Genomic DNA, 288358 nt, shown 5'->3' on the forward strand with positions numbered 1-288358 from the left:
AAAAACAGCTTAGAAAAATGCAACGTCACTAGAAAATATTTCAAAAGTTGCCTATAAACTTTGCCAAAATATTTCAAACTACTTTTGTAATACAACGTTAGGTATTTTTAAACGTTAATAATCGATCAAATTGTAGACGGGGCAATCTGTATTCAATACATGAACGAAAAGAAAAATGCTCTGCTCTTCACGTCTTGTGCAACTCACAAATGTGTCCCCTGTTCCGAGTTGGCCTACTTCCTGTTAAGACAAAGAAATAACCTCAGCCATATTCCAAACACTGGAGACATTGTGTGGAAGCGGTAGAAACTGACAGTATGTTCCTATTAAATTTCCAATGGCAAAGACAATATAGGGAAGAGAGATGGGAAGAAAAACAATTCTGAACAGTTAGTCCTTGGGGTTTTGCCTGCTACATAAGTTATGTTATACACACAGACATGATTCAAACAGTTTTAGAAACTTCAGAGCGTTTTCTACCCAAATCTATGAATAATATGCATATCTTATATTCTTGGCATGAGTTGCAGGAAGTTGAAATTGGGCACGCTATTTATCCAAAAGTGAAAATTCTGCCCCCTAGCTTTAAGAGTTAACCATGCAGCCACTAGGTAATTACATGCAGAGGAGGCTGGTGGAAGGAGCTATAGCAGGATAGGCTCATTGAAATGTAATAAATATAACAGTATTTAACACATCAAACAGAGAAACCATGTTTGACTCTGTTCCATTATTCCATTCCTGCCATTACAATGAGCCCTTCCTCCTATAACTCATCCCACCAACCTCCTCTGATTACATGCACAGTTAGTCTGGCCTTAATTTTTACCATACTTGCTTTATTGTTCATTTGCACAGATTCTGTCACAGTGACCAACGTGACACCCTGGTTGGTCACTGTTCTAGCTCGTAAGCCTCTGCATGTCAGATCACTCCCTGCAGATTTCCCTACAGGCAGCTAGGGGTTTGAACTGATAACCCACCAGTTATCACCTTCCTTTCTAGCCTCGAAGCTACTGCCACCCCTATTCATTTAGCTCTTTCACCACTCCCTTGCCTTTGTTCAAACATTTGAACTGGCTTATCAACCCTTCCATCCTCACAGTATGTAATTGAGAAATGTAGGTATAACTATCCCTAAAATCTCCACCCTAGCAGTTAAGCCTAGCGGTTAACTGAAAGGTTGCTGGTTCAATTCCCCGAGCCAAGAAGGTGGAAAAAATATGCCGTTCTTCCCTTGAGTAAGGCAGTTAATCCCCAACAACAACTGCTCCACAGGTGCCGAATACGTAGATGTCGATTTAAGGCAGTCCCCTTGCGCCTCTTTGATTCAGAGGGGTTGGGTTAAATGCGGAAGACACATTTCGGTTGAATGCATTCAGTTGTGCAACTGACTCTTTCTCTTTCGCACTAGAAGAAATAGACCAGGAAACCCTCTTGCTTTTTGACAAATCAGCTATAGCCTGAAATTAAAGTAGAACATAAAATACTTACACGCAGGGAGTATTCTTTAAACGCCATCTATTTTTCTATACGGGGGGGGGTCCTTGGGACACACATGAATAAATAGGACTGTGAACACCCCAAGCGACACCAAACTTGAGCAGTAGCTGCGTCTTGCCAGGTACATGTTGGAAGATTTGTGTGTTTTGAAAAATACTTTGTGCTCACAAGACTCCCTTATTCCACATTTTGTTGTATTACAGCCTGAATTCAATTTCTATTTATCTCACCCATCTACACACAATACCCCATAATGACAAAGTGGCTAGACAGCCATTTTCAAGTCTTGCCATAGATTTTCAAGCCATTTTAAAGTCAATTGTAACCAGGCAACTCAAGAACATTCAATGTCCTGTTGGTAAGTAACTCTGTTCTGTGTTTTGCCTTGTGTTTTAGTTTATTGTCCTACTGAAAGGTGAATTTGTCTCTGTCTGTTGGAAAGCAGACGGAACCAGGTTTTTCTCTATGATTCTGCCTGTGCTTAGTTCTATTCCATTTCTTTTATCCTCAAAAACGACCTACTTCTTGCCAATGACAAGCATACTTATCACCGGAGGCTGCAGCTCATAATAATGGTCGGAATGGAGCAAATGGAATGGCATCAAATGCAAAGCGTTATGTTTGGGGCAAACACCACGTCACTGAGTACCACACTTCATATTTTCAAGCATGGTGGCAGCTACATCATGTTATGGGTAGCACAGGAGGTTCGTGGCACCTTAATTGGGGTGAACGGGCTTGTTCTAATGACTGGAGTGGAATCCGTAGAATGGGAACAAATACATCAAAGTTCATTTCTTTGCCATATGTTTTGAAGTTTTACTTTAGTGCCTTTATTGCAAACAGGATGCATGTTTTGTAATGTTTTTATTCTGTACAGGCTTCCTTTTCACTCTGTCATTTAGGTTAGTATTGTGGAGTAACTACAATGTTGTTGATCCATCCTCAGTTTTCTCATATCACAGCCATTAGACTGTGTAAACTGTTTTAAAGTCACCGTTGGCCTCATGGTGAATTCCCTGAGCGATTTTCTTTCCTCTCCGGCAACTGAGTTAGGAAGGACGCCTGTATCTTTGTAGTGATTGGGTGTATTGATACACTAAAGTGTTATAACTTCACCATGCTCAAAAGGATATTGAAGGTCTGCTTTTTCTTTACCCATCTACAAATACGTGGCCTTTGCGAGGCATTGGAAAACCTTGCTGGTCTTTGTAGTTGAATCTGTTTGAAATTCACTGCTCGACTGAGAGACCTAACAGCTAATTGTAGGTATGAGGTGGTCATTCAAAAATCTTGTTAAACACTAGCATTGCACACAATGGGAGTTCATGTAACTTATTGCTTACCACTGATTGTAGTTAGGCTTGCCATAACTAAGGGGTTGAAGATGTTTCAGTTTTACATTTTTTTAATTAATTTGTTTTTAAAAAATGTTGATATTATGGGGTATTGTGTGTAGGCCAGTGACACAATCTCAACTGAAGCAATTTTACATGTAGGTTGTACACAACAAAATGTGAAAAACGTTAAGGGGTGTGAATCATTTCTGGAGACACTAATATGTTGTACCTGTATTTGACAGTGTTTAGTTCTGAGGTAGCGCAGTAGTGTAGCCCGCTTTCGGAGTTTCAGGCCATGCTTACCTTGTTGCATTTATCACAAGCAGGTCATTCTCTAGCGTTTTGAACCATGTAGAAAATGTTAAATGCCTCTCCCGGGCAAGGTAAGTAAGCAGGTGGGAGAGGAGAAAGCCCAGCCATCTCGTCACCAGTTGTTGTGTAGTAGTAACTGAAGATTTTACTCAGTAACAGAGGTCCAAGCATAGAGGTACGTTTTAACGTGGCTTTCCGTATCCCTTGTTTCACATCTTTAGCCTTACAAGTATTTAACCTTGACCTTTCAAACAGTGACACCTTGTGGTGAACATGGTAAGTGACCACAACAGTCAAAATGGATATTCTTGCATATGTTGTCTTGACAGTGTTTGCAATATGTGTACCAAATTGTTCCAATACGAATATCTGTGAATGATTTATATGCATTTATGTGCCAGACCATGCCCACATGAATGTTTATTGGTCATTTTGTTTTAGGTACTAGTCTGGAAAATATTGCTTTGAGACCTTTGTCCATAGATGCCACACATCAAGTTTCATGCAGATCGGTCATGAGGTCGCAGAGGACTAGCGTTTTTCACAAAATTCTAAATGGCGGAAATTTCATCATGACAGACATGGTTCCATGAGGCAAATTAGTTACTTGTGAGGAGAGGGACCTAGGTATTGAATTTCATGACTTTAGGTCAGAGGGTGCGACCTTTGAAAGTTAGCATTTTTAATCACTTGTTATTGCGCCACCATCTGGCCAATCCAAAGTCCCCTTCCCGATTTCATTAAGCGGGACACAAAGCTTTCAGAGGTAACAGAAACAAAGCTGAAGCTAAGCAGGGTTGGTCCTGGTCAGTCCCTAGATGGGTGACCAGATGCTGCTGGAAGTGGTGTTGGAGGGCCAATAGGAGGCACTCTTTCCTCAGGTCTAAAAAAAATTATAATATCCCAATGCCCCAGGGCACTGCCCTGTGTAGGGTGCTGTCTTTTGGATGGGACGTTAAACGGGTGTCCTGACTCTCTGTGGTTACTAACGCTCCCATGGCACTTATCGTAAGAGTAGGGGTGTTAACCCCGGTGGCCTTGACTAAATTGCCAAGCTGTCCATCACAGTCACCTAATCATCCCCAGCTTAAAAATGGCTCATTCATCCCTTTCCTCGCCCCTGTAACTATTCCCCAGGTCATTGCTGTAAATGAGAATGTGTTCTCAGTCAACTTACCAGGTAAAATAAAAAATAAAAAACGTTGGGAGGGATGCTACATTGGGAGGGATGCTACATTGGGAGGGATGCTACATTGGGAGGGATGCTACATTGGGAGGGATGCTACATTGGGAGGGATGCTACATTGGGAGGGATGCACCTTCAGGCCTCTAAATACCAACGACATACTCAAGCCTGGGCTTACGTGCTTCAAGGCTTCTTTACTTGGACCACAACACTGACGTCTTTCCCTTTTCCACTGTATCTTACTGCTCAACGATCTGATGAAGACATACACGATGGAACCATTGAAGTGTAAGACAAAACTCAAGGAGTAGTGGGATGTAAACATGAATTGAGCGGCAAAAAATAGACAGAGTGCAGGGTGTTGAAATAGATCAGCATGTGGATGCTAAAGTGGCCTGCTTGCTGCTCCCCACACACTGTCTGCATTAAGAGCAGATGGTAGGTGGTGAGATGCCGTTGACGTTTTTTAGTGGGTAGATTGTCTGTAGGTTTTTTTCAAGGAGATAAGAGCCTCTCCATTGACTGCCTTCATACTGCCAAAAGATGTGAACATCTGCTGTTAGATAGTGCCAAAATGGATTAAACTGATTTGTTTTCTCTCACTGATCTACACACATTACCCCATAATGACGAAGTGAAAACATGTTTTTTGAAAATTTTGCAAATGTATTGAACAGGGTTGCAAACCAGTCACCTTTTGGCGATCTTTGCAATTTGTAATCCAAAATAGGTGATTTACGTGATTTGTGTAGATCTGATGAGAGATTTTGGGGCGGGGGGGTGGGGCTTTGGATCACTACTGGCTTTAAGTGAACAAGTGATGTGCGTTTGGAGCAATGCTGGCTGTATCCAAGGCTCAGAAAATCATTCACATAACAGAATGCAGCACGTGACTGAGAGAGAAGAGACAACCAATTTGCTAGTTACAGCATCAGCGCGTGCTCTGGAAAGACCGAGGGGACGGGGGTAAGAAGGTGATGAAGCATACTTCATGAGCTGTAACCGGAAAACAACTGGCATTTGGAAAGTTTGAGGTGAGGGAAAAAGTGTAGTGGAACATCATTGGGAAATAAAAAAATAAAAAATATGGAACTACTCAGACTGCCTTGAGCTGGCCGGCCGATGAAACTGGGCAAAAAGGCCTTGGTCAGAGAGGTATCCAAGAACCCAATGACCAGACACAAATCAAATCAAATTGTATTAGTCACATGCGCCGAATACAACAGAATACCTTACAGTAAAATGCTTACTTACGAGCCCCTAACCAACAGAGCAGTTTCAGAAAATATTACTAAGAATAAGAGATAAAAGTAATAAGTAATTAAAGAGCAGCAGTAAAAAATAACAATAGATACAGGGGGGTGCCGGTACAGAGTCAATGTGCGGGGGCACCGGTTAGTTGAGGTAGTATGTATGTGCAGGTAGAGTTAAAGTGACTATGCATAGATGACAGCAGAGAGTGGCAGTGGTGTGGAGAGGGGAGGGGTGGGGCCAATGCAAATAGTCTGGGTAGCCATTTGACTAGATGTTCAGGAGTCTTATGGCTTGGGGCTAGAAGCTGTTTAGAAGCCTCTTGGACCTAGACTTGGCGCTCCGGTACCGCTAGCTGTGTGGTAGCAGAGAGAACAGTCTATGGCTAGGGTGGCTGGAGTCTTTGACCATTTTTAGAGCCTTCCTCTGGTATAGAGGTTCTGGATGGCAGGAAGCTTGGCCCTAGTGATGTACTGGGCCGTTCGCACTACCCTCTGTAGTGCCTTGCGGTCAGAGGCCGAGCAGTTGCCATACCAGGCAGTGATGCAACCAGTCAGAATGCTCTCGATGGTGCAACTGTAGAACGTTTTGAGGATCTGAGGACCCATGCCAAATCTTTTCAGGCTCCTGAGGGGAAATAGGTTTTTTCGTGCCAGCTTCACGACTGTCATGGTATGTTGGACCATGTTTGTTTGTTGGTGATGTGGACACACAGGAACGTGAAGCTCTCAACCTGCTACACTGTAGCCCTGTCGATGAGAATGGCAGCGTGTTCGGTCCTCTTTTTCCTGTAGTCCACAATCATCTCCTTTGTCTTGATCACGTTGAGGGATAGGTTGTTGTCCTTGCACCACATGGCCTGGTCTCTGACCTCCTCCCTAAAGACTGTCTCGTCGTTGTCGGTGATCAGGCCTACCACTGTTGTGTCATCGGCAAATTGAATGATGGTGTTGGAGTCATGCCTGGCCATGCAGTCATGAGTGAACAGGGAGTACAGGAAGGGGCTAAGCACGCACTCCTGAGGGGCCACTGTGTTGAGGATCAGCCTGGCGGATGTGTTGTTACCTACCCTTACCACCTGGGGGTGGCCCATCAGGAAGTCCAGGATCCAGTTGCAGAGGGAGGTGTTTAGTCCCAGGGTCCTCAGCTTAGTGATGAGCTTTGAAGGCACTATGGTGTAGAACGCTGAGCTGTAGTCATTGAATAGCATTCTCACATAGGTGGTCCTTTTGTCCAGGTGAGGAAGGGCAGTGTGGAGTGCAATAGAGACTGCATCATCTGTGGATCTGTTGGGGTGGTATGCAAATTGGAGTGTGTCTAGGGGTTCTGGTATAATGGTGTTGATGTGATCCATGACCAGCATTTCAAAGCACTTCATTGCTACAGACATGAGTAAGGTAGTCATTTAGGCAGGTTACCTCAGTGTTTTTGGGCACAGGCACTATGGTGGTCTGCTTAAAACATGTTGGTTTTACAGACTCAGACAGGGAGAGGTTGAAAATGTCTGTGAAGGCACTTGCTAGTTGGTCAGCACATGCACGGAGTACACGTCCTGGTAATCGTCTGGCCCTGCGGCCTTGTGAATGTTGACCTGTCTAAAGGTCTTACATCGGCTGCGGAGAGGGTGTTCACACAGTCCTCCGGTACAGCTGGTGCTCTCATGCGTGTTTCTGTTATTTGCCTCGAAGCGAGCATAGAAGTTATTTAGCTCGTCCGGTAGGCTTGTGTCACTGGGCAGCTCTCTGCTGTGCTTCCCTTTTGTAGTCTGTAATGGTTTTCAGTCCCTGCCACATCCGACGAGTGTCAGAGCCGGTGTAGTACGACTCGGTCTTAGTCCTGTATTGACACTTTGCCTGTTTGATGGTTCGTTGGAGGGCATAGCAGGATTTCTTATAAGCTTCCGGGAGTCCCGCTCCTTGAAAGAGGCAGCTCTTGGCTTCTGGTTGGTGTATGTACGTATGGTCACTGTGGGGACGATGTCATCGGTGCACTCATTGATGAAGCTAATGACAGATGTGGTGTACTCCTCAATACCATTGGAGGAATCCGGAACATATTCTAGTCTGTGCTAGCAAAACAGTCCTGTAGCTTAGCATCTGCTTCATCTGACCACTTTTTTTATTGATCTAGTCACTGGTGCTTACTACTTTAATTTTTGCTTGTAATCAGGAGGATCGAATTATGTTCAGATTTGCCAAATGGAGGGCACAGGAGAGTTTTGTATGCATCTTTGTGTATGGAGTTATTTTACCTCTAGTTGCTGATAGAAATTTGGTAAAAATGATTTTAAGTTACCCTGCATTCAATGCTATCTTAGTGCCAGCCTATGACTGTGGTGGTATGTAAACGGCTACAAAGAATATAGATGAAAACACTCTCGGTAGGTAATGTGGTCTGCAGCTTATCATGAGAAACTCTACCTCAGGTGAGCAATAGCTCGAGACTTCCTTAGATATCGTGCACCAGCTGTTGTTTACAAAAAATATATAGACCGCCGCCCCTTACCAGACGCCGCTGTTCTATCCTGACGGTACATCGTATAACCAACCAGCTATATGTTTATATTGTCTTCGTTCAGCCACGACTCAGTGAAGCATAAGATGTTAGTTTTTGTCCCATTGTTAGTTTAATCTTCCCAATAACTTGTCCATTTTATTGTCCAAAGATTGCATGTTTGTTAGTTGAATTGAGGGAAGTGGGGGTTTATTTTGACAGAACTACAGAGCACAGAGTTTGTTGGTTGAGATGGGGGAACCTGCAAGAAGGACAAGTCTCTACAGCGCTTTACCAATCTGGGATTTATGGGAGAGTGACCAGACGGAAGCCACTACAGAGAAAAAGGCACATGGCTGCACACCTGGAGGTTGCAAAAAGGCATGTGAAAGACTGAGATCATAAGGCAAACTATTATGTGGTCTGATGAGACAACACTTTGACTTGGATGCAAAATGCTATATCTGGAGAAAACCAGGCACAGCTAATCACCCTTCTAACACCATCCCTACCGTGAAGCGTGGTGATGGTAACATCATGCTATGTGGATGCTTTTCATCGGCAGGGGCTGGGAGACTGATAAGGAGAGAGGGAACAATGAATGTAGCCAAATGCAGACAAATCCTCGATGAGAACCTGCTTCAGAGTGGAAATTAACTTAGATGTTCCAACAGGACAATGACCCCAAGTATACAGCCACAATAATGCTGGAATGGCTTCGGATCAAGAATGTGAAAGGCCTTGAGTGGCCCAGCCAGTGACCAGAATTAAATCCCAATGAAAATCTGTGGAAAGACCTAAAGATTGGTGTTCCTCATCGACCCTTAACAGAGCTTGAGAATGGGGGAAAAATCCTCAAATCCAGATGAGGAAAACTGATAGACATTCCCAAGATGACTCAAAGCTGTAATCACCGCAAAATATGCTTCTAAAAAGTATTGACTCGGGGATGTGAGAACTTAGTGCATTCGGAAAGTTTTCAAACCCCTTGACTTTTTAGTTTGTTACATTAGTCTTATTCTAAAAAGTATTCATGTTTTTTCTTCTCATCAATCTACACACAGAACCCCATACTGACAATGCAAAAACAGGTAATATTTTTTGCAAATATAATAAAAATAAAATGGAAATATTACATTTACATAAGTAATTACAGCCTTTAGTCTTCTTAGCTATGACACTATAAGCTTGGCACAGCTGTATTTGGGGAGATTCTCCCATTCTTCTCTGCAGATCCTCTCAAGCTCTGTCAGGTTGGATGGTGAGCATCGCTGCACAGCAATTTTCAGGTCTCTCCAGAAATGTTCGATTGGGTTCAAGTCTGAGCTCTGGCTGGTCCACTCAAGGACATTCAGAGACTCCTGTGTTGTCTTGGCTGTGTGCTTAGGGTCGTTGTCCTGTTGGAAGGTCAACCTTCAACCCAGTCTGAGGTTCTGAGCACTCTGGAGAAGGTTTTCATCAAGGATCTCTCTGTACTTTGCTCTGTTCATCTTTCCCTTGATCCTGACTACTCTCCCAGTCCCTGCCGCTGAAAAACATTACCACAGCATGATGCTGCCAACACCATGCTTTCACCATGGGAATGGTACCAGATTTCCTCCAGACTTGACACTTGGCATTCAGGCCAAAGAGTTTCATCAGACCAGAGAATCTTGTTTCTCATAGTCTGAGAGTCCTTTAGGTGTCTTTTTGGCAAACTCCAAGCAGGCTGTCGTGCTTTTTACTGAGGAGTGGCTTACGTCTGGCCGCTCTACCATAAAGGCCAGATTGGTGGAGTGCTGGAGAAATGGTTGTCCTTCTGGAAGGTTCTTCATCTCCGCAGAGGAATGGAGCTCTGTCAGAGTGACCTGTGGTACCTTATATAGACAGACGTATGCCTTTCCATATACATTTAATTTATCACAGGTGGACTCCAATGACGTTGTAGAAACAGCTCAAGGATGATCAATGGAAACAGGATGCACCTGAGCTCAATTTTGAGCTTCGCAGCAATGGGTCTGAATATTTATGTTTAAGTTATTTCATTTTTCTTTATATATATATATATATATATATATATACATACATTTGCAAAAATGTATAGCCTGTTTTCACTTTGTAATTATCGGGTATTGTGTATAGATTGATGAAGAAACCGTTTTTAATACATTTTGGAATAAGGCTGTAACATAACAAATGTGGAAAAAGTCAAGGGGTATGAACACTTTCTGAAGGCACTGTATATCTGTTGATGTATATTTTTTAATCTCACAATAGACCCAGACTCTGCAAGACTGCACTGGTTGCCATAGTTATGGGATGGCAGTGGAAAAAACACAGCTGAATGAAGAAATGATTCATAAATGAATAAGACAATGCTTCTGCACAGAGCGATTCCATGCACATGTTCTGCAGAGTATGCTAATAACATCCCTGCCTGTGTAAAGACAATAGACAATGGCTTCACAATTGCACAGCTAAATTTAATACAACAGTTGATTTGTTGTTCTGGATGCAGTCCATTTTATGCTTAATTGAATATTTGCTGGAAAGGGAAGAACTCAAATGACCTCTTTTCTTCACTGAAACATTTTGACCATCGCATGACTACCCAACCAGTGTCAAACGCCTCTTTTATTCCAGGTGTTTGTTAAAAACCGATAACCATGCTGCATGAAAGAAAAGCACATTGTTTCCTGTGGAATCTGACAGAGAATTCAGCAACCCACTCCAAAATATATGAACCGCTGATCCTCTGGTTGACAGATGTAACACTGCCATTAAAAGGGAGAGGCAGCCATACAGAACAAACGGACATAGCATGAATGTAGAAAGGCCTAAGCCTTTGTTTATGACGTTTGTGTGGGTGTATGTGTGAATGTACAGATCTCTGTTACCATGTGTGAGAATGCAGGTTAATAAATTAGCAGTAGTTTTTGACATGTTGGTTCACACTCCACAGTAAACAACCCAGATGAGGTGATTTTATTGTTTTACACTGTTCCATTGTGATTCATGAAGCCTGTTTATCGACACGTCTCCATAGTCAATCTGTACCCACAGACACCTAAGGCACTAATGCTCAATGGCCTCCGTATAGTCAATTTGACTGCTGTCTCAGTGTTTCTAATCAAGTGTTTGCAGCTGCCATAGAGCTCCCCAAAGTATCCATATTCTATGATGACATCCTCAGTTCATGAGTGCCCTTATGTCAATCCAAATAATGAAGTGGCCACTAAAACAAGACCATAGATTAGGTCCTCATGAGGCCTGCAGAGATGATGGTGAGGATGATGATGATTGGGGAGGGAACTTGACTACTGCCCTCCTGATCCCACTCCCCTTTATGTACACCACACAATCAGGAAATTCATCAACACTGCCCTGGCAACGGCTGACGTGTGTAAGGTCAGTAGTGCACAGTGGCGTGGGTCGGGAAATGCCGTGGTATGCTAGGTGGAGGGGATGATGATTATAATGGTCAGGTGGGGGTAGGGTGTGTAAAGGCTCTTCAGAGTGATTACTCAGTTTAGACCACACTATTACATAAACCAGCTCTCAGGTCCTAAAGCAGCCAGCCCTAGTCTTCAGTTCCAAATCAACATACCTGGGTAGAGGTAGAGTAGGACTACATTCTTGTGGATAATCGTGTTTTTTGGGGGGGCCAAGGGCATAATTGTAGGTTGCGGCTAAAGCTTGTCTGTTGCACAAATACATATTTGCTCTTTACATAACTAATGTCAGCAAATAAGTTAGAGTAAATTGTTGTAAAAAAAATGTTTTTTCATTATGAGCAAACTGGGATAATTGCTTTTTAATTGCAACCATTAATACTCCCAATGCCAATCTGTAGTGATTGATGATTGAGGATGACACTGGACACTGATTTAATATACAAGTATTTGCACCTTTCTAATTTTCTCAACTTTTGCATATGTTTGATATTGAAAATTAGTAATTGCCATTTACACTCAATAACTGGTTGTGCCGCCTTTACCTGCATTGACTCAAACCCAGCGCTGCTTGTACAGTGTTTGGTTTTCGACAGGCATAAGCATAATGGGACCCATGTCGTCCAAAAAGTTATACTTTCGACTTATCAGTCCATCGAACATTCTTCCAAGAGTCTTGATGATCATCCAGGTGCTTCCAGGTGCTTTTTGGCAAACTTAAATCAACTTTTTGGATGAGATGATTTATGCTCTGTATCAGAGAATTCTACAGGAGAATGTCAGGTCATCCATCTGTGAGCTGAAGCGCTGCTGGGTCATGCAGCAAGACAATAATCCAAACCACACAATCAGATCTACATGAAAATGGTTAAAAAGCTACAAATTTGAAGTTTTGGAATGGCCTAGTCAAAGTGCAGACCTAATCCCAATTGATATGTTGTGGCAGGACTTGAAACGAGCATTTCACGTTTGAAAACCCACAAATGTCACTGAGTTAAAGTTCTGCATGCAAGACTTTTCCCACACAGTTGGGTGTTGCATAACTTGGTTAATTAAATAAATCAAATAAGAATACATTTTGTTTTGTTAGTTGTAAACTCAGGTTCCCTTTATCAAATATTAAGTTTTGGTTGAATATCTAACATTCTGTATCAAAAATATGCAAAAATAGAGTATCAGAAAGGGGGCAAATATTTTTACAAATCACTATACCTCCTACTGTATGTCAAGGTCCTATGATTAGGCAGGGAGTTGTGTATTCCTGTATTTATTTATTATTTGTGACCAACTTTTATTTAGTTGTCTTTTTTTTCAGAGGGGGGGTTACAGGCACAAAAACAATCAAAGAAATGCATAAAAAGATCACCCCAACCAATTCCCCCCTCAGTCCCCATCCACTCTCCAGCATCGTCCCTCCCCACCCGGAAACCATGTTTCCCACCCGTCTAGTAGTAACTGTATCCACTGGTTAAAATGGGAGCGAGTGAGATGGTTGCCATCTTAGAGCCAACATTTTTGCCTGCCATCAGTAATCTTCTGATTATTGATTTAGAGATTCAAGGAGCTATAATCGTTAAGTAGCATAGTAGATGTAGTCCCGTATTTCTTCAAGGAAAACATGTCCTACTTAGGTGCTCCTCTCATTTCAATATTTATTTGGGACTCCCCTACATCAATTGTGCAACGTTGTTTCGGATACGGCAGTCCTGTTTTCTTATCCTCATCCAAAATCAAATCAAATTTATTGGTCACATACACATGTTTAGCAGATGTTAATTCAAGTGTAGAGAAATGCTTGTGCCTGAAATGTAAGGGGTGCGTACTGGCGGCAGAGAAGTCAGATGCAGGAGGGCAAAAACTGTGTTTCCAAACGGCGCTGTTTAATAACAAAAAAGATCACAGGGAAACAGAACAATCAAATAATGTGTACATAACCCGACGCACACCAGAACAGACGTGCACAAGTACTTACAACAAACAATCACCAACAAGGACATGAGGGGGAACAGAGGGTTAAATACACAACATGTAATGGATGGGATAGGAACCAGGTGTGATGGAAGACAAGACAAAACCAAAGGAAAATGAAAAGAAGATCAGTGTGTCAGGTTCTGACCTTAGTTCTTTTATTTAGGTCTTTGTTTTAGTATGGTCAGGGCGTGAGTTGGGTGGGTTGTCTGTGTTCGTTTTTCTATGTTGGTTTTTGAGTTTGGCCTGGTATGGTTCTCAATCAGAGGCAGGTGTCGTTAGTTGTCTCTGATTGAGAATCATACTTTTCCACCTGTGTTTCATGGGTGTTTATTTTCTGTTCTGTGTTTTGTTGCACCGTTCAGGACTGTTTGTTTGTCGTGTTTTGTTTTTGTTTCAGTATTCATTCTTTATTAAATTACAATGAATACTTACCACGCTGCACCTTGGTCCTCTCTTTCTCCCGACGACAACCGTTACACAATGATGGCTAGAAGGTCGGTGACTTCGACCGCCAAACGCCGCCCAAACAAGGAGAGGGACCAACTTCGGCGGAAGTCGTGAGATCTAGTTCTGACCATGCAGTAATATCTAACAAGTAATCAAATAATTTCACAACAACAAAGGAATGAATAAGAATATGTACATATAAATATATGGATGAGCGATGGCCAAACGGCATAGGCAAGATGCAGTAGATGGTATAGAGTACAGTGTATATACATATGAGATGAGTAATGTAGGGTATGTAAACATTATATAAAAGTGGCATTGTTAAGTGACTAGTGATACATTTATTACATCCAACTTTTAATTATTAAAGCGGCTAGAGATTTGAGTCAGTGTGTTGGCAGCAGCCACTCAATGTTAGTGATGGCTGTTTAACAGTCTGATTGAAGCTGTTTTTCAGTCTCTCGGTCCCAGCTTTGATGCACCTGTACTGACCTCGCCTTCTGGATGAGCGGCAGTGGCTCGGGTGGTTGTACTTGATGATCTTTTTGGCCTTCCTGTGACATCGGGTGGTGTAGGTGTTCTGGAGGGCAGGTAGTTTGCCCCCGGTGATGCGTTGTACAGACCTCACTACCCTCTGGAGAGCCTTGCGGTTGTGGGCGGAGAAGTTGCCGTACCAGGCGGTGATACAGCCCGACAGGATGCTCTCGATTGTGCGTCTGTAAAAGTTTGAGAGTTCTTGGTGACAAGCCAAATTTCTTCAGCCTCCTGAAGTTGAAGAGGTGCTGTTGCACCTTCTTCACCACGCTGTCTGTGTGGGTGGACCATTTCAGTTTGTCCGTGATGTGTACACCGAGGAACTTAAAACTTTCCACCTTCTCCACTACTGTCCCGTCGATGTGGATAGGGGGGTGCTCCTTCTGCTGTTTCCTGAAGTCCACGATCATCTCCTTTGTTTTGTTGACGTTGTTTGTGAGGTTATTTTCTTGACACCACACTCCGAGGGCCTTCACCTCCTCCCTGTAGGCCATCTCGTCGTTGTTGGTAATCAAGCCTACTACTAGTGTCGTCTGCAAACTTGATGATTGAGTTGGAAGCGTGCATGGCCAAGCGGGCATGGGTGAACAGGGAGTACAGGAGAGGGCTGAGAATGCTCCCTTGTGGGGCCCCAGTGTTGAGGATCAGCGGGGTGGAGATGTTTCCTACCCTACCCGTCAAAGTCCAGGACCCAGTTGCACAGGTCGGCGTCGAGTGCCTTTTAATCTGCATGTGTACTGTACTCAAGACTTCTCCCAATGGAACTCCTATACACATTTACACAAGATATTGATGGACCTAAAATATTGTTTGATGTTTTCAACTTAATTTCAATGACCTTCCATATCAAAATCAAACAATTTGATTAGCACATTCTGACATTCTGCATAAATGCAAACACATATTTATTTAAAATGCAGCTGGGAATTGTACCTTTGTGTTTCATATTTAGAGTTAGATCTAAAAATAGCCTTACAAATGTTCAGAGGACCAGTAATGTAGTCAGTTGCTTTCTGAACCTCAGCTTTCCTGCAGCAGGCCGTTCCAATGCCAGGTCAGGGTGGCTTGTCCAGTTAGAGTATCCCCTCAACCTTATTCCCGGGAGGTACTCCCACTTCCCCATTAACATTTAAACTGGCATGAATGATCCTCAGATCCTCCATAAATTCTACAGCTGCACCAATGAGAGCATCTTGACTGGTTGCATCACCGCTTGGTATGGCAGCTGCTCGGCATCCGACCGTAAGGCGCTACAGACAGTAGTGCATACGGCCCAGTACATCACTGGGGCCGAGCTCCCTGCTGTCCAGGACCTCTAGACCAGGTGGTGTCCGGGGAAGGCCCTAAAATAGTCAAAGACTCAAGTCATAGACTGTTCTCTCTGCTACCGCATGGCAAGTGGTACCGGAGCACCATGTCTGGAACCAAAAGGCTCCTTAACAGCTGCTACCCCCAAGCCATTAGACTGCTGAACAGTTAATCAAATGGCTACCTGGACTATTTGCATTGACTCCCTTGTTTTTGTGCACTGACTCTCTTGTACTGGCTCTATGCACACTCACTGGACTCTACTCACACATATTATTACACTGACACTCCAACACACACACACTACATAGACTCACCCACTTACACACACACATGCATATTGATGCCACACACAGACACACTTTACATACGCTGCTGCTACTCTGTTTATTATTTATCCTGATTGCCTAGTGACTTTTACCCCTAACTACATATTACCTTAACTACCTTGTACCCCTGCACATTGGCTCGGTACCGGTATACCTTGTATATAGCCTCATTATTGTTATTTTATAGTGTTGTTATTTCCTTTTTTTAATTGAGCAAAATTGGTCTTACTTTTTAGATCTGCATTGTTGGAAAGGGCTCGTTAGTAAGCATTTCCCTGTAAAGTCTACACCTGTTTTATTCGGCGCATGCGACAAATTAAATTTGATTTGAATGAGCTGAATAATTCATTTACGCAATTTTGCTCTGGGTAAGGAGCACTTTGGTGTTAGCTTCATCCTCAGGCCATACCCTATGACATTCCCATTCCCAGCTCTTAATGCTGATGAAAGGTGTTGCTGGGTGGGAATGATGGCTCCAACAGCGGAGGACCCAATGGTGACAGGGCATAGTACGTTACTGCACGAATAGGTTTGTGGAACTCACTTCCCATGCTCAAGACAACGGCGAAGCTATTAGAAAACATTGACTTGTCATGTGTGATTTGCTTTTAATTTACCAGGAGCAATCCAAGATGCATCTCATTCTTGTTGGTCTTTTAATTTGTTTGTCTCCTTGACATTCAATTATTACTTTTCATGTACAATTTTCTGATATAACAGTGTGATAAGTAGATGCAATATGCTAGATTTATCAATCTCATACACTATGTGTAATCTTCATAACACAGCTGCAAGTCCTACTAGCAGTTGTGTTTCAAACGTGAACCATGGGGAACATGCTATATCCTTGTAGTGCCTCCAACTATTTTGTTGTTTTTCAATTTGTTCTACTTGTGCAATATGCGCAAGTTGAACAAACATAACATAAGCCTACATAGCGTAAACATTTGAGAAAAAAGGTGTGATTTTGCCTGGAGTTGAGAATGTCCAAGCACACACAATATATCCCTTCATGCTGAACCAATCCATTATTCACAAAATGTATTCCTCACAGAAGCCAGAGCAGCAGCATTTTGATCTGGTTTTCGGGAGAAATTTCCTTCACACCAAGACAATCAAAATAGCTAGTGCTTCCTACAACTAGAAAACAAATACATATTTCCAAATGTAACTAAACTATGTTGCAATGTAGAAATAAAGACGTATATTGTATGTTGAACCAAATTCTTGCATCGCTTTTGGCAACCTACACATCCTCATTACAAAAACAGCAGTTACCTTGGCAACAAGCGCACCACAATAAGGGCATTTTGGGAGACAAACGGATCGTGCTGTGAGGTGGAGGCTGGATCCATGTAATAGATTTACGTAATCAAGGACATTTTACTGTACAGCTACTTATACTGAGATCTTGGGTGAAATCTCCACAGCAACACCCATGGAGACCATTCTGTCACATGGACACTGCAGTTCTTTTTTTCTCACACTTACTATCACTGAAGAGGAGGTGGGATTCTCACATGCAGCAGCCAAGTTGCTCAGTCCTGGTTTGAAACGGTGCCAGATGGCACTCTGGTACCTCACGAAGGAGGAAAACCTCAGTCCGTCTATACAGTATGTTTGGTGTATGCTTGGTGAATTGATGCCAAAATGGTTGGCAGGCGGTATCTCTCGACCCTATTGGATCTGAATTTCACCCAGCCACTGCTGCTGATAACATTTCACACACTTCAACTGCTTGGCCCATTTCAGTTAGGCACTGAACAAAGAATGATTCCTCTGGGGGAGGTTTTATATTGCTGCTGCTTGTAATGCTGAAGGCTCCAGAGGCATCTCATTATGTCACTTGACTGAATTATTGTTCGGAATAGCTTCTGTCTAGGTGTGACTTTTCCATGTGGGCCTTTTGCCAAGCAACACCAGGCAGCTCAGCTTCACACCTAGACTGCAGCTCATGGAATACCGGAGCATGGATGGCTTCATTAGGGCCCTGTCGCATGATGGGCCACCATGTGAGCTCATGCCCAAACACAGCCGCTAACAAGGAAGTCATGACAGTAGAATCGCACCAGAGCGACAGCCTTGGATAATTGTACTAAGACCTACATTCTGTTCGCCTGGAGGAACTGCACCCATCCAAAATTGAAATACCGCCTACCTTGCTATTCTGGCAAGGGAAATGTGGCAAACATGATTTGGTCTGCATACACAATCACTGATGAAGTTCATCTGGAGCTCGATAATCATGTCCCTGCCCTGAGCAGGAGCCAGGGTTTGTTTTTTTGGTTGTTTTTACAGAATTCATTTTGATGTTCAGTTATGAAATGCAGAATTGTTGGAAGACATACCCATGATATGTTTTCTCAGCCATGTATTCAAGATCAGAAAAGTCAAAGTTACAACATTAAAAGGCCACTTGTGGAATAAGTCATTTATGTGGGACATTGTGCAAGAGAAGTGGTGTATTTAAAGGAAAACAAGCAGGATTACACAGACAACATTGAATATATTGTAATACTGAATCAAATCAAATTTTATTTGTCACATGCGCTGAATATAACAGGTTTATACCTTACAGTGAAATGCTTATTTACAAGCCCTTAAACAACAATGCAGTTAAGAAAATAGCCCAAAAAAGTAAGAGATAAGAATACCAAATAATTAAAGAGCAGCAGTAAATAACAATAGTGGGGCTATATACAGGGGTACCGGTACAGAGTCAATGTGCGGGGGCACCGGTGTCGAGGTAATTGAGGTAATATGTACATGTAGGTAGAGTTATCAAAGTGACTATGCATTGATATTAAAAGAGTAGCAGCAGTGTAGAATAGGGAGAGGTGGGGGAATGCAAATAGTCTGGGTAGCCATTTGATTAGCTGTTCAGGAGTCTTATGGCTTGGGAGTAGAAGCTGTTTAGAAGACTCTTTTACCAAGATTGCACTCAGGTATCATTTGCCATGCGGTAGCAGAGAGAACAGTCTATGACTAGGGTGGAGTCTGACCATTTTTAGGGCCTTCCTCTGACACCGCCTCGTATAGAGGTCCTGGATGGCAGGAAGCTTGGCCCCGGTGATGTACTGGGCCGTATGCACTACCCTCTGTGCTCTATGCACTACCCTCTTGCGGTTGGAGGCCTAGCAGTTGCCATACCAGGCAGTGATGCAACCTGCCAAAGTGTTCTCGATGATGCAGCTGTTAAAACGTTTCTGAGGACCCATGCCAAATCTTTTCATTCTCCTGAGGGGAATAGGTTTTGTCGTGCCCTCTTCACAACTGTCATGGTGTGCTTGGACCATGTTAGTTTGTTGGTGATGTGGACACCAAGGAACTTGAAGCTCTCAACCTGCTCCACTACAGTACCATTGATGAGAATGGGGGCGTGCTCGGTCCTCCTTTTCCTGTAGTCCACAATCATCTTCTTTGTCTTGAACACGTTGAGGGAGAAGTTGTCCTTGCACCACACGGTCAGGTCTCTGATCTCCTCCCTAAAGGCTGTCTAATCGTTGTCGTGACACTGTTGTGTCATCAGCAAACTTAATGATGGTGTTGGAGCCGTGCCTGGTCGTGCAGTCATGAGTGAACAGAGAATACAGGAGGGGACTGAGCACCTCACCCCTGAGGGGCCCCCATGTTGAGGATCTGTGTTGTTACCTACCTTTATCACCTGGTGGCCCGTCAGGAAGTCCAGGATCCAGTTGCAGAGGGAGGTGTTAAGTCCCAGGGTCCTCAGCTTAGTTATGAGCTTTGAGGGCACTATGGTGTTGAATGCTGAGCTGTAGTCAATGATTAACGTTCTCACATAGGTGTTCCTTTTGCCCAGGTGTGAAAGGGCAGTGTGTAGTGCAATAGAGATTGCATCATCTGTGGATCTGTTGGTGTGGTATTAAAATGGGAGTGGGTCTAGGGTTTATGGGATAAGGGTGTTGATGTGAACCATGACCAGCCTTTCAAAGCATTTCATGGCTACAGACGTGACTGCTACGGGTCGGTAGCCATTTAGGCAGGTTACCTTAGTGTTCTTATGCACAGGGACTATGGTGGTCTGCTTGAAACATGTTGGTATTACAGAATCAGACAGGGAGAGGTTGAAAATGTTAGTGAGGATACTTGCCAGTTGGTCAGTGCATGCTCGGCGTACACATCCTGGTAATTCGTCTGGCCCTGCAGCCTCGAGAATGTTGACCTGTCTAAAGGTCTTACTTACATCGGCTGCGGAAAGCGTGATCACACTGTCATCTGAAACAGCTGATGCTCTCATGTATGTTTCAGTGTTACTTGCCTCAAAGCAAGCATAGAAGTTATTTTCCTTTTTGATACTGTCGCAAAGCTAACTAAAAAGCAGCATTCCCCAAGAGAGGATGGCTTTCACTTCAGCAGTAATAAATCCATGAACTTCTTTGAGGAAAATATCATGATTATTAGAAAGCAAATTATGGACTCCTCTTTAAATCTATGTATTCCTTCAAAGCTCAGTTGTCATGAGTCTGCACAACTCTGCCAGGACCTAGGATCAAGAGAGACACTCAAGTGTTTTAGTACTATATCTCTTGACACAATGATGAAAATAATCATGGCCTCTAAACCTTCAAGCTGCATACTGGAACCTATTCCAACTAAACTACTGAAAGAGCTGCTTCCTGTGTTTGGCCCTCCTATGTTGAACATAATAAACGTCTCTCTATCCACCGGATGTGTACCAAACTCACTAAAAGTGGCAGTAATAAAGCCTCTCTTGAAAAAGCCAAACCTTGACCCAGAAAATATAAAAAACTATGGGCCTATATCAAATCTTCCATTCCTCTCAAAAAAAATTGAAAAGGCTGTTGTGCAGAAACTCACTGCCTTCCTGAAGACAAACAATGTATACGAAATGCTTCAGTCTGGTTTTAGACCCCATCATAGCCCTGAGATTGCACTTGTGAAGGTGGTAAATTACCTTTTAATGGCATCAGACCGAGGCTCTGCATCTGTCCTCGTGCTCCTAGACCTTAGTGCTGCTTTTGATACCATCGATCACCACATTCTTTTGGAGAGATTGGAAACCCAAATTGGTCTACACGGACAAGTTCTGGCCTCGTATAGATCTTATCTGTCGGAAAGATATCAGTTTGTCTCTGTGAATGGTTTGTCCTCTGACAAATCAACTGTAAATTTTGGTGTTCCTCAAGGTTCCGTTCTAGGACCACTATTGTTTTCAGTATATATTTTACCTCTTGGGGATGTCATTCGAAAACATAATGTTAACTTTCCCTGCTATGCGGATGACACACAGCTGTACATTTCAATGAAACATGGTGAAGCCCCAAAATTGCCCTCGCTAGAAGCATGTGTTTCAGACATATGGAAGTGGATGGCTGCGAACTTTCTACTTTTAAACTCGGACAAAACAGAGATGCTTGTTCTAGGTCCCAAGAAACAAAGAGATCTTCTGTTGAATCTGACAATTAATCTTAATGGTTGTACAGTCATCTCAAATAAAACTGTGAAGGAGCTCGGCGTTACTCTGGACCCTGATCTCTCTTTTGAAGAACATATCAAGACTATTTCAAGGACAGCTTTTTTCCATCTAAGTAACATTGCAAACATTTTCTGTCCAAAAATGATGCAGAAACATTAATCCATGCTTTTGTCACTTCTAGGTTAGACTACTGCAATGCTCTACTTTCCGGCTACCCGGATAAAGCACTAAATAAACTTCAGTTAGTGCTAAATACGGCTGCTAGAATCCTGGCTAGAACCAAAAAGTTTGATCATATTTCTCCAGTGCTAGCCTCCCTACACTGGCTTCCTGTCAAGGCAAGGGCTGATTTCAAGGTTTTACTGCTAACCTACAAAGCATTACATGGACTTGCTCCGACCTATCTCTCTGATTTGGTCCTGCCGTACATACCTACACGTACGCTACGGTCACAAGCCGCAGGCATCCTAATTGTCCCTAGAATTTCTAAGCAAACAGCTGGAGGCAGGGCTTTCTCCTATAGAGCTCCATTTTTATGGAATGGTCTGCCTACTCATGTGAGAGACGCAAACTCGGTCTCAACCTTTAAGTCTTTACTGAAGACTCATCTCTTCAGTGGGTCATATGATTGAGTGTAGTCTGGTCCAGGAGTGTGAAGGTGAACAGAAAGGCTCTGGAGCAACGAACCGCCCTTGCTGTCTCTGCCTGGCTGGTTCCCCTCTTTCTACTGGGATTCTCTGCCTCTAACCCTATTACAGGGCCTGAGTCACTGGCTTACTAGGGCTCTTGCATACCGTCCCTAGGAGGGGTGCGTCACTTGAGTGGGTTGAGTCACTGATGTGATCTTCCTGTCTGGGTTGGCGTCCCCCCTTGGGTTGTGCCGTGGCGGAGATCTTTGTGGGCTATACTCGGCCTTGTCTCAGGATGGTAAGTTGGTGGTTGAAGATATCCCTCTAGTGGTGTGAGGGCTGTGCTTTGGCAAAGTGGGTGGGGTAATATCCTTCCTGTTTGGCCCTGTCCGGGGGTGTCATCGGATGGGGCCACAGTGTCTCCTGACCCCTCCTGTCTTAACCTCCAGTATTTATGCTGCAGTAGTTTGTGTCAGGGGGCTAGGTCAGTTTGTTATATCTGGAGTACTTCTCCTGTCCTATCAGGTGTCCTGTGTGAATTTAAGTTTGCTCTCTCTAATTCTCTCTTTCTCTCTTTCTTTCTCTCTCTCAGAGGACCTGAGCCCTAGGACAATGCCTCAGGACTACCTGACATGATGATTCCTTGCTGTCCCAAAGTCCTCCTGGCCATGGTGCTGCTCCAGTTTCAACTGTTCTGCCTGTGATTATTATTATTTGACCATGCTGGTCATTTATGAACATTTGAACATCTTGGCCATGTTATGTTATAATCTCCACCCGGCACAGCCAGAAGAGGACTGGCCACCCCACATAGCCTGGTTCCTCTCTAGGTTTCTTCCTAGGTTTTGGCCTTTCTAGGGAGTTTTTCCTAGCCACCGTGCTTCTACACCTGCATTGCTTGCTGTTTGGGGTTTTAGGCTGGGTTTCTGTACAGCACTTTGAGATATCATCTGATGTACGAAGGGCTATATAAATCAATTTGATTTGTTTTGATTTAGCTTGTCTGGTAGGCTTGTGTCACTGGGCAGCTCTTGTCTGTGCTTCCCTTTCTAGTCTGTAATAGTTTGCAAGTCCTGCCACATCCAACGAGCATCAAAGCCGGTGTAGTACGATTCGATCTTAGTCCTGTATTGATGCTTTGCCTGTTTGATGGTTCATCGGAGGGCATAGCAGGATTTCTTATAAGCTTCTGGGTAAGATTTCCGCTCCTTGAAAGTGGCAGTTCTGCCGTTTAGCTCAGTGCGAATATTGCCTGTAATCCATGGCTTCTGGTTGGGGTATGTACGTACAGTCACTGTGGGGACGACGCCCTCGATGCACTTATTGATAAAGCCAGTGACTGATGTGGTGTACTCCTCAATACCATAGGAAGAATCGCGGAACATATTCCAGTCTGTGCTAGCAATATAGTCCTATAGTTTAGCATTTGCTTCATCTGACCACTTCTTTATAGACTGAGTCACTGGTGCTTCCTGCTTTAATTTTAGCATGTAAGCAGGAATCAGGAGGATAGAATTATGGTCAGATTTGCCAAATGGAGGGCGAGGGAGAGCTTTGTAGGCATCTCTGTGTGTGGAGTAAAGGTGGTCTAGAATTTTTTTTCACTGTGTTTGCACATTTAACATGCTGATAGAAATTAGGTAAAACTGATTTAAGTTTCCCTGCATTAAAGTCCCTCTGGATGAGCGTTTTCCTGTTTGCTTATGGCGGTATACAGCTCACTGATTGCGGATTTAGTGTCAGCATCGGTCTGTTGTGGTATGTAGACAGCTACGAAATATACAGATGAAATCTCTCTAGGTAGATAGTGTGGTCTTCAGTTTGTCATGAGGTACTCTACCTCAGGTGAGCAAAACTTTGAGACTTCCTTAGATATCATGCACCAATGTCCTTTTCGTAGGATATACGTGCTTTCAGTTTGTCCCATTTATTTTCCAGCGATTGAACGTTAGCTAGCAGGATGGAAGGCAAAGGCAGATTAGCCACTCGTCGCCTGATCCTCACCATGCACCCTGATCTTTTCCCTCAAAATCTGTTTCCTTCTCCAGCGAATGACGGGGATCTGGGCCTGGTCAGCTGTCTGTGGGATATCCCTCCTATCCAACTCATTGAAGAAAAACTCTGTCTAATCTGAGGTGAGTAATCGCAGTTCTGATGTCCAGAAGCTCTTTTCGGTTATAAAAGACGGTAGCAGCAACATTATGTACAAAACAAGTTACGAACAATGCAAAAAAACAAGCAAAATAGCATGGTTGGTTAAGAGCCGATAATATAATGGTTGGTTAAGAGCTGTAAATCATAATATATGAGTAAAATATGATACCCACCAGACATATTCAGACACCGTAGCAGGTCAACAGAGTGGGTTGGTTTGAGTTAGTCCGCTCACAGACAGGCCTAAGACAATGACAATAAATACAATTATCCTGTCACGCCTCATCCATTCTAACCTATTATATCTACACTGTTTGCTCAAAGTGTAATTGGCTGTTGTGAGTGTGAGGAATTACTGAAATATAGAAAACAATTGGTTTAGACTTTCCTTCGATTTTAAGAGACGGTTCGATAGAATGCTACGTTGATTCATACCTCATTTTTGTTGTTTTGTCTTGATTATGGCAACATTTACATATTTGTTGCCTTGCCATGGTCTCAGAACAACAGTAGGCCTCCTATGTTATTCCACCCTGTCACTAATTATTCCTGCAAATGTATTGGCTCCAAGCGGAGAAGCGGTCTAAGGCACTGCATCTTAGTGCTAGAGACGTCACTACAGACCCTGCTGCGATCCCGGGCTGTATCACAACCGGCCGTGATGGGGAGTCCCATAGGGCGGCCACAATTGGCCCATGTCACACCCTGATCTGTTTCGCCTATCTTTGTGCTTGTCTCCACCCCCCTCCAGGTGTCGTCCATCTTCCCCATTTTCCCGGTGTATTTATACCTGTGTTCTCTGTTTGTCTATTGCCAGTTTGTTTTGTTCGTCAAGCCTACCAGCGTTTTCCCCTTGCTCCTGTCTTTTTCTAGTTTTCCTGGTTTTGACCATTCTGCCTGCCCTGACCCTGACTGCCGTACTGTACCTTGTCACACCACCCTGGATTATTGACCTCTGCCTGCCCCGATCTTGACTGCCTGCCGTTCTGTACCTTATGGACTCTGGACAACTGACCTTTGCCTGCCCTCGACCTGTCATTTTGCCTGCCCCCTGTTCTCGTAATAAACTTTTGTTACTTCAACACTGTCTGCATCTGGGTCTTAACCCAGTGTCGTTTGGGTTAGGAGGGTTTGGTCGGGGTAAGCCGTCATTGTAAAGTAAGAATTTGTTCTTGACTGACTTGCCTAGTTAAATAAAATATTGGAGTACCCTGATTAATGTGACTTATCTGGGTGACCCAGTTGGCCTGTTGCTTTTTATCAACTCATATTTAAAGTTGGAATAATTTCAATAACACCAAATGTCACAAGGACTACAACCCACAACAGGATATGTTCCATTTATTCACCCAGTCTTACTACACAGGAACCCACAGTCAGCCAGCTAGCTAATGAACCCGCAATGGCAAATTGTGGAATTGCAGGACATTACCTTTAAAACTGCAAAATGTCCTCTTATCCCCATGGCAAAATATGAAGAATGTCACGCCCTGACCTTAGAGAGCCATTTTATTTCTCTATTTGGTTAGGTCAGGGTGTGATGTGGGGTGGGCATTCTATGATTTGTTTTCTATGTTTTGGCCGGGTATGGATCTCAATCAGGGACAGCTGTCTATTGTTGTCTCTGATTGGGAATCATACTTAGGTAGCCCTTTTTCCCTCCTTTCAGTGTGGGTATTTGACTTTTGTTAGTGGTACTATAGCCCTGTAAGCTTCACGGTTGTTTCTTAGTTTGTTGTTTTATTGGCGACATTTTAAATAAAAGGAAAATGTACGCTCACCAAGCTGCACTTTGGTCCACTTCTTTCGATGGCCGTGACAAAGAATAGCATAAGATGAGGTATAAAACAGCACATTTTTCTTTCTCCCCCACGGCAAAGTGTGGAATTGCAGGAAATTAACTTTAAAACTGCAACATTTTCTCTCAGCCTCATGACAAAATGTGTAGAATAGCATTATATAACAGCAAATGGAGATATGTGGCCAGGGGCCCCAAATGCCTTAGTCCTACCCTGATGATATTATAGTTCCCTAGTCTGAGTTTAAAGTAAATAATTACAACATGTCTATGGGACAAATCATTCTACAGTATCTTGGCCTGAAACATTTGTATTGGGAAATTCCACGATAACGGGATTCTACAAACTGGCTAATTTAATGAGTTCCGTCACCAAACAAGACCAAATTTGGTTGGTCCGGATAGGACCAATTCTTAACGGATCATAGCCGTCTATGTTTCACAAGTTCAAAGTACAGTACAGTACATTTAGTCTACTCAACGCTAGTGTGCTCTACTGTGTACTGTACCAAATTTCAACAACTTTTCAACGTCCATGGACATCCGGTGTCAGTCAGTGCTCAATGGGTGAGGATGCTGGTTACAGTAAATGGAAAGATAGGGGGCTCATGGGTTGTTGTACCAAAGGTGCTCACCTTATTAGTGTCTTAGCTGCAACAGTGCGTGAGGACAAACAAACAAGCACTGGTGACAAAACATTTTAGAGTTTGCAGCACGCTGGTTTTCACAGCATTTCTGTGTTATTTCGATATGAGCTAAAGCTGCAGCAAGAGGGGAGAAATGGTCTACAATGCTGGTGATATCATTATTTTACATTTCTAAAGTGATATTTGGCTGTAAAAGCCAAATGAGGGACAAGAAGTAGTCACAATGAGGTTAGGTTTGAGAAAAGTCAGCTAACCTTGTCTAAGCTACCTAGGTTTAACTAGCTAGCTACTACGTAGTTCAAATTCTCTCACAATTTATAAAGCAAACAAAATTGTAATATTGACCTAAAAGGTTAGCTGTGTTAGCCCAGTCGCTAGCTTTTCTAGGGTCAGAGATAAATAGAGCAACCATGTACTGTCAATCTATGGGAACAACTTCAACCTATTTGCCAGAAACATTGCTTAAATGAAATGCATTTAACCTCATACCTGAAACGCTCATCTCCTGCAGCCTAATTGTCATCCCCTTGTAAATTACAAGGGTTGGATTTGCACTTAACAATTTTATGTCAGCACTTAAAAGGCATATACACAATCTGGTACATGGTTTGCCTCATTGTCTACTGGTATAATTTAAAATTAAGAACATATAGCTCAACATGTAAACAATGTGTGAGTTGATCTATTCTCTGCTTCAGATGACAGATGCCCATAAGGCCAGCAAAGTCATACTGTAGGCCTATGGCTGCATTGGCTATGCCAAATGGCGAACACTAGACAGTGGGTCCGGCGGTCCTCCCTCAGACATTTTAAAATGCATTTCCTGCAATTCTACACAGTTTGACATGACTTGAGGCGTATTTTGAGGGGTGTATGGAGTGGTCTTTTTTTACATTTAATTTAACATTTATTTAACTAGGCAAGTCAGTTAAGAACAAATTCTTATTTACAATAACGGCCTACCTCAGCCAAACCCTAGCCTGGACGACGTTGGGCCAATTTTGCGCCGCCCTTTGGGACTCCCAATCACAGCCGGTTGTGATACAGAAATAAGTATAAGTGAAAGACCCCCCAACCCCACCAGAAAAATTATTTTTTTAGGTATTTTTTTTAATTAGGGGGGGTAAACACCTAACTTCAATCATTTCAACACATTTTGTCACAAGTCTGGGAGAAAATTGTGCAGTTTTAAAGCAAATTTCCTTCCGTAGCTGGGATCTCACCTCGTTGTACGTACCCTCTGTTTCAGCAGCTTGGCACTCAGACCTTGGCAGATGCTGATCCTCTTCTCAGCATAGGTCAGAGCCCCCAATTCTGCTGTGACGTTTGAATTCAAAACTGTGGATTCGTACAATCATGCGCAATGTTTATCAGCAACAAGCGACACAGCTTCAGTTCAAAGAAAAGATTGCTCATGAAGGAAGTTGGATTGCCTTTTTCCACACCAGTTTCAAGTCCTGTGACACAAACATTGAATTTACAGGAATGATGAGGGATTCCGTTTTCTTATTTAGAAGACATTCTTGTTATTTCCTCATATTTGAAGATGATAAGCGGGCAATCAGCGGTCTACTTGCATGAATATTTGTAATGACCGGTATAAACCCACATCATTCTGTTGTTGGGGTACACCCACACCAATTCAACTGTAACGGTTTTCTAGGTGTGGTGAAGGTGAGTCGGACCAAAACGCAGCGTGTAGATTGCGATCCATGTTTTATCAAACAAACTTAACAAGAATCAATACACTACAAAAAAAAGAACGTAACGAAAACCGAAACAGCCTATACTTGTGTAAATAAATAAAGAAATAGGAACAACAACACTAAGGACAATCACCCACGACAAACTCAAAGAATATGGCTGCCTAAATATGGTTCCCAATCAGAGACAACGATAAGCACCTGCCTCTGATTGAGAACCACTCCAGACAGCCATAGACTTTGCTAGATAACCCCACTAGCTACAATCCCAAATACATACACACCAAAACCCCAAGACAAAAACACACCACAATACAAAAACTCCATGCCACACCCTGGCCTGACCCAATACATGAAGAAAAACACAAAATACTTAGACCAGGGCGTGACACCAACACAGAAAAACTGCTTTTTAACAGTATACTTAATAAAACATTTTGGGAAGGAAAAATATTTAATTTCGACTTTGGTCAAAATGTTTAAAATAATGGCTTTAAACTGTATAACTGATCGACGCACCATCATACCAGGTTATTTCATGCTTAAAAAATCATGGTGAATAACAATCTAACACAGGATGCAGTCGAAATAGCAATAGCCTTCAATTCCTACTTTATTGACTCTGTCAGGGTACTGACACAGAACCCCTCCACTGGTTTCTTGGGCTCAGTGCTAGTGAATGACACTCAACCTGTCTTCATCATAAGGGAGGTTTCTGAGTCAAAGGTGAACAAGGTGATTAGCTCACTAAAGAACTCTAAAGCCAAAGATGTGTTTGGGATGGACTCTACCTTTCTTAAAAACTACAAAGAGTCACTCATTGGCCCCATTACTAAGGTCACCAACACATCTATTGGTCTCGGTGTGTTTCCAAGGGTATGGAAGTCGGCCATAATAACGGCCATCTTTAAATCAGGCGACCCTGCTAACGTGAGTAACTACAGGCCCATTAGTATACTACCTGTGGTGTCAAAGGTTGTTGAAAAGTGTGTTGCAGAACAACTGATTGCCCACCTCAACAACAGCCCCTTCACATTACACTCCATGCAGTTTGGCTTCAGAGCGAAACACTCCACAGAAACGGCCAACTGCTTTCTTCTGGAAAATGTGAAGTCCAAGATGGACAAAGGGGGTGCTGTTGGGGCTGTGTTTCTGGACCTAAGGAAGGCTTTTGATACTGTTAACCATGAGATTCTCATCACAAAATTGTCCAAGTTCAATTTTTCCCCTGATGCCTTGAGATGGATGAAATCATACCTTGAAGGCAGAACTCAGTGTGTCAGAGTGAGCAATGAGCTGTCGCCCACTCGTAGCTATGATGTGGGCGTGCCCCAAGGGTCAATACTGGGGCCCCTCCTGTTCAGCCTGTACATTAATGATCTGCCTTCTGTCTGTACTGGGTCTGAAGTTCAAATGTATGCAGATGATACAGTGATATATGTGCATGCAAAGAGCAAACAACAAGCTGCACAAGAACTCACTACTGTAATGGTCCAGGTTAAAAAGTGGCTCAGTGACTCGTGTTTGCATCTCAATGTGAAAAAAATTGTTTGCATGTTCTTCACAAAGAGGGCAACAGATGCTACTGAGCCAGAAGTCTATGTGTCAGGGGAGAAGCTCCAGGTGGTATCCGATTTTAAGTACCTTGGCATCATACTTGATTCCAACCTCTCTTTTAAAAAGCATGTGAAAAAGGTAATTCAAATAACCAAATTCAACCTAGCTAATTTCCGATTTATACGAAATTGTTTGACTACAGAGGTAGCAAAACTGTACTTCAAATCTATGATACTCCCCCACTTAACATACTGCTTGACTAGTTGGGCCCAAGCTTGCTGTACAACATTAAAACCTATTCAGTCTGTCTACAAACAGGCTCTCAAAGTGCTTGATAGGAAGCCCAATAGCCATCATCATTGTCACATCCTTAGAAAGCATGAGCTCTTGAGTTGGGAAAATCTTGTGCAATACACCGACGCATGTCTTGTATTCAAGATCCTTAATGGCCTGGCTCCCCCTCCACTCAATATTTTTGTTAAACAGAAAACCCAGACATATGGCAGCAGATCCACAAGGTCTGCCATGAGAGGTGACTGTATAGTTCCCCTAAGGAAAAGCACCTTTAGTAAATCTGCATTCTCTGTGAGAGCTTCCCATGTCTGGAATACACTGCCATCAGACACACATAACTGCACCACATATCACACTTTCACAAAATGCTTGAAGACATGGCTAAAGGTCAATCAGATTTGTGAACATGGTCCCTAGCTGTGTGTTGCCGCTCTCCATGTTGTCTGTTGTCTGTAGCTTGTGAGGTGTGGAAACACTTTGTTGCTTTTATGAATTTTGACTTGCTGCTTTTTGTTCTATGCTGCTCTGTCTGTATGCTACGTCTTGCTTGTCCTATGTTGCTCTGTCTTGCTTGTTCTATGTTGCTATTGTCTATATTGTAATTGTTTTTAATAAACTGCCCAGGGACTGCGGTTGAAAATTAGCCGGCTGGCTAAAACCGGCACTTTTACTGAAACGTTGATTAATGTGCACTGTCCCTGTAAAAATAAACTAAACTAAACTAATAAAAAACAAAAACAAAATGGATGAATAAGATACTGTGTTTGGCTACAAAGGTGCCATTTTATTTACCAATCTCTACAACTTCTGTCCAAAGACAAATCCTGTGGAATGACATCAACGCATACTGAAGGAGTTACTGGCTAGCTACAAGTGGCTAGCTTAGCTAACAAACTAGCTACGTCGTGTCGTGCATGGTCAGAATGACACATTGATGAACCATCAAATGCACATCCCATTTCTGTTTGAAAATGTTGGAGTTTTACATGCCCAAAGTTGCCCATTTAAAGCAAATTTCCTACAATTCTACACATTTTGCTGTTGCTAATGACGTGCTATCCTCCCAAATATTCAACTTAAAAAATATATATTTTATTGTATTTGACTATTTCAAATATATACAGAAGCCACACCAGGCAACCAATACATGTACCAAAACTGACGAAGATTATACACACAAAAAGACAAAGACTTGTTTCCATTGTGGTCCTCTATTGGGTAGACAAATCGACTCCTGCTTGTTTTACGTTTGTACGCACAGGGTATGATGATGTCCACTCTTTAACAAAGTAAATGCACTATTTTGAGTTCATATGCATGACACATTGCAAAAATACAATGCATATTATGCATAAATCTGACTAAATGTAATCATCATGGGTATGGTGTATATGGGGTATTCCTTCAGTCTCCATGAAATGACCTCTTCCTATTTGGTCACATGATACATTTCTTTTGTATGGTTTCCTAGAAGCAAGGGATGGCCCAACTAACCTTTTGGCTCAACTTACCCCACTCTTCCCTACTGCTGGTGTGTGTGAAATGTGAAGGAATGACCAAGAGCCATACAGTATGTCACAGATCCAAGTAGGCAAGATGAGTTGCACTAGAAGAGACAGAGTACCTTGTGAGTGATGTCAGGCCCAAGATGCCTGAGGGACAGCCTGGGACCCACTGGTCTTTGTACAGAGACAAATCCTGGGATGGTTACTATAGCTCCATGTGCTCTGATATGATAGGCAAGTCTCACTGTCCAAAACAGCCTTCAACACAATACTGGCCAATGCTTTCCATCTGTTCATCTTGGATGGTTTTCAAAAGACCACATTGTCATCAGCATGCCCAAATGTCACTGTTTTGATTGAATTTCTTTAAATAACAACTTTGTGGTAAAACTCAACTGTGTTATATCTGAAACCAATTTATTGGAATAAGGTGCATTGGTCTGGAAATATCTGACATGAGAAACTGGTAGAGAATTATACATGATGTATGATTTCATTGCATTGTTCATGGTCTCTCTAGTCTATAAGTATAATAGGAAATGTTGAAATATCCAATTATACAACATTTAGCACCAGTTTGATGTTGTATAACACAATTCCTTATAATCTCCTTAACTCAAACATTTTCCTTCGCTAGTATCTTTTGTCACCCTTGAAATATATTGACACTTTATTTGCATTAATTAGTTAATCTGAGGAGAAAATAGTTCATTATTTTCAGGTGAACATTATATTGTATGGCGTTTATTCAGGTGGTATCATGGCAATGCTTTTTTGGTCAATAATGGCTCTCAAAAGCTCACAGATATCATAGAGAAAATATGACCAAACAATCTTTTTTGAGAATTATTTATCAATTCCATAACAGCTGCCTTTAGAAAGGCCTAATGACTGAGTCTCATTATACAGTATGTTCCATCCCAAATATTGCTTGCACTTAACCAAACAGAGGAAATGTATTATTTAAAATAATATAGTAAACAGGCCATGGGTTCTATGGCATTTAATGGGTCAGCATTATTAAGACAAAAACAAAACTGCAAGATGTTTAAAATGTCACTTCAGACTAGACTTTTACTTCCAGGAAGCATACTGTATTCTAGTACTATCTAACTCATGCCAAAAGCACACATATTTCCAGTGAACCAATATCTGTCAAAAATGTGTATAAGTCCCAGATATTCCCGTCACTTTGCTAATACAAAATTACTCCGCATTTCAAACCTTTAACGAGTGTGAGGACAAGCAGCACAAATGCTCAACAACTATCGACACAACTCCACTTTACTCAGATCTGGGGCAGTGAAGGAAAAAAACAAATCTCAAATCCAGGAAAAGAAAAAGGGAAAATCTGGGATAGCAATGAGTTGCTGACGGCATGCCTGAGCTCCAATCGCTCTCTCCTTTTCCTGTGTGTGATTAGCAGGAGTCTGAGATGAGGTGAGAACATTTGGAGAGAGGTGTCACTGGGTCCAGAAATAGGGTAGAGTAAGAGAGGCTCATTAGAACAACAATGTAGCAAGACACCACCCAAGGGACAGAGAACCACTGGCATGATGTATCTTTCTCCATCTCTCAGATGATACTGCCTGGTTTTAATTGGCAGTCACATATTGGCAGTCACATACTTCACCACGCCATTGTGGTAATATGGTATTGATTATAATTCACGAGGTGTTTTGAACCCAACGTCAACCTATTACATGTCGTATAAATGAATTCTCAATCAAATAACAATTAAGTTGTGTCAAGGCAAGAGGGTAATGTCAGGTTACAATATGTGTGGCTTGTCTGGAAGAAGCCCCATTATAATGTACAACTAACTGGAATGGCCAAACATGTCCTTATCGTGTACTCTCTTGCTGTATTTAACAAGCTGTATCTGTCAGTGGAATGTGACGTGTTCTCAGGACTGGGAGACAATATTTCAACAAGTTATTATTCATTATAACATGATAGATCTTTTCTGAGGGGTTCGAATATTTACTGTAACAAAAGGGCAAGCTCCTCAATGTGCATACCCTGAGTATACTACTGATGAAATCACTGTGACACAATGCCCTACTATAACCTCAACCCACTGTACTGGCATGGCCATAATTACAAAAAATCCAATCAAATATACTGTAACTGTAACCTTACAGCTTACTTACAGCACAAGCTCTTTCCCAATAATGCAGAGTTAAATAAGAAAATAAAAACACATGAGAAATAAACACACAAGAATGAATCTATATACAAGGAGTACCAATGCCATATCAATGTGCAGGGTTGTGAGGTAGTTGAGGTAGATATTTCATGTAGACAGGGGTAAAATGACTAGGCATCAAGATAGATAATGATAACAGTAAAAAAAAATTGCAGCAGCGTGTGTGTGTATGTAGGTGTGTGTCTGTGTGTGTGTGAGAGTGTCAGTGTAAGTGCGTGGATATAGACCTGTGAGTGTGCATAAAGTCAGTGCAGATTGTCCAGGCAGCCATTGACCAGCTATTTAACAGTCTTATTGCTCGCATACAGAAGCTGTCATAGAGCCTGTTGGTCCGAGATCTGATGCTCCGGTACGACTAGTACGATATCAGAAAGAACAGTCCATATCTTGGGCAATTTTATGGGCCTTCCTCTGACACCACCTGGTATAAAGGTCCTGGATGGCAGGGAGCTCAGCCTCTGTAATGTACTGGACCATACACAGTACCCTCTGAAGTTGTCATGCTATATTTGGCTTCTCTTATTGTTTCATTGACCACAGACAGCAATCAGAGAAAGGTCATAGCATGTTTTTTGTTCGTGGGAAATTCTACTTGAGAACAAGAACATGAGATCGGTTGTTATCAAGAGCTGTGTCTGTAGCGTACATATTGCAATGACCACCTTAGCTATTCCTATGTTATTGAATCATTGTGAATTCAGCTGGCAGGGGTGTGCTCTGCAGTCCTACCCCTGCTGTCATTTCAATGTTGTAATTAAGTATTATGTTAATTGCCATTGCTGGGGTTGTGGAGTTGCAGGTTTTCATTAGCTCCTGGGACAAGTACTTATTTCTTAAGGGGAGGAAGCCAAATCAAATCTAATCATTATTATGCGCTGAATACATGCGCTGAATACAACAGGTGTAGGTAGACCTTACAGTGAAACGCTTACTTACAAGCCCCTAACCAACAATGTAGTTAAAAAAAATATTAATAAGAATAAGAAATAAAATAAACAAGTAATTAAAGAGCAGCAGTAAAATAACAAAAGCAAGACTATATACAGGGGGTACCAATACAGAGTCAATGTGCAGGGCCACCGGTTAGTCGAGGTAATTGAGGTAATATGTATGTAACGGCAGATTTCCTCTTCGTCTGAAGAGGAGTAAGGGTCGGACCAAGATGCAGCGTGGTAAGTGTTCATGGCGATTTATTAAAAACGAACTGAACACTGAAATACATAACAATAAACGATGTGATGAAAACGAAAACCGAAACAGTACCGTGTGGCGACAAACACTCACATGAAAACAAACACCCACAAACCAACAGTGAAACCCAGGCTACCTAAGTATGATTCTCAATCGGAGACAACTAACGACACCTGCCTCTGATTGAGAACCATACTAGGCTGAACACAAAAATCAACATAGAAAAACCAACATAGACTGCCCACCCCAACTCACGCCCTGACCATACTAAATAAAGACAGAACAAGGGAAGTAAAGGTCAGAATGTGACAGTACCCCCCCCCCCCCCCCCCCAAGGTGCGGACTCCGGCCACAAGAACTGAACCTATAGGGGAGGGTGGGCGTCTGTCCGCGGTGGCGGCTCTGGCGCGGGACGTGGACTCCACTTCACCATAGTTTTAGTGCGCCTCTTAGCCCGCCTTCGTGGCCTCTTTAGAGCGGCATCCCTCGCCGCCGACCTTGGACTGGGGACCCACACCACGGGTCCCGAATGGACGGGAGACTCCGGCAGCGCCGGACAGGCGGGAGACTCCGGCAGCGCAGGACAGGCGGGAGTGAAGGGCGATTCCGGCATCGCCGACGTGACAGGCGGCTCTGGCAGCTCCTGGCTGGCTGACGGCTCTGGCAGCTCCTGGCTGGCTGACGGCTCTGGCAGCTCCTTGCTGACTGACGGCTCTGGCAGCTCCTGGCTGACTGACGGCTCTGGCAGCTCTTGGCTGACTGACGGCTCTGGCAGCTCCTGGCTGACTGACGGCTCAGGGCAGACTGGTGGCTCTAGCAGCTCAGGACAGACGGGAGACTCTAGCAGCTCAGGACAGACAGGAGACTCTAGCAGCTCAGGACAGACGGGAGACTCTAGCAGCTCAGGACAGACAGGAGACTCTAGCAGCTCAGGACAGACGGGAGACTCTAGCAGCTCAGGACAGACGGGAGACTCTAGCAGCTCAGGACAGACGGGAGACTCTAGCAGCTCAGGACAGGAGGAAGGCTCTGGCAGCGCTGGACAGGCGGGAGCACCTGTAGGCAGAAGATGGAGAGACAGCCTGGTGCAGGGGGCTGCCACCGGAGGGCTGGTGCGTGGAGGTGGCACTGGATAGACCGGACCGTGCAGGCGCACTGGAGCTCTTGAGCATCGAGCCTGCCCAACCTTACCTGGTTGAATGCTCCCGGTAGCCAGGCCAGTGCGGCGAGATGGAATAGCCCGCACTGGGCTGTGCTGGTGAACCGGGGACACCATGCGTAAGGCTGGTGCCATGTACGCCGTCCCGAGGAGACGCACTGGAGACCAGATGCGTAAAGCCGGCTTCATGGCACCTGGCTTGATGCCCACTCTAGCCCGGCCGATACGAGGAGCTGGAATGTACCGCACCGGGCTATGCACATGCACTGGGGAGACTGGGCGCTCCACCGCAAAACATGGTGCCTGCCCGGTCCCTCTCTCTCTCCGGTAAGCACGGGAAGTTAGCGCAGGTCTCTCACCTGGCTTCACCCCACTCCCCGTGTGCCACCCCCCCAAAGAAAATTTTGGGGCTGCTTCTCGGGCTTCCAGCCACCCTGCCGTGCTGCCTCCTCATACCAGCGCCTCTCTGCTTTCGCTGCCTCCAGCTCTGCCTTGGGACGGCGATATTCCCCTGGCTGTGCCCAGGGTCCTTTACCATCCATAATCTCCTCCCAAGTCCAGGAGTCTTGTATTCGCTGCTGCTGCTGCCCGTTACCACGCCGCTTGGTCCTTTTGTGGTGGATGTTTCTGTAACGGCAGATTTCCACTTCGTCTGAAGAGGAGTAAGGATCGGACCAAGATGCAGCGTGGTAAGTGTTCATGACGATTTATTAAAAACAAACTGAACACTGAAATACAAAATGGTGTAACTGAGTCAGGTATGTAGGCCTCCTTGCTCGGACACGCTTTTTCAGTTCTGCCCAAAAATGTTCTATAGGATTGAGGTCAGGGCTTTGTGATGGCCACTCCAATACCTTGACTTTGTTGTCCTTAGGCCATTTTGCCACAACTTTGGAAGTATGCTTGGGGTCATTTGGAAGACCCATTTGTGACCAAGTTTTAACTTCCTGAATTGAGATGTCTTCAGATGTTGCTTCAATATATCCACATAATTTTCCTTTCATGATGCCTTCTATTTTGTATAGTGCACCAGTCCCTCCTGCACCAAAGCATCCCCACAATATGATGCTGCCACCCCATGCTTCACGGTTGGGATGGTGTTCTTCGGCTTGCAAGCCTCCCCCTTTTTCCTCCAAACATAACGATGGTCATTATGGCCAAACAGTTCTATATTTGTTTCATCAGACCAGAGGGCATTTCTCCAAAAGGTACGATCTTTGTCCCCATGTGTAGTTGCAAACTGTAGTCTGGCTTTTTTATGGCGGTTTTGTAGCAGTGGCTTCTTCCTTGCTGAGTGGCCTTTCAGGTTATGTCGAGATAGGACTCGTTTTACTGTGGATATAGATACTTTTGTACCTGTTTCCTCCAGCATCTTCACAAGGTCCTTTGCTGTTCTTCTGGGATTGATTTGCAATTTTCGCACTGAAGTACGTTCATCTCTAGGAGACTGAACGCGTCTCCTTCCTGAGCGGTATGACGGCTGCGTGGTCCCATGGTATTTATACTTGCATACTATTGTTTGTACAGATGACCGTGGTACCTTCAGGTGTTGGGAAATTGCTCGCAAGGATGAACCAGATTTGTGGAGGTCTACTATTTGTTTCTGAGGTCTTGGCTGATTTCTTTTGATTTTCCCATGATGTCAAGCAAAGAGGCACTGAGTTTGAAGATAGGCCTTGAAATACATCCACAGGTACACCTCCAATTGACTCAAATGGTGTCAATTAGCCTATCAGAAGCTTCTAAAGCCATGACATCATTTTCTGGAATTTTCTAAGCTGTTTAAAGACACAGTCAACTTAGTGTATGTAAACTTCTGACCCACTGGATTTGTGATTATAAATGAAATTATAAGTGAAATAATCTGTGAATTATAAATGCAATAATCTGTCTGTTAACAATTGTTGGAAAAATTACTTGTGACATGCACAAAGTAGATGTCCTAACCAACTTGCCAAAACTATTTTTTGTTAACACGAAGTTTGTGGAGTGATTGAAAAATTAGTTTTAATGACTCCAACCTAAGTGTATGTAAACTTTCGACAACTGTAATAACAGAGAGTAGCAGCGGCGTTAAATATGCGTGGGGGGGGGGGGGCAATGCAAATAGTCTGGGTAGCCATTTGTTTAGATGTTCAGGAGTCTTATGGCTTGGTGGTAGAAGCTGTTTAGAAGCCTCTTGGACCTAGACTTGGCGCTCCGGTACCGCTTGCCTTGCGGTAGCAGAGAGAACGGTCTATGACTAGGGTGGCTGGAGTCTTTGACAATTGTTAGGGCCTTCCTCTGACACCACCTGGTATAGAGGTCCTGGATGGCAGGAAGCTTGGCCCCAGTGATGTACTGGGCCGTACTCACTACCCTCTCTAGTGGCTTGCGGTCGGAGGCCTAGCAGTTTCCGTACCAGGCAGTGATGCAACTAGTCATGATGCTCTCGATTCTCGATAGTGTAGCTGTAGAACCTTTTGCGGACCAATGCCAAATCTTTTCAGTCTCCTGAGGGGGAATAGGTTTTGTCGTGCCCTCGTCACGGGAGGACCATCTCTGTGTAACACTGGATCATAATTATACTCTGTTTTTTACAGGGAAGTGGGAGGGCCATGGTTGTGCCAGAAGTCAGATGAGACAGATTGGAGGTTTACATGTGCATACTATAATATGTGATCCAGATTCTTGTAACTATGCCCCCAACTGTGGTTTCCATTGTCAATAGGAAATCATATACAGTATATCACATATACAGTATATCATAAAGTACACCCCTCACATTTTTGTAAATATGAGTATATCTTTTCATGTGACAACACTGAAGAAATGACACATTGCTACAATGTAAAGTAGTGAGTGTACAGCTTTTATAACAGTGTAAATTTGCTGTCCCCTCAAAATAACTCAACACACAGCCATTAATGTCTAAACCGCTGGCAACAAAAGTGAGTACACCCCTAAGTGAAAATGTCCAAATTGGGCCCAATTAGCCATTTTCCCTGCCCGGTGTCATGTGACTCGTTAGTGTTACAAGGTCTCAGGTGTGAATGGGGAGCAGGTGTATTAAATATACATAAATGTGAGGGGTGTACTCACTTTTGTGATATACTGTATATATATAATGTTTTGGCAGCTCAACAGCAAGATACAATCCCATTTTTGAATAAGAAAACCGACATTTCTACAAATGTTTCCGTTTGACTGGCCTGGCCCTGGTGAGAGCTATTAACCAGAGGTAACAACACACAGGGGCTTGCCTGCTTGTGTTCACTGGAGTCAGTGTGGCAGAGGGAGAATGGTAATTTGCCAGGTGTTGCTCCGGGACAGTTCGTAACCTCTGGGTGTGACTGTAGCATGCCCAGTGAACTTAGCATGGCATCGTACAGTACAGCAGGACTTCTGGAGCCAATGGCAACACAAGAACCACCAGAATATCTGACATGTTGTTGTCTAATTCTACCTCTGTCATTCTATCATCTTTCAACCATCATTTGTCATCAGTGTCTTGCTATATCATTCTCTTTTTGTTTCTTCTCTTTCAAAGATAGAATCATAGGCTGGCAAACATAATTGAGGAACAGCATTTTTTGTGAGGTTTTGTGTTTTGTGACTATTTAAGATCCCTGAGTATAAGTCAGCTTTAGGATAAAACATTTATTGAAGGCATATTTAGCCATTTATTTTTGTTTATGAAGTTGTTGATTTCTTAGATGCATATTTAATGGTTGTGAATATAAGTTATCGCAATAAAGGGCCATCCAAAGATTTGTATTCCCAGGTCAAATAGATTTACATAATATAATATGCAAATATACACACACGCAACTCTACTCAACTCTAACCCCAACACCAATCAAAACTTTAAAGCTATTACTGACACATCATCAAGATAACAACTGCAATTTAATAGGGAACACATCAAGAATGAACCTGGTTAACAATACTGTACACATTTTGAAGTAAACACACATCATTTTAAGGACTTGTAATAATAAAGTGAACGAAGAGGACTGTTTGAATGCCTTGTGTAACGGTCACCTAAATAGCTCTGACACTCCACAGATGTGTCAGGAGAGGTAGGCAGCCGTTTCAACACTATTTCAACATAACAGCGGTAAGAGCTCTTATCCCTCTCTGCAAGCCCACACTCGGACAGGGGCTGAGGCACTTGGCAAGCACGAGCAACAGCAAGACCAGATACCATAATTAAAAATGGATGTAATAGTTATAGTGTCCAGACATTTTTATTTTTTTTGCGATTTGACTTATTTTTGATAAACTTACCCCAGTGTTGATTTTCTCATCCTCGTTCTTCAGTATGGGGGCTAAAATAGAAAATACAAAACATACAAATAAGTAATTTTAGAAATGGACAGTATAGTGAACTAGGTCTTTGGATGTTGTACACATGAAATTATATTACAATTTCTTTCCTATACAGAGCTGTAAAAAATGTTTTTGTATATATATATACATGTAACTCCCAATGTTTATTGACTTAATTATTCCTGTCATTCTTAGTTTAGCTAAATGGTATAGTCGTTGTAGAGCTCAACACCTGTTAAATATCTCCGGTGTCAGTAAACGTCGGCAAAAAAAGCATAATTAAATTGTTGCCAGCAGCACAGTTAGTCACCAACGCTTTGGACAACATGAAAACTGTCTAACCAGCTCTGCTAGAATGAGTAAAGTGGTCAGAGTGGTCTCATTTGTGTCTGGAAGTAGCTGGCAAGCTAGCCAATGTTAGCGTTGGTGCTTGACTGCCGTTGTAAGGTCAGAAAGCTCAAATCAACCCTACTCCTCGGCCGAGTGTCCAGTGTGCACTCCGAGAGCGAAACGCTCTGAATTTACAAACGGACAATCTGACAACGCGCTGAATTTACGAGCACATTCTAGCACTCCAGATTGAAGTCGTATAATATCTAACTAGTAATTTATGCTAATTAGCTAGCAAGAGGTTGCATAGCAACAGCATCAACTTCTGGTAGACAGGCGAAGAGCTAGTACGCTCAACTGAAATTATAGCGTTTGTTTACAGTATACTAAATTTAGCTAATAGTATGTATTATAAATTGGGTGGTTTGAGCCCTGAATACTGATTGGCTGACAACTGAGGTATATCACGGGTATGACAAAACATTTATTTTTACTGCTGTAAATATATTGATAACCAGTTTATAATAGCAATAAAGCACCTCAGGAGTTTGTTATATATAGCCAATATACCAAGGGCTGTGTCCAGGCACTCCGAGTTAAGAAGAGAACAGCCCTTAGCTGTGATATATTGGCCATATACCACACATCCTCGGGCCTTATTGCTTAAGTATATACTCATTAAGTGTGTAGTAAACAGTATGTTAGTATGGGTATTTGAACACAGCTATGGTCTCTTTGTAGTTTCTTTTGAGTAAGGCAGCTCCAAAATGAAGGTGTTTTAGCCTAGCTCAGTGCTTTTTGTGGTCGTGGGGCAGACAGAGGAAAATACTGAGCGTAGGGTTTGGTAATGTTTTCTAATTGTGCCGTGATTGGCTCAGTGTTCTCACTCATGGGGACACTACGTCACCGCCAAATCTAAGTGTAGAGCTTGAAAATTCAAACACCTTGGATGCTGCCATGGAGTTACATTAGAAGTGACCATCCAAAAAGGCTCAAGGTCATTGGCCACAGATAAAATGACGTCAAATCATGCTATATCTACATTAGCTTTGATTGGACTGATCATGTCAACATCATACTTTCAACATCTTAACTAGCAGTCATCATCATGAATCAAGTCGACAATCTACTGCCAAATCCTTTTTAATCATTGTCATATGAAGAGAAATAATTAAGAGAATTGGACATAAACATTTCATAACAAGTTGGAAATCGTTAATTTAACAATGAGTGGTTTGGAAGGAATCAGTGGCTAACTGCAAGCATTGCAAAGCAATCACTAGCCCGCTATTCAATGGAGTGGCTGTGTGGTCCCAAGTCTGGGTTTAACCCTTGAGTAGTCTTAATATTCTGTAAAAAATGACCCGCCTTCACTAAACCCTTAAAATAAAGCAGCTTAATTGAATTTTAAACCCCAAATCTATTTTGCATGAAGAAACAACCTGTCATTCATCACAAACTTTGTGAATATCTTGGTTTTCCCTCTTCACAATGCAGAAAGACGGCATTTAATCAGTGGACACCATTAATTTTTATTACACACCTGTCATCATTTTTTTTTTTATAAAGTAGAGGTTTATTATTGTTTTTATTGCTAAAGGTACTACATAGGTGTAAACATACCTTTTTAGCAAGAGATAGTACTTGTATAGCCTACGAAAGTAGCAGAAATGTGCAAAGTAGTTTTGAATGCATTTTATTGAGGGGAAACAATAACAGTCTTGACATTTTTTGGCAACATAGTATTTGTTTTACAGTCCTTCTTTGGGGGGCAGAATTGGCATCGCCTCCTCTTGCCTGCCCCAGCTGCAACCAAAGGTGGATCAGGACAACATTCAGCCCCCTGGACAGCTTTCACAAGCGCTGCAGAGGCTGCTGTGTAGGGGTGGCACTCCCTTCATTGAATGTGTTTGGTTACAAGAGCCTTTCCCAGCTGCTCCAGGAACACCCACCTCTTGTTCCGCTTATCAGGCATCCAGGTAGGGTTGATCTTGTTCCATATCACAAAGGCTTCGTACGAGGACACATCAATGATGTTATGGAAGATGACCAGGGGCTAGCGGGCAGTCATCCTCCTGCAGCTGAAAGTTCCAATCACCTTTTCCAGGCCTCCTTTGTTGTGGTTGTAGTCCAGGATGATGGCTGTGTTCCTGTCCTCACGATCACTGATCGCAGCCATTTTGTGCAGTGTCCTCAGGAGGACCATTATTCTTGTTCCTCTTTGGGAGGTAAGAAACTAAAGTGGTGGTGAGGGTGAAGGCAAACTTTGATGAGAAGGCCTCTCTCCCCCTTGTTGTGAGGAGTGCAGTGGGAAGCTCAGGCTTGTTCTTTCTAACTGTGCGAACCATGGTGAACTTCCTCTTCCTGTGTGTGTGTGTCTTTGTGGTTTTTGTGGTGTGTAAATGATTTTATATCTGCCGTGTCAAAAAATGACCCTAAGACAATCTTTGTACCCTGGTGGTGTACAGCTTTCATTGAAATGTGAACAAAGGCGATGTTTCACTTGTTCTAAGGTTGGAGACACTCTAGGAAAAGTCATCAAATTTCAAGTTGAAAAAATATAATTTAGGGGGTTTTCTCTGCTGTTAAACACATTTGTTTTACCCTTAAGACAACACAAGGGTTAAGGGTCTCTATTCCAAGCTTAAAATTATAAACATTCAACATGGGCCATGCTGTCAATCCAGCATGACTTCTGCCGCGCTTTAAACAACTGTTAACTCGGAACTGGGAAATCTGGCATCAGTGAGTTCAAGGCAACTGGGATCTTGGGGAAAAACGAGCTCCGTCTGGGAAATACGTTTTGAACGGTCACCAAACTCAGAATTGTACATCGGGAACTCATGCCTCTTTCTAGATCTATAACCTGAAGATCACTGACGTCATCATGATTTGACCTTGTTTTTTCCCAGTTGTCTTGAAAGCACCATAAATCCAGAGAATTCCAGACTTTAATTACAAAGTTTGATGACAACATTTGCCCACAGAGGATCGCTTCCTGTTCAAGTGAGCACAGCACAACAAGGTGGATCCAAAAATGTCTTGTATGTGGCTGCATAAATGATGTAATATAACAGGTAGATATGTATACTGTAGCTAAGAAAGCAATACTAAGTGGATGTTGTGTAGTAAGCTGTTAGTAGCCCATGTGCCTCACCCTAATAATTTGGTCTATTTTCCACTCTTAATGTTGCCTACTGTTCTAACTTGGTGGTGCACATGTAGCCTATAACCTGTTTTAGAGAAATGTAATCATTGAATATTGTAAGAGCATTCATTGTCTGCTTATATTCCACCTTTATTTATCATACGGTTCTGATTTAGTGTACAGGGAGACCACTGTAAGAACAGCCCATGTTCTGAATTATGTCGCTGTACATTTCAAAAGTGCTGAACAAATAGTTATATTAACCACATCCGTCCTAGCTCGCTCATAAATGTCTGAATTGAAATTACGGATTGCCTCTTATGCGCTTTTCTTCCCCTTATGCCATAGTTTGTCTCAATTGTCAGTAGAAAAATTGGTTTAAGCAAGTCAGCCATATCAGCTATGTTTAAAAAAAAAAAAAAAGCAAGACAAGGCACTGCTGATAGCCAGGTGTAGCAGGGGTAGGGTGTTGGGACTGCTGTTGGGACACTGCTGTTGGGACAGCTTTATGTAGGCCCTAACATTTTGTAGGCACCGTTTGTCACCGTTATAGTGCAGTTACTGTATTGTTTAGTGTTGTGTAGTGGTTTTGCTGGCATGCATCCCCAAAATGTTTTTGTTTGACCCACCAAGATTTACATGCTAAAATCACCACTGTGTACAACATATAAAGACCTGCATCACTATACTGAGAGCATGTCCATTTCTAAAAGTAGTATTATTCATTTTTCATACTGCAGAATGAGGATAAGACATTTAATCGCTTGTTGCGATAAATTGCTCAAAAACAAGTGAAATCGCAAACACTTCTGTAGCATGCCATTTACATCCAAAATATAGATTTGGTTGTAAGAAAGTATACTTTCCTTTAAAGAGACAGTCCAGTCCCCTGGGAACATCCACACGATTGACGTTTTTTAAAATTCCATAATAAATGTCTCCGCTTGAAATTATACAGTACTTCCAAAATTAATCCAGTCTATATATGGTTATAATGTCTCTCCTGTATTTTATGGTGCAATGTACGCCATTATTTTGTATTTTACTAGGGATCCAAATTACCTAAGGCAGCAACTACTATTCCTGGGGTCCAAACACATTAAGGCACTTACATTACACATAAAACAAAATCTAAAACAGTACATCATATACAGTGGCTTGCGAAAGTATTCACCCACCTTGACGTTTTTCCTATTTTGTTGCCTTACAACCTGGAATTAAAATTGATTTGGGGGGGATTTTAATATTATTTGATTTACACAACATTCGTACCACTTTGAAAATGCAAAGTCTTTTTTACAAACAAGAAATAATACAAAAAGACTGAACTTGAGCGTGCATAACTATTCAACCCCCCCCACCACCACCTTTTCAGACACCTTTTGCAGCAATTACAGCTGCAAGTCTCTTGGAGTATGTCTCTATAAGCTCGGCACATCTAGCCGCTGAGATTTTTGCGCCCATTCTTCTCGGCAAAACTGCTCCAGCTCCTTCAAGTTGGTTGAGTTCCACGTGTGTACAGCAATCTTTGAGTCATACCACAGATTCTCAATTGGATTGAGGTCTGGGCTTTGACTAGGCCATTCCAAGACATTTAAATGTTTCCCCTTAAACCACTCAAGTGTTTCTTTATCAGTATGCTTAGGGTCAATGTCCTGCTCTCAAATCCTCCTCTCAAATCTCTGAAAGACTGGAACAGGTTTCCCTCAAGAATTTCCCTCTATTTAGCGCCATCCATCATTCCTTCAATTCTGACCAGTTTCCCAGTCCCTGCCGATGAAAAACATCCCCGCAGCCTGATGCTGCCACCACCATGCTTGACTGTGGGGATGATATTTTCGGGGTGAGGCGAGGTGTTGGGTTTGCGCCAGACATAGCATTTTCCTTGATGGCCAAAAAGGTACCAGAGTACCTTCTTCCATATGTTTGGGGAGTCTCCCACATGCCTTTTGGCGAACACCAAACATGTTCGCTTATTTTTTTCTGTCCACTCTTCCATAAAGTACAGCTCTGTGGAGTGTATGGCTTAAAGTGGTCCTATGGACAGATACTCCAATCTCTGCTGTGAGAGCTTTGCAGCTCCTTCACTGTTATTGGTCTCTTTGTTGCCTCTCTGATTAACACCCTCCTTGCCTGGTCCTTGAGTTTTGGTGGGCGGCCCTCTCTTGGCAGGTTTGTGGTGGTGCCATATTCTTTACATTTTTTATGGATTTAATGGTGCTCTCTGGGATGTTCAAAGTTTCTGATATTTTTTTACAACCCAACCCTGATCTGACCTTTTCCACAATTTTGTCCCTGACCTGTTTGGAGAGTTCCTTGGTCTTCATAGTGCCGCTTGCATGGTGGTGCCCCTTGCTTGACGGTGTTGCAGACTCTGGGGCCTTTCAGAACAGGTACTGAGATCATGTGACAGATCATGTGACACTTAGATTGCACACAGGTGGATTTGATTTAACTAATTATGTGACTTCTGTAGGTAATTGGTTGCACCAGATCTTATTTACGGGCTTCATAGCAAAGGGTACATATGCACGCACCACTTTTCCGTTTAGAATTTTCTTGAATTTTTGGAAAAAAGTTCTTTTTTTCATTTCACATCACCAATTTGGACTACTAAACGCTAAGAGGGATAATACTTTTGCAAGGCACTGTAACACTGTCACACCACCACATATCCAAAACACAAAATGTGTGATACCACCACACAACAATATTACAATGTGTGTAAAGTGCATGTGCTAGTAGTTTAAAAAATCTCGGTACATTCAGTTTGTCAACACTTCTTACAAAAACAAGTAGTGATGCAGTAAATCTCTCCTCCACTTTGAGCCATGAGAGATTGACATGCATCTCATTAATGTTAGCTCTCCATGGACATTTAAGGACCAGCTGTGCTACCCTGTTCTGAGCCAATTGTAATTTTCCTAAATCACTCTATGAATTTGAAGGGAAAGGAACGTTCTGGCCTCAGCTCGTCAAAGGGTGTACAGGAGAGAACAGTTTTTATTCAGCAGACTCTTTTGGTGTTTCTCTCTGTCTCTCTCTCTCTCTTAGTCTGAAATGCCGACACACAAGTTCTTTTGATTACAGAAAAACATCTGAAACCTTGAGCAGTGCTGACTGGCTTTACTTTTCCACAGATATTTCCACAGGCGCAGGCCTCTAAAGGATAAAAAACAAGCCAGTGCCTCAAACAAATATACTCATACGCCTCTGAAACAATCAAGTCTTACTGGCTGAATACATTTGAATTCCATTCTTGCATTTTTCCCTGAGGTCATTCTGATTCACTGTAATAAGATGGAGGTTCATGCTAAGGCTGACTGTCTACATGCAATTTCTGTAACAAACCCTGACCTCCAGTACAGCAGATGAGTATCTGCTACTCAACATAATCCATTAGCAAATACACTTGTTGGCACTGAGGTGATGTGAGGATAATGTGGATGTTGTTGCAAATCTGTTCGCCTACTGAAACCATTTCTTGTGAGATGGGGAGTGGTTGACTTATCACAGGAGAACCCTATCACATACAGTACCGTGATAAAGTCTAATTTTGCACAGGTATTTTCAAAAACTGGATTGTAATTATAGGGCTTGTTCAGTAGCTGGTTTCAGCTGCCATTTTATTAAACTCTAATCATCCCTTGTGTGCACAAGTTTGCATATAAGAGCTTAGAATCCCTATGTGTTAATTGTAGAACAAAATTATTGAAAGATAATCGGATGAACACAGGGACAACATTTTTGCACATGTTAGCTACATGTTTTCTGGCTCAGTTCGTGTGAAGCACAGGAGGTCTCACGGTGCTATTGTGAGATAATTTACTCTGGGGTGATTCAGTCCTGTTGTTGGACAAACAAACACCACCCTTTAGGTCACTGTGAAGCCAATGAGATGGTGAGTGACTAAGTGTTTGCCATTGTAAATTATTCTTCCAGTTCCCCAAACAGTTACATGCTGAGCTGCTCACTTGGGGGTTTATTGTACTTTAGCATGGACGGTAAGCAGTGTCAGTAATTATTAATAAAACAGGCTTTTCATGACATAAAGAGCTGCACGGCCATATCATAAACAAGATGCAGTGTACATCATCAAGAATGTATGGATTGGGACCAAGGGGCAGACTGAACAAGGTGGTCAGTTTGACCTGTCCTTGACTCCATTCGAACACATGTATAGCAAGGTTATCATAGCAAACTGAAAATGAAAACTAATCATGATAAAAAAAAATGTAGTAAACTGAAATAAAATAATTAACAAACCCGTTTGAAAAAGTAAAACTGCACTGAAACTATTATCTTTGAAAACTATTATCTCCAAAACAAACAAAAATATAATGAAAACAATCATGAATTATGTTCAGTTTTAGTTTTTGGCGGGCAAAATGTAATGGTGTTTTCAAGCTTTGAATCTGGCGGTGCACATTTACCTTTAAATGATCAAATAAATCTCGACTCAGCATGATGTTGCCACAAGCATCACCGCAGATATTGGGAGCATTTGAGTGGTAAGGCTAAAGCAACCGACTGTAGACAACAGTCGAGGAGTGAAGTCGGGGGAGGTGAATCAGCGACAGACGAAAGTCTGTTTTCTAACAGCAAGGCTCAGATCAACATGGCAGTGTTGCCATTGTTTATAAACATATTTTTTACCCAGAGTAGAAGGAAGTAGGGGTGCGGGTATGTGGCAGCAGGGGGTGCTGCCCCATAACCGCACCACTACTTCCTCCGCACACTCACTAGACTATATACAGTGGGGCAAAAAAGTATTTAGTCAGCCAACAATTGTGCAAGTTTTCCCACTTAAAAAGATGAGAGAGGCCTGTAATTTTCATCATAGGTACACTTCAACTATGACAGACAAAATGAGAAAAAAATCCAGAAAATCACATTGTAGGCTTTTTTATGAATTTATTTGCAAATTATGGTGGAAAATAAGTATTTTACAGCCTGAATTTAAAATGGATACAATTTAGATTTTTTTGTTACTGGCTGTCACGACTTCTGCCGAAGTCAGTCGACATCACCGACATTCTAGCCATCACCGATCCACTTTTCATTTTCCATTTGTTTTGTCTTTGTTTTACACACCTGGTTTCAATCCCCAAATTACTTGTTGATTATTTAACCCTCTGTCCCCCCATGGTTTTTGTGAGTGATTGTTTGTATACATACGGTCCGTTATTGTGGGCTAGTTTATTTTTTTGTATATATTTGTATTCTTGAGTAAAGTACGTTCATTACTCATATCTGCTGTCCTGCACCTGACTCCTCCACACCAGCTACACACAGGCCGATAACACTGGCCTACACACAATACCACATAATGTCAAAGTAGAATTATGTGTTTAGATTTAAAAAATAATAAGTTAAATAAAAATGAAAAGCTGAAATGTCTTGAGTCAATAACTAGTCAACCCATTTGTTATGGCAAGCCTAAATAAGTTCAGGAGAAATAAATGAGCTTAACAAGTCACATAATAAGTTGCATGGACTCACTCTATGTACAATAATAGTGTAGGCATGATTTTTGCATCCTGATTGCGACAATGCACTAAGGTAATACTGCAAAAAAAATGTGGCAATGCAATTAACTTCTTATCCTGAATACAAAGTGCTATGTAGGGCAAATCCAGTACAACACGTTACTGAGTGACACTCTCCATATTTTCAAGCATAGTGGAGGCTGCATCATGTTATGGGTATGCTTGTAGATTAAAAAACATGAGCTGGCGCACACCCAGACAAATTTGCTTGTGTGGAGGCGCTGACTAACGGTGAATAAACTATAAACTATCAAAATAAAGAAAGTTGCACACTCCATACCAGCAATTTAATGCGTATTTACCAACATCACTGTGCCTTCTTCAGGGTAATGTCATGAATACTTGAACCAGGTTATATAGACAAACAGTGCAATTAGTGCAACCAATGACAATGGTGAGGGGTGTGTCATAATGATTAAGTTAATTAAAATGAATTAGTGCAAATGTTAATTTAAAAAATGTTTATGGCATATTAAATGTATTACGCTATTATCATTTAGAAACAATTGAATATTGGAAATCATATTAGCATCAACAAACAGTATTGTTTAATGTACACCTGTTTGAGCTGCGGTGTTCAGCTATGCATTGTTTTAATTGTCTTTTAGTTTGTCCTACGTAGGCTTTTCCACGTGAACAGGTGATGAGATCGATTACTCCTTTGGTCTTGCATGAGATGGTACCCCTAACAGGGATCTTTCGACCTGTATGTGAGTGTCTGAAGAAATATGTTTTATAGTGCTATTGCACTGTGCGCATGACATAATTGTTTCGTATTTCATTTCATATTTGTTACATGTAATCTTTTGCTTTAACCTTAATATACAATGGGCATCATCAAGAGAGGGAACATATTAGATGTACGCTAATAAGCGTACAAGAATATATCAATTTCTAAGACTTGTTCATAAAATAAAGATTTGTTCATAAGAAGGGCTGAGATCAAAGTCAATATTTAGACCACTAGGGGTCAATGTTTTTAGATAGGATCTCCAGTAAGCCTCCCTTTGTAGTAGTAGGATCTCGATGCTACCTCCTCTCCTTGGTAGAGCAATATGCTCAATGCCTGTGTATTTGAGGGAGGAGATGGGATGGTTAGCATCAACAAAGTGAGCTGCTACTGAATAGTCAATGTTCTTACACCTGTTTGAGCTGCGGTGTTCAGCTATGCATTGTTTTAATTGTCTTTTAGTTTGTCCTACGTAGGCTTTTCCACGTGAACAGGTGATGAGATCGATTACTCCTTTGGTCTTGCATGAGATGGTACCCCTAACAGGGATCTTTCGACCTGTATGTGAGTGTCTGAAGAAATATGTTTTATAGTGCTATTGCACTGTGTGCATGAGACACATTTGTAGTTCCCATTTGGATTAGGTGTCAAGAGTGTCTGAGTGGGCTCAGGGGGCAGGTCAGAACTCACCAAGCTATCTCCAATATTGCGACCACGCTTATAGACTACCAGTGAGGGTTGCTTGAAGAGGTGCGCAAAATTATTAATTTTTTTGTCTGATTGCAGTATATGCCAGTGCTTTATCAGGATTGCTTTCATTTTCTCCGAACCCTTGGTGTACTTAGTGCAAAGGACGGTTGCGTTGTTTTTATTCTTTGGTTGAGTTTTTAGTAATTCCTCTCTTGGTTTTTGAGATATGTTCATCATTGCAGCATCAAGAGTTTTGTCCTTGTAGCCTCTCATTTTGAATGTATCTGTCATTTTTTTAAAGCATTGCTGGCAAAATCTGTCTGGTGGACACAGATTCGTTTAACCCTGCATAACTGGCTTTATGGTAGACCATTCTTGAGGGGAAGGGGATGCATACTATCCGCACATAGCAAGGTGTTGCGATCTTTGGGCTTTGTATATAAGACTGTGTGTAATGCATCATTCTCTTTAATTATCCATAAGTCCAGGTAGTTTTTTCTCTCATCAGTCTGCATGGTGAATTTCAGAGCTCTCGTTCAGTAGAGTTTGGAATTAATTTAGTTCCTGCTGACTCCCAGAGCACAAAGACATCTATGTATCTCTTCCATAGGAGTATTTTAGAAAGTAAGGGGTGTGTCTCTGTTTTATGAAGGAATGCTTCTTCAAATTGTCCCACATACAGGTTTGCATAGTTGGGGGGGAAAGGGGGAGCCCATGGCTACACCCCGAATCTGAAGGAAAAAGTCTGACTCAAAGACAAAAGTAGTTATTGGATAATACCAGTTCAGTCATTTGTACGATGCAATCATTGGATGGAGCAAAGGAAGAATCTCTCTGCTGAAGGAAGTGTTGCAGCACCTGCAAGCCTCCAGTGTGTGGGGTGTTAGTGTACAAGCTCTCCACATAAAAAGTGGCCAGCAGGGTATGCTTGTAATCATTAAGGATTGGAGAGATTTTTCACAATAAAAAATGAAAGGAATGGAGCTAAGCACAGGCGAAATCCTAGAGGAAAACCTGGTTGTGCTTTCCACCAGACACTGAGAAATTAATTCACCTTTCAGCAGGACAATAACCTAAAACACAAGCCCAAATCTACACTGGAGTTTCCTTCCAAGAGGACAGGGAATGTTCCTGAGTGGTCGAGTTAGTTTTGACATAAATCTGCTTGGTTGTACCGGAGCGGTACCGGAGCACCAAGTCTTCTATATATCGACATAACCTGAAAGGCCGCTCAGCAACGAAGAAGCCACAGCTCCAAAACCGCCAAAATAAATAATAATAAATAAATACTTATTTTCCACCATAATTTGCAAATAAATTCAGTAAAAATCCTACAATGTGATTTTCTGGATTTTGTTTTCTCATTTTGTCTGTCATAGTTGAAGTGTACCTATGATGAAAATTACAGGCCACTCTCATCTTTTTAAGTGGGAGAACTTGCACAATTGGTGTCTGACTAAATACTTTTTTGCCCCACTGTAGATCTGGTACTGGTACTCCCTGTATATAGCTCCCTTCTTGTGTATTCTATTTTATTCCTCTAGTGTTACTATTTTAAACTCTGCATCATTGGAAAAGGCTCCTAAGCAAGCATTTCATGGTAAAGTCTACACCAGTTGTATTCACCACATGTGACAAATAAGATTTGGTTTGGGATCATGACGCGCGCAGACAGCAGTGGACACATAAATCAATTCAGAATACAAGTGTGCCTAATGAAATTGCCGAATGTCATTACATTTTCAGTGCTCTAATATGAATGGCAGATGCACAGTGCACTGTTTTAGATGCTGGAATCAATATAAAGGTGATTGAACGTGTGCAGGTAGCCTACTTTTTGAAGTGATTTGTTTGACAATCAGATAAAAACATCATGCCTCGTTTTGTTCATGCCAAAAGTGAATAGATTTTTTTACAGTTAAATGACGTCTTTACTATTATGCACAATGGAGGTCCCGCACCCCCCTTTGAAAAAATCCTGTTCTAACCCCCATATCACATACTCACAAACTGAAAGCATACATTAATATTGTGTACACATTGTACAATCAATTAGTGAGAGAACCTCATATCACATTCATTAGTATATATAAACTGTACACAAATCACAGCAAATTGGTTCCTGTTTCAGTCATGTCTTTGGTCACGTTCACGTGAGTCAAACAAAAACACCCTAATGATTGGTTGGCAATAGAGCCTCCCACAATGCAGGTGATGGCAGCAGGATGAAGTTGGTGAAGAGCAACTGCAGAAACTTGCAGTCAAAACTTCATGAGCTTTGGTTGGATTTAAACCCTTCTCTTACAGTGAGTCAGACACAGCAGTGTTTTAAACACAAACCCATGTTCTTTCTTAAACACTACTACTTGAGGTGAGAATGAGCCTGAGGATTTACTGCTGTCCAGGGATAAAGTTTGCTAAAGACTGATGTCAGCAAGAAATCATTAGCCCTGCTCCTCCATCTTCGATTGGGACATACCATGAAGTCCCAGGCCAAGTCCATTTGAGGGTTGAAAAGAGGAGGAAAATGCTAGACTCTGACTAGTATTGTTGGAGGACAGATGGGTCAGAACCACTGAGAGACCTTCTGTTTAAGGAAAATATATGGTACTTCTTCAGAATGCATCAGACAAGTTGTATTACCATAAGCAATCATTTACTTGGGAGAGATGGCATTAATCATTGATTTGTCTGTGTCTGCTTTTAGGATTCCAATTTCCTAATCCACTAACTGTAATGAGCAGGATTACAGAGGTAATCAATTTGGAAAATGAAAACTACTTTCAAAATCTGAGACAAAATATATTTTGGAACTATGCAAACACTAAGCAAACAGCGTCTTTCCATTCACCAAAACCATACAGTTTATGGGTTTTTCACATGGAGTGCAGCATTTCAAAGAAAATATGTATATTCCTAAAGTTCTAGGTGCCAAACAATATTACTAACCGGATTCTTTACACTTAATTGTTTTTACATCTCTTCTCTCTCAATCCATGCAAAGTGTTTCCAAAGAAATGAACAATAAGATTTATTGAGCTCTTGCTGCAAATAATTCAGACATGTTGCTGTGAAATCAATAGCTTTTAACATCACCATATTTCAAACCCATCTTCCCGGACCCTGGACCAATATCGGCTTGTCAGAATGAATCTCCTCTCTGCTGTCAACACGGTCTGGAGAGAAAAGGTTAGATTTTTTTGCTCCACTTTCAAAAAATGTGTAAATTATTCATGGCTTGTATTAAAGATGCAGACTGGATCTCTCTGGGGAGTAAAGACTTCTTCCCGATGAAGAACTGACTTAGTCCTAACAGTGTGCATTCTTCTCATCTGCTCTGTTGAGCTCAAGCCCCAATCAGCAGAACTAGGCAGGCTCTGTCAGAGGCCTATACACTACTGATGGACGGCTGGATCAACACTGTCAGTCACTCACCATACCTCTTACATTACTGAATTATATTCTGACACATTGCTTTGTGCCGCAAGAAACTAACCTTGATTTACCAGGAACTGGCCAAACGCATTGATAATGTGGAATTATTGTTACGAAATCAGCTAGCCAGCCTTCTGAAATGTCTACTCTCGCTGTGTCTAGGGTTCTAGACATAACTAACCGGGGACAGGGTGTTGGATGCATGTGTCTAGCCAACAGCTTTACTCACCAGGGTCCAGGGACAGCTCTGTCCGGACTCCAACAGTCGGGAAACCCAAGCAGGTTATGTTCAGTTGGGTGACAATAAAACAATATTGGGCTCCTGAGTGGCGCTGCCGTCTAAGGCACTGCATCTCAGTACTAGAGGCGCCACCACAGACCCTGGTTCGATTCCAGGCTGTATCACAACCGGCCATGATTGAGAGACCCATAGGGTGGCTCCCACAATTAGCCCAGCATCGTCCGAGTTTTGTAATTGAGAATTTGTTCTTAACTGACTTGCCTGGTTAAATGAAGGTTAAATAAAAAAAATATTAAAAAATAAACAAAAAGATGGCATTCTGACACTGAAGATATAAACAAAGCCAACATCCAGATGCTACTCTTCAGCCTCACTGCTCTGCATTCACCTAACACTCCCAAATCACCCGCACGGTGCGTAATTATTCACTTATCACGGGTAGCTGCTGGCTGCTGACTCCTAGATGTGGGTTGTGGAAGGGTACCTTTTACCTCTGCACCTAAGCACTTACTTACCTCCATTCCTGACAGTGATTACACTGATTACACTAGCTTACGCTATAATCATACTGCAGTGCATGATACTATGTCTATAGTATTTGTTGAATCATTAAAGATATTGTACAACCTATAGTTTCAGATGAGAATGCACTTGAATTAATATGTATTGAATGTGTATTGCCTGTACATGGCGAGAAGAATCCCTCTATAATAAGAGACCCAACATTGAACCGACAGAGGTTCTTGGTCAGATAAAGATGAAAAGGAGAAGCATGCAGGTTGAGATGCATGCAGGCTCAGATTGTCGTGAAATAGACACATATTACTTATTTGTGACAGGCACAAGATTTTCTTCATAATGCATTCGTGCCCAGTGCACGATTTTCGTGTCCACCACACGATTTTCTTCACATTCCATTTTTTTGTAGCTCACACGTTAGCTAGGTGGCTAATGTTAGCTAGACCAGGGGGTTAAGGTTAGGGGTTAATGTTAGGGTAAGGGTTAGCTAACATGTAGTTGCAAAGTTGCTAAATAGCTAAAATCCTAAAGTTGCCGATCATGTGATTCAACGGTTGGATTACTACTGTAGATCTTAGCCTTTTACGCCCACCCATCCTCCCTGACCAACCTCCCTCCTATCATTTCTGTCTTAAGTAACCTACTTCTTTAACCCTTCTGTTGTGTTCGTTTCATGTTAATTAATTCTGTGTTCCCGGTCCAAAATTACTGCCGCATTATAGCTGATTATAAATCCATAATAATACATATATTATCACCTAATGTTGTGTTAGATCTTTTTATCAACTTAAGTTCTTGTGAACATTACACGTTTTGAACTTCTATTTGCTATTTATGGCCTGTAGGCCACATTGACCTGAGCTCATACAACTCATTTTTGAGTTAAAAAAAGCGTAATGTATGAATTATTTTGACTATCCATCGATAAAAGACAGTACTGTGCAGCTGTCTTCATCGACCTAGCCAAAGCTTTTGACTCTGCCAATCAACGTATTCTTATCGGCAGCCTCAATAGCCTTGGTTTCTCAATTGACTGCCTCGCCTGGTTCACCAACTACTTCGCAGACAGAGTTCAGTGTGTAAAATCGGAGGGCCTGTTGTCCGGACCTCTGGCAGTCTCTATGGGGGTACCACAGGGTTCAATTCTCGGGCCGACTCTTTTCTCTGTATATATCAACGATGTCGCTCTTGCTGCGTGATTCCCTGATCCACCTCTACGCAGACGACACCATTCTGTATACATCTGGCCCTTCTTTGGACACTGTGTTAACTAACCTCCAAACGAGCTTCAATGCCATACAACACTCCTTCTGTGGCCTCCAACTGCTCTTAAACGCTAGCAAAACCAAATGCATGCTTTTCAACCGTTCGCTGCCCGCACCCGCCCACCCGACTAGCATCACTACTCTGGACGGTTCTGACCAAGAATACGTGGACAACTACAAATTCCTAGGTGTCTGGCTAGACTGTAAACTCTCCTTCCAGACTCATATCAAACATCTCCAATCCAACATCAAATCTAGAATTGGCTTTCTATTTTGCAACAAAGCCTCCTTCACTCACGCCGCCAAACTTACCCTTGTAAAACTGACTATCCTACCGATCCTCGACTTCGGCGATGTCATCTACAAAATAGCTTCCAATACTCTACTCAGCAAATTGGATGCAGCCTATCACAGTGCCATCCGTTTTGTTACCAAAGCGCCTTATACCACCCACCACTGCGACCTGTATGCTCTAGTCGGCTGGCCATCGCTACATATTCATCGCCAGAACCACTGGCTCCAGGTCATCTATAAGTCTATGCTAGGTAAAGCTCCACCTTATCTCAGCTCACTGGTCACGATAACAACACCCACCCGTAGCACGTGCTCCGGCAGGTGTATCTCACTGGTCATCCACAAAGCCAGCACCTCCTTTGGCTGCCTTTCCTGACAGTTCTCTGCTGCCAGTGACTGGAACGAATTGCAAAAATCCCTGAAACTGGAGACTTACATTTCCCTCACTAACCTTAAACATCAGCTATCTGAGCAGCTAACCGATCGCTGCAGCTGTACATAGTCCATCTGTAAATAGTCCACCCAATCTACCTACCTCATCCCTATATTGTTTTTATTTATTTTTGCTGCCCTTTTGCACACCAGTATCACTACTTACACACCATCATCTGCTCATCATCATCTGCTCATCTTTCACTCCAGTGTTAATCGGCTAAATTGTCATTATTTGCTACTATGGCCTATTTATTGCCTTACCTATATATCATTGAAACAATGTTGCGATTGTTGGTAAGTGTGTGTGTGTGTATGTGTGTGTGTGTGTGTGCGTGCGTGCGTGTGTGTGTGCTCAAACAGACATGTATGTGGGGGTCTGGGAAAGGAAGTGTGTCCATCTGATGAATGGGCATGTGCCTGAATTCAATTGTATACATTAATTGTCGTCTCACCCATTAATTTCTAATGACCGGTAATTTTTGACCGGGAACACCACAGGTGTACAAAAGTTAAGAAAACACCCAAAATGTAATGAAAATCATAATCATGTATTTTGTGTGTTCAGATGCCCTGTGTGGACAAAGTCATGGAACCATATAACAATCAGATTAAATTAACAACATTTTTCAGAGTGAAAACTTGTAAATCGGTCCAATTCAACTGGATTGCAGCATGTTTAGTTTAGTTTATTAGGATCCACATTAGCTACTGCACATGCAGCAGCTACTCTTCCTTGGGTCCACATAAAATGTACAAATACATGACAAAGTACAGAACAGTTATAGGCAAGAACACCACAAGATATTACATTAAATTAAAAATTAACAATAGACAGTTATATAGTGTAAAGACACCAAGAGACATCCAAAATACTTGTTACACACTATTCATGTATACATATTAATGTTCTTACACAGTGCCTTCAGAAAGTATTCAGACTCCACTTTGTTACGTTACAGCCTTATTCTAAAATGTATTAAATTGTTTTTTTTCCCTCATCAATCTACACAATAAGCCATAATGACAAAGCAAACTTTTTTTTGTTGAAATTGTTGCTAGTTTATTAAAAATTTAAAAATTAAATATCACATTTACAAAAGTATTCAGACCCTTTACTCAGTACTTTGTTGAACGACCTTTGGCAGAGATTACAGCCTCGAGTCTCCTTGGGTATGACGCTACAAGCTTGACACACCTGTATTTGGAATAGTCTCCCAGTCACTGCCGCTTTGAAACATCCCCACAGATTGATGCCGTCACCACCATGCTGCACCGTAGGGATGAAGCATTCTGATGCTTGGCATTCTGGCCAAATAATTCAATCTTGGTTTCATCAGACCAGAGAACCATGGTCTGAGAGTCTTTAGGTGTCTTTTGGCAAACTCCAAGCGGGCTGTCATGTGCCTTTTACTGAGGATTGGCTTTCGTATGGCCACTACTAAGGCCTGATCGGTGGAGTGCTGCAAAGATGGTTGTCCTTCTGGAAGGTTCTCCCATCTCCACAGAGGAACTCTGGAGCTCTGTCAGAGTGACCATCGGGTTCTTGGTCACCTCCCTGACCAAGGCCCTTCTGCACCAATTTCTCAATTTGGCCAGCTGTCCAGGTCTAGGAAGGGTCTTGGTGGATCCAAACGTTTTCCATTTAAGAATGATTGAGGCCACTGTGTACATGCGGACCTTCAATGCGACAGAAACGTTTTGGTACCCTTCCCCAGATCTGTGCCTCAATACTACAGACAATTCCTTCAACCTCCTGGCTTGTTTCTTTTGTTGACATGCACTGTCAACTGTTGGACCTTATATAGACAGGTGTGTGCCTTTCCAAATCATGTCCAATCAATTGAATTTACCACAGGTGGACTCTAATGAAGTTGTAGAAACATCTTAAGGATGATCAATGGAAACAGGATGCACCTGTGCTCAATTTATTTCGAGTCTCATAGCAAAGGGTCTGAATAGCTATGTAATTAAGCTATTTCTGTCTTTTATTTGTAATACATTTGCAAACATTTCCAAAAACCTGTTTTCACATTGTCATTATGGGGTATTGTGTAGATTGCTGAGGAACAAAAACTATTTAATCAATTTTAGAATAAGGCTGTAACGTAACAAAATGTGGAAAAAGACAAGGGGTCTGAATACTTTCCAAATGCACTGTATACAGTACAGTTAAATTAGGTATTTAGAAAGAGGAGAGGCGCTGTGACACAAGATGATTTTATCTGTTTTTTAAAGCTAAACTTGCTTTTTTCCTGAGTAACCTCTGGTGGCATAACATTCGACGATGACATGGCGCTATAGATAACTGAGTGATGCATTAAATCTGTTTTTGGTTTGGGTACCATGAAGAAACCCATAGTGGCATGTCTGGTGGGGTATGTATGTCTGTTTGAAGTGTATGCAATTGGATTATACAAGTAGTTAGGCATTTTCAACACTCAAATGTTTCTTAACCTTTTACTGTAGTGGGCTAAATCAGGGTCACACAGAGTGATTTAACAAATCTACTTTGAAACAAAAGTATGCACCTCACACACATGGTAATGGGCTTAACAAAAAGAAGACACCTGTACTACGACAGAGTATTATTACACTTGATATACATCACAGAAGAAGAGAAATATAACAAAACCATTTGACATCAACACAATATTTTTTGGGGGGGGATAATCCGTATTAATTATGAAACTATGAAAAATATGAATAACATTCCACCCATGAGGCCATTGACTGCAGGAACAGGCTACAAAGACTATAAGATAAGTACATTTCTCCTCAACCATGAAAGACTATTATGCATGCTGTTGATGTTAGTTCTGTGTGTGCAGTTAAGGGCAAGGCGTGCTGTTTTGTTTTGAGCCAGCTGCAACTTTGCTAGGTCTTTCTTTGCAGCACCTGACCATATTACTGGACAGTAATTGAGATTGGACCAGATCAAAGCCTGAATCAAAGTTGATCTTTGTGTCAAAAACACAGAACGTCTTTTTCATAACAGACATACCTCTCCCCATCTTCACTACAACGTTGGCCATATGACTTGACCATGATAACTGACCATCCAATGTCACTCCTAGGATCCGATGTTCAATGGTTACACCCTTTACGCACAACTCAAGTTGAGGTTTAAGTCTAAGAGAATGCTTTGAATCAAATACAATGCTTTTGGTTTTAGATGTATTTAAGACCCATTTATTAATATTACCCATTCTGACGCTGACTGTAACTCTTTGCACGCACACAGGCAGGCAGGCAGTGCGGTGAGAGAAAGAGCAGGCTCTTCATCCCCTCCTTCTGTAAAACCCAGGGTTCTGCCCTCCCGGTACCCAGACACATTCTTTGACGATGTGCGTTTCTCTCAGAACGAATCAAAGTCTCCGCCATCTGGGAATTCACTTTTGTTCTTTGGTAGCTTGGAAATAAAGAAAAACTTTATGTTTATTTCCCTCTGGTTTTATTTGTCTTTTATTATTTTTGTGTGCAAGAAGCCGGATTATTGTGACTTCTTTTTCAACTTTGCTGCTATTTTCCATAGAAAGTCAGCTCGTCTTTGGATGAGTGTTTTATGGTTGTTCTTCCAATTTATTCATTACAAAAACAACTCATGAGCTACTGACCACTGTGTGCAGTCTTAAAGATAGATACATATGCAATTTGAGAGTAAAGAAAGGATGTTATGCATATGGAAAGTACACCAATACATGTTTTTCAATGAGATGTCTCCATTTTACTTTATGGTGTTCAGAAAATGTGATTTACATATTAAAGTGCTGTGTTTTCACCATAGTTCTCCAGTGTTCTAGTAAAACACTGGCCTCTAGTGGAAGTCTTGCTCAATGACAGTCCTGATGGACAACTCATGGGGGTTTGCCAGTGAGGGTTTACACAAGTCTCATTTGTATCTGTTATTGTAAGTGTACAGTAACAATGGATGAAGCCACCACATGGGAAGAAGCTCATGTTAAAAAATAAATACTACTTAAATGACAGATGAAGAATCTAGAATAAATATGTCAATTTATTACACTCTATCTAAAACACATTGTGCATGTGTAAAGGTGCAATTCAATTGTTACATTCCTGAAAAAAATGGGTATTACGCCACCTCCTGGTAGATTAGTGTGTTTACATTGTCTAATACAGTCAGTGATAAAGGCATGGGATTCTGGTTAATCCACAGTAGATTTATGGAGATTTTCTATGAGTGAGTTGAAAATTGAATGGTCCCGGGATAGAAATGTAATAAATTGACATTACATCATAAAATCCAGATTTTCCATCGTACATTAGCAATTTATGTTATTAGTAACTACTATTGTTGGCTTGGCATTAAATAAGCCACTCTATATTTGTTATTTGCGGAATCTCAGTTTTCCATGTGGGTTTTAAGCAAGCTAAAAATTCCCACTTTGACGTTTCAAACTATAATCAACAACCTTTAGTTAGACTTTGTGCATTGCAACTGCTTCCTATCGACACTAGGTAGTAAAAGATAATCAACAACCTTTAGTTAGACTTTGTGCATTGCAACTGCTTCCTATCGACACTAGGTAGTAAAAGATAATCAACAACCTTTAGTTAGACTTTTTGAGGTCCTTGTGCTCATAGCACCAAACCATACTACATGTACCTGTCCTGGTGTGACATCAGGACACTGAGCGTGTGTCTTCAGTGTCTGAGGAATCACACTCGTCTGCGGACTCAGTGAGGGCGGGATAGGGGCGTGGCTGGTCCAGGTTGACATAGGTGACCTTGAGGTTGATGTAGTGCTCCCCCTCCAGGCCAGACAGGATGGTCAGGACAGCAGACACCAGCGTGGCGAAGCTGGGCCTCACTTCTGGGTCTGGGTCCCAACACTGCAGCATGATGGCATACCTGGAGAGAGTTACATATAGCACTTAAATCAAATCAAATGTAGTGCCAAGCATTTTTGGATCTGTGTTGAAATGTAACTATACAACTGACATTAAATTGCTTGTTACTGGGTAAGTACTTAGTAAATACGTGTATATCCATTGCAACAACATTGTAATTACAGAGTTGGTTGTTAAAGATTGTTATATTGTAATTACAATTTAACTAAAAGGGATTAAACTAATGTTCTCCTGTCCCTTAATTTCTCCTAGTAATCTTATTGTCGGCAAAGGTTGTTTCATTCTAACTACATAGTAATTATAAAGGTTATACCCTACTGGGTTTCACTTTACATTGTAAGTTGTTAGCTCCTGGGTTGGTACATGAAAATTACAAGTATATCTTATGTAACTACATTGTTCTTACATTTCACTTTATTCAGTATACCCTTTGAGCCGGGTATGTATTGTAAGTAAATACATGTATTATTAATAAATACATTTATATTTAAATATGTACATGTATTGATCTACTGGGATTTTAAAAAGACAGACTAACTTTCTGTTTTGTCTGCTTGGACTCAAGAGGTAAATATGGTTGTGTTCATCTTTTTGCATGCAGTTTCTTTTGATTGATGTATTTGCAATTTTGACAGTATAATATATTTTTGACGGCCAAACCTGGGGCAATTGTGTGCCAGCCTATGGGACTCCCAATCACGGCCGGTTGTGATACAGCCTGGAATCGAACCAGGGTCTGTAGTGACGCTTCTAGCACTGAGATGTAGTGCCTTAGACCGCTGCGCCACTCGGGAGATCATCATGATTTAGTGACTGCAAAAAAAAAGTATTGATCTACTGGGATTTTAAAAAGAGAGACTAACTTTCTGTTTAGTCTGCTTGGACTCGAAATAAGTATGGTTAAGTTAATCTTTTTGTAGACAGTTTCTTTTGATTATACGAAAATCAACAACATTGTCTTGAGAAAAACTGTAATGTGGTGCTTTCTTATAGCAATAGGAGTATAATTCCTACAAAATGCTTAACTGAAATAAAATAGTATTGTACTAGCTATGTACTCATTGAAATTTACAGACATTTCCCGAAATGATTAAGCAAAAGCGATAGGGAGGTGATTTATGGCTTTTACATATTTGAGATATTGAGACCCATGTTTGTTCCCACATGGAAAAGTCAGCCATTATGTTGTGTTCTTCTTCTCTACAGTTTTTTTCTCAATCGTTAATCTGTCTTTCAACACTTCCTATTTATCACGGTGTGTGTTTGTGTGTGTGTGTTTGTGTGCACGTGCGCATGTGAGGATATCTTTGAAGTGAAGCATAGTGGTGATCATTAACTCTCAGACTAAATTGCTTAACCATATTCGGATATGACTGTGGTGGACATTTACGAGTTTAACACTGCAAGTTGACCTTTCCAACATCCTTTAATTACTGGCTAGACTTTCCTGTTCCTCTTTGTTGCAACTGAAGATGTGGGAAATTCATACTCCATAACTTTCTGATTTGTTTTAATCCTCTCTGTTACAGAATAACAATATTTACTATAGACATATTTATTTACTTTAAACAGGGCTTTTCTTCTTCTTTTGAGTTCTAATATGAGGAATAAAACATTTAAATACATTTAAAAGAAAATGAAATGTCACTAGACTATCATTACCACTACTTACAAAGGGTCAGGACAGAACTGTGGTTGGGGGAGTCTCCTGCCCTTCAGTAGGTAATGTGTGATGTCATAGGGGTCCACCTCTGGGTAGGGGCTTGCTCCTCTCGTTAACATCTCCCACATCAACACCCCAAAGGACCACTGCAGGGGGCGCATGATGAGAAACTTAGCTTGGTGAGAAAGGATTTGGGGGTAATATAAAGTTGCTCTTATTACTGTGTATGAACACTATAGCTATTCAAGTAACAACATAGTCCGTTCTAATTCCACAAATGCTGTCTAATTCTTATTGTTGTTATCAGAAAGTAATTCCTTCCCTTACTACGTCTGACTTGGTAGTGAATTTCAGTGTCTGGAGGCTCTCGATGGCCATCCACTTGACTGGTAACTTAGCCTTCCTGTGGTCCTGAATGCTGTAGTACTCCTTATCAAACACATCCCTGGCCATGCCGAAGTCTGCCACCTTCACGGTGTACGACTCATCCAGCCTGCACAGACAATAACAAGGGCAAACAGAAGGGCCCCAGATTGGTGATCTGTGAAAGCAAGCCTGCAACTATAGTACAGCAGCATTACTAAGTAAAATATCATCTGTTTGCTTATGTCAGGTCTAATGTATAGTTTAAACTGGCGACTAGCCCCAGTTACAGAGAACTGAACTGATTGCTTAACCCTGACTTACATGCAGTTGCGTGCTGCAAGGTCTCTGTGCACAAACTTCATATGTGCTAAGTACTCCATCCCCTTGGCAACCTGAAGCCCAAAGCCAATCAGGTCCTTCACTGTGGGGTTCTACAGGAAGAATCAATACCACACAAGAATAATGTCTGTCACATAAGCCTTGAGACACACTGTATCATTGAGGTGTTAAGGGAATCCCTTGTATGCTGATGAAAGTGAACCGGTGGTAGTTATTGTTTTGTCACTTCCTTACCCTTTTCTCACAGCGTATGAAGTGGCGGAGGTCCCCGTGTTTCATATAAGGTAGTACCACCAGGGGGAGCCCTTCCTGAGGCAACAGGATGCCCAGCAGAGAGAGAACGTTGGTGTGATGGAACCCCTTCATCAGGATGCCCTCCTTCAGAAACTGCTCTACCTCCTCTACATCTGTTATTCCTGATATGACACACACACATGCATGTACGTACGCAGGGCATACACACATATATTGACGTAAAAACTGCTTATGAACAGTCAACTTTTACAGATAAAGCTTAAAAACCCTAAACAAACCACATTTAACCGAGTTTGCATGTTCAATTATCCACACACACGAGCAGGGTTGTTCCATATTTACCCAGTTGGTCACATGTACAGGTGACTAATACTCAGTCCACCTGGTTCAGCTCTAGAACTTTGTGAAGGAGATACTCACTGTTCAATGACTTGACAGCACAATGGATTTCTCTGTTGTTGTGGTCTGTGAAGTAGCCATGATAAACTGTGCCAAAGTGACCTGAGGGAGATAAGAGAACATTATAATTGGAATGAGATGGGTTTAAGTCCCTATTATTTAAAATGGCCAATTTGATTTATATGGTATAATAACAGAGACTAAAAGGTATGGGAGTAGTAGCCTATGTGCATTTGATTGTTGTCTAAAAAACGCAATTAAAAAGCACTCTGTGTAGAGTGCTGTACACACTATAATGAGACTGACCCTTGCCAATGATCTGGCAATGCTGGACAATGAGCATGTCTGCTGGGATCAGCACATCCTTCACCTCTTCCAGGAGCTCTGGTCTGAAGCTGGAGATGGAGATCTTCTCAGGGGGTAGGAGGGGGGTGAGTGTGGGGTCCATTCTGCCTGCAGGGTAGGCCAGACTGGGGAACACCACTGGGCTTCCCAGAGCCGAACTTGGCCTCTGAGGCAGGACTACTAGAGTGGAAAAGGGCAAGGTCAGTAGAGTTCCTTCAGTATGTGTAGATAATGCACATACATCAGTATGTGTAGATAATGCACATACATCAGTATGTGTAGATAATGCACATACATCAGTATGTGTAGATAATGCACATACATCAGTATGTGTAGATAATGCACATACATCAGTATGTGTAGATAATGCACATACATCAGTATGTGTGGATAATGCACATACATTAGTATGTGTAGATAATGCACATACATCAGTATGTGTAGACCTCAACCACTGTTGTTGAAACCAAAGAATAGAAACTGATCGAGACACAATATATATTAGCCAATTAGAGTCTCACCTCTTCTGTAGTCAGCTACAGATGACAGTTCCAGACTACTGCTGTTGGAGCGGTTGTGGTTTTGGGCCAAACGGGTCTCCACCTGAGAGTCTGGAAATGTCACAAGAGTTTTCAATCGTAAACCACGGGAGAAGGAAAATGCATCAAAAGTCAGCAAGACAATGTTAGCTACCACTGTCACTGTGCATGGCTGTAGATGTCCTACGTTAAACCAGTTGCATAAGACATCCTCATTACCAGTCATGGGGTTGTGTAAGATGACCTGATCAAAGTCCAGACAGACAGGGAACCCCACCTTTCTTCTGCTTCCTCAGGTGCTTCATGACTACGAAGGCCAGCACAGCCCCCGCCACCAGGGCCCCCAGTATCCCCAATACGATGCCCACCATGTAGTGATTACTGACCAGGACCACAGCCCCAACGTTGTGAACCTGCCCATTGATGGAGATCTGGGGAAGGAGAGACAGTGGGTGGGTCTTGATTGATTGATTTTATTTCCTAGTTTAAAAAATACACATTCACACATAGATACAGACATATTTCTTTTGTCAGCATTTTACATTCTTTTTAAACTAAGTTATGGTCGGCATGGTCACACATTACTGCCAGAGACTGCTGTCTTGTTTTCCTGTAATTTCACCACACATGTAGGGAAAACAACCAAGTACAGACCAATAGTAGGATGTTTATTGTTAACATACTCTAATGTTGAATGCACAACATAGTGTCCAGTAACCAAACAAACCTTCACAGGCAGTCCTTCACTGATGGTTACGTTTCTGGGGATCCTGCAGGTGATTTCATTGTCCAGGACTTTCGCGTCACAATCCACTCCTCCCACTGTCATAGTGATTGTCATGCAGGAACTCACAAGGTTCAGTTTCTGGTGCTGTGATGGGGAAGAAAATGAGACTTCTGAGTTTTCCTTCTTGAAAATGTTTAAACAATACGTAAGCAATATAAAACTATATTCCTACTCCTTCTGACAGTAAGTAGCTGTCAAATAGACATTAATAAGGTGTGTTGTTATGGCACTGTTGCACTTACATGCAGTGACACTTCATCTTGTCCATGGTACAGCCTAAGTACATGGCCCTCAGTTTCAAAGGGTATGGGCTCGCCATAGGGGTGGTAGGAGAACTCTCCATTCCACAGTCCAACAGCTCCATCCATATCAAAGGAGAGCTCCCCTTCCTCTGTTTCTTCCCGGAGGAGAGCAGGAGTTATGCACTCCATCCGTGTAGGCAAAGACTTGCCTTTGCACACCTGGAGGAAATTATAAAAGAGTTGTATGCATCTGATTACATGAAGAAGAAAAAAGTTTTATCTCTATCATGTATACAGTATGTGGTTGTATAAAATGTTATTGGCCCGTACTCTGATGACAGGCTTCAGGTGGCCCTCGTTGGGCTTAAAGCGGATGATGGTCCTGTAAACAGAGTCCAAGTTCTTCCCTTCAATGATTATCTTTGACCCCCTGGAGTCGACAGAGAAAAACAATGGAGAGTGGAGCGAGTGACAATAACAGATTCTACAGAAACCCACCAGCAGGGCTTATATCTATCCACCTTTTATTTTGGTTGAGATGGTGACAGATTGTAAAGGCTTGGCCTACCTGTCGAAACTGCAGTCTGGGAGGACAGCTGTGACCTCTGGGTTTTCTTTGTAGTAGAAGACTTTGGTGGTGAGGACAGGGGACTTGTCTATGAACACAGTGAGGGGGACGTCCCTCACCTCCGCGATGGGCTGAGACAGACAGATGATGGAGGACATGTTCCCTCTGGGCGCTGTGACACTGGAGGCAGGTGAAGTAGGGAGGAAGTCCAGGGTTAGTATACTCCTACAGGTAGGACTTACTGTATGGTCACCTCACTCCACATGTGGCTTTATGTGTTTATCACCCCACAACATGAAAATGACTACTTAGAAGATATGTATATTTTGAAAAGAAATAAAAGGATACACCACACTGAGTTAGTCATCACAACTACTAGTTTTTCATTCACTCCCTGTAATTGAGCGGTACACAGTCAGATTGCGATCAGTTTGCGATTACTGTACACACACACATGCTGGGACAAGCATGGGGCACACAGGTAAATAGTCGATAGTAAATTATGTCATACAGGCAGGTATTTTAGAAGTACAGGTTAGAGGAAACAGGCTTTGGGTGAAAACATCACAGGAGAGTCATAATGTCATAACCAGTAACTGGATCGTTCCACGAAATGAGTGCCTTTGCATCCTTTGAAATTTTAATTTGACATTTTGCACCAAAATTTAAATTTAAATTAAAAGCCTGTTATATTCAACCAAGTGGCCTTTAACATAGACCACATGGAAAATTGAATAAATGTGTTTATTTTTAATAAAGACTTAATAACGGGCCAAAATCATAATTGTAAAGCCTTAGTTATTTTGTTTCTTTGACAAAGTCATTTCTGAAGATTATTATTTCTTTCATGTGATTAATGATTCATTTGATTAGGGATTCGTCCCATTTTTTAAGGTCAACCATGTTACGTGAATTGAACTCTCGTTTTAATATGGTTAAACAATTCCATTTAAATATTATTTTCAAAATAAACATTGAACATCTAATTGTCAAATCATAGTGTAAAAGCAGGTGAGCTGATCTGTCAATTTTCTGATGTTTTGTGATGGAAAACATAGTGGGCCAAGCATAACAAGTCAACCCTGTTACCCATAGTCATTTTGTTATTTAACCTCTTGAGATGGAAAAACATGTTTTTTATTCAGTTGAACATGCGCTTTATGACAATGTAAAACATTTTTGAAATCAACCGTTTTTTTTCACCAAGTTACACATCTCAAAATGCACCGAATTGGTGGAATGACCCTACTTCATCCACCTGGTGATTGGGCAGGGATCTCCATTCAGAGTGACCCTCCTGTTCTTCCCAGCGCCCAGGTGAGGCCCAGTCACAGTAATCAGAGTTCCCCCAACACGAGGCCCGTAGTTGGGCTGGATGTCTGTGATGTTGGGAATCTGCCAAAGGGAGCAAAATGTCACCAATTTAATCCTAAAGCCATTCATAAAGTACCCCTGAAAGAGTAATGGTGACTTTGTATGTACAACAGAGGATACTTCCAAACTCACTTTGATATTTACAGTATGTCTCTGTTACAAGCAATAATACATCTTTTATTAACAGAGACATAATCAAATGAGTCACCCAACTGAAACTAGGTAGTGCAACTAATTGTAGATTCAAATTACCACAAAGGTAAATCCTGGCATTTCTGATTTCCCGTCGATGGAGTAGCGGCCCTCCATCTTCTCCTCATGCACCTCCACAGTGATGTTAACTGATTTGGACAGCTCAATGGGCCCAGAGTGGATCTTACACACCAGGCTAAGGAGCGGCACAACAACAGTGTCAAAGTAACATAAAATGTCAAAAAGATTAAGCAGAAATCACCATGAGACATTTCAGTTGAATTAACATCTACAGTATGTTTCCTTAATGGCCCATACTAGTTGAGTAAAACCTACCTACTGTACATACAATAAACCTATATGTCAATATGACTAATATGATCCACTGTGCATCTCAAATCAAATCTTTCACATGCGCCGAACACAACAGGTGTAGACTTAACCGTGAAATGCTTACTTACAATCCCTTTCCCAACAATGCAGAGTTAAAAAGTAAGAAAAATGTGCACCAAATCAAAAGGAAATAGTAACACAATAAAATAACAGTAGCAAGACTATATACAAGGTGCACCGGTACTGAGTCAATGTGCAGGGGTACGAGGTAGTTGAGGTAATATGTACATGTAGGTAGGGGTAAAAGTCACTAGGCAATCTGGATAGATAATAAACAGAGTAGCAGCAGCGTATGTTAAGAGTGTGAAAGTGTGTCTATGTGTGAGTGTGTGTGTGGTGTCCATAAGCATGCGTGTGTGTGTGTGTGTGTGTGTGTGTGTGTGTGTGTGTGTGTGTGTGTGTGTGTGTGTGTGTGTGTGTGTGTGTGTGTGTGTGTGTGTGTGTGTGTGTGTGTGTGTGTGTGCGCATGCGTCCGTGCGTGTGTGTTGGCGTCTCAGTGTTGTATGTGTGAGTGTGTGGTTAGAGTCCGGGGAGTGTGCATACAGCCGGTGCAAGAGAGTTAGTGCAAATAAAAAGGTAGTCAATGCAAATAGTCCGGGTAGCCATTTGATTAACCATTCAGCAGTCTTGGCACTCTGGTACCACTTGCCGTTGAGTAGCAGAGGGAACAGTCTATGACTTGGGTTGCTGGAGTCTCTGACACCGCCTGGTATAGAGGTTGTGGATGGCAGGGAGCTTGGCCCCAGTGATGTACCGGGCCGTAAAAACTGCCTTTTGTAGCGCCTTATGGTCGGATGCCAAGCAGTTGCAATACCAAGCGGTGATGCAGCCAGTCAAGATGCTCTCAATGGTGCAGCTGTAGAAGTTTGAGAATCTGAGAGCCCATGCCAAATCTTTTCGGCCTCCTTAGGGGGGAAAAGCGTTGTCGTACCCTCTTCATGACTGTGTTGGTGTGTTTGGAACATGAGCGGTCCTTAGTGATGTGGACACCGAGGCTCTAAACCCGCTCTACTACAGCCCCATCTATGTGAATAGGGGCGTGCTCTGCCCTCCATTTCCTATAGTCTACAATCAGCTCGTTTGTCTTGCTGACGTTAAGGAAGAGGTTGTTGTCCTGCCACCACACTGCCAGGTTTCTGACCTCCTCCCTATAGGCTGTCTTATCATCGTCTGTGATCAGGCCTACCACCATCGTGTCATCTGCAAACTTAATGACAGTGTTGGAGATGTGTGCGGCCACGCAGTCGTGGGTGAACAGAGAGTATAGGAGGGGACTAAGCATGCACCCCTGAGGGGCCCCCGTGTTGAGGGTCAGCGTGGTGGATGTGTTGTTGCCGACCCTCTGTCATTGTGAGTAGTACTCACTGTGTGTTGTTGCTCTTCAGTGGCAGCACGGCGCAGGCTGTCTGTCCCAGTCTCACCAGGTGGGTTCTGGAGCTGATGGCAGGCCTCAGGGGAGACTGAAACTCCCAGCCACACAGAGTCAGCTCTGATTGACCATCAGGGGGAGCTGTCTTAGGGAAGAACTAGGCCAAACAGGAACAAACAGATTCAGCATATGAACTTTCAATCACAACCTATCATTATCACAACATACAAATACTATACAAAGTTATGGTCACGTTATGGTTATGCCCAGGTAATCTGTGACTATGGACAATCTCAAACATATCTTTATGATAACCATAAAGATATGTTTGGCATTTCTTTGAATTCAACAACACATTATTCCACATAGAACCTAGCCAGCAGTAAGATCCATTGTATGGTAGGGTAGCTAATTGCTCCGATCCAAACCTCCCTGCACAAAACAAACACATTCCTCTCCCCAGTTCTTCTCACCCCGGTAATACCAGGGGGGCAAGACTCGTTCCTCCAGTGGCCCCTGCACTCCTCCTCCCAGGAACACTCTCCAGAGCACCAGCCACAGACCATAAACTCAGGGGCTGTCAGGCACATGGCACAGGTCATGAAGTGCTGGCAGCCTGGCCCCCTCTGAGGCACCTGGATCACCTGCCAGCCAAAGAGAGCGATTTGATTAACTTTGATTCAATCAAAGAGTCACTTTGATTGCTGTTTTTGCTAACTGTAACTGATTTTGAACTGGCTTTTCCAAACCTTGTCTCCAACCACAAACAGTAGAGATTCTGACGAGTACACAGCAGCAATTGGGGAGACCCTCTGGTTCTCTACCAAGGTGTAATTGGCAAAGATAATAGGGCTTGATCTTCTCAAAACAAGCTGCCAAAAAGACAGAGCAGATCGTTAATAATCTATCGAAGAAGAGCAGAACTATAGTATGTTCACATTTTTCATTTAACTCATCTTGGATTAGATCATCTTGGATCAGGATCACACTCTGTTGTGAGCTGTCCCCCTCCATACCTGGAGGAGCCGTCCAGTGGAGGTGCCAATGTGTGCCACGGTCTTGTTCTCTATGGTGGTGACAAGCAGGGAGGTGAGCAGGATGTCATTCATCTGCCTGTTGAAGAGGTCCACTCTGTAATAGGGCTTAGACACCATGGTGGGGTGGTCCCCGCAGGTGGCGTTGTTCTCCATGCTCTGGTCACAGGGAGATGGGGCATAGTAAATAGGGAGATGTACGTTCTGAGTAGGGCCAGGAGTTTTTTCTGGTCACGAGCCTAGAGCGGGAAAATAATTGGGCCCTAGCTCCCAGAGTTTCTTCTGGTCAAGATTAATCAGAATAATTCTGGGCTGCAAGCCAAGGACTCATAGGGGCATGTGTTATTAAATCTACTTGTGCTATTCAAATAACATATTCAAAACTACTTACACAATACTTAGATCATACTTTTTCAGCTTTTGGTAATTTTGTGTTATCTTGATCCATGTACAATGTGTTCACATTTTGGGAAAAAAGAAATATTACAAAAGCTCTCTATCTACAACCTGTTAAAGTGCAATAGTAAATGTAGGGTATTATATCTGGTACTTGACATCAGGCCTTGAGGCACTAAAGCCTACTGCTGTTGTTTCGTGAACAGATGTTCTCGGAACAAGGAACTGGGTGAGCAGCTTACCTGATGCCAAGTGAAAAACGAAGAAAAGGTTTTAAAGCAAATTGCACCCTAGCTTGTGTAATGCTTTAGAAGGGAACACTTTGAGAACACACTGACCAATGAGTTCCTCCACAGTTCTGATAGTATTATATCAGCTATAGACTGTGCAACTTTATTGACTGGTTTTGCCCACCTTCCTCATGGGACCAGAAACTTTCCTGAATGAACCACAATGGCGTCTGACCTCAGATGCCAAAGACCCATGGTGATTCATAGCTCTCGCTACTATATTATATTTATCATACTGACTTGGTGCAAAGAAACTCCCATCTAAAGAGGTACAAATAACATGTTAAAAAAACATAATCAATTGTCTCAGATCTCAAGTTCCAACAGTCATTGTCATGAATATGCACAAAAACTAGAAGAACAAGGATATAACCAAGGAACAGTATGTGATTATTAGTTCAGGTTCAACAGAACTGTTGGTGCTATTTGGGAATCAGAATTTGTACTACTGATACAGATGCCAAAATGGAATATGCCTTATCAGTGTATTTTTATGACACTCTGTATGTATATGTTTTCTCCCACAATACTGTACTAGAAAAAGGTTGGCGAAGGAGGATTTGTTTCCATGGCTTCATAACATCTGAGCATGCTGGAGGTAGACAGTGTGGCAAAGACCAGACAACAATAAGCACTCAATGCCAGTACACATAAATAGGCTTCAAATTATATAATAATTATATAGACAATGACACTCATGGGAGGTGTAGTTGTTCTTGTGAGAAGCAGGGTTGTTGGTAGCAGCTGTGAGCTAATGTTGGAGAGGGAGGGACCCGGATTTCAGATTCCTGTAAATTCCAGCTGGCAGGCCACTCCTGTTCTGAATTGTGAAAACACAATGAAACAGCCAAGTACTGTGAAACTGCAGTTACGTTGGTCGTACTGGGTTACGGATGTAAAAATCCCTCAAAATCTGCTGTTGATTCAAATTAGCCCCCCTAAAGAATTTCAGAGCCAGAGATCTGTAGAGGTCGGGGAATATTTGGGGGGGTCAAATGTGATCTCAGAGTAGTAACACTCACTGGCACGTTTTCAGCTATTTGCTGAGTAAATAAAACATGTAAAAAGAACAGTCTAAAATGTAAATGGTCGTTATGGCAGACACGCAGTTCAATTTCACAGTATTAAAACATGTTCATTCCCAGATAAATGAGGCATACAATTCATTTGACTGACAATAAAAAATTGCCAAAGGCACCGTTCCATGAGAGATTTATTCAAAGACGCATATCCGGAAACAAGTTTAAAAGCTAACTAACTCCCAAATACGTTGGCCTCTGTCCAAAATCATGTTCTTTTTCAGCTATTTGTGTTGCTATTTGTGTTGGCTGTTTTCTTTTGTTGGCAAACTGTTGTGTCCTTTTTCCATTAAGCAGTTTTCCATCCCACAAAAAAAAGCTTCCAAACAAACGGATTGCTCTCTAGAGGAGTCAAGAGCCAGTGAATGCTATTGGTTGCTACAGGAATCATGTTACAACTGTGTCATGGCCTTGTCTATCCTGAACCTGATAAAAAGGATAACAGCCTAATTAGATTTCAAAGACACTGTTTGGCTTACTGTTAAATATACATGTAAACTGACAACTAAAGAATTTTGATTAAGCCTAAATCACAGTTTCCTTTTTATGGATATGTCATCTGGATCATGTGAGATATAGAGGATGTGTGCATAGTGGATCGACTACCCAAGGCAGAGAAGTAAAATAATTTGAACACACTATAAAGTCTCTGCTTTGGACTGGGCAATACAGAAACATTTTGTGGAGCAATTGCATTATGACGTCAATGGATTTCTCTGTGCCTAGATAGCTGTTTGCACATGAAAATAGAGATAAAGGATTTTTTGTTGTTGTGATTAGTGATTGCTGTCGGAATGAAAAATAACTCCTTCCTTTCAACCCTCCTCTGCTCCTGTGTAAACCAAATTTAGCAGGTTGAGACAAACCTATTGCGTGATTAAATACAGACCATTAAACTCTGACATGCCTGCTTTTGTTTAACATCCTTGTCATGTCCATGCACTTACTGTAAGAGAAAACATCACCCTTTACTTACCACCCACAAGAAATTCCATTGGCTCTTACTATACCTAGCCTACAGTGGCGGTCGGTGTCATTTAAGATGAGGGAGGACGATTATTTTTTGGGAGCATGGCCTTCTTTCTATTACAGCATACTGGATGACTGTCATTCAAACTCCATTCACCCAGTTCAATGTAACATTGATAAGTTTGGGCTACTATATGCTACTCAAGTATTGCCTATACCCATCATGAGATTGTGACAAATGAGCCTATGAATTAAAGTTTTCAGTGTAGGTGCACAGGTTGAGAGAAATTTGAGTAATCAAGGGGACAGACATTGACACATTCAATACTGCCTTGCACAATCCTGCCTGCATCTAGCTGATCTAGGATGTAATCATTAGTCCAACAGTTACAAACAAGAGTTTCTATTGGACAAATTCACGTATGTTTATCCCCGTTTCATTCTGTTTGCTTCCGTTTAAGAAACTTTTTTTCCAACAGAATTGGCAGAGTGAATACACCCCTGATCACACGCAAACACGGTTCACTTTCATAGCAGCCACAAACAAATAGCATGATTCCTTTTATCATTGGGATAATTCCTTCTCACATCTACACGCTCTCCTCCTCTCACCTATTCCCGTCGCTTGTGGACTTCAGTGCACAACACATCAGCTGTCTGTGACATGGCAAAAAAAACTTTCCAAGCCAAACCTTCATATAATAACCTCTAACCCCTACACACAGCCTACATCGTTGTCACCATATTAGCTAACATAGCTACTAGAACTAATGCGTTAGTAAAGCCGCTACAATCATACAGTACAGTGTACAGTTTGCAAGCAATTTAGCAGTTACAATACATCGGCGGGCCCCAGTGACAATACATTAAAGTTAAGCTTAACTTGACTTGGAAGAATTCCAGTGTTGGATAGCCATAGCCAGCTAGGTAGCATAGCATCCGTCTCTGTTTGAGCCAGGTGTTTGAGTAGGCTAAACAAGCTAGCTGCATTTGCTAGCTAAGAAAGTGAATATACAAAATACAGCTCTCTCTCTCTCTCTCTCTCTTGCTTCTCCTTAATTTTTGAAGAAATTAATTTGTTCAAAACTGTTCAACTATTGTCTTTCTCTCTCTTTGAGTCAACTGCTCACCACATGTTATGCACTGCAGTGCTAGCTGGCTGTAGCTTATGTTTTCTGTACTATATTAATTATCTAATCCTTTCATGGGTGGGCAAGAGCTCTGATAGGTTTGATGACGTCCTCCGGAAGTTGTTATCACTACTCTGTAAGTTTATGGAAGGGGGAGAGAACCACGAGTCTCCTAGGTTTTGTATTGAAGTCAGTGTACACAGAGGAGGATGGAAACTAGCTGTCCTCTGGCTACACCATGGTGCTACCCTACGGAGTGCTATTGAGGCTACTGTATACCATCATTGCAAAACAGTGTGTTTTAATCAATTATTTGGTGACATGAGTATATTTAGGATATCTAAAAAGGACATTTTTTTTTATGTTTCACTAGTTTAATTTTTATGAAATTCACTGAGGAGCCTGGTCCTCCCATTCCTCCTCTGAGCAGCCTCCACTGATACACAGGAATGAGAGTCATTGAAATAATCTGTTTTTCTGCTGAAAGAGTAGTACAGGATGTTCCATTACTCCTCTGGAGAGTCCACTTCTTCCTGGTTGGAAAATAGCTCACACTTTTGTACAGTTGTTTTTTTTATTTTATCACTGGATCACCCAGTCTCGCTGACTCCACAGACATCCAAGTCTCCATTTTACCAGTCCAGCCAGACATGTACGTAACGCATCTAGGCTCAGGGCCGGTCCGTCCTAGTCAAGACAAATAAATTGCAGCCCCTACTAGAATAGTCCCAGTAAGCTAAATGACGTTGAAAAGATATCTAAAATACATATTTTCCAGATATCAAAGTTTGGTTCACTTTAGGTTCTGAATGAATGTGAAAATATGTGTTTTCCAGACATTGAAATCAGGTTCATTTTCAGTTCAGAATGAAAGTTGAAAATATGTATTTTCCCTACATTGAAAATATGTATTTCCGGGCATTGAGATCAGATTCAATGAAAGTTGAAAATACCTATTTTCCCTACATTGAAAATATGTATTTTCCGGGCATTGAGATCAGATTCAATGACGTGGAAATCAAGGCCGGTCCGGACTGCACCAAAAAAGGACGTTCAAAAGTATTTTAGGAATGCCGATCTATGTGGTAAGCCTACCATATGTGACCGACCGTCTAGATTCGGTCTTATGTAGTGAACTTTTAAAGGGTGTTGACTGACTAAATAAAAGCAGGGCATCCTACTGGAGAATTTTAGAACTTGGACACTGTCTCATTGACCTAACGTTATATCCTAATTTGACTTTGATGCAGGTCATGTTGTTCTTCACATTACCTTCTATGGTAAACACACACTATATCAAATACAATCAATGTGTATTTGTCATATGCACAGGACACAGAAGGTGTAAACGGTACAGTGAAATGGTTAGTAGCATAGTGGAGTCTTTTGTTTAGACATGTAGCTAGTTTAACAATGAACCATAATCCCAACTCATAACATCACTACCCTGTATGAATCTATTGGTAGCTAAAGCTAACCAACTAGCTAGGTTCAATGTGAGCTAGCTAGCTAGCTAACATTAGGCTAGAACTAGAAATGCAAATGGCTCTGAGATACGAATCATATTAGTACACAGATCATACACGTAACATTAGCTAGCGAGCCAGCAAGCTAACGTTAACTAGCTAGCTAAAAGTACGCTTTAACTTGCAATGAAAACGACTTTCTGACTAAATTAGAAACATATAATATCTGATAATATAGCTTTTTTTTACCCGTATACATGGATGAACGCTTCTCCCTCTCTGTCATGGATGCTATGGTTGCCCTTAGTTTGAAGATGTCATCCGGAGACAAGTGTTTTATACAACAGCCTTCTTCTGTGTGTTCTCTTTTCGACTCCCTCAGCAAATTCATAGCGGCAGATATGAGACCCTTCTCTGTGGTAGAGAATGCGAGGTTCAGAAAAATGTTTAAAGTGGTCGAGCCGCACTTCACTACTCCTTCCCGTACACTAATACCTGCCTTACACAACAACAAAAAATATAACAACTTGAGAGCAAGTTGTCAGAAACGTGGTCTGTGGCTCTAACCACAGACAGTTGGACATCTAGAGCTACCTTCCTGTAATGGCTAATTTCATTACGGCAGAGTGGGAGATAAAAAGTCATATCCTTCAAACACGTCCCCTTAAGAGTAGTCACACCAGTGTAAACTTGGGGGAAGAGCTAAGGGAAGTAGTTGCAGTGTGGAAGTTGGAGATGGATAATGTAATGATTCCTGTGACCACTGATAACACTAGAAATATTGTAAATGCAGTTGCGCTACCTGGATTAGGGCCACAGATAGGATGCTTTACTCACGTTATTCATCTAGCATCTCAAAAAGCAATGTCAGTGAATCCAATCTCTCGCCTCTTAGCAAAGATCAGGAAGGTGGTATCCTTCTTTCATAAAACCACAACTGTTGCACATGTTTTCAAGACAAAACAGGAGATGCTGGAGCTGCCAAACCACAAACTAATCCAAGATGTCCCTACTATATGGAATTCAAGCCATGACATGTTTGAGAGATACCTTGAGCAGAAAGTTGCGGTGTATTCTACACTGACTGATCAAGCTGTGAGGAACAATGTCTGGCTCCATGTCATCTACAAGACCCTGCTAGGTAGAGTCCCCCCTTATCTCAGCTCGCTGGTCACCATAGCATCTCCCACCTGTAGCACACGCTCCAGCAGGTATATCTCTCTAGTCACCCCCAAAACCAATTCTTTCTTTGGCCGCCTCTCCTTCCAGTTCTCTGCTGCCAATGACTGGAACGAACTACAAAAATCTCTGAAACTGGAAACACTTATCTCCCTCACTAGCTTTAAGCACCAACTGTCAGAGCAGCTCACAGATTACTGCACCTGTACATAGCACACCTATAATTTAGCCCAAACAACTACCTCTTTCCTAACTGTATTTAATTTTTATTTATTTATTTATTTTGCTCCTTTGCACCCCATTATTTTTTTTATTTTTTTTCTACTTTGCACATTCTTCCATTGCAAAACTACCATTCCAGTATTTTACTTGCTATATTGTATTTACTTTGCCATCATGGCCTTTTTTGCCTTTACCTCCCTTCTCACCTCATTTGCTCACATTGTATATAGACTTGTTTATACTGCATTATTGACTGTATGTTTGTTTTTACTCCATGTGTAACTCTGTGTCGTTTTATCTGTCGAACTGCTTTGCTTTATCTTGGCCAGGTCGCAATTGTAAATGAGAACTTGTTCTCAACTTGCCTACCTGGTTAAATAAAGGTAAAATAAAAAAATAAAATAAATAAAATGTCAAAGATATTGTGACTTTGTCTGAAAATGACATAAGACTAGCAGAGGAAGTAATCAAAGTGTGCAAACCTCTCAAAACAGTGCATTCCATCAGTTTCCATGGTCCTGCCTATGAAAACAATGATCCTGAAATCAATGGTGGCATCTGATAAAGATGAACCCGTAGTAAGGGATGTCAAGACTGCTATCAGAGTTAACCTGGAGCCTAGTATGCTGACCCTGGTGTCCAAGACTTCTGACACAAGAGCACCGCTTTGGACCCCCGGTTCAAGTCCCTGCTGCACCTGGATGCTGCTGCTCGTCTGAGAGTCTACAATGAACTCACAGCAGAGATTGTGACCAATATACAACAGGTATTGTAATTATTTTGTTAATGTGACGTTTATTTGATTAATTAGTGATTTAACAATTCATTATAAAGCAATAATTGTAATTGTCATAACAGCGTCTGATATATATATTTCTAACAACAAATCATATTTTTTTAAAGCCACTTCAGAGATTTTTATCTAATTTAATTCTGCCAGGTCAAGCCACAGATACCACAGGAGCCAACCCCTCTCCAGAGATGACAGACGACAGGGGTTCTCCTCCAGAAAATAAGTCTGCCATGGCTGAGCGTTTTTGGGGAGTTGCTCACGACCCAGGAGCAGGGAACCAAGTCGAAGGTCAAGGTCGTAGAGGAGGAGGTGGCCTCATACAGGGAAGTGGACCTTATTCCTCTGGATGCTGATCCACTTACATGGTGGAAGACCAAAGAGTTAATATACCCTCATGTTACCATGTTAGCAAGGCGCTACCTGGCTGTGCCTGGGACCTCTGTCCCTAGCGAGAGGGTATTCTCCACAGCGGCTGCCATTGTCACAGTAAGCTGATCTGTGCTCACTACAGATAATGTGGATAGACTAATCTTCTGAAATAAAAACTAGAAAATCTGATTATTATTATTATTTATTTTTTCAAGTAACCAGTCTCAAGTGGTCCTATTTTGTTTAAAGCACTGCTATGTGACTTAATGTTGATATATGCTGCTGGACTAAACACTTGTTGAAGTTCTGTTTTAAATGACTATATTATTTCATGTTATAAGGCAGGCACTGCTGATTTTTGTTGTCCCTTTGTTTCCATATCCTCCTGAGAATTCAAGCTACCCATGTTTACTATTATAATAAATGGAAAATCTAAATACAAATTACATATTTCTCAGGCATTTATTTTGTCGATGTATTGAAACCGTACCGAACCGTGACACCACAGTACAGTATCGTACCGAACCATGAGTTTTGTGAATCGTTTCACCCCTATTAAGTAGCCAAACTAACTAACGTTTACTCAGGCTGTCACAAATATTACAGTGAAGTGAGGGAATAACTCTCATGCTATCTATGCATTGTGAAGACAACCTGAACAGACTGTATACGCATAATGTATATAACACAATTTACCAACACCTCTCTGGATCAACCTGTGTGAGTGAGTGTTGAGTTGGTGGGCTCACCTCATGAGGACAGCTCTCGCAGGCCTGGAAGTGGCAAAGTCCCCGGGACAGCTGCTCTGGGCCAGACTTACAGCAGTCATCCACCCCGTCATCGATTGCCTTGTTCACATTGTCCATTGGAAAGGCACAGAGGGCTGAGTCGTGCTCTGTGACCCTATTGTCATCTGTGACAGCGAACACTCCATACAGGATGTCATCCTCTTCCTCTGCTCCAAGTTCATCCGCCAGCTCACTGCCTGCCTTCCCAAAGTGGGCGGCCTGCACCATGTTGTACACCACATCCTTAAAGGCCTCACTCCCGCTTACCGTGTTCCTTCTCCTCCGTTTGGGTTCAAACCGGCACTCCAGAACCACCTCCCGGTACCTCCTCATCTCCCACTCATTCCTCGGCAGGCGGCCCAGCCGCGTCTGAAACGGGGAGAACTCTTGGTCAGGGCTCTCTCTCTGGACGGACAGGAAGTAGACAAACTCCTGGGTGAAGAAGCTGTAGACATACTCAATGTTGTAGGTCCTGCGCAGGCTAGGCAGAACGGTCAGTCCCCGCACGTCATTGTAAAAACCGTCTTCTGACGCCAATGGTCGGCGCACTGATATGGACTTCCTGTCATATCTCTGTGTCATGCTATCATTTACAGTGGAAGCCACAAAAAAGTATACAGTCTGTCCCTCCTCCACCATGGTGACTTTGGTGCCCAGCGGGCTGGCAAGGCAGTCGGGACAATAGGCAGCAGAGTTAGATTCTTTTCTGAATAAACATTTAGATGAATTCTTATTGGGTGGTTGTCCATCTGTCTTAAGTTGGTGGAAATGGCATACACCATATTGAGAACTCCCACAAGAGTATAAATACATAAAGAATGTATCCAACAATAATACCTCATTGTCAGTGTTCTCTAGGAAGTTGGGATCCTTGTCAACGTCACACAAATCACAAATCTTACACTCAGGGCCGCCCACTGGGCCTGTAGGAAGCTCCCACACCTTCTCCAAACTCATGTTCACAGCCTCGATCACATTCTGAGATGCCACATACACTTCCTGGTACATTGAGTTGGTCACTATGTTTTGGATGGGGCTCTTTGTTTGGAAGAAGGGCATGGTGTAGACCACAGAGAAGTTGACAGGGCTAGGGGTTGTGGAGGGGCAGGTGTCCAATGTGGAGGTCAAGACAGTCTGGAGCCAGACACATGTCAACCACTGTGTGGCCCAGTGGACCATCTCCACTCTCAGATGCAGAGAGAAGGGGAGACTGACGTCCTTGCGTTACCTCCAGGTCTGATTGTTGGACAATGTCATCCTTATTGAGACCAGCTGCAGATCTCTGAGGAAAATAAAACATTATAAATGATTAAAGTGGTCCTGACTGTCCACAAGATTGCAATCAATATGATTCCTAAGCTATAAACATAATGGGATTCTATCTAAAATAACGTAGAGTATAGTACTTTCTGGTCGAGACAAGTATGAGAGAGACAGTGATGAAGAAATGTGGTCATAAGGAAGCAATGTTAAAAGCTTCCTCTGTCTCATAGTAAACAATAGCCTAATAGGAAATGTTTAGATACCGGTAGCCAAAAAGAGCTGTGTTGGTATTACACAGTATGTGTCTGTGAAACCTCTTCCATCATGACATACAAAAGCCTTTTTTTAATTAACAATCTGAAGTATTTCAAAGTGCCTGAAAATGTTATGCTCTGTCCTTTGAGCTTGAAAATGCCTTGCTAAAGCACAACCTAATAACCTAATAACGTAAAAGCCCTTGTAGTGTCGAAGCATCTACCCCAAATTGTGCCATGTTCTCATACAAAGCAGGTAAAAGTCATTCAAACCCTCTGTCTTTCCAGTGCAATACAGATCAATAATCCAGACATCTTCTAATGCAAGAGAATAGCGATTTCCCTAGAAGCTTTAATTTCCCTAGAGGTCTTTACGTTCGAATGATGAATGGGTTAAACACATTCTAATTGCTAATCAATACTGAGCCATGACATGACATACATGTAGCTACTGCTGAAGTTGACCAGAGTACTTAATTTTCCCGGGTAGTTGACCAGAGCACTCCATGTCCCGGACATTGTGCATTTGCATTGAGCCACATCCCCTGGGTTGATGATTAACCGGACATATCACAGCCAGGTCACAGGTAGCACTCAGGAACCTGGGCCTCTCTACTTTGCATTCCTGTCACAACCACTACATGCCTTTCAGGGAAAAAGATGCACACGGACTGATGGCCATACAATACGTGACTCTTAAGTCCCACATGGAAAGCGGGAATTTCAACAACAGAAGCATTATAATGTGGCTATATAACAGTCTTCAAGACAGTCTACAAAGAAATACCTATTATAAAGTTATTAGCCTTTAGACTTGATGAAAAGTTGGAAATCTTAATTTATATAAATATATATATATATATATATATATATATATATATATATATATATATGCACAGTATATAAATAATTCATCAATAATTCATAGACTAGCATTGGCATACATGTTACATTTTAACACCTTCAACTTCATGTCAAACACACAGAGGTTTAGTGTTTAAAAGCAGCAGGGACATGGATGTAAGGACTGAGTGACTTTCTTCATGCTCATGGTTAATAAACCAAAGGTATGAAATTTAGTTTCCATTCGTTGCCATTTACAGGTAGGCATGCAACGCATTGCAATCTGGTCTTGGTCATTGAAAAGTCACAAATAGCATTATCTTCATTCAGGTGCTTTCTGCAAAGGTCATTTGAAGAGTAGAGCATTTCAATATGTATCAATGAATAGAGTGGAGTTCAGTAGTTCTGAGAAACCCATGATTTGTCTCTGCAGCTTGGTCTACTGTCTGAGCTTCTGAACATGTCCAATAGCGCTAATACATGTTTTAGCTATTCAAAACTACAGAGACGTGATTAATAGGTTTATAATTCCCACAGACACCCTGTTAAACATGCAATAACGCAATATGAGCTTATCTGGCTTGCAGGAAATGCCATGTGTATATCATATTGAAACAGTTATGATAAGGTACACAATTCCTCATAAATCCAGGTCGACACATACGGTCGTAATCAATACACTGATAATATATAATTTGGGGATTTCAGCAACTATCAATCAAATTCAAAGACTGACAAAAACAACAAACCGAATAAATGTTCTGTCATTCAAGTGGAGTAGATATAAACAAAATATAGAATACCATATAAACAGAAAGAATGGAGTTGACACGTTAGGAAATGTTTCAGATTATTAAATCAATCAGTGTTTACAATATACATTTTAATTCACTATAAAGTTGAATATATTCGATGATGTTGTCTAAAAATCACAATATAGATTTTTGGGTGAGAACCACAAAGAACGAATAAACTCAGAACTCTGCAAAATTATGTAACGCATGTTACTAAACCATAACTTTTCGCTACTTACCTGTTTGAGGTTATGCACGAACGTCACGAATCTCAGAGTTGTCCTCTTGACAGCAACTGACAATTCCTTGACCACGCGCGGACTTCGAAAAGTTTTCCCTTCACCAATATTTATTTTCATGGAGAATGTGCTGTATGCGTAGCCTACGCTATTTTTCAAACAATGAAAACAGTTTTTATTTCCAGGCGAAAGGTGAATCATAGACTGCAGTGCACCAGACGGTTTGCTGTACTCCTCAACTGAGCGCACGCATTCACCTCCTCTTCGCGCATAATACGGCGTGCCAACTTCCAAGTGCATAACATGACAGTGAAGTAGATAATGCAGCTTGCCACTTCACTTAAAACATTTATTTCCAATGTCATTATTCTAAAATAGTCATTGTCATTTTTGCCAGTTCCTGTTGGATATATTCGGACCTTTTGGTTGAACATAAATGGTTATAAGCCTACTGTACTTTGTCTCGGTCTTGTTCTTGGAATAATGAAAATCTTACAAAAAAAGAAACAAAATCTATACGATCTCTTTTTATTTTACATAATAGTTTGTTACACTCCAGATACAAACGAACAAGAATTTACAGACACACAAACAATGACTACATCTCATCTGGCCGGACACGCATGCTTACATGTGTTGGTGGTTGACATGGTGCCATCAAATCAAATCAAATCAAATTTATTTATATAGCCCTTCGTACATCAGCTGATATCTCAAAGTGCTGTACAGAAACCCAGCCTAAAACCCCAAACAGCAAGCAATGCAGGTGGAGAAGCACGGTGGCTAGGAAAAACTCCCTAGAAAGGCCAATACCTAGGAAGAAACCTAGAGAGGAACCAGGCTATGTGGGGTGGCCAGTCCTCTTCTGGCTGTGCCGGGTGGAGATTATAACAGAACATGGTCAAGATGTTCAATGTTCATAAATGACCAGCATGGTCGAATAATAATAAGGCAGAACAGTTGAAACTAGAGCAGCAGCACAGTCAGGTGGAAGTTGAAACTGGAGCAGCAGCATGGCCAGGTAGACTGGGGACAGCAAGGAGTCATCATGTCAGGTAGTCCTGGGGCATGGTCCTAGGGCTCAGGTCAGTTGAAACTGGAACAGCAGCATGGCCAGGTGGACTGGGGACAGCAAGGAGTCATCATGTCAGGTAGTCCTGGGGCATGGTCCTAGGGCTCAGGTCCTCCGAGAGAGAGAAAGAAAGAGAGAAGGAGAGAATTAGAGAACACACACTTAGATTCACACAGGACACCGAATAGGACAGGAGAAGTACTCCAGATATAACAAACTGACCCCAGCCCCCCGACACATAAACTACTGCAGCATAAATACTGGAGGCTGAGACAGGAGGGGTCAGGAGACACTGTGGCCCCATCCGAGGACACCCCCGGACAGGGCCAAACAGGAAGGATATAACCCCACCCACTTTGCCAAAGCACAGCCCCCACACCACTCCATGAGATCGCCTAGGGCTAGGCTGAGAGCTCTTGTAAAAAATAAAATTGTAAAACTTTCAAATCCATAATTTTTTCTTTGCTAAATCTCTTTTTTGGAGAATATTAAAACATACAATCTACATGCAGTGAAGACACTCAACATTTACATTACATTCAGTCATCTAACAGACTCCCATCCGGTGCGACCCACAGAAGCATCCAGGGTCAACGTCCTGTCCTGCTCAAGGGTACGTCGACAGATCTCCAACAAGATCAAAAACGAGGGCCGAACCAGCGACTTATCAGCCACAGGCCAAAGCTCCCAACCACCAGCCTATATGCATGTGTACAAGTGTACAAACACCTGCACAGCATCAGCCTCAGGCAAACAGGCATTAGATGTAACAACGTTACCATCAGTATCATTCAAACCTAGTTGTATTTGTTTTTATTTTGACTTTATGTTTTTGAGAAAAAAACATCTGTCTTGATATTATGGTGGTCTTCAATGTCAAAACTAAAAGACTTTCATTTTAAATCCATTTGTTTGCCCTGAATAGCCAGCTGTTGCTTTTTTGTTACACCTGCTGGTTGGAAGGTGGAGATGGCTGTGTCTGAGATGTTAGAGAGGCAGAGGGACTGTTCCTGACCACCGCTGATGTGTGGTTGAATTTCTGGTTCTTTACTGCAGCCGATAAATCACCCAGTTGGGTGCTACTGTTGGCAATGAAGGATCAGCTACCTAGGGAGGAGCGGTACTGAAGGAACTGGGAACGTTGGACAAAGCCATGGGCCCTGATGAAGAGCTCCTGGCTTATCTGACAGACTGACTTGCTCCATGGCTCTAATGTTGGCTTACCATCGATGCACCCTCTGCTCAAGCCATACTGACTTGTCCAAACTGCCTCAACTCCATTCGTTTTCTATGTTTAATTTGTTGTTCATTGAGGGATGATGTAGTTTGTTAACAAGAGGACCACAATGGAAATACGTTTCAACACTTTGTGTTATATTCAATGGTTTTTACATACATTGTATCCACGTGTGGTTGAAATGTGTCTTTATTTATTTTTCTAATAAATCATATATATACACATACATATATCCTATACACCCCCGTCACTAGTGCCTGCATTATTGTTTGCCACCTGGCCTTAAATTGTACCAATTACTTTTCCTTGGGCAGTCATGCTATTTCAATAATAAATCATTCGACTTCCAAGTTTTTTGTAAAAGTTTTTTCAAGATGTGTGATGAGAAGAAAATCATCCAGCCCATTGGTATCTCACTACACCCCCATATGCCATGTCTTGAAATATGCATTGTAATACCACAGACAGAAGGGGTAACCCAGACGGGTCACATGGCAATAAAGCTGAACCATCCGTTTAGAAAGTTTTCTCGTTATCCTGTGAGAGCTTTTGTTCCGAAGATACTACAGTGTTTTAGGTGCCATTTTTATGTTCATGTTGCAGCAGTGTGCAGGTGGGAGATTACTAGATGTGAGAAGTGTGCGGGAGGGCATGAGATTAAGGAACGTGTAGTATCGGTGGAGAAAGTTGTGTGTCTGTAAACTGTGGGGGTACCCATGGGGCTGGAGATCAGAGGTGTCCGGTGAGGGAAAGGCAGGTTGAGGTTGCCAGGGTTACAGTAGTACAGAAAGTGTCATATGCTGAAACAGTGAAGAGAGTGGTAGAGGAAGATGGGTACAGGGTAAGGGATCCTGAGAGGATTCCTGTGAGTAGTCAGAGACCAATAGAGAGGGATGGGAAGAATATGTGCTTCGGTCAGGTGGGTTTCTTAGCATTCATAGCTATGTTTGTCAACAGTACTGCTGAAATGGAACGTAGGGTCACAGAAAATAGAGGTTGTGGTGGCAGCTGCAGACAATTACTTGGGATTGCAAGGTTTTACTGCAGAAGATTTGTTGGGGGTGTTCAGTGGTAGTGTTCTGTCGTTGCAGAACATTGGCCTTGAATAGGATTAGATAGGGCTAAATAGTGGAATGGGGTCCAATCCCAAAGAAGAAGAACGTTTTTTTCTCACCATCAAATATGGTACTGAGAGGAAGTCCAGTCCCAGGTAATGGGAGAGGATGGATTTTTGTGAAACTGGGCCAACATTCTGCAAATCTTCTAATCAATGAAACATCTGATCTCAATAAATGTTTCCAAAACTAGAAACTGTTACAAACCCAGTGCACTAAGTTTTATAGACTTGACGCTTTGCCAAAGTAAAAAAAAAATACAAAAATAAAGTGTTGTTTAGAAGGAGTGCAAGGTTGAATTAAGTTTGTGCACATGCACACTTCACTGAGGAGGCACTCCCTAATGGAAATATGCAATTCATGCTACAACACGCCAATTGGATCTCAGAAGCTCGTGATTGGCTTTGCCCACCTCCTTGTTGTTCTGCTCACTATGCTTCTCCCACAGTAAATGACACAGGTGAACTGTCTTAGGTTAGCGATAAATATCTTTGGTTATACTTCTGACAGCCAACATCCTAGCTCCACCCACAACTTCCAGACTTTATAGCATTCCCAGAAAGCTTGGATTATTGAGTCATTATTGGTTTTACATTTAAGACATTACTACTAGTGTGCTGTAGAATTTGTGAATGTTGTCTCTTGTATAATACATTCTATACATTAGTTTATACTGGATAACATGTTCCAACTTTCCCTCCATCTTGTGCCAACATCAGTTCTTTTTAAGTCTCGGTTCTAATAGTTTATGTATTTGTTCTAAGATTTTGTCAGTTGGATATGCTCTCTGCAAGATTTTATATATCTTCCCTGTCATATGAACATCCTTTTCTGACTCAAATAAGATTTCAAAGACACTTTTGGCTTGCTGCTAAATATAAGGTGACAACAAAATAATTTTTTATGAATCCTAAATCATCCTTTTATGGATATGTAATCTGGATCATGTGAAATATAAAGAAGGTGTGCATATGGGATCAACTACCCCCAAGCAGATAAGAAAAATAACTTGAACACACAATAATGTCTCTGCTTTGGACTGGGCAATACATGTATCACCAGGCCAGAAAAATGTTGTGGAGCTTGCATTATGTGGTCAATGGATTTATCTGTGTCTAGATACCCGTTTGCACATGAAAACACAGTTAAAGGATATATTTAGTGATAAGTGATTATTGTATGTTGGAATCAAAATAAACCCTCCTCTGCTTCTGTGTTAACCAAATTGAGCAGGTTGAGACTAACCATTGCTTGATTAAATACAGACCCTTAAACTCTGACACCCTGGTTTTGTATGACATCCTTGTCATGTCCATACACTTACTGTAAGAGAAAACATAATCCTAGACTTACCACCACGAAATTCAATTGACTCTTAATATACCTAGCCTACTCCCTGAGTCAGCAAGAGAATGGATGACACCCAAAAACTGTACAATTGAATGCCTTTCATGCACTTGAGGAGTATGATGCCAATCTTGACCCATTTAATAGATCACACTCTACATCATGAAAAATACCATCTAAAAATCATATCACATATAGAATATACATTATCTTATACTGTATCTTCATATACACAGGAATGGGAATCATTAAAATAATCTGGATTCCTGCCAAGAGTAGTACACGAAGTTCCATTGCTCCTCTGGAGAGTCCCTCAAGGTTGCTCTGTTATCCAAAATACTTCAAATAAAAATATTGTGATATGTAACTTTTAAGTTGCATGTACAATATTTTAAACTATTGGTCAGTCCAAAACGCCTTTTTAATTCTGTCATGGAAATACATGTATTTCCTGTTACCAAGTAATTTACGGATTCTATGCCTTTAGTCTTCAATGTGGACCAATGTATTGGGGAATTCTGAAAAGCTATCCAAGGATTGCTCCAGAAAGGTTTTGTTTTTTAGGGTGTTATATTGGTTCTTGAGAATACGTTTAATTTTCTTCAATGTTGTTATATTGTTCTTAACTATTAAGTTGTTAATGTTCTTAGCTTTATCGTTTATCCACATAAAAAGATCCTGGGGATGAGCATGTGCATCTTCAATATGTACCCATTACTCCTCTTTAGTGCATTTAACTATATGTCGCAAGTAGAAGCCTTGGGTGGCATGTTGATACCATTCCAAGTCTGGAAGGTTACAACCACTATCAGACTTAAGAAGATGTAAAACTTTCCTTTTTATTAATAGAATTGTATTTGCCCATATGAAGTCTATATTGTCTCTTGTAAGTAGCCTATGTGGTTAAAGTGGCAACAGCAGATGAAACAATAAGTGTCCCCTGCCACTGCTTTGCTAAAAGGCTGAGAAGAGAAATGTAACCACTATCACATTTATAGACAGAGCTATGGATACAAGGACTGACTATCCATGATATCAACATTATACTTTTAACCATGTTTTGAAGTGATATAGTGTTTGTTTACATTTACTTTGTTTAGAAACATTGGAGTAAAACAAGCTTATAGTTTGTGTTCAGATTGAATACGACAGTTGAACTAAGCTCATGGTGCATTGATAAATTAAATCCTTTAAGAATCAATGGGTACATATCATTCATATTACAAGTCCAAAAATGGATGTAGCTACTGCAGATTGCTAGCCTGACAACTCACACTAAAATCTTCCGCTGCTCTGTCGTTCGCTACATACTTTAGTCTGAGACTGCCATCATTGAAGTTGTTTGTGGTGACGAAGGGCAAGAAGGGCATTGTACAAAACAAATTAATCAGCGATTGAATCGTCTCTAACCAATCAGAGTGTCAAAGCCAATGAAGAATTTTCAAACCAACACTTTTCCCACGTGTGTTCTGGCTTTGGCCCAACCCATCAGTTTCTGGACCAATCAGATGGCCCAGAACGTGTTCGCATTCAGTGAAGTGTTAGAGAGGTACTCAGATCCAGGCTCATTGCATAGAAGAAACTAACGTCTCTGGGCGTAGCCTAGCGTTTGGCCGGAGCAAGGAGTCTGAGTAGCCAGGCAAGCAGATTGGTTTTATTTAGTAACTATTTAAGCGGCAAAGGTCATATCTGATGCCAGTTGTCTTATGATAGACTACAGACCAAATCCTCACACTGTGTTCTATTCAGAGATTAACACTTGTCCAATGAACTTGTCCAAATGAAAACCTTTGCCTCTGTTTATTAAGTTGTACACACACACACACACACACACACACGGACACACACACACACACACACACACACACACACACACACACACACACACACACACACACACACACACACACACACACACACACACACACACACGGACAAGACAAAGCAATATAAATAATATACTCAACTAGAAAAAAAATACTAATAAAAAAATGTCTTTAAAGATACCATACTTTAGACAAGTTAAACACACCAGGCAGAAGGCTACAGAGGTTAAAGGGCAATCTATAGTACAGGGACAGAGCAAACACCTCACCATTGTTCCTGTAAACAGTCAAGGGATAAGGGTGGAGAAATGCAACCACTCCCAGACAGTCATGGCCACAGACCGACCATCCACTGGACCAAAAATAACGTTTTCAATGCTTTAAAATAAAAAATATAAAAAATAGAATGATTATTCATGTAGGCGTGAACAAAATGTAAAAATAACTGGGAAAAACAAGCTCACACTTCAGTCTCTGCCCGGTCAAGATGAACAAGGCATCCGCGGATCACAATCAACAAGCACATGAACCTTAATGCCCCCCCCCCCCCCCCAGCAAAAATACAGAGAGAAGCTCCTCCAACCCTCAAGTCACAGGGTGGTCAAATACAGACTTATTTTAGTTTTAATTGGAATGCCATCAGAGGATGGACTGTTTAAAGTAAGACCGGAATGGAGCCCAAGCCTCATTAAACAGTTTGGGGTTCCCACGTGAATTGAAATGTTTCTAGTTTCAGAGAGCACAACACATCTCTCACCCAATATTTATAAGATGGGGGAGCTGCCAACTTCCAGTTCTGTAGTATTAGCCGTCTAGCTAAAAGAGTTGTATAAGCAACAGTGTCCGACTGGATTCTTGATAGGGGGGTACCCATGGGCAGTACTCCAAAAAGGGCTGTAAGGGGAGACGGATCTATAACAGTGTCATATATATCAGAGAAACATTTAAATATTAATTCCCAGAAACCTGACAGTTTATGACAGCCCCAAAACATATGCAACAGTGTGGCTGGTTCCACTTTACATCTGACACAGGTAGGATCAAAATCAGAGAATATTCTTCCAAGTTTGGCCCCCGACCAGTGGATACGGTGAACCACCTTGAATTGAATGAGGCTGTGTCTAGTGCTAAAAGAGGACGAGTGCACCCTGTGCAGCACAGATTCCCAGGCGTCTTCCCCAAGTTCCTCCCCCAAATCCTTTTCCCATCGAGTCTTTAAAGGCACCAAAGAAGGGTTCTGTAAGTCATGAATGATTGCATATACATCTGAAATTGCGCCCCTAGGAAGCTTGTTCAACTCCAAGATGCTCTCTATAGCTGTATTCGCAGGCCTATTGGGAAATCCAGGTGTGTTAGCTCTGACAAAGTTTCTAGTCTGGAAATAGCGGAAAAAGTGGGATTGGGGGAGATTGAACTTTTCCTGCAGCTGAGAAAAAGAGGCAAATGTATCATCAAAGAATAATTGGGCTAGCGAGGAGAGGCCTAGTGCCTTTGCCTGCTTTTTAAAGCTACTTTTACTTTTAATTTGCTTGATCTCCAAGGGAAGGCTATTCCACAGACAAATACCTGTATGGAAAAAAATGCTCCTCGCAGTACTGTTTACTCTTGGGATTTTACAAGACATAACACTAGGGCTGGTATTGTGACTGTGTTGGTTATAGACCATATCAATGTGGTTTTTCATGTAACCTGGGGCACAATCATTTAAGATTTGTATTTTTTTATTTTTTTTATTTCACCTTTATTTAACCAAGTAGGCAAGTTGAGAACAAGTTCTCATTTACAATTGCGACCTGGCCAAGATAAAGCAAAGCAGTTCGACACAAACAACGACACAGTTACACATGGAGTAAAACAAACATACAGTCAATAATCCAGTATAAACAAGTCTATATACGATGTGAGCAAATGAGGTGAGATAAGGGAGGTAAAGGCAAAAAAAGGCCATGGTGGCAAAGTAAATACAAAATAGCAAGTAAAACACTGGAATGGTAGATTTGCAGTGGAAGAATGTGCAAAGTAGTAATAAAAATAATGGGGTGCAAAGGAGCAAAATAAATAAATTAAATACAGTAGGGAAAGAGGTAGTTGTTTGGGCTAAATTATAGGTGGGCTATGTACAGGTGCAGTAATCTTTGAGCTGCTCTGAGAGTTGGTGCTTAAAGCTAGTGAGGGAGATAAGTGTTTCCAATTTCAGAGATTTTTGTAGTTCGTTCCAGTCATTGGCAGCAGAGAACTGGAAGGAGAGGCGGCCAAAGAAATAATTGGTTTTGGGGGTGACTAGAGGGATATACCTGCTGGAGCGTGTGCTACAGGTGGGAGATGCTATGGTGACCAGCGAGCTGAGATTAGGGGGGACTTTACCTAGCAGGGTCTTGTAGATGACATGGAGCCAGTGGGTTTGGCGACGAGTATGAAGCGAGGGCCAGCCAACGAGAGCGTACAGGTTGCAATGGTGGGTAGCATATGGGGCTTTGGTGACAAAACAGATTGCACTGTGATAGACTGCATCCAATTTGTTGAGTAGGGTATTGGAGGCTATTTTGTAAATGACATCGCCGAAGTCGAGGATTGGTAGGATGGTCAGTTTTACAAGGGTATGTTTGGCAGCATGAGTGAAGGATGCTTTGTTGCGAAAAAGGAAGCCAATTCTAGATTTAACTTTGGATTGGAGATGTTTGATATGGGTCTGGAAGGAGAGTTTACAGTCTAACCAGACACCTAAGTATTTGTAGTTGTCCACGTATTCTAAGTCAGAGCTGTCCAGAGTAGTGATGTTGGACAGGCGGGCAGGTGCAGGTAGCGATCGGTTGAAGAGCATGCATTTAGTTTTACTTGTATTTAAGAGCATTTGGAGGCCACGGAAGGAGAGTTGTATGGCATTGAAGCTTGCCTGGAGGGTTGTTAACACAGTGTCCAAAGAAGGGCCAGAAGTATACAGAATGGTGTCGTCTGCGTAGAGGTGGATCAGAGACTCACCAGCAGCAAGGGCGACATCATTGATGTATACAGAGAAGAGAGTCGGTCCAAGAATTGAACCCTGTGGCACCCCCATAGAGACTGCCAGAGGTCCGGACTGCAGACCCTCCGATTTGACACACTGAACTCTATCAGAGAAGTAGTTGGTGAACCAGGCGAGGCAATCATTTGAGAGACAAAGGCTGGCGAGTCTGCCGGTGAGGATGTGGTGATTGACAGAGTTGAAAGCCTTGGCCAGATCAATGAATACGGCTGCACAATAATGTTTCTTATCGATGGCGGTTAAGATATCGTTTAGGACCTTGAGCGTGGCTGAGGTGCACCCATGACCAGCTCTGAAACCAGATTGCATAGCAGAGAAGGTATGGTGAGATTCGAAATGGTCGGTAATCTGTTTGTTGACTTGGCTTTCGAAGACCTTAGAAAGGCATGGTAGGATAGATATAGGTCTGTAGCAGTTTGGGTCAAGAGTGTCCCCCCCTTTGAAGAGGGGGATGACCGCAGCTGCTTTCCAATCTTTGGGAATCTCAGACGACACGAAAGAGAGGTTGAACAGGCTAGTAATAGGTGTGGCAACAATTTCGGCAGATAATTTTAGAAAGAAAGGGTCCAGATTGTTTAGCCCAGCTGATTTGTAGGGGTCCAGATTTTGCAGCTCTTTCAGAACATCAGCTGAACGGATTTGGGAGAAGGAGAAATGAGAAAGGCTTGGGCGAGTTGCTGTGTGGGGTGTAGTGCTGTTGACCGGGGTAGGAGTAGCCAGGTGGAAAGCATGGCCAGCCGTAGAAAAATGCTTATTGAAATTCTCAATTATGGTGGATTTATCAGTGGTGACAGTGTTTCCTATCTTCAGTGCAGTGTCAAGATGTCAAACATATGATTAAGTTTAAGTTGGTCCACTCTGGACTCCAAAGGCAACAAGTCCACCTCCCGGACCTCCTGCATCCCTATGTGGGTCCTAGGGGGGACATTCAGTATATACCTGATAACATTATTTAGCATGACCTGCATTCTCTCATTCAGCTTTAGCCCACTATACCACAAGATACTTTCCCAAGCAGATCAGCTTTGACAGTGAAATCCTTCATCAAAAACCCAAGCAACAAATAAAGACACAAATAATAATTTAAATAACTCATCTGAGCAACACAACTGTAATCATGGTAGACTTTTCCCTTTGGAGTATGCAGATAAACAAAAGAGTGGAATTAATAGAAGTACGTGTTTAAAGTAGGTGCATATACAGTACTGTAAGTAGAGTGCATGGGGCTAACTGCATTACAGTCAGAAAGTGAGATTAATCTTTCTTGGTTTCATCAATTAATGGGCTAACCAGTACGGACTCTTTTGACAATAGAAGGCAGGTTTCCATTGACCCACGTGTATTTGACAAAAGCAAGTCGCAAAAAACAACAACATTAGGACGTGTAATGGAAACGGCAACTATAAGAGAACTGTTCTAAACATCGTCATTTTTATCTGCTCAACGGGTGGATTCTTATTTTGTCTGGCTTTCTTAATTTTTCACGACTTCCGCTGAAGTTGGTGCCTCTCCTTGTTCGGGCGGCTTTCGGTGGTTGTCGTCACCGGCTTTCTAGCTGCCACCGATCCATGCTTCTTTTTCCATTTGTTATGTCTTGAGTGTACACACCTGATTCCCATTGTTATTATTATTTCCCTATTTAACCCTCTGGTTCCCATTATGTTTTGTGCGTGACTATTCCTGGTTTGTGTTAGTCATTTGTGTTTGTTATCACTGCGTGGGTTATGTTGGCTGATATATACTACTTTTTTAAAGTACGTTATTTTACTCAGTTCTGTGTCCTGCGCTTGACTCTGTCCTCACCTCTGCACAACAGACATAATTGCAACAAATGATGGAAACTAAATTATGATTGCTGAATAATTTTGAAGGTACCCGGGCACGTTGTGATCACGTAACTATAGCTAAAGCTCCACTCCACATTTAAATATAAATCCCTACTGCTTTTTCTCAACTATACACATTATGTTTCTTCCAGGACAAGGATTGTCCTGACTTTCAATAATGCCTGAATTGCTTCACCTTGTTTTTCTGGTTGGCTGGCTCACCTGGATAAAACGTTCACTATGCAATTATTTCAGATCTACAGGAGTGCACGTTTTACCATGGCACGGACCGTGGCGATACGTTGGCAGGGCACATTATAATTATTAACATATGGCAAATTAATGACAGGTCTATTACAGTTTCAAATAATCATCATCTTATAGCAATTGGGACACCCATCACAGATTTCGGCATTGTTATTAATAGAAATGTCTGCTGCATATCTCTCAATTCCCAATAAGTCAACCACCAATTAAAATCATGAAATTCTGTTTGATAAAACATAGGTTTACCCTCATTGTGATTACCCCCCCCCCCCCCCCCCCCCCCCGATGACCATAGACTGAAGAATCTGCAAAGAGCAAACAGACTGCATATGCACAAAAGTGATGCATGATGATTTGTTGGCATTACATCCATGACCTACAATAGTGTCCATCCGACTTCAAGGTCACGAGGCAGCAGGTTTAGAGGGCCAGGGTTTCTTAGTAATGTAGCTAGGTCAGCTGTGGGCTCAGTATGTCAGGGGACTGAGGACAAAGAGGCAGTCGTCCTCCCTCTTGATCCACTCCAGCAGCTTATTAACATCGGCCACGGCCTTGGTCCCCAGGGGACTGAAACAGCGGTAGAGCTCAATGCCACTTGTCACCTGAAGGAGAGGTAGGGTAATGGAAGAGGGTTTAGAGGAGAGATTAATCACCATGGTACTACAGATATCCCCTGAAGAGAGCCGCATGGACAAACATCTTCCTCCTACACTGCAAGACTGTGCATTTCAAGATCAGCTGCAATGGTATAAAACCAGTGTACTATGCTTACCCAGGCCAGCAGGTTCTCAGTCTCTCCACAGCGGTAGATGGAGCGCAGGGGGCGTGTCGGGTGGTGCAAGCGGCTTTGGAGGTACTGGTACAATCCCATCCGCCTCACCTGCTCCTCTACAGATTGGTATAGCAGGGGCAGCTCAGGCCTGATGGAAGACACAGAAACAGAATGGGGAAAAAAAGAGGTAAGACGGGTATCAAGGACTATAAACTGTATAAGCCGTGATGGTGTACACCAGTGGCTCCCAAACTGTGGTTCCCCAACCAGTGGCTTCCAAACTGTGGTTCCCCAAAAATGTATATTATTGTTTATTTTTTAAAGGAACTCAGTCTGGCTTTCAACTTACTCTTGAAAGTGCTTGCAATCAGAAAGGTTAAAGAATTCCTCCCGGTCGGCGGACACCAGGATGAGGCAAAGGTCAGAGGCCGGCTCCAGGTAAGAGATGTGGGTGTGGAAGAAGCCAGCAGTGCTGAACTTAGTGTGGCAGATGGGCGTCCAGCCTTCACCCTCGTGGAAAGAGGACGCCCACCAGGTTGAAGAGCAGGTGCAGGTCCATATGGTGCAGGTACTGGTCCTTCTTGCGTACCAGGGTGATCAGGCAGGCCCCAGGATGGAGAAGACCAGGTTCTTGGTCTTGGCAGCCTGGAGGAGACCAAGTCGCTGGTGGAGCTGGCAAGGGGGAGGCAAGTGACAGTGCTGACAAGCAGGCCCGGGTCACGGTCCAACAGACGCAGCAGGTTGTCCGTGAGATGCTCGAACCCTGTCAGTAGGCGGCCCAGGTCATAGTTCTGCTTGTGCTGGAAGATGTGGTTGAGCTGGGTGAGGTTGAGCAGGCTGACGATCTGGTAGTATATGTACTGCAGCTCACGCGTCAGCTCTCTATCTGACTGACAGGTCTGGGATACGCCCACCAGGACCAGAGGAGTTTTGCGAAGGAACACCACTTTGTAACCATCTTGAACAGAAGATTTGAATGAGAGGGCAATGACACATCTACAGTACAGTACAGTCAGATTGTTTTTTTTGCAATATGGCATATCTTACTGACTGAGATTTGAATGGCATATCTTACTGACTGAGATTTGAATGGCATATCTTACTGACTGATATTTGAATTGCATAGCCTACTTTATAGTTGTTCACTATGTTTCACTGAAAAAAACTATGACAAAGCTACTTTACCCTCTAACTCTAATTTTCCACTCCAAAGAGATACTCCCCAAATCTTCTACTCACCTGCGTGAATGGAGCAAATGATACTGTTGTCTGCCTTCACGACGAAGACCAGGCACCATCATGACCCCCATGGTGCTGGAGAGGGCCTCCTTTGTGCCGTAGCGTGAGTAGATGGGCTTGCCTGCCTCGCTCAGTACAAACATGTTTCCTGTGGCTACGACAGGCCTCACTGCACATATCCTCTTCCTTAATCCTGCTTTCTGGGCACACCTCCTCCTCTACCTCCACCTTATGCTGCTGCTCCTTCTGGGTCTCCTCCTCAGCGCCCAGAGACAGAGCCTCCTCCTTTACAAACGGTCTTGACTCCCAAAGCACAGAGTCTCTTTCAGTTTCGATCTCAGTAGTCACCTCACTGTCAGCAGTCAGGTCCTCAAAGGACTGTACATGAACAAACACTCTCCTGGCCAGCACCTGTGGAGATTAGATGTTTTTAATACAGTGAATCTTGACATAAACCCATTCTCGTAAAAAAAAAACGTGAACACAGGGGGAGCATATATGGCTTAACTGACAGCAAACCCTGGGTTAAATATTGATTGGTCTGTTATACTGTTGTGAAGGACAATTGTATGTCTGTGCTTTTCTAATAACCAATTTGACTGGGTTCATGCAAGTGACTGATTGATCGTGCCTGGGAGGAATCCTCACTATCAGTATCTGCAATTTGGCAGTACGCCCAGAACATTGTCTTGAGAACCAAAAGGGGTGTCTCAGTTTCAAGGTCTCAGCTTGGAGAGAAGAGGCCTCGTGAGATATTGGTTGGTTACATGCATGAACCAAACGTTAACGATGAATAAATTATGAATAATGAATAAGCTAAAATCATGCAAATATAACTTGTCTGTGTAAGAAGTATATACTGTGAGATAACTAATGGGACTTCCTCGGCAGAGCTCACTTCAGACCTGCACTTTATGCATCTAAGTTTGACTATGACCTCTCCAGCTTGCTGATTACTTTAGGTGTCCCTGGTGGTCATTTCCACGACACTGTACTATTACTTACAAATGTCAATTGATGAAATAGTGAAATCTACAGGGGAAAAAAGGAAATTAGTAAAAGTGTAATAAAGTAAAAGTGAATTCAGTTTATGGATCTTGTTGGAAGGACAGAGAACTGAGCTGTTTCAACTGTGCTTTGACTACGACACTGAAAACAGTCATTCCAGATAAAGATCATGAATGGTGTGTATTATGAATTAGTTTATTTTACCTTTATTTAGCCAGGTAAGCTAGTTGAGAACAAGTTCTCATTTACAACTGCGACCTGGCCAAGATAAAGCAAAGCAGTGCGACACAAACAACAACACAGAGTTACACATGGAATAAACAAGCGTACAGTTAAAAACACAATAGAAAAAAGAAAGTCTATATACAGTGTGTGCAAATGGCGTGAGGAGGTAAGGCAATAAATAGGCCATAGGAGTGAAGTAATTACAATTTAGCAGATTAATACTGGAGTGATAAATGAGCAGATGATGATGTGCAAGTAGAGATACTGGTTTGCAAAAGAGCAGAAAAGTAAATAAAAACAATATGGGGATGAGGTAGGTAGATTGGGTGGGCTATTTACAGATGGACTATGTACACCTGCAGCGATCGGTTAACTGCTCAGATAGCTGATGTTTAAAGTTAGTGAGGGAAATATAAAAGTCTCCAGCGATTTTTGCAATTTGTTCCAGTCACTGGCAGCAGAGAACTGGAAGGAAAGGTGGCCAAAGGAGGTGTTGGCTTTGGGGATGACCAGTGAGATATACCTGCTGGAGCACGTGCTACGGGTGGGTGTTGTTATTGTGACCAGTAAGCTGAGATAAGGCGGAGCTTTACCTAGCATAGACTTATAGATGACCTGGAGCCAGTGGGTCTGGCGACGAATATTTAGCGAGGGCGAGCCGACTAGAGCATACAAGTCGCAGCGGTGGGTGGTATAAGGGGCTTTGGTAACAAAACGGATGGCACTGTGATAGACTGCATCTAGTTTGCTGAGTAGAGTGTTGGAAGCTATTTTGTAGATGATAGCCTCCAGTATAACACCACTATGACGTGGGTGCCTAAGGGGAATGGGAAAAAGAGGGAGGCCATTGTATAGTCTCCAAGGTGGCATAGCAGTTCAGACGTCTTTTGTCCTCGTCTTGTCGTGTCCTGTATATATATATATTTACAACTTTTTCACATACATTTTATTTTTATTTTCCATCAACTCATCTTCAAAACACTCTCCTGCAACCCGCCTCACCAATGTATATTTATAAAAAAGTATTATTTACCTCAGATCTGTAATCCTCCAAGAAGCTAGCCAGAAACTCCAAGAAGCTAGCCTGAAACTAGCCAGAAGCTAATCCAGAAGCTAGTTCAGAAGCTAGTTAGCTCCTTTACTGGCAAATCGTTTTGTGGTCATCAGCTATCCTTTAGCTCGAAAATCTATCGCCAGTTCTGTACGGCGCAGCGCGGCTCGGAACGGAACATACCGGACCAATTTTTCTCTCCATGTCCCTGGACATTCATACCCGGATCTCACAGCTAGCTAGCTGCTATCCGTGTGACCATCGGAGCTAGCAAGCTCCGTCAATCACTCCTGAGTTCCATCAATCACACCTGGGCTGCAGTCACCTATCCGGACCCGTTTTACTGCCTTCGCGGAGCCCCACCGGGCCTTCACAACTGGACTGCCGACGTTATCTACCCGAAGGAGTTATTCGGCCGGCTCCTCCGTCGCGACGTTACCTGAACGCCCATCTGCGGCCTGCTAACCGTTAGCTGTCTTACCGGCTGCTATCTGAATAGACAATCGGACAATTTTTTTATTATTATTTTTTTTAAATTATTTTTAAAATTATTATTATTATATTTTCTTCTTGGGCCTCTATAACTATATCTATTGTTTTTATTTTTGTTGTTGTTGTGTGATTTGGATTAATCCCCTCTACCACACGGAACCCCACTAATCTACTGACGGAACGTAAGGGGTGGCTAACAGACCTCCATCCTATGCTAGCTTGCTACCGATGCCCTGGCTAGCTGTCTAAATCACCAACCAACCTCTCCACTCACCGGACCCTTTTGATCACTCGACTAAGCATGCCTATCCTTAATGTCAATATGTCTTGTCCATTTCTGTTCTGGTTAGTGTTTATTGGCTTATTTCACTGTAGAGCCTCTAGTCCTGCTCACTATACCTTATCCAACCTATTAGTTCCACCACCCACACATGCAATGACATCTCCTGGTTTCAACGATGTTTCTAGAGACAATATCTCTCTCTTCATCACTCAATACCTAGGTTTACCTCCACTGTATTCACATCCTGCCATACATTTGTCTGTACATTATACCTTGATGCTATTTTATCGCCCCCAGAAACCTCCTTTTACTCTATGTTCCAGACGTTCTAGACGACCAATTCTCATAGCTTTTAGCCGTACCCTTATTCTACTCCTCCTATGTTCCTCTGGCGATGTAGAGGTGAATCCAGGCCCTGCAGTGCCTAGCTCCACTCCTATTCCCCAGGCGCTCTCTTTTGACGACTTCTGTAACCGTAATAGCCTTGGTTTCATGCATGTTAACATTAGAAGCCTCCTCCCTAAGTTTGTTCTATTCACTGCTTTAGCACACTCTGCCAACCCGGATGTTCTAGCTGTGTCTGAATCCTGGCTTAGGAAGACCACCAAAAATTCTGAAGTTTTAATTCCAAACTACAACATTTTCAGACAAGATAGAACTGCCAAAGGGGGCGGTGTTGCAATCTACTGCAAAGATAGCCTGCAGAGTTCTGTCCTACTATCCAGGTCTGTACCCAAACAATTTGAACTTCTACTTTTAAAAATCCACCTCTCTAAAAACAAGTCTCTCACCGTTGCCGCCTGCTATAGACCACCCTCTGCCCCCAGCTGTGCTCTGGACACCATATGTGAACTGATTGCCCCCCATCTATCTTCAGAGTTCGTGCTGCTAGGCGACCTAAACTGGAACATGCTTAACACCCCAGCCATCCTACAATCTAAACTTGATGCCCTCAATCTCACACAAATAATCAATGAACCTACCAGGTACCTCCCCAAAACCTTAAACACGGGCACCCTCATAGATATCATCCTAACCAACTTCCCCTCTAAATACACCTCTGCTGTCTTCAACCAAGATCTCAGCGATCACTGCCTCATTGCCTGCATCCGTAATGGGTCAGCGGTCAAACGACCTCCACTCATCACTGTAAAACGCTCCCTGAAACACTTCTGCGAGCAGGCCTTTCTAATCGACCTGGCCGGGGTATCCTGGAAGGATATTGATCTCATCCCGTCAGTAGAGGATGCCTGGATATTTTTTAAAAATGCCTTCCTAACCATCTTAAATAAACATGCCCCATTCAAGAAATTTAGAACCAGGAACAGATATAGCCCTTGGTTCTCCCCAGACCTGACTGCCCTTAACCAACACAAAAACATCCTATGGCGTTCTGCATTAGCATCGAACAGCCCCCGTGATATGCAGCTGTTCAGGGAAGCTAGAAATCATTATACACAGGCAGTTAGAAAAGCCAAGGCTAGCTTTTTCAAGCAGAAATTTGCTTCCTGCAACACTAACTCAAAAAAGTTCTGGGACACTGTAAAGTCCATGGAGAATAAGAACACCTCCTCCCAGCTGCCCACTGCACTGAAGATAGGAAACACTGTCACCACTGATAAATCCACCATAATTGAGAATTTCAATAAGCATTTTTCTACGGCTGGCCATGCTTTCCACCTGGCTACTCCTACCCCGGACAACAGCACTGCACCCCCAACAGCAACTCGCCCAAGCCTTCCCCATTTCTCCTTCTCCCAAATCCATTCAGCTGATGTTCTGAAAGAGCTGCAAAATCTGGACCCCTACAAATCAGCCGGGCTAGACAATCTGGACCCTTTCTTTCTAAAATTATCTGCCGAAATTGTTGCCACCCCTATTACTAGCCTGTTCAACCTCTCTTTCGTGTCGTCTGAGATTCCCAAAGATTGGAAAGCAGCTGCGGTCATCCCCCTCTTCAAAGGGGGGGACACTCTTGACCCAAACTGCTACAGACCTATATCTATCCTACCGTGCCTTTCTAAGGTCTTCGAAAGCCAAGTCAACAAACAGATTACCGACCATTTCGAATCTCACCATACCTTCTCTGCTATGCAATCTGGTTTCAGAGCTGGTCATGGGTGCACCTCAGCCACGCTCAAGGTCCTAAACGATATCTTAACCGCCATCGATAAGAAACATTACTGTGCAGCCGTATTCATTGATCTGGCCAAGGCTTTCGACTCTGTCAATCACCATATCCTCATCGGCAGACTCGACAGCCTTGGTTTCTCAAATGATTGCCTCGCCTGGTTCACCAACTACTTCTCTGATAGAGTTCAGTGTGTCAAGTCGGAGGGTCTGCTGTCCGGACCTCTGGCAGTCTCTATGGGGGTGCCACAGGGTTCAATTCTTGGACCGACTCTCTTCTCTGTATACATCAATGAGGTCGCTCTTGCTGCTGGTGAGTCCCTGATCCACCTCTACGCAGACGACACCATTCTGTATACTTCCGGCCCTTCTTTGGACACTGTGTTAACAACCCTCCAGGCAAGCTTCAATGCCATACAACTCTCCTTCCGTGGCCTCCAATTGCTCTTAAATACAAGTAAAACTAAATGCATGCTCTTCAACCGATCGCTACCTGCACCTACCCGCCTGTCCAACATCACTACTCTGGACGGCTCTGACTTAGAATACGTGGACAACTACAAATACTTAGGTGTCTGGTTAGACTGTAAACTCTCCTTCCAGACCCATATCAAACATCTCCAATCCAAAGTTAAATCTAGAATTGGCTTCCTATTTCGCAACAAAGCATCCTTCACTCATGCTGCCAAACATACCCTTGTAAAACTGACCATCCTACCAATCCTCGACTTTGGCGATGTCATTTACAAAATAGCCTCCAATACCCTACTCAACAAATTGGATGCAGTCTATCACAGTGCAATCCGTTTTATCACCAAAGCCCCATATACTACCCACCATTGCGACCTGTACGCTCTCGTTGGCTGGCCCTCGCTTCATACTCGTCGCCAAACCCACTGGCTCCATGTCATCTACAAGACCCTGCTAGGTAAAGTCCCCCCTTATCTCAGCTCGCTGGTCACCATAGCATCTCCCACCTGTAGCACACGCTCCAGCAGGTATATCTCTCTAGTCACCCCCAAGACCAATTCTTTCTTTGGCCGCCTCTCCTTCCAGTTCTCTGCTGCCAATGACTGGAACGAACTACAAAAATCTCTGAAACTGGAAACACTTATCTCCCTCACTAGCTTTAAGCACCAACTGTCAGAGCAGCTCACAGATTACTGCACCTGTACATAGCCCACCTAAAATTTAGCCCAAACAACTACCTCTTTCCCAACTGTATTTAATTTTTATTTATTTATTTATTTTGCTCCTTTGCACCCCATTATTTTTTTATTTCTACTTTGCACATTCTTCCATTGCAAAACTACCATTCCAGTATTTTACTTGCTATATTGTATTTACTTTGCCATCATGGCCTTTTTTTGCCTTTACCTCCCTTCTCACCTCATTTGCTCACATTGTATATAGACTTGTTTATACTGCATTATTGACTGTATGTTTGTTTTTACTCCATGTGTAACTCTGTGTCGTTTTATCTGTCGAACTGCTTTGCTTTATCTTGGCCAGGTCGCAATTGTAAATGAGAACTTGTTCTCAACTTGCCTACCTGGTTAAATAAAGGTAAAATAAAAATAAATAAATAAAAAATTGAACGAGAGCAAGTCATATCCTATTAGGATATTGATCTAATCTAGATGACACTTGCATCTACCGTAAAAGAGTATTTTACCAGGTCAGATAATGATTTAAGTTCTCCCCTGGAAATATAAATTCAATGAACATTTTTATGTGTCGGGGGGCTAGGGTCAGTTTGTTATATCTGGAGTACTTCTCCTGTCCTATTCGGTGTCCTGTGTGAATCTAAGTGTGCGTTCTCTAATTCTCTCCTTCTCTCTTTCTTTCTCTCTCTCGGAGGACCTGAGCCCTAGGACCATGCCCCAGGACTACCTGACATGATGACTCCTTGCTGTTCCCAGTCCACCTGGCCATGCTGCTGCTCCAGTTTCAACTGTTCTGCCTTATTATTATTCGAACATGCTGGTCATTTATGAACATTTGAACATCTTGGCCATGTTCTGTTATAATCTCCACCCGGCACAGCCAGAAGAGGACTGGCCACACCACATATGCTCTCTCTAATTCTCTCTTTCTTTCTCTCTCTCGGAGGACCTGAGCCCTAGGACCATGCCCCAGGACTACCTGACATGATGACTCCTTGCTGTCCCCAGTCCATCTGACCGTGCTGCTGCTCCAGTTTCAACTGTTCTGCCTTATTATTATACGACCATGCTGGTCATTTATGCACATTTGAACATCTTGGCCATGTTCTGTTATAATCTCCACCCGGCACAGCCAGAAGAGGACTGGCCACCCCACATAGCCTGGTTCCTCTCTAGGTTTCTTCCTAGGTTTTGGCCTTTCTAGGGAGTTTTTCCTAGCCACCATGCTTCTACACCTGCATTGCTTGCTGTTTGGGGTTTTAGGCTGGGTTTCTGTACAGCACTTTGAGATATCAGCTGATGTACAAAGGGCTATATAAATACATTTGATTTGATTTGAATGAAAAGAAAGTTGAAACTCTCAGTCTAAAACAGAGCAAAACCTACCACTTATTTAAAATACCACTTATTCTAACTCCAGTAAAAAAAAAGTATGTGGATGAGAAAGGATACATGTGAGCCCTTGTACACGGACATTCCTACTCTCCCTTATCCAGCCAACACACACTGACGGTTTGTTCACATTTGATTTCAATCACTTTTTGACTGAACCCCTTATGACTTGAACGAAACTCTCCATATATATTTGCCCATGGTAAAAGTGGTCAGAAAGTAACTTTCTGGACCTGAATGCCAAAACATTAAGAAGATAGAAATGCTAGCCCATAAGTTAGCCCATTTTGCATACCCCACCCTCCCACCCTGTTTTTAATTTACATGCTCCCTCTCGGCCAAATTCTCAGAGATTATAACATTAACTTCCACTGCTACACTGACAATACCCAGGTTTACATCAACACCAAACCGGACACCATCTCTGCCTTAGCAAAACTTAGCAGCTACCTAGAGGACATCAGGGCATGGATGAAAGAGAACTTCCTCCAGTTGAACAGAAGCAAGACTGAAGCTATACTTATTGGGACACCCAAGCAGGTCACCAATGCTGGAAGCATCTGCCCTACAATCAACAGTCAGGCCATTCACCTGGAGTCAAGTTTGATCCTTCTCTGTTCTTTAAATGCCCACATAAAACAAATATGTAAAACATAATTTTTTCAAAACATTGCCTGGGTCATGCATCCCATCAGCCTCCCAGCCAGATGCAGAGAATCTCAACGACGCCTTCATTTTCTTTCGGATCGACTACGGAAATGCGCTGTTTGTGGGCCTCCCAGCCAAATCACTACAGAGGATCCAACTAATCCAGAACAGTGATGCCAGGGTCCTTACCTGGACCAAGAAGTCAGACCAAATCAACCCGATCCTGGGTCAACTCCACTGGCTACAGGTGTTAGCAATTGCTGTTATTCTTCAATAGCACAAGCCCCAAAACAAATCAGGGGGAGAAAAATAGGTTTACTTGAGAAGGACAAATCAAGATGTGATGCTGGGAGGTAGATGTTCAGTCTCCTCTGTCCTCAGCTTCTCCACTGAACAAAGGAACAGGATGCCATTTTTAACCCCTCACGGTAGCCTGGGATTAACCAATCTGAAGTCCTTGCAGTACGACTGGAACAATGTCCAAATAACAAGTATCCTGCTCCCGACTCAATGTACAGAACGTAGCACACGTAGCTCTGAGTTCAGAAGTGACATTCCACAGATTCTAAACAGCTGTTGAACTGAAACCCATCTCCTATTTACAATTCCCTATTGACCATTAGTACTCTAGATTTTAGTCCTCTCAAACTCTGCAATGTGTATTTATCTTCAAAATAATCTTATACCGGTCAACTACAGGATCAACTTCAAAATCCTCATGCTTGTATTTAAAGCCTTGAATGGATTGAGGCCAACCGAAATCAGCAACCTCATCATAATCAGCGAGCTACTTTGCACTCTCCGCTCCAGCCACTTCCTACTGCTTCAAGTCCCCAAACACGTCTCCGAACTATGAAGGTACGAGCCTTCTGCTCCCTTGCCCCTCGCCTATGGAATGCTCTCCCTGACCACTCTGAACTTTTAAAACAGGCCTTAAAACACATTTCTACTGACTGTCTTTTTCATGGATGTCTCCAGCTATCACTGCTACCTAGTCTCAATCTAAAATGTATTGAGCACCTAGCGCACTGTTGCTATTTTACCTGGCTTGATTCTAAATGTATGTTGTTTTTACCTCAGTAGAGCTTTGAGATAACACTGTTATGAAAAGGACCTTGCTGCAGCTGTACATAGTCCATCGGTAAATAGCCCACCCAATTTACCTACCTCATCCCCATACTGTTTTTATTTATTTACTTTTCTGCTCTTTTGCACACCAGTATCTCTACCTGCACATGACCATCTGATCATTTATCACTCCAGTGTTAATCTGCAAAATTGTAATTATTCGCCTACCTCCTCATGCCATTTGCACAATGTATATAGACTCTTTTTTTCTTTTTTTCTACTGTGTTATTGACTTGTTTATTGTTTACTCCATGTGTAACTCTGTGTTGTTGTCTGTTCACACTGCTATGCTTTATCTTGGCCAGGTCGCAGTTGCAAATGAGAACTTGTTCTCAACTAGCCTACCTAGTTAAATAAAGGTGAAATATATATATTTTTTTAAAAGTTAACTTCCTGTAATTATAGTGTTTCTTAATAGGGAGAATCCATATTTATGAACAGAACACAATTTTCGTAGGTTTTGTCAAACTAAATTATATTGAAAACGTGTTTTAATGACTAGATTACTAATCTACTCCCTTCCCTGAAAATCTCACCCCTAATAATGAATTGACAGGTCTGAAACCCTACGAACCCTGTGACTCAAACATTCCACCCTTTCCCTGAAAATCCCACCCATAGTGATTGATTGACAGGTCTAAAACCCTACCAACTCAGTGACTCTCACAAATATCCTGATCCTCCTCTGACAATCCCACCCACAGTGCTCGATTGACAGGCCAAACTGTTAAGAATGTGGCCAGAATAACAATGAGGAAATTACATTTTTAAAAATGGGAGGAATAATATTATAATACTTTAGAATGTTGCACTTGGTAGTTCAAGAAGAATCAAATGTTATTTGTCACATGTGCAGAATACAACAGGTGTAGAGCTTACAGTGAAATGCTTACTTACAAGCCCTTAACCCACAATGCTTTAAGAAGTTAAGAAAAAAAGTGTTAAATAAAAAATAGATATGTTTTTTTTTAAATTGGGGGGAAAAAATGAAAATAAAAGTAACAAATAATTAACAGAAGCAGTAAAACAACAATAGCAAGGCTATATACACGGGGTACAGGTACAGAGTCAATGTGTGGGGGCACCAGTTAGTCGAGGTAATATGTACATGTAGGCAGAGTGGTTAAAACTTCTTAAGGCTAGGGGGCACTATTTTCACATCCGGATGAAACGTGTGCCCAAAGTAAACTGCCTGCTACTCAGGCGCAGAAGCTAGGATATGCATATTATTGGGAGATTTGGATAGAAAACACTCTGAAGTTTCTAAAACTGTTTGAATGATGTCTGTGAGTATAACAGAACTTATTTGGCAGGCAAAACCCAGAGGACAAACCATCCAGGGAAAAGAAATTGGACGTCACACTCTTTTCAATGAACTTTCTATGGAGATCTAGATTTCTAAGGCACTTGCTTGCAGTTCCTATCGCTTCCACTGGATTTCAACAGTCTTTAGAAATTGGTTGATGTTTTTCCTTTGAGAAATGAAGAAGTAAGGCAGTTCAAAACAAGGGTCGAGTGAAGTGTACTGTTTGTTAGAGGCGTGTGACCTGAAAGCTCGCTCCACTTTGTTTTTATCCGCTATTGAACGCAGTTTATCCCGTCTTACATTTGATCAATTATTTACGTTAAATGAATGAATTATATGTTATTTCTGATTTTTGTGTTGTGCCTGGTGGGTTGAATTATGATTTTCATGTGCATGTTTGATGGGGTGCTGTCCCTAGATAATAGCGTGGTTTGCTTTCGCCGTAAAGCCTTTTTGAAATCTGACACTGTGGCTGGATTAACAAGACGTTCATCTTTAAACCGGTGTATAACACTTGTATGATTTATGAATTATTATGAGTATTTCTGTTTTTTTATTTGGCGAGCTGCTATTTCACTGGGTGTTGTCATATTTTGTTATTGTGCAGGCCTAATTTTATAAATAGAAACAAAGAACAGTACTGCATACATAATGTAATTGCGTTTTGATTTTAACAAAAAATATTCTACTGTTAGCCTCCCTTGAGAATCTTGCCTTTTTAAAATGAGAGAAAATATATGGGTTTTACATTTGAATATGTAGCCTGCAGTTACAGGACTAGGCTACTATCAATTATTTGTATTTTGTCATTTTCAACAACCACATTGAGTTTGTGACATACTGTATTTGATAATAAATCGTGAAGGAAAATAATCATTATGAAAAGTACGAGGAATAACGTGTATTAATTGACCGTTCTGTTTTCCCCCCAACATGTACTTTTTTGCCACTTTTGTTTGAAGCACTGTTACGGTCACCATGATTTTTTTTTTCAATTGTCTCAGTAGCATACATATTTGATGAAAAGAGGGTAGATATTGTTTATTATTTTCGATATTACTTACCAAGCCATGCATCGCTGTTTGTTTTAAAAACCTGTCTAGGACACAGGTTCCGCTAACGGAACTCCCCCCCAACATTCCGCTGAAAAGGCAGCGCTGGAAATTCAAAAATATTTTTTTGAAATATTTAACTTTTACACATTAACAAGTCCAATACAGCAAATGAAAGATAAACATCATGTTAATCTACCCATCGTGTCCGAAAACACAACATATATTTATGTTAGATCACCACCAAATCCAAAAAAACACACAGCCATTTTTCCCTGCCAAAGATAGTCACAAAAGCAGAATTAGAGATAAAATGAATCACTAACCTTTGATAATCCTCATCAGATGACACTCATATGACATCATGTTACACAATACAGTTATGTTTTGTTCGATAATAAGCATATTTATATCCACAAATCTCAGTTTACATTGGCGCTATGTTCAGAAATGCCTCCAAAATATCCGGAGTAATTACAGAGAGCCACGTCATATAACAGAAATACTCGTCATAAACTTTGACGAAATATACATGTTTTACATAGAATTAACGATACACTGGTTGTTAATGCAACCGCTGTGTCAGATTTTTTTTTAAGTTATGAAAAAACCATACCATGCAATAATCTGAGACGGCGCTCAGAAGTAAATATATTTTTCCGCCATGTTGGAGTCAACAGAAATACGGAATTACTTCATAAATATTCCCTTACCTTTGATGATCTTTCATCAGAATGCAGTGCAAGTAATCCTAGTTCCGCAATAAATCGTTGTTTTGTTCCATAATGTCCATTACTAGTGTCCAATTAGCTACTTTTGCTAGCACGATTAGTTCACATGTCCAAAAGCTGGCGCTGGTCCAGGTGAACTCGGACGAAAACTTCCAAAACTTATATTCCAGGTCGAATAAACTGGTCCAACTAAGTAGAGAATCAATCTTCAGGATGCTATTATCATATATATCCAATAACGTTCCAATCGGAGCATTCGTTTTTGTCTACAGAGTAATGGAACGCAAGGCGATATAATGACTACTGCACGTAACCAGGAACTGGCATTCTGCCAGACCAGTGACTCAAATAGCTGCCATCCGGTCCCACATCACACTAGAGGCTTCATTCCATGTTCTACTGACTGTTGACATCTAGTGGAAGGCGTAGGAAGTGCGAACAGATCCATATCTTATTTGGATGTGAATAGGCAATGAGTTGAAAATCAACCAGCCCCAGAATTTCCACTTCCTGTTTGGAAGTTTGCCTGCCCTATGAGTTCTGTTATACACACAGACATAGTTCAAACAGTTTTAGAAACTTCAGAGTGTTTTCTATCCAATAGTAATAATAATATGCATCTATTAGCATCTGGGACAGAGTAGGAGGCAGTTCACTATGGGCACGCAATTCATCCAAAGTGAAAATGCTGCCCCCTATCCCTAAAAGGTTTTAACGAGGTATAAATTACCCTGTGCTTTTTCATTTGACGCATTTGCGCGAATACACAGCTACAGGCAATTAGGAAATTATACAATGAATTAGCTCATGATGCACGCTGCTCAAATGATGAAACAACGAAACAAATGTAACAACAGCACAACAAAATAGATATAAAAAAAAACATTTTCTTTTGCAGGTGCGTTTTCATTGTATACACCAGCAGCGCGACCAGTGCTTTCTAATTGCACTGAACTAAAATAGTGGCGCGTGGGAGTGAAGCAAAACTTTCCAGTGGTCAAAACCATTCATCTTGAGGCGACGGGGTGCAAAATGCAATCTGTTAATTATCTATTTTAATACATACTATCTCAAAACATTACTCATAATAGAATATGACAAATGACCCAATGGATTATAATTTTCTGGTAAAAAATAATAATAAAAAGTGGGGTGCAAAAAACGTTTACTCACGCGACTATGGATGCAACAGTTCTTTCACTGCTGCTGTCTCTCTTGGGAAACCATGACACAGCGAGAGCCGTTACCGTAATCAATTGCGAATGTGGCTTGTCCAGTATTTATTCTAAACTATTTCCAATAAGGAAATATCCAATATTAAAATTATTATTCTAATTCCTGTTGTCATTGGAGGAAATTTTGCCTATGTTCAAGTGGCCATATATTTCAATTAGAGAACTATTAATTTTCATTGTTCAGGACAACCACTGGATTTTGTATCCGCGACAAGGGAGCTGTTCTGTAGTAACATGACATCTACAGTAGGTAGACTACAAGTGGACATTGTTTGCTGGAGCACAATGCCACCATTAGAGTTGCCTTGCCCACCTGGTTCTGTGCCCTCCACCAGGCCTGTGGTGGGGCTTTCAGTCCTGTCCTTGCAGAGACGGTCCATTGGTGCCATTCTGTTGGACCTCCCATGAAACACCCCTGTTGTGGACGTCTCCAGCCATCACTGCTACCTAAGTAACTAAGGGACAACCACCTGAAACACAAGATAGTAGATACCAAGTCTGTCAACATCACAGATGGGGTGAAGGTCAACATTTGCTTACAAAACAGTGAGTTTCCAGATGAGCAATAGTGTCGTTGTGCATCCTGCCTCAGTTTTGAGTATGATACACTGACAGTTTTTCTGTGTGACTATGTTGCTATCATGATAAAAAATAAAAGGGAAATATGACTGGTACAACACTCTTCAGTCAATGGCTATGGCTATGGTCATAGAGATGGAAAGAGGCCTCATCATTGTACCTGTGCCATTATGTGTATGTGACAGCATGAGCAATGCCATTGAGCCATTGACAATTCAAATATTTAATTCACATCTCCAAAAATGCAGTTGTACTGTAATTATGAAACGGTTACATTTTTTATTGAAATGCACTGCAGATATGAGTGAAATTGTGTAAAGTAACTCCATCACACTGTATAAAGCTATGATAAATGTTTTGATATTTTTACTGAAAACAAGACAAAAATACCAAGTAATTTTTTGCAGTGTGACTCCATTAAATGTGTGTGTGTGTGTGTGTGTGTGTGTGTGTGTGTGTGTGTGTGTGTGTGTGTGTGTGTGTGTGTGTGTGTGTGTGTGTGTGTGTGTGTGTGTGTGTGTGTGTGTGTGTGTGTGTGTAGATTAAACATGAACGGGCCAAAACGTACATGGCAGCAGGTCAAAATCAAATACAAGAACATTCTGCAGAATGGTATGGTCCCTGACTAATATTTAACAAAGCACAAGCATATATCACACATTGTCTGTACTGTTTTAGCAGTGAAAAAGAATACCCACAGACAAGGCACGGGTGGTGGGTCACCAAAGGCTGACCTTACCCCAGCAGAGGACATGGCCTTGGAGCTAAATAAAGGCAGGCCCGTCTTAGAGGGGATCCCTGGGGGGAAAGAGACGAGCATAGGTTCCTCCCAAGATGCCACCCGCTTCATTCAAGGTATGTCCTTCCATCTCTACATGGGATACAACCACATTCATATTGAATCAATTTGGACTGTCTGACTTTGGTTTACCTATTGCCTTGCAGTGTCTGGCAGCACTGTGTTCCTGTTAGAGCCACCAGCACAAGCACCAGACGATGCTGATCCAGTGAGTACTCCATCAAAGGCATACTGTAGGCCTGGCATGTCTTGTCTACTAGCTTCAATATGAATCCGATTAAATGTGATAGGGTGAAGGCCCCAGTGCAGCAGCAACCGCACATGATGGAGACGATGATGAGGAGGAGACCATCTCTCTGGATTCCAGAAGGCATGAGGTATCATGTTAAGACTGTGAAAGTACTATTTACTCTACAATGGTGAGGAGTCCTCATCAAAATCATAAAATCTAATTTCTTTTACAGGACCCAGATGCTATACAGTGGGAAAACCAGCCTGGCAACATAGTGCGTATTAATAAATGGACACCACATCCTGCCAAATTCCAGCTGCGCTAATTGTATTGTGTTCACAGAGCTCACAAGCTATCAGAAAGTTGTATGGCAACCACCTCCGGCGCCAAATAGAACTGGCAGACATAGACATTCAGTACAAGAAGAAAAAGATGGAAAATCTTGCACTGGAGTTCGAAATAAAAAAGAGGACAATTAGGAAACTGGACCTTGAAATAAAAAAAACTTGAGAGGGAGGTGAGATATGCCTTCAATGTACACTGTATGCTAACTGTAACACAAATGTATTAATCATTATTTTTCTTTCCTCCCCCAGCTCCAAGAAGATGACACAGCTCAAAATAAAAATTTGGTATATTCTCGTAAAGTCAAGTGAGCCATGACATATGAGCTCTTATTGTGAGCACACAGGACGGTGGCATCTTTCTAAGGTTTTTTTTATTTTCCCAGCAATCAGTACAACCAAGTCATCGTTATAAGGCATCGCCCTCTTTTGCCCACCCCCCCAGCACCAGGTGTGGCCACTAGCCTATATGAAGGCCCAAAATTGTGTGTTCCTTTCTGCTCTGACAATGGCATGCCCATTCGTGCGAGATGTGGTGGATGAAGAAGCACTTGTGCTGAGGAGAGCCTTCAGGCGAGAAAGGGTCTTCAGGGACCGGTTGGACCCACTGGCCTTCCCTGATGACCATCTATATGAAAGATACAGGTTTTCTGCAGATGGCATCAGGTATCTATGCAGACTACTGGGTCCCAGGATTAAGCACCGCACTGCACGGAGCCATGCACTGAGTGTGGAGCAAATGGTTTGTGTGGCCTTGCGCTTTTTTGCTAGTGGAGCCTTCCTGTACTCAGTGGGGGATGCAGAACAGCTGAACAAGGCCACAATTTGCCGCACAATAAGGAGTGTGTGTCTGGCTATCAAAGCATTAGCAGATGTCTTCATCTCCTTCCCTGGCCACAGAAGACTCTGTGACATCAAAGAGGAGTTCTATAGGATTGCAGGTAAGAGGATCTACAAATTACAGGACAACTGTTAACACATAGTAGGATACTCATTACTTTGTGTGACAGGTTTCCCCAATGTCATTGGTGCAGTGGACTGCACACACATGGATAAAAGCCCCCTCAGGTGCCCATGAGGCCGATTTTGTGAATAGGAAATCCTTTCACAGCATTAATGTTCAGGTGAACATAACTTTTTGATATTGTCCATTGACGAACACTCTGCATTGCCAGTGATGTGCATTGATTGGTGTAATATTCCTCATCTTATGATTTCAGATGGTCTGCAATGCTGACTGTGTGATCAGCAATGTTGTGGCAAAATGGCCTGGCTCAGTCCATGACTCCAGAATCTTTCGGGCCTCTGAAATCTATCAGTGCCTATCACAAGGTAAGCCACACAACCCCTATTTATAACCATCATGGCTGTGTCAAGAATATCACTGTGTTTATGAGGTAGTAATGATGAGATTTTGTGTTGACAGGTGAATTCTCTGGTGTGTTGCTGGGAGACAGGGGGTATGGCTGCCAGCCTTTTCTCCTGACACCTTTCACAGACCCCCAGGAAGCACAGCAGGCCTACAACCATGCCCATGCCAGGACCAGGGCCAGAGTTGAAATGACCTTTGGCCTCCTGAAGGCACGCTTTCACTGCCTTCACAAATTAAGGGTCAGCCCTGTTAGGGCATGTGATATTACTGTGGCTTGTGCTGTCCTCCACAATGTGGCCTGCCTGAGGAAGGAGAGGGCCCCCAGAGTGCCACCAGCCATGGACTGGGACAATCCGGCAATCTTCCCTGATGACGACAGTGGTCGGCTGCTGAGGGACCAATATGTGTTGAATTATTTTAGTTAGTATGTGTGCTTTCAATTTTGGTTAAATATGTCCTGCGGTGGCAGAGGAATTGGGGTTTTTTTGGGTTCGTTTTTTGACGAATTTGGCCTCTTATGATGTTTGTGCGGTATACTGTGTGTAATACAAGGCTGCAGGGAGGCTACTGCATCCATTCATTTGTCTGTTCAGTTGATGTGTATGGATTTGTCCTGCATTTATTTTAGTGTGCAGACATGCAGGGTGTGTTATATACAGACCTTTGAATGTGTATGTATCATTTTGTATAATATGCTTGGATTCTGTGCTTTCCATCTTGTAGAGTCACTGTGACTTCAGTTTCGAAAGGAGCTGATGGTTTACCTGCTTTGTTTTGTCCTTATTCAATAAAGGAACATAATGTTACACATTGTGTTTTTATATTCATATGGAATGTGTATTTGTTTATATGACAGAGTACTAGGGCCACACTGAAGAAAAAGGATAAAGTCATAAATTTATGAGGCTGGTTCTTTCTGCAGAAAAGCTACATATTGTTTTTACAGTTTTGATACTTATGACAATGTGATACTTAATATTCTGGCACATCAGCATGTCTTTGTTTATGAAACCATACTGAAGTACAATTTCACGAAATGCCCCACATCTGTCATTTTAACAACTGTCCTCCTTTAAAACAACTGGTTACAATATTATGACTTGTGTTTTTTTCCCCTCTGTGGCCCTAATATTCTATCATTTTATATATAGCCTTATAGTCTATGGGAAACTGTAAATTATCTAATGATAGCAACATCATCTAAAAATCATTTTTTATCCAAAATCATTGAAATTAATGATCACAAACGTTTAAATAATAACAGTGGGTCTAGTTATATGTGATAACAATGTATAGTGAGCAGTGAAATAACTATTGGTTTCCATTTGTGGTGACTGCTGACTGACATTAGGGATGAGATTAAATAGATCCTGGAATTTAGCCTGGTCTGGAGCAGGCTAGCTCCACAGAATAAATCTCCATGGTAATTTATACCATAACATATCCTCCTGCCCCCTATCCATCTTTAGTGCAACCGGATTACGGATCAATTGAGCCAGGATCACCAAGATATCCTGGCTTAATCCCTTATCCTAGTTTTGTGCAACAGGCCCCTGATCTGCTGAGACGGAAAACAGATAGAACAGTGACAGATATTTCACCAGATGTATAAATGTGAAGCATCCGATTGGCGTTTCCACTCACTACCAAATATGGTGATGAGAGGAAGCCCAGTTGCCGGCAGTGGGAAATGATGGAACTTTGGCCTTGCTACATTCTTCAAATGTTCTCATTGATGAAACATGTGATCTCAATACAGTTTTGTTTCCAAAATTCAAATCTGTTACGAGCAGGGTGGACCGTTTTGTCGACTTTACTCAGTCAAAGTTTCCAAAAAGTGCTAGTTTCCAATCTCGCTAGATCCTGCTTGGCTCTGCCCCTCTCCTTGCTTGTTCTGCCCACTATAACACATTTGTTCACATTGGAAACGACAGGCCGTGGTCTATCTTGAGTTAGTTATGAACATAATTTAGCTGCTAGATATGCAGCTAAATATAATAGTTGAGAAGCTGAAGAATCTTCCTGCGTGTAACGTTACACAAAATATTATTAAATCATAGCTAGCTCTAATTTCTTCGAGTCGAGTTAAAATGCATATTGAATGTTGTAACGTTAACCGTTGACTATCACTGTGTAAAATAATACCACTCGCTTGGGCTGGCTAGCACATCATTTTCTGACAGAGAAGGTACAGGGGTGCAATCATTAGTACACAGTTTCGTTTTGCAACAGAAACGAGTTTATTTTCGACAAATTCAGGTATCTCCCTCCCCGTTTCGTTCAGTTCAATAAACGTTTTGCAACAGAATCGGCGTAATGAATACGCCACCGATTCGTTCATATTTTCGGCGGGCTTAGCTCGCTATTTGTATTGCGGTTAACACTATTTCAAGGTTGAAAGAATGTCACGGTTTATCTCAGAGTAATCTCTTTTACGGCAGAACTCAGACTGAAAGAAAGCAGACAGGAAGATATCTGAACGTACCATTTAGATGATTACGTACACGCAAGGGGCGGGGACTTTTACGTTCGAACTGCGCCGCGCGAGTGTTGTGCGTGCTAGCTAGGCGTAAACAGGATTTCATAGTTATTCGAACTGCAATGAATAATATACGTATTAATGTAACACATACTCGATAGCTTTAAGGTAAATACGGGCGAATGTATGCAACACAGCCTGCTGTATCGTAGGTGACAATGAGGGTTAACAGCTATCTAGTTGGCTAACGCGAGCTAGCCGGCTAGCTAGGTCGCTAACTATTGGTTAGATAACTATTGGCAATAATAACAAAGCTAGCTAGCTAGCAACTTAGCTACCGGTAGCTGATATCAACATTAGAACCAGCAAACATAACTATGTTGAACACAAACATGATAACTTGCTTTTTTCTTGACAGGGTGGTCTTCAAAAATGCCTATTCGTGCCTACTGTACCATCTGTTCAGATTTCTTCGATCACTCCAGAGATGTGGCTGCCATCCACTGTGGGCACACCTTCCACTATGAATGGTGAGTTACCAATGACTGTCAGATTAATCAGTCTCTACATTAAGGAAATAGTTTGACTAGCCAGTACTTGTGGCCCTAGCCAAATTTAGTAGTCTAGCTATTGTTAAATGTCAGTTGTGTGTAACTTTTCACTCTTTCCTCTGATTACAGTCTTCTTCAGTGGTTTCAGACTGCCCCCAACAAGACATGTCCACAATGTAGAAAACAGGTAGGACTAACTTGCTATACTGCTGACCCCTTCTGAACACTGGTGTTTCATTCTGTACACGTTATATCAATCCCATTCATCTCAAAATAACCCTACAAATACTTTTTCTACATGTTTATCTTTGTCTGGACTCTCCCCTCAGGTTAGCACCAGACACATTATCAACAAGTTGTTCTTTGACATTGGTGGTGAAGGAGAGGGATCTTCTGCGGATCCAGAGTGTTTGCAGGTAGGCCTACACCAGGAGGACTAGCATCTTGACTCGCGTTGTGGCAACATTGAATAGAACATTGTCATGGCGTGTGAATTTGGGATATTATTGTATGATGTCGCTTATTCAGTGTTTCATTTTTTCTTCTGCAGAACGAGCTCGATAGAATGAAAGCTGTTTTAAGTACCAAAGGTAAGAGGCCAGTGAACACAACGGATGCTTGCTTTGATAGACCACGTGTCATTATGATGGTGTAACTGTTTTTGCCATTTGGACGGCTGAAACATTGACTATTTCTATCCTCAGAGAGAGACTGGAGGGACAGACTGAAGATGGTAGAGGGCTTGAAGGAGACTGTGGACAGGCAGAAGAAAGACCTGGACATTGTTAGGAAGGAGATTGGCGAGAAAGATATGCTCTGCTCAGTTCTCAGGGTAGGATGTTAAGTTGTCAAACATAAAGCCAAATGTATTTACATGCTCCTTTCTACCTGACATCTCTCTAACATTTTGAGGGTTTTGGAACTTTCAGAAACAGATGAAATACCTGGAGAACCAGCAGAGTGAGACTCAGGCTGCTAAGGAGGAGGCCCGACGACTCAGGACCAAAATGAAAACATATGAGAGGTAGCCCACAGACTCGCACAATAATAATTTTCTGACTTTTGTGCCAACCCAAACCATACTGTGCTGGCTTGTATATTTTATTTGTGTGTGTGTGTGTGTGTGTGTGTCCTTGTCCTTCCCAGTCTGGATGTGGTGTTACAGGGTCAGAGGGCTGAGGTGGAATCCATGATCAGTGACATGGGTGTTGGCCAGGCTGCCATGGAGGAGCTCTCCATCTACTGCATCTCTCTCAAGAAGTAAGGAATGTCAAACATTTACATTATACACGGAGTATAGCAAACATTGGGAACGCCTTCCTAATATCAAGTTGCATCCCTCCCTTGCCCTCAGAACAGCCTCAATTCATCAGGGAATGGACTCTACAAGGTGTCAAGTGTTCCACAGGGATGCTGGCCCATGTTGACTCCAATGCTTCCCATAGTTGTGTCAAGTTAGCTGGATGTCCTTTGGGGGTGGACCATTCTTCATACACACAGGAAACTGTTGAGCATGAAAAACACAGCAGCGTTGCAGTTCTTGCGGCTGGCACCTCCCACCATACCCCGTTCAAAGGCACTTAAATGTTTTGTCTTGCCCATTCACCCTCTGAATGGCACACATACACAATCCATGCCTTTAGTTGTCTCAAGGCTTAAAAACCCTTCTTTAACCTGGCTCCTCCCCTTCATCTACACTGATTTAAGTGATATCAATAAGGGATCATAGCTTTCACCTGGTCAGTCTGTCATGGAAAGAGCATGTGTTCTTAATGTTTTTCATTCTCAGTTTACATTGTCAGGGCAACAGTGTTTTGTAAGGATATTTATCAAGTAATTCCTATTATCCTTTGCAGAGAATATGAGAATCTAAAAGGGAGCCTCAGATATTCAAATGAAATGTCTGAAAAGCTCAAAAGGGAGGTGTTTGCTTCAAACAACAAGGTAATACATGTAAAGATATATATAGATTTTTTTAGAAACACATTCATTGAATTGTTCTGTGATGATGAGGGATGTCTCACCTACTTCCAATCTGAGACTGACACAGTTTCTCATATCTCTGTAGTTGCAGAAAGCCACAATGGAGATGAATAGGACCAATGATGACATGAAAGCTGTCCAAAATGACTTGACCAACGCAGACAAAGAGATCACTGTAAGGAGCCCTCAATTCTATAAATGATGAGCACTATACAATTTGCAAAGCTATGTTATATTTGGGTAATTAAAAATACTAATGTATTTGAAAATCTGAGTTTACTATTCCATTACTCTGTGTTTTTAACACTGTTAGAGTCTGAAGAAAAAAGTTGAGATTCTTCAAAAGACCCTGAGCACACCAACCCGCACTAACGAAGCCTTGAGCCGACTAGTCTTCGAGAGGTTTGTCACTTCACCAATCGATTTTCTACACAGCGCGTGCTACTTAGTATGTAGATACCTTCTTGGTAGATCTGGTGTTAGTCACTGATTGGGGTCTTTCCCCCTTGTCTTTCAGCCCTGCCCCAGTGGCGCTGCAACAGCCCCGTCTCCACCAGCCTGCCAACAGTGAGGACATTGACCTTAACATGACCTTTGACATCACCACACCTGATCTGGTGGGTAAGAGGGCGTCACAGGTCCCATCTAAAAAGATGCGTCTGGATCCAGCCACGTGAGTCTCCCTCTACAGTGTGTTATTGACGAGGGACACATGCTCCTGACACTTATTTGTTAAACGTTTCTGAAGTATTGATCATATTTATCTTATGTTCTTTCTTTCTCAGGTTGTCGTCCACGCCATCCAAACACCGTGACAGCGCCTCGTTTGGAAGCAAGGTATTTTACCACTTCCAAGGGTTCACTTAACACATGCACCACATGTACTGACTTTGTGATGACCACATTGCTTTGGATACATTTTAAAGCTAGACGTGTTGTACTTTAGTGTGCATGGCATGCCATAAGCGTCTGTGTTTATGAATTCTCCCAGGCCAGAGAGGAGGAGGTGCCAATGGGTACATTCTTCCGTAACTCCATTCTGTTCAGGAAGAAGACCTTTGGCAGCATGCTGGACCCCCAGAGGAGTAAACTGGGAGCTGTAAGTAACCTGACTCTATTCTCTTTCCCTCACAACACTACAGTTACTGTATGATTGTTCTGGTGTTTTTCTTACTATGAGCCTGTTCCACATTTTCACACCCTCAATTACAGTGAAGTACAGTGCATTCCACCTAATGACTTCCAAAACATGACCCACAATTGCCCTTGCTTTCCTGTTTTGTTCCTGTCAATGAAATAACAAAATGTATGACTATCTCATATTCCAGGTCAGAAGTGGTTATGATGGACTTGGAGGGAGAACCAAATTCTTCCAACCTGTATCCTTTTCTTAAACCGTACAATTCAGGTTTCCTGACTGGTATTTCTCATTGAAGCGGGTGTTGAAGTACATATTGTGACTGTATTATATCCTCTATGATGTCTATTGGTAAATGTCTGTTATACATTACTGTAACTAATCTCATAGGAAACGATCAGGGAGGAACAGGAAAATGCCATTTGTTATGGAATGCCATTTTCCTTAATTCGGCCACCCACACCAGTCTCCTTTGTCAGATATTCGCCCACTCATGATGAAGGCAAAGAGAAAAAAGGTTTCCCGACCAGCTCCTCCCAAGATCTCCACCTGTCTTACTCTGGACAGTTATCTGGAGTGACCTATGACCTGTCCATCCCTGACTAATACAGACGTGTCAGATGCACCTCTGACACTAGGGGCCAGCCGGTCTGGAACAATCGAGAGAGGAGCAACCTGAATAGGTCTACCGGTCCAGTAAAAGGACTATGGTCTACTTTGGTTTGCACTTCTTACTTGAGGGCTTGCTCCAGGCTTTGGGCATGAATGGGCACAGCAGATGGTTTGGTGTAGAATATTTGTTTTGGTGTATTGAGACTTCTTTTGTCTCAACATGAAATTGTGTAGTAATCTTGTTTTGAGGTGTTTCAGTTTCATCTAATTGTAATTAAGTGTGCGGTACAGAGTTATTCTAGGAACTTTCCTGTATTATGAGCATCTGTGAAATATCAGCCATTTGACTGTTGCACATTACAAAAAAAATCTCTTTCGCACTTGAACATTTATTGTTTTACTAACACTGTCTGAATATTATAATACAGCACTTGTATTGAATATTTGTTTCCCACTTCCCCAGACCATCATCCTCTTGTCTTTTAGTGCTATTTATTTTAGATACATACATACATACATACTTTTACTTGTGATTATTGTGTAAGATCTCTTATGCTTGTGAAATAATAAACTATAGTTTCCTTAACTTGAGTGGGGTATGTTAATGTATGTTTTCTTTTTTTCACACTATGCATCTCACTATGATACTGTAGCAGAGACGTCCTCTCCACCGCATGGTCCAGTAATGTGTCCCACAGTCCACTCTCCATGCTTCAGAATGGTTAATTAAGTTTCTTTGCCAGCACATTGCTGTTTTATTGTACATTTTTTATAAATCTCCAGCAGGGGGCAGTGTAAGGATGATGGCAGGCTACAGTTACAGAAGTGCAATAGTACGAAGGTGGAATTATTGGGTTTTATCTATATTTTCGTTTTCACAGTATTTTTAAGTTTAAATTATTTTTTTAATTAAAAACTTTGTTTCCTGAACTTGAGCATAATCCCAGCCAAGCCAAAAAAAGAATCTTACTGCAAATAACTTAATGGAAACTGTGCCGCTTCCACTGCATTGTGTTCTGACAAAATCAGAACGCAATACCGCTCGGCACAGAGTGAATGCTACAATCATGCGATGTAGGACTGCTTGGAGTGTGACCTGAACTGGGCTACCATCATTTTGTGTACCATTACAGTACCAAAGTATTCATTTTCAAATACGTTTACATAATTGAAATGATATAGTAATTTTATTTTAAGGGAAACACATGTAACATACATTTTGAGAACACAAAAGAGTGATTTAATGGCACAATATTGAAGAACACAAGTGATCATTGATGCTAAAACCAGTGATATTCTCAGTGAACTCAAGTGTTTACCATCAACTGTTCTCATAACCGCAACACCAGCAGCACTATAAAGAAATTAGGAACAATCTACGGAAATGCCATACGTTGCTGTCTAGTGTCTACCATGTGTTGTGATTCTAACAACAATTGTCTCAGAACACAATATCCTGTTCAGAACCACTGCTTCTCAATTTAGAAAGTAGCATCGTATAGAAGTTATTACTGCTAAAGCAATTAACAGCAAACTAAACCAAAGCATAACAGAAAATGTTATAATATTAAAATGGTACCTTACATGAGATCTGGCAGTATTGATGTCAGTAATCAGAATTCCCTACAGTTGTTTCTCTTTATCACTATGTCATTCAAGAACCCAACACTAGTTATTCCAGGATAAAGTGGTGCATAGAGAAGCTAGTTCCTTCCAGTGTAATCAGTCAAATATAACCACGCGTCAAAGTTGTGACACCCATACAAACAGTACTGTGGAAACATTCGTATAATGTACACACAAACTCACAACCCATGCAGTGCTGATAAATCACATAAACAACAAAGCTTGTTCTCAAAGGATCTTACTTTAGGTCCTCCAGTCAGGAAAAGGTTTAAAATTTTATTCACTATTGATCCAACTAATTGTCCTGAGAGAAATCAAAGAGAACTAATTCATTGCCATGGTCGCTTAGACATATCCTAATGTAAAAGGAGACTTTGTCCTGAAATCTAGCAAAGCTGTCCACAATGTTCATTGTGTTCTGTTCAGGATTCAGGATGATCCAGGATGATCCAATGCGTCGACTGTTCCATTTACAGTCAGGTCACAGCATCTGTGGCAAGTCAGTGAGTGTGTATTTTAAATTACAGAAAAGGTAGCATCTCCATTTTCCTTTATTTCCATTCCACCCATGAGACAATGTAGCCTTCACCACTGATCAAAAACGGGCTCCTTTTATTTATTTATTTGAATTTTACTTAACCTTTATTTAACTAGTCAGTTAAGAACAAATTCTTATTTACAATGACGGCCTACCCTGGCCAAACCCTAACCTGGACGATGCTAGGCCAATTGTGCGCCGCCCTATGGGACTCCCAATCACAGCCAGTTGTGATACAGCCTGGAATCGAACCAGGGTCTGTAGTGATGCCTTAGACCGCTGCGCCACTCGGGAGCCCCCTCTCTGCATGTGAGGGAGTGCTTTGCCAAGGGAGACCATTATAAGCTGTCGTCTGTTAGGTGCCAGGTGTCGTATTCATCTCTGGTTTCCTGCTGGATTATCTAAAGTGATTGAAGAGAGAGACAATTACCAATTGTTTTAGTGAAAAATGAACACTAATCTGTTTCTATATCATTGTGAATACATAAGGTAGCACAGGTGAGGGATCAGTGGATACCACCGCTGCTTTACTCACTGTGATCGGTCAGGCACTATGGCACTACTTTTGGACTCTCCGTTCTGCTTGTCATCTTTCTGGGAGAGTTGTGAGGTCACTGTGGAAGCCACAGCCTTGGAGCTGCGCTTGCGTTTCTGTACGTTCTGCTCCGGTTGGAAGATGATGACATAGACCTTAGGGACGTACAACATGCCCAGGGACACAGTGGCACTCAGGCTCATGGACACCGTCAGGGTGGTGGTCTGGATGAACATCTAGAGCAGAGGGAAAGCAGGATGAAGGTTAATAATAAATACCTGAGTATACAGCTAGACATTTTACAATAGGGTTTGGATTGCCTGGCTGAGTACTAAATGAATTGTTTGTGTTGCGTTCACAATTCAAAAGACACATTTTCCTCATTTTCCTTTCTATCCTATGCCTATCCTTCCATCTATTCCTCTGATAATACCCTGAGAATGAGAATATAGTATTCTGAAAATATTCTGAGAATACAGTAAAACTGTACATTCAATAAATATTAATAATAATGTATGGAGGTTGTCTTACATAATATTTTCCATGGCAATCCCCATGACATACCTTTATTATACCTAATTATTGTATGAAGAATTGATCGACAGCAGGTCAAATAGGAGGTACACAGTATACAGATGAAGAAACAACATCTGAATGCTCAAGGAGACAGTTGTGTTTTTAGCCTGGGATGAATGATTTATATCCCAGTATAAGCACTGAGGAGTGGTGCTCTATTTATGGGCCTTCAACATGTCTATTCACGTGTTGTTCCTCTGTTGTCAGGCTGGCAACAACAATACTGAGAACAGACTTGTGATCTGAGTCCGATGCACTGACAATTCAAACGCAGTACATGTCATGAATAAATGAATAAATACATGCCATAAAAAATCAATTAACAAAGACCTAAAGTGCATTTGGGAAGTATTCAGACCCCTTGACTTTTCCCCCATTTTGTTACGATACAGCCTTATTCTAAAATTGATTGAATTGTGTTTTTCCCCTCATCAGTCTACACACAATACCCTATAATGAAAAAGCAAAAATAGGCTTTTAGACATTTTTGCAAATCTATAAAAAATATCACACGTACATAAGTATATAAACCCTTTACTCAGTACTTTGTTTAAGCACCTTTAGAGACGATTACAGCCTCAAGTCTTCTTGGGTATGATGCTACAAGCTTGGCACACCTGTATTTGGGGAGTTTCTCCCGTTCTTCTCTGCAGATCCACTCAAGCTCTGCCAGGTTGGATGGGGAGCGTCGCTGCACAGGTTTTTTCAGGTCTCTCCAGAGATGTTCGATCGGGTTCAAGTCCGAGCTCTGGCTGGGCCACTCAAAGATATTCAAAGACTTGCCCTGAAGCCACTCTTGCGTCGTCTTGGCTGTGCGCTTAAGGCCGTTGTCCTATTGGAAGGTGAACCTTCACCCCAGTCTGAGGTCCTGAGAACTCTGGATAAGGTTTTCATCAAGGATCTCTCTGCATTTTGCTCCATTCATCTGTCCCTCAAACCTGACTAGTCTCCCAGTCCCTGCCGCTGAAAAAAATCCTCACAGCATGATGCTGCTACCATCATGCTACAATGTAAGGATGTTGCCAAGTTTCCTCCAGACTTGAGGCTTGGCATTCAGGACAAAGAGTTCAATCTTGGTTTCATCAGACCAGAGAATCTTGTTTCTCATGGTCTGAGAGTCTTTAGGTGCCTTTTGGCAAACTCCAAGTGGGCTGTCATGTGCCTTTTACTGAGGAGTGGCTTACATCTGGCCACTCTAACATAAAGGCCTGATTGGTGGAATGCTGCAGAGATGGTTGTCCTTCTGGAAGGTTCTCCCATCTCCACAGAGGAACTCTGTAGTTCTGTCAGAGTGACCATCGGGTTCTTGGTTACCTCCCTGACCAAGGCCCTCCTCCCCCGATTGCTCATTTAAGAATGATGGACGCCACTGTGTTTTTGGGGACCTTCAATCCTGCAGAAATGTTTTGGTACCCTTCCCCAGACACAATCCTGTCTAGGATTGGGACAAGACTGTAACTACCAATTGGATATCACGAAATCGGGGAGAAAAAGGGGGTAAAGTAAAAAAAAAATATATATATATATATATATATATATATATATATATATATATATAATAATAATAATAATTCACACATTAAGGGAAGTCAGTAGAAAAAATGTAAGAAAAATAGCCAACCCCCTAAGTTTGCCAACACCTTACATTCACACTTCCCTATTGATCAACTTGCAATTCTTTAAACTTTTCTGAGTACCTCTCAAAGTCTAATTCATCAATAACCTTGCATCCAATCTAAGAACACTCCTTCCCTGTTACTGTAATGTTGTAATACTGTCTGGTCAAAAATGTCAACTAATGCGATCTGAGAACTAAATGTTATTGATGCTATATTTAGATGTTCTAAGCTGTAAGTGTGTAATTGAATAGCATGTAGTGGATATTTATTTGTCTCTCAGAGACCCATTTTATCACTGAGCTTATCTGACCTCTTTTTTGACCTCTTTGATTCATTTCATTTCGATTTGCAGAGGTGAAAAGACTTTAAAGACTTCATTTAGGCTGACTGATTTAACAACATACTCTACTAAACTGAACATACACTACATTGCCAAAAGTAAGTGGACATATGCTCGTAGACTCTCTCATTCCAAAATCATGGACATTAATATGGAGTTGGTCCCCCCTTTGCTGCTTTAACAGCCTCCACTAATCTAGGAAGGCTTTCCACTAGATGTTGGAATATTGCTGCGGGGACTTGCTTCCATTCATCCACAAGAATATTAGTGAGGTCGGGCTCTAATGTTGGGAAATTAGGCCTGGTTTGCAGTTGGTGTTCCAATTCATCCCAAAGGTGTATGATGGGGTTGAGATCTGAGATCTCTGTGCAGGCCAGTCAAGTTCTGCCACATTGATCTCAACAAGCCACTTCTGTATGGACCTCGCTTTGTGCACGGGGGCATTGTCATGCTGAAACAGGGAAGAGCCTTCCCCAAACTGTTGGCACAATGTTGGAAGCACAGAATCATCTAGAATGTCATTGTATGCTGTAGTGTTGAGATTTCCCTTCACTGGAATTAAGGGACCTAGCCAGACCATGAAAAACAGCCCCAGACCATTATTCCCCCTCCACCGAACTTTACAGTGGGCACTATGCATTCGGGCAGGTAGCGTTCTCCTGGCATCCCGCCAAACCAAGATTCGTCCACCAAATGGTGAAGCATGATTCAACACTCCAGAGAAGGCATTTTCACTGCTCCAGAGACCAATGGTGGTGAGCTTTACACCACTCCAGGTGACGCTTGGCATTGCACATGGTGATCTTAGGCTTGTGTGTGGCTGCTCGGCCATGGAAACCCATTTCATGAAGCTCCCGACGAACAATTATTGTGCTGACTGTCACGCCCTGACCGTTTTATGTCTCTATTTTGGTTTGGTCAGGGTGTGATTTGGGTGGACAGTCTATGTTCTATGATTTTCTATTTCTATGTGTTTGGCCGGGTGTGGTTCTCAATCAGAGGCAGCTGTCTATCATTGTCTCTGATTGAGAACCATACTTAGGTACCCTTTTCCCCCACCTGTTTTGTGGGAAGTTAACTTTGTCTTTGTTCAGAGCCCAAAGCGTCACGGTTTGGTTTTTGTTCTACGTTTTGTCGGCGTCATTTTTGAATAAAGAAAAAAAGTGTACGCTTACCATGCTGCACCTTGGTCCAGTCCTTCAGCCAGCCGTGACACTGACGTTGCTTCCAGAGGCAGTTTGAAACTCGGTAGTGAGTGTTGCAACTGAGGACAGACAATTTTTACCTGCTACACGCTTCAGGACTCGGTGGTTCCCTTCTGTGAGCTTGTGTTGACTACCACTTTGCGTCTGAGCCGTTGTTGCTCCTAGATGTTTCCACTTCACAATAACAGCACTTACAGTTGACCGGGGCAGCTCTAGCAGGGCAGAAATGTTACGAATGAACTTGTTTGAAAGATGACATCCTATGATGGTGCCACGTTGAAAGTCACTGAGCTCTTCAGTAAGGCCATTCTACTGCCAATGTTAATCTATGGAGATTGCATGGCTGTGTGCTCGATTTTACAGACCTGTCAGAAAAGGGTGTGGCTGAAATAGCCGAATCCACTCATTTGAAGGGGCGTCCACATACTTTTGTATTTATAGTGTACTTCCTTTTAAATCCTGACCAAGTCAATGAAGAGGATGCTGAACATACTGTGAGTGCCTCATGGAAAAAAATCTGATATTAAAGGTAACAAACAAGCATTTGATAACAGTCTAGAACCTATTCTAGAAAACATACTGATAGTTCTAGAGTTGCTTTTTTAAGTATATAAAAAATTGTCTTTCTCTGCCAATGGATAAATACCAGCAAATATAGAAATGTGATTGATTTTCAAACCTTCTCAGTAGACTGTGCTGTACCAAAGAAGATGGGCACAAAGGCCAGCCAGATGATACAGGTGGTGTACATGGTGAAGCCAATGGGCTTGGCCTCGTTGAAGGTCTCTGGCACCCCTCTGCTCTTGATGGCATACACAGTGCAGGTCACCATCAGCACGATACTGTAGCTCAAGCAGAGGACCAGGGCCAGGTCGGACATGTCACATTTCAGGACCCCACGTGCAAACTCTGGGTTGGGCGGCCGCTGCTCCTCATAGTCTATGATGGTGTGTGGGGGCACCACTCCGAACCAGATGAAAATGCCAAGTAACTGTGGAGATACAGAGAATGATCCAAAGATTGATGTGGCCCATGATTCAGCAGATCAATCTAATTCTCCTGTATACCATTCCAGATACCATTTCCTGTGTCTTTAACAAGCACTATTGTATTACTGCCTTGTTTTCATCAAATGCAATAGGAGAGAGGCAGCAACTCACTCACCTGCACTCCAATGAGTATGAAGGTGATGATCAGCTGAGAAGCAGGGCTGATGAATGGAGGTGGCGTGACTGCTTTCTTGCCCTGCTCAAAAATACGGTAAATGCGGTTTGTCTTGGTGAGCATAGCTGAGTAGGTAATACACATGCCCAGGCCCAGCAGCAGCCTGCGGAATGCACACACTGGGGCGCTGGGCTCTGCGATCATGAGGAAGGTGATCAGGTAGATGAGAAAGATGCCTGTCAGGAGAACGTAGCTGAGCTCCCGACCGGAGGCTCGGACGATGGGGGTGTCGTTAAAGCGGATGAAGGTGATGATGCATCCGGAGGTGGCCAAGATGCCCAGGACAGCCAGGAACACAGGGATGATGGCCCAGGGGGAGCTCCACTCCAGTTTGATGATGGGTGTGGACCGGCAGCCCGTTCGGTTTGGCATGGGACGCATATCGAAGGGACACATGTCACAGTTTAGCTCATCCAGCTGGTATTGATATCCGTCACACAGTTCACAGTGCCAGCAACAGGGTACACCCTTCACCATCTTCTTCCTCTCTCCTAGCTCACAGGGGAAACTGCACACCGAGTCAGGGACTGCACGGTCCCCGCCCGACCATTGCATCTCCTCAGCCTTTAACAGAGACAGAGACAATGTTGAAGAACATCAAGTCAACTCCTGAAGTAGTCACATCATGTCATTACTGGGGGAAAGAGAATGAATGACTAAATGGAGCTAAATAAAAGTGCATGAATAACTGGAATGAGTTTGGTTCAATTGAAAGGTTGTCAACTCAAAACACAAACAGTACATTCCTCAATGCAATAGCAACACTGATAAAGTGAACATCATCATTGAAAAATAAAATAGACCAAAACAAATGTTTACATTGAGTCGCAGATTGTTTGTCCACTGGCCAATACACCGGTACCCAGGGTTGGTGGTGTTGGAAAGTTGGAACTGGAAGATGTCATAGCGACCAGGAGCATCTCCATTCTCATTGAACATGACCCCAGTCCCTGCACTGCCTGTTGGATAGAGGAGCAAGGATTTTTAACAGGGCTACCCGCAAGTGGGCCGTGCAATGCTTTTACCTTTGAACAAAGAAAAATGAAACCTACGGTGAACCTAAAGCTCATGTCTTATGCAACCAGTGCAAAGCTGAGCATAAGATTCTTCCTGCTGAGGGTTCCTTTCCGTACATGCCGCTATTTCGGTAATCTCTGTTCCCTTCAAGCATTCAATCAGAGGGCTTCCACACAAGCAAAGGTCATCCACAAACAGGGAAAAGGAAATAGCTTTGCTTTTCATAGAAAGCTCCTTGGACTCCAAGAAATATATTTTTTGTGAAAGATGGAGATGAAAAGAGGAGTGTTTCTTGTGTATGAAGAAAGAAGAGAGGCTGCCCTGTGGAAGAATAGTGCATTGAAGAGGTTAACACAGAGTGCAGTGATGTCTTCAGACTGACTTCCATCCACACTTTTTTGGAGTGACTGACCTCTCAGACTAACCTCTCTGATGGGATGTGATGGGAACCAGTAGTGGAAAAGGCTTCAATGAAACCAGGACATTTCCTCTGTTTGGGCTTTAATTATAAAAATATATAATTTCAATTATCAAGAGTATTATCTGACTTGACAGCCACAACAAAAAGAAAAGTCAGGATAGAAGATACAATTTCAAACTCGATCCAAACAAAGTTTATTGAACGTTCCCAGACCTGATTAACTGCTGCTCCAACGAAATTTCTCAAGACGCTTTTTAACAATCCCTGGTCTGTACATTTCCAACTCACCATTAAAGTTGACTGAGCGAATGTAATGGAGCAGCTGACTCCCTTCCACTGGGTCCATCTTCTCACAGATGCCCATGGAGCCCGGACAGAGGTCCAGGTGCATGCTGTGTAAGGCATGGGCCATGGCATACACCGCGTCTATCACAAACTGTACTTTCCCTTCCTGCTCGTACTGAGATTCCTGTGCGATTCTCTCTTCCCCTGAAGAAGGGAGGAAGGGTGGCATACAATGGATAAAACCTGTGTAGCCTGTAAGTAAATCTGCTTATTTGAGATAAACCTTTGAAATATGTCAGAAATAACCTCTTTTCCTACCTGTACATTTTCTTCTACCAAGGTCGTACTTGATACCTGGTCGAGTGAGTTTACATTTGAAGTCGTCCTCCCAGTATTCTGCAAACCAGATGTTCCTTCTGTTGTTTTTCAGAGATCTCGAGGTGAAGTAGTTGTCGAACCCTTGGCAAAGGACCAACAGAGCATCACTATCACCTTATGTTTAAGACTTTCCCAGACTTTCCCATCCCCCACTAAAGTTAAATTCATATTGAACACCAAAATACAATGTATCTCTGCAATATCTTTTTCATGTGTTTGCCTAACCATCGATGGAGGCCCTCTTGGGGAGGATGGTGACAGCCCCCTCAGCCACATCCTCCTGGTCCAGGATGGGGGAGCTCTTGGCCCCCCAGCTGTCAGAGCCCACAAACAGGAAGTGACCCGTCAGGTTAGCCCTCTTTGCTGCCTCCAAGACACGTCTGTAATAAGTGGTGATAATGGATTAGCACACTGGACCTTCATTAGCTTTGAGTCTATAGGAACTTGATACTGTGGTGCTTAGAGAACAAGTAGCATGGTGGTTATGTGACAACAGTCCTAGGGAAAGGAACTAGTTTGCCACTAACCTGATGTCATCCTCATTGGCAAAGATGATGACCCCACGAGCATTAGAGGTCTCCATTAGTCTCTTGATGATCTTATCAAATCCACCTGGTTTCGGCTCTCGAGGGATTTTGATGGATTGGCCGATGCATAAACCTCCTGAATGAAGGGAGAAGAAAGACAAGACCCAAACCAAGGCTGCTCCTCCATTGGACGTCATGTCCTCCCCATATAGTACCATCAGTTCCAACAGCATGTTGGCCATGGTTAGGCTACACCAGAACATTTGAATTCCCCACTAAATTCGGTACAAACCTGCTTCTCGTGAAATCTGGAGGAAGGCATCGACGCCGCTCTCACCGTAGTTTCCTTCTGAGGCCAGTGTAGATACATAGTTCCACCCCATAGCCTTGACGATGTCCACCATGGCCTGGGCCTGGTAGGAGTCAGGAGGGACCACGCGGGAGAAGAACTCATAACGACTTTTGTCACTCAGCTCTGGAGCCGTGGACGCATAACTAATCTGGGGGATCTGAAAGATACATACGTTACATGATGTTAACGGCTGCATGGTTTTAAGAAGAGACCGGAGACAGTCATTAGATTCAAAAGGAGGGTTAATGGACGTTGGACAGCTACTGAACCAGACACCATGTGTTATTATCAAATCAATCTTCGTCGGGATAAGTCAGACACAGTTGGTAAACTAACCACTTAATACCTTATGATGATACGTTGCCAGTAATTGAGAGTACTGAATAGTTCTCACATGTCCAGCCAATGTAATCCACTAGGACATGGCGACAATCATCCACTGTAATATTTCTAGAGCTTTACTACTGGTCTATGTCGGCCATAAAAACCAACGTCATGGTGAAATACAGATGGTAAATTTCACTGCTGTAAAAGCATTTGTTTGAAAAAAATTAATGGATTAGAGGATTAATTTACTGGTGTGCTACTTCCTTAATGACATAGTTTATGTGAGTGGGCTTGACTCTGATCCCACTAATGCCCGCCCATGGCTTGATGAGAGGTTATTTAGAGGGAGTAGAGAAAGGTAGACAAACAAAGGGTTGTGAAGGGAGAAGAAGAGAAGAGGGAGAGAACCATTTCACAGATTATCTGGAAGGATTATATGGGTTTTAGTCTAATTACATTGAACACAGAGGGACAGAGACAGAGATCAAGAGACAAGGTTACCATATCTCAGCTGTAAGCTATACAATATATTTAATTCTGATGGTCACGTGCAACTTACATTTGCTGCTTTACTTTAACTCTTTCTCTCTAGAACATTAATCTATTACTGTGATAGGTATGGCTCCTACTAGTTTATAATCTTCTGTCTGGGAGGGTGAAATTCGATACACCAAACATTGATGTGATCAATGATAACATCATTTTCAAATATGTACATTCCGTCACTAATTCCTAAAGCAAAATGAAGCCTCCTTTAATCCAATATACAAGGATGGCATAATTTATCTTCAAAATCAAGTAATTATGGCTGTCAGACAGTCCATAAAAAAAATACATCTGTAGACTGTTATGCTATGTTGCACCCCTAACTGGTTCTTTGGCCCTGCCATGTACATTTCAGTGCCATGCGTGTTGAGTTCCATGACATATCCAAGGATCTCTGACCTCAACCCCATAGACAAACCTAACCTTTTTCTGACAGGAACATTTAGAGCATAATTATCTAGATTTCCATTCAAATGTTGTTGTAATTCTTATCATTGGCATAAAACACTCATAACTTAACTGACCTAGAGTAGCTGACATGTTATTTCAAGGTGTTACGGCACATTCCTCTTCTGTGCAAACCATTTTCATTCAGAATATACTGAAATTACTGATGGCAAAGCATCAGTAGGCTAAGTATTGTTTCGTAAATGCGCTAGCACTCTCCATTTATAGAATCCTATAGAAGCTCTAACAATTCAATCTCAATGTGTGTGTAGTCACAATTCAAATGTCTGTGCTGAAATTCAATAAAATACCACAAAGAACATTTAGTTCAGATGTCATGTTAAAATATTATGTAATGTGATTAAAGAGAACAATCATTCAAATATCTGATATGGGCAGAAAGCTTAAATTCTTTTTAATCTGACTGCACTGTCCAATTTACAGTAGCTATTACAGTGAAAGAATACCATGCTATTATTTGAGGAGAGTGCATAATTATGAACTTGAAAATGTATATAATAAACCAATTAGGCACAGTTGGGCAGACTTGATGCAACATTTTGAACAGATATGCAATGGTTCATTGGATCAGTCTAAACTGCTGCCATCTAGTGGCCAAATTCAAAATTGCGCCTGGGCCTTTCTCTTGCATTTCAAAGATGATAGTGCAAAAAAAGCATGTTTATTTCTTTGTATTATCTTTTACCAGATCGAATGTGTTATATTCTCCTACATTAATTTCCACAAGCATTTCCACACACTTCAAAGTGTTTCCTTTCAAATGGTATCATGAATATGCATATCTTTGCTTCAGGTCCTGAGCTACAGGCAGTTAGATTTGGGTATATAATTTTAGACAAACTTGAAAAAAAGGGTCAGATCTTAACTGAGTAACTGTGCATACTCAAAAAAAAAAGTGCCTACTGGGAAATGCCAAAATAAAGGAATCACTTTAATAAAGGAATCACCCTAAATGAGGGATAGAAAGTATATCGAAACCACAGGTGTTTCCACACAAGTGTGGTTTCTGAGTTAATTCAGCAATGAATTCCATCATGTTTAGGGTAATGTAAAATAATAGAGTCAGCTATAACTCTGAGTTGGACGGAGACAGACTGTATAGAGCACCGAGATGGACAGTATAGCAAGCAACTGGACGGACCCGCTAGGAGGAACCCTCGAATGGATGTTGAACTGGATGCAGTTCAACAATTGAAACAATTGTTATTGTTTCAAACATTTGTTTTGGTTGTAGCAGTTGGGCTAGCTAGCATGCTAGCTAACAATCATACTGGTTTGGTTAGCTAGTTAGCTAATACACACTAGCTATCTAGCTAGCACAATACAGCACTAGCTAGTTGGGTTTGGCTAGCTAGCTAGTACACATTAGACAGCTAGCACAATGCAACACTAGCTATTTGGGTTTGTCTAGCTAGCACAATAAAACACTTGATATGTAGCTAGTACAACACTCGCTAGTACACATATGTGCTTGAGCCAGACCCTACTGAACCCAACTCTTGATTGGCACTACTTGGTGGGCACGGTGTGTAGTTGATCGTCACTACACATTGCGACCCACATGCCGTGCACCCCTGATAGACCCTCCTCATCTAGCCTAGTTATTTGGATTCCAGTCTGTCCATGTAGCCAGTTGGCTCTTTGCTATGTGATAATGTGTTATTTGTTCTAATGTCTTCAATTCATAAATGTTCAATGTCAAAACATACAGTGCCTTGCGAAAGTATTCGGCCCCCTTGAAATTTGCGACCTTTTGCCACATTTCAGGCTTCAAACATAAAGATATAAAACTGTATTTTTTGTGAAGAATGAACAACAAGTGGGACACAATCATGAAGTGGAACGACATTTATTGGATATTTCAAACTTTTTTAACAAATCAAAAACTGAAAAATTGGGCGTGTAAAATTATTCAGCCCCTTTACTTTCAGTGCAGCAAACTCTCTCCAGAAGTTCAGTAAGGATCTCTGAATGATCCAATGTTGACCTAAATGACTAATGATGATAAATACAATCCACCTGTGTGTAATCAAGTCTCCGTATAAATGCACCTGCACTGTGATAGTCTCAGAGGTCCGTTAAAAGCGCAGAGAGCATCATGAAGAACAAGGAACACACCAGGCAGGTCCGAGATACTGTTGTGAAGAAGTTTAAAGCCGGATTTGGATACAAAAAGATTTCCCAAGCTTTAAACATCCCAAGGAGCACTGTGCAAGCGATAATATTGAAATGGAAGGAGTATCAGACCACTGCAAATCTACCAAGACCTGGCCGTCCCTCTAAACTTTCAGCTCATACAAGGAGAAGACTGATCAGAGATGCAGCCAAGAGGCCCATGATCACTCTGGATGAACTGCAGAGATCTACAGCTGAGGTGGGAGACTCTGTCCATAGGACAACAATCAGTCGTATATTGCACAAATCTGGCCTTTATGGAAGAGTGGCAAGAAGAAAGCCATTTCTTAAAGATATCCATAAAAAGTGTCGTTTTAAAGTTTGCCACAAGCCACCTGGGAGACACACCAAACATGTGGAAGAAGGTGCTCTGGTCAGATGAAACCAAAATTGAACTTTTTGGCAACAATGCAAAACGTTATGTTTTGCGTAAAAGCAACACAGCTCATCACCCTAAACACACCATCCCCACTGTCAAACATGGTGGTGGCAGCATCATGGTTTGGGCCTGCTTTTCTTCAGCAGGGACAGGGAAGATGGTTAAAATTGATGGGAAGATGGATGGAGCCAAATACAGGACCATTCTGGAAGAAAACCTGATGGAGTCTGCAAAAGACCTGAGACTGGGACGGAGATTTGTCTTCCAACAAGACAATGATCCAAAACATAAAGCAAAATCTACAATGGAATGGTTCAAAAATAAACATATCCAGGTGTTAGAATGGCCAAGTTAAAGTCCAGACCTGAATCCAATCGAGAATCTGTGGAAAGAACTGAAAACTGCTGTTCACAAATGCTCTCCATCCAACCTCAGTGAGCTCGAGCTGTTTTGCAAGGAGGAATGGGAAACAATGTCAGTCTCTCGATGTGCAAAACTGATAGAGACATACCCCAAGCGACTTACAGCTGTAATCGCAGCAAAAGGTGGCGCTACAAAGTATTAACTTAAAGGGGCTGAATAATTTTGCACGCCCAATTTTTCAGTTTCTGATTTGTTAAAAAATTTGAAATATCCAATAAATGTCCTTCCACTTCATGATTGTGTCCCACTTGTTGATTGTTCACAAAAAAATACAGTTTTATATCTTTATGTTTGAAGCCTGAAATGTGGCAAAAGGTCGCAAAGTTCAAGGGGGCCGAATACTTTCGCAAGGCACTGTAATTTGATAAACCACCAACGAGGCATTTTACCATTCAATTCAGCATTTTTTTTTATACGAGATAACTTTACAGTGAGCACAACTTTAGTTGGGTGATTCTGCAACTATGGACACTTCTACAGTGGGGCAAAAAAGTATTTAGTCAGCCACCAATTGTGCAAGTTCTCCCACTTAAAAGATGAGAGAGGCCTGTAATTTCCATCATAGGTACAGTTCAACTATGACAGACAAAATGAGAAAAGAAATCCAGAAAATCACATTGTAGGATTTTTTATGAATTTATTTGCAAATTATGGTGGAAAATAAGTATTTGGTCAATAACAAAAGTTTATCTCAATACTTTGTTATATACCCTTTGTTGGCAATGACAGAGGTCAAACGTTTTCTGTAAGTCTTCACAAGGTTTTCACATACTGTTGCTGGTATTTTGGCCCATTCCTCCATGCAGATCTCCTCTAGAGCAGTGATGTTTTGGGGCTGTTGCTGGGCAACACGGACTTTCAACTCCCTCCAAAGATTTTCTATGGGGTTGAGATCTGGAGACTGGCTAGGCCACTCCAGGACCTTGAAATGCTTCTTACGAAGCCACTCCTTCGTTGCCCGGGCGGTGTGTTTGGGATCATTGTCATGCTGAAAGACCCAGCCACGTTTCATCTTCAATGCCCTTGCTGATGGAAGGAGGTTTTCACTCAAAATCTCGCGATACATGGCCTCATTCATTCTTTCCTTTACACGGATCAGTCGTCATGGTCCCTTTGCAGAAAAACAGCCCCAAATCATGATGTTTCCACCCCCATGCTTCACAGTAGGTACGGTGTTCTTTGGATACAACTCAGCATTCTTTGTCCTCCAAACACGACAAGTTGAGTTTTACCAAAAAGTTATATTTTGGTTTCATCTAACCATATGACATTCTCCCAATCTTCTTCTAGATCATCCAAATACTCTCTAGCAAACTTCAGATGGGCCTGGACATGTACTGGCTTAAGCAGGGGGACACGTCTGGCACTGCAGGATTTGAGTCCCTGGCGGCATAGTGTGTTACTGATGGTAGGCTTTGTTACTTTGGTCCCAGCTCTCTGCAGGTCATTCACTAGGTCCCTGGGATTTTTGCTCACCGTTCTTGTGATCATTTTGACCCCACGGGGTGAGATCTTGCGTGGAGTCCCAGATCGAGAGAGATTATCAGTGGTCTTGTATGTCTTCCATTTCCTAATAATTGCTCCCACAGTTGATTTCTTCAAACCAAGCTGCTTACCTATTGCAGATTCAGTCTTCCCAGCCTGGTGCAGGTCTACAACTTTGTTTCTGGTGTCCTTTGACAGCTCTTTGGTCTTGGCCATAGTGGAGTTTGGAGTGTGACTGTTTGAGGTTGTGGACCGGTGTCTTTTATACTGATAACAAGTTCAAACAGGTGCCATTAATACAGGTAACGAGTGGAGGACAGAGGAGCCTCTTAAAGAAGGTCTGTGAGAGCCAGAAATATTGCTTGTTTGTAGGTGACCAAATACTTATTTTCCACCATCATTTGCAAATAAATTCATTAAAAATCCTACAATGTTATTTTCTGGATTTTTTTATTTATTTTGTCTGTCATAGTTGAAGTGTACCTATGATGAAAATTACAGGCCTCTCTCATCTTTTTAAGTTGGAGAACTTGCACAATTGGTGGCTAACTAAATACTTTTTGCCCCACTGTATGTCCTAAATGTTGAGGATTTTATTTCACAACATTTTTTTCTTCATACACAGTACCAGTCAAAAGTTTGGACACACCTGCTCATTCAAGGGTTTTTCATTATTTTTCCTGTTTTCAACATTGCAGATTAATTGTGAAGACATCAAAACCATGAAATAACACATATGGAATCATGTAGTAACCAAAAAAAGTGTTAAGTAAGTCAATATATATTTTAGATTCTTCAAAGTAGCCACCCTTTGCTTTGATGACAGCTTTGCACACTCTTGGCATTCTCTCAACCAGCTTGAAGGAGTTCCCACATATGCTGAGCACTTGTTGGCTGCATTTCCTTCACTTTGCGGTCCAACTCATCCCTAACCATATTAATTGGATTGAGGTCAGGTGATTGTGGAGGCCAGGTCATCTGATGCAGCACTCCATCGCTCTCCTTATTGGTCAAATAGCCCTTACACAGCCTGGAGGTGTGTTTTGGTCATTGTCCTGTTGAAAAACAAATGACAGTCCCACTAAGAGCAAACCAGATGGGATGGCATATCGCTGCAGAATTCTGTGGTAGCCATGCTGGTTAAGTGTGCCTTGAATTCTAAATAAATCACAACAGTGTCACCAGCAAAAGCACCCCCACACAATCAAACCTCCTCCTCCATGCTTCACGGTGGGAACCACGCATGCAGAGATCATCTGTTCACCTACTCTGTGTTTCACAAAAACATGGCGGTTGGAACCAAAAATATCCAATTTGGAGACCAAAGGACAGATTTTCACCAGTTCATTGCTTGTGTTTCTTGGCCCAAGCAAGTCTCCTCTTTTATTGGTGTCCTTTAGTAGTTTTTTTGCAGCAACGAAGGCCAGATTCACGCAGTCTCCTCTGAACAGTTGAAGTTGAGATGTGTCTGTTACTTGAACTCTGTGAAGCATTTGTTTGCAATTTCTGATGAACTTATCCTCTGCAGCAAAGGTCTTCCTTTCCTGTGTCGGTCCTCATGAGAGTCAGCTTCATCATAGTGCTTGATGGTTTTTGCGACTGCACTTGAAGAAACTTTCAAAGTTCTTGACATTTTCCATTTTGACTGACCTTCATGTCTTAAAGTAATGGACTGTGGTTTCTCTTTGCTTATTTGAGCTGTTCTTGCCATAATATGGACATGGTCTTTTACCAAATAGGGCTATCTTCTGTATACCAACCCTACCTTGTCACAACATAACTGATTGGCTCAAACCCATTAAGGAAGAAAGAAATCCCACAAATTAACTTTTAACAAAGCACCCCTGTCAATTGAAATGCATTCCAGTTGACTACCTCATGAAGCTGATTGACAGAATGCCAAGAGTGTGTAAATCTGTCATCAAGGCAAAGGGTGGCTACTTTGAAGAATCTAAAATATACAGTATAATGACTTATTAAACAGTTTTTTGGTTACTACATGATTACATATTGTAACGGCCCTCGTGGGTTGAAGAAGGAGACCAAGGTGCAGCGTTGTAGGCGTTCATGATTTTTAATAAACTGAACACCACAACAAAATAACAAAGCAGAAAAACGAAAGCGCACAGTTCTGTCAGGCAACAAAGCAGCTAAACAGAAAATAACTCCCCACAAAACCCAAACGGAAAATCACAACTTATATACAACGATAGACAGCTGTCTCTGATTGGGAACCACACTAGGCAAAAACAACAAAGAAATAGAAAACATAGATTATCCCACCCGAGTCACACCCTGACCTAACCAAATATCTGTTATTTCATGGTTGTGATGTCTTCACAATTATTCTACAATGTAGAAAATAGTTTAAAAAATAAGAAGACTTTTGACTGGTACTGTATATGTTAAGTTTTGTATATGTTAAGTTTTTTAACACCTTTCTATCAAGTATTTTAGCTACTTCTCAGATACATTTTATACCTACATTTCACTGTTTTGCTCTTGTCCCTGACCCAGACATTTGAGCTTGCACCACTCCCTAGCATTCTTCTTGCCAATGTCCAGTCTCTTGACAACAAGGTTGATGAAATCCGAGCAAGGGTAGCATTCCAGAGGGACATCAGAGACTGTAATGTTCTTTGCTTCACGGAAACGTGGCTCACCGGAGAGACGCTATCCGAAGTGGTGCAGCCAACGGGTTTCTCCACGCATCGCGCTGACAGAAACAAACATCTTTCTGGTAAGAAGAGGGGTGGGGGCGTATGCCTTATGGCCAACGTGACATGGTGTGATGAAAGAAACATACAGGAACTCAAATCCTTCTGTTCACCTGATTTAGAATTCCTCACAATCAAATGTAGACCGCATTATCTGCCAAGAGAATTCTCTTCGATTATAATCACAGCCGTATATATCCCCCCCCAAGCAGACACATCGATGGCTCTGAACGAACTTTATTTAACTCTCTGCAAACTGGAAACAATTTATCCGGAGGCTGCATTCATTGTAGCTGGGGATTTTAACAAGGCTAATCTGAAAACAAGACTCCCTAAATTTTATCAGCATATCGATTGCACAACCAGGGGTGGAAAGACCTTGGATCATTGTTACTCTAACTTCCGCGACGCATATAAGGCCCTGCCCCGCCCCCCTTTCGGAAAAGCTGACCACGACTCCATTTTGTTGATCCCTGCCTACAGACAGAAACTAAAACAAGAGGCTCCCACGCTGAGGTCTGTCCAACGCTGGTCCGACCAAGCTGACTCCACACTCCAAGACTGCTTCCATCACGTGGACTGGTCAGATAACAACATTGACGAATATGCTGATTCGGTGTGCGAGTTCATTAGAACGTGCGTTGAAGATGTCGTTCCCATAGCAACGATTAAAACATTCCCTAACCAGAAACCGTGGATTGATGGCAGCATTCGTGTGAAACTGAAAGCGCGAACCACTGCTTTTAATCAGGGCAAGGTGTCTGGTAACATGACCGAATACAAACAGTGCAGCTATTCCCTCCGCAAGGCTATCAAACAAGCTAAGCGCCAGTACAGAGACAAAGTAGAATCTCAATTCAACGGCTCAGACACAAGAGGCATGTGGCAGGGTCTACAGTCAATCACGGACTACAGGAAGAAATCCAGCCCAGTCACGGACCAGGATGTCTTGCTCCCAGGCAAACTAAATAACTTTTTTGCCCGCTTTGAGGACAATACTGTGCCACTGACACGGCCTGCAACGAAAACATGCGGTCTCTCCTTCACTGCAGCCGAGGTGAGTAAGACATTTAAACGTGTTAACCCTCGCAAGGCTGCAGGCCCAGACGGCATCCCCAGCCGCGCCCTCAGAGCATGCGCAGACCAGCTGGCCGGTGTGTTTACGGACATATTCAATCAATCCCTATACCAGTCTGCTGTTCCCACATGCTTCAAGAGGGCCACCATTGTTCCTGTTCCCAAGAAAGCTAAGGTAACTGAGCTAAACGACTACCGCCCCGTAGCACTCACATCCGTCATCATGAAGTGCTTTGAGAGACTAGTCAAGGACCATATCACCTCCACCCTACCTGACACCCTAGACCCACTCCAATTTGCTTACCGCCCAAATAGGTCCACAGACGATGCAATCTCAACCACACTGCACACTGCCCTAACCCATCTGGACAAGAGGAATACCTATGTGAGAATGCTGTTCATCGACTACAGCTCGGCATTCAACACCATAGTACCCTCCAAGCTCGTCATCAAGCTCGAGACCCTGGGTCTCGACCCCGCCCTGTGCAACTGGGTACTGGACTTCCTGACGGGCCGCCCCCAGGTGGTGAGGGTAGGCAACAACATCTCCACCCCTCTGATCCTCAACACTGGGGCCCCACAAGGGTGCGTTCTGAGCCCTCTCCTGTACTCCCTGTTTACCCACGACTGCGTGGCCACGCACGCCTCCAACTCAATCATCAAGTTTGCGGACGACACAACAGTGGTAGGCTTGATTACCAACAACGACGAGACGGCCTACAGGGAGGAGGTGAGGGCCCTCGGAGTGTGGTGTCAGGAAAATAACCTCACACTCAACGTCAACAAAACTAAGGAGATGATTGTGGACTTCAGGAAACAGCAGAGGGAACACCCCCCTATCCACATCGATGGAACAGTAGTGGAGAGGGTAGCAAGTTTTAAGTTCCTTGGCATACACATCACAGACAAACTGAATTGGTCCACTCACACAGACAGCATCGTGAAGAAGGCGCAGCAGCGCCTCTTCAACCTCAGGAGGCTGAAGAAATTCGGCTTGTCACCAAAAGCACTCACAAACTTCTACAGATGCACAATCGAGAGCATCCTGGCGGGGTGTATCACCGCCTGGTATGGCAACTGCACCGCCCTCAACCGTAAGGCTATCCAGAGGGTAGTGAGGTCTGCACAACGCATCACCGGGGGCAAACTCCCTGCCCTCCAGGACACCTACACCACCCGATGCTACAGGAAGGCCATAAAGATCATCAAGGACATCAACCACCCGAGCCACTGCCTGTTCACCCCGCTGTCATCCAGAAGGCGAGGTCAGTACAGGTGCATCAAAGCTGGGACCGAGAGACTGAAAAACAGCTTCTATCTCAAGGCCATCAGACTGTTAAACAGCCACCACTAACATTGAGTGGCTGCTGCCAACACACTGTCAATGACACTGACTCAACTCTAGCCACTTTAATAATGGGAATTGATGGGAAATTATGTAAATATATCACTAGCCACTTTAAACAATGCTACCTTATATAATGTTACTTACCCTACATTATTCATCTCATATGCATATGTATATACTGTACTCTATATCATCGACTGCATCCTTATGTAATACATGTATCACTAGCCACTTTAACTATGCCACTTTGTTTACATACTCATCTCATATGTTATACTGTACTCGATATCATCTACTGTATCTTGCCTATGCTGCTTTGTACCATAACTCATTCATATATCCTTATGTACATATTCCTTATCCCCTTACACTGTGTATAAGACAGTAGTTTTTTTGGAATTGTTAGTTAGATTACTTGTTCGTTATTACTGCATTGTCGGAACTAGAAGCACAAGCATTTCGCTACACTCGCATTAACATCTGCTAACCATGTGTATGTGACAAATAAAATTTGATTTGATTTGATTTCTACTATGTTTTTCTATGAGAAGACATTAATAATTACACATTATATAATGTTATTTACTATAGAAAGAGTCAATGGCATAAAATATATATCAACATTTATTTTGAGTATGCCCTTTATATATTTTTTCACACAAAATATACCTGTCCTTTGGTAGTGGTGTCATTTCCACCACTGAGGACAAATAACTCATTGATACACTTTTTTCAAGAGAATGTTATCATGGAAACTTAATGTGACACTGAAGCACATGGCTGCAGAGGACATTTGTTCCAGATGTGATGTCCAGAAGTTTGCTTGTGTTGAGAATATTATTTTTGTCAGACATTTCCAAACAGGCTATAATTTCTTTCATTTGTGGTAGAATTTTGTATATTTGATGTATTTATTGTAAACTATATGCTAGTTGTAATACTAGCCAAAGCATGTTAAACTGCCTGTCATTTTTCTCCAAAAACTGTATTAAGCATAATTTCCACCACAGTCATTTCCATTACAAACTTAACTGTGGTGGAAATTACAGAACATGGTGCAAATGATCCATTATGTTTTTTTTACTTTAGGCTTATTTAATCATGTTTTAAATTAATTAGAAGATGCCACATAAAACAGCACAGACATAGAAACAAAATAAAAAAGGATCTTATACGATACCAGGAACATCTGCAAACAGACAGGGAGAGATAATGGAAGAAAAAGGAGAAGGGAGAAGTGAAATCTATCTCTGAATTTACAAAGCGAGAACAAAGAAGCAAGCGAAGAATACAGAAATGCAACCAATGGAATAGAAGACAGGCTTTAAAGATACAAGTTGCAATGGAGACCTACCTATCAGGCAACACACCACCTCAGTCACCAGATGACTTGCAGCCAGAGGTCAACATAACTGCCCCTAACTTACCTACCCCGATGCATGCCCTGATACCCCTTCCTCATTGTCTGCAAGAGGAATGAAAAGTTGAATACTCGCAGGCAGGAAAAAGGTTGGAAGAGGTCGCTCAAAAACATACAGAGATCTTTGCATGACAAATGTCAAACTTCATAATGCTTTACGGAAAGCTGAGAAATACAAAAAAGGTATTCCCCAAAGACAAAGTCAAAACAGCAAATGAAGGGAACTCTGAATGACTTGAGAAGGATTTAATTGTTTCAAGATTCCATCATTGCAGAGTTAAAGCAAAAGTATCAAAACATGTTCAGTGCCAAGGACAAACAAGTGGCTTCAAAAATGCTCAGAGGCTACATCCTGAGAAAGTATGGCCTGGTCAAAGCCACAAACAAAGAATCAGGGAAAAGGGAAACAGGCCAACAAGTCTTCAATACTCCATTAAAAAACAGATTTATTACAGCCACAGGAGAGAAAATCACTAGATTCTATGAACGGAGCAACAGAGCAACAACTGGGAAAAAGGACACACTAACGAGGAACAAGAAGAAAAATATATGCTTCTTGAATGGTACAATTCAGAACCTTTATCATAAGTTTAAGGGGAATAGGGAATATTCAGAGATTAAAATGTCCTACTATGAATTCTTCAAAAGAAGAATTTGGGTTGTCAAGCCAACAGTCCAGGATAGGGACACATGCCTCTGCAAAATCCATGTCAACCTCCAGTTCATGGTGGACAAACGACAGTATCACAATGTGATCAGCTGCAACAACATTGAGAACCTTATTGAGTCTTTCTGCTGTGAGGACCTAAAGAAAGAGTGCATGTACACAGAGTGCTCCCTTTGCCAAGCAAAAGAGCTTAAACATCTGACTTTGATGCTGGTGAGCAGACATGCTGGTTTAGGTGGAAAAACAAAGCTGAAGAGACAGAGAGAAGGCAAACAAAGAGGGAACCATGGAGAAGTTCACGGTACATTTGACACTAAAATAAAATGTGTGCGGCACACTACAGACTCTACTGGAGGACTTCTCCAAAGAAATGAAAGAGAACTTTGGGAAACACGTGTACAATATTCAACATCAATAAAGAGGAGATCATTGTGCATATTGACTTTGCAGAGAACCACTTCTGTAAATACACCAGTGAAATCCAGGCAGTTCACATTGGTGATTCTCACAAGCAGGTGACCCTCCACACCTGTGTTGGATATACCACAAACTATACAGTTTCACTTTGCTCACTGAGCTCTGCTATGCAGCATGACCCCTCAGCTATCTGGGCCCATCACTTAGAAACACTGGCCTACTTCCTTGAGCTCTGCTCATCGGCTACTGATGGAATCTTACTTTGTCTTATATTAATTCAATGTTTAACAATGGTTGTTGTTCAAAATGTTTGCAATAAAATAATGTTTTCATATGTTTTGTTTTAACATACTGTAGATGTCATTTCCACCACACCCATATTTTCTGGGTAAATTAGTATAGTATATATCATTTACATTGATTGGTTTGTTTTAGATAGGTGGTTGATATCATAATCTCACAAAAAGTTTGGGTGGAAATATTTTATTTTTCAGGATAAATAAACCTTTTCACCTGTCTCAAAGGCAAATTTATTGAATTATTAGTATTAGGAAAACCTTAAACGTCACTTAAAGTAATATTCAATACAAGTTCATGTTCAAATGTATAAGAAATGTGTTCTAAATAAATTGTATGATATTTCATTTTCAACTAAAATGGATTTTTAATGACGTTATGGAATTGACTTTTGTCCATGGCTGTCTGGGGAAAATGACAAAAATATATAAATTCCTGAATAGTACGATCGCAGCCATTATCAGATATTGTTTCTAGACAAATCAAAGACAATTATAATACTGGTAAAATGGTGTTTCAATAAGTTTTCATTTCTGAAATCTTGCAGGGCCAAAGTGCCCGAAGTTGCAGAATCACCCAGTTAACATGTTGATCATTTTACATTTGTCTAACTACTGTTGCCAACTTTTAGGTAGACCCACAACTTTTGTTTAGTCTGGAAAATATTGTAAAACATGTTGATTCTCTCATTATCACTGTGTTGACACATACTGCTTTTTTCTGTTACTATTTTGCATGGGTGAGCCTGGTGGATGCCACACCACTAACTCAAGCTGAACTGAAAGAGGTGGTTGCAGCTTTGGTCCATGTTGTGTCTAGAACTATCTCCAAAGTGACAGGAAAACACACGCACTGCTGTGAAGAGGCTTGCCAGACCCAAATGCTTCAAATGACACAATAACATAAGGGGCTGTCTGTTTGACAATGTGTTTATCAAAAGGAAACCACCAGAACAATCCCTCACAAGGTCGACTAAAAACTGTGAAAAAAGTACATTTATTGAAACTGTTTTATCATAAACTAATGATTCATTAATTACATGTTGCCTACATGTTGTGTTACCCTTTCTTGATGCCATTTAATAAATCCTGACTGCTGTCTCTAGGTTAGTATTATATGGCACTTGTAGCTGAATGTATTTTCTAATACCGCCCCAAAAACATCGCCATTCCCATGCTGTTTCATTCTGTGTATCTCATTAATCATTTACATAAACATCTGTGTGAGCTATGTTGTGTTGTTATTCCTGTGTTGACAGTTGGTCAAAATGGCAAGAATTACAAATATATTTATACATTTTCTTTCATTGATTTTGATCTCAGTGCCAGTTCCAACATCATAAATTGTGTACTCTGCCAGGTCTGAACTACGTTCTCTGTGGTATTATATTGAATTTGGCCAGTTCATTAAGTACACCATCCCTGTGACTCGATGCAGACGGGCATCGATGCATTCCATTACTGTTCGATTGAATGGTCAAAACGAGTGACCTAAGAGACTTTGTGCATGATATGATCATTGGTGCCAGGCGTGCCGGTTCCAGTATCTCAGAAACGGACGGCCTCCTGGGCTTTTCAAGCACGACAGTGTCTTGGGTTTACCAAGAATGTGGCGACAAACAAAAAACATCCAGTCAGCAGCAGTCCTTTGGGCGAAAACAGCTTGCGGGTGAGAGAGGTCGAAGTAGAATGGCAAGAATCGTGCAAGCTAACAGGCGGGCCACAAACAGGCAAATAACGATGCAGTACAACAGTGGTGTGCAGAACGGCATTTCGGAAAGCACAACTTGTCGGTCCTTGTCATGGTTGGGCTATTGCAGCAGAAGTCCACACTGGGTTCCACTCCTATCAGCTAAAATCAAGAAGAAGTGGCTCCAGTGGGCATGCAATCACCAACACTGGACAATTGAGGAGTGGAAAAACATTGCCTGGTCCAACGAATCCCGGTTCCTGTTGTGTCATGCTGATGACAGAGTCAGGATTTGGTATAAGCAGCATTAGTCCATGGCCCCATCCTGCCTGGTGTCAACGGGACAGGCTGGTGACGGTAGTGAAATGGTGTGGGGAATGTTTTCCTGGCACACGTAGGTCCCTTGATACCAATTGAGCAACATTTGAATATCACACCTTGTAGAATCCATGCCCCAAAGAATTCAGGCTGTTCTGGAGGTCTGACCCGCTACTAGATGGGTGTGGCCAATAAACTGTCAAGTGAATGTATATATTTAGCTGTAGAGGGATAAGTGTGTTGACTACCGATGCCACCCCAGGTTTAAACGAGAGCATGAAGAGCTCTGCCTAGTAATACAGTACAATACAGGTTCTTAGATCTGATGGGAACTCCCACTGTTTCACCCAGGGAAGAGGCTAAGACTGAAATAACTTTCTGGAATTTGTTTATTTTAATGTTATTTTTAAAGGTAGAGTCAGCGATATGACATTGATGCAGAAGTAAATGCGTCCTTTCTGGTCCAAGGCAACCTAATATACTGTAAGTTGGGCTAACATGAGCAAAAGGGGTGGGTTAACAGGATCACATTGTGTTTATGAACAGTGAGCCTCAAAGTACTGGGACAATGACACATTTGTTTGTTGTTTTGGGTCTGTACTACAGTACATTGGATTAGAACTTATATGATGACTATGAGGTTAAAGTTCAGACTGTCAGCTTTAATTTGAGGGTATTTTCATCCATATCGGGTGACACCTGTTCTGCCAGTCACATTCTGTTAAAGGTCCCTAAAGCACACACATCCTTGGGTCACATGTCTTTTCAGTTCGCTGCAGCTAGTGACTGGAACAAGCTGCAACAAACACTCAAACTGGAAAGTTTTATCTCACTCTCTTCATTCAGACTCAATCGTGGACACTCTTATTGACAGTTGTGGCTTTGCATGATGTTTTGTTGTCTCTACCTTCTTTCCCTTTGTGCTGTCGTCTGTGCCCAATAATGTTTTTTGCGTGTTTTGTGTTGCTACCATGTTGTGCTGCTGCATTGTCGTGTTGCTATCATGTTGTTGTCATGTTGTGTTGCTACCATGCTGTGTTGTCATGTGTTGCTGCCATGCCATGTTGTTGTCTTAGGTCTCTCTTTATGTAGTGTTGTGTTGTCTCTCTTGTCATGTAGTGTGTTTGTCATATTTTTTATTTAATTAATTTTTATTTTGAATCGCAGCCCACAACTCCACAAGAGGCCTTTTGCCTTTTGCTAGGCCGTCATTGTAAATAAGAATTAGTTCTTAACTGACTCGCCTAGTTAAATCAAGGTTAAATAAATAAAAAAAATTAACAGACATCTCAATATCAACTGTTCAGAGGAGACTGTGTGAATCAGGCCTTCATGATCGAATTGCTGCAAAGAACCCACTACTAAAGGAAAACATAAAATAAAATAAAATAAATTGTATTGGTCACATACACATGGTTAGCAGATGTTATTGCGAGTGTAGCGAAATCCTTGTGCTTCTAGTTCCAACAATGCAGCAATATCTAACAAGTAATTTAACAATTCCACAACAACCTAATGCACACAAATCTCAGTAAAGGGATGGAATAAGAATATGTAAATATATGGATGGGCCATGACCGACCGGCATAGACAAGATGCAACAGCTGGTATAAAATCAGTAGAAACATCTGGGATAAGTAGTGCACGATATGTAAACATTATTAAAGTGACATTAATAAAGTGACTGGTGATCCATTTGTTAGAGTGGCCAATGATTTCAAGTCTGTATGTAGGCAGCAGCCTTTCTGTGTTAGTGATGGCTGTTAACAGTCTGATGGTCATGAGATAGAAACTATTTTTCAGTCTCTCGGTCCCAGCTTTGTTGCACCTGCACTGACCTCGCCTTCTGGTTGGTAACGGAGTGAACAGGCAGTGGCTCGGGTGGTTGATGTCCTTGATGATCTTTTTGACCTTCCTGTGACATTGGGTGCTGTAGGTGTCTTGGAGGGCAGGTAGTTTGCCCCCGGTGATACGTTGGGCAGACTGCACCACCCTCTGGAGAGCCCTGTGGTTGTGGGCGGTGCAGTTGCAGTTGCCATACCAGGCGATGATACAGCCCGACAGGATGCTCTCAATTGTGCATCTCTAGAAGTTTGTGAGGGTTTTTGGTGACAAGCCAAATTTATTCAGCCTCCTGAGGTTGAAGGGGACAGCAGTGGAGAAACTTGAAACTTTCCACGAGAAACTTGAAACTTTCCACCTTCTCCACTGCTGTCCCATCGATGTGGATAGGGGGTGCTCCCTCTGCTGTTTCTGAAGTCCACGATCATCTCCTTCTTTTGTTGACGTTGAGTGAGAGGTTGTTTTCCTGACACCACATTCCGAGTTCCCTCACATCCTACCTATAGGCTGTCTCATCGTTGTTGGTGATCGAGTTGAATGGCCACGCAGTCACAGGTGAACAGGGAGTACAGGAGGGGTCTGAGAACGCACCCATGTTGGGCCCCAGTGTTGGATCAGCGAAGTGGAGATGTTGTTTCTTACCTTCCCCACTTGGGGGCGGCCCATCAGGAAGTCCAGGACCAAATCGCACAGGGCGGGGTTGGGACCCAGGGCCTCAAGATTAATGATGACCTTGGAGGGTACTGTAGTGTTGAATGCTGAGCTGTAGTCAATGAACAGCATTCTTACATAGATATTCCTCTTGTCCAGATGGGATAGGGTAGTGTGCAGTGTGATGGCGATTGCATCGTCTGTGGACCTATTGGGGTGGTATGCAAATTGCAGTGGGTCTAGGGTGACAGGTAAGGTGGGGGTGATATGATCCTTGAATAGTCTCTCAAGGCACTTCATGATGAGAGTCCAGTTACCTTTGCCTTCTTGGGTACATGAACAATGGTGGCCATCTTGAAGCATATGGGGACAGCAGACTGGGATAGGGAGAGATTGAATATGTCCATAAACACACCAGCGAGCTGGTCTGCGCATTCTCTGAGGACGAGGCTAGGAATGCCATCTGGGCCGCAGCCTTGCGAGGGTTAACACATTTAAATGTCTTACTCACGTTGGCCATGGAGAAGGAGAGGGGGAGGGCACAGTCCTTGGTAGCGGGCCGCGTCAGTGGCATTGTATTATCCTCAAGGCGGGCAAAGGTGTTTAGTTTAGCTGGAAGCAAGATGTCGGTGTCCGTGACGTGGCAGTTTTCTTTTTGCAGTCCGTGATTGCCTGTAGACCCTGCCACATAGGTCTCGTGTCTGAGTCGTTGAATTGCGACTCCACTTTGTCCCTATTCTGACTTTTCGCTTGTTTGATTGCCTTGTGGAGGGATTAACTATACTGTTTGTATTCGGCCATATTCCCGGTCATCTTTCTATGGTTTAATGCGGTTGGACACGCTTTCAGTTTTAGCCACGGTTTCTGGTTAGGGTAGGTTTTAATAGTCACAGAGGAAACAACATCTCCTATGCACTTCCTTATAATCTCCCTCACTGAATCAGCGTATAAACCTATATTATTTTCTGAGGCTATCTGGAAAATGTCCCAGTCTGCGTGATCAAAACAATCTTGAAGTGTGGATTCCGATTGGTCAGACCCGCGTTGAATGGTCCTAGTCACGGGTACAACCTGTTTGAGTTTCTGCCTATAGGAGGCGAGAAGCAAAATGGAGTCGTGGTCGGATTTGGCGAACGGAGGGCAAGGGAGGGCCTTGTATGCATTGTGGAAGTTAGAGTAGCAGTGATCCAGTGTTTTGGATGGAAAGCAACCCTAGCCCTAATTTCGTCTACCTTGTTATCAAGAATCTGGACATTAGGGAGTTAGATACTCGGAAGCGGTAGGTGGTGTGCGCACCTCCGAAGACTGACCAGAAGGCCACTCCGTCTACCTCTCCTGCGGCGACGTTGTTTTGGTGGTTTGAACAAAAGATCCGCTTCAGGAAAGTCATATTGCTGGTCGTAGTGCTGGTAAATTGATGTCGCTCTGATATTCAATAGTTCTTCCCGGCTGTATGTAATAATACTTCAGATTTTCTGGGCTAACAATGTAAGAAATAATAAATAAATAAACAAAATACTGCATAGTTTCCTAAGGACTTGAAGTGAGGTGACCCTCTCTGTCGGAGCCATTTTGCTAAGAAGAAGAGATTTGCTTGGTCCAAGAAAAACGAGCAATAGACATTAGACTGGTGGAAATGTGAGATTTTTGATTCCAACCGCTGTGTGTTTGTGAGACGCAGAGTAGATGAATGGATGATCTCCGCATGTGTGGTTCCCGCCATGAAGCATGGAGGGGGAGGTGTGGTGGTGCTGGAGTGCTTTGCTGGTGACACTGTCAGTGATTTATTTAGAATTCAAGGCCCACTTAACCAGCATGGATCCCACAGCATTCTGCAGTGATACGCCATCCCATCTGGACTATCATATGTTTTTCAACAGGACAATGACCCAAAACACACCTCCAGGCTGTGTTGGTGATGGAGTGCGCATCAGATGACCTGGCCTCCAAAATCCCCCGACCTCAACCCAATTGAGATGGTTTGGGATGAGTTAGACCGCAGAGTGAAGGAAAAGTAACCAATGAGTGCAAAGCATATGTGGGAACTCCTTCAAGACTGTTGGAAAAGCATTCCAGGTGAAGCTGGTTGAGAGAATGCCAAGAGTGTGCAAAGCTTTCATCAAGGCAAAGGGTGGCTACTTTGAAGAATCTCAAATTCTTCAAATTCTTCAAAGTACAGGGAGGACAGGAGGGAACTGAGCATGCACCCCTGAGGGGCCCCAGTGTTAAGGATCAGCATGGCGGATGTGAATTTACCTACCCTTGGGGCAGCCCATCAGGAAGTCCAGGATCCAGTTGCAGAGGGAGGAGGTTAGTCCCAGGGTCTTTAGCTTAGTGATGAGCTTTGAGGGCACTATGGTGCTGAATGCTGAGCTGTAGTCAATGAATAGCATTCTCACATAGGTGTTCCTTTTGTCCAGGTGTGAAAGGGCAGTGTGGAGTGTGGTGGTGTGCAAATTGGAGTGGGTTTAGGGTTTCTGGGATAATGGTGTTGATTTGAGCCATGACCAGCCTTTCATAGCACTTCATGGCTACAGATATGAGTGCTACGGGTCGGGAGTCATTTAGGCAGGTTACTTTAGTATTCTTGGACACAGCGACTATGGTGATCTGCTTGAAACATGTTGGTATTACCGACTCAGACAGGGAAAGGTTGAAAATGTCAGTGAAGACACTTTCCAGTTGGTCAGTGCATGCTCATAGTACACGTCCTGGTAATTTGTCTGGCCCTGCAGCCTTGTGAATGTTGACCTGTTTAAAGGTCTCACTCACATCGGCTGTGGAGAGAGTGATCAGACAGTCGTCCAGAACAGCTGGTGCTCTCATGCATGTTTCAGCGTTACTTGCCTCGAAGCGAGCATAAAAGTAATTTAGCTCGTCTGGTAGGCTCCTGTCACTGGGCAGTGCTTCTGTGCTTCCCTTTGTAGTCTGTAATTGTTTGTAAACCCTGAAACATCTGACGAGCGTCGGAGCCGGTGTAGTATGACAGTGCCGGCAGCATAGCGACTAGCTCTTAGAAAACTTTGGATTATTTTGATACATTTTTTACAATTTTTTACATTACTAGCTCAGGAAATGTTTTGTGTCTTTATATACAGTTGGGAAGAACTATTGGATATTAGAGCGGCGGTCACCAGAACTACCAGCATTATGTCCAGGAATACAACTTCCATGGAGAAGATTCTTTGTTCACTCTCCCCAGAGCAATTTAACTTATTCCAGAGGCCAACCCAAAACATCACTGGCAGTGGAGAGGCACTCAAGGCGGTCTACTGGTACAGGCATACCACCCACCGCTTCCGAGTATATTACTCACCAATGTTCAGTCTTTGGATAATGAAGTTGATGAGCTTAGAGCAAGGATTTCTTCCAGAGAGACATTGGGGCCTGTAACATACTTTGTGTCGGAGTCGGTAAAGCCAGCAAGATTCTTAGTACATCGCTTAGACAGGAATAAATATTTATCCGGGAAGCAGAAGGGTGAATGGGGTGTGTTTCATGATTAACGACTCATGGTGTAATTCTAGGAACATACAGGAACTCAAGTCATTTTGTCCACCCGACCCAGAATATCGCACAATTAAATGCTGACCTTATTATCTCCCAAGAGAATTCTCCCCCATCATCGCCACGGCCATTTACATCGTCCCTCAAGCCGAAACTTTGATGGCCCTCAAAGAACTTCACTGGACTTTATGCAAATTGGAACTCACATATCCTGAGGCTCAATTTATTGTAACAGGGGATTTTAACAAAGCCAATCTGAGGACTAGGCTGCCGAAGCTCTATCAAAATTTTGACTGTCTTTCTCGCGCTACTAAGACTCTCGACCATTGCTATACAAACATCCAGAATGCTTACAAGGCCCTCCCCCGCACTCCCTTTGGAAAATCTGACCACGACTCCATCTTGCTCCTCCCGTTTTATAGACGGTAACTTACAGGAAGTGCCCGTGCTTCGTACTATTCAACACTGGCCTGAACAATCGGAATCCACTCTTCAGGATTGTTTTGATCACGTGGACTGGGATATGTCCAAGGTAGCTTGCGAAAATCATCTAGACGCATACACAGATACGGTGACTGAGTTCATAAGAAAGTGTATGTAGTACCCACTGTGACTATTAAAACCTACCCTAACCAGAAACCGTGGATAGATGGTAACATTCATGCGAATCTGAAAGCGCGAACCACCACATTTAACCATGTCAAGGTGACTGGTAATATGGCAGAATATAACAGTATAGTTATTCACTACGCAAGGTAATGGAGTCGCAATTCAACGACTCAGACACGAGACCTATGTGGTAGGGACTACAGACAATCACGGACTACAAAAGCAAAACCAGTCACGTCGCAGAGACCAACGTCTTGCTTCCGGACAGGCTAAACACATTCTTCGCACACTTTGAGGATAACACAGTGCCTCCGACGCGGCCCGCTACCAAGGACTGTGGGCTCTCCAAGGACTGTGGGCTCTCTATTATTGGTAACATTTGAAAGGAAACACTTTGAAGTTTATGGACATGTGAATGGACTGTAGTAGAATATAACACAATCAATCTGGTAAAAGATCAAATAAAAAAAATAAAAAACGTTCTTTTGTATTTATTTTGTATTTCATCTTTGAAATGCAAGAGAAAGGCCATAATGTATTATTCCAGCCCAGGTGCAAATTAGATTTTGGCCACTAGATGGCATCAGCGTATGTGCAACGTTTTAGACTGATCAAATGAACCATTGCATTTATATTTAAAAAAAATAACGACTGCCCAAATGTGCCTAATTTGATTATTAATAACTTTTCATGTTCAAAATTGTGCACTCTCCTCAAACAATAGCATGGTATTCTTTCACTGTAATAGCTACTGTAAATTGGACAGTGCAGTTATATTAACAATAATTTAAGCTTTCTGACAATATTAGATATGTCTATGTCCTGGGAAATGTTCTTGTTACTTACAACCACATGCTAATCATATTAGCTTACGTTAGCTCAACCATCCCGTGGAAGGGACACCAATCCAGAAGAAGATTTATTAACCCTTGCAAGGCTGCCGGCCCTGACAGTATCCCTAGCCGCGTCCTCAGAGCATGAGCAGACCAGCTGGTTAGTGTGTTTACGGGCATATTCAATCTCTCCCTATCCCAATCTGCTGTCCCCACATGCTTCAATATGGCCACCCATTGTTCCTGTGCCCAAGAAGGCAAAGGTAAATTAACCTAACTGACTATCGCCCCATAGCACTCACCTCTTTCATCATGAAGTGCTTTGAGAGACTAGTCAAGGATCATATCACCTCTACTTTACATGCCACCCTAGACTCACTTCAATTTGCTTACTGCCCCAATAGATCCACAGACTATCCAATCACCATCACTCTGCACACTGCCCTATCCCACCTGGACAAGAGGAATACCTATGTAAGAATGCTGTTTATTGACTATAGCTCAGCGTTCAACACCATAGTACCCTCCAAGCTCATCATTAAGAGGCCCTGTGTCTGAACCCCATCCTGTGCAAGAGGGTCATGGAGTTCCTGACGGGCCACCGACAGGTGGTGAAGGAAGGAAACATCACCTCCACTCCGCTGATCCTCAACACTGGGGCCCCACAAGGGTACGTGCTTAGCCCCCTCCTGCACGCTCCCTCAAAACTTGAGACATCTGTGGCATTGTGTTGTGTGACAAAATTGCACATAATAGAGTGGCTTTTATTGTCCCCAGCTCAAGGTGCACCTGTGTAATGATCATGCTTCAGCTTCTTGATATGCCATACCTGCCAGGTGGATGGATTATCTTGGTAAACGAGAAATGCTCACTAACAGGGATGTAAACAAATTTGTGTACAACATTTTAAAGAAATTAGCTTTTTGTGTGTATGAAAAATGTCTGGGTTCTTTTATTTCAGATCATGAAACACGGGACCAACACTTTACATGTTGCGTTTATATTTTTGTTCAGTGTATGTGAAAATATGTGAAAATGTTTGCTATTGGACTGTATGTATATATATACTTTTACATAATCTATACAGCTAAAAACAACAATGGCATTGACATTGAGGTTAAGAACATGTACTATATCAATTTACCTAATTTTGCTAACCGTTACTTTGGACAAAAACATCAGTATTGTTTAATGCTTTAAATATAAAATTAAATCTTAAAATTACAGCACAATGAGCAAATTCTGAAATTTCAATTAATCTTAATTAATCACAGCAAATCCTACGATTAACTTGATTGCATGTGAAAATCCATGTGGAACTTCACATGTCCTAAAACCACATGTCTGACTCATGTGAAAGATATAAAAATATATTGTTTTTTTTTTACGTCATTTGTCACTTGTGTCCGAAAGCCACATATTGTTTTTTTTCCACAATATTGTTTTAGCACATTTGGTTCTTTGGAAGTTATGGGAACATATATTTTTGGTTTCACATTGGCTGGGGGAACAAAATCATACGTTTCCTGCAAACACATTTCTTTTTTATTGTGAAACAGCATCATTGAGATTCACACCTATAACCTTCTGGTCTCTATCTGTGGAATTAGACCACTGCACCACCAGAATAGAGCTACCATGCCATGTTTTCTTAAGTATGCAAAGCTGTTTATTTTATTTTATTCAAATTAGAGGATAGACAGAGTTTTGTTGATGCTGATAAAGGAATGTATATGTTTTTATATAACATTCTTAGAACGTTCTCTGAACGTAATTCAAGTTTTATTGTGTTTTTTTATGGATAGTTTTCTTAACGTTCTCTGAACAATTTGAGAACATGACTTTAAAATAGAACAATGAAGAAACCTGTAGGGAACATTATGCTGAAGTACTGAAATTCCCACAAAATAACATTATTTCTTAACATTCTTGGAACAATGAGAACATGACTTTAAATAGAATCATGAGGAAAGGTTATGCTGAAGTACTGAAATTCTGAAGTACTGTTTTTTCTTAATGTTTCTTAATGTTCTTAATGTTCTCTAAACTACAGGACCAGTCAAAAGTTTGGACACCCCTACTCATTCAAGTGTTTTTTTTATATTTTTTTTACTATTTTCTACATTGTTGAATAATAGTAAAGACATAACAACTATGAAATAACACATATGAAATCATGTAGTATCCAAAAAAGGTTTAAACAATTAAAAACATATTTTATATTTGAGATTCTTCAAAGTAGCCACCCTTTGCCATGATGACAGCATTGAGGTGCAGTTAACTGCCGATTTCTGAGGCTGGTAAATCTAATGAACTCTGCAGCAGAGGTAACTCTGGGTCTTCCTTTCCTGTGTTCGGTCCTCATGAGTGGCAGTTTTATCATTGCGCTTGATGGTTTTTGTGACTGCAATTGAAGAAACTTTCAAAGTTCTTGAAATTTTCCAGATTGACTGACATTCATGCCTTAAAGCAGGGGTGGGCAATTCCAGTCCTCAAGGGCCTGAATGCTGTCACAGTTTTGCCCCAGACCCAGCTAACACACCTGACTTCAATAATCACCTAATCATGATCATCAGTTTAGAATGCAATTTGATTAATCAGCTGTGGGGGATGGACACCAATCAGGCCCTCGAGAACTGGAGTTGCCAAAGCCTGCATTAAAATACTGTTGTTTCTCTTTGCTTATTTGAGCTGTTCTTGCCATAATACGGACTTGGTCTTTTACCAAATATGTCTATCTTCTGTATACTACCCCTACCTTGTCACAGCACAACTGATTGGTTCAAATGCATGAAGGAAAGAAATTCCACAAATAAACTTTAAACAAGTGACACCTGTTAATTGAAATTCATTACAGATAGCTGGTTGAGAGAATGCTAAGAGTGTGCAAAGCTGTCTTCAAGGCAAAGGGTGGCTACTTTGAAGAAACTAAAATCTAAAATATATTTTCATTTGTTTAACACTTTTTTGGTTACTACATGATTCCTTATGTGTTATTTCATAGTGTTGATGTATTCACTATTGTCCTACAATGTAGAAAATAGTAAAAATAAAGAAAAACCCTTGAATGAGTAGGCGTGTGCAAACTTTTGACTGGTACTGTAGGTCTATAACCTCTCATATAGTTTTAATATTAACTCATGCAAAAATCAGTAGCTGTGCATTGGTAAAATCACTGTGGAAGTCAAGCCCCCCCCCCCCCCAAAAAAAACAACATATTACAACTTACATGTTGTGATAATTGCGTTGTTTGCATTAAAGGGATGACACACACTGTCATTGCACTCTGAAAACTCTCAAAGGGAAACGCTGTCGTAATACCTTTCATGGCAGGCCTCTGGAAGAATCACAATACCATAGTAACAATGGTGAACTTTTAACTTTTAAGGCACACCTGTTAATTGAAATGTTCTGTTTAACTTTTTTGGTTACGACATAGTTTCGATGTCTTCACTACTATTTTACAGTGTAAAAAATAGTACAAATTAAGAAAAACTCTTGAATAAGTATGTGTGTCCAAACTTTTGACTGGTACTGTATATTAACTCTGATTAAGAAAATGTGTGTGAGGATGAGAATTCAGCATGGGATTATAGTATAGGGAGGGCTAAAAATGCACAGCACAGGAAGGAGTCTCACCGCAAAGAGTCTCAGCACGTTGGCCACCATGATGGACACAGAGCTGCCTGATGCCCCGATTACTCCCACCACCCTCTCTGGTTTGCGAATAATGGGTGGCTCGTTGTTGGAGCAACGCACGTCTGAGTTATCCTTCTGGATGAGGGCCTGGACGAAGGTGAGTGACTGCTCCAGAGCGTAGGTGTCTCTGGAGCAGGTGTCCAGGACCATGGCCCCCAGGGTGATGTTAGGAAGGAGGTCAGGGTCACTGTTGATCTGATCCAGCGCATACAGCATGGCCTCCATTCGGTGGATCCCCTTCTCCCTCTTGATCTCCCCACAGGGCACACCGGCTGGCCCACGGGAGTGCACTGGAAACAGGCCACCCAGGGTGATGTCCCCCTTGATCTTGATGGAGTGTGGTTGTGTGCCCTGCTGAGCCCATGCATATGGACTTAGACCCAGAAACAGCATCCACAGTAACCTGAGCAATGTAGTTACATGGCATCCAAACAGTGGACCAAACCGACAGCAGAACTGTGATGTGTGGCACTGTGATATCATGATTCTGGCCACCAAAGGTTCCTGTATCCAGTGTTAAAGTACCAGGCTTCTCCCTCTACATGTGATACCTGTGAACAGTAATGAGGACATGTTAGTCTTTGGTTTAAGTTCAGTTATAGCCTTTGTTACATCAATTTTAGACTAACACTGAGTGAATAAAATAACTGTTAATCATACAAATGGATCTGCAAGCGCTCTTACCATGACATCAGAATTCCTATACAGTATGTCTTGGCATCAATGGCATATTACCAAACATTATCATTCAATCGGACAATATAGGACATGCCACTTCAATTCTTCACCACAATCTCAAAATGGGAATAAATATGTGTCTGTGTAAGAGAAGATCTACTGCTTCTAGACTTAAACATAGTCACACTCAAACCCCACAGCAAAGAGTCTTCTAAGTAAAGGGTATCTGCATGGTTGGACAAGTAAAACACAGCCAGGAGAGCAGCAAAGAGCATAGTGATAACATCTCATAAATATTGCACAAAAGCTAACATGGACAGATATGTGTTTTATGAATGTTTTTCATGTTCTGTAATACTATTTAGGTTTAATGAAACATAAGGGAAACATTGGGGTGAGAAATAGAATTAAGGGGCATGATCAAGATACAAATATGTGTTACGCAAAGATCAAGTCTTATCCTGATTAATTTCATCCTGATATGAAGCTAAGAATATAAATATATACTGAAATATTTATAGCTCAGTTTGACTGCCTATCCAGCTTACTTTCCTTCCAATTTCACTGTGTCATCCAATTAGGTTATAACAGTATTGAAAAATGGCATATGATGTAAAAGATTTGGTTTAAGACAAATCCGACTAAAGATATTGAAATTACAAATATGATGTTCCACCGAGTAAGTTTAATTAAAGTTGTATCTGTTCACGTTTTTTTGCGAAACAGAGTTTAATCTTAGTTGTATGATTAGCATCAAACCAAACATTATATTCTATCATTTGATGCAACATATCAATATTGTGCAAACAATGAAAAAACTGCATCGGATACTGGCATGAAGTTTACACAAATGATGCAATGCATTGAAAGAGAGATATGCCTCACAGAGATTAAATGTTCAATACACAGTATGGGTAGCAAGCTTAACACGTATATGACACATATAATAAAAGAGCCAAATGTGACCTAGGTACTTGAAATCTGAAAAGAGGTTTATGGGTGTAATAAATATAAGAATTGACTGCTTACCTGAACATTCCATTTGGACCAGCCTTGATTTCATCCATCACTCCAACACTCCCAAACAGGTCTATTCCCATATTCAATATGTGATGATGTTCCGTGCCAGATTCTTCATTGTTTTAGCAAAAAGTAAATCCATTAACCTCTCAGATATTATATGTATTTTCTAAAAAAATAACTGGAATGGACTCAAATCTTCAATAACATAACATTTTTTTTAGTTAGCAAAAAAGGATCGAACATTTTGGCTTTCGAGGCTTTAGTGTATAGCATTGTCTGAATCACGGAAAAGTAGAAAAAACACCATATTATGCCACTGAGATTCTACAAATCACTGCCAAATCCCTTTAAAGTTCTCTCCCAGTTGCTCTCTGTTTATGTCTCTGCCTTGCTCTCTCTGTTGAACCCTCTTCTCTCTGTGCACTAATGGGCACGGATTGAGATTATCATGCGGCCGTCTGTGAAGAAATCCCTAGGTGGACTAGCCTTTATATTTGTATGCAGCTGTACTATATGTAGTACCCTCCCCCTTTTATGATGGAACTCCCTCACTTTTCATGGGAGATTAGAAAGGCAGCGACATGAGAATACATTCTCATACACACCTGTAGAATATCATGTTCTAACTACTGAAACATGTTCAACTAAAACAATAGTGATTCACACAATCACATGGAAATTAAAAAAGATGCATCTGTTTCTCTGCTGTATCGACAAAATCATTTTCTATAGCATGCCCAGGATCAGTCACATTAAATAGTACTGTTAATCCACGGCTTAAATTGATATTTTAGTGATCTGTTCAATACCCATTGGATTTGATAAAAATCAACGATTTTGGTGCAACAGACCTTTCTCACATAATATTTAATAACTAAATGGAGACCTGATACAGATTCATAACAAAACATAAATAATTATTTACAGTTGCTAGATATGGTGTGAGATTTTAGTCCGTTTTCTGTCTGCCTGTAGCTGAAAGAACACTATACATGCTATGAAGATATGATGGGGCCACTTTGCAAGCTGCAGTTGTTTGATTGGAATCTCTAAAAAGGCACACTACTGCCACCTAGTGTATTAGATCCATGTTTGACATCACACTACCGTAATCTGCCAGCGGTAAAACTGACAGCACTAAATGTAACTGTCAAGACCTGACATTTTAACAATTTGCATAGCTAGATAGCATTGTGACAAAGTCAAAACACACAGAAATACTTTTCAAGACATATTGATTTACTCTAGATAAATATACAGGGAAAGAAATGCTTAGCATAGTAAGTTACAGTATGTCATAACTCAGATGTAAGAAAAAAATACATTACAAAGAGAGTTACAGTGTTTTAAAACAAGAGGTTCAATGTTTGGCTAGTACCCTAAGAACACAGACTTCTCCAAGCCGTCCTCTGCTTTAGTGTACTCCAGGTGGGATCTGTAGTACTGGCTGTTGTAGTGAGGGCTGTTGCGGACGTACTCCAGATAGTCAGGGGTTCCTGGACAGATTACATTGTCTGCCAGCAGCACTGTGCCTTTCTGTATGAGACCACACTCCTAGAGAGAGAGGGATATAGGAAGAGATATAGTTGGGGGAATGGGAGAAAGAGAGGGAGATGGGAAGACATATAGTTAGGGGAATGGGAGAAAGAGGGAGAAAAGAGAGAATGACATGTGTTTTGTTTATTCATATCACAGGATGATCAGACTAGTTATCTTACTTACCTCCAGCAGTTTTGTGTCAGGAAGGTAGCGCTCTTTCCAGTGGTCCAGGAAAACTAAGTCAAACGCCTGGACCCCGAAATGCTCCTTCATCCAAGGGATCCAGTCTCCTGAGGCTCCCTCCACTAGCTGCACCTGGACAACAGTAATGAGATCTCATCTAAGCTTCTGAGTTACAACTGACCCGTATCTTTTAACATCTACTACCCACCCATATTTACATGAATGTACATCACGTTCATCATCAGATGTAATTATATTCATCTATCCTAATCTCCTTTTACCTTATCTTCCAGTCCTGACCATTTGATGACTTGACGAGCAATGGCAGCATAATCTGGGTTGAACTCCAAGGTAATGACACAGGCTCCAGGGGGTAATAGGCGGGCTATGCGTACTGTTGAGTAGCCACAGTAAGTGCCTAACTCCAAGACAGTGACTGGACTCACTTCATTGACCACCGAGTCCAGAATGGAGCCTGTAATGAAGTCACAATATATAGACACACACACGAAGATGTGGACACAGTCAAGACCAGGCAGACATGTGGCCTGGGGTGGTCTAGAGGTCTAAGAACACATCATGTATGTACGGCTGCAACATGGGTTAATTCAATCTGACTGCTCTTTCATTCTCTCCTTTACCTTTCACCTCTATCTATCCAATAAACATACAAGATATTTACTATATACTGTGTTTGTGTATATATATATATGTATATATGTGTATATATATATATATTATTTAGGTTTTAAATACCGGGCAGACTGATGATACGGTAAAGATCAATTAAATACTTTTATTCTCATTTAGCTGGTTATCTGAGGCCACCTGATGATAAAATGTATGCACACATGACTAAGTCGCTTTGGATAAAAGCGTCTGCTAAATGGCATTTGTTATTATTATTAATAACCCATTCAAAGCACATGTAGAGTACCTTTCTCATCCCCCACATTCATGGCCCATTCTCTATGTCTGCAGAAGTGGTCGATGGCTGTGATCACACTCTGGGGGTCTCCTACAGTGGCTTTCGTCTGCACTGCCTTCAGAATACGCTAGATATTTCAGAGGGAAAAATGACGGATGGTACTGTACCTACGATGATGCCTACATTACATTTAGTATTTACTATTTTATTAGGATCCAAATTAGCTGCTGCCAAGGCAGCTGCTTCTCTTCCTGGCGTCCAAACAAGAATAAAACGACACATCACAACAAAACAATAGTCAACTCTACATCATAAATAAAACAACACATCACACAATACATTGTGCACTATACACATTTACACTGGTCCACCATAACAAATGTACAATATAACATGTACAACATTACAACAATACAATATCACAAATACAATGTGTGTGTGTGTGTACGTGCATGTATGCGTGGCAATGGGTGTGTGTGCGTGTCTCTTCACAGTCCACTATTGTCACGCTCTGACCTTAGATATCTCTGTTTTCTGTATATTTTGGATAGGTCAGGGTGTGACGAGGGTGGGTATGCTAGTTTTTGTATTGTCTAGGGTTTTTGTATGTCTAGGGGTTTTGTAGGTCTAGGTAATGTGTATGTCTATGGTGGCCTGATAAGGTTCCCAATCAGAGGCAGCTGTTTATCGCTGTCCCTGATTGGGTATCATATTTAGGTAGCCATTTTCCCTTTTGTGTTCGTGGGTTCTTGTCTATGTGTAGTTGCCTCTCAGTACTCATTCGTGTCATTTTGTTATTTTGGCTAGTTTGTTCAGTGTTCATTCTTATAATAATAAAGAATGTACGCATACCACGCTGCGCCTTGGTCCTATCCTTATAACGATCGTGAAAGAAGAACCCACCACAAAAGGACCAAGCAGCGTGTTAATGAGGAGCCGACATCATGGGCCCGGGAGAAAGATGAGTGGACCTGGGAGGAGGTAATGGCAGGGGACAAGACCCTGCCAAGGAAGCAGGTGGAGATAGCGCAGGAGGAAAGGCGACGATACGAGGGGACACGGTTAGCACGGAAGCCCGAGAGGCAGCCCCAATATGTTTTTTTGAGGGGGGGAGGCACATGAAGAGACTGGCTGAGTCAGGTTGGAGACTTGAGCCAACTCCTCATGCTTACCGTGGGTAGCGTGTGACTGGTCAGGCAGAGATGCGCACGGTGTCTCCGGTTCGCATTCATAGCCCGGTGCGCTCTATTCCAGCTCCTCGCATTTGCCGGGCTAGAATGGGCATCCAGCCAGGACGGATGGTGCCGGCTCAGCGCTCCTGGTCTCCAGTACACCTCCTTGGACCAGGATATCCTGCGCCGGCTCTGCATACTGTGTCTCCGGTGCGTCTGCACAGGCCAGTGCGTCCTGTGCTGGCGCCCCGCACTTGCCGGGCTCAAGTGAGCATCCAGGCAGGACGCATTGTGCCAGCTCTACGCTCCAGATCTCCAGTGAGCCTCCACAGTTCTATACGTCCTGTGCCTCCTCCCCGCACTCACCCTGAGGTGCGTGTCTTCAGCCCGGTGCCACCTGTACCAGTCCCACGCACCAGGCCTCCAGTGCGACTCCAGAGTGCAGTACGTCCTGTTCCTGCTCCTCGCGCTCGCCCTGAGGTGCGTGCCCCCAGCCCGGTACCACCAGTGCCGGCACCACGCATCAGACCTCCAATGCACCTCCACAGTCCAGTACGTCCTGTGCCTCCTCCCCGCACTCGCCCTGAGGTGCGTGTCATCAGCCCGGTACCACCAGTACCGGCACCACACATCAAACCTCCAGTGCGCCTCCAACATCCAGAGCTTCCGGCGACGTTTCACAGTCCGGAACCTCCAATGACGGGCCACAGTCCGGAACCTCCAACGACGGGTCACAGTCCGGAACCTCCAACAACAGGCCACAGCCCGGAACCTCTAATGACGGGCCACAGTCCGGGAACCTCCAACGACGGTCCAGAGCTTCTGGGCTAGCCAGAAGCTAGCCCAGAAGCTAATCCAGAAGCTAATCAGAAGCTAGTTCAGAAGCTAGTTAGCTTCTTTACTGGCAAATCGTTAGTATTCAGCTAACCACGGTTTGTGGTCATCAGCTATCCTTTAGCTCGAAAATCTATCGCCAGTTTTGTACGGCGCAGCGCAGCGCGGCTCGGAACGGAACATACCGGACCAATTTTTCTCTCCATGTCCCTGGATTTCAACTGCTCTCTGGACATTCATACCCGGATCTCACAGCTAGCTGGCTGCTATCTGTGTGACTATCAGCTTTCGTCGATCCCGGAGCAAACATAAATTATTCCGGAGCTAGCCAGCTCCGTCAATCACTCCTGAGTTCCATCAATCACTCCTGGGCTGCAGTCACCTATCCGGACCTATTTTACTGCCTACGCGGAGCCCCACCGGGCCTTCACAACTGGACTGCCGACGTTATCTACCCGAAGGAGATCCGGCTGGCTCCTCCATCCCGACGTTACCTGAACGCCTGCTAACCGTTAGCTGTCTTACCGGCTGCTATCTGAATAGACAATCGGACAATTTATTTATTTTGATTATTATTATGTTTTCTTCTTGGGCCTCTATAACTATATCTATTGTTTTTATTTTTGTTGTTGTTGTGTGATTTGGATTAATCCCCTCTACCACACGGAACCCCAACTAATCTACTGACGGAACGCAAAAGGTGGCTAACAACAGACCTCCATCCTATGCTAGCTTGCTACCGATGGCCTGGCTAGCTGTCTAAATCGCCGTGACCCCCAACCAACCTCTCCACTCACTGGACCCTTCTGATCACTCGACTAAGCATGCCTCTCCTTAATGTCAATATGTCTTGTCCATTGCTGTTCTGGTTAGTGTTTATTGGCTTATTTCACTGTAGAGCCTCTAGTCCTGCTCACTATACCTTATCCAACCTATTAGTTCCACCACCCACACATGCAATGACATCTCCTGGTTTCAATGATGTTTCTAGAGACAATATCTCTCTCTTCATCACTCAATACCTAGGTTTACCTCCACTGTATTCACATCCTACCATACCTTTGTCTGTACATTATACCTTGATGCTATTTTATCGCCCCCAGAAACCTCCTTTTACTCTCTGTTCCAGACGTTCTAGATGACCAATTCTTATTTATTTTAGCCGCACTCTTATTCTACTCCTCCTATGTTCCTCTGGCGATGTAGAGGTGAATCCAGGCCCTGCAGTGCCTAGCTCCACTCCTATTCCCCAGGCGCTCTCTTTTGACGACTTCTGTAACCGTAATAGCCTTGGTTTCATGCATGTTAACATTAGAAGCCTCCTCCCTAAGTTTGTTCTATTCACTGCTTTAGCACACTCTGCCAACCCGGATGTTCTAGCTGTGTCTGAATCCTGGCTTAGGAAGACCACCAAAAATTCAGACATTTTAATTCCAAACTACAACATTTTCAGACAAGACAGAACTGCCAAAGGGGGCGGTGTTGCAATCTACTGCAAAGATAGCCTGCAGAGTTCTGTCCTACTATCCAGGTCTGTACCCAAACAATTTGAACTTCTACTTTTAAAAATCCACCTCTCTAAAAACAAGTCTCTCACCGTTGCCGCCTGCTATAGACCACCCTCTGCCCCCAGCTGTGCTCTGGACACCATATGTGAACTGATTGCCCCCCATCTATCTTCAGAGCTCGTGCTGCTAGGCGACCTAAACTGGAACATGCTTAACACCCCAGCCATCCTACAATCTAAACTTGATGCCCTCAATCTCACACAAATTATCAATGAACATACCAGGTACCTCCCCAAAGCCTTAAACACGGGCACCCTCATAGATATCATCCTAACCAACTTCCCCTCTAAATACACCTCTGCTGTCTTCAACCAAGATCTCAGCGATCACTGCCTCATTGCCTGCATCCGTAATGTCCAGCGGTCAATCGACCTCCACTTATCACTGTAAAACGCTCCCTGAAACACTTCAGCGAGCAGGCCTTTCTAATCGACCTGGCCGGGGTATCCTGGAAGGATATTGATCTCATCCCGTCAGTAGAGGATGCCTGGATATTTTTTTTAAATGCCTTCCTAACCATCTTAAATAAACATGCCCCATTCAAGAAATTTAGAACCAGGAACAGATATAGCCCTTGGTTCTCCCCAGACCTGACTGCCCTTAACCAACACAAAAACATCATATGGCGTTCTGCATTAGCATCGAACAGCCCCCGTGATATGCAGCTGTTCAGGGAAGCTAGAAACCATTATACACAGGCAGTTAGAAAAGCCAAGGCTAGCTTTTTCAAGCAGAAATTTGCTTCCTGCAACACTAACTCAAAAAATTTCTGGGACACTGTAAAGTCCATGGAGAATAAGAACACCTCCTCCCAGCTGCACACTGCACTGAAGATAGGAAACACTGTCACCACTGATAAATCCACCATAATTGAGAATTTCAATAAGCATTTTTCTACGGCTGGCCATGCTTTCCACCTGGCTACTCCTACCCCGGTCAACAGCACTGCACCTCCAACAGCAACTCGCCCAAGCCTTCCCCATTTCTCCTTCTCCCAAATCCATTCAGCTGATGTTCTGAAAGAGCTGCAAAATCTGGATCCCTACAAATCAGCCGGGCTAGACAATCTGGACCCTTTCTTTCTAAAATTATCTGCCGAAATTGTTGCCACCCCTATTACTAGCCTGTTCAACCTCTCTTTCGTGTCGTCTGAGATTCCCAAAGATTGGAAAGCAGCTTCGGTCATCCCCCTCTTCAAAGGGGGGGACACTCTTGACCCAAACTGCTACAGACCTATATCTATCCTACCATGCCTTTCTAAGGTCTTCGAAAGCCAAGTCAACAAACAGATTACCGACCATTTTGAATCTCACCATACCTTCTCTGCTATGCAATCTGGTTTCAGAGCTGGTCATGGGTGCACCTCAGCCAGGCTCAAGGTCCTAAACGATATCTTAACCGCCATCGATAAGAAACATTACTGTGCAGCCGTATTCATTGATCTGGCCAAGGCTTTCGACTCTGTCAATCACCACATCCTCATCGGCAGACTCGACAGCCTTGGTTTCTCAAATGATTGCCTCACCTGGTTCACCAACTACTTCTCTGATAGAGTTCAGTGTGTCAAATCGGAGGGTCTGCTGTCCGGACCTCTGGCAGTCTCTATGGGGGTGCCACAGGGTTCAATTCTTGGACCGACTATCTTCTCTGTATACATCAATGAGGTCGCTCTTGCTGCTGGTGAGTCTCTGATCCACCTCTACGCAGACGACACCATTCTGTAAACTTCCGGCCCTTCTTTGGACACTGTGTTAACAACCCTCCAGGCAAGCTTCAATGCCATACAACTCTCCTTCCGTGGCCTCCAATTGCTCTTAAATACAAGTAAAACTAAATACATGCTCTTCAACCGATCGCTACCTGCACCTACCCGCCTGTCCAACATCACTACTCTGGGCGGCTCTGACTTAGAATACGTGGACAACTACAAATACTTAGGTGTCTGGTTAGACTGTAAACTCTCCTTCCAGACCCATATCAAACATCTCCAATCCAAAGTTAAATCTAGAATTGGCTTCCTATTTCGCAACAAAGCATCCTTCACTCATGCTGCCAAACATACCCTTGTAAAAACTGACCATCCTACCAATCCTCGACTTTGGCGATGTCATTTACAAAATAGCCTCCAATACCCTACTCAACAAATTGGATGCAGTCTATCACAGTGCAATCCGTTTTGTCACCAAAGCCCCATATACTACCCACCATTGCGACCTGTACGCTCTCGTTGGCTGGCCCTTGCTTCATACTCGTCACCAAACCCACTGGCTCCATGTCATCTACAAGACCCTGCTAGGTAAAGTCCCCCCTTATCTCAGCTCGCTGGTCACCATAGCATCTCCCACCTGTAGCACACGCTCCAGCAGGTATATCTCTCTAGTCACCCCCAAAACCAATTCTTTCTTTGGCCGCCTCTCCTTACAGTTCTCTGCTGCCAATGACTGGAACGAACTACAAAAATCTCTGAAACTGGAAACACTTATCTCCCTCACTAGCTTTAAGCACCAACTGTCAGAGCAGCTCACAGATTACTGCACCTGTACATAGCCCACCTATAATTTAGCCCAAACAACTACCTCTTTCCCAACTGTATTTAATTAATTAATTAATTTTGCTCCTTTGCACCCCATTATTTTTATTTCTACTTTGCACATTCTTCCATTGCAAAACTACCATTCCAGTGTTTTACTTGCTATATTATATTTACTTTGCTACCATGGCCTTTTTTGCCTTTACCTCCCTTCTCACCTCATTTGCTCACATTGTATATAGACTTGTTTATACTGTATTATTGACTGTATGTTTGTTTTACTCCATGTGTAACTCTGTGTCGTTGTATCTGTCGAACTGCTTTGCTTTATCTTGGCCAGGTCGCAATTGTAAATGAGAACTTGTTCTCAACTTGCATACCTGGTTAAATAAAGGTAAAATAAATAAAAATAAATAAAAACTTATCCTCTGCAGCAGAGGTAACTCTGGGTCTTCCTTTCCTGTGGCGGTCTTCATGAGAGCCAGTTTCATCATAGCACTTGATGGTTTTGCGACTACACTTGAAGAAATGTTCAAAGTTCTTTAAATTTTCTGGATTGACTGACCTTCATGTCTTAAAGTAATGATGGACGATCGTTTCTCTTTACTTATTTGAGCTGTTCTTGCCATAATACGGACATGGTCTTTTGCCAAATATGTCCATCTTCTGTATACTACCCCTACCTTGTCACAGCACAACTGATTGGTTCAAATGCATGTAGGAAAGAAATTCCACAAATAAACTTTTAACAAGGCACACCTGTTAATTGAAATTCATTACAGGTGACTATCTCATGAAGCTGGTTGAGAGAATGCTAAGAGTGTGCAAAGCTGTCTTCAAGGCAAAAGGTGGCTACTTTGAAGAAACTAAAATCTAAAATATATTTTCATTTGTTTAACACTTTTTTGGGTTACTACATGATTCCTTATGTGTTATTTCATAGTTTTGGTGTCTTCACTATTATTCTAAAATGTGGAAAATAGTAAAAATAAAGAAAACGAATTGAATGACTAGGCATGTGCAAACTTTTGACTGGTACTGTAGGTCTATAACCTCTCACATAGTTTTAATATTAACTCATGGAAAAATCAGTAGCGGTGCATTAGTAAAATCTCTGTGGAAGCCAAGCCCCCCCAAAACATTTTTAAAAAACATATTACAACTAATATGTTGTGATAATTGCGTTGTTTGCATTAAAGGGATGGCACACACCCTGTCATTTCACTCTGAAAACTCTCAAAGGGAAACGCTGTCGTAATACCTTTCATGACAGGTCTCTGGAAGAACCACAATACTATAGTAACAATGGTGAACACCAAAGACTGAACTATACATCTGTTTAGAGAGCTTACTTGAGGACGTGAAGTCCGGGTCAAGGTGTCCAGTGCACGCTCCACGATGACATCATGCCACAGTAGTGCCAGGCCTCCATGATACTGCACAGCCATGGGGATCACCCAGCGGTAAAGAACAAAGAGGACAGCCGCTCCCATGATCAAACCAGAAAGAAGGCTCAGCAACATCCTAGGACACACAAAGATGGCTGTCATGAAAAATGAATTCACTGTAATATAAACTATTTCTAATTTAGTTATGAAGACGGATAAACAGATAAATAACCATAGACACACTGTACCCATTTTAAAAGATTTTGCAATACAGTATGTCCTCTTATAAACAACAAGAAATCTGTGTGATCATAATGAAATGAATACTTATGGAAATCAATGCCCACGTCCATCAGATCTTGTATCTCTCCTTTCATTCCTCCTTTTGTACTAGGCTAATGAAATGGGTATTTACTATGCAGCAGATGACACTCAAACATGTCCTCCTCTCATTATCATTCAACCACTGTTGTCATATCCACTCATTACTCTCCATCACTCTCACCATCACTCATCAAGGGGAAATGTATTTCATGATTGGCACTTTATATTAATATTTTTAACAAATACATTCATGTGTCCATGTGTTTCAAAATAATACTAACTAAATCACACTGGACTATGACAAAGTAAAAACAAATACAACAAGTGTCTATTCGTGAAGAAAAGTCAACAACCTAGTGCTCATATTGAAAATCAAAAACACCTCTGAAATATAGTGGTTGAGTTGAGAAAAGTGCAAAAAGGGATAAGAACAAAGCCTAAATCCACTACAAAACAAATGATTTGCACGTATGGAGGCGGGGGGTGGGAGGGTGGACTCTTGAACCTTTCATAGAGAATGCAACTCATGTCTATAAGCCCAGGAGAGGCTGAGCGGAGGTAATGCCTCGAGATGGGCTTTGCGTTGCATAGCAACGGGCAGAACAGGTCAAGCTGTGAGACAAAACCCATGGCACTTGGGCTGAGACCATCTTTACTTAGCCTTTCTTACACGTACGTGTACTGTAGCTACATACATAAAAGCTTCTGGAAATGTAGTCAGGCGCTTTGAGAGAGTGCCTTAATTAGATGGCAAATATACAGAAAATTGTTTGATGAAGCGGATTAACTGTACCATATTCCAGTGGGCCTTGCACCCTCAAGGTGCTTGAGATGTATAAAATGTATAAAGACAAAATATTAACATCCGCTTATACTAAATAATTATAAACTGCAGTGTACAGAGAGAGAGCTCAATAAAACAACTATGAAGATCGTTCCAAGACATCATGAGGTGAAGAGGGGCATGCGAATCAGATGATAGAAAACACATGGCACACATATTTATCCCAATCCCCTCTGATGTAATTATGGAATTTAAACAGTTCCAATGAAATCTACACAGTTCAGTCAGTCAAACATCAGAATGCTCCGCAACATCTTAAGCTTTTTAAAAAGGGAGAAGACAATTTACTGCACTGTTATCATGAAACCACAGTTGAAACCAACAATGTAAGCATGCAAAAAGTAGCAGCTATTTACTATAATATTTCAGCATGCAAAGGTAGATTAAAGACATGTCAATGGCATAATAACATGGCTATACTTACATCTGAAGCTTGTCAGTCTCCAATCAGGATGGAGATATTCTTCCTTTTCTTCACTTACACTTCTCCTTCTTGATGCCACCTCTGTCGCCATAAAACTGTTCCACACCTTCCAGCACAGTTCGTCTCACACACCAGCGCACGCACATTTTCACGAGACTAACCCCTCCCTACTTGCCAACCCTCCCCCTCACTTTCCGCTGCTGAATAATAGCTAACCCTTAGTGTGAACAGAGAGGAATCCCACTGGGCACGGACGTCAATTTAACATCTGGTCCACGTTGGATCGACATAACTTCGTTGAAATGTGGAAACAACAACGTTGAATCGACCAGTGCCTGCCCAGTGGGATGTGGAGGTCTCACTAGAGAAAGCCCACTTTCAGTCATCAACACACTCACAGCCCACCTCACGCATAAGTTGGATCAGAAGGGACAACACAGAAGGAAGCAACGAAAAGAGAGGAGGTATGGCTTACCTTGCATGGACTGGGTTACCGGGCTGCAGTTTTGAACCGTACTCATCAGGATCCTAATCCCCTTTGAAGCCACTCCTCCTCTGTCATTCCACGAGATCTCATCACAGGAGTCAGGTGAATCAGAGTATTATGAATTCATGCAGGAATTGTCTAATTTAACACAACGTCTAATTCTAACCCGATTTCTATTAATTGTTTTAAGAAACGTGGTAGATAATGAAAGCCTTGTATAAACAAATAGCATTTATTCAATGAAAGACAACAACAAAAGTAATGTTCCCAGTGTCCTTTTGAAAAGGCAGTATTCCAGTAAGTCTTGCCTTCTTTATGATTTTGGTCATTGATGTGCTCCAATTTGAATAATCTGAACACAGGCCATCACATCAGAAATAATCTGGAATATCAAATGAATATCTAAAGAGAGCTGTAAAATTAAACAGTGACAGTTTTACATAAACTGGATTTGTTTCTCATGTCATCTCTCCATATCAAAAGTTATTTTCTCCACATCAAACGCTTCAAATCACCCGACAAAATATAGTGATAATTGATTGCTCTTGCAGAGCAAACAGAAAAATAGCACATGCAGAAAATCATCTGAAAAAAAGAACACTTGCTGAATTTCATACGTGACCCACAAAACCCACTCCCCCACTTTAAAGGCAATTCTGCCACTTTTCAACCTCATAATTATCACCAGCACCAAGCCAATGTCTACATACGATATGTGAAAACAGCACGTTTCTATGATCTGTGGTTAAACAGATAAGGTCCTAAAAAAGACTTCTCTGTGACATCACAGGGTAGGATTAAAAGTAAGAGAAACGGATTTTCTAAACCTGCAACAAGTTTCTAGTCAGAGGGAGGGTATTTTCTTGCTCCACACATTGCCGTATCTCACAGTGTTAGAAAATCCCTTTCTTTTTTATGTTTCAACTTCTGATGATGTCATCGCGTGTAACTTTTTAAATTTATATTTTGTTCTACAAAAAGTAGAAATACGCTAATTTCATATTTAGACACGGGTATTGTGCTTGAGATAATGACATGAGGTTTAAAATGGGTGGAATTGCCCTTGAAATCATCATCATATTAAGGGACTTCACCTCTGTAACCTCTGTGGCCTCGGTGAGACGGCTGTGTCTATGATGTAATCCAGGGTGGTTCAGACACTGGGCAGTGGTGGCGACTCTGTATCCATGAGGGGATCCAGAGGGGTTCAGACACTAGGTAACAGTATGATGTCTATGAGGAGATCCAGGGATGTTTTAAACACTGGGCAGCGGTGGCTCTCTTCTCTGGGAGGGGCTCCAGCATGGTGAGGAGGAAGGCACTGAACTGGACTGCCTGCTCCCGTGGCCACTCGTATTTATCCAGCAGGATCTCACACAAACTCCACGGCTTCAGCCTTGAGATGCGCCTCAGATGCCCTGTTAGCAAACAAGGGAAAGAGTCTTAGTATTGACTGAACAGAATATGTCAAATGAATTTGATAGTCATTGTGTGGGTGAAATTAAAACAAGGGTGATTCACATAAATATGAATCAGATGCTACAAGAAACCCTATGTGGAAACAACAGTTCACAAGTCATTGTGAATAAATATACCTTTGTGATTGAAATATCGCCTGGAGTTTCTCCCTGAGAGGGCAAACTGGGATGGAAGGGGTCCCAGCAACTCAATTATGTGAGCAATGTGATCTGAAAGGAGACATTGGACTGTGCTGGTGAAATAAATATTATATCATTTAATTTCTTTCCTTTTTTTTATGAGCAAGACCAATCACCAGGAAAAACACAGGACAGAGAGGAGAAAGGACAAGGCTTTACCTTCCTCTCGAGAGAAGTTGTCCCCTGAATGGGGTTCAAACAGATATTCTCCAGTGGCCAGCTCAAATGCCTGTATGGAAATGTTAAGAGTTCTTAGTAATAGATATTATGGACAGTCATTAGGGTGGATGTGGTGCTCCTGGGTTCTCACCATGCAGGCTGTGCTCCAGATGTCTGCAGGAGTGCCATAGCCAGCCCCAATCAGGACCTCCACAGAACGGTACTGACAGGTCTGGATGTCCTCTGTGAAGTGTTTGTACTGGAGAGCAGACATGAAGAATTAGCCCTCCATACTATGAGCAATTACTTGATATTAGCCTGTTGAATGTTATATTAATGTATTTTGTCATCTAAGGTACCATATTTAATACCTATACAGTACCAGTCCAAAGTTTGGACACACCTTCTCATTACAGGGTTTTTCTTCATTTTCACTATTTTCTACATTGTAGAATAAAAGTGAATCATGTAGTAACCAAAAAATTGTTAAACAAATATATTTTATATTTGAGAATATTCAAAGTAGCCACCCTTTGCCTTGATGACAGCTTTGCACACTCTTGGCATTCTGTCAAACAGCTTCATGAGGTAGTCACCTGGAATGCATTTCAATGAACAGGTGTGACTTAAAAGTTCAAAGTTAATTTGTGGAATTTCTTTCCTTCTTAATGCGTTTGAGCCAATCAAGGGTGTTGTGACAAGGTAGGGTTGGTATATAGAAGATAGCCCTATTTGGTGAAAGACCAAGTCCATTTTATGGCAAGAACAGCTCAAATAAGGAAAGAGAAATAACGGTCCATCATTACTTTAAGGCATGAAGGTCAGTCAATTTGGAAAACGTCAAGAACTTTGAAAGTTTCTTCAAGTGCAGTCACAAAAACCATCAAGCGCTAAGATGAAACTGGCTCTCATGAAGACCTCCACAAGAAAGGAAGACCCAAAGTTACCTCTACTGCAGAGGATAAGTTCATTAGATTTAGAGTTACCAGCTTCAGGAATTGCAGCCCAAATAAACATTTCACAGAGTTCAAGTAACAGACACATCTCAACATCAACTGTTCAGAGGAGACTGCGTGAATCAGGCCTTCGTGGTCGAATTGCTGCAAAGAAACGACTAGTAAAGCACACCAATAACAATAAGAGACTTGCTTGGGCCAAGAAAAATGAGCAACGGACATTAGACCAGTGGAAATCTGTCCTTTGGTCTGATGAGTCCAAATGAGAGATTTTTGGTTCTAGTCTTTGTGAGACACAGAGTAGGTGAACGGATTATCTCCGCATGTGTGGTTCCCACCGTGAAGCATGGAGGAGGAGGTGTTATGGTGTGGGGTTGCTTTGCTGGTGACACTGTCAGTGATTTATTGTGATGGTGTGGGGGTGCTTTGCTGGTGACACTGTCTGTGATTTATTTTGAATTCAAGGCACACTTAACTAGCATGGCTACCACAGCACTCTGCAGCAATACGCCATCCCATCTGGTTTGCGCTTCGTGGGACTATCATTTGTTTTTCAACAGGACAATGACCTGTTGGGCTATTTGACCAATAAGGAGAGTGGTGGAGTGCTGCATCAGATGACCTGGCCTCCACAATCACCTGGCCTCAACCCAATTGAGATGGTTTGGGATGAGTTGGACCGCAGAGTGAAGGAAAAGCAGCCAACAAGTGCTCAGCATATGTGGGAACTCCTTCAAGACTGTTGGAAAAGCATTCCAGGTGAAGCTGGTTGAGATAATGCCAAGAGTGTGCAAAGCTGTCATCAAGGCAAAGGGTGGCTACTTTGAAGAATCTCAAATATAAAATATATTTAGATTTTGAATTATTTCATACTTTTTTGGTTAATACATGATTCTATATGTGTTATTTCATAGTTTTGATGTCTTCACTATTATTCTACAATGTAGAAAATAGTAAAAGAAATTAAGAAAAACCCTGGAATGAGTAGGTGTCCAAACTTTTGACTGGTACTGTATTCATTCATATACATAATGTCTGTCAGATAGTAACTCACCACCCAGCAGGCGTTGCCCAGATCTGCAATCTTGATGCTGATTTCATCAGCATTCTGTGGCTTCAGAAGATTCACCAACATATCTGTTTCACTGAACCCTGAAACAAAATACAAGACAGATGGTGCAGATAGATATTATGGATGATGGATGTGCCGTGAGTGCTCTGGTGTAAAATGGATGCTATGTATGATGTATTACAACATAAATATCATTCATATACACTGAGCATATAAAACATTAGGAACACCTGCTCTTTCCATGACATAGATATGAAATGAAAGCTATGATCCCATATTAATGTCATTTGTGAAATCTACTTCAATCAGTGTAGATGACGGGGAGGAGAGAGGTTAAATTAAAGAAAGATTTATAATCCTTGAGACAATTGAGACATGGATTGTGTTTGTGTGCCATTCGGTGGGTGAATGGGCAAAAACGCGCTCAAGTTTCCCTGTGTATCAAGAATGGTCCACCACCCAAAGGACACCCAGCCAATTTGACACAACTGTGGGAAGCATTGGAGTCAACATGGGCCAGCATCCCTGTGGAATGCTTGGCACCTCGTAGAGTCCATGCCCCAACGAATTAAGGCTGTTATGAGGGCAAAAGGCGTTGCAACTCAATATTAGGAAGGTGTTCCTAATGTTTTGTACACTTAGTGTAACTTAATCATCAGCATATGCATGAAATACTGTAATGCAAATCATGAAAGTTCAATTGAAACACTGGACAGGTATTCTGACATATACTACACGGAAATATGCTGTGACAATATACTCTATACAGGGGGCTTCAGATCAAGACTGACCATGTGATGGTGATGAGGGCTGGTTGTCTCTCTGGGTAGAAGGATGCAACACTGTAGATTGTCTAGAGCAGTGAGACAGTGACGAAGCTGACTCCTTGCTGTCAGAGCCCATTGCTTCTTCATGCAGCAGGTTCCGTCTCCATGTAGTACGCACAGGACCTGAAGGCTTAGGGGGAGAGGTGGAACTGGGAGTGCTACAGGGAGTGGTGATATTGGAGAATGACACATGAGGTTTTGCCCTCTTCTGACGGTCAACTAAAGTGTCCTCGCCCTGTTGCGGCTGTTGATGTTTGTTCTCCTTCCTCGACAACCTGGCCCTCGGGATCCTGGAAACCTTCCCGGTCTATGAGCACAGTCACAGGACTTTGATGGGAAACTTAAAATGAGACGTCTCTCATTTTGCAGCATGTTAAATATATTTTAAACCAATCTCTGCAAATAAGGTACATTTCTTTAAATATTAGTACCACAAATCCCTTTTGCATGCAGTGCATGCTAATTTACAATGAATTGATCAAGGTGAACAATTTCACTACAAACACAAAGGTATAGTTATACATACTGAATGAATACAAATAGCAATTAGTCAACTGTGCATCTTCATTCAGAAATGCTGTTCATGTGCAAGTTAATGATTAATACACATTTGTTATAGCACACACACACCACTGCTGTTGTAATGGTTGAATGAGTAGAACACCTGAAACAATACTGTAACTATTGACAACAGCCAGATTCACAGATCAATGCTTTTCTCCAGAAGAACCTTAATAGGGCCAAGATTCAGTGAATCAGCACACACTCACAATGCCAAGGCCATCTTACCCAAACCCCAAGAGTCTGGAAAGCCACAGTCAACTTCCCCAAAAAGTTTGACACAATCTAATACCAAAATTATGATAGGAGGGGTCAGAAAGACATAGGTGAAAGATGAGGTCATCAAAAGATTACCAGAAACTATGTTTCCCCTTTGTAGCAATATGGTTGGTTCATGATTTGAGACAAGACAAAGAGTTGATTGCCATACCTGCTTCTCTCTTAGACTGGTATTTTCTGGCATCAGTAGTAGATGAAGAGATCAGCAAGGCACAAGAGAGCATGAAATCAAATCATAGAGAACAAAAATAATAACATTAGGTAATATTAAAATTTGACTCCTAATATTCAACATTGTTATTGCATCTCCATCTCTCTGTAACAAATCTTTAACATTTCCCTCCATCTAAAAAATAAAATACGTTTAAAAAAGACAAGAGGGAATTGTACTTAATGACACATGTATGTCAACTTGGAATAGAGAGCAATCCTAACCTGAACAGCTTGTGGGAGCAGGAGAAACTGGCAGCTCCTGTAGGTTGGTGTCGGCTGCCAGCTCCTGGACGTAAACATCATCCACTCTCAAAAGGATGTTCTCTGGCTTGATGTCTGTGTGGATAATCTTGCATTTAGTGTGCAAGTAATCTAAGCCCTGGAAAACCTGTGATATGAGACAACAATGGTGATATACTATGGCTACATGACACCAGGGAACACACAAAGGAGATCATCCTTTCACAAAAGCTGCTCTGGATGATAAAACGGTAGAGACGGGATATGGAAATCACAGGGGAAAGACACCACCTGTCTGAGGATGCTCTTAACGCAGGGCAGGGGAAGGCCAGTGTAGTTGGATTTGATGATCCACTTCAGCAGTTGGTGACCCAGCACTTCAAGAACCATGCATACATCTGACACATAGCTGAATTAAGGAGAAACCATTTCACTCAGATGTGCAAGTTAACATACGACACATACTGTATGAGAAATAGATCACGGGTAAAATGATAACATGTGGAGGACTTTTAAAAGGATACGCTCCCCATTGACTCCAGAGACCTTGAAGTCATCGATAAGTTGCACAACAGTGTCTCGTTTAGGGTCAGATGGGTCACTGTCCCTTACCTAAATGCAATTGATAACAGGACATAACTGGGTAGGAAACATGTGACGTTTCATTATCACCATTGTGCAACTAATAAAAGGCAATATTTCCTAATAAGCTTGGCTCTGGTTGATGAACAAGCAAGGTATTAGACTGATTAAGCCTATGTAGCAGAGAATAAAAGGCTGAACATGGATATACAATACTAACACATTTCAGAAGCTTGATCTCATCCAAACCAGTCTCTGTGAAGGTAGGAGCACTCTTTACCACCTTCAGAGCCACAAAACGCCTCTTCCTGCTCATACAAATAAAAAATGTGAATCACTTGCTTTAACTGTCATAATCACAATATGAAACCGAAGATCAATCAATAACAAAAACAATGTTATCAGTATACTGTTACTATTATACTTACTCAATGTCCCAGCCTAGCCACACAGTGGAGAAGTGGCCCCATCCCAACTTCTTCACCACCTGGTAACGGTCAATGAATATTGCTCCAATTTCCACCGGGTAGTATCCACCTACAATGAACATTGAAGCCTCTTTCCGATCAGCAATAAACTGTATAAAAACTCCTACCACACAATATTGTATTGTTATTTGGTGATATTTGGCACACTGGTGAAATACCTATACAGTAATCAGATGGATTCTCCTGTTCCTCATCATCTGATCCAAAAATCTCAGGTGAAGGGGGATATGATGATAATTTGATGGTAAGGGGTGGTTTGGGGGTAGGGTCAACTAGTGGTTTAGGGGTCAGGGATTTGTGGGTAAGGGATGATTTGGGGGTAAGCGGTGGGTTAGGGTTAACAGCAGGTAAACTGAGGGAAAGGGCTGATATTGCAGCAGCATATCTAGATGAAGGCACATTGGACATTGTGACAAGGGACACACAATAGAACAGGGAGCCGACGCCTTCTAGCCTAGACAGCACAGGTCATGCAAGTGTGGGGTTGAAGAAAATGGAGATGAAGATGGTACACGCAGAAGGCCTACGGCAAAAAGAAAAACAGACAAACTGTTCATTAAACACTTTCACACTATTATAAATTGACATCCTAAGCATTCATACATAGGATATATGAGGTTAAATCAGGCAACACAACGTGGCCAATGTACAGGTAACTGCCAAAATAAAGGAAACACCAACATAAAGTGTCTTAATAGGGTGTTTGGCCACCACAAACCCCTCTTTTAAAGTCGTGAGATCTCTTCTAGCCATGGTAGTCAAAACAATGGGCATTTTCATACATGACCCTAAGCCACTGATGCAGACCTTTGGACAATCTACATTTTAAAAAGTCTAATAAAATCCATGTAATATAGCTTACACCTTCACAATTAATCCATTATTTATTTTAGACAGGTCTAAAGAAACATGATATGAAGAAAATGTAGCCTATTTCAGAAGAATGAATAGCATACTCTGAGTTGTCCTTAATTAGTTCCTGATCTGGCTATGCCAAATGGCTGTGGGCTACACTAGTTCATTTAACAGACAAGACTTTCTTAGAATTCCGTGGCATTATTTAATATTATTTTGTAGTATGAAGAATACAATTGAACAAAGCTGAATAAAATAGACAGGATATTTTCTCCAACCGATTTGAGGGAGTGCACGCACACATGTGGCTATTCTGTTGAGCGGTTAACAAATAAATATGTACTCCTATATGCTTATTTATAGTTATTAATGTAACTTTAGTTGTTCTACAAACGCTGGGCTATATGTTTGGATTTTTAATACATTGTAAGGCTGAATGATGCGACTCTAATGATGATTTTTTTAAAGTTGCTTGAAAGACATGAGCTCTGCTTTGTTTTTTTTTTGCGCAGTCTGTACACTCTTTGTCAGTCTCTAAATTACAAATTGAGAAGAACTTGATTATGCCTCGAATTTCCCGGCAGCCTCCCCTTTGTGTGGCGATAATGCACCCTAAAATCAGAAGCACCGGGGACGCAACTTTGCGCGTCCTTATCCATACAGTATGTATGCCCGTTAGCCTCTGCACCCCTTGTAAAGAGGATTAATGTACTTCATTTTAAGAAGTTTTTTGGCCACTTTAGTTGTGATTACAAACCTTATCAAAACATATAGGCCTATGGGTTAGGCTACATGAGGTGTCCGACTCTGATTCGAAACAGTCACACAAAAATCTTGTCTTGACATATAATAAATAATATATGTGTGAAATTCGCTTTGATTTAGAATGGCACTGTTATTGGAGAAGCCCAATAACAGTGACTGAAAGGTCACGTGGAATTTGACTGCCTTCATGACTGGTGGCACACGGTGTTGCGGTAATAGGGTCACCACAAAAGCCCTAGGTGTGAATACTTATGTAAATTAGGTATTTACTTTTGATTTTCAATAAATCGGCAAAACATGTTTTCACTTTGTAATTACGAGGTATTGTGTATAGATGGGTGAGATTTTTTATTTTATTCATTTTGAATTCAGGCTGTATGTAACAACACAATTTGGAGTAAGTCAAGGGGTATGAATACTTTCTGAAGGCACTGTACTTCGTATTCCTCATTTACTGAAGTATTTTCCTTTATTTTGGCACTTACTTGTATCTACAAAAGAGTAAAGCCTATTCAAATTCTAAATTTAGTCAATCTTATCATTCTAGATACTGTCTGCAATTACATTTTCAGGGTCCAGTGAATGTGCAAGAGACAGTTTATTTTTAGCTGGGTTTCGATGAATGGCTTGTCAACTTAAATAGCTCTTCAAAGCTGGCCTGTAACTATTGACTGGGTGCATGCTCTCTAGCAGAGTCCTTCTTGTAAACATGTCACAACTATAGCTAGATAGGGCCGTCTGTCAAGTCATTCTCTCAGTCAAGTCATGAAGGTGTCAAACACAACCTCCAGTTTGAGTTGTTTGGTAAGACCTCAGCACTGCCAAGTACAGCAAACCTGTCCTCTAAATAAAACAAATGTTAAAAAAATGTAACAGATGATTTACATTTGTGTAACTGATTTATAAAAGTAACTATCTAAGGCAAAACAGAAATTAGCGTGCTAATAATAGTCGTTGGGTAGCCTGAGTCTGTTCTCGACAAAAGTTGTTTATATGTTGCAGTTTGTCATGTTTTGAAGCTGATATCAGCGAACAACTTCAAGTTCCTGGAGTTATTACATGGTGACATATTAAATAACAATTAGTTCTAAACTTTATTACTATCTGTAACTGTGAAATTATTTTTTAAATATTTACCCAAATACTTACATATAATAGTGAAAAACGGTGTCCTCCGATTTCTCTGGCAGCTGAGGGACCGTTCTTCCCCCGTCAATGTTTGCTCTGCGTGCCTGCCTGCTTGCGCATAAGCACAGCATATGTTCTGAAAATGACGTGAGCTGAGCTGAGCTGAGCTGTGCTGTGCTGGTGGCTGGCAGGACACTGGTTTCCACTTTCCACTAGAATCAGTGCTATTTAACTGGGTCTCCGCGGCCCGCTGTAGGGGGTTTCAATGTTATGAATATTGCTAGAAACAGAATACGTTCATTTGGAATTTCAAACCTACAAGTGTATGTGCCGCTGCCTGCTGCTAAGGTTTCTTAACTTGGACATGCATTTTTGCCAACAGATGGCTAACCTTTGTTTAACCAGCTAAACAGCTGCTCTTAGTGAAAATGTGTTTGGGAGTTATCTTTCTAGCTAATAGGCTATGTTAGAGTGTACAATTCCGCTTCCAATTATAATGTGGGGTGGTTAAAATAATGAAAAACGGTCTACCAAATCTATTAATTTTAAAATGTTGATTACTTCTCCGTCCCATTATCATTCACCTGATGAGAAAACATGATTGGGGTCACTGGTTTGCCTGGGCAATAAAAAAAAATTAAGACCACTGCACTAGATAACACAGCCAAAGTCAAATTGGCTATATTATAAAGATTCATGCTTTTTGGTCTAAATTTAAGGTTTGGGTTAGGCATAAGGTTAGCAGTGTGTTAAACGTTAGGGTTAAGGTTAGGTTTAACATTTTAACTCACTCATGCGCTCTTTCCCTCACTCACAAACTCCCTTCATGGGTGGAAAGAGTACTGAAATATCCTATTCAAGTACTGTGACTTTAATAACATTTTACTCAAGTAGAAGTACAATTACTCAGAAAAGCTATTCAATTTTAGTAACAAGAGTATTTGCAATTAGTTACTTTGCACCTCTGTAAAAAAAGTAATCTGTCAAATTGTGTCATTCTTCAAGCAAAGCCAAAGCCATTAGAATTAGGCTAGTAAGGATGAACTGATGAAGTGTCCTATGATACATATTTTATTTAACTGAGGCAAATCACTCACAGTCATTACATTGTAAATACATGAAAATCAATATACTGTAGTTTTCTTTTTGAATGATTCCATTTCAACATGTTTAATTAACCATGATTACACTTTATTAAAAAAAGATCAATGAATGCACCCCATCCACCTCCCACAGAAAATGTACAGTATGTCTCACCCCTTTGAAATATGGTCATCGTGTAATGGGATGAAAAAAACATGTCTCAATTCATTCCAGTCAATCAATATAACTCATTTGTGGCATTACTCTAAAAATCGAAAAACGAATACATTTGTAAATGTCAATTAACACCACACTTATCTTGCTGGTGCTGAGAATTGTATGGGCTTTATGACAGAAGTGTATTTCACAAAAAGATACAAAATATTATAAGTTCATAAATATACAATATATATTCTGGATAAATTTGCTTTGAGCCGAGTGTATATTCATTTATGTTTTACAGACATAAGTTACATCACCTGAAAAATACATTTACGACCCCCAATGCACAGCAGTTTGGTCATCAGTTTCAGGTTTAGACTAGCTGGAAGAATTTCACACACTAACTACTGAATGGGAAAACAGCAACATTTAAAACCATATAACATTCCACTAAAGGTACTTGAGAAGAAAGGAACATTTTCAGCTGTAAAACATGTCAATAGATGAAAAGCCATGGCATTCATGAGTCTATTATCCTCAGTAAAAATTAAAGATCATTATTAGCTACGTACATACTTTTTTTTGTTTTCAGATGACAGTTTGCACCATAATGATCAATGAAGAAATACACTTACACTTTCAATATTATTCCAGAGGTATTCCTTTCCTACCATTAATTTAGTTAATGATGCACTTTTATAATGGTATAATCATGAACCTATGATACACAAGAACAGACAAGCACATACACTATAAATACAAAAGTATGTGGACACCCCTTCAAATTAGCGGATTCTGCTATTTCAGCCACAACCATTACGGACAGGTGTATAAAATCGAGCACACAGTAATGCAATCTCCATTGACAAACATTGGCAGTAGAATGGCCTTACTGAAGAGCTCAGTGACTTTTAATGAGGCATCGTCATAGGATGCCACCTTTCCAACAAGTCAGTTAATCAAATTTCTGCCCTGCTAGAGCTGCCCCGGTCAACTGTAAGTGCTGTTATTGTGAAGTGGAAACGTCTAAGAGCAACAACGGCTCAGCAGCTAAGTGGTAGGCCACACAAGCTCACAGAACGGGACCGCTGAGTGCTAAAGCGCGTAGTGCATAAAAATAATCTGTTCTTGGTTGCAACACTCACTACCGAGTTCCAAACTGCCTCTGGAAGCAAAGTCAGCACAATAAGTGTTAGTCTGGAGCTTCATTAAATGGGTTTCCATGGCCGAGCAGCCGCAGACAAGTCTAAGATCACCACGCGCAATGCCAAGCTTCGGCTAGGGTGGTGTAAAGCTCGCCATCATTGGACTCTGGAGCAGTGGAAACGCGTTCTCTGGAGTGATGAATCACGCTTCACCATCTGGCAGTCCGACGGACAAATCTGGGTTTTAGAGGATGCCAGGAGAATGCTACCTGCCCCAATGCATAGTGCCAACTGTAAAGTTGGTGGAGGAGGAGTAATGGTCTGGGGCTGTTTTTCACGGTTTGGGCTAGGCCCCTTAGTTCCAGTGAAGGGAAGTCTTAACGCTACAGCATACAATGACATTCTAGACGATTCTGTGCATCCAATTTTGTGACAACAGTTTGGGGAAGGCCCTTTTCTGTTTCAGCATGACAATTCCCTTGTGCACAAGGCGAGGTCCATACAGAAGTGGTTTGTCGAGATTGGTGTGGAAGAACTTCACTGGCCTGCACAGAGGCCTGACCTCAACCCCATCGATCACCTTTGGGATGAATTGGAACGCTGACTGCGAGCCAGGTCTAATCGCCCAACATCAGTGCCCGACCTCACTAATGCACTTGTGGCTGAATGGGAGAAAGTCCCAGTAGCAATGTTCCAACATCTATTGGAAGGGCTTCCCAGAAGAGTGGAGGCTGTTGTAGCAACAAAGGGGGACCAACTCCATATTAATGCCCATGATTTTGGAATGAGACGTTCGATTAGCAGGTGTCCTGTCACGACTTCCGCCGAAGTTGGCTCCCCTGCCTGTTCGGGCGGTGCTCGGCGGTCGTCGTCACAGTCCTACTAGCCACTACCGATCCCTTTTTCGTTTGTCTGTTGGTTTTGTCTTATTAGTTTCACCTGTGTGTATTTCAGTTGAATTAGCGTCCTTATATTTAGTAGGTTGTCCCGCCCTTGTTTTGTGCGGGATTGTTTTTGTATTCCTGTTATTTGGTGGTGTTCATGAGTTTTATTCTCCGGACTATTTTGGTCCTGCGTTGGATTATTCACCCTGTGTGTTGGGTTGACCGTTGTTTTGTGCACCGGAGAATAAACTGTCTAATAACTGAAACCTGCTCTCTGCACCTGATTCCACCCACCTTAGTAATTTGTGACATGTCCACATAGTTTTGGTCACGTAGCACATCATGGGAAGCTTATAAAAGGGTCATTCTTGAATTGTGGGGGCATTAATGACTTAAAATATTTGTATCATTACGATAACATTGTGCCAACACTAGGAGTAGCGTATGACAACATGATACATTGGAAATGGAATCTCCTACTAGCACAGTTCTGACATAAGGCCTGCTCATGCCATCATTCAGCAGTGCCATCCCTAGCCCTGTTCTTGTTAGATCCTTTTAAAAGGATTGTATTGTCAAATCTTTCTTATTATCATGATATATACAGATCCAAATATGTGGTTTATTGTTGATCTTGAATGTCCAATTGGGCCACACATTTTCTTATTTGCTCAAACTTGATACCCTGTCAACCATTTTCTGGTTTTCAAGTGTTCTCTCTTGGGGAAAATGTCCCATCCCACTGTTCTACTTGCTTTTGAGGGGTTAAGGCTTTTGACATTCATAAAGTGCTCTGAAGGAAAACATGCTACGCAACTGAATGAATAAAAATGACTAGAAAGTTAATTAAACGACTGTCCTAGACCAGTAAAAGCCCTCTGAACTTTACTATTATGACATTTCAGCAGCTGGACTGTCATAATAGTAAAAAAAAAAAAAAAGAGATTGCGTGAAACAACTCAATTTGGCAACAACAGGCATTACTTTCATTTGTTGATTGAAGACCAAGCTTTGAAAGGATTAGTGTTAGCATTGCAGATTATTAGAAAGCACTAACGTTTTTACAAAAGGTAGGGTTCTGTTTTAAACACAGAGCCACAGCTCCTGTTCCTCAGTCTACGATATTGCAATGTAAGTCCCCATTCATTTAACAAAAATGAGAAATAGCAAGCCAATGCATGTTTGATGAACAGATGAAAAGATAAGACAGATGTAATATATTCATCTTTACAAACATGTACATTTACACATTCACTGGTGTCTAAATAGTTTTTAGATCATATGAGTTCATTACATATGTTTGTAAATCACAAGACTAATGAGCAATAAATGACCTGTTCTATATCTATTCTTTATACCTCATAAGATACAAAATAGTTATTTAGAATACATATACTATATTCTGTAAAAAAATTATACCTTGGGAGATTTGTTAGGTTAAACAAGGAGGATGTTTGTTACATGTGGCTTGGGTCTGACCAACGATAGAATACAATACAGTATACGGTAGCTACAGAATAACAGGGCATTCAGAACGGCTTTACAGTCTTTTTCTGCTGGGGTTGTAATGTGTTTTTTTTTTTAGCTTGTGAGGTCACCTTATATCAGCTCCTTTTACAATGTCTGGTTCTCTGTGTGTGTGTGTGTGTGTGTGTGTGTGTGCAAGTACGTGTTTAAAAAATGATTCAGCTACATTAGACCAACGTGCCAGGGTCAGCGCTGGGCTCCTTCGGAGTCATGTCTTGCATCTGAGGATGAACGGGCTCTTGATAGAGTGAGAACTCCATTGACCTGCCATAGAGAGAGCACAAATCATCACAGCACTGAAAAGTACCGGAATCTGCACCTGTGTGAATGTTACCAACAATCATTACAAAGTACAGAAATACTCACCTTCCATGCAGTGGGTGGCCATGGAAACTGGCTGACTGAGACATCTGGGACCTATGGAGTGGATCACCTTGTATAGACTGAGCCTGGTGCACCAAAGGGTGGGGGTGTGAGAGGCGGGAGACCCCTGAATCATGCCCCTTTGACGTGGTAGTAGGGTAGCCAAGGGCGTTCCTCAGGTACCAGTCTCTGAGACCCTCCAGCGCCAGAGCTTTATGTAGACTCCTCGTCGAGTCCTCCGGGGTTGGGCGAGAGAACTGGGGAGGCCTGTGATTGAATGAGGGGCCGGACAGCTCAGTCTGGTAGGGGTGCAGGTTGGGAATGGAGGAGGTAGTGGAGCTTGGGGCAGGGTGGGGAGACTCATAGGCAGAGAGCAGGATGGTGTCATGCTGCAGGGGGATGAAGGGTCCACAGGACTTGGTCCGCGTGACTTTGACTCTGTGAGGCTCAGCCTGGGAGCCACGGATCACCATGGGGCTGTAGGGTGGGGCAGCACTGGGTAGATGCACCTGGGATAGGGAGAAGCCGTTGGCTTGAGGAGGCACTGTAGCAATGGACGATCGAGGAGAGGAAATGTCCTGCCAGATTCTACCTGTTGATTGGTACAGCTGGTGTTGCACTTGAATCCTCTGTTGCTTCCCCCAGATGTAATCCATTAGGAGCTCGTTGTAACCCCCTCCCCCTGCTTCTCCTCTCCCACCCATGGACAGCCGCATGTTGCCCTGCTCCACAGAGCCGTCCAAGTGTCTCTCAGGACTGCCCAGGTGGATGTGCCTCAGCTTGCCATCAGTGAGGGTCTCTGAGCTTTTGTAAGGCCCTCCTTTGGCAGGCATCCCGTTCCTGGGGCCTGGGTCCTCGGGGAGACTGGAGCGGTCAAGCAAGGCCTCAGAACTGTTGCTCCGCCGGGCACGGGAGCTGTACGGGCAGCCTCTGCGCTCCGAGGAGGAGCCTTCCTGGGTTAAGGGCACCATATGAGGTACATCCAGGCTGCCAGACCACTGCTTTAGTGCAATCCCACCAGAGCCATCCGATCTGAAGGAGAGAAAGAGAGCAAGGAGCTTATTGTAATAGGTTAGTCCTAATGTAAACACAGTATCTTTACATTTCATATTCCATTGATTGAATGTGTGATATCAAAGGGAGCATGATATAGCATGATATAAGTATCTAAGTATGATATAAGTATCTATGGTATCTATGGCATCTTTGATGATAAAATGTTGATGCAAATGTTGATGCAATGTTTACCATGGCTGGCATGTTCTGTAGTCTAATTACCTGCTGCACTCATCTGTTATTCTGTCAGCCTCTCTGTCATCATAGTGGGTAGGTAGCAGTGGATGTGCTGCATTAAGCAGAAGCACTGGACCAGAGGAGGAATATTACCTGACATGAACACTGATTGGGGCAGTCCGGGCGATGAGGGGGGTAGCAGGAACACTTCTGCCTTCAACATTAGATGTACTCCTTGGTAGAGAATGACTAGGGCTAGGAAAAAAAACATGAGTTCATAGCTTTAGACACAAGAAGAAGGAGAGCGTTACACGTGTACACACACACACACACTGACAATACCTGATGGAGCTGGTCACAGAGTTACGGCGCGTCCTCATTTCATAGTATATCTCCACTGGGGACAGTTTCCTACAGACCTGGTGGTCTGGGCTGCCCAGGGACAGACGGGGCTGGGACATGGAGCGGTGGTCTGCTGCCACACTGGGAGAGGACTCCTCTAAGGGAGGGAGAAGATAGGGTGACTCAAGTTGACCAAACCTCAACTCACAATTGACACGCAAATACAGTAAACAGAACATTCTCTGTAATGAACATAATCAGACAGCAGCTGTGTCATTCTGAATTTAAGGAAGACAAAATGTAAGTCTTCGCTCTTCTCAATTTTACAATAGGTACTGAAATGTGATCTGTCCTCTAGTAACTGATTATAAACTGAGTATGCACAGTACCAATCATCCAATCTCTCTTTTTATGTAGCCTCACCATATAATGCAATGAAAACAAACTGTCTAGACGTTTGGATAATATTTTGCAAGACTTCAGTGTTTGGGTGAAACAGACAAAGATAACTGCTCAATGATTTTTACCCACTAGCATTAACAGATTTGGTTGTTATGATAGTTTTTGCAGCTCTGGCTAGCTCACCGTTGTCATGGGATGTTGAATCTGACATGGAGCTAGTGCTCTCTGACATCACCATGTCCTCTGCAAGAAAAACAAACACAACCTCTTTATATCACAGGGAGTAGAGACCAAATACACATACTGTACCATCACATCATTGGAGGGGACAGGAGAGGAAACTGGCTCATATCAAAGTGAACTTCTGTGAGGTTAACCTTTCACTGCAGTGGGCTAAATCAGGGTCACACAGAGAGTTTCTTGGTAGTCTTAAACAAATACACCTGACACACATGGTTATAGGCTTTAAAACAAGAAGACACCTGTACCATGTCGGATATAGAGTTGAAATGTATTACATTTTGAGTTTGCATCCCAATATTACACTTTATATACATCACAGAAGAATGAAATATAACAAAGAATTGACATAGAATCACCGGATTTCCAGCAGTAAATTTGTATTTATTTGATTAATTATCAAATGATGAAAAATATGAATAACATTCCACCAATGAAGCCACTAGGTAATGTGACTGCAGGAAAGGGCTACCCAGTACCCAGTTGTTTGGCCTAGATAGATATCATGGAAACATTTATCAAGATATGTATGTATAGCTGTGAACACGTCTTTGAACTCTGCTGTACACAGCACTGCCTTACCTGTGTGGCATCCCCGGTGAACGGTCCTCCTGCTGTTGGGGACATTCCTGTCTGACTCTGAGTGCCTGTACAGAGCACCACTGAAGATTGTTTTCATCTGCCTTCGCTGACCTGTCTCATCCTGCACAAAGCAATAGCTTAGTCAGTGATGTGTTGATAACCAGTATTAACAGACATTCAGGACCTCTGTGACCAGTGTCATAGTATTTGAGAAAGTCCTCTGACCTCTCCCCTGGTGTTGTTATGTGGCAGGCCAGCCCTGCGCTGTACAACGGGAGCTCTCTCTCCTGTCTCCAGGGGGAAAACATGTGGGACCTTCCCGGTCAGCTCCTGCAGACAAAATACATGCCACAGAATTAGCCTAGTTAGATTAAAAAGTTAACACTGTTTTCATACAGCCAATGCCAAGTCAAATGTCATACTGTCTGTTATATAATATAGTTATATAATTGAGCAATAGAAACAAATGTAATAAACACTGATACATATCCTGTTAGTCTCCAGTCTTTGTATCTTAAAATAGTTGATTGTTGCGCTTGAATACATGTGCTAGAACTAATGTGATAATAGTCCAATGAAGATTAAACTGTTGTTCAAGAATAGTATCATTTGAATGGTGGTACATCCGACCACCAAATCAAAAGTACTGCATATAGATAGTATATAGAGAGCGTTCCCCATGCATTAATAATCTTATTCTAGAGAGAAGCTGAGACACATCTGTGTTCAATTTCAAACCAAAAGCAGGGGGATGTGTGAAACAGCTGTGAGTGAAAAGCTGGAGCTGCTGCCTGGTATGTCTGGCTCTGCCTCTGGAGAAAATCAGGCTAACATTGATACGCTGTCGCTACATATTCTTGACTCATGCAGCTCTGGAAGGGGAAAGCTTTAAACTTCGCTATGTAACAAAAGTTGCCAAATGTTGTTCTTTCATCTGTAGCCAAACTCAGTGAGCCTGATTTACAATTTCAGGTGGTTGAGGTTTACAGGGGTTTAGAGCTGCTCCGTACTGAGTCAGATACAGAAAACAAACCAAAGTTGGTTTATGCTTTTCAATAATCTGATAAAGCACACGTCTCTATATCATGGCTTGGGTGAATGGAGCAATTCCCTCTAACCTGACCTGAGACCTACAATGGTTAAAAGGTAGGAAAGAGGAACTGACCTGAGACCTACAATGGTTAAAAGGTAGGAAAGAGGAACTGACCTGAGACCTACAATGGTTCAAAGGTAGGAAAGAGGAACTGAACTGAGGCCTACAATGGTTAAAAGGTAGGAAAGAGGAACTGACCTGAGACCTACAATGGTTCAAAGGTAGGAAAGAGGAACTGACCGCCTCCAGCAGACACACTTGTCTCAGCTCTCCCACTCGGCTGCTGAGGAGGTCCTCCAGGAGTTGCTTTCTCTCCTGCAGTGCGGAGATGCGTTCAGCTTGCAGCTTGCTGTCCTGATCTGCACACCAACACACACATCAACACATGCAGCTGAGACAACAACCATTTATACAATGACGTTGTTGCAACAATGGTGTTACTAGGTAATTACAGTATTACTGAGCACTTAAAATATTGTGTAATTGCATCAGATTATCAATAAAATTCTGGGGGCAGATGTGTTAGAAAAGATACTAGAACGAGGAGCGGAAGCAGGGCGGTAGTTCCACCCCCCTGTCTCTGCAAGTTCCAGGCAAGCCTATGGGCCAAATGTCCCCTCCCCGAAAGATGTGAACACCTGCGAAATTGGGATTTGTCTGAAGGATCAGTGACGGAAAAATCTGTGCATCGGAACATAGTTAGTTGTTAGTCGTTACATCCCACAGGCTGTTGACAGATGCTACGATACCATCTTATGTTACATGCGTCTGTCCACAAGAAATTAGTAAGTAATCCCAAATCTCTCTGTGGAGGTATAAAACTCACCTGGAGCCCCCACACTCATGGATGTGATGAGGCGCCCTTTGACCTCCATGTGGTCTGATTTGTGAGGTCGTGCTTCTCAAACCTCAGCCAATCAAAACCTCACCTGTTGAGAGAGAGCACTGTGATTACCTAATAGAAATGGAACAAATAATGTGGGCCTAGAGCACAGGTTGGTTTAAATACATTCATCTTACCTAGCAACTTCAAGCATGTGTTCTCCAGTAGTTTGGTTAGCCATCTATTTTTGTTAAACCAGTAAGAATGTGTCTTCCACTAGTCAAAAACAATAAAGTGATCCCAGCCACCGCCAGTGGGGGGAGCCTCTGTGACTCTTTTCAGGTGTCTAATGCTAAATCCTGTAACAGAGATGCAGAGTTTCAATTTTTGGTAATGTGACTAAAAACAAATAGGCCTACAGTTAATATAGAATAAGAACCGTGTGTGTTGTTTCAATGATAGACTATCAGGCCTAGCCTGTCTATGTCCATCGTATGTGCATTATATAAAATGTATGCTTGGTGGCATAGGATGGCTTCATGTTAACAGGATAATTCAAAAGTGTGCTTAATAGAGTGATTAAAAAATTAAATAACATAAGTAGTTAACATGATAGTGTAGACTGTGCCAACAAAATAAATAATATTAAAGCAATTGTACGAGGGCATAGCCTGCCTGCCTGCATCTCTTAGCTCTGACAATCATGTCTTCGAAGAGGAGTGAGAGTGAAACAGAATTAATAACGTATGGAGAAGAACAGATGGAGAGAAACCTAAACTGTGTTTCATGTCTCAATTTCCAAAGGTAACCAACACAAATTAAAATAATGAACCAAAAGTAACAGCAATAACTTTTCACTGAAAGTAAGACACAACCTGCTCTGTTTATGCCCAGTTGCACACATTCAGTGAAGACAACTTACACCAGCATTCCCCAAGTGAGGGTGGCTTTCACTTCAGCAGTAATAAATTCATGAACTAAATTCATGAACTTTTTTGAGGAAAAGATCATGATCATTAGAAAGCAAATTCCGGACTCCTCTTTAAATCTGCGTATTCCTCCAAAGCTCAGTTGTCCTGAGTCTGCACAACTCTGCCAGGACCTAGGATCAAGAGAGACACTCAAGTGTTTTCGTACTATATCTCTTGACACAATGATGAAAATAATCATGGCCTCTAAACCTTCAAGCTGCATACTTGACCCTATTCCAACTAAACTACTGAAAGAGCTGCTTCCTGTGCTTGGCCCTCCTATGTTGAACATAATAAACGGCGCTCTATCCACCGGATGTGTACCAAACTCACAAAAAAGTGGCAGTAATAAAGCCTCTCTTGAAAAAGCCAAACCTTGACCCAGAAAATATAAAAAAATATCGGCCTATATCGAATCTTCCATTCCTCTCAAAATTTTTTGAAAAAGCTGTTGCGCAGCAACTCACTGCCTTCCCGAAGACAAACAATATATACGAAATGCTTCAGTCTGGTTTTAGACCCAATCATAACACTGAGACTGCACTTTTGAAGGTGGTAAATGACCTTTTAATGGCGTCAGACCAAGGCTTGGCATCTGTCCTCGTGCTCCTAGACCTTAGTGCTGCTTTTGATACCATCGATCACCACATTCTTTTGGAGAGATTGGAAACCCAAATTGGTCTACACTGACAAGTTCTGGCCTGGTTTATATCTTATCTGTCAGAACGATATCAGTTTGTCTCTGTGAAAGGTTTGTCCTCTGACAAATGTACATTTCGGTGTTCCTCAAGGTTCTGTTTTAGGACCACTATTGTTTTCACTATATATTTTACCTCTTAGGGATGTCATTAGAAAACATAATGTTAACCTTCACTGCTATGCGGATGACACACAGCTGTACACTTGAAACATGGTGAAGCCCCAAAATTGCCCTCGCTAGAAGCCTGTGTTTCAGACATAAGGAAGTGGATGGCTGCAAACGTTCTACTTTTAAACTGAGACAAAACAGAGAGGTCCCAAGAAACAAAGAGATCTTCTGTTGAATCTGACAATTAATCTTGATGGTTGTACAGTCGTCTCAAATAAAACTGTGAAGGACCTCTGCGTTACTCTGGACCCTAATCTCTCTTTTGATGAACATATCAAGACTGTTTCAAGGACAGCTTTTTTCCATCTACGTAACATTGCAAAAATCAGAAACTTTCTGTCCAAAAATGATGCAGAAAAATTAATCCATGCTTTTGTTAGGTTAGACTACTGCAATGTTTTACTTTCCGGCTAAAGCACTAAATAAACTTCAGTTAGTGCTAAATACGGCTGCTAGAATCCTGACTAGAACCAAACAATTTAATCATATTACTCCAGTGCTAGCCTCCCTACACTGGCTTCCTGTTAAGGCAAGGGCTGATTTCAAGGATTTACTGCTAACCTACAAAGCATTATATGGGCTTGCTCCTACCTATCTCTCTGATTTGGTCCTGCCGTACATACCTACACGTACGCTACGGTCACAAGACACAGGCCTCCTAATTGTCCCTAGAATTTCTAAGCAAACAGCTGGAGGCAGGGCTTTCTCCTATAGAGCTCAATTTTTATGGAATGGTCTGCCTACCCATGTGAGAGACGCAGACTCGGTCTCAACCTTTAAGTCTTTGCTGAAGACTCATCTCTTCAGTGGGTCATATGATTGAGTGTAGTCTGGCCCAGGAGTGTGAAGGTGAACGGAAAGGCTCTGGAGCAACGAACCACCCTTGCTGTTTCTGCCTGGCTGGTTCCCCTCTCTCCACTGGCATTCTCTGCCTCTAACCCCATTACAGGGGCTGAGTCACTGGCTTACTGGTGCTTTTTCATGCCGTCCCTAGGAGGGGTGCATCACTTGAGTGTGTTGAGTCACTGACGTGATCCCCCCCCCCTCCCCTCCCCTCCCCTCCCCCCTTGGGTTGTGCTCTAGTGATATCCCTCTAGTGTGGGGGCTGTGCTTGGCAAAGTGGGTGGGGTTATATCCTTCCTGTTTGGCCCTGTCCGGGGGTATCATCGGATGGGGCCACAGTGTCTCCTGACCCCTCCTGTCTCAGCCTCCAGTATTTATGCGGGCACATTTCATCCGAGTACTTCCATGGCAATCAACAATGGATGGAGGGCTTCAGCAAAAATGTGCTTCTCAAAGTGGATGCTGCACCTACCATTAATGTTGCTTCTTAAGCATCTCAGACAGCTAGCAACACCAGCAGAGACCGCAAGTATGATCACTGGCATGGAAGTGAACCAGGTAATTGAAAGAGCAAGCTAGCATGCTACCTCTATGCTAACGTTAGCTAGCTGTAGAGCTACCGCATTTAGCTGACGTCTTTTATCTAAATAACACTGATAAAACTACGCACATGTAAACACATCTATCATCTAACTGCTGATGCTGTCCTAGATAGGCTTTTACTATGGGAAATAGTTTTAAAGGTCTTTTGGGGGGCTGCGTGTTGCGGTAATTTGTCACTCTGTGGCTATAGGGGAGTTTTCTATACGGCCTGCTGAGTGCGGGCTAAACTGAAATGCTATGCTTTGGCCATGGCTCGGACCGCGGATCGGGTGTCACTTCAGATAAGCCCCGGAGCCATATTTTCTTTGGAGGGGTGGATTTTGGTCCATGGGAAAGTTTATTTTTGGATCTTAGGATCAATGTAGGATCAATGTAGTCACAGTTGTTTCTTGTTGAAGAGGTTGAAGAGGCAGCAGATAACTTTAGCTTGCTATCCTCTTCTTTGGACACTGTGTTAACAAACCTCCAGATGAGCTTCAATGCCATACAACACTCCTTCCGTGGCCTCCAACTGCTCTTAAATGCAAGTAAAACTAAATGCATGCTCTTCAACCGATCGCTGCCCGCACCTGCCCGCCCGTCTAATATCACTACTCTGGACGGTTCTGACTTAGAATATGTGGACAACTACAAATACCTAGGTGTCTGGTTAGACTGTAAACTCTCCTTCCAGACTCACATTAAGCATCTTGTCCAAAATTAAATCTAGAATCAGCTTCCTATTTCGAAACAAAGCATCCTTCACTCATGCTGCCAAACATACCCTTGTAAAACTGACTATCCTGCCGATCCTTGACTTGGGCGATGTAATTTACAAAATAGCCTCCAACACTCTACTCAGCAATTTGGATGTAGTCTATAACAGTGCCATTTGTTTTGTCAAAGCCCCATATACTACCCACCACTGAGACCTGTATGCTCTTGTTGACTGGCCCTCGCTTCATATTCGTCGTCAAACCCACTGGCTCCAGGTCATCTATAAGTCTTTGCTAGGTAAAGCTCACTCCGCCTTATCTCAGCTCACTAGTCACCATAGCAGCACCCACCCGTAGCACGCTCTCCAGCAGGTATATTTCACTGGTCATCCCCAAAGCCAACTCCTACTTTGGCCGCCTTTCCTTCCAGTTCTCTGTTGCAAATGACTGCAACGAATTGCAAAAATCACTGAAGCTGGAGTCTTATATCTCCCTCACTAACTTTAAGCTTCAGCTGTCAGAGCAACTTACCGATCATTGCACCTGTACATAGCCCATCTGTAAATAGCCCACCCAACTACCTCATTGCCATATTGTTATTTATTTTTTGCTCCTTTGCACCCCAGTATCTCTACTTGCACATTCATCTTCTGCACATCTACCACTCCAGTGTTTATTGTAAAATTGTAATTATTTTGCCACTATGGCCTATTTATTGCCTTACCTCCCTAATCTTACTACATTTGCACACACTGTATATAGACTTTTCTATTGTGTTATTGACTGTACGTTTGTTTATCCCATGTGTAACTCTGTGTTGTTTGTGTCACATTGCTTTGCTTTATCTTGGCCAGGTCGCAGTTGTAAACTATAATTTTTTTTCTCAACTAGCCTACCTGGTTAAAGGTGAAATAAAAAATAAAATGCCACTCTAAAATGTGCAATTTTGACACACAACACAATGCCACAGATGTCTCAGGTTTTGAGGGAGCAAGCAATTGGCATGTTGACTGCAGGAATGTCCACTAGAGCTGTTGCCATAGAATTTAATGTTCATTTTCTACCATAATCTGCTTCCAACACAGTTTTAGAGAATTTGGCAGTACGTCCAACCGGCCTCACAACCGCAGACCACGTGTAACCACGCCAGCCCAAGACCTCCACATCCGGCTTCTTCCCCTGCGGGTTAATCTGAGACCAGCCACCCAGACAGCTGATGAAACTGAGGAGCATTTCTGTCTGTAATAAAGCCCTTTTGTGTGGAAAAACTGGCTCCCAAGTGGGCGGGCCTATACCTTCCCAAGTCCACCCATGGCTGTGCCCCTGCCCAATCATGTGAAATCCATAGATTTGGGTCTAATGCATTTATTTCAATTGATTGATTTCCTTGTATGAACTGTAACTGTAAAAAAAATTGCATGTTGCATTTATATTTTTGTTCTGTATATATGAGTGGAGACCATCCTCCTCAGTGAAAAATAAAAATACTAAAACATTAAAAGGTATCCTTTTTAGATAAGACTCTAAGTATATTCACGTCACCAAATAATTGACTAGGACAGCTAGTTTCCTTCCTCCTCTGGGTACATTGACTTCAATACAATACCTAGGAGACTCATGGTTCTCACCCCCTTCCATAGACTTACACAGTAATTATGACAACTTCCAGAGGACATCCTCCAACCTATCAGAGCTCTTGCAGAATGAATTGACATGTTGTCCACCTAATCAAAGGATCAGATAATTAATCTATTATTGAAAGCATAAGATACAGCTAGCTAGCACTGTAGTGCATAAAATGTGGTGAGTAATTGACTCAAAGAGAGAGAAAGACAATAGTTGAAAAGTTTTGAACAAATTAAGGAGAAGCAAGAGAGAGAGAGAGCTAGCTATATTTCATAGTATATATATATTTTTAAACTTTCACTTACTTAGCTAGCTAGTTTAGCCTACACAAATAGCTGGCTCAAACAGAGATGGGTGACATGTTAGTTAGCTGACTATGGCTATCCAACACTGGAACTCTTCCAAGTCAAGGTTTGGTTTTATTAATTTATTGCCACTGGGGCCTGCCCGTGTAACTGCTTAACTGCTTGCTGCTGACTGTACACAGTACTTCATGATTGTAGCGGGTTTAGTAACGCGTTAGTTCTAGTAGCTATGTTGACTATGAGGTGACAACGATGTAGGCTGTGTAGCGGTTAGTGGCCATGATATGAAGGTTTGGCTTGGAAAAGTTGTTTCACCAGGTCACAGACAGCTGATGTGTTGGGTACTGAAGTCCACAAGTGAAGGGAAAAGGTGAGAGGAGGATAGCGAGTAAATCGATGCGAGAAGGAATGATATACAGTGGGGCAAAAAAGTATTTAGTCAGCCAATTGTGCAAGTTCTGCCACTTAAAAAGATGAGGCCTGTAATTTTCATCATAGGTACACTTCAACTATGACAGACAAAATGAGAAGAAAAAAAATCCAGAAAATCACATTGTACCATTTTTAATTAATTTGCAAATGATGGTGGAAAATAAATATTTGGTCGATAACAAAAGTGACTTGCCTAGCCAGTCTCCAGATCTCAACCCCATAGAAAATCTTTGGAGGGAGTTGAAAGTCCGTGTTGCCCAGCAACAGCCCCAAAACATCACTGCTCTAGAGGAGATCTGCATGGAGGAATGGGCCAAAATACCAGCAACAGTGTGTGAAAACCTTGTGAAGACTTACAGAAAACGTTTGACCTCTGTCATTGCCAACAAAGTGTATATAACAAAGTATTGAGATAAACTTTTGTTATTGACCAAATACTTATTTTCCACCATAATTTGCAAATAAATTCATAAAAAATGCTACAATGTGATTTTCTGGGATTTTTTTTCTCATTTTGTCTGTCATAGTTGAAGTGTACCTATGATGAAAATTACAGGCCTCTCTCATCTTTTTAAGTGGGAGAACTTGCACAATTGGTTGGCTGACTAAATACTTTTTTGCCCCACTGTATATTAGTTCATATACAGCACCAACTAAATAAACATCAGTTAAGGTCCATTATCTACTGCCTGGACATTAAAGCCTGCCAGCAATGGCCAAAGCAGGAGGTTGCTCATCTCAGTCTAAAGAAGTCAGGGGTAGCCTATCATTTTTATTTATGGTATTATTCAGAATTCCCTGCATGCTTGTTCCAAATCAGGCCTTATTCCCTTATGCTGCATAGAGAACAAACAATAGTGATTCTCTTCAGTGCCAGAGCATCTCTCACTCCAGAATCTTAATCATAAAGAACAGGCAGCTCCTTGCAGTTTACTAAATAACCACATCCTTCTTTCCTAAGCAAAACACCATCAACAACACAGAATGCCTCAAGAGCTAAGAGTAAGGTTGGAACATTTTTAAGATGTGTACAGAGAACGGCACCATATTATCATCGTAAAAAACAACAACATGTATCTACCACCTCATTCATACCATATGGGAGATTCATGCTTCAAATACCTCACACATTTAACATGGGGTCCAGTCCTGGAGTTGAGATGGTCCAGTTTGCGCGTACTAGTGTGAAATTCCCCTTGTGTGACTTCCCATTGATAGACACCGTTTCTTAAAACAGAAGCAAACAGATTCAGTTGTTTGTCTTAAACAAACAACTGACACGGTAATGATTCACTGTACATTGACACTGATAGTCTGACCCAACCCATCGCATGAATCCACTCCAGTCCTAGTCAATCGATTATTCTTCATTTAACTTAATGTGCACTGAAGAGGACATCATGTTATTGACCAGAGGGAGGTGGTGTACCAAACTTCAACCAAAATTATTAATAAAATGTGCCATTCAACAGTCTAAAAACATGGGGGGAAAGGGGCAAGATTGAGAGATTGATAGGAAAAATGGCGAGACAGACAGGAACAGTTGGTTGTCCACTTGGACGGAAGTGTGGTGAGTTGATGCCTGGAGCCATAAGGCCGGCACGTCATCTAGGAAGGTTTTCTTCCACACAAACCAAGTAATACACACAGCACAGAAAGACAGTGTGAGCAGCTAGATCTCTACTTTCCACAATCAGTTTAGAAAGTTCATAAATAATGAAGGTACGTTCATAAATAATCAAGGGAAACATGGCATGAGAGGGATGAGGAGCGGGGGAGCTGGTCAAATACAACAGGACTCCTATCTTACTGTTCTGGATTTACTGCCTTTTGAACCTAGAACCAAATGAAGCACACCTGAAAGGACTGCTGATCCCATGGTGTGAGTCAGAGGTAACTACCGTACTGGCACATCTGGAGGGCAGATGTGTTCAGAGACACAGGTACAATAACTCAGCACTAAACGCACATTCCTGAGTGAATCCTACGGGAAGGAAAGAAGGTTTAGAGGAAAATCACCAGTCAGACCAAATGAGGTAAGAGACAGTGAGATGAGTGGGATGATCAGAGAAACAAGACGGAGTGACTATTGACAGTATAAGAACGTGATGGACACTTGGGAGACCCAGCCGGAATATGCTAGGAGTGAGACGATGGTTATCGTGATACAGATGAGCTGTGGAGAGAAACACGCTGATTAAAACATGAGCTTTGAGCGCAGGCAGGCAGCCCGTGTGCAGCTCGCATCACACGCATGCAAAATGCAAATCAGCCAGGAGTTTAATATTCAAGTCCAGGGGGGCCACATAGTCAATGCTGCAGGGCAGGCCTCTCTTTCTCTTCTACTATGTCCACACATCTTTACAAGCTTAGCCTATTATATGATAATATTCACAGGCCGTATAGCCCCACCACTGCAGGGCAGGCAAAATCCATCACAGCTCAGTAAACAATGCGTCATTCCAGCCCATTTAAAGATACTAAAATGGTTTTCTGTAGCACAGATAGTCCAAATACGTATTAATTTGCATATTTTTGTGCATACTACTTTGAATAATGTGATGTAGGCTACTATATCTTTGCCAAATGGAAATGGTTTCTTATTTATAGGTACCCAATGCTTTGATACCATTATAATGTTGATGCTACTAGCAGAGACGCAAAGAAGAGCAGCTGAAATGTGTCCTCGGCGCCAGTGCAGATAGACCATCGGTGATGCTACAGTGACACACTCATTCCTGGTGGTGGCTACAACCATTGTTTACACAGCTGCTGCCTGCTCCTGTCATGAATTGTCAAATGACACACAAACTCACCTCAACAGACATACTATAAATATATATACTCAGCATCAGAATTTTATAATAACTAACCAATATTTATTTTTTTAAAGGACAAGCAATTATTTTAATTTTTTAGAAGAGATCTCTCTCATAAGGAAGCATTGCTGTATCAAACAGATGTATTGAATTTACCTGCTCTCTTCTGTAGCTCTGGCACATTTTCTCTATGTTCATTTGTGTAACTTTCCTGACTTGACTTCAGATAATAATAATAGTATAGTAAGTATGCAGTATTCCTGGAGGACAGTTATGGAGACGAAACCTTTAGCATAAGACAAGGGGTGGGGGATAGAAAGTTAACAATATAACAGAGGAAATGTCCACACCTGGGAAGGAACATCAATTGAAAATGCAGAGTTTGAAATGTATATCTTACCATATGCATTTTGGCCGAAAATATGTTTTCCGTTTAGTTCATTTTATTGTCATTTTCATACCCCTCTAAAGGTCCCTGACTCCTGTTGCTTTTGCAAGAGTTATACTACCAAAAGTATGTGGACACCTGCTTGTCGAACATCTCATTCCAAAATCATCCACACCGATCTCGACAAACCATTTCTGTATTGACTTCGCTTTATGCAAGAGGGCATTGGCATGCTGAAACAGGTAGGGGCCTTCCCGAAACTGTTGCCACAAAGTTGGGAGCACAGAATCATCTAGAAAGTCAATGTATGCTGTAGCGTTAAGATTTCCCTTCACTGGAACTAAGGCGCCTAGCACAAACCATGAATAACAGCCCCGGGACATTATTCCTCCACCGCCAAACTTTACAGTTGGCACTATGCATTGGGGCAGGTAGAGTTTTCCTGGCATCTGCCAAACCCAGATTCGTCCTTCGGATTGCCAGATGCTGAAGCTTCCCTCCAGAGAATGCGTTTCCACTGCTCGAGAGTCCAATGGTGGCAAGCTCTACACCATTCCAGCCGATGCTTGGTATTGCGCATGGTGATCTTAGGCTTGTGTGCAGCTGCTTGGCCATGGAAACCCATTTCATGACGCTCCTGAGGAACAGTTATTGCTAACATTGCTTCCGGAGGCAGTTTGGAACTCAGGAGTGAGTGTTGCAACTGAGGACAGACCATTTTTATACGGTATGTGCTTCAGCACTCGCCAGTCCCATTCTGTGAGCTTGTGTGGCCAACCACTTCGCGTCTGAGCCATTGTTGCTCCTAGACATTTCCACTTCACAATAACAGCACTTAAAGTTGACCGGGGCAGCTCTAGCAGGGCAGACATTTGTTGGAAAGATGGAATCCTATGAAGGTGCCACATTGAAAGTCACTGAGATCTTCAGTAAGGCCATTCTAATGACAATGTTTGTTTATTTAAGGAGATTGCATGGCTGTGTGCTACATTGGTGCACTAAAACTCGTAATGTTTTAAGTACACTCTTAGAAAAAAAGTTTCCAAAGGGGTTCTTCGGCTGTCCCCATGGCATAGGATAATTTTTATTTATTTTACCAGGCAAGTCAGTTAAGAACAAATTCTTATTTTCAATGACGGCCTAGGAACAGTGGGTTAACTGCCTGTTCAGGGGCAGAACGACAGATTTGTTCCTTGTCAGCTCGGGGGTTTGAACTCGCAACCTTCCGGTTACTAGTCCAACGCTCTAACCACTAGGCTACCCTGCCGCCCCTGGAACCAATCCTTTTTGGTTCCAGGTAGAACCATTTTTGGTTCCAGGTAGAACCATTTTAGGTTCTAGATGGCACTTTTTTTTAAGAGTGTGCAGTCGTGGCCAAAAGTTTTGAGAATGACACAAATATTAATTTTCACAAAGTCTGCTGCCTCAGTTTGTATGATGGCAATTTGCATATACTCCAGAATGTTATGAAGAGTGATCAGATGAATTGCAAAGTCCCTCTTTGCCATGCAAATGACTGAATCCCCCAAAAACATTTCCACTGCATTTCAGCCCTGCCACAAAAGGACCAGCTGACATTGTGTCAGTGATTCTCTCGTTATTAACACAGGTGTGAGTGTTGACGAGGACAAGGCTGGCGATCACTCTGTCATGCTGATTGAGTTCGAATAACAGACTGGAAGCTTAAAAAGGAGGGTGGTGCTTGGAATCATTGTTCTTCCTCTGTCAACCATGGTTACCTGCAAGGAAACAAGTGCCATCATCATTGCTTTGCACAAAAAGGGCTTCACAGACAAGGATATTGCTGCCAGTAAGATTGCACCTAAATCAACCATTTATCAGATCATCAAGAACTTCAAGGAGAGCGGTTCAATTGTTGTGAAGATGGCTTCAGGGTGCCCAAGAAAGTCCAGCAAGCACCAGCAAACGCCATCTGCTAAAGTTGATTCAGCTGCGGGATCGGGGCACCACCAGTACAGAGCTTGCTCAGGAATGGCAGCAGGCAGGTGTGAGTGCATCTGCACGCACAGTGAGGCGAAGACTTTTGGAGGATGGCCTGGTGTCAAGAAGGGCAGCAAAGAAGCCACTTCTCTCCAGGAAAAACATCAGGGACAGACTGATATTCTGCAAAAGGTACAGGGATTGGACTGCTGAGGACTGGGGTAAAGTCATCTCTGATGAATCCCCTTTCCGATTGTTTGGGGCATCCAGAAAAAAGCTTGTCCGGAGAGGACAAGGTGAGCGCTACCATCAGTCCTGTGTCATGCAAACAGTAAAGCATCCTAAGACCATTCAAGTGTGGGGTTGCTTCTCAGCCAAGGGAGTGGGCTCACTCACAATTTTGCCTAAGAACACAGCCGTGAATAAAGAATGGTACCAACACATCCTCCGAGAGCAACTTCTCCCAACCCTCCAGGTACAGTTTGTTGGCGAACAATGCCATTACAAAAAGTCATTACAAAAATGACAGACAAACAACGTGAAAAACTACAAGTAATCTAGTAAAAACCACAGAATTCACAAGAGTATAACCAAATCAAAAACAGCTAATTAAAAACATTGACGGGTCAGTAAATCAGTCTCAAGATCATTCATCAGTGATTTAAAATACCAATCGGGACAAGTTCTTCCAGTTTAAATGTATTTTGTAAGGCAACAATTAGTCAGGATGTGACCCAGAAGTTAATTGACAGTATGCCAGTGCGGATTGCAGAGGTCTTGAAAAAGAAGGGTCAACACTGCAAATATTGACTCTTTGCATCAACTTCATGTAATTTCAATAAAAGCCTTTGACACTTATGACATGCTTGTAATTACACTTCAGCATTCCATAGTAACATCTGACAAAAATACCTAAAGACACTGAAGCAGCAGACTTTGTGGAAATTAATATGTGTCATTCTCAAAACGTTTGGCCAGGGTGAGTGAGGCTTCGATTTAAAAAAAGATATTGTAAATACAGTCTTCAGGATTTATTACAGTCATTCTGTCTCTTATTCAACAAGCTGCACCTGAACAGCCAGCCACCAGCTGGACCCTGTGGAGAGATTATGGAGGGTCAGGTGACCTTCCAATATGATATCGTCTCACTCTCTGTGCCTCCCTGAACTACTGATTATAACATGCTTATCAGCAAGACCCAGAGCAGCTTTGCACATGGTGGCCAATCCTATGGCTAGCGCAGTATTCCCATTTTGAAATCCTACTCCCTCCCCTCTGCCCTTGATGGCTCGCTACCCTACGCAGATCTGAAACAACAGTATAGGTGAAAGCAATCTGGTGAGTCCTCCTACTACTAGATTTCTGGTAGGTTCAAGGTAGAACAGAATGTAATAAAAAATGGAATGTGGCCCTATGTCAATAGAGATTATTACTATACTGTTTTCCCACATGAAGGGATCTCTGTATCTATTCCAAATCCTTGCAGTGAAAATGTTTTGTCCTAATCCCCAAGGCCTTTATACTGGTTCAAATCCTCGCTGTTGGATGACGCAGAGTCTCATTGACACATCACAATGTGTACGATACAAGGTAACACTTTCGGCACTTTCACCTATCCAGCTGAGTCTGGGTCAGTGTGTGGGTGGGACCCAAACATGTTATTGTATAGGCTACTTTAGACAGAGTGTACAAAACATTAAGGACACCTGCTCTTTCCATGACATAGACTGACCAGTTGAATCCAGGTGAAAGCTATGATCCCTTATTGATGTCACTTGTTAAATCCACTTCAATCAGTGTAGATAAAAGGGAGGAGACAGGTTATATTAAAGATTGTTAAGCATTTAGACTATTGAGCCTTCGGAAAGTATTCTGAAAGAATAAAAGCATGTACTCTGCCATCTACACACAATACCCAATAATGACAAATGTTCTGGATTGACGTGTACAACAGCGTGTTCAGGTTGCCGCCAATATCCAGCAGCTTCGCACAGCCATTGAAGAGTGTGAAAACATTCCACAGAACACAATCAGCATCCTGATCAACTCTATGCAAATGAGATGTGTCAGGCTGCATGATAAAAATGGTGGTCACACCAGATACTGACAGGTTCTGATCTACGGCCCTTTTTCTTTAAGGTACAGTGCATTCAGAAAGTATTCGGACTCCTAGACCTTTCCACATTGTTACATTACAGCCTTATTCTAAACTGGATTAAATAAATGTTTCCTCAATCCACACACACACACTAGCCCATCATGACAAAGTGAAAACATGTTTAGAAATGTTTGCACATTTATAAAAATAAAACCGAAATACCTTATTTACGTAAGTATTCAGACCCTTTGCTATGAGACTCGAAATTGAGCTCAGGTGCATCCTGTTTCCATTGATCATTCTTGAGATGTTTCTACAACTTGATTGGAGTCCACCTGGGGTAAATTCAATTGATTGGACATGATTTGGAAAGGCACACACCTGTCTATACAAGGTTCCACAGTGCATTTCAGAGCAAAAACAAGCCATCAGGTGAAAGGAATTATAAGTAGAGTTCCGAGACAGGATTGTGTCGAGACACATATCAGGGGGAAGGGTACCAAAAAATATCTCCAGCATTGAAGGTCACCAAGAACACAGTGGCCTCCATGATTCTTAAATGGAAGAAGTTTGAAACCACCAAGACTCTTCCCACAGCTGGCCGCACGGCCAAACTGAGCAATCGGGGGAGAAGGGACTTGGTCAGGGAGGTGACAAAGAACCCGATGGTCACTTTGACAGAGCTCTAGAGTTCCTCTTTGGAGATGGGAGAACCTTCAAGAAGGACAACCATCTCTGCAGCACTCCACTAATCAGGTCTTTATGGTAGAGTGGCCAGACAGAAGCCAATCCTCAGTAAAAGGCTACATAACAGCCCGCTTGGTGTTTGCCAAAAGGCACCTCTCAGACCATGATAAAAGATTCTTTGGTCTGATGAAACCAAGATTGAGCTCTGGCCAGAATGCCAAGCGTCACGTCTGGAGGAAAAGTAGCACCACCCCTACAGTGTAGCATGACGGTAGCAGCATCATGCTGTGAGGATTTTTTTCAGCGGGAAAGATGAACGGAGCAAAGTACAGAGCGCTCAGGATCTAGACTGGACAACAACCCTAAGCACACAGCCAAGACAACGCAGAGGAGTGGCTTCGGGACAAGTCTCTGAATATCCTTGAGTGGCCCAGCCAGAACCCAGACTTGAACCCAATCGAACAACTCTGGAGAGGCCTGAAAATAACTGTGCAGCAACGCTCCCCATCCAACCTGTCCGAGCTTGAGAGGATCTGCAGAGAAGAATGGGAGAAACTCCCCAAATACAGGTGTGCAAAGCTTGTAGCGTCATACCCAAGAAGACTTGATGCTGCAATCGCTGCAAAGTAAAGAGTAAAGGGTCTAAATACTAATGTAAATGTAACATTTTATACATTAGCAACAATTTCTAAAAACCTGTTTTTGCTTTGTCATTATGGGGTATTGTGTGTAGATTGATGAGGGGGAAAAACGATTGAATCAATTTTAGAATAAGGCTATAACTATCAAAATGTGGAAAAAGTCAAAGGGTCTGAATACTTTCCGAAGGCACTATGTGTGCCATTCAGAGGGTGAATGGGCAAGACAAACGATTTAAGTGCCTTTGAACAGGGTATGGTAGTATGTGCCAGGTGCACCAGTTTGTGTCAAGAACTGCAATGCTTCTAGGTTTTTCACTCTCAACAGTTTCCCATGTGTATCAAAAATGGTCCACCACCCAAAGGACATCCAGGCAACTTGACATAACTGTGGGAAGCATTGGAGTCAACATTGGCCAGCATCCCTGTGAAACACTTTCGACACCTTGTAGAGTCCACACCCTGAAGAATTGAGGCTGTTCTGAGGGCAAAAGTGGTGCACCGATATAACATTATTTGTCCGATACTGATATCCGATATTTTCCTTGGCAAAAATAAATAAATACTGATACTTAAAAATGTTGCGGCCTTTTAAGGATTCTAGTACAGTTAAATAGTTAACACACACACATGGACGCAGCGGTCTAAGGCACTGCATCTCAGTGCAAGACGCGTCACTACAGTCCCTGTATCACATCCGGCCCGTGATTGGGAGTCACATATTGCAGCGCACAATTGGCCCAGCGTCGCCCAGGTTTGGCCGGGGTAGGCCGTCATTGTAAATAAGAATTTGTTCTTAACTGACTTGCCTCTTTAAATAAAGGTTACACACACACACCATACTGACCATAAAGTAATTTTGTTGGCATTTACGTATTTCCCCATTACCAGTAAAACATCATCAAAACCTATTTCTCTCACTTACTTGCTGTTCATTTGTTCAGTCGTTTCATTCTCAACCAGGATTTCATCCTACATGTCAAGCAGTGAAGTTTCAGCTCTGTCTGTCCGTGGCCTCTCTTCCTCGGTGCGCACTGTCACTGTGTCCGTTTCCATCTTGTCCAGCTGTGTCTGTAACATTTCACGTAAACCCTGTTTCTTGTCCCCATCGAAGCAGCGGTCCTTGTACATAGCATCGAGCATGGTGGTGACACAGTGAAGAGAGAATGCCACCGAATCGCTTGTTCACAGCCTGTCGCCAGTTTTGTTGAGCAGGTGTTTCAATGCCATGACAGAGGGTATCACGTCTGCTGCAGGTGCAGTTGATGAGCTTATTTATAGAGTCAGTTGTTCAAATGGAGCTAGCTAGTGTGTTCATGATTCCAAGTTTCAAACATGTTCTCAAATGCATTGAAATGGCAGCAGCGGTATGACAACCAGCACATTCATGAGCATGAAATACGACTTTCCCCAGTACGAAATTCTCGATGACCCACTGTGCTGTCAGACTCAGCATGCTCATGGAGCTGATATCGCTGGTCCAAATGTCAATCATGAAGCTAATAGCAGTGATGCTATTACTGTGTAACTCCGGTAGGGCAACATCTGACAAATAGCGCACTTGGTAACTTAGTGTGTGCCGGTGCTCGACCACTCGGCGAGCCAACATCACCCACGACAGAGAACGTTTGATTGTCAAGGGCAATGAATTCCATTATCTTGGCGTTAATGGATTTTGCCTTTTGAGTTGTCTCGCTGAAATGTTCTTACTCATTCAAATGACTGCTCAACTTGTTGACTGCTCGATCCACACAGCAGACATTGTTGGCTATGTTAGGAATGCGGTGTTGCATGTGTAGCACTAAATCTTATGTGGCGTCATTACGTCATGTACCTACGTTATATAGGAATGCACGTCAGCTTTGACATCGGTTTTGCACATCGCCGTTAAACTAGATATCGGGCCGATGTCGATGTTGGCATTTTAAGCTAATATCGGCCAACTCCGATATCTTCATGGAACATCAAGCCAGCTTCTCAAATCCTGTCAGTCCGTTCCAGTTCAACATCCAATAAATGGCATGGACATGGTGTCTCCTTGGCACAACAGCCAATTATAATGTTTGTGTTCACCTTAGTCTGAAAACTGTACACAAGGTCAGAGCATGCTTTATAGAAAAGTAGAACAATAATTATACTTGATATACTTGATTTATATGAAACAATGACATGATGAGGGGAAGAAGGCCAAACCAACCTGCAGCTCTAGTTAACTTTGGCTACAAGAAAACAGTGTGCACAAACAATACTCCTAGACAAGCATTCAAAAAGGTTTACTGTCTGCCGCCCACTGATTTCCAGACCATTCTTTAACTTCATGGATGTACTGTGACCATCCTCTAATGGCCGTGCTCAATGAACTCAAAGACCATGTGAAAAGGATCACTTCTAAAGTGATCAGTGCCAAGCATCACTGCATTTGCAACAATATAGAAAATCATTTTCTGAGAACACTGCAGTGTTTCCCAGACAGACCAAAGCGGCAGCAGCAGTGAATTACCCCGAGGCGCTGTCCGGGTGAACAGATTTGGACAAGTACCTCAGATCCTGGCAACTCTGGATATCCTTGTTCATGAATGTTTCTATGATAGTGTTAATATCAGTGCCGGTCAATGAGTGTGGGAACATGCACAACCTACAGACCTCGTCTCTAACAACTCCACTGTTAAAGCTGAAATGATAAATATAAGTAACATAATATAACCATCTTAAAGGTTGAGAAAATATCAAAAATATGTATCCTAAATATATATAACATAATTAACCATCTTAAAGGTTGAGAAAATAAAGAAATATTTTATTATGTTGGATAGGCAGACAATAACAGTGACAGATTACATGAAAATTGCTTTTGAGAACTCTAGGTAGTAACTGTATAAACTATTGATGGGCCCAGTGTGTGTATGTATGTATGTATGTATGTATGTTCCATATCATCATCATGTGCAGCAACAGCTCAAGGACATTAAAGCCCCCCCATCATACATGTGCCTCAGTAAATCCTACAAACATAGAGTTTCGTAGTATTCAGAATAAAATCTTGATATCTTTTAGAAATTTAGTATGTGTCCAACATGATATGGGAATTCATCAATGTGTCATGATGAAATGTCAAAACGTAAGACACAACTAGAAGAAATCACAACCAAAAATAGGCAGATGTTTTGGTTTTTCATGTGACAGGAACACAGTGGAAAGGCTACACAAATATTACAGTAGCAGTGGTGAGGTTGTTGAATCGAAGATATATAATTATAAAAATTATATTTAAAAAAGAGCATGCCACCTCCCCATTCAATTAAGCCCATCTTAATAGGCTAAAAGAGCAGGAGCCAACCCTACATCTGCATAGATGCTGCAGATGGACACATTAGACTGGTACAGCCTAATCAAAAACAGCTGTGGGTTGATGAAGGCATCTCATATTGCATTTCTTAATTGCATTGCGTCAGGAAAGACTTTGAATGCACGTTTTTGTTGTAAAGTAATTCTACAAAATGATATTGCAGAAGGTTTTACTTGCCTGAAAGGGAACCCCGTGATGACGAAGATTTGAATCTCAAATGAATTAAGACGTGCCATGAACTCATGGCTTGAGTATATTATTGGCTATAGGCTAATATTTTCCATGATGTACACTTGCCTATACTGTTACAACGAAGAGGACACATTAGAACCTATAGAATCCCCATCACTGAGAGTATGACCGGTGTGTGCGGAGGTCTCCATGGTGCTGTTCAATGTGGTAAAACCACGAGAGACGGCCCGATCAAAGCGCTCGAGGTTATGTTCTTTGACTAAAATGTTAGTGTAGCAATCAATGGACCATTCGCTACAATTTCACGATATTCTTCTTCTGCTTATCCAATGTGGCTCCATATTCCAATTGAAATGCATCAGCTGCCCCTTTCTCGCGCGTCTAAAACCCCCATTCTCCCTTGCGTCGACGCCTTCCGCATCTCAAACGTGAAATCTGTCTTCACGGAAAAGGTTGTCCTACCTAGTGCAACGGACAAGATATAGAACGTTTTGAATAGCAGGTTTCCTATCACACAGACCTATTAGTATAATTTCACTATTAGTTATGTTTCAGAATTAAATAAATACCTGCGTTTTGCCTACATTTCCAATCCGTGGCGCGCTCCGTGTCGTCCTACATTATAGCCTATACTGTTTGCTAAATTCACAAACCATGGTCACCACACCTTGTATGTAAATTAGTAGCGTGCTCAAGCCTTGATAAAGAAGCAAATAGGCTTGTAGCTAGAATAGCAAGTTTTTATTTTCATACGGTCCTTCACTGCCTCCTGTTGTAGCCTAACTGACATTTTACAATGAATCCTATCCTGATAAAAAAAAAAATGTATTTGCCCTAAATACTATATAAATTCGTATAATGAATCACAGCCACAAAACTAATGGCCAAAATACTTCTATTTTCATCATAAACCACCACTTTTATTTTTTTTAATTGGCTTTATTATATCACCAGAATTTCCCACTTTACAGATGCAGATTTCTCCACGATACCAACAGTTACAAAGAAACCATATGGAATAACTGAAGTAGAAAATAAAATAAAAAACTGACCAGCCCCATAGGAATTTAATTCACATGCTTCAAACAAGGGGCAATAAGAGGGATTTTTTTCAATCATGATAGAATAATTTCGGGGTTAATTATTTTATTTAAATAGAAATATTACTTATATAAAATAACTGTACAGAAAACGAAATAGTGCTTAAATTTTAGCACATCTGTATTTTTCAGATGTATATCTGAAGAGTACATCTTCAACAGAGAGAGACCTGACTGTAGTTATGTAGCAACGTTTCCATGAGCACTGTCAAAGATACAGCATAACATGCTTAATTCAAATCAAGCAAGCCATTTGGTTGTGGTTCTCTTCAGATGATGATTGACAGTGGCAATAGGAAGATAATGCTTGAGAATTATCACTGTCTGTCACCCTCTGGAAGAGGTTCTGGAAGCCCTTCTCTCAAAAACCACATTGTGTTAAATGATTGACAATGTGATAATCCCATCACAGGAGGTTGGTGGTACCTTAATTGGAGGATGGGCTTGTGCTAATGGCTGGAGAGGATTCAGGGAAACAGTACCAAATACAGGTTTTTGATGCCATTCCATTTGCTCCATTCCGGCCATTATTATGCACCGTCCTCCCCTCTGCAGCCTCCTGTGAATCCCATCCATGTAGGTCTTCATTTAGGGCATTGGTTTCACATATTGATTTGCAAATCAATGATCTAATCAAACAATACTCATGTGCTAATGGTCAATAACTTGTTTGAAGGTTTCTTACTTTCCCAAGATAATCAGTGGTTTATCTACATGAGGAAATGTGGACACACCGACCTTCCACCTCGAGCACTAAACAGAAGAAAAATAAACAGGACACACGGCTCACATTGGATGTCAGAGAGCAGCTGAAAGCTATATCTGTATTTTGTACTAGTTCTCCAATCAACCTGAACACCTATTGGAAAAATGCAGGCTTTAAACCCTCATGATTTGTACATGTATTTGTAAGACAGACTAACAAAATGGGCTATAAAAACACTTTCCTCAATTTCTTAAATATAATTGCAAAGTCTAGTGGTAAAAGCGTAAAATACTACAGCCCTGGTTGTCCATTGCCAGCAGACTTGAAATGTTCTTTAAGGGCAGAGCTGTGATGCTCTGTACTGTGACACTGCTAAGTGCTGGTGACTCTTAACCCTGCGGCACCAAATGTTTTTAAGGCCAGGCACCACAGGCTGAAATGACATCACAGCATCTACCTATCAATTTTTAGATTTGTTGGTATTTTGGTCCATTAACATTAGTATTTTCAAAAAGTAAACAAAAATGACAATCTTGATAGTGCATATTTTCATTAGTTTATCATACTTTCATTAGTTTATCATACTACAGTCATCAAAATGTCATTAATTTTAACCACTTTAAAATGGACAAACATCCATAATTTCAAAGCCCCACTACATTGGATTACACAATTTATAAGCCCATTTCATAGAAAATGTAAAAAACGGAACTATATGTAGTAATTTACTTTGAAGAGATGGTGATTGGGTCTAAATAGGTTTTTGTTAGTCTAAATTCAGTGTACTTGTCTAACTGCCAATTCCGAAAAGTCAAGACTCTTCCCACACGCCAACTCATTTCCCCCAGCTTCAGAAGCAAATAGTGAATCTTAGATATATTCTCATACTTGCCCAAATATTCTAAATATGTTTGTTTTTTAATGTGCCAAAATGCATTTTACTTTCATGTCTTTAGTATTTTACAGAGTAAAAATATTTTTTAAGTATTTGTCCACAATGCACTGAGTAAGTCCGGTCCTGGAGTGTCTTAACAATATGAAACCAAAAATATTTAGGCTGACTTAATCCAGTGACTTTTTTTGTGTGTGGGATATGCAAATATTTAATTGAGATGTCACCTAGTTTGTATATTTCAAATTGTTTTAAATCTGAAATTGTAATACAAAAAAATATTATTTGTGTCTACATTCAACTGTAGAAAGTTGATTGTGATATGATTAAGGGGGGGAATCCCTATTACGGTGTGGTGTCTGGCCTTAATAGCTGCAGGATAAGGCCTTACACCTCACACAGTGCTCGGTTTCTTTAAGTACCAGAAAGTCACAGGTTGATGCCCGCTCAATGATAATTGGAGCCTGGCTGAATGGCTGTTCCTTGGTCGGGACTCCCTGGCACACATTGTACTTCTCTAGATCCAGGAGCAGGTTCGCCACCTGGGGCACAGATGTCAAGCAGGATGGGTGAGCTTCATACAGCGGGTGGGTGAGGAGCAGCGGCTGGCCCTGTACACAGATCTGATAGTAGAAGCTCGGGTCAATCTGCACGGTTGTGTCCACCATGTGGGAGAGCTTAGAGCACTGCAGTAGCTGTAGTGTCGGGCCCTCCACCATTATGGCAAACCAGAGTGTGGGGAGTGCAGAGCTGTGAATGGACTTCAGTAGCTTTAACAGCTCATGTTCTTGGTCGATCCCACTTGTTCCTGCACTGTCAGCAAGACTGAAGATCTGAGTGATCTATACAGAACATAATAGGGGTAACAAAATACAGTTGGAATCAATTCCGAGTCAATTACAGATTTACTTTCATATGTATCTCCTATAGAATATTTTAAAATCCAAGCAATCCAATGTAATCCCTAACTTCCTGTAGTTAGAAATTGAAAGGTAATTATTGGCCTTAAATATCAGTTACAATGTTGTAAAGTGTACTTATGCACCAAAGCAGGAAGTGGTCACTTACCATAGGTGTGACCTCCTCCACTTCTGGCTCCACAGACGGCGTTTCTACATCCATGTCCACACTTGGCCTTCCTCCATTCATTCCACTCTGTCTGTCCGGAGCTGGTGAGGATGTATTCTCAACTGGGGGTCCAACATATTTCACCGCGGGGTCTGCCGGTTTGAACAGTGTGCAATACTGGGCAATAAGAAAGAAATACACCATTACACCATACTCCAGTCTAAATATAAAAAAAGGTGAACACTGAAGAGCACACGAGTCATGGCATTTTATTATACTGTAAAACATTACATGCTTAAGAGAATTTCAATAAGGTAGAGAAGGGTGACTCACTGCTGGAGAACTTATAAGGTTGAGGATATCTGGGACATGCTCCAGAAGTGAATTATTTTTGACAATTTCCAGAGTCTCTTTGTGAGCCTGTAAAATATGAAACATCTGTTGAAAATATTGTGCATTTGAAAGATAAGAGCATTTTTAACCAATATAAAATGCCAAAAGGCAAATACCACAAAAGTAAACCTAAACAGAAGCTTAAAAGGGAAAAACCATTGCATTTTGCACCATCATGATGTGGCCAGTGACACTTCTAGATCTTGAAAACCTGACTGCTGACATGCAAAACATTTTTTGGGATTAACAGTGGACTAATGAAAAAAAAAAAATAATAAAAAAAAAAAAAGACCAAAAGATAGGTTTGAGTTGATGTTCTCTTTAAGTTTGAATCCAAATTGATTCCAACCTGGACTGTCGGTATGTGGTTTCTGAAATTCTCATCCCGGCGTTTGCTGGGAAGCATAGGGCGCCAATGTGCCTACAACAATAACAGACACAATTAATGCACATATCAGTATTTGCATGGAATCCTGTACTCAAATCAATGTGACGTTAAGATGGGAAACAATAAACATTGCCTTTCCCTATTGTGCCATCTCCACATAGTAATACTCACTGTTTCCATGTAGCGATAATCCTCTTCTTGCTGCAGTGGCTCGTCGTCATCATCAGTGAACTCCATGTCCACTTGCAGATGCTGTGTTTTTCTTTTCTTTGAGGTTGTCTTGCGACTGTATGTAAAGTGAGGCCTAGGCCTGCCAAGCTGCACCCACCCCTCTTGGGACCCAAAATCAGTCTGGCCCAACTGAAAGGGCAACAAGTGTCTCTGTCAAACACATACATACACATAAGAGCACCATTGAAAGCGTTGTTAGGAGTCCATTCATGGCATAACAATGAGTTCGGCCATTGCTTAATTTCAAATAAGGACCAATTCAAACGGTACTTTAAAAAAATATTGTCACCCTCAAAATGCTCATACAACTGACAATTATTTCAACATAGGTGAGTAATCAACCCTTACCATGGCCTGTCTCTGGCACTGTCGTAGACGACACTTCTGTCTCTTCTTATTGCTGCCTCCAAACTTGGGTTTGTCTATGCAGAAATCACAAGTGCCACAGTCTGTCCTACTATTACAGGCTTCACACTTCCCACAGGAGCGCCGCTTACGTTTCCTCACCCAAGCCTGAAAGCCAGAATGATAATTAAAATGTTTTAAAAAAATACATATCATTATTTGTACTACTATCGTTAAATGTAAAAAATGTAAATTAAAAATCCATTTCACTGTCTAGATATTCAGTGGACCGATATAAGGTAGCTTGTTGGCCCAAACTGTGACCAAATTCAGATGGAGACCTCACTAGGAAGAGCAGGGTTTTAATGTGGGAGAGGTTGTAATTGGCCAGCAGAGGGCACTCCTCGATAGAATTGGGGTAAGATATCTTGAAGCAGAGCTCACCTCATAGTCAGCATCATCACCATCAAACTCTTCATCGTCATCTTCTATATCGACATTCACAGAGAAGTCCTCAGGGTCACTGTATTGAGAAGTGGAGTTCTGTGGGAATAATGAGATTTATCTATTCTGCCCTTTCCTCTTTATTCAATACCAAATCTAATTTTATTTGTCACATGTGCCAAATACAACAGGTGTAGACCTTACTGTGAAATGCTTATATACAAGCCCTTAACCAACAATGCAGTTCAAGAAATAGAGTTAGTAAATATTTTCTTAAATAAAATAAAAAATAAAACAAAAAGTAAAAGTAAAAATAACGAGGCTATATACAGGGGGTGCCAGTACCGAGTCAATGTGCGGGGGTACAGGTTAGTTGAGTTAATTTGACTATGTAGGTAGGGTTAAAGTGACAATGCATAGATAATAAACAGCGAGTAGCAGCAGAGTAAAAACAAAAGGGTAGCTGTGCCACTAGAGATTCTGGGTGCGAGTCCAGGCTCTGTCACAGCCGGCAGCGAACGGGAAACCCATGGGGGGGCTCATAATTGACAGAGCGTCGTCCGGGTTAGGGGAGGGTTTGGCCTGGCAGGTATGTTCTTGTCCCATTGCGCACTAGCGACCCCTGTGGCGTGCTGGGTGCAGTGCATGCTGACACGGTCGCCAGGTGTACAGCGTTTCCTCCAACACATTGGTGCGGCTGGCTTCCGGGTTAAGTGGGTATTGTGTCAAGAAGCAGTGCGTCTTGGTTGGGTTGTGTATCGGAAGATGCACAGCTCTTAACGTTTGCCACTCCCGAGTCCGTATGGAAGTTGCAGCGATGAGACAAGACTAACTTCCAACTGGATACCACGAAATTGAGGGAGAGGTTGTTGTCCTGGCACCACACCTGCCAGGTCTCTGACTTCCTCCCTATTGGCTCTCTCATCGTTGTCGGTGATCAGGCCTACCACTGTTGTGTCAGCAAACTTAATGATGGTGTTGGAGTTGTGCTTGGCCACGCAGACGTGGGTGAACAGGGAGTACAGGAGGGGACTAAGCATGCACCCATGAGGGGCCCCAGTGTTGAGGATCAGTGTGGCAGATGTGTTGTTGCCTACCATTACCACCTAGGGGAAACCCGTCAGGAAGTACAGAATCCAGTTGCAGAGGGAGGTGGTTAGTCCGAGGGTCATTAGCTTAGTCATGCGCTTTGTGGGCACTATGGTGTTGAACGCTGAGCTGTAGTCAATAAAGAGCATTCTCACATAGGTGGTCCTTTTGTCCAGGTGGGAGAGGGCAGTGTGGAGTGCAATTGAGATTGCAAATCTGTTGGTGCGGTATGCGAATTGAAGTGGGTCTAGTGTTTCCGGGAGGATGGTGTTGATGTGAGCCATGACCAGCCTTTCAATGCACTTCATGGCTACCAACGTGAGTGCTACGGGGCAGTAGTCATTTAGGCAGGTTACCTTCGCTCTCTTGTGAACCAACCGGGACTATGGTGGTCTGCTTGAAACATGTAGGTATTACAGACTCAGTCAGGGAGAGGTTGAAAGTGTCAGTGAAGACACTTGGCAGGGGGTCCCGCGCATGCTCCGAGTTCACATCCTGGTAATCTGTCTGGCCTCGCGGCCTTGTGAATGTTGACCTGTTTAAAGGTCTTGCTCACATCGACTACGGAGAGCGTAATCACAGTCATCCGGAAGAGCTGGTTCTCTCTTGCATGCTTCAGTCCTGCTTGTCTCGACGCAAGCATAGAAGGCATTTAGCTCGTCTGGTAGGCTTGTGTCACTGGGCAGCTGGCAGCTGGGTTTCCCTTTGTAGTCCGTAATAGTTTGCAAGCCCTGCCACATCCGACGAGCGTCAGAGCCGGTGTAGTAGGATTCAATCTTTGTCCTGTATTGAAGCTATGCCCGTTTGATGGTTTGTGAGGGCATAGCGGGATTTCTTATAAGCGTCTGGATTAGTGTCCCGCTCCTTGAAAGCAGCAGCTCTAGCCTTTAGCTCAGTGCAGATGTTGTCTGTAATCCATGGCTTCTGGTTGGGGTATGTACGTACGGTCACTGTGCGGACGACGCCGTCAATGCACTTATTGATGAAGCCGCTGAGGAAGTGGGAAATCTGAGGTATGTAGGTTTTCAAATCTGCCTATCCAATATAGTGTCATATTGCACTTCCTGAGGCTTCTACTAGATGTCAACAGTCTTTAGAACCTTGTTTCAGGCTTCTTCTGTGAAGGGGGAGAGAATAAGAGCTGTTTGACTAAGGGGTCTGGCAAAAGGCCATGAGCTCAGTCAGTAATCGTCTCTCCATTTCTGCTTTTTGTAATCTTCCTCCTCCTGTAACTCCTTTGGCTGGAAAAATGGCTGTGTTTTTCTGTGACTAGGTGCTGACCTAACAATCGCATGGTATGCTTTCGTCGTAAAGCCTTTTTGAAATCGGACACTGTGGTGGGATTAACAAGTGTATCTTTAAAATGGTGTATAATACTTGTATGTTTGAGGAATTTTAATTATGAGATTTCTGTTGTTTGAATTTGGCGCCCTGCACTTCCACTGGCTATTGTCAAGTCGATCCGGTTTAATGGGATCTCAGCCATAAGAAGTTAATGTCCCGTTGGTAGGATAGTCTCGATCACAGATCATCCAGTTTACTTTCCAATTATTGCACGTTTGCCAATAGAACGGATGGTAGAGGCGGTTTACCCACTCGCCAATGAATTCTAGCATGGCATCCCATCCTCGGCTCCCTGTATTTCCGTCTTCATGCGAATGACGGGGATTTGGGCCTGGTCTCGTGGAAGCAGTATATCCTTCGCGTCGGACTCATTAAAGAAGCTCTTTTCGGTCATGAGACGGTAGCAGCAACATTATGTACAATATAAGTTAAACAACGCGGGGGGAAAAGCCCCATTATTATTAAATTACATTCATAGTAATCATTTAATATGCAAAGGAAACTAAGATAAGGAGTAGAAGAGTATTATTAGAGAGAGCTGGGTATTGTTACCTGCAATTGTCTGCTGTCAATCTGCAAAACAAATGCTTTACATTCAGTTATGGGAGATTTTCATGGAGAGGTGAAGAGAATATTCCAAATTCACTGCCAATGTTCATATGTGGACTTGTGGGACATACTGCTCTATATTGAGTAAGCATAATAGATATGAATAGACAATAGCCTTCTGCAGTTGTCATATACATGCAAACTAAGATATCCTAGGTAATGGGGTTCTAGAAAATTACCTGAAAATTCATCATGGGATAGGGATCCAACATTTGGGGACCATCGGGTTTATACTGAAATACACATACATAAACAATCAAAATAAATCACCACTTGGATTTCTTCAATCTCTGTCTGTTCTTTGGTCAGTCTGTACCTTGAGGATAGGACATTTGCATTTACGTTTCCGACAGCGGACAAGTTTTCTGGTGTCAGGGTTCAGTGTTTTTTTGCAGTTGGCACAACTCCCACAATCTTCTGTGGTAAGGCAAGCCCTACAGTGACCACAAGGAATCCACTAAAACAGACAACAATAATTCTGGAGTTAGAGTATTCCTATCCATTTAGACCTATGTTGATAAATCCTTGTTTAACTACGTAAAACTGAAATAATTAAAGAGTCAAAAATACTAAACGGGAAGTCGAGGAGCATGCACGCATGTTAAAAACAGAAATGGGAGTAGTAGACTCGTTAGTTGAGGAACACCTGTTTACCTTTCTGAATCTTTGATGAAGTTGAATCTTGGCTATAGTTGGATTGTTGGCTAAAAGCATAGAGGGATACTGTTAAGACAATATTAAACGTATACTTCATAAAATAGTAAAAACAGGCACATTTACAATGTTTTTAAACTTAAAAATATGTAAATTCTGTTCCTCTTTAAAACAAATTTGTAAAATGTTTTTCCTTTAATTGACACTAAAGAGTTGACATACCCCTGCATATGGTGCAACAGGGACTCTTCATCTGCCTTTCATACTCTAAGCCTGTATATGAATTACCACAAATGGCACAGATGCTGAAATAAAGAGTATCGAAGCAAGTTACCTAAGGTACCAAATGCATTCTCAAGATATTAACACATCAACCCCTTCAATCACTCCCATGTATTCTTTGCTTATTTTACATTTAAGAAAGCTGTATCTCAGGGGAAAACACTCAAGCAGACATGCAAAAAAAAAATATCCAATTCACACATGCGTATAATAGGGCAAATATAAGCAAATTAACAAATATGTACTGAACAAAAATATTAACGCAACATGCAACAATTTCAATGATTTTACTGAGATACAGTAAATCTGTCAATTTAAATAAATTCATTAGTTACTAATCTATGGATTTCACATGACTGGGCAGGGGCGCAGCCATGGGTGGGCCTCAGGGGCCATGGGGGGGGGGGGGACAGCCAATCAGAATGATTTTTCCCCAAAGGTTATTTTTTTACACACAGAAACACTCTTCAGTTTCATCAGCTGTCCGGGTGGCTGGTCTCAGACGATCCTGCAGGTGAAGAAACCAGATGTGGAGGTCCTGGGCTGGCGTGGTTACATGTGGTCTGTGGTTTTGAGGCTAGTTGGACGTACTGCCAAATTCTCTAAAATGACGTTGGAGGCGGCTTCAGGTAGAGAAATTAACATTCAATTCTCTGGCAACAGCTCTGGTGGACATTTCTGCAGTCCACATGCCAATTTCACACTACCTCAAAACTTGAGACATCTGTAGCATTGTATTGCGAGACAAAACTGCACATTTTAGAGTGGCCTTTCATTGTCCCTTGTGCATCATGATGTTTAATCAGCTTCTTGATATACACAACATCTGTCAGGTGAATGGATCATCTTAGCCAAAGAAGAAATGCTCACTAACTGGGATATAAACAAATATGTGCACAAACTTTGAAAGAAGCTTTTTGTACTTATGGAAAAATGTCTGGTTTCAGCTCATGAAACATGGGACCAACACGTTACATGTTGCGTTTATATTTTTGTTCAGTGTATATATAGCCTAAACCATGATTATGTATGAGGAATTTGTAAACTTAAATTCTCAGAGATACAATTATAGGAGAACATAGAAGCATTTGACTCACCCAAAGAAGGGCTCTGAACCAGCCTTCCCATTGATGGAGACTGAAAGTGATGATGCAGGGCTCAAGGGCAGTTTAGTTTCATTTTGCTTCACATCTTCCACATCATGAGCGACAGAAGCTGAACTAATCTTTGCGAGAGACGAGTTCGGTCTTGGGGGAGTGGTATGTTGGAGATCTTTGCTTGGCGTAACCATAGAGCTGCGACTCAGAGGGGTCAGTCTGTGATGGGAGTCAGGACTGTCTGCCCGCTCCCCTCTGTTCTTCAAGCTGGACTCTGAGGAAAATCCACAGTCCACTAAGGGAGGAGGATCCTTCTGTATGTTCTAACAGACCATGGGTTGGAATAGACAAGATGGTAGTTGTTAGAAAATACATTCAAATTAGTGAAGTGAAAGAAAAGGTATAATTTCAAGTAAATACTGGGAGCTTTTTATTTTATTATTACCGTCTTTCTCGCACGCAAGGGCTTGGGTTGTCCAGCACCCCTGAACACCCCTGCTTTGTAATCAAACATTGTCATGTCCAGAGTATCTGCCAGGACTTTGGAAAGCTCAACCCTACTTCTCACACGCTCATTACTCGGACTTCAGGTTCACAGAGAAGGGAATAAAGATAGTGTGATCCATTAGTGGCATCAATGATTTATAAAAAGTTACCTATAATACTGACAATGAAATGAACGCGCTGTGGGCCTCTGTATTATTAAGAAATTGGTTTTACCGCGTTTTTATTTCAAACCAACGGCTTATTCAAACAGGTACAGCAAGTGAGCTCTCGTAAATAACAATGAACCTCATGTCATGAGACAATACCAATGGTAAAAATCTAGACTGGCCCATGGTCTAAAAATGAAGAGAGTTTTGCTAGAATGTTTTTACCTCATGTAATAAACGTCACTCTGGCCAACACTAGAACCTGAACGACGAACAACCGCTTTGCGCTTCCACCCCTTTCCAAGTGCCGGCCAGTCCTCCCAGCCCTCTTCAACCGTTACTCTTTTCTTCCGTCTATAAACAGAAAACCTGGCATAAAATATAAACACGTCAGCAAAGTATACCAGCATAAGAGCATAAAACATTACAGCAGAGCATATCGACTGGCTAGTCTGTATAGTTTGACTGTCTACATATTTGCTACAAGAAAGGACATTTGGGGCCCATTACAGCAGGTTGACGTTAATTGTGATAAATCTTTGCCTGGAGGCAGAACTGAGCGATTTCTGCTTGATAGGCCAGCTGCAAAGACAAAATTTTCTATATTGCAAAAAATATAAAAATACTTTAGGTCTTAATTTAATGTTAAAATTTGATTGGATGACTTTTTGGCTGCGCCAGCTAACCTCCAGGACAAGATTCATGACAACAACAAAAAAACACTCAACTGCCCCAATTCACTGCCCCAGATAAATCCTTCTTTAAAAAAGTTGGGGAGTTTTATGTTGGGGAGTAAATTAGCCAACTTCTGTATTGATTTGTGGGCCCTAGAAACCCTGACATGTTTTAATAACATTGATACAACAGCAGCCAAAGCTAGTCAAATCAAGTGTCACATCTCACTCAACATACAGGTTGTTGCTGTTGATTTTCTTCTCAAGGCCTGCCACGCTACCGCTCCTTTCGCTCCCTGCAACACTCTCCTCTTCGGCATCCCCTTTGCCATTCACACGCCGCTCCCCCATCGCAAGGCCCAAGTTCCAACCCTGTGTGTCATCTTCATAATTGTCATCCTCCAGGGGCTCAAACCAGTCTACAGGTTGTTCCTCAGCAACTCCCCCTGGGATCTTCTCTGTCTGCCCATGGCCTGTCATCACAGGAACAGAGGTGGCATGGTCCTGAATGTCAAGGCTGTCCGAGGGAGCCAGGGCCTCCAGTGGCGATAGGACCTGAGAGGTCCTCTCCAGCCCATTGTCCCCAACCTCAGTCCTCTCCTCCCTTTCTATAAGTAGATCATTTGTAGGTTTTAGTACCTCTCCGTTTATCTCCATGTCTTCCTCCCCTGGCCCTCTGCCGGAACCTCGGTTATCCACCAGTCCTTCATTCATTTCTGTGGCTCTATACACTCATTAAGCCACAGGTCTAAATGTTCTCCAAAATGTTCTTGAACAACGACTTCCAAGGTTCACACATCCAAGACCTTGCATAACAATACAGAGGAGTGCTCACATCCAGTGGGGTCCTAGAGTAACTCAAGCATAAACTTTGCTTCTCTGTATATGTGCTTGCATCCCCAAAGGGCTTCCCAAAACCTTCAGTCTTCCCATTGATGTATAGGACCTGAAAAGATAAAGTTGAGAAATAACAGCATTGGCTTTACGCAGGCTGTAAGCAGAATTTCACATGGGTATACCCTGAATCAATGCATCCACATCATAACACCATCCCAATACAGTCAGCTGAGCTGTTCAAGAAGTTTCAGCCTAATCAAACCAGTCTGCTATTGCCAGAGACTGCTACTCATAATATATTTCTAACTTGACAGTCAGCTGTCCAGTAGTTGAAAGTAGGTAAGTTTTGTTAACAATTAGAAACATAATGTATATATGATGTCACGTATATATGAAAATAATAGGTACTTAGTTGTATTAGTAGTTATACAACAACTTCATTTTGTTGTTAATTTTTTAAATTGTATTATTATTTGCCATATTATTGTTTCTACTTTTCTTTTACACTTGAAACGAGATGGAGCATCATTCAAGACATTGCATCCTCCACAATGTCATATATTCAGACAAGTCAATTCCTATCTACTGTAACGTTAGCTACAATAATCAAACCAACGTTAATAATCAATAACTCTAACAATGTAACAGTTAGCGAATGCGCCTCTCCTCTATGTACTGATTATTTTAGTGACGGCGTTAACAGGTATTTGGTAAGAACGACATAAGTGGACATAGTAGCATCATACAGATAAGCTAGTTAACGTTAGCTAGCTAATGCTACCATACTTCGTCGCCGTTTGATTGTTAACTAACGTTAGCTAGATAGCTAGCTTGTTAACATAGCAGCTAACGTTAACAAGCAAACGACAAGTCACGACAACCATGGAAAAAAAACGAGTCATTTCAAACACAATGACATATTGAAACCAAAACCGCGAAACAGCTACCGAGCTACCACAGACAAATATATTAAACATATTAGGGATAACGTTAGATAGATAACGTTACCTATTCATATAATCAGTGTAAGCGGAAGTATAGCTAGATCAGTTAGCCACATTAGCTAGCAAAAACGTCGTTGACTGTTTATTGGACAGAGCTAACGAGCACACCCACCACTTACGAGGAGAAACATACATGTGAAAAATGGACGCAGCTCCAAAACAAAACAGCATAAATATGTTCAAAACAGCATCTAATATCGAAAACTTACCATCGACGGTTAAGAACCGGAAATTACATGCAACATAACAGGAAACACAAATTAAACGCAAACATGGATGCTTGGGTCGTCCCTACCCTCTACCCCTTACTATTTCTACTGCTACGTTAGTTCACCCCAAATGTACCTTAACCAGTGTATATTACATTGACAAGACATTCGCGTGACCGCTACAACAATGGAAATTCATGTCCTCAAAGATGGAAGGCAGGCGGGAGAAGGTGAAATCAGGTGGGACCATTCTAGCCAATAAGAGGGCAAATATTTGTGTGACCAACATGCCGTAGAGATAGATATGTTAATACAACATGTATTTATTTTATTAACACTTTATTAACACTATATATAGACATAATATGACATTTGAAATGTCTTTATTCTTTTGAAAATTGCGTGAGTTTAATATTTACTGCTCACTTTTTGATCATTTCACTTTTGTTGATCCATTTCACTTGTTTTGGCAATGTAAACATGTTTCCCATGCCAATAAATCCACGTGAATTGAATAAAGGACTCGTCTTTGTATCTGTGACATTATAACATATTTTACAGAATGGGCAGTGCCAGAGACTATCTCCATTTTAAAGTAGTCCATTTTCTTCTCCATTAGCTGATTGCTTGAAAATCATAGGAATAGCCACTTAGTTGACTACTTTGAAATGGTGGAACCCCTCAATGGCAATTGTCCATGCTAAATAAAGTTATGTCCATGATGACTCAGTCCTCTGTCTCCATGACAACAGGCATAACTCCAAAATAAAGTATTTTTTTCAAAGTTGCCGAAATGCCACGTGCATCCACTCATAACAACCTAGCCATTACAAAACATCTATTCAATCAAATAAACCTCACGTTAAAAAAAATGTAATTCAATGTATTTTTGACCAAATTCGACACTCTGACCTCCATACAAAAATTCTTCACTTCGTGGACTTATTTTCGTTGCCAGATTTTGGGCGGAGTAAAACCTCTCGCTTCACTTAACCGAACTTCAGTGGGGTGACGTCAGAGTTCGGACGTCCCAATGATACCGTTTAGACGTATCCTTTCTCGCTCACGTGAAATGCCTGCTTTTAGTAGCTAGCGCGCGTCTCTTTTTTGTTTGTATACTGGTGTTGTAAAGTATGACTGTATATTTTATATTTCTTAATAAAAAAGTATCTAGCTAACGACTACTAAACTAACTTGTGGTGTGAATGTGTGGAATATTCCATCTCATAACTTAACAGTTGACTGTGGTATAGTGCAGCTAAAGGGGTTTGAAACCACTGGTGTACCTGTTTCTTAGTGGGTGCGATAACAGAATGACATAACACATGGTGAGATAAACATCAAACAAAGATACAAAGCAAAATACTCAACACAAATATAAATTCAACAGAAAATTATCAACTTCTTGTGTTGTACACATATCCTTTATTTTCTTGACTAGAGAGATACCAGCAGTAACAGTGCAGCAATAGTACTGGACACAAGGAAAAATATATTAATTTACCATTCAAATATTTCAGTTAATCAATTTCAGCACAAAAGTCATAAAATCCTTAATAAAAATAGCCGAAGTCTCGAACAAAAAGATGGAAAGGATTATATTCTAAGATATACTATAAATCTGACAAATGTACAAAAATGCCACTCAGAAATAACATGAAGATGCAGATGTGGCTGTCTATCTGTCCTTGTTGCAACGGAGATCCGTTGTCAGTGGGTCATGCTGAATGGTTTGGTGCAGCATGAGAGCAAGTAGACCTGCCCTGTTGGTCATAGCAGTCCTCATGTTGCGCTCCTGCTCAAAGAGCTCGTCTAGTTTGTACCACTGTTCACAAATACATTTTGGGAGAAAAGCAAGGTGTGATGACTAATATACTAAAATCATTTTTGAAAACTGTCTTTGAAATCAAATGTTTAAAATTCACTTTCACTATCGTATCAACTACTACTTATGAAGGTCAATTATATGTTTGTTATAACCAGGGTCTTAGTCAATTCCAATTAAAGTTAGCTAGAAATCAATAGATGAACTAGAATTCTGGGATCTTTCTGATTCTAATCTAAAGAAATTCTAATGGAATTGACCCCAACCTGGATGAAGTGGCCTAAAATAAGAGATTGATGTGGTGCATTCCACTACTAACCACTCGGACACGCTCCAGGTCCACCTCGGCTCTTCTGAGCTTCTCCCAGTTGTAGTGCTTATTACATTTGCGCTTAGAAACCCTGCAGTGCTCTCCCGTCACCTCAAACACATTACGGACCAGAGGACAGCCGCACACCTCATCCCCTGGGACCTACCCACAAAACATGAGAAGGGCAAGAGAAGCCAAGGTACAAATCGTAAGTCAAACAGCAGGACAATTAGTGTGCTTTATGACAAAGTTCTTTGGGATTTGAATTGCCAATCATCACCGACCTTTGGGTCCCTGGAATGCTCTGGGCACAAGACCTGAAGCCTCTTGCAGTAGGTCTTGCTCTGGGGATTGTACACATCACAGAACAGTCTTGTTGCTCTGAGAAAACAAAAAGCACATAGAATACCTCGGTGAAACAAAGTCCACTTCTAGCAAACCCATTCAAAGTGCTTGACTCTCTTACCCTTCGATCTTAGTTGGGTACATGGAACCAAAAGAAGTCTGGCTCTCATACTGTCAACGCAAAAGAGAGCGAAATACAGAACGTTATCAGTTTATACAGTAAAGAGTACACATTTCCTTGGTCCTTTTGGTAGGAGTGCATATTTGCAACTTATATATTCGTATTGTTAGTACTCTATATTAAGTGTTCATTCTGTACGTTTCATCTTCTCCCCATATAGGATGTTGCAGCAACTGCAAGCAAACACTCATCAGGCAAGTGCACTGCAGTCTGGATGTATACCACAAACTGTCAGAACCAAGATCAGAGAAACTAAACAGGAAGTCTCTGTCTGAAGCCTGTCGCATGTTTCCCAGTCAAAAACGTTAGCGCATATATTATGATGATCTACAGACTCACCTTAGCATAACATCTCTCCATGTGTCGCAATGCCACTTTTGGGTTGATAGGGTGACTGCAGGACACACAGAAAATCAGCAGATCTGTTTCTTCATTATCCCCTTCATTCGCCTGAAACAGGAACCAAAAGATTAACAAAAGAAAGATTTGAACCCAAACGGGAAAAACATATCTCTAGTTGAGGAGCTTCGACCTCACTGGATAAATACTGCAGTGGGCAACAACAAAAGTTCTTATACTGAAGGGGCTCACCTCCTCATCCTGCTGGACCACCTGCTGCTTGGCCTTGGCAATGATGCCCTCCAGCTCGTGGAAGCGTTTCTCCATGTCGGTGAGGCGTATGCGGGCATTCTGCTGATCCCTCCGGATCCGCTCCAGTTGCTTCTTGCCCTGCTCCTCAGCGACGCAGGGGCTCTGCTGCCACTGCTGGATACGCTGAGGGAGAATCTCAAAGATCCGGCTGCAGACAGAAATAGAAAGTATTTTACTGTTGACACATTTTCTTACTGTTGCATTGTGTCAGTGTTGTAATTTGTGTTCTTACTTGGCAGCCAGCTTTATGCCACATTCCTCTGAGCAGTATTTGGAGTTGGCGCGTGCTGCCTCAACACAGCTGGGCCCGAGGCACTGCCGCTGTCCTCCTCCATCTCTGGCATCGCCCTTATTGTTGTGCCGAAGTTTGTCCTTGTGCTTCTGCTTCTGTTTGTGCCGCCGTGACTCTTTCTGATATAAATTCACAAAAACAAATCCCATTGTACACATATAATATTGTCATGTAAAATCATTCCACTTCTATGTATTTTGTCACAACAGTAATATTCCCATGATGCAATAAAAAACAAAAGCTGAAATATTCAAATATTTGGTAGATGTGGACGGCAACTGCATGGATACTTGTAACAATAATCTGTGTGTGTTTGCTAGATCTAAAAATAAAATTTGCTTACTTTCTTGTCAAATGTATTTTCGCGTCTCTTCACATGCTTGACCTTAACAGCTTTCTTTCGCAGGACAGGGCTGAAGGGAGGGCCGTCCTCCTCATTACTGAGCCATGGCTGGGTAAAAAAAAAACGATAGATGAACCCACATTCAAAATACTTGAAAGTGCTGCCCAAGCTAAAGATGATCTGTGTGTATTTTGAATGCATTTCAATTTGTTGTTGTTGTTAGATAAATTAGAAACTAGGCTGAAAATTATATTGTAATACCATGTTTTCGTCGTATCCTGCCGCCTTGTACTTTTCGTAGAGTTCTGCCTCACTATCGTAGTCATCTGAATATCGTCTTCGCCGGTGGTAGGAATTATCCCTCCTTTCACGCAAATTAAACTCTTCATCTTTCACACGCAACATTTTCTGCAGAGAATTTAGAGACATTATGTCACATAGTTTGCAAGACTACAACTGTTTTTTGACCAGTTGAAAATAAGTTAGGAGGAAAAATAAGATTGATGGCATAGTCTCATCATTAGGAAACTGACCCTGGCTCGGACATCACACTGCCTAAATCGACACTTCTGTCTTATTTTGTTGGGACCACCAAATTTCTTCATATCCTTGCAGAAGTCGCATGTGGCACAGTCCTCAGTCCTCAAGCAGGGCTCGCACTCCCCACACATACGAGCGGAACGCTTAACCTGAGAAACACAAAAGAGACAAAGATACAGTGCCTTCAGAAAATATTCACACCCCTTGACTTTTTCCACATTTTGTTGTGTTAGACTGAATTTAAAATTGATTAAGATTTGTGTCACTGGCATACACATAATACCCCATAATGTCAAAGTGGAATTATGTTTTTCAAAATTTTAACAAAAATAATGAAAACCTGAAATGTCTTGAGTCAATAAGTATTCAATCCCTTTGATATACCAAGCCTAAATAAGTTCAGGAATGAATATTTGCTTAAAAAGTCACATAAGTTGCATGGACTCACTCTGTGTGCAATAATAGTGTTCAACAATAATAGTGTTATCCCTTTGAGCATGATGAAGTTATTCACTAAACTTTGGATGGTGTATCAATACACCCAGTCGCAACAAAGATACAGGCATCCTCCCTAACTTTGTTGCCGGAGAGGAAGGAAACTGCTCCGAGATTTCACCATGAGGCCAATGGTGACTTTAAAACAGTTAGAGTTTAATGGCTGTGATAGGAGAAACCTGAGGATGGATCAACAACATTGTAGTTACTCCACAATACTAACCTAAATGACAGAGTGAAAAGGAAGCCTGTACAGAATAAAAATATTCCAAAACATGCATCCTGTTTGCAACAAGGATCTAAAGTAATACTGCAAAAAATGTGGCAAAGCTTTTTGTCCTGAATACAAAGTGTTATGCTTGGGGCAAATCCAATCCAATACATTACTGAGAACCACTCTCCATATTTTGAAGAAGAGTGGTGGCTGCATCATGTTATGGGTAAGCTTGTTATCATTAAGGACTGGGGAGTTTTTCAGGATAAAAAAATAAATGGAATGGAGCTAAGCACAATCAAAATCCTAGAGGAAAACCTGGTTGTCTGCTTTCCACCAGACACTAGGAGAGGAATTCACCTTTCAGCAGGACAATTACCCCAAACACAACACCAAATCTACACTGGAGTTGCTTACAAAGAAGACAGTGAATGTTCCTGAGTAGCTGAGTTACAGTTACAGACTTAAATCTACTTGAAAATCTATGGCAAGACCTGAAAATGTTGGTCTAGCAATGATCAAAAACCAACTTGACAGAGCTGGAACATTTTTTTAAATTAATAATGGGAAAATGTTGCACAATCCAGCTGTGGGAAGCTATTAGAGACTTACCCAGAAAGATCAAAGGAGTGTGAAAACTTATGTAGATTAGATAACTATATGTAATTTTCAATAAATGTGCGCAAATGTCTAAAAACATGTTTTCACTTTGTCATTATGGGATATTGTGTGTAGATGGGTGAGAGAAACATTTTATTTGATCCATTTTGAATTTGGGCTGTAACACAACAAAATGTGGAATAAGTCAAGGGGTATGAATACTTTTTGAAAGCATTGTATGTTTGCCAACAGAGTTGCTCCAAAGATACATTGAAAGAAAGTGGGGACATAACGTTTAGATGTAAAATAACTAACATTTGATCCACGGCGCTTTTCAGATTTATAATCTGGAGTGCTGTTCTGACTTTCAAAATTTCTCTCTGACTCTCTCTGGCTCTCTGCCTCCTTTTCACGGCTCTTCTTTGGACGGTATTTTATCTCCAATGATGGGTTATCGTCTAATCAAAAGCAACAGACATTGTGTAAGGTTAGAAAGCACATGTGAGTACCCAATGTGAATGATAGTGAATGGTAAACCATTAAAACCTCACCTTGGCATCGCAGGCAGTACCACTGCCTGATAGCTTTGGCCATCTTCTCTGTGAGATTGATGCAGTTACCATGAAACCACTCATTGCAATTGTCACAACCACTACAAGGAAAACAGATGTGAGCCCTATGAAACCAAGGTTAATGTTTCAAAGTCATTTCATGTTTACTTGTATGATCATCTGAATAAACTCACATCATGAAGCAATTGATGTCAGGTTTTCGACAAATGCAGTACACCTGTGCCTTCTCCCCCTCCATAGTGCTCACAAGTCCCGGTGCAGGCTCGAAGTCTGACACTTCACTGTCCTGGAAGAGATAAACATCAGAAGATCATAATCATCTTGCCAATCAGATCAAACCTCATAGCTAAACTAGCCCATTCAATAGACGGTAATATTTAAACCTCTTACTTAAGGATCAATTTTCGCCTAAAATGACATACCCAAATCTAACTGCCTGTAGCTCAGGTCCTGAAGCAAGGATATGCATATTCTTGAAACCATTTGAAAGGAAATACTTAGAAATGTGTGGAAATGTGAAATTAATGTAGGAGCATAAAACACATTAGACCTGGAAAAAAATTATACAAAGAAAAGCATGCATTTTGTTCTCGTTTTTGTACCATCATCTTTGAAATGCAAGAGAAAGGTCCAAATGTAATATTCCAGTTTAGGTGCAATTTATATTTCGGTGTATTTCAGTGTATGTGCACAGTTTAAGACTGATTCAATGAACCATTGCATTTCTGTTTAAAATGTTGTATCATCAAGACTGCCCAAATGTGCCTAATTGGTTAATGAATACATTTTCAAGTTCATAACTGTGCACTCTTCAAATAATAGCATGGTATTCTTTCACGGTAATAGCTACTGTAAATTGGACAGTGCAGTTAGATTAACAATAATTTAAGCTTTCTGCCCATATCAGATATGTCTATATCCTCTGAAATTGTCTTGTTACTTACAACCTTGTGCTAATCACATTAGCTTACGTTAGCTTGTGCGTATCTTAGTATCTGTGCGATGAGTATGACGTGTTTCCAGGACACTGAGCAACTATATTAGTATCTGTGCGATGAGTATGACGTGTTTCCAGGACACTGAGCAACTATATTAATTTACTCCCGTTACGGCTGGTATTTACTTCCAAAAAAGGTCAAAATAATAATTTACTGGCAACCCCACCCCCGAAAAAAATGCTTCGGCACCTCCAATGTATTGAGCTGTTGTAGTAGACTTCCGAACCTGTGCGTGGCAGTAATTGGTGATTTACATTGAAGGTGTCAAATAGGCATTTTTTCAGTTGCTTGAACTGTGACAGTAATTGAATAACCGTGTAACTGAAGGTTATGGATGAAGACGGTCATGAAAATAAAATAACCGTCAAACCATTTAAATAGGCCTACATTAAATATTACGATATATTTGTATTAACTTTATTTTCATGTAGATAAACTTGACCTAAAAGCTGGAATGTTTACTAATTATAAGCAAACAAATTCAACTAACCTGTCTGTTAAACTTTCTACATTTCCTCCTCTTACCAACTTTCCTTTGATGCTAGAGCAGCTAAATCACTAGATGCGGAGTGCTATAGGCTATGGCAACTTCAGTAAAAAAATTGTGTGGACTTTCTTTGATACAATGCACGTTTTCATTGCTTGATAGTGTATAAATATATATTAAAAAAGGGTTGTGCGTGTCTTGACTATTCATTAATTATTCAACAGCAGTCAAAAAGGTTGTTCTGGCTCTGAGGCCTAAAATGTGCTAATGTTGTGTCAAATGGACAATTCGCCAATCCTCTCTAACCTGACATGTTATAATTTGATACAGATTTTTTTCTTAACTTAGACTAATCAACGTTGATCAGGCCCGGTCCTGGCCGATTTGCAGCCCTAGACGAGGCAAAAAAAAATGTCCACCCTCCTATCCCAGCAAAGTAGAATAGTAGCCTAGGCTATTTAGTGAGAAATCAAATTGTATTTGTCACAGGTGTAGACCTTAACGTGAAATGCTTACTTTACAAGCCCTTCCCCAATAATGAAGAATTTTTTAAAGAAAATATATATATTTTTTATGTAAGAAAATAATTGCAAAATAAAAAACCTAAAGCTATATACAGCTATATACGGTACCGAGTCAATGTACGGGGCTACAGGTTAGACAAGGTCATTGAGGTAATATATACAGTGCCAGTCAAAAGTTTGGACACACCTACTCAGGGCTTTTCTTTCACTATTTTCTACATTGTAGAATAATAGTGAAGACAAACTATTAAATAACACATGGAATCATGTAGTAACCAAAAAAAGTGTTGAACAAATCTAAATATATTTCAGATTCAACAAAGTAGCCACCCTTTGCCTTGACAGCTTTGCACACGCTGGTCATTCTCTCAACCAGCTTCACCTGGAATGCTTTTCCAACAGTCTTGAAGGAGTTCCCACATATGCTGAGCACTTGTTGGCTGCTTTTCCTTCACTCTCAATTGGGTTGAGGTTGGGTGATTGTGGAGGCTAGGTCATCTGATGCAGCACTCCATCACTGCCCTTATTGGTCAAATAGTTCTTACACAGTCTGGAGGTGTGTTGGGTCATTGTCCTGTTGAAAAACAAATGATAGTGCCACTAAGAGCAAACCAGAGGGGATGGCGTATCGCTGCAGAATGCTGTGGTAGCCATGCTGGTTAAGTGTGCCTTGAATTCTAAATAAATCACAGACAGTGTCACCAGCAAAATCACCCCCGCCACAATCAAACCTCCTCCTCCATGCTTCACGGTGGGAACCACACATGCGGAGATCATCTGTTCACCTACTCTGCGTCTCACAAAGACACTGCGGTTGGAACCTTGAACCTCCAATTTGGACTCATCAGACCAAAGGACAGAATTCCACCGGTCTAATGTCCATTGCTCATGTTTCTTGCCCCAAGCAAGTCTCCTCTTCTTAATGGTGCCCTTTAATAGTAGTTTCTTTTCAGCAATTCGACCACAAAGGCCTGATTCACGCATTCTCCTCTGAACAGTTGATGTTGAGATGCGTCTCTGTGAAACATCTGGGCTGCAATCTGAGGTGCAGTTATTCTGGGTCTTCCTTTTCTGTGACGGTTCTCATGAGCCAGTTTCATCATAGCACTTGATGGTTTTTGCGACTGCACTTGAAGAAACTTTAAAAGTTCTTGAAATTTCACTCGTTTGCATGCTTTTCTGGTGATATACAGTGACTTCGAAAAGTATTCAGACCCCTTGACTTTCTCTACATTTTGTTACGTTACAGCCTTATTCTAAAATTGCTTTTCCCTCATCATTCTACACACAATACTGCAAATTTATAATAAAAAAAAAAACTGATATCACATTTACAGAAGTATTCAGACCCTTTACTCAGTAAGTACTTTGTTGAAGAACCTTTGGCAGCGACTACAGCCTCAAGTCTACTTGGGTATGACGCTACAAGCTTGGCACACCTGTATTTGGAGAGTTTCTCCCCTTCTTCTCTGCAGATCCTCTCAAGCTCGGGCAGGTTGGATGGAGAGCGTTGCTGCACAGCTATTTTCAGGTCTCTCCAGAGATGTTTCGATTGGGTTCAAGTCCGGGCTCTAGCTGGGCCACTCAAGGACATTCAGAGACTTTTCCTGAAGCCACTTGTGCGTTGTCTTGGCTGTGTGCTTAGGGTTAGAGTCCTGCTGAAAGGTGAACCTTTGCCCCCAGTCTGAGGTCCTGAGCGCTTTGGAGCAGGTTTTAAATCAATGATTTCTGTACTTTGCTCTGTTCATCTTTGCCTCAAGCCTGACTAGTCTCCCAGTCCCTGCCGCTGAAAAACATCCCCACAGCATGCTTCACCATAGGGATGGTGCCAGGTCTCTTCCAGACGTGACACTTGGCATTCAGGCCAATCATGGTTTCATCAGACCAGATAATCTTGTTTCTCATGGTCTGAGTCTTTAGGTGCCTTTGGGCAAACTCCAAACAGGCTGTCATGTGTCTTTTACTGAGGAGTGGCTTCTGTCTGGCCACTACCATAAAGGCCTGATTGGTGGACTGCTGCAGAGAATGTTGTGCTTCTGCAAGGTTCTTCCATCTCCACAGAGGAACTCTAGAGCTCGGTCAAACTTCTTACATTTAAGAATAATGGTGGTCACTGTGTTCTTGGGGACCTTCAATGCTGCAGAAATGTTTTGGTACCCTTACCCAGACACAATCCTGTCTCGGAGCTCTACGGAGAATTCCTTCGACCTCATGGCTTGGTTTTCGCTGTGACGTGCACTGTCAAATGTTTTACCTTTTCATAGACAGTTGTGTGCTTTTCCAAATCATGTCCAATCAATTACATTTACCACAGGTGGCCTCCAATCAAGTTGTAGAAAAATCTAAGAATATGAATGGAAACAGGATGCACCTGAGCTCAATTTCGAGTCTCATAGCAAAGGGTCGGACTACTTACGTAAAATATAAACGCAACATGCAACAATTTCAAAGATTTTACTGAGTTAGTTCACATAAGGAAATCAGTAAATTGAAATATTCATTAGGCCCCAATCTATGCATTTCACATGACTGGGATTACAGATAGCTTTTTTTTTTAAAGGGCGTGGATCATAAAATCAGTCAGTATCTGGTGTGACCATCATTTGTCTCATGCAACACAACATCTCCTTCACATAGAGTTAATCCAGCTGTTGATTGTGGCCTGTGGAATGTTGTCCCACTCCTAATGGCTGTGCTAAGTGGAATACGCTGTCATATGTAACGGATGTGAAACGGCTAGGAAGTGTGTACAGATCCTTGCGACATGGAGCCGTGCATTTTCATGCTGGAACAGGAGGTGATGGCGGCAGATTAATGGTACGACAATGAGCCTGAGGGTCTTATCACGGTATCTTTGTGCATTCAAAATACCATCAATAAAATGCAATTGTGTTTGTTGTCCGTACCTTATACCTGCCCATACCATAACCCCACGACCACCATGGGGTACTTTTACTGAGTTCAAACGTTGACATAAGAAAACAGCAAGCCCACACAACACCATACACGTGGTCTGCGGTTGTGAAGCTGGTTGGACGTACTGACAAATTCTCTAAAACAACGTTAGACGCAGATTATGGTAGAGCAATGAACATTAAATGTTCTGGCAACAGCTCTGGTGGACATTCCTGCAGTCAGCATGCCAATTGCATGCTCCCCCAAAACTTTTGACATCTGTGGCATTGTGTTGTTTGACAAAACTGCACATTTTAGAGCAGCCTTTTATTGTGCCCAGCACAAGGTGCACCAGTGTAATGATCATGTTGTTTGCAGCTTCTTGATATGCCACATCTGTCAGGTGGCTCGATTATCTTGGCAAATGAGAAACTCTCACTAAGAGCTTTGTAATCAAATTTCAGCACAACATTTGAGAGAAGTAAGCTTTTTGTGAGTATGGAACATTTCTGGGATCTTTTATTTCAGCTATAATGAAAAATGGGACCAACACTTTACATGTTGCATTTATATTTTTGTTCAGTATGTGTGTAAAGATGTGTGTTGAGTGTCATTTAAAATATTGCATCAAGAAGATGGAGGGGTGTGTGGCAAAGATATGGTGTGTCTCCCCAGAATGCATGCATATGTAGGAAAGTGACATTTACACACATACACCACTAATAAATTGAGCTTCTCAGTCATTTTCTCTTCACCTCACACAAGTAAATAGTATTTTTTAACATCCATTGAGAATGATAGTTCCTCAGTATTTGAAAAATCTTTCCAACACTGCCGGCCTCGATAAATCAAACAAGCCTCGGTGTGAAAGAGAAAAATATCACGATCTGACGATCCCACATATCCAGTGGCTGTCCCGAGCTCACTGGCACATCAAACTCTGAGGGCCCTGAATAGGCTAGTTAATACAATGTTGCAATTTATCTAGCAACAGGCCCAACTCAGTGATAATTTGTTATGTTGCACTTCACTAGCAATAGCTCAACTCAAGACAGATTGAAAGAGAGGCAGACAGGCGTAGTAGAGAGATGAATGTAATTGAAGGAACACGAATTTTCACCAGGATATTTTCTGTTTTTTATTTTGTCGACTTTAGGTCCATGTATTTCAATTAGTTGATGACGCAGCCTACTGCTGCATTGGCCATAGGCTATCTCTGAGTTCCTTACTCTCATTTCTTTAACCTCTAAATGATCACAGTGAATACCAACTTTTAGCACAGATACTGGGGCAAAGTTTTCAGCCATTAAATTCACCCACATTTGGCTCCATGTACACTACAATTACGACACTAGGTTGTTACTTATTTTTAATTGGTCCGTGGGCCATTTGCCCATCCCTGGGCCTGGATTAGACCAAGCATCTGGGCTCTTAACAAAACATCCCGGGTCAGAATATACTATCGTTGGGTAGGGCAAAGCTATCTATCTATCTATCTATCTATCTATCTATACCGCTGGATTTTCGGTCTGATCGGCTCATCATAATTTAAAAAAACAACTACCCTGATGGCAAACACAACATAAACATTTTAAATTGTGTCATATCTACTATTTTACGTACACTCTACATCGAGTCTAACTGGTCTGCGCAATGAGACATTTGTTTACAAACGAATTCTGCCGCGTTCCAGGTGGCAAATTCGCTAGTAATATGGCTCTTGATGATACCAGACGAAAAAGGAAGCGAGACAACCCACTCACAGTTTTTTTTCTGGTTCATTATTGCATTGGTGCCTATGGGAGACACACCCAGTTAAGTAGACCGGAACTTGCTTTTTTTTCAATGGTAAACGGCCAGGGTGAACTATATTCCTTTATCCACCATCTTTGCTTAATACCCAAAATTACTGGCTAACTACCTACCTTAGCCAGGGACTAGCACGAATCTACCTCAATGCTAGGCAACTAACCGTGAAATTCACATAAAATAAAAGGCCTCTCTTTATTAATTTAGTTAACCAACATTACCATTTGTGATGTCTTTGCAATCCTCGATCAAATTTCAACAATAGTAAACAACTGCTCCGGGTCAAAATCTGGTTCGACGACGCCGGAAATCATCGGCTAAACTCGGATGGATTCGGTATATAGCTGGCCAACCATTGGTTGGGTCTTCTTCTTCTATGATGTCATTGCGGTGGCGGTCCGCAAACAAACGTTGAATGTGCATGCCCCCGCCTACTGTGCTGGAGTGTGCGATCAATCATGGCTTGCCTAATTCTGTACTACTAAGAAAAGAAAATGTAAAAACCAGATAAATCCCTACTAATTTATACCCCCCCCCCCCCCCCCCCCCCAAACAAAAAACTCCCAAGCCCCCAACCATTGGACTTGATATTATGCTGAAACAATCCCCCCTAAGGATTATTCAGCATGTCAACAACCATTTCGGCAGTAGCATCTGTTACCCTGAATAACTATTTTGCCTTATCCACAATAACCTTCCATTTCTGCTCTCCACAACCTGAGGCATGCTGATAAAATTAAATGAAAGCTATGAAGTTAACTTTATTTCAAAGTGTCCTTTGACACAGCACATTCATGAGCACAAGATTTCTGAACAAGTCTCGAAACCATGCCAGGCCCAGCAGAAGCACCAGCTACCACATTAGGTCCACTTAGTACAGGAGCAGTCTTGGAAGCTCCATCAGCCTGCACTGTAGTTCCACCATTCTGTCTTACAGCCTTTGCATATGATACCTGATGACTGACTCTATATCGCTGTGCCGCTCTAGATTCTCTCTGCACCTGACATCAACCAAATTCTGCACTATGCCCCCCCGGATAGTGTGTAAATGAGGCCCTGTGGTCTCAAACACCATCACCACTCTGGCACATTATTACTCTTGCTTCCTACCATGGTCCTCTTTACTTGACACTCCACTGCTGTCTGTATCATGATCTCTTTTCTTCGTATTCCTTTCCACTACCGGCAGTTCCGTTCCTCAACCCCCATCCTCCCACTCCATACCAGCAGAACTGACACCCATATTGTTCACAATCCAGCATAGCTCTTTGTTCTCCAACCTTTGCTCCATTTCCTCCATTTCGTCCACACTACTCGCCTCCATTTTCAACCAACTTCATCAAACCAACAATCACGCTTCCTTTTTTCCTCCAGCCATTAGTTGGTTCTTCTTCTTCTTTGAGGTCTATTGGCAGACTACAAACGATACGGTCTATTGCCGGCACCTACTCTATGGTGTAGTAAACTATAGAAAACAATTATTTGCATGAAAGGGAAAGGGGGGCTGGAGACATCATGCAAAAGACACATTAAAAAAATTCATCCCTCTCCTTCAGTCCAACTCGAATCACATCCCAACAGGCTCAGGGACCTGTGAGGGTGGAACATTCTTCAACAGGATTCCTTGCAAGGCCTCAGTTGTAAAACATTTAGTCCTAAAAAACATTCAGCTGATACCAATTTTCTCTGATTTCTTCTCTATTTACGCTGATCATTTTATGACCATTGCAATAAATGACACAAAGTCCACCTTTTTAACGTGGATTATATTAGCATCCCTCAGATGCCTAGAAACATTCACTGGTGCAGGCTCTACTACCATTGCATCCTCAACATTACTCACTCCTTCAACTCTTTTCTTCGCTTCCAGATAGGAGACACACTGGCCAGCCCTTACTCTTGTGACATCTTTCTACTTCAGCCTAACAGGGCAATCAGGAAATTCAGGTTCGTGTTCGTCACCACAATTGCAACATATAGTATAACCTCCGCTGGCACTCAAGCTCTTAAAAAGCCACTGAACACATCGACTAGCACATTGGATGTGTGTTTCCTGACCGATTCTGCATTTGGTTAATGATGTTTGTTTCCCATGAGACACTAGATGCAGAAGCCTATTTCCCTTCTTTAAAATCCCTAGAATTAATCTAAGGTAACTCAAGAAATCTGTAATTAATGTTGAAGTTTTTGCCAAGAATGGTTTAGTTGCACAATTTTGCATCTAATTAAGGTGTTTGTTGCAGTATTTCTCAAGTAAAAAAAAAAATGCAATGTGTTGTCTTAAGTAAACAAAGTCAGAGCTTCTGGGCAGGTCTGTCTCACTATCTCTGCATAGAGAGCAATCAGCGCAGCTGTTCACCTCATGTTGGTGGTCAAGTGGACATCGTCAAGTCAAAACCAAACCTTCATTTACCAGTTGTGACACACGGATGTTCCAAACGTCGTTTTAGACGATACTGACATTATAAGAAAACACGTTGTAGTAAATTTTGACACTAGAATAACTGTTTCTGACTTATATTGATGCCACATTGTCACGCTCGCTATCCTCAAACTCCCTGTCATAAATCGACCAAGGCGCAGCGTGTATGTAGTTCCACATCTTTTAATGAACGTGAAACAACCAAAAAACAAACAGGTAAACAGCAAAGAACGTGACGCAACCGAAGTGCGCACACACACACACACACACACACACACACATACAAACAAACAAACACCAGGGAGAGAAGCATGGGAGGGAGGGGAGAGGTAGTCCTCAGTGTTGTTTAGGTTGTTAGTACAGTAGGCTGTATCCACTTTCAACTACAATGCCAGAGAGCTTCTATCCATGTCAAGGCTTCTAATGTAGGTACATTTCGTTATTGCAGAATATGTAATTACAGTGGTTGCATTGCACAGTTTTTATTAATCTATTAGTAAAATGCATTGCCGTGTGTGATACTGCTGTCCCGTACAAAAAAATAATAATTCTCAATCTATTTAGAAATAGATTCAGAATAAGTCAAATATATTTGCTATGCATTTGATAAAACCAATATGCTTTTTAATATTTCATTTAGTGTACTTTGGGATTATGTCTTTAAAAATATGAAAATAGAATTGCTTCTGAATGTGATGTGGATTCTACTCTATCGTTCACTGTAGTCAAAGCAAATTCATTTTGCTTTGACTACAATGAATACATGTTTTTTTTTATTGTATTTATCAATGACATGCACAGATTAAGTTTGCTTGCTGATCGGGGCCATATATGGGGCCTGGTGGTCAAGACTCGTACCTCAAAAGAGACTCTTGGCCAGGGAAGGGGGTTGTGCTGATGTGACGGTCAATTCTTACACTTACAGAACTCTCAAACCCTTGCTGATTACTAGCAAAGGCAAATTGTGTGCTCTTATACTTTCATTAGGATGTCAGCATTTCCTCATCCTGGCCAGTATCCAGAAGTCTTTTTCAAAATGTAGATTAATAATATATTAACTATGCTATTTGTTGCATATCTGTGCATTTCCACCAGGTCCTGATTGTAAATTGAAGTACCTGAAACTGCAGCCTCCAACCAATTTAGTGAATACCTGAAATATCCTTTGTCTCTTTCATGCCTTTTAGATTTCAAATTGATTGAGCTGCTTTAGAGACAGCAAATGTTTCATGACGGATGCCATGGATGGGAAACTTGAGTCTGGAGATGTGAATAAAAAGAGATCAGAGTTGTGCTATGTAATAGATGACCTAAGTGCACAACATGCTCCTAATGGATTGGACCACACAGGTACTTCATGTGCTTCATGTGTACAGATTGCTAGCCTTTCAAAGTGAATGTTCAGTATTTCTGGGTGTATTGTAATTTCATAGCTATGTGTTATGTTTTCTTCCCCTCACCCAGGAAACAAATATTGCATGTTGTATGTGGTCATTTCTTCCCAATCAAAGAATCTTTGACTTTGTCAGACCAGGTGCACAATGACAGTCAACTATCTTTGACTGAAGTCTCTGCCAATGAGAGCTCCTACCTGCAACCTATTTATTCTGTATTACCAACAAAAAGATTACTTTGAATGAAGATGAAGATTACTTTGAATGAAGATTGTTTCAATCTGTACATTGCATTAGCTGAAAACGTAACAGACCACCACTTATGTCTTGATCTCATTTTATATCAGGTCTGTCACATTCAGAAACTCCTATTGGTGAGAATTCTGAATTTCATCACCAGAACATCCATATAACCTTACCAACAGACGACATGAGTGACGCACAACAATGGTCGGTGGCAAAATCGCAACCACAGCTTACTTCCCCACAGTTGACCCCCACAAAGCATTGCCCACCATGCCAAATGAGACAGCCATCCACTTCAATCAGCAAGAGCAGCCACAAAACTTCTGCTGCACAGATCCTCCAAGTGGAAGGAGATGGTGAGAGCCTATTCTGAATGTGATGCAATTAATTGCTTATAGATTTAGATAGTATAAATCTAGTTTTTTATTTATAGTGTTGTACTTTCCAAATGCCTCTGCCCTTCCAATCCATGTTTCCCTGCTTCCTGTCTTATCACACCTTTAGGCCTGTGTGCCTCCATCATCTTGGCATGTCTGTTCTGCCAGCCTTGGGACTGTTTACTGGCCACGGGGAAAGGATGCCATGTCTGTGCCTCGTCCCTGTGCTCTTCCCTATGCTCCACAGTGTGCTGCTGTGAGCCTGATTCCCTGGAGCCTCTGTTGGACACGTCCCATCACTGTGGCTGCGGTGGGTGTCTGGATGCCCACTGTTGCCTGTGTGGAGGTCCAGGATTTGAGTGCTGTGTCTGTGCCACATGCATACATGCCACAGAGTGTCTGGATCTAGGCATGGAGATCTCACAAATGCTCTTCCACTAACCAGATCAGTGTCAAACGAATGTGAGCACTGTGAAGAGTCGGATATTGTAGAGATTGTGTGGGCCAAACTCAAAGGACAATAATGAATCCTTTAACAAATGTAGGTGTTGTACAGTGGAGGCTCACAATAATGTCCGGAACGGCGCTAATGGAATGGCACCAAACACCTGGAAACTATGTGTTTGATACCATTCCACTGATTTCGTTCCAATCTCCAATCATTGCCACGAGCCCGTTCTCCCCAATTAAGTTGTCACCAACCTCCTGTGGTGTTGCATCTAGATCTTGGGGTAACTGACAACGTTTACTTGGTTCTTTGTATTTCTAAGTCTGCACTGGCAACCAGATTTTCTAACCAATGACTCAAGGTGACCCACAATGTAAAAGAGAGCTCACTGTAACCACATACAGACAACTCTGTGATCATTTTATTGCTGTTTATAAGCTGTCTTGATATTGGCAGCAGAGAGAAAGGATAGGAAGTGAGAGTGACTAATGAGAGGGTACCACTGCACTTTAAATTTATTGAGATTCGTGATGAACTAAATCATAAATCTGCTCATATACAAATGTACATTTAATTCAGAGCAAAGTGGCCCTAAGTGGTGAGTGAGGTGGGGGTGGGGTGGGGTAAATTATCTGGAATTCTTAACTGCAAGGAAGGCATCAGCATTTAGAAAGACAACTGAGAATGAAAAGTTAACAGCATGGTAATATTATTATGGACAATAAAGAGTATGAATTCTACAAATGTAATATATTGGTAGTATAGGGCACATTTTCAGTGTGGCTGGATATTCAGAAGTTTCTTAGCTACACTGTATACACTTATAGAAAATGAGTGTTGATATTCTTAGTATTCAAGAAAAAATATTTATAATGGAATTAAAGTTATTAAAATGAACCTACTTACACAGAAACAGTATCTCTAGACAATTGCACTCATGTATTGAATATCTGTATTTTTGGAGATTGCACTAAGTATATTCTCCATCTTGACACAATAACTTCCGACACTTCAGCAATTTAATTACAGTAGTTTGGGAAAATAAAGCTGTAAACCTCCTTGCTCTCATGCAATCTGTGAAAATTCTGTATAATTTCCTGCAAAGTTAAGGGGATCCACAACACTACTATATTTAATACATTCCAAATCCATGTGCCAGTTGATGCCTAAGTATGTACTGATACGCGTGTATGTTTGGGACTGGTAGACGCTCCAGGTGTGAATGTGGTGTAGGTGAATGGCGGTGAAAACCCTTAAGTTCAAACTTTAGAGGGAGGAAACTACGTAGCTTCAGCGGGAGCCAAGGACCATAGTTGAAACTCCCATCTGATTCTGGTTCATTTGACTGAGCAGTAGGACCTTGTTCAAAAGCCCAGCACAATACCTCATACAACCATTATGGGTGGTAACTGTAACACGTTACACTAAACCACAGCTAAAGCCCGTTAAAGGTGATAGACTGTAACACGGCTCAAGATAGAGGGCTGCAGCCACAACAGAGATCCTTGCAGTGCGGTCAGCATATTTCATGCTGCTGTTGGGATGTCCAGCAGATTATTTAGAAACGGCTTTGTATGCATTAGCCTACCAATTGTATTAAGAACACATCTTTGTCACATTATTCACTCTCTCAGAATTTGCTGCTTCAAGTGAAATAGCCTACCTCTCCTAGTTGGGCATGCAAGATCAAATGTGCCTAGTACACTGAGTGTACAAAACATTAAGAACACCTGCACTTTCATTGACATATACTGACCAGGTGAAAGTCATGATCCCTTATTGATGTCACTTGTTAAATCCACTTTAATCAGTGTAGATGAAGGTGAGGAGACAGGTTAAAGAAGGATTTTTAAGCCTTGAGAAATGGATTGTGTATGTGTGCCATTCAGAGGGTGAATGGCAAAGACAAAATATTTAAGTGCCTTTGAATGGGGTATGGTACTCGGTGCCAGGCACACTGGTTTTTGTCAAGAACTGCAACACTGCTGGGTTTTTCACACTCAACAGTTTCCTGTGTGTATTAAGAATAGTCCTCCATCCAAAGGGCATCCAGCCAACTTGATAAAACATTGGGAGTCAACATGGGCCAACATCCCTATGGAAAGCTTTCGAAACCTTGTAGAGTCCATGCCCGCAACAAACTTAGGCTGTTCTGAGGGTAAAAATGATATTGATCACCCATATTTGTCTCCATCTGGAAATTGTCCCACTCCTAAAAAGGTTGGCTATCAAACGTGGCTCAAGAGAAAATGCAAGTCTCTCCAACTCGGCTCTCTTTAAACTACGTCTAGCTTATTTGTCGATATAGCCCAGTACTGATAGCCTAATATATTGGGCCACATGAGAATGTCTGGTAATTTAACCTATACTGAGTGTACAAAACATTAGGAAAACCAGCTCTTTCCACAACATAGACCAGGGGTATTCAACTCTACCCTAAGAGGTCTAGAGCCTGCTGGTTTTCTGTTCTACCTGATAATTCATTGGGAACAATGAAAACAAGCAGTGGAACAGGCTTCGAGGTCCAGAGTGGCGTTTGAGGGACATAGACTGACCAGGTGAATCCAGGTGAAAGCTATATTCCCTTATTGATGTCACTTGTTAAATCCACTTCAATCGGTGTAGATCACGTGTCAAACTCATTCCAGAGGGCTGAGCATCTGCAGGTTATCGCTCCACCCTTGTTCTTGATTAACGAATTAAGGTCGCTAATTAGTAAGGAACTTGTTATATAAATATTCATACACATAGCTCATATATTATACAGCGCTAAGCTAAACCGCCTGACTCAAGTCATTTTACGTACCCCTGCTAAAACAGGAACTAGCTCACACAGCCAGCAATAAAACTACCCCCCTAACACTATCCCCTCAGCTTTGTTGTCTCCCGACCCCAGGAAACAAAGGCATTCCATCGCATGAACACATACACCCAGCCATAAAAACTGCCCCTCTACCTCACGAACCCCTGACACCAACATCTCCTAGTATAAACACATCTCACCCCCCCTACTGGTCGGGTGCCAAGAGCAAAGGACTTTGCAGTGCACCAATGGGGCCCGCTCTGGCTAGAACAACCTTTTGAGACCAGTCAGAAGACCAAAACGACAAGACTCCACCTACTTTATTCTATGTATAAAAATGAATGTAACCTTTGTATAAGGTCTCTTTTTCACCTGACTCCTTACCGAGTTAAATGAACTAGATCCGTGCACGTAAAACTGCAGGACAAGATATCTTTGACTCAATAAAACTGTCTTTTGTTACAACTGAAATCCACTCTGTCCAGCGTCCGTGATTTGGTCTCAACTCTCCGGTATTTAAACACTAACAAACTCCCCTCACCTGGTTGTCTGGGTCTTAATTGAAAGGAAAAAACAAAAACCCGCAGACACTAGGCCCTCCGTGGAATGAGTTTGACACCACTGCAATGCCAACCCGTCATTCAGGGTAGGTAGGCCAGCGGAAAATACTGAGCTTAGGGCTTGGTAATGTTCTCTAGTTGGGCCGTGACTCAGTGTTCGATCAGTCATGGGGACACTACATCGCCACAAAATCTACGGGGAGAGCTCAAGTATTCAAGCCCCTTGGGCGCTGCCATAGAGTTACATTGGAAGTGCCCATCCAAGAAGGCTCAAGGTCATTGGCCACAGATAAAATGACGTCGCATCACGTTATATCTACTGTAGCTTTGATTGGACTGATCATGTCAACATCATACTTTCAAAATCTTAGCTATCAAGCAGTCATCGTCATGAACCACGTCGACAATCTACTGGCAAATGTTGTTCAACCCTTGTCATATGAAGAGAAATTAAAAATAGAACATATCGGTGCTCATCAGTCATTGGACATAAACATTACACAACCAGTTTGAAATCGCAAATTCAACAATGAGTGGTTTGGAATGAATCTGTGGCTATTTAAAAAACAATTTTTTGCCAATAGCTGGCAAGTGAGCTGCGTCATCACATATGCCTAAAATAACATTGGTGGACTGCGGTTGGGTTCTGGACCAGGTGAGGTAGGAGATGGGAGTTGGACAGAAAGCCAGCTGGTGTGGCCTACCGAGTGGATCAGCGGTCTAAGGCACTGCATCGCATGCAGTGCTAGAGGCGTTACTATAGACCAGATTTATTTCCAACCGGCCGTGGCCGGGAGTCCCATAGGATGGCACACAATTGGCCTAGCGTCGTCCGGGTTAGGGGAGGGTTTGGTCGGTGGTGCTTTGCTTGGCTCATTACGCTCTCGCGACTCCTTGTGGCGGGCTGGGTGACTGCGGGCTTACCCCGGTTGCCAGTTGTGTGTTTCCTCCGACACATTGGTACGGCAGGCTTCCGGGTTAAGCTGGTGGGAGCGCGGTTAAGCAGGTCATGTTTCGGAGGATGCATGACTCCACCTTCACCTCCCCCGAGCCAGTTGGCGAGTTGCAGCGATGAGACAAGATATTTTTAAATGGGGAGAAAAAGGGGGTATATTTTTCCCTTCAAAATAAACAAAAAAGAATGCCAGCGGTGTTGTATGAAAAGCTGCTGGTGTAGGCGGGAGCTGGATGAATAAATCAGTCGCATGCAGACATCTAGCTCAAGATTCAATGCCGATTATTTAATGTTCTTTAATGTTTCTTTTTACCTAATGAAACCCATAGCGGGTGGTAATTGTAACAAAAGCCCTTCAGGTTTAAGAGATTACATGTTACCCCAGGAAACCCTGGCCAAATTAGGAGAGGATGTCAAGTCAGTATTATTCTTTGTTTGCCATTATAGTTAAGATCAAATGATGGTTATTGGCGAGATGGGCTCTATCCGAGGGATCAGGACTGGGGAGCTTTGAGGTCATCAGACACTTCCCTGAGGTATGTGTGGTGCCTCCACTCATTTCGGTCTCTCGGTGGACCCACTCTCCCCAAATAGAGCCCCACCTGCCACTGTACTTTAATTCACAAGATGTTACAAACTGACCACTGTATTTAAGTGGCAGTCTTTCTTCAATGTATTTAAAATGACATAAACCACAGATTCTTGGTACATTAGAGGAGTAGGATCTTTAAAGTCCTAAAAAGGCATAGCCCATCAAATAACAAAGAAGTACCTCCTCTCTGTTTTTTTGTGTGTTCTCTGTTAAATGTTTACTCAGCCTACATGTTCACATGTTTTATATATGTAATGTATGCAATATGTATTCATACTCTGACTCTTCCATATCCATGTGATGTCCACCGCCCTCATGTGACGTCTGCTAAAATGTTTTATCTGGTCCTACCATAACAGACGGAACAGTAAATGTTAACTTTGATTCTATTCTAAACAAGTCAATAAAATCCACCTTATTATATGGAATGTGCACAGGCTTCATGATGGCAAAAAAAGCATGGTTCTTTAACATTTAAAGAGATTGTCAGCAGATGCGGTTTTCCTGCAAGAGCTACAAATTTGTAGACATAGAGAACAGAGAATAGCTGACCTCTGACATCATTTGGGATGTTTTTAAGGCGTACATTAGAGGAATGAATATATAATACTCAGCTAAAGTTAAATCTGAGTTTAACATGAAAAATAAATCACTATCTTGGAAAAAGCCCATCAGAATCTTTACAGGGTAAAGATGATAATACAATTTTTGAACTTAGGCAGGAATATGGCCTTTTACTTTTGAAGAGAGCCAACAACTACAGGTTAAATTCAAATAAAGCATACTATTTAATGGCAAATAGACCTTGCAAATCCTTTCGCAGTCCTCACAAAACGAATACACACCAAACCAGTTATAATTTTAAAAGATAAGGGTACAAATGCTTTACTTAGAAATAGCAAGGCAAATAATAAAACTGTAAAATATTCTATGAAAATCTATATAAACCAGAATTGGACTGATCTTACAGCCTTCTTCGACTCAATAACCCTGGAGCAGATAAAAATCTTAATCACTAAACACGGAAATCACTCAAAAATAAATATTAGACACTGTTAAAACAATTATGTGGAGAAAAGCATCATGGATGGTCAGCTTTCCCATATACTTTTATTTAATATTCTGTATCTCCCCTATTTACTCAACTGACAACGCATATCACTCAATTCAGTGCTTCCATGTCCCATGTATCTAACAGTTATTTCAGTTATATTAAAACCAGGAAAATCTGGAGAATCCCCTTGAAATTACAGACTCATACATTTAATAAATTGCAACAATAAAATAGTAACAAAACTCATAAGCAACAGAATGGCAAAAGTCTTGATAGGACTTTTTAAAATTTCATTTTGACCCCCTTTTTATCCCCAATTTCCTGAATACGATCTTATCTCATTGCTGCAAATTCTCCAACAGGCTCGGAAGAATCCTCCGAAACATGACCTGCAAACCGTGCTTCTTAACACACGCTCACTTAACCCAGTTGCCAGCTGCACCAATGTGTCAGAGGAAACACCGTTCAACTGATGACTGAAGTCAACATGCAGACAACCGGCCAGCCACAAGGAGTCGCTAGATCGCGATGAGCCAAGTAAAGGTCCCCCGGACAAACCCTTTCCTAACACGGACGAAGCTGGGCCAATTGTGCGCATTTGCTATGGCCTTTTCTATTCAAAACTTTGGAAGCATTCAAGTTTCCAGCTGAAATAATACATTTCATAAAAATATTATATAAACATCCGAAAGGAAGAATATACACAAATAATACATTATTTGATTACATTGCTTCAGAAAGGGGCAAAAGACGGGGATGTCCTCTCTCCCACCTGCTGTTTGCACTGGCAATTGAACCTCTTGTAGAAAGAGTTAGACAGGACCCAAACGTAACGGGTATCAGTATTGATAAACATGTATACAAACTAAACTTATTTGCTGACGATCTCCTGACATACCTGACTAATATTGAAAACTCAATGCACCCCCTTGTTAAAAACATTATCATGGAAAGGAAAGGGGTAAAATGTTTCATTTCCTACATGTACTCTGGTCTTCAAGCTCTGTTGGGGAATGATGAACCTCTGAAAGCTTGCATGAAGTGGCATGATGACCGTGGTCTCATTTTTGAGGATGAGAAATGGGGAAAGCTCTTTTTAGATGCTCAGCGTCTTTCATTTAACACAAGGCACAAGTTGATGCAATTCAAAATGTTACATAGGGTCTACTTTATACCAGAGAGACTGTATAAGATCAATTCTAAATATTCAACATTTTGCCCAAGGTGTAAAACAGGAGTGGGCACACTTATGCATTTGTTTTTGTCCTGCCCTGAACTAAGCAGTTATTGGAAAGACATTATTCAGATCTTATCACAGGTCACTAATATGACGGCACTACTAGATCCTTCCCTTATACTTCTTGGAGATGATTCTGTTCTACCAGTTAATATTTGTAGCAAAACCAGATTCATTAAATTGGCAGTCATTGCAGCCAATAAATGCACAGCTATTATATGGAAGAGGGACACTCCGCCAAGCAAGCAGATGTGGCTAAAAGAACTATCTTCCTATATTCCATATGAAAAAATAACATACAATTTACGTAATAAACCCTTTGAATTTACTGATGTCTGGGGGGACTTTCAGCAGTTTCTAGAGAAGTCACCGTAGCTGCCTCATTACTAATTTCTTCATGAATATATTATTATTATTTGTTTTTGTGTTGAATCATTTATTTTCTAGCATGGAATGTGAAGGTCATTTTGTTTCTTTTTCTGTTGATAATAAATGAAGCTAATACCGGTAGAGGGGAGGTAGGGGGGTGTTCATGTGTTGGGGAGGGAAGGGTTTTGCACGATGTGCCACCATGTAGCATGGTGTTTTGTGTAGGTGGAAGGAATAACGGGGCATTATCTGTGTCATATTTTAATTAATGTTAAATTGTAAAAAAAAATATTTAAAAAATGCTAATAAATGTATTATACAAAAAAAAAATATTATCAAAATACTCAGGATTTATATTATATATTTATATTTTATATTCAGGATATAAAAGTTATGTGGAAAAAAAACTGAAATACTTGCAATAAGAAAAATTAAATAACTCATGATCAACAGCAATCCTTTAAGTAGACCACAACAAATAATAAATAGTTAGAATGCTTGATAAGTGACAACAAATATATAAAGATAACTTTATCCCGTTACTCAACAACATGAAAACAGATCTAACTAAATGGAACAATCTCCCCATAAATCGTTCAGGTAAATCTTGTGTATATTTTGAACCTCTTTAGAATGGCATGGCTCCAAAAGTGTTTATATTTATTTTCAGTAATACCAATTAATTAACCCACCGAAGACATGCTTTAAAAAATTATACTCTGACATAAGACTACTATAACTTCATATGGGAAAATAAATCTCATAGAACAAATAGGAACGTTCATGTTCTTAAACATGGTACATGTTCTTAAATCTGAGGGTGGTTTTCACCTTCCAGATATGGAAGGTTAAATGCACTAAAGAGGAACAATGGGTACATAATGGAGAGACACAAGGTCATCCTCAGGATCTTTCACATGTCGGTTTTCAAAGGATGAAGCTAAGAACATTAACAACTTCACAATTAAGAACACTAACATCATGTAAGAAAATGTAATGGATTCTACAATAACCAATATCACTCCCTAAAAACACACCTATATGGAACAATCCTTGGATAGCATTTCAGAATTCATTGATCAATTGGCCCACATGGAAAACTGAAGAAATAGGAACCTTAAAGTTGAAATAGGATATACAGTTGAAGTCGGAAGTTTACATACACCATAGCCATATACATTTAAACTCAGAATTTCGCAATTCCAGAAATTAAATCCTAAGAAAAATTATCTGTCTTGGGTCACCACTTCATTTTAAGAATGTGAAATGTCAGAATAATAGTAGAGAGAGTGATTTATTTCAGCTTTTATTTCTTTCACCACATTCCCAGTGGGTCAGACGTTTACATTAACTCAATTAGTATTTGGTAGCATTGCCTTTAAATTGTTTAACTTGGGTCAAATGTTTCGGGTAGCCTTCCGCAAGCTTCCCACAATAAGTTGGGTGAATTTTGGCCCATTCCTCCTGACAGAGCTGGTATAACTGAGTCAGGTTTGTAGGCCTCCTTGCTCGCACACGCTTTTTCAGTTCTGCCCACAAATTATCTATGGGATTGAGGTCAGGGCTTTGTGATGGCCACTCCAATACCTTGACTTTGTTGTCCTTAAGCCATTTTGCCACAACTTTGGAAGTATGCTTGGGGTCATTGTCCATTTGGATGACCCATTTGCGACCAAGCTTTAATACCCACATAATTTTCCTACCTCATGATGCCATCTATTTTGTGAAGTGCATCACAGTCCCTCCTGCAGCAAAGCACCCCCACAACATGATGCTGCCACCACTGTGCTTCACGGTTGGGATGGTGTTCTTCTGCTTGCAAGCCTCCCCCTTTTTCCTCCTAACATAACAATGGTCATTATGGCCTAACAGTTCTATTTTTGTTTCATCAGACCAGAGGACATTTCTCCAAAAAGTACGATCTTTGTCCTCATGTGCAGTTGCAAAACATAGTCTGGCTTTTTTTATGGCGGTTCTGGAGCAGTGGCTTCTTCCTTGCTGAGCGGCCTTTCAGGTTATGTTGATATAGGACTCGTTTTACTGTGTATATAGATACTTTTATACCAGTTTCCTTTCCCCATTATGTTAAGCAAAGAGGCACTGACTTTGAAGGTAGGCCTTGAAATACATCCACAGGTACACCTCCAATTGACTCAAATGATGTCAATTAGCCTATCAGAAGCTTCTAAAGCCATGACATCATTTTCTGGAATTGTCCAAGCTGTTTAAAGGCACAGTCAACTTAGTATATCTAAACGTCTGACCCACTGGAAATGTGATACAGTGAATTATAAGTGAAATAATCGGTCTGTAAACAATTGTTGGAAAAATTACTTGTGTCATGCACAAAGTAGATGTCCTAACCAACATGCCAAAACTATAGTTTGTTAACATGAAATTTGTGGAGTGGTTGAAAAACGAGTTTAATGACTCCAACTTAAGTGTATGTAAACTTCCGACTTCAACTGTACAATCATTTCCATGATAGAATTTAAAAGACATTTTGGACTGATCAATGTAGAAATTTTCAAATATATTGTCCTTGTATGTTAATGTTATGCATTACCTCATGTTTTATACCCAATATGTTTTATACCCAAGAACACGTAGACGTGTTTTGTTCGTCCTCTAGTGTACTTTTGTATTTTTTCATATTTTTTTTGTATATATTTCAATTTTATTTTCAGTCTCTTCTTCATTTTAGTTCATTTATGCCTTCCGGTAACCTGCCTCAAACAATGTGATACGGAACCGCTATTATTTGTCAGTTTTAGACCTTATAGCAAGAACCACAGCCATCAGAAGCTAACCAGCTAATTTAGGTACAAGCTATTTAGTCTTTGTTAGCCACTGCTAGCGGCCTTTACCTTCACAGGTACCAGCCCTTTTTTTTTTTTTTTGCCTGGATAATACTCGCCAGCCTACCAGTAACGGACTGTCTCTCCACTACAATGCCGGATTCCTGCCGTAATCCCTAGACCATTCTCCTGATCTTCACAGCTAGCTAGCACCCACTGAGTTACCCAGTACCGAAGCTATCCCTGAGGCCCACCTCCCGGCCTACTCAGTTGTTCACCCGGACTCCACCCAAACACGGCTAGAACACACTACTCCACCGGATCTTTGCCATAAGCTCTGGACCTTGGCACTGGATCACCACTGCTACCAAGTGGCTATAGTGGCTAATGCCTCTGCCCCGAAGCTAGCACCAGTTAGCCGTGAGCCAGGCGCATCTCCCGGATAGAAAACTAAATTACTACAATAACTCTTTCGCCACCTGGCTTGGATCCTTAGTCGAAACGGCGCCCCGCTGCACCACCACGACAGGTATGCCGACGAATACTCCATCCGCTGTGCCTTCAACAGGCCTCCGTCGGAGCAGACGCTTCTACTAGCCCCGGGCTACTAACTTTAAACGCTGTGTTGCCCGCGTGCTAGCGTAGTAACTACTACTCTGCGGTTTCCCTGTTCCTTCTATTGCGCACTGGACTGTCCATTAATCACGGTACTCCATTCTGTTTATATATTTATTTATTCATTTTTTTGTTTATCTGCCGGCCTCAGCCTTGAACTCAGGCTCTGTGTGTAGTTAACCGACCCTCTGCCATTCATCGCCATTTTACCTGTTGTTGTTTTAGGTGATTAGCTGTTGTTGTTGTCTTAGCCAGCTCTCCAAATCAACACATGTGATTACTTTATGCCTTGCTGTATGTCAATATACCTTGTATACTGTTTTTTAGGATAGTTATCATTGTTTTAGTTGACAATGGAGCCCCTAGTTCCGCTCATTATACCTCTGATACCTCCTTTGTCCCACCTCCCAAACATGCGGTGACCTCACCCATTATAACCAGCTTCTCCAGAGATACGACCTCTCTTATCATCACTCCGTTCCTGGGCTTACCCCCGCTGTACCCGCACCCCACCATACCCCTGTCTGCACATTATGCCCTGAATCTATTCTACCACGCCCAGAAATCGTCTCCTTTTATTCTTTGTCCCCAACGCTCTAGGCGACCAGTTTTGATAGCCTTTAGCCGTACCCTCATCCTACTCCTCCTCTGTTCCCCGGGTGATGTGGAGGTAAACCCAGGCCCCGCGTGTCCCCAGGCACCCTCATTTGTTGACTTCTGTGATCAAAAAAACGTTGGTTTCATGCATGTCAACATCAGAAGCCTCCTCCCTAAGCTTGTTTTACTCACTGCTTTAGCACACTCCGCCAACACTGATGTCCTTGCCATGTCTGAATCCTGGCTTAGGTAGGCCACCAACAATTCTGAGATTTCCATACCCAGCTACAACATTTTCCGTCAAGATAGAACTGCCAAAGGGGGAGGAGTTGCAATCTACTGCAGAGAGAGCCTGCAAAGTTCTGTTATACTTTCCAGGTCTATACCCAAACAGTTTGAACTTCAAATTTTTAAAATGAACCTCTCCAGAAATAAGTCTCTCACTGTTGCCGTCTGCTATCGACCCCCCTCCGCTCCCAGATGTGCCCTGGACACCATTTGTGAATTCATCCCCATCTAGCTTCAGAGTTCGTTCAATTAGGTGACCTAAACTGGGATATGCTTAACACACCCCGTCAGTCCTACAATCTCACACAAATCATCAAGGAACCCACCAGGTACAACCCTAAATGGGGCGGCAGGGTAGCCTAGTGGTTAGAGCGTTGGACTAGTAACCGGAAGGTTGTGAGTTCAAACCCCCGAGCTGACAAGGTACAAATCTGTCGTTCTGCCCCTGAACAGGCAGTTAACCCACTGTTCCCAGGCCGTCATTGAAAATAAGAATTTGTTCTTAACTGACTTGCCTGGTTAAATAAAGGTAAAATAAATAAAATAAAATAAATAAATCCGGAAACATGGGCACCCTCATAGACATTATCCTGACCAACTTGCCCTACAATTATACCTCCGCTGTTTTCAATCAGGATCTCAGCGATCACTGCCTCATTGCCTGTATCCGCTATGGGTCCGCAGTCAAACGACCACCCCTCATCACTGTCAAATGCTCCCTAAAACACTTCTGCAAGCAGGCCTTTCTAATCGACCTGGCCTGGGTATCCTGGAAGGATATTGACCTCATCCCGTCAGTCAAGGATGCCTGGTCATTCTTTAAAAGTAATTTCCTCACCATCTTAGATAAGCATGCCCCGATCAAAAAATGTAGAACTAAGAACAGATATAGCCCTTGGTTCACTCCAGACCTGACTGCCCTTGACCAGCACAAAAAAATATCCTGTGGCGGACTGCCATAGCATCGAATAGTCCCCACGATATGCAACTGTTCAGGGAAGTCAGGAACCAATACACGCAGTCAGTCATAAAAGCAGAGGCTAGCTTTTTCAAGCAGAAATTCACATCCTGCAGCTATAACTACAAAAGGTTTCAGGACACTGTAAAGTCCATTGAGAACAAGAGCACCTCCTCCCAGCTGCCCACTGCTCTGAGGCTAGGTAACACTGATAAAACCATGATAATCGAAAATTTCAATAAGCATTTCTCCAAGGCTGGCCATGCCTTCCTCCTGGCTACTCCAAATCACTGACCATTCCGAATCCCACCGTACTTTCTCCGCTGTGCAATCCGGCTCACGGCTCAAGGTACTAAACGATATCATAACCGCCATCGATAAGACAGTACTGTGCAGCCATCTTCATCGACCTGGCCAAGGCTTTCAACTCTGTCAATCACCGTATTCTTATCGGCAGACTCAATAGCCTTGGTTTTTCTGACGACTGCCTCGCCTGGTTCACCAACTACTTTGCAGACAGAGTTCAGTGTGTCAAATCGGAGGGCATGTTGTCCGGACCTCTGGCAGTCTCTATGGGGGTACCACAGGGTTCAATTCTTGGGCAGAATCTTTTCTCTGTATATATCAATGATGCTCTTTCTGCGGGCGATTCCCTGATCCACCTCTACGCAGATGACACCATTCTGTATACTTCTGGCCCTTCCTTGGACACTGTGTTAACTAACCTCCAAACAAGCTTCAATGCCATATAACACACCTTCCGTGGCCTCCAATTGCTTTTAAACACTAGTAAAACCAAATGCATGCTTTTCAACCGTTCGCTGCCCGCACCCGCCCGACTAGCATCACCACCCTGGACGGTTCCGACCTAGAATATGTGGACAACTATAAATACCTAGGTGTCTGGCTAGATTGTCAACTCTTCTTCCAGACTCATATTAAACATCTCTAACCCAAAATCAAATTTAGAATCAGCTCTCTATTTCGCAACAAAGTCTCCTTCACTCACGCCGCCAAACTTACCCTAGTAAAACTGACTATCCTACCGATCCTCGACTTCGGCGATGTCATCTACAAAATAGCTTTCATCACTCTACTCAGCAAACTGGATGCAGTCTATCACAGTGCCATCCGTTTTGTTACCAAATCACCTTATACCACCCACCACTGCGACCTGTATGCTCTAGTCGGCTGGCCCTTGCTACATATTCGTTGCCAGACCCACTGGCTCCAGGTCATCTATAAGTCCATGCTAGGTAAAGCTCCGCCTTATCTCAGTTCACTGGTCACGATAACACCCACCCGTAGCACACGTTCCAGCAGGTATATTTCACTGATCATCCCCAAAGCCAACACCTCATTTGGCCGCCTTTCCTTCCAGTTCTCTGCTGCCAGTGACTGGAACGAATTGTAAAAATCGCTGAATTTGGAGACTTTTATTTCCCTCACCAACTTTAAACATCAACTATCTGAGCAGCTAACCGATCACTGCAGCTGTACAAAGTCCATCTGTAAATAGCCCATCCAATCTACCTACCTCATCCCCATACTGTTTTTATTTTATTTACTTTTCTGCTCTTTTGCACACCAGTATCTCTACTTGCACATCATAATCTGTTCATTTATCACTCCAAGTGTAAATCTGTGAAATTGTAATTATTCACTCCTATGGCCTATTTATTGCCTACCTCCTCATGCCTTTTGCACACACGGTATATAGACTTTCTTTTCTCTACTGTGTCATTGACTTGTTTGTGTTATTGGCTTGTTTATTGTTTACTCCATGTGTAACTCTGTGTTGTTGTCTGTGTCACACTGCTTTGCTTTATCTTGGCCAGGTCACAGTTACAAATGAGAACTTGTTCTCAGTTAGCCTACCTGGTTAAATAAAGGTGAAATAAAATAAAATGTTTTGTGTTGACCCCAGGAAGAGTAGCTGCTGCTTTAGCAATAGCTAATGGGGATCCTAATAAAATATCAAATACCAATCTGAGAAAGCAGTGGGTATGCAAGGAAAGGGTGTTTGGAACAATTAAGCCCAACCATTGAGACACATTGCACTCTGAAAACCCTTTACTTTGTCCATTGTGAAATATCATGATCAACAAAGACAAAGCATGGAATTGAAATTTGAAGGTTTTCTCCATTTTTATTTTGGTTAAAATGAAACATACCAGAAAACAGTAAAGAGTGAAAGATTGCTTAATATTGCTGAGTATAGAAAAAGCAAGTAATTCAATACACTTTCAAATATAATTCAGTGGCCAACAATATATTCCCTTTAAAGCTGTTAAAGGTTTCTGTTCCAGTAAACGCAGAACCATAAGTGAAAATCAGAACAGCGATATATATTTTTCGAAATGATTCAAAATAGAGGATATCATATCAAACCACAGCCGCAGTTCAAGTAACACTAAACTGCATTTTTTTTTTAAACATTCAGATAATCAGACATATTGCATTGTTTTTTGAGTTCACGTGTCAAACATCTCTTTTTATGTTTTTTTAAATAAAAGCCTGTTAGGAGAGTAGACTCTGCATCCATCTTCCTTGACATGGAGGAAAGGCACAAATGTTTCAACAGCATCTGGGAAGCATCAATTGACAATACATAGAAAAACAGAGTTCCAGACGTGTAAACAGACCCCTAACATATACTGCTAATGAACATACTTTTCTTTGAAAAGCTTGTCAATACAAATGAAAGAAAGACTGAGACTGAGGGCTAGAGGAGTAATACACACTAACCATGCACGGATTTCAGTCTCTTGGAAAAACATGTGGAATGTTACACATTTTCAGATTAGATGACTCAGAAAAAGGTAACTATGTCTAGAGCTAGAAGTCAAGTCTATGTGACAAGGCCTTGGAAAATCGCTATAGAAATATTAGTCAACATAATCATATTAATATTATCATCACAAATTACCATATGATCATCTAAGAAATATACTGCATAGCCCAGTACGTTTCTGCAACACACACAGCACGCAGTGTTTCAGAGATTAGTGCCAAACGTTAAAGCTATACTTCCATTGACTATAAAAAATATATCAATATAATGCACCCGTATAAAGACTTAAATCTATGATCATTCTGTGAAAGGTGGCCTGCGTTGTCTGACTAGCTGCAGCAGCTTTTGCTTTTCTTGTATATTTATTTTGTTGATTGTAAGTTCAGTTACATACCGGCTGTATAGCCATTCAACAGACAAAAGCTTTTAAAAAATGCATAGACAACAGGAAAAGGTGCAACAAACATGTTTTGAAAGTTCACAAATATTTTAGAAATGTAAATATATATTTTTGGTTTTTAGAGGTTATCAAATATTTTTTTTACATCACAAACTATGTGCCTTGTATATTTAATAAAATATCCCTTTGGTACATTTTTGTTAGACAAACATGAGATCTGTAAAATGCATTCACTTGTGTACTTTAAGCTATAGAAATCCTGATTTTCAACTCGGTTAAAAAAATACCTAAATTCAATAAAGCACCCGTTATGTAGTTCATGCCAATTTCACTAAATAGACAAGAACCTTCCCACAAAAGTTAAAGTGCACAAAGTATATATTCTACAATGAAGCAATAATATACTGTACTTAACTAAACCACCACACTATTTCCTCTTTAATGTCTGTGCAGGGAAATCTTGGTTGAGTTGAGGCTTGCTAGAAAAATATTTAAAAAAATCAAATGTCCATATCCTAATTTTACTATGTTCCATTTGAAAATGATTGCATTTATCATTGATGGTGTGCTGAAAAAAAAGGGGGGGGGTTCTAAATTCAGGGACCAATATTAACTTGGTAAGGGAGGAAAGGATAGCCATTTACTTTGGAATAATGCATGATTCAGATCAAAGTCATTTTTTGTGAAACCGTTGGCTGTTTGTTTTAAAGCAGAGTCCAGTGCCATATGCAGTGTTCTAGCTCTTATTTTCCAGTGCTCCTCCTCCTTTCCCCAAACCTCTCATTAACCAACTCACTGGTCTCGCTCTACCAGTTTGACCCCAGTATGTCCCTGCTACAAGTCCTCCTCCATACTGAAGCTGCTCCCACGACTGCTGGTCTTTGAGGCACCTGGTGACACGAAAAACAGTGGGTCCACCCTCTCTGGGGACAGTGTGTACCCCTCGTCCATGATGATGTCCCCCAGCCCCACGTCTAGGTACAGCCCAGCATTGGAGGGGTCATCCAGCTCGGTGAAGCTTACACTGCCCAGGTCCAGGGGGCTGCTTATGGTCACAACCACAGGGGAGTCAGAGGAAGGTGGGGAGGAGGTAAGGACAGGCTGTGCCATGGCTGCTGCCCCCAGGCTGAGAAAGGTTTGGGAGCAGGCCTCTCCAGCGCTGGGCCCCAGTTTATGGTCTCCCTGCTGAAGGTGCTGCTGCTGAAGGAGGGAGGGGTCTGAACTCAGGCCATGGGACATCGGACTGGAGAGGCCATGGAGCTGAGCCTGTATCTCCAACTCCTTCACATAAGAACAAAAAATAATAATCTCTAAATATATTGTATGATAACATTTCTAGATTTATTTCTCCTTATATTCATGATAACTATAGTAACTTCAGAAAGTATTCACACCCCTTTTGACTTTTTCCATATTTTGTTGTTACAAAGTTGGAATTAATTCAATTATTTTGCCAACGATCTACAAAATACTCTGTCAAAGTGGAAGAAACATTTTTACATGTGTAAAAATAAAAATATTGAAAATAAAATATATAAACTCAGTGACCAGTTTATTAGGTACACCCATCTAGTACCAAGTTGGACCCTTTGCCTCCAGAACAGCCTGAATCCTTCAGGGCATGACATTCAATCATTGCTCAATTGGTATCAAGGGACCTGAAGTGTGCCAGAAAAACATTCCCCACACCAGTACACCACCACCACAAGCCTGTCCAGTTGACCCCAGGCAGGATGGGTCCATGGACTCATACTGTTGAGGCCAAATCCTGACTATCAGCATGACGAAACAGGAACCGTGATCTGTCGGACCAGGCAATGTTTTCCACTCCTCAATTGTCCAGTGTTGGTGATCGCATGCCCACTGGAGCAGCTTGTTGTTTTTAGCTGATAGGAGTGTAATCCGGTGTGGTCGTCTGCTGCAATAGCCCATCCGTGACAACGATCAACGAGTTGTGCGTTCCAAGATGCGTTCTGCACACCAGTTATACTGCGCCGTTATTTTGTCTGTTTGTGGCACAACTGTTGGCTTGCACGATCCTATTCATTGTTCTCCAACCTCTCTCATCAACAATGTTTTCTCCCACAGGACAGCCGCTGACTGGATGTTTTTTTGTTTGTCGCACCATTCTTGGTTACCACTCTCAGTCGCTTAGATCACTAGTTTTGCCCATTCTAACAATCAATCGAACAGTAACTGAATGCTTGATGCCTGTCTGCCTGCTTTATATGGCAAGCCAAGGCCACTTGACTCACGGTCTGTAGGAGAGATCCATTTTGTGTATGGTGTGGATTGAAAAATGTGTGATTAAAATATTTTTTTAAAGAATCACCTTTGGCAGTGATTACAGATGTGAGTCTTTCTGGGTAAGTCTAAGAGCTTTGCACAACTGGATTGCGCAATATTTGCCAATTATCCTTTTAAAAATTCTTTAAGCTCTGTCAAGTTGGTTGTTGATCATTGCTGCTTAACAGCTATTTTCAAGTCATGCCATAGATTTTCAAGCCGCTTTTAGTCAAAACTGTAAATAGGCCACTCAGGAACATTCAATGTTGTCTTGGTAAGCAACTCGTGTAGATTTGGTGAATGTCTCCCAGTGTCTGTTGGAAAGCAGACTGAACCAGGTTTTCCTCTAGGATTTTGCCTGTGCTTAGCTTTATTCCATTTCTTCTTATTCTAACAAACTTCCTTGCCGATGACAAGCATACCCATAACACGATGCTGCCACCACCATGCTTGAAAATATGAAGAATGATTCTACGTGATTTATTGTGTTGGATTTGCCCCAAACATAACGCTTTATATTCAGGACATAAAGTTAATTTATTTTAGAGCCTTATTGCAAACAGGATGCTTGTTTTGGAATATTTTTATTCTGTACATTTTTATTCTTCTTTTCACTCTGTCAATTAGGTTAGTATTGTGGAGGAACAACGTTGTTGATCCATCCTCAGTTCTATCACAGCCATTAAACTCTGTAATGGTTTTAAAGTCACCATTGGCTTCACTCCTGAGCGATTTCCTCCCTCTCCAGCAACTGAGTTAGGAAGGACATCTGTATCTTTGTAGTGACTGGGTGTATTGATACACCATCCAAAGTGTAATTAATAACTTCACCATGCTAAAAGGGATAATCAATGTCTGCTTTTTTATTTTTACCCATCCACCAATAGGTGCCCTTCTTGAGGCATTGGAAAACCTCCCTGGTCTTTGTGTTTGAAATACATTGCTCGACTGAGGGACCTTACAGATAATTGTATGTGTGGGGTACAGAGATGAGGTAGTCATTCAGAAATCATGTCAAACACTATTATTGCACAGAGTGAGTCCATGCAACTTATTATGTGATTTGTTTAGCAAATTTGTTGCCATAACAAAGGGGTTGAATAATTATTGACTCAAGACATTTCAGCTTTTCATTTTTAATTAATTTGTTAATTTTGAAAAACATAATTCCACTTTGACATTATGGGGTATTGTGTGTAGGCCAGTGACAAAAAAATCTAAATGTAATCAATTTTAAGTTCAGGCTGTAACAACAAAATAGGGAAAAAGTCAAGAGTTGTGAATACTTTCTGAAGGCACTGTATGTCCAATAACTGACCTGGATGCGCAGCATCAAGCTGTGGTTAGCATGTTCCAGCTTCTTCTGACGCATCTCTACCTCCTTGGCTCTCTGCTGCTCCTTCTGCAGCTTCCTGATGTAGTCCACCGAGGCCTTCAGAATGGTGCCCTTATTCCAGCGCATCTCCCTACAGCCATGAGAAAAAGAGAGAAGGTTGTTAGAGAGGAATATCAAATCTGATACAAATTGAATATTGCTTTTCAGTGGCCTCCCGGGTGGCACAGTGGTCTAAGGCACTGCATCGCAGTGCTAGCTGTGCCACCAGAGACTCTGGGTTCGAGCCCAGGCTCTGTCGCCGCGGGCCGCGACTGGGAGGTCCTTGGGGCGACGCACAATTGGCCCAGCGTCGTCCGGGTTAGGGAGGGTTTTGGCCGGCAGGGATATCCTTGTCTCTGGTCTGCGCAGTGCACGCTGACCAGGTCGCCAGGTGTACAGTGTTTCCTCCGACACATTGGTGCGGCTGGCTTCCGGGTTGGATATGCATTGCATCAATAATTATTTTAATTTTTAATAAGGGCACCATTCCCAAAATGTCAAATCTGATTGAGATTTATTTGTATCAATACCACCACTGATCAAGTCATCCAAAGTAAATGTCCTGAATAAGAGAACAATAACGACAAACTCACGGGTCACTTGACTTGGGTATTATGGCCCCAAGCTCCGTTATGCGGTCATTGATGTTAAACCTCCGCCTCCTCTCAACTGTCAAGAGAAACAATGGGGAAAGAGATTAAGAAATGAAACTCACTGCCACTCCAAGAGGAACAAGAGCTGTCTAGCATCATAGAGGGTAAAGAACAATACAGAAGTGAGTAAAAATAAAAAAGGTATGACTCACTGAGGTTATGGTTGTCCTTCTTCTGTCTCTCTTTCACCAGCGCTTTGGTATCTGCATATTGAACATAACGTATACTTTAGAGGTTCTGCTGTGCAATCTAAAAATCCATTCTAACAATTTACAATTTAACAAAATGGAAAGTTACATAGGACATAACATAAGAAGTTTATAATCCCCCCCAAAAAGATTCTTATCTCCAGAGCTATATAAAATATGGAGGAACTGGACAGTGAGGATCATGGACCTAGTACAGGGAAAGGAACAGGGCCATACCAGAGTATTCCCTTTTAATATTGGTCAGATCCGCAGGGCAGGAGTTGCTGACAGTGAGGGTAGGTGCTGCCATTCCAGGACTATGGTATACATCCAGGAGGTTCCCAGGGAGCTGTAAGAGGCAAGGGAAACCACTGCATTAACATCAAAGCAAACAAAGTTTAACACTGACAACCTGGACAAGCTTCCAGGAGAAACTAATGAAACATAAAAATTCAACTCAATATATTTTCTATTGTCGTACGTTTTCTTGTTCTACATGTATCAGAATACTCATTTAACTGTCATAACTTTCAAAACAGGCTGTGTCATAGCCGTCGGCGATCAGGCCCACCACCATTGTGTCGTCTGCAAACTTTATGATGGTGTTGGAGTCGTGCGTGGCCACACAGTCGTGTACAGGGAGTACAGGAGCAAGCTCAGAGACTGCTGAACAGCTAACTCTAGTGGTCTCCCTACAGAGACCTGCATCTCAGAAACTATTTGCACTGACTACCCACACAAACACCCACAAGCACACACTCAAAGCTGCCGTTCTATTGTTACATTTTAGACAATTAGCAGATGCTCTTAACCATAATTGCAGATGCTCTTAACCATAATTGCTCCTGTAAGTTGCTGTGGGTAACTGCCTTGCTCAAGGGCACAGACAGATTTTTCCCTTAGTCGGCTTGGAAATCCAAACCAGCAACCTTTCGGTCACTGGGCCAACACTCTTAACCGCTAGGCTACCTATATACTATTTATTCCACTGTGTGATCCAAGTCACTACCCACTTTATATTTGTAAATGCAGTGTAATACAGTCCATTATTACTATGCATACTATCTCTCTTATTACTTGTCATTTTTGACTTGACCCTTTGTTATTATTGTTATTGACTAATGTACAGCCTTGTTGAGGGAGTTAGCACATAAGCATTTCACTGCCCATTTTATACCTGCTGTAAACTGTGTATGTGACAAATACAATTTGATTATGGGAATCCAACATCCTATATTTCCAATAACTCAAATTTGTATATCTATCCTGGTAGAAGTAGAACATTTTTAAGATAAGCTACATTGTAGTACTGTATTATATTTGACCTTCAATGATTGTACACAAGGATACTAAATTACCATACAACAGGTTGGCTGGTTTATATGGAATATAATTTCAAGCAAGTCATCACAATTTATTATAAGCCTAATACCTTGTTGAACCTTCAATTATGGAAAAGTTATCCAAAAGCATTAACGCATTTGAAACAAATCTGACATGTGTTGCGGTAGGCTATAAATCCTTATAAATGTGAGAAATATTGCTAAATGTCTATTCCCCCCCCCCCCCCTTTAAAATTTTCACCTAAAATGACATAGCCAAATCTAACTGCCTGTAGCGCTGGCCATGAAGCAAGGATATGCATATTCTAGGTACCATTTGAAAGGAAACACTTTGAAGTTTGTGGAAATATGAAAGGAATGTAGGAGAATATACACATTAGATCTGGTAAAAGAAAATACAAATAAAAAATATTGAAATGCAAGAGAATGTATTATTCCAGCACAGGTGCAATTTAGATTTTGGCCACTAGATGGCAGCAGTGCATGTGCAAACTATTAGACTGATCCAAGGAACCATTGCATTTCTCTTTAAAATGTTGTATCAAGACTGCCCAAATGTGCCTAATTTGTTTATTAATACCTTTTCATGTTCAAAACAGTGCACTCTCCTAAAACAATAGCATTGTATTATTTCACTGTAATAGCTACTGTAAATTGCACAGTGCCGTTAGATTAACAAAAGGTTAAGCTTTCTGCCAATATCAGATATGTCTATGTCCTGGGAAATGTTCTTGTTGCTTACAACCGCATGCTAATTGCTTTAGCCTACATTAGCTCAACCGTTCTACAGGGGACCCACCAATCCTGAAGAAGTTTTAACAAGGCCACTCTGCCATGTGCTGCCAAACAACCCGATTGATTTACATCAATGTTCTTTTTTTTCATGCTCCTGAAGCAAAACCCAAATCCCAATTTTCTGATGCGGGAAGTAATCTCTTCAATCTCTTTACATCTAACAACTCAACTGTTAAAAACATATTTTGAGCACCCTCTGAATTGTCCACCATTCCAACTTCACATACTGCCATGCCCTGCATGATTTGTCCTCCTCTCCCGTTTCCCCTGGTTGCTATCCCACCCAGACAACACTGGCCTGACGAGTCTTAGTTAAGTGCCAGAAGAGTATGTTTACTCCTACAGCACCACTGAATTCAACCAAGACAAAACAGATATAGCAAGATAATTTCTAAAATGATAGGCTAGTTGTTAATTGAATTTCACTGCATAATTGTCACTAATTTTACAGATCCACACATTTGTCCATACTTGTGTTTTCAGATTAGCCCAATTGCAATTGACAAATACACATTTCCACATACTGTACTAGGCAGCTGTAGACCCAAGTCAATTAACGTCATGAAGTCATCATTGAAACTTGATTCAAGGCTGATGATGTCGTCAATTACGCCATCTATCTGGAAAGACACACAGACATCATAGAACAGCTAATAAAATATATATTTTGTTAATGTGGAAAGTTAAAGGACAGCTTGAATTGAACTGTATTACATTACTTACTTGAAATGTGTAAATATATACATACATACATACATACATACATACATACATACATACATACATACATACATAGTGGGGCAAAAAAGCATTTAGTTTTTAGTTCTCCCACTTAGTTCTCCCACTTAATTTAGTTCTCCCACTTAAAAGGATGAGAGAGGCCTGTAATTTTCATCATAGGTACACTTCAACTATGACAGCCAAAATGAGGAAAACAAATCCAGAAAATCACATTGTAGGATTTTTTTATGAATTTATTTGCAAATTATGGTGGAAAATAAGTATTTGGTCAATAACAAAAGTTTCTCTCAATACTTCGTTATATACCCTTTGTTGGCAATGACAGAGGTCAAACATTTTCTGTAAGTCTTCACAAGGTTTTCACACACTGTTGCTGGTATTTTGGCCCATTCCTCCATGCAGATCTCCTCTAGAGCAGTGATGTTTTGGGGCTGTTGCTGGGCAACACGGACTTTCAACTCCCTCCAAAGATTTTCTATGGGGTTGAGATCTGGAGACTGGCTAGGCCACTCCAGGACCTTGAAATGCTTCTTACGAAGCCACTCTTTCGTTGCCCGGGCGGTGTGTTTGGGATCATTGTCATGCTGAAAGACCCAGCCACGTTTCATCTTCAATGCCCTTGCTGATGGAAGGAGGTTTTCACTCAAAATCTAACGATACCTGGCCCCATTCATTCTTTCCTTTACACGGATCAGTCGTCCTGGTCCCTTTGCAGAAAAACAGCCCCAAAGCATGATGTTTCCACCCCCATGCTTCACAGTAGGTATGGTGTTCTTTGGATGCAACTCAGCATTCTTTGTCCTCCAAACACGACGAGTTGAGTTTTTACCAAAAGTTATATTTTGGTTTCATCTGACCATATGACATTCTCCCAATCTTCTTCTGGATCATCCAAATGCTCTCTAGCAAACTTCAGACGGGCCTGGACATGTACTGGCTTAAGCAGGGGGACACGCCTGGCACTGCAGGATTTGAGTCCCTGGCGGCGTAGTGTGTTACTGATGGTAGGCTTTGTTACTTTGGTCCCAGCTCTCTGCAGGTCATCCACTAAGTCCCCCCGTGTGGTTCTGGGATTTTTGCTCACCGTTCTTGTGATCATTTTGACCCCAAGGGGTGAGATCTTGCGTGGAGCCCCAGATCGAGGGAGATTATCAGTGGTCTTGTATGTCTTCCATTTCCTAATAATTGCTCCCACAGTTGATTTCTTCAAACCAAGCTGCTTACCTATTGCAGATTCAGTCTTCCCAGCCGGGTGCAGGTCTACAATTTTGTTTCTGGTGTCCTTTGACAGCTCTTTGGTCTTGGCCATAGTGGAGTTTGTAGTGTGACTGTTTGTGGTCTTTTATACTGATAACAAGTTCAAACAGGTGCCATTAATACAGGTAACGAGTGGAGGAAAGAGGAGCCTCTTAAAGAAGGTCTGTGAGAGCCAGAAATCTTGCTTGTTTGTAGATGACCAAATACTTATTTTCCACCATAATTTGCAAATAAATTAATTAAAAAATCCTACAATGTGATTTTCTGGATTTCTTTTTCTCATTTTGTCTGTCATAGTTGAAGTGTACCTATGATGAAAATTACAGGCCTCGCTCATCTTTTTAAGTGGGAGAACTTGCACAATTGGTGGCTGACTAAATACTTTTTTGCCCCACTGTATATATATATATATATGGAAGGTACAATGACACAAAGTAAGTAATTATCTTGCCCTAATGAAGAACGATTTCAAAAGAAAAGGCATGTGTCTAAGAGAGGTGCAGATATCATTAAGCTGCCAGTGTAGTATTTAACAGCAGACTGTGCAACTAAGCCAACAATGGCAACATGACAAGAGGCATTACAGAACAAACAAAAAAGTAATTACGTGATCAGTAGGTTAGGCCTTCAATCCAAACTTTCAATGAAAATATGTCTGAGACAATGAGAAGCCATTCAAATGTGAGCTTTATCCATGGACTTCGCATAGCTTTATTCTACTTAGACTAAACAAAACGTCTATAAATTGTGGGAGTTCAAATTAGTTACAAATCTGATCCCTGCCGCAAAAGGCAGTAGGTCCATACAAACAGTAGCATGATACCATCCCACTTAAGACATCAAGCCAATGTGAGTGGTGTATTGCAGTGTAATGCGGACTTCAGTCATACCACATACCTCCTCTTTCTTGGATCCCAGATTGAGTAAAGCCATTGGGCTGTTTGGAGCACTGAGGGCCGTGGGAGTCATCTCAGGGGCAGAGCTAGACAGTGGCAAGGGAGATACACCTAGGATTTGAGGTGCCACCTTATTGCCAAGGGTGGTGGAGAGATACTCCTTCACCTGCTGCCTCTGAGACTGCTGGATGTGATACTTGGTTGGGTTCTCCAGATGGCTCTGTACCTAACAGATTTTTAAAAACATGTCAGTCAAACAGCCAACTAAGAAGGCAACTTGTAACATGCCAATTTAATATGGAGGTTATAAGCTACCATTTCATGATGTGGCGTGGCATGCCATGCAAGTGTAGTTCCCTGGAAAGAAGCCATTTGAAGTGGAGTCTCACCTTCAACACCTCCACGGGCACCTGTGCGGGTGGCTGGCGAGCAGCCATTGGGGGCAGAGTGACATAGATGGCAGGGGTGGAGTCAGTTGCCCTGAGCTGCGCCACAGAGTTCTGCTGCTGGGCCTCCCGTCTCTCTTGTTCCTGGGCTTGTTCCCGCATCAGCTGCTGCCGAAGCAGCACACGCGATGACATGGCTCAGTTGGGTTGTATGCCTCCATTCAAACAGGAGAGGGAAGAGAGAGGGAAGAATATATACATGTACAATATGCTCTGGCTTTTATATGGCTTGGCTGTATAGGTCTACCTCATCCTCAGATAGCAAGTTCTGGAAGTCAGACTACTGAACAAGATTATATTTCCAACACCCAGATGAACCAGCAGAATAAATTGAAATGGGATTTTGTTCAACATTCTCACTTGCTGGGCTCCTTTCATTTATCCTGCTTTGTGGTATAACTACCCCTCTGTGTAGGTAATGCAGTCATTGGTGCAGGGTCTTATATGGTTAGTTATCTTACTCTAGTTCTTCCTGACCAATGACAACCTATGGGCCTTACTTCCGTCAACCCCTTTTGGCTGCAGATACATGTCCCCAGAGCTATGGTATTCAAACTTGTTCAGTGGGGACCCCATTTTTTCCAGTCAGAGTTTCTGGGGACAGCATTTTTTCCACCCCAAATCTAATGACACATCAACAAATAACCTTCAATTCATTACATGTTCATCAAAGAAACCAATAAATACATTTACTCAATAACATTTTATTTTTCAAATTATCTTTCTCAAAAACGTTTGTATATTGTCACATTAAATAATCTGTACTCTTAATTTTGTTACAAAAAAATATATATTTTACGTCCCCTCTGAAGTTCCCCGCGACCACGACTTTGAATACCACTGCCCCAGAAGCAAAAGGTCAAAACAGCCATGCCAATAACTTTTTAAAGAGTATGGATATACTGACAAGATACACGTCTCTCCGCCCTAACAACGGGAGACGTTGTCCACACAGCTGCGCCGTGGGCTGTCTAGTTCCCGCATATCCTTTCTTAAAATTGGTGGATACATCTCATTGTAATACTTTAAAAATATATATATTCGATGAGGGTTGTTGGCGTCAACCGCCTGTATTCAAGGGCGAGAGAAGACACTATGCTACTATCCTCATGACATCAATATGCGAAAAACGTTTTTTTCCTCAAAGTTGCTTATATAAGCACACTCGTAACAACTTAAACATTACAACACTTTTATTCGATCAAATAAACCTCACGTAGCAAATAAGCCATTTATTTTGTGTTGACCAAATTCGACACTCATTGACCTCCTTACAAAAACAACTTCCTTGGTTGGCGACAGGAGGGAGACTGATTTTCCGACGAGTTGGGCCTCTCGCTTCCCCTCTGCTGTTTACCAACATGTGGAGTCCAGTTCAAGAATTTAACGATCTGTATTGGAAAGCTCTTGCATTGACTCAATTTAAATGGAATTCACCCAAACTGTTAATCAGATTAAAGCCTGTACATTTCAGTTTGCTTACTCCTTTTCTATTAAAGGCAGTGGACAGCTAGACCATAACGACGTTGGCTGGCTGGCTAGCTAGCTAAAGTTACACAATAATGACGACTTACGTAAAGATGTGTGGACATATTAGCTAGTTAGCTAGCTGCTAACGTTACGGAGAAAACAGCTACGCTTCCAAAGTGTTGGACAACAAACAATACAAGTTGGTCAGTGTGGCCACTATAATACAACAGTGTTACCACTTCAACACTTTTATAAACAAGACAAAAACATACCTTTACTTCAGTTCAAATAATTCAGAATGAGGCACCTGTGTGTGAGCAGCATTAGCCAACGTTAGCAGGGAGTTTTTTTTGGAGGGGGGGCAGGAAGTTGTCAAACTTGACAATTAGTTTGTCAAAATAACAACTGGAGAATTCGTGTTCCCTGTCATGTCTGCATTTAGCGTGGAATTTCGAATTCTGTCGAGCTAGATACAGTATCTAACTAATAATGTGCCAATTGCGGAAAATGCCAGCAACGAGTGGTGGTGGGGCTTCAAAAACAATCGAGTCCTTGCCCGTCTCTTCCCATTTCCCGGTGTCAAGCTTCAATCGACTCCTACGATTCAGTATTTTTGCAAAGACTAAACTATTTTCCGCAATCTCCTTCGAAAACACAAGCTCTCGCATCTTTCACAGCAAAGAAAGAGAGATGGGAGGGGCACAGCCTGGGATGTCGGACACTAATAAAAATAGAATTGATCACATACACGTTATTGGCAGATGTTATTGCGGGTGTAGCGAAATGCTTATGCTTCTAGCTCCGACAATGCAGTAATATCTAACAAATTACACTACATATACCCAATACACACAAATGTAAGTAGGAATTAATTAAGACTATATACACATAAGGACAAGCGATATCAGAGCAGAACGGACTAAGATACCATAGAATAGTATAGAATACAGTATGTGCATATGAGATGAGTAATACCAGATATGTAAACGTTATTAAAGTGACTAGTGTTCCATTCCTTAAAGTGATCAGTGATTCTTAGTCTATGCCTATAGGCAGCAGCCTCTAATGTGTTAGTGATGGCTAGGTAGACAGTCAGAACTGTGCATCAGTAATCAACAGATGTAAGCTATATAGCAATGCTGCATTTAGCTATTTCTTGGTCTACAATGTCTTGAGCAAGTTCACTAAAGTAAAGTAGGGGTTATCAATAAGTAGGCTGAGCTATTCGACACACAACAGACCAAACACACACTGGCGTTTTTTATAGCGAGGAGCAGGCGAGGGATCAGAACCGTGCGCATAGGCTATATCTTGGTAGTCTGCTAATCTAGCAATGCCTTGTAAATTCAACTAAAGTATAAAAGGTTATCAATAACTACGGTTAAGCTATTCTTCATAGTGCCAGTGAATTGCAGTTGAACATTGCCAAATGCATCAGTTTAATATAGTGTAGGATGCCACCCTTCCAACAAGTCAGTTCGTGAAATTTCTGCCCTGCTAGAACTGCTCTAGTCAACTGTAAGTGCTGTTATTGTGAAGTGGAACTGTCTAGGAGCAACAACAGCTCAGCCATGAAGCGGTAAGCCACACAATACATAATACCTGTTAGGAGTTTATTGAAATGGGTTTCCATGGCCGAGCAGCCGCAGAGAAGCCTAAGATCAACATGCGCAATGGCAACCATCAACTGGAGTGTGGACTCTACCTGCCCCAATGCATAGTACCAACTGAAAAGTTTGGTGGAGGAAGTGAATACTGGAACAATATTTCTAACATAATGTGGGATATGGTCAATGGGGAACTAAATAATAATAATGTAATATTGGTGTTCATATTGTGATGTCATTAAAGACTGTATGGATGAAATACTGTAACTTGGAAAGTATATCCCCTTTATCAAGTTTCCATCCAATACGTTCTGCATATGAACAATTATGAAAGTATTTTTGTTAAGATCAGATGTGATTATAGGAGGTATAAGAGAAACTCTTTCATATAAAAACTGTAGCCACGGCCCGAGTGAGGTCGGAGAGCGTGTCAGGCGAACGGAGCCGTCCCCTTTGGCCAGATTGCATAAAAAGCCTTGATAACGAAAATAACATTACACCAGGAAACGAGGCAGTAGCTACATGTTTGAAATGGTTGAAACTTTGAACCTCAACACAAGGTGAAGAAATAAACTCACCTTCCTTTAGGCCAGAGAGACGTAGAGCTTCAGCTCATGTCTATAGTGGTCTGAATCCTTAACCCTGAATAATCAACGAGGGAGAAAGGACAAACTCCCCTTTCGGACAATCACTGGTACAGCTGATTAGCTGTCCTGAGTCAAATATCTTGAACTTTTCAAACCATCCCATCCCATCCTACTACGAGTCTCAAATCAACCCACTGGAACCATCGGCATGGCTGGCTTATCTTCAAATAAGCAGCTTCAGAAGGGAATGGAAGAGTGAACTCTCTAGTTCTGTTTAGGACAAAGACACCCATACGTAAATACAGTTGAAGTCGGAAGTTTACATATACATTAGCCAAATACATTTAAACTTAGTTTTTCACAATTCCTGACATTTAAATCTAGTACAAATTCCTTGTCTTACGTCAGTTAGGATCACCACTTTATTTTAAGAATGTGAAATGTCAGAATAATAGCTGAGAGAATTATTTATTTCAGCTTTTATTTCTTTCATCACATTCGAAGTGGGTCACAAGTTTACATACACTCAATTAGTACTTGGTAGCATTGCCTTTAAATGGATTAACTGGGTCAAACGTTTTGGGTAGCCTTCCACAAGCTTCCCACAATAAGTTGGGTGAATTTTGGGCCATTCCTCCTGACAGAGCTGGTGTAACTGAGTCAGGTTTGTAGGCCTCCTTGCCTGCACATGCTTTTTCACTTCTGCCCACACATTTTTTATAGGTTTGACATCGGGACTTTGTGATGGCCACTCCAATACATTGACTTTGTTGTCCTTTTTGCCACAACTTTGGAAGTATGCTTGGGGTCATTGTCCAAATTGAAGACCTATTTGCGACCAAGCTTTAACTTCCTGACTGATGTCTTGAGATGTTGCTTCAATATATCCACATAATTTTCCTTCCTCATAATGTCATCTATTTTGTGAAGTGCACCAGTCCCCCCTGCAGCAAAGCACCCCCACAACATGATGCTGCCACCCCTGTGTTTCACGGTTGGGATGGTGTTCTTCGGCTTGCAAGCCTCCCCCTTTTTCTTCCAAACATAACAATGGTCATTATGACCTAACAGTTCTATTTTTGTTTCATCAGACCGGAGGACATTTCTCCAAAAAGTACCATCTTTGTCCCCATGAGCAGTTGCAAACCATAGTCTGGCTTTTTTTATGGCTGTTTTGGAGTAGTGGCTTCTTCCTTGCTGAGCGGCCTTTCAGGTTATGTCGATATAGGACTCATTTTACTGTGTATATAGATACTTTTGTACCTGTTCCCTCCAGCATCTTCACAAGGTCCTTTGCTGTTGTTCTTGGATTGATTTGCACTTTTCGGTCCCATGGTGTTCATACTTGCATACTATTGTTTGTACAGATGAATGTGGTACCTTCAGGCGTTTGGAAATTGCTCCCAAGGATGAATCAGTCTTGTGGAGGTCTACAAATATTTTTCTGAGGTCTTGGCTTATTTCTTTTGATTTCCCCATGATGTTAAGCAAAGAGCCACTGACTTTGAAGGTAGACCTTGAAATACATCCACAGGCACACCTGAAATGGACTCAAATGATGTCAATTAGCCTATCAGAAGCTTCTAAAGCCATGACATAATGTTCTGGAGTTTTCAAGCTGTTTAAAGGTACAGTCAACTTAGTGTATGTAAATATCTGACCCACTGGAATTGTGATACAGTGAATTATAAATGAAATAAGCTGCCTGTAAACAATTGTTGGAAAAATTACTTATGTCATGCACAAAGTAGATGTCCTAACCGATTTACCAAAACTATAGTTTCTTAATTAACATGAAATTAGTGGAGTGGAACTAGCCTGGGGCTAGGCCAATCTCCCGGCTAGCCGAAGAGATCCATCAGACAATTCCTGGGCTTCAATACCTCTTTTGCCAATTGGCCTGGACCCTTTGCTGCTGATATGGAGCCCTGCCGATCCATCACGACTGGTCTGCCGACGAAACCGTTCGAGGGGGTTTCAACAGGCTCTTCTGTTGCGACGTCCCCCTGAGGCCCATCCTCTAGCCTGCTAGCCCCGGCCTGCTAGCTGTCTGAATCGCCGTGTCTCCAGCTCCCTAGCTACTCACTGGACCATATGATCACTCATACTGTATATCACACATGCCTCTCCCTAACGTCAATATGCATTGTCTATTGCTGTTTTGGTTAGTGATTATTTCTTATTTCACTGTAGAGCCTCCAGCTCTGCTCAATATGCCTTAGCTATCCCTTTTGTTCCACCCCCCACACATGCGGTGAACTCACCTGGCTTAAATAGTGCCTCTAGAGACAAAACATCTCTCATCGTCACTCAATGCCTAGGTTTACCCCCACTGTAGTCACATCCTGTTACGGAGTATAGTTAATAGGTATTCGACTAGCCGGACTGTTCCCCGGACTCCATATGTAGGGATTTGTACAATGCACAAACAAGGCTATTGAACTTGACATTGGTGTCCGTCTTTATTCCTTTATCCAACATATCATACTAAAACACATCCTACCATACCCTTGTCTGTACATAATGCCTTGAATCTATTCTTCCGCGCCCAGAAATCTGCTCCTTTTACTCTCTGTTCCGAAAGCCATACCCTTATCTTACTCCTCCTCTGTTCCTCTAGTGATGTAGAGGTTTGCCCAGGCCCTGCAGCCTCCAGCACCACTCCCCTTCCCCAGGCGCTCTCATTTGTTGACTTCAGTAACCGTGAAAGCCTTAGTTTCATGCATGTTGACATTAGAAGCCTCCTCCCTAAGTTTGTTTTATTCACTGCTTTAGCACACTCCGCCAACCCAGATGTCCCGCGCCGTGTCTGAATCCTGGCTTAGGAAGGTGACCAAAAATCCTGAAATTTCCACCCCCAACTACAACATTTTCCGACAAGATAGAACTGCCAAAGAGGGCAGAGTTGCAATCTACTGCAGAGACATCCTGCAGAGTTCTCTCATATTATCCAGGTCTGTGCCCCAAAAATTTGAGTTTCTACTTTTAAAAATCCACCTTCCCAGAAACAAGTCTCTCACCGTTGCCGCTTGTTATAGACCCCCCTCAGCCCCCAGCTGTGCCCTGGACACTATATGTGTTACGTGCTGTTAATATGCTGTTAAGTGTTTAGAGTTGGCTATAACCAGTTTATTGATGTAATTATGATATGCTTTAGGTCAGGCCCTATTGTACCCTATTCAGATGGGATTAGTTTTACTGGGTCAGGTCGGGTAATGCAATTATGTACACAAGCACAAAAGCTCACACCTGTAATTTTAGTCCCGTCCTCTGATAATACTGTGAATCGACATCCCTGTGTTTTGAGGGAACAAGTTTGACAGGTGATTCGCTGGACGTAAGCTATATGAATGGCCGACATGTAGCCTGTCAATGTCACGCGGGACTAGGTGGGTGAAGGAATCAGACGCAGAGAGTTCCACTGGGGTAAAGTGCTCTTTACTACGGCACACAAAATGATACTTATTTTCCACCATAATTTGCAAAGAAATTCATTAAAAATCCTACAATGTGATTTTCTGGATTTTTTTTGTCTGTCATTTTGTCTGTCATAGTTGAAGTGTACCTATGATGAAAATTACAGGCCTCTCTCATCTTTTTAAGTGGGAGAACTTGCACAATTGGTGGCTGACTAAATACTTTTTTGCCCCACTGTATGTCTTGCTCCCCCGAGATTGAGAGGGGGAAAAAAGAGAGACAGAGTAAAGGGGACACTTAACTTGGACACATTCTATAACTATTCTGCCACCCGTTTGGAATAAGAAAAAATGAATGTACAGTTGAAGTCGGAAGTTTACATACACTTAGGTTGGGGTCATTAAAACTAGTTTTTCAAGGCTAACTGGTGCTTGCTTCGGGACAAAGACGTTAGCCATGAGTAGCCACTCGGATAGCAGCAAGCTAACTGTGATGATCCGGTGTAAAGGTTCAGAGCTTGAGGTAGGAATCCGGAGATGTGGTAGAGAAAAAGCAGTCCGATATGCTCTGGGTTGATATGCGCTGTGCAGAATGGCAGGAATTGACCGTGCTGAGGCTGGCTGATGTCCGAGTTAATGGTGATGACCACTAGCAGTGGCTAACTGACAACTAGCTAGTAGCTAGTTAGCTGGCTAGCTTCTGTCGGGGGTTCCGGTTCTAAATTATAAAAAATAGCAGATCCATACCACATTGGGTGAGGAGGGTTGCAGGAGATTATGTTGAAATTGAGATTAAAAATAAAAAAATATATAGGGCCTCCTGGGTGGCACAATGGTTAAGGGCGCTGTACTGCAGCGCCAGCTGTGCCACCAGAGACTCTGTCGTAACCGGCCGCGACCGGGAGGCCCGTGGAGGTCCGTGGGGCGACGCACAATTGGCCCAGCGTCGTCCGGGTTAGGGAGGGTTTGGCCGGTAGGGATGTCCCGTACGTTGTAACGATGTTGTAACGATAAGACAAGATAGTAGCTACTAAACAATTGGATACCACGAAATTGGGGTAAAAATACATTTAAAAAAATAAAAAATGTAATCTTACAAATATATACACGAAGAAAAACGATATATACCTGGGACGGGACAAGACGTCTGACTGCTACTTGTGTCCTCCATCTGAGTAGGGTTAATACTGTACTTTTTCATTACAGTCTTTATTTAATCATTGTAGCCCTTTGTAGAGCAGTGGCCCCGGTGCAGTCGACCATACAAAGAAAAGGACTATTAAAGGCCCAGTGCACTACTTTTGTGAAAAACATTTATTTTCTTTTTTATCCAGGGTTTTCAGGGAAGTGCCTCAACTCAGCCCCTCTACTTCCCACGGCTATGGATGTGGGGACTGTAGATGGTCCAGGTCTTGCAGCTGTTGAGGAGAGTTAGGATGATCACTGCCTGGTAAACAGACCAGACCATTTTTTGTCAAAATCTTGAGGGCACACGTGTCCGAAAAGGGAATGACTAATGACTTTTCAGATCAAGCATACTTGCATAAGGTGTGACTTAACCGGCCAGTACGGGTCACCTTTCCATCCACTTTAGTTTCTAAGATCAAGATTACGGCCACTTCAATTGGTATGACCAATCCAATGTCGCTGTATAATCCTTTACATTTACAGACTCCATACCAAATCAGTTATTTAGAAATCACGCATTCACTTTCAATTCTAACTCATCTTGTACCATCTCAGTGTTGATATTGAATTGAAAAGTGAAGTGGGCTTGTTTGTGAGATTGTACCAGAGTCCAGATCAGTTTGATGAATAGGGAAAGTTTATGTGGGTGCAACAGAGGAAACCTCTGTTCTGGATGTAGACACTTCAATGCCATCATCTTCTGCCTTGCCGAAGAGTTGCATGATGCAAGTACGGAACTGGAGAGAGAGGGATAATTAAACATAAGAAGACTTTGAAATGGAATGTCTATCTACAAAGTGAGCGAACACATCGTCATCTGATGCTTTTTCAAATAAAATAAATGTACACAAGAAAGGTATTTGTGAAACATTTAGAGAAATGTTTGTTGTTAGAGCTTTGTAACATGAAATCGGTAAGAGACTTGAGAATCTTGTTACGATTTACCTGTTTGTTCATGAAGACATATATAACAGGATTGTAGATGGTGGCGCTCTTGGCAAATTAGGCAGACATTGCGGCAGCCAGAGGGTGGAAAGAATACCCAGGGTTAGCCGCAGCAAAGCAGGCAAAGCAGGTATAAGGTCCCCAGCATACACAGTAAGCTATAATCATGACAACCACCATCCTGGACACTTCATTCTCAGCTTTCTGTGTTGACTCTGTGCTGAGTCTTTCTGCTGTGCAGCAACCTGTGGTCATTCAGAAGGAATATCAAATGGTTAGATTTTCAGGCCATGAGGCCAGTACCTGGTGGAGGGAGAGAGAGATAGAGAAATTGGTTAAATAATTACATGTTTTGAACTTGAATCCTCTGTGCAATAAGAAGAGAAATCCCCACCTGCTCCAGCCAAAGATGCCTCCCATGGCCCATTTGGCATTAAACTTGACACTTCCAAAGGGCTTACACAACACCACCCATCTCTCCCAGGAGATGACAGCCAGAGACCATAGAGCAGCAATACCTGTATAAGATGTACATATACATTATACAAAATAGACATTCTGATTATTGTTATGGTGCTCTAGCAACTGCCAAATACTATTTCTCAGCACTATGTAGAAATGTAGAATTTCCTTGTTAAATATTAGATCAAATTGTTGTCCATGTAAAACTGCATTTTACCACAAGTGGAGACAGTGAATCCCTCAAAGACACACATTGGCTGTCCCAGAATGAATTAGCCAAAAACCTGGTTGATAACGCTGATGGTGCTAGCCAAAAGTGTCTCCCCAATGTCAGCAATAGCAAGGTTGACCAAGATCCAGTTGAGAGGGTGTTGGAGCTTCTTGAATTTTGCAGTGGCCACCAGTACCAGGCCATTGGTGAAGACTGAGAGGATGACCACTATGATCATCCAAAGTGTTGAAACATTGTACACCCATCTTGGAGCAATGTGGTAGTTGGGGCCCTCAAAGGGATCTGAGAGAAAAATAGAAAATCATTTTGTCAGAAAAAGAAAATGACAGGTGCAAGTGCCTGGTTAGATGAGCTACATGCTTTTAAATGATCAGTGAAGATGCAAAAGCAATGCAAATTACAACAATAATATTAATTAATTAAAATTATTATGTATGAAGCACAAGTTCACTTATGCCATCCATGTTGTATATATCATCAATACATACAGGAAACATAACCTCATGATTTAAATAAAATAAAATATATGAATTGGAAGTTGCAATCAAGGCAGAAGCAGTTGCTTGTTCTCTCCCACCTTTGGTGTTATTGCTATTGGTGTAGGTGAAGGACGATTCTCTTGTTGTCTCTTCATTATGTCACCTGGCTGCATAAGCTGCATTTCCCCAACCCTCTGCCATTTCTGAGAAGGAATCTGAAGAATATGCAAATCAAGAATACAATATATTATATCCCTTTCAGTCATTAAATTGTTCTAAAATGTTCGCCTTGCCAGTTGTTTGTTGCCACAGTTGTGTTTTTGGCCTTTAACTGTTGCCAGCTTTTTCTGTCTTCTGGTTTGTTTCTCTTGCTCTTCACCTGTTGTGGTGTTAGCAACCAACAAAATGGTGTACCCCAATCTGTGGGGTTTTATACCAGCTACGTCCTCATCGAGATTAAGATCTAAATCAGAAATGGTTTCACACACAAACACACACACACACACACACACACACACACACACACACACACACACACACACACACACACACACACACACACACACACACACACACACACACAAAGTTCAATTGCTGTATGCTGACCCAGAAGAACTGAAGACCAAGGTTTGAGGTTAAGGTTAATCCTTCTTGGATAAGAAGTGCTTTTGGTGTCGCATTCCTCAGCATTCAGGCTAAATTGCTTATCCTTTTCATGCAAGAAAATAGTTTACTTAACAATTATTCTTAGAGAAAATGTATTTTGACAATACAGTAATACAATTCCATGCTCAAGCTTTTCATGCTGTAAATACAAACCAATAATGAGGAAAGTGGATCACTTTGGGTCTTTAGGCTGATTGGAGAGATAATCTCTATCCTATCCGCTTTACAAGAGAGTTCATATGGGGTGTGTCATGTGAGTTTGGTCTTTAAACAATCATTCATAACAGGTAGCAGTGAATAAACATTGAATAAACAATTGAAAGTGAGACCAGAAGGTATTTTCATTTTGTAGCATGCAATGACGTTTATTTTCAGCAGGAAAAAAACATTGTTAAATACATTGTATATATACACAATTATCTATTTACATGTATTCTTTTTTTGTTTGTTTTTGCAAGAGGGCTACAAAATGTTTACCTCACAAGTTACTTTGAAAGTGAGAGGCTTTGAAACCATAAATTGTTCACATAGTTTTGAAATGATCAGATTTCCAATGGCAGTTCATTTCAGTTCTCCTTAGCAGTGATGCTGTCTAGTTTAGCCACTGAAGAGTGTAGGGAATCCCTTCCAAGATGGCAACTTTTTCTTTGCCACTTGAAGAGACATTGATAGTAGTACTATATATACACATATTCCCATAATTTACCACTACAACAGCTAAAGAAACTCCAAGGGGTGGTCCATATCAATTTAGGTTTTGTGGGTAAGGTTTTTTACACACATTGCACATGAGGTAAAGCTTAATAATCTCCTAAAAAGTTGTGGGAAATTATTTGTTTAAGAAACACAAGAGGATGTACTGTACATTTGTTTCCAAGAGGTTGCCTGGGGTTTATGCAGGTGCCACAGGGGAAATCTCTGTTTTAATGTAGACAGATAATGTTAACTTTCACTGCTATGCGGATGACACACAGCTGTACATTTCAGTGAAACATGGTGAAGCCCCAAAATTGCCCTTGCTAGAAGCATGTGTTTCAGACATAAGGAAGTGGATGGCTGCAAACTTTCTACTTTTAAACTCGGACAAAACAGAGATGCTTGTTCTAGGTCCCAAGAAACAAAGAGATCTTCTGTTGAATCTGACAATTAATCTTAATGGTTGTACAGTCGTCTCAAATAAAACTGTGAAGGACCTCGGCATTACTCTGGACCCTGATCTCTCTTTTGAAGAACATATCAAGACCATTTCAAGGACAGCTTTTTTCCATCTACGTAACATTGCAAAAATCAGAAACTTTCTGTCAAAAATGATGCAGAAAAATTAATCCATGCTTTTGTCACTTCTAGGTTAGACTACTGCAATGCTCTACTTTCCCGCTACCCGGATAAAACACTAAATAAACTTCAGTTGGTGCTAAATACGGCTGCTAGAATCCTGACTAGAACCAAAAAATGTGATCATATTACTCCAGTGCTAGCCTCTCTACACTGGCTTCAAGGTTTTACTGCTAACCTACAAAGCATTACATGGGCTTGCTCCTACCTATCTCTCTGATTTGGTCCTGCCGTACATACCTACACGTACGCTGCGGTCACAAGACGCAGGCCTCCTAATTGTCCCTAGAATTTCTAAGCAAACAGCTGGAGGCAGGGCTTTCTCCTATAGAGCTCCATTTTTATGGAACGGTCTGCCTACCCATGTCAGAGACGCAAACTCGGTCTCAACCTTTAAGTCTTTACTGAAGACTCATCTCTTCAGTGGGTCATATGATTGAGTGTAGTCTGGCCCAGGAGTGGGAAGGTGAACGGAAAGGCTCTGGAGAAACGAACCGCCCTTGCTGTCTCTGCCTGGCCGGTTCCCCTCTTTCCACTGGGATTCTCTGCCTCTAACCCTATTACAGGGGCTGAGTCACTGGCTTACTGGGGCCCTCTCATGCCGTCCCTGGAAGGGGTGCGTCACCTGAGTGGGTTGATTCACTGATGTGGTCATCCTGTCTGGGTTGGCGCCCCCCCTTGGGTTGTGCCATGGCGGAGATCTTTGTGGGCTATACTCGGCCCTGTCTCAGGATGGTAAGTTGGTGGTTGAAGATATCCCTCTAGTGGTGTGGGGGCTGTGCTTTGGCAAAGTGGGTGGGGTTATATACTTCCTGTTTGGCCCTGTCGGGGGGTGTCCTCGGATGGGTCCACAGTGTCTCCTGACCCCTCCTGTCTCAGCCTCCAGTATTTATGCTGCAGTAGTTTATGTGTCGGGGGGCTAGGGTCAGTGTGTTATATCTGGAGTACTTCTCCTGTCCTATTCGGTGTCCTATGTGAATCTAAGTGTGCGTTCTCTAATTCTCTCCTTCTCTCTCTCGGAGGACCTGAGCCCTAGGACCATGCCCCAGGATTACCTGACATGATGACTCCTTGCTGTCCCCAGTCCACCTGGCCGTGCTGCTGCTCCAGTTTCAACTGTTCTGCCTTCTTATTATTCGAACATGCTGATCATTTATGAACATTTGAACATCTTGGCCATGTTCTATTTTAATCTCCACCCGGCACAGCCAGAAGAGGACTGGCCACCCCACATATGCTCTCTCTAATTCTCTCTTTTTCTTCTCTCTCTCGGAGGACCTGAGCCCTAGGACCATGCCCCGGGACTACCTGACATGATGACTCCTTGCTGTCCCCAGTCCATCTGACTGTGCTGCTGCTCCAGTTTCAACTGTTCTGCCTTATTATTATACGACCATGCTGGTCATTTGAACATCTTGGCCATGTTCTGTTATAATCTCCACCCGGCACAGCCAGAAGAGGACTGGCCACCCCACATAGCCTGGTTCCTCTCTAGGTTTCTTCCTAGGTTTTGGCCTTTCTAGGGAGTTTTTCCTAGCCACCGTGCTTCTACACCTGCATTGCTTGCTGTTTGGGGTTTTAGGCTGGGTTTCTGTACAGCACTTTGAGATATCAGCTGATGTACGAAGGGCTATATAAATAAATTTGATTTGATTTGACACTTCAGAGCCATCATCTTCTGCCTTGCCAAAGAGCTGCATGGTGCAAGTACGGAACTGGAGAGCGTAGAAATAATTAAACATAAGAAGACCTTGAAATTGAATGTCTATTTACAAAGTGAGCGAACACATCGTCATCTGATGCTTTTTAAAATAAAATAAATGTACACAAGAAAGGCATTTGTGAAGCATTTAGAAAAATATGTACTGTTAGAGCTTTGTAACATGAAATCGGTAAGAAAAAAAGAAGACATATATACCTGGATTGTAGATGGTGGTGCTCTTGGCAAAGTAGGCAGGGATTGTGGCAGCCAGAGGGTGGAAAGCATACCCAGGGTTAGCCACAGCAAAGCAGGTATAAGGTCCCCAGCATACACAGAAAGTGATAATCATGACAACAACCATCCTGGACACTTCATTTTTCATTTTCAGCCTTTCGCTGTGCGGTAACCTGTGGCCATTCAGAAGGAATAGCAAATGGTTAGATTTATCCCTGTAATATGCATTTCCAAAAGGTACACTTGACCATTACTGTATTCAACAACATGGTTGCTTGCTACAGTATAGTATATTTTAAATATCACAGATGGACAGCCACACAAAAATGTAGCAGAAAATGACCACGGCCAGGAGGAGGAAGCAGCTTGTAATCATGAGAGTAATCATGTAGGACTTGTCTCCAGGCTGAGGCAATGACCACGAAGATCATTCAAAGTCTTGAAATATTATACAACAAAATGTATTGTGCGTACTGCCAGTGCCAGTTACAAATGGCAGGTCTGCTGTTTGTGAAATAACTTATACAAGACTACACTGCAACAAAAGACCTTTAGCAACATCAATTTAGTTTAAAAGCATTACCAGAGGTGTGGACTCGAGTCACATGACTTGGACTCGAGTCAGACTCGAGTCACAAATATGATGACTCGAAACTCGACTTTGTCTTTAACGCCAATGACTCGTGACTTAACTTGGACTTGAGCCTTTTGACTCGAACTGACTTGATACCCTCCCCAAGGCCAAATATAAAAAATTATGCTATTCAAAAAAGTGTGCAGCGCATCAACTCTTCATTTAAGGGTTTACAGTTTGAATTGGGCAGCAGCCAATCAAATTGTGCCAGCTGAGAAAAAGTTGCGCGTGGCAGTGCAGAGGAACGTCAGTGGGCGAATTCAGATGGAGCCCTTGGAAAGATACCCAATATTATTATTTTCAGATATAAAGACTACAACTTGACTGCAAGACTGCAACTTGCAAAACATGTGTGAAGAAAATTAGACGGAGGCGCAACAACTTCCAACTTTGTTCGACATTTAAAGCTGCACAAAGAACGGTAAATCGTGGCTAATATAGCAGACAGGGTCTTTCTCATGGCTACCCATGTATTTCCATGGAAATATAGAGTTTATTTGGAAAGTAATAAATATATATATATATATATATTAAAAGCATTCATGATTTGCATAACTGTAATATACTAACTATTACTCTTGTTAAACATATGAAATGGTATTACGTTTTGTGAAGAGCACATTATGACTTATTTAGGACTCAAAACTCAAAGTTTAGGACTTGAGACTTGACTTGAAACTTGTTGGTCTTGACTTGAGACTTGACGCGGGCTTGCCTGTCTTGACTTGGGACTTGAGTGCTAAGACTTGCGACTTGTAAACAATGACTTGGTCCCACCTCTGACCATTACCCTCTGTAAATCTACTATAACTACAATATTTTGGGGAATGCACAGAATTAGGCTCTTTCAATACTACCAAATGATATCAACCAAGGCACTAAACTGTACAAAATGTACTGTACCTTCGGTGTGATTGCTGTTAGTGTAGGCGGAGCCTGATTCTCTCATTGTATCATCGTTACCCCTGGCAACAAACACTCCTAGCTCTGTCTTCCTGGACTGGTTAACAGGAGTTCCTGAAGTTGACTGCTGAAGTCCTATCCATTCTTCTCAACTACCCTAGGGCTTATGTACCATCCTTTGGGTCTTTTGAAAGGATTATGGCATTGGAAGAATTAGGGCAGAGTTGGCACATGGGCCATGTAATAATTTGTGCAATGGCATGGACTTGATTGTCTTTTCTTAACATTTTCCACTTGCTATGTCAGTCACTAAATTAGCTCATGTCAGCAATTTTTTGTTGTTGATTGCTTGGTAAGGTAGTCTAGCCAGCTATCTAAATCTTGTCATTAGCAAATTACTAACCGGGCATGCAGGGCATGTGCTCAGGGGACCTGACCTCCAGGAGGCCCCCATTGATTTAGTTAGTCACTCTCACATAGATATCATATGAACACAGTGGGCAACAGTCATTCAGAGTTGCTGGTGCAGAGCCCCACATTTTTAGCAAATGGGCTTGCATGTTTTGCATGTTATTTTGCCGTTAACACGTGTCACATATCAGTTTGTAAACAGGGGTAAAACAATATATATATCATTGAGTTAATAAAGCTGCATACAAACATGGTCTCTTTTTTGTTTTCTTGAGTAAGGGAGCTCCAAAATGCAGGTGTTTCAGCCTAGCCCAGTGCTTTCTGTGGTGGTGGGGCAAGCCAGCAGAAAATACGAAGCATTGCGCTGTGATTGGCTCAGTGTTCTGTCATTCATGGGGACACTACGTCACCTCCAAGTCTAAGGGTAAAGCTTGAAAATTCAAGCCCCTTGGGTGCTGCCATAGATTTACATTAGAATTGCCCATTCAAGAAGATTCAAGGTCATTGGCCACAGATAAAATGACATCAAATCATGTTATATCTACAGGAGCTTGGATTGGACTGATCATGTCAACATCATACTTTCAAAATCTTAGCTAGCAGTCATCATCATGAATCAAGTCGACAATCTACTGGCAAATCCTTTTTAATCCTTATCATATGAAGAGAAATTACAGATATCGGTGCTCATCGGCCATTGGACATAAACATTACACAACAAGTTTGAAATCGCAAATTCAACAATGAGTGGTTTGGAAGGAATCAGTGGCTAACTGCAAGTATTGCAAGCAATCATTAGCCTGCTATTCGCACAATAAGGTGAGTCCAAAAATGTATTGTATGCTGCTGCATAAATTATGTAATATGCCAGGGGGATATGTATACTGTAGCTAAGAAAGTAATATTACGTTTATGTTGTGTAGTAAGCTGTTAGTAGCCCATGTGCCTCACCCTAATAATTTGGTATATTTTCACCTCTTAATTTCGCCTACTGTTCTGACTTGGTGGTGCACATGTAGCTTATAACCTGTTTTTGAGAAATGTAATCTTTGAATATTGTAAGAGCTCTCATTGTCTGCTTATATGCCCCCTTTATTTATCCTACAGTTCTGACTTGGTGTACAGGGAGAACACTGTAAGAACGGCTGTTCTGAATTCTGTCGCTGCACATTTCAAAAGTGCTGAACAAATAGTTATATTGGCTACGTCGGTCCTAGCTCACTCATTAATGTCTTAATCTCAATTACGGATTGCCTCTTATTCGCTTGTCTTCCCCTTATGCCGTAGTTTGTACATCTCAATTGTCAGTAGAAACCACATTTGTTTCAGCAAGTCGGCCATATCAGCTATGTTTTTTTTAAAGGCTGTAAATGAGGCTGAATGAACTGTTTCGCTGCCAGAAAAGGTTCCAGTGATAGCCAGGTGTAGCTGTGGTAAGGTGTTGGGACTGCTGTTGGGACTCTCCTGTTGGGACAGCTTTATGTAGGCTCTAACAGTTTGTGGGCACCGTTTGTCACCGTTATAGAGCAATTCATTTATTGTTTATTGTTGTGTTGTATAGTGGCATTGCTGGCATGCATCACACCTTTTTTTTCAGCACCTAGACTTACATGCTAAAATCGCCACTGTATGAACATGGTACAAGCCATGGCAAAATGTCTAGAATGGCAGGAAATTCGCTTTTAAACTACCAAAGTTTCTTGCCAGTTCATGGAAAAATGTGAAGAATCGCTGGAAATTAGCTTTAAACTGAAAATATTTCTCTACCCAATGGCAAAATGTGAAGAAATGACAGAAAATGTGCTTTAAAACTGCAACACTTTCTCTACACCCCATGACAAAATGTGTAGAATTGCAGCAAATGTACTTTAAACACTGCAAAAGTGGGCGACCTCCCAGCCATCCAAGACATTTATGCATGGAAGTGTCTGAGAAAAGCCCGAAAAACTGCGAAGGACTCCTGCCACCCGAACCATGGACTGTTCTCTCTTCTCCTGTCCAGCAGGCTCCGAAAGAGCTTATTTCCCCAGGCCATAAGACCGTTGAATAGTATAAAACTGTTGAATACGTTCAGTTTTCAAACAGAATCGGCGGAATGGAAACACTCATAATCACGCATAAACACAGTTCACTTTCATAGTAGCCATGTTTTATTCCTTCCCGCCTCTATGCACTCTCCTCTCACCTTTTCCCTTTGTTTATGGACTTCAATGAACAACACATCAGCTGTATGTGACCAGGTGAAAAAAACCTTTCCAAGTCAAACCTTGTCATGACCGCTACACACAGACTACATCGTTATCCCCATATTAGCTAAAGTAACATCCTAGTCAACATAGCTAATACAACTAATGCGTTAGTAAACCCGCTATAATCTTGCAGTAACGTTACAGTGTATAGTCAATAAGCAGTTACACTGGCGGGCCCCAGTGGCAATAAATGTATAAAACCAAAAGCTTACCTTGACTTGGAAGAGTTCCAGTGTAGTGTTGGATAGTCATAGCCAGCTAGCTAACATAGCATCCCCCTGTTTGAGCTGTGTGTTTAAGTAACTAGCCAGCTGCATTTCCTAGCTAAGAAAGTGAAACTGCAAGTGAAAAAAAGAAGACGAAATCTTTCTCTCTCTGTCTCTTACTCGGTTCTTCTTCATTTTTGAAGAAACGACTTTGTTGAAAACTGTTCAACTATTGTCTTTCTCT

At 41.9% G+C, this 288358-nt stretch overlaps 10 protein-coding genes, 1 long non-coding RNA gene and 2 pseudogenes across 30 annotated transcripts; 3 read left to right on the forward strand and 10 right to left on the reverse strand.

The window, feature by feature from the left end:
• Positions 1-57893: 57893 nt before the first annotated feature.
• LOC109890941 (macrophage-stimulating protein receptor-like) lies at positions 57894-84444 on the reverse strand. 3 transcript variants are annotated; one of them, XR_004210009.1, is made up of 22 exons: positions 84170-84444; positions 80738-82058; positions 72078-72254; positions 71811-71933; positions 71535-71705; positions 71058-71218; positions 69360-69495; positions 68992-69128; positions 67734-67913; positions 67496-67595; positions 67166-67384; positions 66864-67007; positions 66414-66567; positions 66119-66208; positions 65559-65777; positions 65274-65354; positions 64833-65014; positions 64581-64690; positions 64221-64386; positions 63903-64039; positions 61861-62231; positions 57894-61792 (listed from the first exon to the last, which is right to left on the reverse strand). XR_004210009.1 is itself a non-coding variant. In XM_031824925.1 (22 exons), the coding sequence occupies exons 2-21, from the start codon at positions 81953-81955 to the stop codon at positions 62003-62005; spliced, it is 4134 nt and encodes a 1377-aa protein (XP_031680785.1). In that variant the 5' UTR covers positions 81956-82058; positions 84170-84444; the 3' UTR covers positions 57894-60768; positions 61987-62002. The 3 variants fall into 3 exon arrangements, 2 of the variants coding, with proteins under 2 accessions (XP_031680785.1, XP_031680784.1); XM_031824925.1 differs by having other exon boundaries at positions 57894-60768; positions 61987-62231; XM_031824924.1 differs by having other exon boundaries at positions 57894-62231.
• LOC109890942 (uncharacterized) lies at positions 62225-65135 on the forward strand. The gene is made up of 2 exons (XR_004210010.1): positions 62225-62341; positions 64846-65135. It is a non-coding gene; the product is annotated as an uncharacterized LOC109890942 (long non-coding RNA).
• An 11832-nt stretch (positions 84445-96276) lies between the features above and the next one.
• LOC109890177 (protein SAND-like) lies at positions 96277-112177 on the reverse strand (annotated as a pseudogene).
• A 5203-nt stretch (positions 112178-117380) lies between these two features.
• traip (TRAF-interacting protein) lies at positions 117381-122414 on the forward strand. The gene is made up of 16 exons (XM_020482153.2): positions 117381-117712; positions 117963-118074; positions 118225-118282; positions 118425-118511; positions 118646-118685; positions 118800-118927; positions 119025-119119; positions 119242-119355; positions 119952-120039; positions 120164-120253; positions 120392-120480; positions 120596-120751; positions 120864-120915; positions 121070-121177; positions 121407-121457; positions 121683-122414. Exons 2-16 carry the CDS (start codon positions 117977-117979, stop codon positions 121794-121796), a joined length of 1368 nt encoding a protein of 455 aa, XP_020337742.1. The 5' UTR covers positions 117381-117712; positions 117963-117976; the 3' UTR covers positions 121797-122414.
• A 579-nt stretch (positions 122415-122993) lies between these two features.
• Positions 122994-161843, reverse strand: LOC109890943 (metabotropic glutamate receptor 6-like). Its single transcript, XM_020483112.2, has 12 exons — positions 161073-161843; positions 159306-159916; positions 132412-132628; positions 132120-132255; positions 131818-131972; positions 131533-131673; positions 131218-131418; positions 130311-130450; positions 129432-130055; positions 128947-129258; positions 124528-124763; positions 122994-124393 (listed from the first exon to the last, which is right to left on the reverse strand). The coding sequence occupies exons 2-12, from the start codon at positions 159846-159848 to the stop codon at positions 124390-124392; spliced, it is 2709 nt and encodes a 902-aa protein (XP_020338701.2). The 5' UTR covers positions 159849-159916; positions 161073-161843; the 3' UTR covers positions 122994-124389.
• A 441-nt stretch (positions 161844-162284) lies between these two features.
• On the reverse strand, positions 162285-173389 carry comtb (catechol-O-methyltransferase b). Of its 3 annotated transcripts, none has more exons than XM_020483116.2 (6): positions 173276-173389; positions 171173-171344; positions 163726-163843; positions 163070-163263; positions 162789-162920; positions 162285-162620 (listed from the first exon to the last, which is right to left on the reverse strand). In XM_020483116.2, the coding sequence occupies exons 2-6, from the start codon at positions 171341-171343 to the stop codon at positions 162438-162440; spliced, it is 798 nt and encodes a 265-aa protein (XP_020338705.2). In that variant the 5' UTR covers position 171344; positions 173276-173389; the 3' UTR covers positions 162285-162437. The 3 variants fall into 3 exon arrangements, with proteins under 3 accessions (XP_020338705.2, XP_020338707.2, XP_031680787.1); XM_020483118.2 differs by lacking the exon at positions 173276-173389 and adding an exon at positions 172801-173269; XM_031824927.1 differs by lacking the exon at positions 173276-173389 and having other exon boundaries at positions 171173-172785.
• Positions 173390-173498: 109 nt separating this feature from the next.
• Positions 173499-183208, reverse strand: LOC109890945 (SRSF protein kinase 2). 3 transcript variants are annotated; one of them, XM_020483113.2, is made up of 15 exons: positions 183092-183199; positions 180481-180845; positions 180263-180371; positions 180055-180142; positions 179777-179864; positions 179544-179650; positions 179235-179400; positions 178951-178976; positions 178749-178805; positions 177924-178266; positions 177115-177212; positions 175256-175363; positions 175105-175174; positions 174883-174975; positions 173499-174705 (listed from the first exon to the last, which is right to left on the reverse strand). In XM_020483113.2, the coding sequence occupies exons 2-15, from the start codon at positions 180728-180730 to the stop codon at positions 174521-174523; spliced, it is 1788 nt and encodes a 595-aa protein (XP_020338702.1). In that variant the 5' UTR covers positions 180731-180845; positions 183092-183199; the 3' UTR covers positions 173499-174520. The 3 variants fall into 3 exon arrangements, with proteins under 3 accessions (XP_020338702.1, XP_020338703.1, XP_020338704.1); XM_020483114.2 differs by lacking the exon at positions 178749-178805 and having other exon boundaries at positions 183092-183208; XM_020483115.2 differs by lacking the exon at positions 180481-180845 and having other exon boundaries at positions 180263-180425; positions 183092-183160.
• Positions 183209-184120: 912 nt separating this feature from the next.
• LOC109890179 (coiled-coil domain-containing protein 120) lies at positions 184121-210307 on the reverse strand. 2 transcript variants are annotated; one of them, XM_031824929.1, is made up of 11 exons: positions 208789-210307; positions 193147-193308; positions 192953-193055; positions 192367-192485; positions 191259-191363; positions 191034-191154; positions 190395-190454; positions 189810-189966; positions 189621-189722; positions 188238-189266; positions 184121-188135 (listed from the first exon to the last, which is right to left on the reverse strand). In XM_031824929.1, the coding sequence occupies exons 3-11, from the start codon at positions 192999-193001 to the stop codon at positions 188039-188041; spliced, it is 1839 nt and encodes a 612-aa protein (XP_031680789.1). In that variant the 5' UTR covers positions 193002-193055; positions 193147-193308; positions 208789-210307; the 3' UTR covers positions 184121-188038. The 2 variants fall into 2 exon arrangements, with proteins under 2 accessions (XP_031680789.1, XP_020337743.1); XM_020482154.2 differs by lacking the exon at positions 208789-210307 and adding an exon at positions 200415-202163.
• Positions 210308-212332: 2025 nt separating this feature from the next.
• LOC109890947 (uncharacterized) lies at positions 212333-225603 on the reverse strand. 7 transcript variants are annotated; one of them, XM_020483123.2, is made up of 17 exons: positions 225421-225602; positions 223609-224316; positions 222922-223050; positions 222489-222627; positions 222044-222366; positions 220887-220969; positions 220665-220714; positions 220327-220467; positions 220190-220243; positions 219954-219974; positions 216969-217067; positions 216528-216692; positions 216120-216329; positions 215910-215981; positions 215501-215587; positions 215168-215344; positions 212333-214941 (listed from the first exon to the last, which is right to left on the reverse strand). In XM_020483123.2, the coding sequence occupies exons 2-17, from the start codon at positions 224082-224084 to the stop codon at positions 214465-214467; spliced, it is 2703 nt and encodes a 900-aa protein (XP_020338712.1). In that variant the 5' UTR covers positions 224085-224316; positions 225421-225602; the 3' UTR covers positions 212333-214464. The 7 variants fall into 7 exon arrangements, with proteins under 7 accessions (XP_020338712.1, XP_020338708.1, XP_020338713.1 ...); XM_020483119.2 differs by having other exon boundaries at positions 222922-223065; positions 225421-225601; XM_020483124.2 differs by having other exon boundaries at positions 216120-216308; positions 222922-223065; positions 225421-225530.
• Positions 225604-226819: 1216 nt separating this feature from the next.
• Positions 226820-238828, reverse strand: LOC109890948 (CXXC-type zinc finger protein 1-like). 2 transcript variants are annotated; one of them, XM_020483126.2, is made up of 14 exons: positions 238723-238828; positions 231962-232074; positions 231768-231868; positions 231532-231674; positions 229901-230056; positions 229629-229775; positions 229368-229475; positions 228965-229143; positions 228673-228880; positions 228421-228531; positions 228022-228071; positions 227840-227936; positions 227565-227717; positions 226820-227245 (listed from the first exon to the last, which is right to left on the reverse strand). In XM_020483126.2, exons 1-14 carry the CDS (start codon positions 238723-238725, stop codon positions 227099-227101), a joined length of 1716 nt encoding a protein of 571 aa, XP_020338715.1. In that variant the 5' UTR covers positions 238726-238828; the 3' UTR covers positions 226820-227098. The 2 variants fall into 2 exon arrangements, with proteins under 2 accessions (XP_020338715.1, XP_031680791.1); XM_031824931.1 differs by lacking the exon at positions 231532-231674 and having other exon boundaries at positions 238723-238820.
• Positions 238829-240234: 1406 nt separating this feature from the next.
• Positions 240235-244456, forward strand: si:dkey-245f22.3 (MyoD family inhibitor domain containing 2). Of its 3 annotated transcripts, none has more exons than XM_020482156.2 (4): positions 240235-240448; positions 242111-242273; positions 242665-242919; positions 243068-244456. In XM_020482156.2, the coding sequence occupies exons 2-4, from the start codon at positions 242153-242155 to the stop codon at positions 243379-243381; spliced, it is 690 nt and encodes a 229-aa protein (XP_020337745.1). In that variant the 5' UTR covers positions 240235-240448; positions 242111-242152; the 3' UTR covers positions 243382-244456. The 3 variants fall into 3 exon arrangements, with proteins under 3 accessions (XP_020337745.1, XP_031680792.1, XP_020337744.1); XM_031824932.1 differs by lacking the exon at positions 240235-240448 and adding an exon at positions 240832-241139; XM_020482155.2 differs by lacking the exon at positions 240235-240448 and adding an exon at positions 241246-241348.
• A 13876-nt stretch (positions 244457-258332) lies between these two features.
• On the reverse strand, positions 258333-271576 carry LOC109890950 (transcription factor E3). Of its 4 annotated transcripts, none has more exons than XM_020483131.2 (9): positions 271131-271576; positions 269332-269543; positions 268944-269168; positions 266573-266668; positions 264148-264259; positions 263875-263925; positions 263663-263738; positions 263013-263160; positions 258333-260689 (listed from the first exon to the last, which is right to left on the reverse strand). In XM_020483131.2, exons 2-9 carry the CDS (start codon positions 269521-269523, stop codon positions 260243-260245), a joined length of 1347 nt encoding a protein of 448 aa, XP_020338720.1. In that variant the 5' UTR covers positions 269524-269543; positions 271131-271576; the 3' UTR covers positions 258333-260242. The 4 variants fall into 4 exon arrangements, with proteins under 4 accessions (XP_020338720.1, XP_031680794.1, XP_031680793.1 ...); XM_031824934.1 differs by having other exon boundaries at positions 268944-269162; positions 271131-271553; XM_031824933.1 differs by having other exon boundaries at positions 271166-271552.
• A 6661-nt stretch (positions 271577-278237) lies between these two features.
• On the reverse strand, positions 278238-279975 carry LOC109890181 (red-sensitive opsin-like; annotated as a pseudogene).
• Between the last annotated feature and the right edge of the window lie 8383 nt (positions 279976-288358).

Source organism: Oncorhynchus kisutch, linkage group LG5, assembly GCF_002021735.2.
Source record: "Oncorhynchus kisutch isolate 150728-3 linkage group LG5, Okis_V2, whole genome shotgun sequence".
Taxonomy (NCBI): domain Eukaryota; kingdom Metazoa; phylum Chordata; class Actinopteri; order Salmoniformes; family Salmonidae; genus Oncorhynchus; species Oncorhynchus kisutch.

Bases quoted from the DNA above. Each gene is read 5' to 3' on its own strand.
- LOC109890941 (XM_031824925.1), bottom strand. From the start codon at position 81,955: ATGGTCCACTGGGCCACACAGTGGTTGACATGTGTCTGGCTCCAGACT. The intron at 65,355-65,558 runs GTCAGTCTCATT...TATCTCCCTCAG, and splicing joins TTGCCAGATCATTGGCAAGG to GTCACTTTGGCACAGTTTAT. The intron at 62,232-63,902 runs GTAAGTAGTGGT...AACTCTCTCCAG, and splicing joins CAGTTCTGTCCTGACCCTTT to GTATGCCATCATGCTGCAGT.
- traip (XM_020482153.2), top strand. From the start codon at position 117,977: ATGCCTATTCGTGCCTACTGTACCATCTGTTCAGATTTCTTCGATCAC. The intron at 120,481-120,595 runs GTTTGTCACTTC...CTTGTCTTTCAG, and splicing joins AGCCGACTAGTCTTCGAGAG to CCCTGCCCCAGTGGCGCTGC. The intron at 121,178-121,406 runs GTAAGTAACCTG...CTCATATTCCAG, and splicing joins AGAGGAGTAAACTGGGAGCT to GTCAGAAGTGGTTATGATGG.
- LOC109890943 (XM_020483112.2), bottom strand. From the start codon at position 159,848: ATGATATCACAGTGCCACACATCACAGTTCTGCTGTCGGTTTGGTCCA. The intron at 132,629-159,305 runs GTGAGACTCCTT...TGTATCTTTCAG, and splicing joins ACGTGCTGAGACTCTTTGCG to ATCCCCCAGATTAGTTATGC. The intron at 132,256-132,411 runs GTTTGTACCGAA...CCCTTCATTCAG, and splicing joins CCAGATTTCACGAGAAGCAG to GAGGTTTATGCATCGGCCAA.
- comtb (XM_031824927.1), bottom strand. From the start codon at position 171,460: ATGGGTACAGTGTGTCTATGGTTATTTATCTGTTTATCCGTCTTCATA. The intron at 163,844-171,172 runs GTAAGCTCTCTA...TGAAATATCTAG, and splicing joins CCCGGACTTCACGTCCTCAA to CGTATTCTGAAGGCAGTGCA. The intron at 162,621-162,788 runs GTAAGTAAGATA...CTCTCTCTCTAG, and splicing joins CTGACACAAAACTGCTGGAG to GAGTGTGGTCTCATACAGAA.
- LOC109890945 (XM_020483113.2), bottom strand. From the start codon at position 180,730: ATGTCCAATGTGCCTTCATCTAGATATGCTGCTGCAATATCAGCCCTT. The intron at 178,977-179,234 runs GTTAGGATTGCT...TACTGATGCCAG, and splicing joins TGCTCCCACAAGCTGTTCAG to AAAATACCAGTCTAAGAGAG. The intron at 178,267-178,748 runs GTAAGATGGCCT...CTGTGCTCATAG, and splicing joins TCCAGACTCTTGGGGTTTGG to ACCGGGAAGGTTTCCAGGAT.
- LOC109890179 (XM_031824929.1), bottom strand. From the start codon at position 193,001: ATGGAGGTCAAAGGGCGCCTCATCACATCCATGAGTGTGGGGGCTCCA. The intron at 191,364-192,366 runs GTCAGTTCCTCT...TTTTGTCTGCAG, and splicing joins AAGTGTGTCTGCTGGAGGCG to GAGCTGACCGGGAAGGTCCC. The intron at 189,723-189,809 runs GTATTGTCAGTG...TTTTTTTCCTAG, and splicing joins TCTGTGACCAGCTCCATCAG to CCCTAGTCATTCTCTACCAA.
- LOC109890947 (XM_020483119.2), bottom strand. From the start codon at position 224,084: ATGAATGAAGGACTGGTGGATAACCGAGGTTCCGGCAGAGGGCCAGGG. The intron at 220,244-220,326 runs GTACAGACTGAC...TGTGTATTTCAG, and splicing joins GCAAATGTCCTATCCTCAAG to TATAAACCCGATGGTCCCCA. The intron at 215,345-215,500 runs GTGAGTCACCCT...CTTATTGCCCAG, and splicing joins ACCTTATAAGTTCTCCAGCA to TATTGCACACTGTTCAAACC.
- LOC109890948 (XM_020483126.2), bottom strand. The intron at 230,057-231,531 runs GTTAGTTATTTT...TGTGTTTCTCAG, and splicing joins AAAAGCGCCGTGGATCAAAT to GTTAAGCGTTCCGCTCGTAT. The intron at 229,476-229,628 runs GTATTACAATAT...TTTTTTACCCAG, and splicing joins CAGGATACGACGAAAACATG to CCATGGCTCAGTAATGAGGA.
- si:dkey-245f22.3 (XM_020482156.2), top strand. From the start codon at position 242,153: ATGACGGATGCCATGGATGGGAAACTTGAGTCTGGAGATGTGAATAAA. The intron at 242,274-242,664 runs GTACTTCATGTG...ATTTTATATCAG, and splicing joins TAATGGATTGGACCACACAG to GTCTGTCACATTCAGAAACT. The intron at 242,920-243,067 runs GTGAGAGCCTAT...TCACACCTTTAG, and splicing joins CCTCCAAGTGGAAGGAGATG to GCCTGTGTGCCTCCATCATC.
- LOC109890950 (XM_020483131.2), bottom strand. From the start codon at position 269,523: ATGTCATCGCGTGTGCTGCTTCGGCAGCAGCTGATGCGGGAACAAGCC. The intron at 266,669-268,943 runs GTATGTGGTATG...GTGTCTTTCCAG, and splicing joins TGGGATCCAAGAAAGAGGAG to ATAGATGGCGTAATTGACGA. The intron at 263,161-263,662 runs GTGAGTTTGTCG...TCATGGCTGTAG, and splicing joins ATACCCAAGTCAAGTGACCC to GGAGATGCGCTGGAATAAGG.